This window comes from Triturus cristatus, chromosome 4_1 (genome assembly GCF_964204655.1).
Source record: "Triturus cristatus chromosome 4_1, aTriCri1.1, whole genome shotgun sequence".
Lineage (NCBI taxonomy): Eukaryota > Metazoa > Chordata > Amphibia > Caudata > Salamandridae > Triturus > Triturus cristatus.
The window spans coordinates 528,794,281-529,082,638 of NC_140585.1; the positions used below are offsets into that span (position 1 = coordinate 528,794,281).

Sequence of the window (288,358 nt, forward strand, 5' to 3'; positions counted from 1 at the left end):
ATTTGCCCTGGACAACTTATTTAACATTTTCCATATTTTGTGGGAACATTTGGGCTTGAAAAATGCCTGCCATTGGTACCTGTTTCTGAACTGACATTTGCATTTGCTTAGCTGGCACCTCTTGCACCTGCATTTCTCTGTTTTTGCACATTTCCTACTGCTGCATCATGTTTACATTTAAATTTCTTCTTCCATCCAATGCTCAAATCTGTCACAAAGATGGCAAAAGGACACTTTTTCCAGCAGTACAACATCCATACCTGAATTTGCACAAACCAAAACACCTTTATTTCCATCCTGTGGAACACCAAATCTTCCTTGAGCACTTTTTACCTCTGCTTGTGAAACATCACCCTGCACCACAAGTTTATTCTCTGCAAACAGCTTATTCTGAAAACGTTTCTGTGCAAACCTTCTCTGTACCATCATAGGTTTTTCTTCAAACTTTTGGCTTCATTCCCTGTCCAGCACAATAGTAACCTTCATCCTTCAGATGCCATTCTATCAGCTTTTGCTGTATGTGCACACTGATCTGATCAGAAAATATTAAACCAATAACCAACTGAGTCACAAAGAATCTTATGCTAATGGCATCAGGACATTCTCTACCACTGTGTTGCTGAAACATTAAACACACACTTTCACAAAACTCATGAACCAATTTTAACTCCTGTCTTGTTCTTTTAATCTGTACCCAATTCACATATTTTGCTGGCACTCTGCCCTTCAGGAAAGTAATCACTGCTATGTTTTTCTCCATAACAACAAGAGAAATTGATGGTGCATTTATGCAGACATTTTTCTCTGTCTCCTCACCTGGCCTTTGCACCGCAACTTTAGATTCAAACCATAATTCAGTTTGCATGGCAGTGTCAAAAATAATTTCCAAATTAATACACAACTCCTTTAAAATTTCGATAAATCCATCAACTTGTGGGTACCACAGCATAAGTTTGTCTCTCAATTTCGGGAATGTGTTCAGAAATTCTGCAAGTTCACTTTTGTTCCGTGGCACATGAACATGCACTTCTCCCACCATTTCTCTCAATGAGCAAGCAAAAGCTTCTCCCTCATTCTGCCTATAATTTTCCTCAACTAAATCTGGTGGTTTCCTTTTCTTATCCAGTTTCCTTGCTAGGTCTGGTGGTTTCTTTTTCTTCTCATGTTTTCTTATGCACTTGTCTCCTAATTTCTCAAACCCATTGTATTTAAAAATATATTTCGTTTCTGCAATGTGCAATTGCATTCCTGAAGAACTCATGGTCTTATTTGCTTCATCATCCATATGTACCCTGAAACGTTTCTGAAATGGAAAACTTCCTGAAACATTAATTTCATATTTTTGAGCCAAATTGGTCAGTCTACCATGTGTAGTTACTGCACATGTATTTGTTTCCTTACTCAGGGAAATTAATTCTTTTTCCTGACACTGGTTCATTTTTTCCTGATTTAAATAGCAAGGACTGTTAATTTCTTCATGTTCAAATGTTGAATTTAAAACACTAAGCTGTTTCTCTTTTTCAGGGTCTGGGTTAACTTGTTCCCCCATGCATTCTATCTTTTTAATTACTGCTGCTTCCTCAAAGCAGGTTTGAAAACTCCCATCTTCAAATATATTCATTTTATCCTGGGCTGCAGATGTTGTAAACACCATTTTCCCCTCATCTTTCAATGCTTTGACTGTCTGGGGTAGTTTCTGTTCAATAATCTGTGAATTCTGAGATTCTAAAATAAACCCTGACATATTTGCTCCTTCTACAATTCTTTGAACCTTTTGGGTAGGGCCCATATTAATTGGGACAGTCATAATTTGCCTAGGCACTGTCTGTGCATCTGCAGCTTGTAGTTTCTTCACTAAGGGCCATATGTAGGTAGCTAAATACCGGTCGCTAACGGCCGAAATTCGGTAAATATCCCGTTACCGACCGGTATTTAGTCAAGTGAGATGTAGGAGGCCAAAAACCAGTTTTCGGTAAATATGAATCGGTAAATACCGATTCATATTTACCGAATTCTAAAATACCGATTCATATTTACCGAATACATATTTTCCGATTCGGTAAATATGAAGTGGTAAATATGAAGTGGTAAAACGGGAAAAGATATGTAGGTAAATTCGGTAATTAAGAAATCCATGAAAGTCGGTAATTAACACAGATTGAAAGCAGGTGGTCAGCATCAACAGTGCATATAAGCAATCCCAAAATGCAACAGCGTGGACAACATGGCCGCTCTGTATGTCATTGCAAGGCGCCTATGTCTACAGGCAGCAGGTCTGAGGATTTGGAGACGGGAGGAACGCATTTACAGACAGCGCATCACACTCTTTCAACAGACTGACGCAGAGATACATGAAAGGTACAGGCTACACCCCCAAACCATCTTGGACCTGATAAGGGACCTGCACCCACTCCTGGACCAGCCAACAAGAAGGGAGCATGCCATACCACCACATGTGCAGGTGCTCTGCAGCCTACATCTACTCGCATCTGGCAGTTACCAGGGGGTGATAGCTGCGGTGGGTGGTGTATCTCAGAGTTGCCTGTCCCGTTTCTTCAGGAAGTTCCTGGATGCCATGATGCAGAGAATGCACCACTACATCAGCTTCCCAAACACACAGGCTGAACTGCAGAAAACCAAAACAGACTTTTATCACATGGCACAGTTCCCCCATGTCATAGGCTGTATTGATGGCACACACATTCCAATCTGCCCACCAGCTGCCACTGAGCACATCTACAGGAACAGAAAGTCCACTAACTCCATAAATGTGCAGGTGATCTGCGATGCAGGGAACATCATCACTGATATCGTAGCTAAGTTTCCTGGGAGCGCACACGACTCCTTCATCTTCCAGAACAGTGGGATCTACACACGACTGCTTGCCGGAGAATTTGGAGAAGGATGCCTGCTAGGTAAGTAACAGTGACGCTCCATTCTACTAAGTGCAAATCATCGTGTATTGAGGCATGTGACTGATGGTTCTCTCATACTCACCTAGGCGACAGTGCATATGCCGTGCGGTCATTCATCCTCACTCCCTACCTACACCCATCAACCCAGAGTGAGAGACGATATAACGTGGCACACAAATCTACACGCAACGTGGTGGAGCGCACGTTTGGACTATTAAAAAGCAGGTTCCGCTGCCTCCACAAAAGCGGAGGCGCACGCCAGTACACCCCCATCATCTGTTGCAAGATCATTGCCACTTGTGCAATGCTGCACAACCTTGCCACGAAGAGAGGTACAGAGGTGGAACTAACAGATTTTGAGGACAATGAGGATGAGTCAGGTCAGCCAGAGGCCAACGCAGCTGGAGTGCCAACAGCAACAGATGGGAGAGAGAGACGGGCAGAGATCACATGCAACTATTTCTGAGTAAGTAAGGGGACACAGCCAGTTGTTGGATGTCATGACGTAGTTTAATAATGCGGCACTACGCCACAACACCAAGAAAATGCCATTCTGGCAACATTGCGTAATGACTACTAGCAAGTCAAGGGTTACGTCACCCAATTGTCTTAGACTATGCCGTGCAGCATTACTGTTTGCGGCCACGCGCTACAGTGTGGGATGCCACGGATTGTGCCTCCTCCCTAGTGGCAGCCCCATGCCGCCTGCTGCTCCTGCGTGTATCTGGGACCGGGGGGGTTATGCTGCTCCTGCTGCTGGTTTCGATGCTTTCCGCAGCATCCCCAGCACCAGTTGTGGCCGCCTGGCTTGTCAATAGCACTTCCAGTGCACTGGTGACCTGCACCATCCCCCTAGAAACGTCGCTGCTGCAGTGTGTCAGGCCCTCCTGCATAGCCACAGAGCACCTGCAGAGCAGTGAAGTGGCAGTTGCCAGCCGGTTGAGTGCCCTGGTATGACTGTCTCTCCTCTGCCGTTCCCGGCGCCGTGCAGCTCTGTCTGCATCATACTTGCTGCACAACAGCTTGATGGACTGGGACATGTCCCGCATGCCCGCAGCCATCTCACTCATCCCCACCGCCATAGCGCTGATGCCCCTGTCCATGTTGTCAAAAGTAGCTTTCAGTCCCCGCATTTGCCGCTGAACTGACATCACTGCCTTTGTTTGTAGGCGCTGTATTTTCAACATGTTGCCCTCGAGCCCCGAGAACACCCCATGGCTGTCAACGTGTGCTGGTGCACTCTGCACCCGAGACCTGCGGCGCCGTCTGGCACCTGTGTGTGCTCCCTCTGATGTGGCATGGCTCCCATCCTGGGGCATAGTGTTTGGCTCCGGGCCCCTGCTGTCGTCAGATGAGGTCTCGAACACTCGCAACCTGGCAGCAGCACGCCTCCTCGACCTCACAAATGCAGGCGGTGATGTGGCCGGTGACTCAAGCATGAGTGGTGATGCTGGCTGTGGTGCTGATTCGGGCTGTGGTGGTGATGCTGGCTGTGGTAGTGGTGAGGCTGGCTGTGGCAATGATCTCTGGGCAGAACTTGTGCTGGCCAGCCCTGAACTGTCTTGCCGGTGTGCCCTCTCTCCTGTTGCATGTGCAGTCCTGCGCAATGTTACATCTGTGGACAGAAATGCAACATCAGCTCAGTGTACCTGAAGGCCTGCATTGCAAGCATCACAATACATTTCTGTAACACTCTCACATTGTCCTCTGCCTGCTTTTCGCTAATGTGTGTACCATGCCTTGTTGTTCTGTGCTATTCAGTTCATGGTTGGGGTTTCCCAGACTACATCTCCCATAATGCATTGCCAGTCTGCACTAACACATGGACTGGAGTGGGATACTCATTTCACAATGGGGGATGTGGGATAGGGGTAGGGGGGGCTACATTGCTGTGCATTCGTCTTACCTTGTTGGGTGGCGGCTCTGGCAGAGCTGTCGGCATCCCCAAGCCCCACGACACTCTCGTGCTCTATTGTGGACTCCACCAGCTCCTCCAGTTCGGTAAGGGCAGGTGCCCTGTTCCTTCCACCTCCTGTCCGGCTGGCCTCCTTCTGCAGTTCCCCCATCTTCCTCTTTGTGACGATCCTCAGGTCGTACCAGCGCTTTTTAAGTACCTCAATGTCCCTGGGGGTCACTCCAACAGCATTGACCTGCGCCTGGATTCCCAGCCACATATTCCGCTTCTCCGACTCTGCCACTTGCAGGGACTGCCTCCCAAACAGCTTCTGGTGCTGCTTCACCACCTCCTCCACTAGTACCTGGAGTTCCTTGGGGCTAAATTTCTGCTTTCTCCTCCTTTCCCCTCCATCTCTCTGTGTCTCCTGGCTGGACATTGTGAATTTGAGCTGCACAATCAGGCACTGGCTCCCTGCCTCTCCTCTGCACTCCCAGCCTCTCCAGAGTCTGTTGATTGTGTGCACCTGCCTGGGTGTGGCCACTTCCTGGTTGGGTGGGGTTTGGTTGCACAGGATTGGCTGTTTCATCCAGTCATGTGTTTTCGTTTTTCCGATTCGGTAAAATACCTACTGAATCGGTAAATACCACTTCGAATTTTACCGAATCGGTAAATACCACCTCGGTATTTACCGAATCGGTAAATTCCGATTCTTGAATACCGAATGTTACCGATTCGGTAATTATTACCGAATGATTACCTACATATAACTTACCGATTCATAAATACCGATTCGGTAAAATTCGGTATTTAAGAATCGGTAAAATATATTTACCTACATATGGCCCTGAATCAGTCACATTTAAAGCAGTAACACCTGGAGGTATCACTGTCAGTGCTGAATCAACAGGTAGTGGGTCAATCTGAAATGTCTGCACGTTTCTCTCATTCTGTGTTTCTCTCTGTTCAACAGAAGCAGTAGCCACTGTTGTACTTACTGGTACACTATTATCAGTATTTTTCATGGGAACCACATAAAGAGGCGGCACTCAGTTAACAATGCATCCATTATTTCGTCCCCTGAATCATTATTTATTTGAAGCTTTTTATCATCATTAATTCCCTTCTCCTGCATCTGGTGCTTTACCTTTTTATCCTCACTTACTTTGTCTCTTGCTGTCTTTTGCCACATGCTTAAGGCCTCAAATTGTGCAGCTCTAGATGGTGTCTTTATTTCACATAACACTTCCCTTAATTTGTCAATAACTTGCAATTCAAAAGAACCATCTTTTGGAAACCTCAAAGGACCCTCTTTTTCAGTAATCTTGCACCATTGGTGAACCCACATACATGAACTTTTTCCCAAATTTGTAGACATAAAATGCACAGGTGTTCCTTCAGGAGCATCACCAATTAAAAACACATTTTTCACTTTACCTCCCAACAGTTTCTTTAAACCTTTAAGCAATTCCATTTCTGTAATATTTTAATGCAATTTATTTTCTCCAATCCTGCCACAATTGACAGTTTCAGTCCGTTTAACTCCTGCTACTGAACCCTTCTTTACAAACAGGGTTCACTACACACCCACTGTCTCGTCCAGTGCCAGTCCCTTTGGGACGTCAGTTTTCCTCCTGCTACTAGCCCTCCCTTTACAAAATCTTACGGCAATATTTTTTTGAGTTTTCTTTAATCAAAATTCCGTTAGTAACAAAATAAAAACACCACCATTACCTGTTTCACTAAACCAAAGAAGTAGTTTTGACCTTTTACACAAGAATTCTGTATTTCCAGTAGGCAGCGCTTACCTCTTCCCTACCACAGAATTGTTCAGTTTCGCCGATAAAGTAGCACTTCCCTCTACTTTACCCTTCTAACAAGCAAAGGCTAACCGTTTCTTTGGGGATAAAACACATGTGGAGACTACAATGCTCCTGAGAATTAAGGCCAGAGTTTCACGAGAAAACGGAGTCCTATTTCACTTACACACATTCATACAGAAAATGTAGTCCATTTGCACAAGAATTCTGTATTTCCAGTAGGCAGCGCTTACCTCTACCCTACCACAGAATTATTCAGTTTTGCCGATAAAGTAGCACTTCCCTCTACTTTACCCTTCTTACATGCTTAGGGGAGACCTGTTACCTTCCCAGGGATAAGCGTAATCAGAGCTCACAATTGACTCCTGTTCTTAAGGCTGAAATTTCACAGGTGGCCTTCGCTATCCATACACCACTTTCACACAGAAAATGTCCCTACCGATAACACACGACGATGTTACCAACTTGAAACCAGACAATGGGCTGTGCGACTTCACTTGCCACACATTTCCCCGTGTATCCAACTTCCTAAATCCCGGAAGTCTTCAAAAACAACATAAAACACAATACAAATTCAACATAAAGTGTTAGACATAAATCAATCATTATAAATCTGTCCTATGAAATTACCAATTTAATCAATAAAACAAAATAAAAAACATCAAGTCAAAATGAGCAAAATTGAATCCACAGTCAAAACCCTTACTATTTTTCCACACCACAAAAACATACCTGCAAGCACATTAACCGCATTTCACAACCCTATTAATACTCACACCACTCCAGCAATCTCCTTTTTGCATCACCTTTCCAGTACTGCTTTGCCAATCCTCAGGTTCTGAGCACAGGAATCAGGAATCAGGACTTTATCTAACTTTGGCAATTATTTTCTAGCGCTAGGCATTAAACTAACTATGCTCCTTTTGGTGATGGCACTAACCTTAACTCTGCTACCAAAAACTGATCCAGCGGTAATTACCTGGTAATTTCCCTATTCAAAACCTCATTACCTATTGTTTACCGCTGTAAAGGGTGAAATGATGGACCTTTTGATGACCGTGTTTCACCAAACAGGAGACTTTACATATTTATGAAAATTTAATGCAAAAAATATTTAAGGCAATAATGAGAGTGGTGAGTTATTTTAAAGGGTTTTATTTTTAAGTCAAAAGTTAAGGTTCTCTGACTCTTTATTCATTAGTCAAATATCAATCAGGTTACAAAATTGAAAAATAGGAAAAATAGCATTAATACAGTGCATATTACAGTCTGCATATAAGCATCACATATAGGAAGGGAAATGCGGTGCAAATTGTCAGTCAAAACTCTTAAAGAGTTTCTAAGAAACAGAGTAAGTCTTGCAAGGTTAATCAATAATTAATAATGGCAAAAATCTCCCATAAAGAGAAATAAATGCATAGGACAAATACATATTTTCAAAAGCAGTTAGTTAAAGCATGAAATTTTAAAGTTTAGCACCTAAAATCTAAATCTGTTCTGATCCTTTCAGCTCTCTCTCTGCCTGGCTGTGCTAGCAAAAGTTCAAATAGCTGATCCAATCAGAACTTCAAGACACATCATCTTCCCATGGGCTGACTGGATACGTCATTAATCAGGCGTGTTCCTGTTCAAATTTTAGTCTTGTGATTATGAAAAAAATGTGTGCTCTTCACTCCACTTTTAAACAGGCTAAAAAGATATGTAACATAGTGAAGGTCGAAGAGACGGAAACAGGAGGGTGTGATTTATTAACAAAGCCCTTTCGTTGAAAGTTGGTAGGGAAGAGGAGCACATTCCATTCTAATGTTCAAGGGCAAAACCTGCAGTAAGCTGAGGCCACTGAAGCAAACTGAAATCACGTGGTTTTCTACACTGTGAAACACAATTCAGCACATTTCTACTCTTGCAAAAATACATGATGCCATTTTGAAAGTACAAATACATTTTCTAAATTAATGTGCATTCTATAGTGAGGTTACATATTGATTAATCACATATAAACATGGCTGTTCAACTAATTGAGCATGTTTTCACATGAAAGCACCTCCAAACTGAAGCATTCTGATCAGGCCTTATGTTTTCATCTTGCTTGCGCCACAATCTGCGTGTCATTTTAGAACTCATGTCTGCAGCTTTTTGTCATATAATAATGCATACATTTTATAGGTGAAATCTAAGCTCCATCAATTCACCCTTTTGATAAATATCAAATCTTTGTACCTCAAATAATTTCTACATTTATCATACTTATTTAATTTCACATGTTACATTTGTTTAAATAAAACACATCATTAGTTGAGTCAATTAAATGTTTTTCTCTACCTAAAATATTACTACTCATCCTTAGTGTTCATTAGCACACTTAATTCACACAGGTATCTAAAAGAAACCCCTACTAAATTAGTATGTTATTTATCACTGGTTATTACAAAAGCTGAGCATATAACAATGTTACCTCTGTTTCTAAGGCCACACAAATTTGGTCTGTAAGCAGATCATATATGGCCACGCTCAAAAGTTGTAGTGCAGATTTCTGTAAGTAGCTTCTTGGAACAGTTTGACAGTTCTCATTTATTGTTTCAGCAAATTTTGGCTCCTTGTCACCAGCTTGTCATCAAGGTGGCTCATACAGTGTGGCATCCTGTACTTTTTCCATGTATTTTGACCACTCAGGTGCTGAAAAACACTGACAGAGCACCTTTAATTCCTTGCACTTTTCCAATCCAAGCTTTTCACTTTTATTTTCACTTTGATCAGATTCAGATGTTTCAGCTATGGGTGCAAATGATTTTTCAAGGGACCACTCGAAACTTTTTGGATTCCCTTTCAGACAGCTTTTTCCTACCTCCACTTGTAGGCCCACAGCACTTATTTCTTCTTCAGAGGCTGCATCTGACTCTTTTACCCTTTGGACACCACTTTCATCTGAGTCAGTTTCCACTTTTTGCTTTTCCAGTGCCACCTCAGTTTTCTCTAGTGCTGCTTTAAACTCTATGTGTTCCCTTACAGCTTGACTGATGCTCTTCTGTGGACTTTTGACCACTGCTGGCATCTTTTCTTGAAGAGGAGCTGTTTTATCAGGGGGACACAGGACCATACATGTGTGAGAGGCATGCACCCAATTTGGAAGGCCACCACATTTCACAACAGTCTTTGCCAGGATCATTTGGAACAGGCCTTTCCATTTCACAGCATCTCTCAGATGTGCTGCGTACATAATTTTCTCCTGCGTGGCACACCAGTCCACCCCACTCCGGGCACTTTCACAAGGCAGCAATGTCTCTCTTAGCCACCGCTACGGCCGTATTAAAGAACAGTTTGTCATTTCGTGACCCATCAAGCCCATTCCGTGATGCCCAGGATCATGTGCTTAGGGTCATGGGGAACCCTCCACCCCAGAACCTCTGAGAGCTTGATCTCGATGCCCTCCAAATATCCCACTAGGAGGGGACAGGTCCACACCATGTGCAGGAAGTCTGCGGGGCCATGGCCACACCTGGTACAGGCTGAGGACGGGCTAAGCCCTGCGCAGTGAAGACGAACAGGGGGGAGATGCACGGCATGCAGATAGTAAAGTTGCACCAAGCGCAACCGAGCAGAGGCAGTGACCAGTCTAGGGGCCATAAGGGCATCTCGCCAGTCCTCTTCCTCCAAGGGGCCTACCCAGACCTTCCATTGCGCCCGCAGTCTGTCCAAGGAATTCGGCGTGTTATTAATCAATGTACGATAAATACGGGAAATGCCACCCTTCCCCAGGTCCCCGAACATAATCTGTGCTTCAGGTGGGCTATGGTCAGGCAGTCGTGTGCCCGTCGTTAGGTGTGAGTGGAGGGCGTGTCGCAGTTGGAGGTAGCAAAAGAATTGTGAGGGATGCAACAAGTATCGGGCCTGGAGATCTTCAAAGGATCGCATATGACCTCCCCCACAAACATCGCTGGGAAATGCCTACGCGGTCCCAGGCCTCGAAACCCCAAAGCCCGGACTCCTCCCTGAGCCAGGGCCCGCACCACAAGGGTGTACAGCGGGTCATCGTGTATGTCCAGCCGGTGTGCCGCAATGCTGCCAGCCAGGCCAGTAGCACAGAACGTGTCACCTCTGGAAGACAAGATGGAATCGGGGTCCCATAGAGAAAGGAGTGTAGTCTGTCCAGGCCTAGATCACCCAGCTCAAGCCTGTAGGCCGGGTCGGACCACCCCTCATTAAACCAGTCATGTATGGAAAGGAGTCGGGTGGCCAGATAGTAGAGGTAGAGGTGAGTCATCCCCAAACCCCCGTCGAATGAAGGAATCCTGCAGGTACTGAGCGCTAATCGGGACCTACTTTTCCCCCCATAGGAACTTGGTGATGAAGCCATCCAGCGTACGGAACCAGGCCCTAGGGAAACACACAGGGGTATTTTGAAGCATGTAAAGAAGCACCATCATTTTGAAGAGAGCCACCCTCCCCATGGGGTTGAGGGGCAAGGAATGCCACCGCTGAAGATCCGCCTTGGCTCGCTTCACCAGAGGAGTGACGTTGAGGGCCCAGCTGAGTTCGGGCTGTAGTGAAACCCAAATCCCCATGTATTTGAAAGATTGATGGCGCAGAGGTATGGTGGACTGCCAATCAAAGCATTCCCGGGAGAGGTGCAAGGGGACCAGGACCGACTTATCGGGGTTCAAACGGATGCCGGAGGCCTATTCGAAGGATCGCAAGATACGAAGACAATGGGGACCCGACTGGGCAGGATCTGCCAGATAGATAAGAACGTCGTCTGCATAGAGGGCAATTTTGTCTGGCTCGACGCTGGGCCAATCCCATCCCCCCATCCGGTCACAGGACCGCATCAAGGACGCCAGAGGCTCCATCACTAAAGCAAAAAGCAGGGAGGAAAGGGGGCAGCCCTGCCTCATTCCCCTGCAGACCGGGAAGGGCTCAGACAGGACCCCGTTGACTAGGACCCGAGCCCGCGGGAGGGTGTACAGGACCTTGATCATGGCCCGAAAGCAAAGGCCAAGTCCCATCGCCTCGAGAACATCTTGAAGGAAGTCCCAATCCACAGATTCAAAGGCCTTCTCAGAGTCTACCAGGAGTAGCACGAGGTAAGGAGTGAGGAGGTGGCAGCGAGCAAAGACGGAATGCAGCCTACGGAGACAATGTCGGGTGCCACGGGAAGGCATAAACCCACACTGATCGGGTGGACCAACATAGACAGATGGGGCCTGAGCCGCTGGGCAAGGATGGTGGCAAACAGTTTCACCTCAGTATTAATGAGGGAGATAGGGCGATAATCCGCGCACTGCGGCGAAGGGGGCTGGGACTTCGGAATGACCACAATAGTGGCGATATCCATTTCTTGGGGAAAGGAGCCCTTCTCCACGGCCTCCTGAAATAACGCGTCTAAATGAGGGAGGAGAACGTCCCGGTAGTGGGCGTAATACTCCTGGGGGAGGCCATCAGGGCCCGGAGTTTTGCCAGAGGAGACAAGAGTGATAGAATCTCCAGTTTCTTTGCGGGAAATAGGACGGTCCAGTTCAGCTTGGACGGTGGCGTCTAGCCGCGGAAGGTGGCCGCACTCACTGTCCATCAGAGCCACCAGGGAGAGGGTCGGGTCCTGGGCCTCGTAGAGCCTGCGGTAGTAGGTAGCAAAGGCCTGCGCCATCTCCAGTGGGGCATGGCACGGTAACCCCCCCTGGCGTCACTATCTCAGGGATGATGCTATTCGCTCTGGGATATGTTGCCAGACGGTGAAGGAGCGCGCCGTTCTTGTCGCCCCATCCATATACTCTGGCCACAGAGGAGCGCCAAAGGAGTTTAGCCGCCTCCAGCAACAGCTGTTTAATCTCCGTCCGAAGGCGGGCCAGAAGTCTCATGTTGGAACCATCCGGGGATCGGGTCGCAGTTCGTTCGAGGCACAGGGCCTGCGCCTCCTGTGAGGTAATCTGCTCCAGCTGGGCTTGGTGCTGGAGCTTGAGGCGGCCCTTGGCGACCCCCCTAATCGTGGCCTTGCCCGCCTCCCAGAGGGTACCCAGGGAGGACACAGAGCCTTCGTTGGAGAGAAAGTATTGCTTGAGCTCCACCCCCACTGCTGCCCAGAAGTCTTTGTCCTGAAGAAACCAGGCATTCAACCTCCATGTTTCTCGGGCAAAGGCGGGAGCGGGCCCGCACGAATCAGCACCGGCGCGTGGTCGGAGATACCTCATGGAAGAAGCGAGACATCCTGAATCAGAAGACAGTCCGTCCACGGGACAAAGATGGTGTCAATGCGTGCCTGTGTATGGTGCGCCGCCGAGGTGTGGGTGAATTGTCTAGCGTGTGGATGCCCCACAGCCGCCAGGCGTCGCACAGACCGAGAGAGGCAGACCATGACAGCAGCTGCTTGGCCTGGAAGGTTCTACTTGGGGATGGGGGGCCTGTCGTATCTAGATCCGGTGATTAGACCGCATTAAAGTCGCCCCCAAGGAATGTCGGGCCAGAGGGCAATGAAGTCAATAGCTCAACAGATTTAGCCAGAGTCTTTGTCAGCATCGAGGGGGGGAGTAAAGGGACACCAGGTTAAGCGGGTTGCCATTGATTGTGCCACTAACAGCCACGAGAGTGCCCTGGGCGTCAAGGGCTGTGTGAACGGTCACCAAAGGAAGGGAGCGACATACTAGAATTGCCACTCCCTGGGAACCCCGAGTGCCACACTCTGTCATAGCCGTACCGCGCCAGAAAGGGAGAGCGATTACCCAACAAGTGGGTTTCTTGTAAAAATAAAATGTCTGCCCCTATGCGCTGCGCATACTTAGGGACGGCTATGCGTTTAAGGCGATCCAGGAGCCCATTAACATTCCAAGACATGATACGCAGGGCGTCATTCACTAATGGCGTATCGGACATGGTACATGAATTGCCGAAGGAGCTACAGGCCGGACAGGGGAGATCCAGTCAATCTGTTGCGTCAGGTGGAAGAGAAGTTGCTGCATTGGTGCGAATGAGTAGCATGTGCTACTCTTAATGTGTCATTGTTACCTTTCAAATATGGGCCATCTACAAAATGGTTGGGCTGAATCAGACGTTCATCATTAAAGTTTAACTTTGGTTTCCGGCAGAAATTCATGACATTTAAACATTTAGGTTCAGTTTGATCACAAACCATTTCATTTGCTGGCAGTAAGCTAAATACATTTGAATTTAGACATTTCTTGGTCACAGTATTTTCCCAAAACAACTCCACAAAGGAAGCAACTATTTCAATAATTGGGAATTCCATTATTATAAACTCACTCTTTTTATGACTGACATCTACCACAGCTACTAAATTAAGGCAGCTGGGCATTTCTGTGATGTTGGGGTCAATGGTCATTGGGAAATACATCACAGACCATTGAAAGGATTCATGTTTTTGAACAGGCACTGAGAGAGCGCAGCCCTCCCTCTCACTGCACATCGGTGTATTTTCTTTTAAATAAACTTGCATTCCTAGTGCCGGGGCGCAACACTTTTTCACCTTCAACTATAGGAATATTTTTGTGCAATTGTTGTCCAATGGAAGCGGATCAGACACATCCTTGTGTGTCAGCCTCAGTAAAGGCTTAGTCACTAGGGAAAGGTTTAGTAACCACTCACTACAGCAGCAAACCATTCCCAAAAACTTCCTGACTTCTTTCTGAATTTGGTAAATTATTTCCACTCTCTGTGGTGACACCTTTCTACCTCCCTTTCCAATTATGTGTCCCAGACATTCATTTTCTTTCTGACAGTACTCCTCACTAGCTTCATGCAATGGAACTGTGACATGAACTTGGCAACTATCAATAACAGTAAGCCATTCTTCAGCACATGGAATGTGAAAAAATATATTGTCTGGATTCGGTACCATAGGACAACATGGAAAAATTATGCTATTAATCTCCTGCTCTAATCTGTTCTTTTCATTTAGTTTCTGCGAACCTGTGATCAGAAAGTTACATAAACTTCCAATCAATTCCATCAAAAACCCTTTTATTGGTAAAATTCCTGCAATTGATGCTGTTCTTGAATACATGTCATCTAATTCTAATTTGAATAAGACATGCTCTGCATATTTTATTAATCTGACATCTTTCTCTATGAACTCCCTTACTTCTGGGTTTATTATTTCTTTCAAATCAGAAGGTAATTTTTCAACAGTCTTTTCTCAAAACAATGCTACAGCTGTCTCTTGATGGGCCATTTTAAAATGTACATCCTCACCAGGAATCTGAAAATTAACATTATCTGGTGTACAGTAATCTGTGCTGTTTAATTGGCAAAACAATTGTTTTCCTGTCAGGCCTGAGTCACAAACAATAAATTGGTAAGTTTCCTCAAATGGGCTTATTTGTGGTGCAAATTCTTCTAAAATTGGGTGTGTAATTTCTTTGTTTAAAACTCCAACTAAGTCTCGACCTTCCACTGCTTTCACAATGGACTTGGTAATTTCAGAATTGTTAGGGTTAAAACTCTCATTTTCAAATACAGTAACCTGTTGAACTGGGTTCTGATTTTGTTTCTGGAAATAATTCACATTTGCCCTGGACAACGTATTTAACATTTTCCATATTTTGTGGGAACATTTGGGCTTGAAAAATGCCTGCCATTGGTACCTGTTTCTGAACTGACATTTGCATTTGCTTAGCTGGCACCTCTTGCACCTGCATTTCTCTGTTTTTGCACATTTCCTACTGCTGCATCATGTTTACATTTAAATTTCTTCTTCCATCCAATGCTCAAATCTGTCACAAAGATGGCAAAAGGACACTTTTTCCAGCAGTACAACATCCATACCTGAATTTGCACAAACCAAAACACCTTTATTTCCATCCTGTGGAACACTAAATCTTCCTTGAGCACTTTTTACCTCTGCTTGTGAAACATCACCCTGCACCACAAGTTTATTCTCTGCAAACAGCTTATTCTGAAAACGTTTCTGTGCAAACCTTCTCTGTACCATCATAGGTTTTTCTTCAAACTTTTGGCTTCATTCCCTGTCCAGCACAATAGTAACCTTCATCCTTCAGATGCCATTCTATCAGCTTTTGCTGTATGTGCACACTGATCTGATCAGAAAATATTAAACCAATAACCAACTGAGTCACAAAGAATCTAATGCTAATGGCATCAGGACATTCTTTACCACTGTGTTGCTGAAACATTAAACACACACTTTCACAAAACTCATGAACCAATTTTAACTCCTGTTTTGTTCTTTTAATCTGTACCCAATTCACATATTTTGCTGGCACTCTGCCCTTCAGGAAAGTAATCACTGCTATGTTTTTCTCCATAACAACAAGAGAAAATGATGGTGCATTTATGCAGACATTTTTCTCTGTCTCCTCACCTGGCCTTTGCACCGCAACTTTAGATTCAAACCATAATTCAGTTTGCATGGCAGTGTCAAAAATAATTTCCAAATTAATACACAACTCCTTTAAAATTTCGATAAATCCATCAACTTGTGGGTACCACAGCATAAGTTTGTCTCTCAATTTCGGGAATGTGTTCAGAAATTCTGCAAGTTCACTTTTGTTCCGTGGCACATGAACATGCACTTCTCTCAATGAGCAAGCAAAAGCTTCTCCCTCATTCTGCCTATTATTTTCCTCAACTAAATCTGGTGGTTTCCTTTTCTTATCCAGTTTCCTTGCTAGGTCTGGTGGTTTCTTTTTCTTCTCATGTTTTCTTATGCACTTGTCTCCTAATTTCTCAAACCCATTGTATTTAAAAATATATTTCGTTTCTGCAATGTGCAATTGCATTCCTGAAGAACTCATGGTCTTATTTGCTTCATCATCCATATGTACCCTGAAACGTGTCTGAAATGGAAAACTTCCTGAAACATTAATTTCATATTTTTGAGCCAAATTGGTCAGTCTACCATGTGTAGTTACTGCATATGTATTTGTTTCCTTACTCAGGGAAATTAATTCTTTTTCCTGACACTGGTTCATTTTTTCCTGATTTAAATAGCAAGTACTGTTAATCTCTTCATGTTCAAATGTTGAATTTAAAACACTAAGCTGTTTCTCTTTTTCAGGGTCTGGGTTAACTTGTTCCCCCATGCATTCTATCTTTTTAATTACTGCTGCTTCCTCACAGCAGGTTTGAAAACTCCCATCTTCAAATATATTCATTTTATCCTGGGCTGCAGATGTTGTAAACAGCATTTTCCCCTCATCTTTCAATGCTTGGACTGTCTGGGGTAGTTTCTGTTCAATAATCTGTGAATTCTGAGATTCTAAAATAAACCCTGACATATTTGCTCCTTCTACAATTCTTTGAACCTTTTGGGTAGGGCCCATATTAATTGGGACAGTCATAATTTGCCTAGGCACTGTCTGTGCATCTGCAGCTTGTAGTTTCTTCACTGAATCAGTCACATTTAAAGCAGTAACACCTGGAGGTATCACTGTCAGTGCTGAATCAACAGGTAGTGGGTCAATCTGAAATGTCTGCACGTTTCTCTCATTCTGTGTTTCTCTCTGTTCAACAGAAGCAGTAGCCACTGTTGTACTTACTGGTACACTATTATCAGTATTTTTCATGGGAACCACATAAAGAGGCGACACTCAGTTAACAATGCATCCATTATTTCATCCCCTGAATCATTATTTATTTGAAGCTTTTTATCATCATTAATTCCCTTCTCCTGCATCTGGTGCTTTACCTTTTTATCCTCACTTACTTTGTCTCTTGCTGTCTTTTGCCACATGCTTAAGGCCTCAAATTGTGCAGCTCTAGATGGTGTCTTTATTTCACATAACACTTCCCTTAATTTGTCAATAACTTGCAATTCAAAAGTACCATCTTTTGGAAACCTCAAAGGACCCTCTTTTTCAGTAATCTTGCACCATTGGTGAACCCACATACATGAACTTTTTCCCAAATTTGTAGACATAAAATGCACAGGTGTTCCTTCAGGAGCATCACCAATTAAAAACAAATTTTTCACTTTACCTCCCAACAGTTTCTTTAAACCTTTAAGCAATTCCATTTCTGTAAGATTTTAATGCAATTTATTTTCTCCAATCCTGCCACAATTGACAGTTTCAGTCCGTTTAACTCCTGCTACTGAACCCTTCTTTACAAACAGGGTTCACTACACACCCACTGTCTCGTCCAGTGCCAGCGCGGCCCTTTGGGACGTCAGTTTTCCTCCTGCTACTAGCCCTCCCTTTACAAAATCTTACGGCAATATTTGTTTGAGTTTTCTTTAATCAAAATTCCGTTAGTAACAAAATAAAAACACCACCATTACCTGTTACGCTAAACCAAAGAAATAGTTTTGACCTTTTACACAAGAATTCTGTATTTCCAGTAGGCAGCGCTTACCTCTACCCTACCACAGAATTGTTCAGTTTCGCCGATAAAGTAGCACTTCCCTCTACTTTACCCTTCTAACAAGCAAAGGCTAACCGTTTCTTTGGGGTTAAAACACATGTGGAGACTACAATGCTCCTGAGAATTAAGGCCAGAGTTTCACGAGAAAACTGAGTCCTATTTCACTTACACACATTCATACAGAAAATGTAGTCCATTTGCACAAGAATTCTGTATTTCCAGTAGGCAGCGCTTACCTCTACCCTACCACAGAATTATTCAGTTTTGCCGATAAAGTAGCACTTCCCTCTACTTTACCCTTCTTACATGCTTAGGGGAGACCTGTTACCTTCCCAGGTATAAGCGTAATCAGAGCTCACAATTGACTCCTGTTCTTAAGGCTGAAATTTCACAGGTGGCCTTCGCTATCCATACACCACTTTCACACAGAAAATGTCCCTACCGATAACACACGACGATGTTACTGTTGGAAAGGCGTTCGCCGGAGGGGGGTTTGGTTAAACGTCTTGCCCACCCCTTTGACCCACCTCTCCCAAGTAGGCCGAACCAGGCGCGCACACCCTGAGCTTACACTACGAACAGAGTGACACCACACGTATTCTTTGTAGGACGATAGGTTCTTTTATCGAAGGTTTCAAGGGATCTTTATGATCCAAGGTGTAAATAGCACATGAGGGCACAAGAGACTACAAATCGGTGGTAGGGGAATGGGGGTAGCGGGACAGTCTTTGAAGGTAGTGTCTCTGCAAAGTACCCTGCGGATAGCTCACAATCCTCGAGCTGGAGGGTGTTGTTTCTCTGGGCGATCTCTTGCCAATTCGTCCTCGAGGGGAGAGCCGCAAGGTACTCAGCAGGCACAGGTAGTCGGAGTTCGGGAGCCGCGATCTCGTCAGCAGGGCTCAGGTGGTTCGAGGGTCGGGCCGCGAGTCACTCAGCAGGCCCAGGTGGTTCGGAGTTCGGGAGCCGCGATCTCGTCAGCAGGGCTCAGATGGTTCAATGGCTGGGGGCAGCGAGTCACTCAGCAGGCCCAGGTGGTTCGGTATTCGGGAGCCGCGACAGCGTCAGCAGGCTTCGATGATTCCAGGTCTTCTCTGCCATTCGTTCCTCCGGCACCCCTTATTATACTCCCCCTGCCCTTTGAAGTCCGGAGTCCTCGCAGAGAGGGGCCTTGGGTGACTGAGGGGGTTCGTCGGGATTTCCTGCCGCTCGTTTCTTTGGTCTTTTCAGGTGGGTCTGGGAGGGACCCCAGACGCTCGTCAGGCGAGGCGCCTGCTCCCCAGGGGCCTGGTGGCCGATCGAGTCCTCCCGGGGGAAGGCGACCCGAGGTGTGACTGGGCTGGCGCCTCTTGGTCTGGCTCGGGGGTTCCCGCTCCCTCGGTCGGACATGCATGGTAGGGTGTCGAGTCTGTCGGGGGCTCTGGCCGGCCCTCGGGTCTGTGTGGCTGGGGCGGCCGGAGTCGGAGATGCTGTGTCTTGGGGGTGGTTGCAGGTTGGCTGGATGATCGGGAGGGCATACGCCGTGAGGCCGGTCTCACAGTTACCAACTTGAAACCAGACAATGGGCTGTGCGACTTCACTTGCAACACATTTCCCCGTGTACCTACAGGGCAAACAGACAATACACCGTGTGACTTCACTTGACACACGTTTTTCCCTGTGTACCTACAAGGCATCCAACTTCTTAAATCCCGGAAGTCTTCAAAAACAACAGAAAACGCAATACAAATTCAACATAAAGTGTTAGACATAAATCAATCATTATAAATCTGTCCTATGAAATTACCAATTTAATCAATAATACAAAATAAAAAACATCAAGTCAAAATGAGCAAAATTGAATCCACAGTCAAAACCCTTACTATTTTTCTACACCACAAAAACATACCTGCAAGCACATTAACCGCATTTCACAACCCTATTAATACTCACACCACTCCAGCAATCTCCTTTTTGCATCACCTTTACAGTACTGCTTTGCCAATCCTCAGGTTCTGAGCACAGGAATCAGGACTTTATCTAACTTCGGCAATTATTTTCTAGCGCTAGGCATTAAACTAACTATGCTCCTTTTGGTGATGGCACTAACCTTAACTCTGCTACCAAAAACTGATCCAGCGGTAATTACCTGGTAATTTCCCTATTCAAAACCTCATTACCTATTGTTTACCGCTGTAAAGGGTGAAATGATGGACCTTTTGATGACCGTGTTTCACCAAACAGGAGACTTTACATGTTTATGAAAATTTAATGCAAACAATATTTAAGGCAATAATGAGAGTGGTGAGTTATTTTAAAGGGTTTTATTTTTAAGTCAAAAGTTAAGGTTCTCTGACTCTTTATTCATTAATCAAATATCAATCAGGTTACAAAATTGAAAAATAGGAAAAATAGCATTAATACAGTGCATATTACAGTCTGCATATAAGCATCACATATAGGAAGGGAAATGCGGTGCAAATTGTCAGTCAAAACTCTTAAAGAGTTTCTAAGAAACAGAGTAAGTCTTGCAAGGTTAATCAATAATTAATAATGACAAAAATCTCCCATAAAGAGAAATAAATGCATAGGACAAATACATATTTTCAAAAGCAGTTAGTTAAAGCATGAAATTTAAAGTTTAGCACCTAAAATCTAAATCTGTTCTGATCCTTTCAGCTCTCTCTCTGCCTGGCTGTGCTAGCAAAAGTTCACATAGCTGATCCAATCAGAACTTCAAGACACATCATCTTCCCATGGGCTGACTGGATAAGTCATTAATCAGGCGTGTTCCTGTTCAAATTTTAGTCTTGTGATTATGAAAAAAATGTGTGCTCTTCACTCCACTTTTAAACAGGCTAAAAAGATATGTAACATAGTGAAGGTCGAAGAGACGGAAAGAGGAGGGTGTAATTTATTAACAAAGCCCTTTCGTTGAAAGTTGGTAGGGAAGAGGAGCACATTCCATTCTAATGTTCAAGGGCAAAACCTGCAGTAAGCTGAGGCCACTAAAGCAAACTGAAATCACGTGGTTTTCTACACTGTGAAACACAATTCAGCACATTTCTATTCTTGCAAAAATACATGATGCCATTTTGAAAGTACAAATACATTTTCTAAATTAATGTGCATTCTATTGTGAGATTACATATTAATTAATCACATATAAACATGGCTGTTCAACTGAAGCATTCTGATCAGGCCTTATGTTTTCATCTTGCTTGCGCCACAATCTGCGTGTCATTTTAGAACTCATGTCTGCAGCTTTTTGTCATATAATAATGCATACATTTTATAGGTGAAATCTAAGCTCCATCAATTCACCCTTTTGATAAATATCAAATCTTTGTACCTCAAATAATTTCTAAATTTATCATACTTATTTAATTTCACATGTTACATTTGTTTAAATAAAACACATCATTAGTTGAGTCAATTAAATGTTTTTCTCTACCTAAAATATTACTACTCATCCTTAGTGTTCATTAGCACACTTAATTCACACAGGTATCTAAAAGAAACCCCTACTAAATTAGTATGTTATTTATCACTGGTTATTACAAAAGCTGAGCATATAACAATGTTACCTCTGTTTCTATGGCCACACAAATTTGGTCTGTAAGCAGATCATATATGGCCACGCTCAAAAGTTGTAGTGCAGATTTCTGTAAGTAGCTTCTTGGAACAGTTTGACAGTTCTCATTTATTGTTTCAGCAAATTTTGGCTCCTTGTCACCAGCTTGTCATCAAGGTGGCTCATACAGTGTGGCATCCTGTACTTTTTCTAAGTATTTGGACCACTCAGGTGCTTAAAAACTCTGACAGAGCACCGTTAATTCCTTGCACTTTTCCAATCCAAGCTTTTCACTTTTATTTTCACTTTGATCAGATTCAGATGTTTTAGCTATGGGTGCAAATGATTTTTCAAGGGACCACTGGAAACTTTTTGGATTCCCTTTCAGACAGCTTTTTCCTACCTCCACTTGTAGGCCCACAGCACTTATTTCTTCTTCAGAGGCTGCATCTGACTCTTTCACCCTTTGGACACCACTTTCATCTGAGTCAGTTTCCACTTTTTGCTTTTCCAGTGCCACCTCAGTTTTCTCTAGTGCTGCTTTAAACTCTATGTGTTCCCTTACAGCTTGACTGATGCTCTTCTGTGGACTTTTGACCACTGCTGGCATCTTTTCTTGAAGAGGAGCTGTTTTATCAGGGGGACACAGGACCATACGTGTGAGAGGCATGCACCCAATTTGGAAGGCCACCACATTTCACAACAGTCTTTGCCAGGATCATTTGGAACAGGCCTTTCCATTTCACAGCATCTCTCAGATGTGCTGCGTACATAATTTTTCTCCTGCGTGGCACACCAGTCCACCCCACTCCGGGCACTTTCACAAGGCAGCAATGTCTCTCTTAGCCACCGCTACGGCCGTATTAAAGAACAGTTTGTTATTTCGTGACCCATCCAGCCCATTCCGTGATGCCCAGGATCATGTGCTTAGGGTCATGGGGAACCCTCCACCCCAGAACCTCTGAGAGCTTGATCTCGATGCCCTCCAAATATCCCGCTAGGAGGGGACAGGTCCACACCATGTGCATGAAGTCTGCGGGGCCATGGCCACACCTGGTACAGGCTGAGGACGGACTAAGCCCTGCGTAGTAAAGACGAAAAGGGGGGAGATACACGGCATGCAGATAGTAAAGTTGCACCAAGCGCAACCGAGCAGAGGCAGTGACCAGTCTAGGGGCCATAAGGGCATCTCGCCAGTCCTCTTCCTCCAAGGGGCCTACCCAGACCTTTCATTGCGCCCGCAGTCTGTCCAAGGAATTCGGGGTGTTATTAATAAATGTACGATAAATACGGGAAATGCCACCCTTCCCCAGGTCCCCGAACATAATCTGTGCTTCAGGTGGGCTATGGTCAGGCAGTCGTGTGCTCGTCGTTAGGTGTGAGTGGAGGGCGTGTCGCAGTTGGAGGTAGCAAAAGAATTGTGAGGGATGCAACAAGTATCGGGCCTCGAGATCTTCAAAGGATCGCATATGACCTCCCCCACAAATATCCCCCAGCTGGGAAATGCCTATGCGGTCCCAGGCCTCGAAACCCCAAAGCCCGGACTCCTCCCTGAGCCAGGGCCCGCGCCACAAGGGTGTACAGCGGGTCATCGTGTGTGTCCAGCCGGTGTGCCGCAATGCGGCCCGCCAGGCCAGTAGCACAGAACGTGTCACCTCTGGAAGACAAGATGGAATCGGGGTCCCATAGGGAAAGGAGTGTAGTCTGTCCAGGCCTAGATCACCCAGCTCAAGCCTGTAGGCCGGGTCGGACCACCCCCCATTAAACCAGTCATGTATGGAAAGGAGTCGGGTGGCCTAATAGTAGAGGTAGAGGTGAGTCATCCCCAAACCCCCGTCGAATGAAGGAATCCTGCAGGTACTGAGCGCTAATCGGGACCTACTTTTCCCCCCATAGGAACTTGGTGATGAAGCCATCCAGCGTACGGAACCAGGCCCTGGGGAAACACACAGGGGTATTTTGAAGCATGTAAAGGAGCACCATCATTTTGAAGAGAGCCACCCTCCCCATGGGGTTGAGGGGCAAGGAATGCCACCGCTGAAGATCCACCAGAGGAGTGACGTTGAGGGCCCAGCTGAGTTCGGGCTGTAGGGTAACCCAAATCCCCATGTATTTGAAAGATTGACGGCGCAGAGATATGGTGGACTGCCAATCAAAGCATTCCCGGGAGAGGGGCAAGGGGACCAGGACCGACTTATCGGGGTTCAAACGGATGCCGGAGGCCTATTCGAAGGATCGCAAGATACGAAGACAATGGGGACCCGACTGGGCAGGATCTGCCAGATAGATAAGAAAGTCGTCTGCATAGAGGGCAATTTTGTCTGGCTCGACGCTGGGCCAATCCCATCCCTGCATCCGGTCACAGGACCGCATCAAGGACGCCAGAGGCTCCATCACTAAAGCAAAAAGCAGGGAGGAAAGGGGGCAGCCCTGCCTCATTCCCCTGCAGATCGGGAAGGGCTCCGACAGGACCCCGTTGACTAGGACCCGAGCCCGCGGGAGGGTGTACAGGACCTTGACCATGGCCCGAAAGCAAAGGCAAAGTCCCATCGCCTCGAGAACATCTTGAAGGAAGTCCCAATCCACAGATTCAAAGGCCTTCTCAGAGTCTACCAGGAGTAGCGCGAGGTAAGGAGTGAGGCGGTGGCGGCGAGCCAAGACGGAATGCAGCCTATGGAGACAATGTCGGGTGCCACGGGAAGGCATAAACCCACACTGATCGGGTGGACCAACATAGACAGATGGGGCCTGAGCCGCTGGGCAAGGATGGTGGCAAACAGTTTCACCTCAGTATTAATGAGGGAGATAGGGCGATAATCCGCGCACTGCGGCGAAGGGGGCTGGGACTTCGGAATTACCACAAAAGTGGCGATATCCATTTCTTGGGGAAAGGAGCCCTTCTCCACGGCCTCCTGAAATAACGCGTCTAAATGAGGGAGGAGAACGTCCCGGTAGTGGGCGTAATACTCCTGGGGGAGGCCATCAGGGCCCAGAGTTTTGCCAGAGGAGACAAGAGTGATAGAATCTCCAATTTCTTTGCGGGAAATAGGACGGTCCAGGTCAGTTTGGACGGTGGCGTCTAGCCGCGGAAGGTGGCCGCCCTCACCGTCCATCAGAGCCACCAGGGAGAGGGTCGGGGCCTGGGCCTCGTAGAGCCTGCGGTAGTAGGTAGCAAAGGCATGCGCCATCTCCAGTGGGGCACGGCACGGTAACCCCCCCTGGCGTCACTATCTCAGGGATGATGCTATTCGCTCTGGGATACGTTGCCAGACGGTGAAGGAGCGCACCGTTCTTGTCGCCCCATCCATATACTTTGGCCACAGAGGAGCGCCAAAGGAGTTTAGCCGCCTCCAGCAACAGCTGTTTAATCTCCGTCCGAAGGCGGGCCAGAAGTCTCATGTTGGAACCATCCGGGGATCGGGTCGCAGTTCGTTCGAGGCACAGGGCCTGCACCTCCCGTGAGGTAATCTGCTCCAGCTGGGCTTGGTGCTGGAGCTTGAGGCGGCCCTTGGCAACCCCCCTAATCGTGGCCTTGCCCGCCTCCCAGAGGGTACCCGGAGAGGACACAGAGCCTTCGTTGGAGAGAAAGTATTGCTTGAGCTCCACCCCCACTGCTGCCCAGAAGTCTTTGTCCTGAAGAAACCAGGCATTCAACCTCCATGTTTGTCGGGCTAAGGCGGGAGGGGGTCCGCACGAATCAGCACCGGCGCGTGGTCGGAGATACCTCACGGAAGAAGCGAGACATCTTGAATCAGAAGACAGTCCGTCCACGGGACAAAGATGGTGTCAATGCGTGCCTGTGTATGGTGCGCCGCCGAGGTGTGGGTGAATTGTCTAGCGTGTGGATGCCCCACAGCCGCCAGGCGTCGCACAGACCGAGAGAGGCAGACCATGACCGCAGCTGCTTGGCCTGGACGGTTCTACTTGGGGATGGGGGGCCTGTCGTATCTAGATCCGGTGACCAGACCGCATTAAAGTCGCCCCCAAGGAATGTCGGGCCAGAGGGCAATTAAGTCAATAGCTCAACAGATTTAGCCAGAGTCTTTGTCAGCATCGAGGGGGGGAGTAAAGGGACACCAGGTTAAGCGGGTTGCCATTGATTGTGCCACTAACAGCCACGAGAGTGCCCTGGGCGTCAAGGGCTGTGTGAACGGTCACCAAAGGAAGGGAGCGACGTACTAGAATTGCCACTCCCCGGGAACCTCGAGCGAACCCCGAGTGCCACACTCTGTCATAGCCGTACCGCGCCAGAAAGGGAGAGCGATTACCCAACAAGTGGGTTTCTTGTAAAAATAAAATGTCTGCCCCTGTGCGCTGCGCATACTTAGGGACGGCCATGCGTTTAAGGCAATCCAGGAGCCCATTAACATTCCAAGACATGATACGCAGGGGGTCATTCACTAATGGCGTATCGGACATGGTACATGAATTGCCGAAGGAGCTACAGGCCGGACAGGGGAGATCCAGTCAATCTGTTGCGTCAGGTGGAAGAGAAGGTGCTGCATTGGTGCGAATGAGTAGCATGTGCTACTCTTAATGTGTCATTGTTACCTTTCAAATATGGGCCATCTACAAAATGGTTGGGCTGAATCAGACGTTCATCATTAAAGTTTAACTTTGGTTTCCGGCAGAAATTCATGACATTTAAACATTTAGGTTCAGTTTGATCACAAACAATTTCATTTGCTGGCAGTAAGCTAAATACATTTGAATTTAGACATTTCTTGGTCACAGTATTTTCCCAAAACAACTCCACAAAGGAAGCAACTATTTCAAAAATTGGGAATTCCATTATTATAAACTCACTCTTTTTATGACTGACATCTACCACAGCTACTAAATTAAGGCAGCTGGGCATTTCTGTGACGTTGGGGTCAATGGTCATTGGGAAATACATCACAGACCATTGAAAGAATTCATGTTTTTGAACAGGCACTGAGAGAGCGCAGCCCTCCCTCTCACTGCACATCGGTGTATTTTCTTTTAAATAAACTTGCATTCCTAGTGCCGGGGCGCAACACTTTTTCACCTTCAACTCTAGGAATGTTTTTGTGCAATTGTTGTCCAATGGAAGTGGATCAGACACATCCTTGTGTGTCAGCCTCAGTAAAGGCTTAGTCACTAGGGAAAGGTTTAGTAACCACTCACTACAGCAGCAAACCATTCCCAAAAACTTTCTGACTTCTTTCTGAATTTGGTAAATTATTTCCACTCTCTGTGGTGACACCTTTCTACCTCCCTTTCCAATTATGTGTCCCAGACATTCATTTTCTTTCTGACAGTACTCCTCACTAGCTTCATGCAATGGCACTGTGACATGAACTTGGCAACTATCAATAACAGTAAGCCATTCTTCAGCACATGGAATGTGAAAAAATATATTGTCTGGATTCGGTACCATAGGACAACATGGAAAAATGATGCTATTAATCTCCTGCTCTAATCTGTTCTTTTCATTTAGTTTCTGCGAACCTGTGATCAGAAAGTTACATAAACTTCCAATCAATTCCATCAAAAACCCTTTTATTGGTAAAATTCCTGCAATTGATGCTGTTCTTGAATACATGTCATCTAATTCTAATTTGAATAAGACATGCTCTGCATATTTTATTAATCTGACATCTTTCTCTATGAACTCCCTTACTTCTGGGTTTATTATTTCTTTCAAATCAGAAGGTAATTTTTCAACAGTCTTTTCTCAAAACAATGCTACAGCTGTCTCTTGATGGGCCATTTTAAAATGTACATCCTCACCAGGAATCTGAAAATTAACATTATCTGGTGTACAGTAATCTGTGCTGTTTAATTGGCAAAACAATTGTTTTCCTGTCAGGCCTGAGTCACAAACAATAAATTGGTAAGTTTCCTCAAATGGGCTTATTTGTGGTGCAAATTCTTCTAAAATTGGGTGTGTAATTTCTTTGTTTAAAACTCCAACTAAGTCTCGACCTTCCACTGCTTTCACAATGGACTTGGTAATTTCAGAATTGTTAGGGTTAAAACTCTCATTTTCAAATACAGTAACCTGTTGAACTGGGTTCTGATTTTGTTTCTGGAAATAATTCACATTTGCCCTGGACAACTTATTTAACATTTTCCATATTTTGTGGGAACATTTGGGCTTGAAAAATGCCTGCCATTGGTACCTGTTTCTGAACTGACATTTGCTTTTGCTTAGCTGGCACCTCTTGCACCTGCATTTCTCTGTTTTTGCACATTTCCTACTGCTGCATCATGTTTACATTTAAATTTCTTCTTCCATCCAATGCTCAAATCTGTCACAAAGATGGCAAAAGGACACTTTTTCCAGCAGTACAACATCCATACCTGAATTTGCACAAACCAAAACACCTTTATTTCCATCCTGTGGAACACTAAATCTTCCTTGAGCACTTTTTACCTCTGCTTGTGAAACATCACCCTGCACCACAAGTTTATTCTCTGCAAACAGCTTATTCTGAAAACGTTTCTGTGCAAACCTTCTCTGTACCATCATAGGTTTTTCTTCAAACTTTTGGCTTCATTCCCTGTCCAGCACAATAGTAACCTTCATCCTTCAGATGCCATTCTATCAGCTTTTGCTGTATGTGCACACTGATCTGATCAGAAAATATTAAACCAATAACCAACTGAGTCACAAAGAATCTAATGCTAATGGCATCAGGACATTCTTTACCACTGTGTTGCTGAAACATTAAACACACACTTTCACAAAACTCATGAACCAATTTTAACTCCTGTTTTGTTCTTTTAATCTGTACCCAATTCACATATTTTGCTGGCACTCTGCCCTTCAGGAAAGTAATCACTGCTATGTTTTTCTCCATAACAACAAGAGAAAATGATGGTGCATTTATGCAGACATTTTTCTCTGTCTCCTCACCTGGCCTTTGCACCGCAACTTTAGATTCAAACCATAATTCAGTTTGCATGGCAGTGTCAAAAATAATTTCCAAATTAATACACAACTCCTTTAAAATTTCGATAAATCCATCAACTTGTGGGTACCACAGCATAAGTTTGTCTCTCAATTTCGGGAATGTGTTCAGAAATTCTGCAAGTTCACTTTTGTTCCGTGGCACATGAACATGCACTTCTCTCAATGAGCAAGCAAAAGCTTCTCCCTCATTCTGCCTATTATTTTCCTCAACTAAATCTGGTGGTTTCCTTTTCTTATCCAGTTTCCTTGCTAGGTCTGGTGGTTTCTTTTTCTTCTCATGTTTTCTTATGCACTTGTCTCCTAATTTCTCAAACCCATTGTATTTAAAAATATATTTCGTTTCTGCAATGTGCAATTGCATTCCTGAAGAACTCATGGTCTTATTTGCTTCATCATCCATATGTACCCTGAAACGTGTCTGAAATGGAAAACTTCCTGAAACATTAATTTCATATTTTTGAGCCAAATTGGTCAGTCTACCATGTGTAGTTACTGCACATGTATTTGTTTCCTTACTCAGGGAAATTAATTCTTTTTCCTGACACTGGTTCATTTTTTCCTGATTTAAATAGCAAGTACTGTTAATTTCTTCATGTTCAAATGTTGAATTTAAAACACTAAGCTGTTTCTCTTTTTCAGGGTCTGGGTTAACTTGTTCCCCCATGCATTCTATCTTTTTAATTACTGCTGCTTCCTCAAAGCAGGTTTGAAAACTCCCATCTTCAAATATATTCATTTTATCCTGGGCTGCAGATGTTGTAAACAACATTTTCCCCTCATCTTTCAATGCTTGGACTGTCTGGGGTAGTTTCTGTTCAATAATCTGTGAATTCTGAGATTCTAAAATAAACCCTGACATATTTGCTCCTTCTACAATTCTTTGAACCTTTTGGGTAGGGCCCATATTAATTGGGACAGTCATAATTTGCCTAGGCACTGTCTGTGCATCTGCAGCTTGTAGTTTCTTCACTGAATCAGTCACATTTAAAGCAGTAACACCTGGAGGTATCACTGTCAGTGCTGAATCAACAGGTAGTGGGTCAATCTGAAATGTCTGCACGTTTCTCTCATTCTGTGTTTCTCTCTGTTCAACAGAAGCAGTAGCAACTGTTGTACTTACTGGTACACTATTATCAGTATTTTTCATGGGAACCACATAAAGAGGCGACACTCAGTTAACAATGCATCCATTATTTCATTCCCTGAATCATGATTTATTTGAAGCTTTTTATCATCATTAATTCCCTTCTCCTGCATCTGGTGCTTTACCTTTTTATCCTCACTTACTTTGTCTCTTGCTGTCTTTTGCCACATGCTTAAGGCCTCAAATTGTGCAGCTCTAGATGGTGTCTTTATTTCACATAACACTTCCCTTAATTTGTCAATAACTTGCAATTCAAAAGTACCATCTTTGGGAAACCTCAAAGGACCCTCTTTTTCAGTAATCTTGCACCATTGGTGACCCACATACATGAACTTTTTCCCAAATTTGTAGACATAAAATGCACAGGTGTTCCTTCAGGAGCATCACCAATTAAAAACAAATTTTTCACTTTACCTCCCAACAGTTTCTTTAAACCTTTAAGCAATTCCATTTCTGTAATATTTTAATGCAATTTATTTTCTCCAATCCTGCCACAATTGACAGTTTCAGTCCGTTTAACTCCTGCTACTGAACCCTTCTTTACAAACAGGGTTCACTACACACCCACTGTCTCGTCCAGTGCCAGCGCGGCCCTTTGGGACGTCAGTTTTCCTCCTGCTACTAGCCCTCCCTTTACAAAATCTTACGGCAATATTTGTTTGAGTTTTCTTTAATCAAAATTCCGTTAGTAACAAAATAAAAACACCACCATTACCTGTTACGCTAAACCAAAGAAATAGTTTTGACCTTTTACACAAGAATTCTGTATTTCCAGTAGGCAGCGCTTACCTCTACCCTACCACAGAATTGTTCAGTTTCGCCGATAAAGTAGCACTTCCCTCTACTTTACCCTTCTAACAAGCAAAGGCTAACCGTTTCTTTGGGGATAAAACACATGTGGAGACTACAATGCTCCTGAGAATTAAGGCCAGAGTTTCACGAGAAAACTGAGTCCTATTTCACTTACACACATTCATACAGAAAATGTAGTCCATTTGCACAAGAATTCTGTATTTCCAGTAGGCAGCGCTTACCTCTACCCTACCACAGAATTATTCAGTTTTGCCGATAAAGTAGCACTTCCCTCTACTTTACCCTTCTTACATGCTTAGGGGAGACCTGTTACCTTCCCAGGTATAAGCGTAATCAGAGCTCACAATTGACTCCTGTTCTTAAGGCTGAAATTTCACAGGTGGCCTTCGCTATCCATACACCACTTTCACACAGAAAATGTCCCTACCGATAACACACGACGATGTTACTGTTGGAAAGGCGTTCGCCGGAGGGGGGTTCGATAAACGTCTTGCCCACCCCTTTGACCCACCTCTCCCAAGTAGGCCGAACCAGGCGCGCACACCCTGAGCTTACACTACGAACAGAGTGACACCACACGTATTCTTTGTAGGACGATAGGTTCTTTTATCGAAGGTTTCAAGGGATCTTTATGATCCAAGGTGTAAATAGCACATCAGCGGCACAAGAGACTACAAATCGGTGGTAGGGGAATGGGGGTAGCGGGACAGTCTTTGAAGGTAGTGTCTCTGCAAAGTACCCTGCGGATAGCTCACAATCCTCGAGCTGGAGGGTGTTGTTTCTCTGGGCGATCTCTTGCCAATTCGTCCTCGAGGGGAGAGCCGCGAGGTACTCAGCAGGCACAGGTAGTCGGAGTTCGGGAGCCGCGATCTCGTCAGCAGGGCTCAGGTGGTTCGAGGGTCGGGGCCGCGAGTCACTCAGCAGGCCCAGGTGGTTCGGAGTTCGGGAGCCGCGATCTCGTCAGCAGGGCTCAGATGGTTCAATGGCTGGGGGCAGCGAGTCACTCAGCAGGCCCAGGTGGTTCGGTATTCGGGAGCCGCGACAGCGTCAGCAGGCTTCGATGGTTCCAGGTCTTCTCTGCCATTCGTTCCTCCGGCACCCCTTATTATACTCCCCCTGCCCTTTGAAGTCCGGAGTCCTCGCAGAGAGGGGCCTTGGGTGACTGAGGGGGTTCGTCGGGATTTCCTGCCGCTCGTTTCTTTGGTCTTTTCAGGTGGGTCTGGGAGGGACCCCAGACGCTCGTCAGGCGAGGCGCCTGCTCCCCAGGGGCCTGGTGGCCGATCGAGTCCTCCCGGGGGAAGGCGACCCGAGGTGTGACTGGGCTGGCGCCTCTTGGTCTGGCTCGGGGGTTCCCGCTCCCTCGGTCGGACATGCATGGTAGGGTGTCGAGTCTGTCGGGGGCTCTGGCCGGCCCTCGGGTCTGTGTGGCTGGGGCGGCCGGAGTCGGAGATGCCGTGTCTTGGGGGTGGTTGCAGGTTGGCTGGATGATCGGGAGGGCATACGCCGTGAGGCCGGTCTCACAGTTACCAACTTGAAACCAGACAATGGGCTGTGCGACTTCACTTGCAACACATTTCCCCGTGTACCTACAGGGCAAACAGACAATACACCGTGTGACTTCACTTGACACACGTTTTTCCCTGTGTACCTTCAAGGCATCCAACTTCTTAAATCCCGGAAGTCTTCAAAAACAACAGAAAAAGCAATACAAATTCAACATAAAGTGTTAGACATAAATCAATCATTATAAATCTGTCCTATGAAATTACCAATTTAATCAATAATACAAAATAAAAAACATCAAGTCAAAATTAGCAAAATTGAATCCACAGTCAAAACCCTTACTATTTTTCCACACCACAAAAACATACCTGCAAGCACATTAACCGCATTTCACAACCCTATTAATACTCACACCACTCCAGCAATCTCCTTTTTGCATCACCTTTCCAGTACTGCTTTGGCAATCCTCAGGTTCTGAGCACAGGAATCAGGACTTTATCTAACTTCGGCAATTATTTTCTAGCGCTAGGCATTAAACTAACTATGCTCCTTTTGGTGATGGCACTAACCTTAACTCTGCTACCAAAAACTGATCCAGCGGTAATTACCTGGTAATTTCCCTATTCAAAACCTCATTACCTATTGTTTACCGCTGTAAAGGGTGAAATGATGGACCTTTTGATGACCGTGTTTCACCAAACAGGAGACTTTACATGTTTATGAAAATTTAATGCAAACAATATTTAAGGCAATAATGAGAGTGGTGAGTTATTTTAAAGGGTTTTATTTTTAAGTCAAAAGTTAAGGTTCTCTGACTCTTTATTCATTAATCAAATATCAATCAGGTTACAAAATTGAAAAATAGGAAAAATAGCATTAATACAGTGCATATTACAGTCTGCATATAAGCATCACATATAGGAAGGGAAATGCGGTGCAAATTGTCAGTCAAAACTCTTAAAGAGTTTCTAAGAAACAGAGTAAGTCTTGCAGGGTTAATCAATAATTAATAATGACAAAAATCTCCCATAAAGAGAAATAAATGCATAGGACAAATACATATTTTCAAAAGCAGTTAGTTAAAGCATGAAATTTAAAGTTTAGCACCTAAAATCTAAATCTGTTCTGATCCTTTCAGCTCTCTCTCTGCCTGGCTGTGCTAGCAAAAGTTCAAATAGCTGATCCAATCAGAACTTCAAGACACATCATCTTCCCATGGGCTGACTGGATAAGTCATTAATCAGGCGTGTTCCTGTTCAAATTTTAGTCTTGTGATTATGAAAAAAATGTGTGCTCTTCACTCCACTTTTAAACAGGCTAAAAAGATATGTAACATAGTGAAGGTCGAAGAGACGGAAACAGGAGGGTGTGATTTATTAACAAAGCCCTTTCGTTGAAAGTTGGTAGGGAAGAGGAGCACATTCCATTCTAATGTTCAAGGGCAAAACCTGCAGTAAGCTGAGGCCACTAAAGCAAACTGAAATCACGTGGTTTTCTACACTGTGAAACACAATTCAGCACATTTCTATTCTTGCAAAAATACATGATGCCATTTTGAAAGTACAAATACATTTTCTAAATTAATGTGCATTCTATTGTGAGATTACATATTAATCAATCACATATACACATGGCTGTTCAACTGAAGCATTCTGATCAGGCCTTATGTTTTCATCTTGCTTGCGCCACAATCTGCGTGTCATTTTAGAACTCATGTCTGCAGCTTTTTGTCATATAATAATGCATACATTTTATAGGTGAAATCTAAGCTCCATCAATTCACCCTTTTGATAAATATCAAATCTTTGTACCTCAAATAATTTCTAAATTTATCATACTTATTTAATTTCACATGTTACATTTGTTTAAATAAAACACATCATTAGTTGAGACAATTAAATGTTTTTCTCTACCTAAAATATTACTACTCATCCTTAGTGTTCATTAGCACACTTAATTCACACAGGTATCTAAAAGAAACCCCTACTAAATTAGTATGTTATTTATCACTGGTTATTACAAAAGCTGAGCATATAACAATGTTACCTCTGTTTCTATGGCCACACAAATTTGGTCTGTAAGCAGATCATATATGGCCACGCTCAAAAGTTGTAGTGCAGATTTCTGTAAGTAGCTTCTTGGAACAGTTTGACAGTTCTCATTTATTGTTTCAGCAAATTTTGGCTCCTTGTCACCAGCTTGTCATCAAGGTGGCTCATACAGTGTGGCATCCTGTACTTTTTCCATGTATTTTGACCACTCAGGTGCTTAAAAACTCTGACAGAGCACCTTTAATTCCTTGCACTTTTCCAATCCAAGCTTTTCACTTTTATTTTCACTTTGATCAGATTCAGATGTTTCAGCTATGGGTGCAAATGATTTTTCAAGGGACCACTGGAAACTTTTTGGATTCCCTTTCAGACAGCTTTTTCCTACCTCCACTTGTAGGCCCACAGCACTTATTTCTTCTTCAGAGGCTGCATCTGACTCTTTCACCCCTTGGACACCACTTTCATCTGAGTCAGTTTCCACTTTTTGCTTTTCCAGTGCCACCTCAGTTTTCTCTAGTGCTGCTTTAAACTCTATGTGTTCCCTTACAGCTTGACTGATGCTCTTCTGTGGACTTTTGACCACTGCTGGCATCTTTTCTTGAAGAGGAGCTGTTTTATCAGGGGGACACAGGACCATACGTGTGAGAGGCATGCACCCAATTTGGAAGGCCACCACATTTCACAACAGTCTTTGCCAGGATCATTTGGAACAGGCCTTTCCATTTCACAGCATCTCTCAGATGTGCTGCGTACATAATTTTTCTCCTGCGTGGCACACCAGTCCACCCCACTCCGGGCACTTTCACAAGGCAGCAATGTCTCTTAGCCACCGCTACGGCCGTATTAAAGAACAGTTTGTCATTTCGTGACCCATCCAGCCCATTCCGTGATGCCCAGGATCATGTGCTTAGGGTCATGGGGAACCCTCCTCCCCAGAACCTCTGAGAGCTTGATCTCGATGCCCTCCAAATATCCCGCTAGGAGGGGACAGGTCCACACCATGTGCATGAAGTCTGCGGGGCCATGGCCACACCTGGTACAGGCTGAGGACGGGCTAAGCCCTGCGTAGTAAAGACGAAAAGGGGGGAGATACACGGCATGCAGATAGTAAAGTTGCACCAAGCGCAACCGAGCAGAGGCAGTGACCAGTCTAGGGGCCATAAGGGCATCTCGCCAGTCCTCTTCCTCCAAGGGGCCTACCCAGACCTTTCATTGCGCCCGCAGTCTGTCCAAGGAATTCGGGGTGTTATTAATCAATGTACGATAAATACGGGAAATGCCACCCTTCCCCAGGTCCCCGAACATAATCTGTGCTTCAGGTGGGCTATGGTCAGGCAGTCGTGTGCTCGTCGTTAGGTGTGAGTGGAGGGCGTGTCGCAGTTGGAGGTAGCAAAAGAATTGTGAGGGATGCAACAAGTATCGGGCCTCGAGATCTTCAAAGGATCGCATATGACCACCCCCACAAACATCCCCCAGCTGGGAAATGCCTATGCGGTCCCAGGCCTCGAAACCCCAAAGCCCGGACTCCTCCCTGAGCCAGGGCCCGCGCCACAAGGGTGTACAGCGGGTCATCGTGTGTGTCCAGCCGGTGTGCCGCAATGCGGCCCGCCAGGCCAGTAGCACAGAACGTGTCACCTCTGGAAGACAAGATGGAATCGGGGTCCCATAGAGAAAGGAGTGTAGTCTGTCCAGGCCTAGATCACCCAGCTCAAGCCTGTAGGCCGGGTCGGACCACCCCCCATTAAACCAGTCATGTATGGAAAGGAGTCGGGTGGCCTAATAGTAGAGGTAGAGGTGAGTCATCCCCAAACCCCCGTCGAATGAAGGAATCCTGCAGGTACTGAGCGCTAATCGGGACCTACTTTTCCCCCCATAGGAACTTGGTGATGAAGCCATCCAGCGTACGGAACCAGGCCCTGGGGAAACACACAGGGGTATTTTGAAGCATGTAAAGGAGCACCATCATTTTGAAGAGAGCCACCTTCCCCATGGGGTTGAGGGGCAAGGAATGCCACCGCTGAAGATCCACCAGAGGAGTGACGTTGAGGGCCCAGCTGAGTTCGGGCTGTAGGGTAACCCAAATCCCCATGTATTTGAAAGATTGACGGCGCAGAGGTATGGTGGACTGCCAATCAAAGCATTCCCGGGAGAGGGGCAAGGGGACCAGGACCGACTTATCGGGGTTCAAACGGATGCCGGAGGCCTATTCGAAGGATCGCAAGATACGAAGACAATGGGGACCCGACTGGGCAGGATCTGCCAGATAGATAAGAACGTCGTCTGCATAGAGGGCAATTTTGTCTGGCTCGACGCTGGGCCAATCCCATCCCTGCATCCGGTCACAGGACCGCATCAAGGACGCCAGAGGCTCCATCACTAAAGCAAAAAGCAGGGAGGAAAGGGGGCAGCCCTGCCTCATTCCCCTGCAGATCGGGAAGGGCTCCGACAGGACCCCGTTGACTAGGACCCGAGCCCGCGGGAGGGTGTACAGGACCTTGACCATGGCCCGAAAGCAAAGGCAAAGTCCCATCGCCTCGAGAACATCTTGAAGGAAGTCCCAATCCACAGATTCAAAGGCCTTCTCAGAGTCTACCAGGAGTAGCGCGAGGTAAGGAGTGAGGCGGTGGCGGCGAGCCAAGACGGAATGCAGCCTATGGAGACAATGTCTGGTGCCATGGGAAGGCATAAACCCACACTGATCGGGTGGACCAACATAGACAGATGGGGCCTGAGCCGCTGGGCAAGGATGGTGGCAAACAGTTTCACCTCAGTATTAATGAGGGAGATAGGGCGATAATCCGCGCACTGCGGCGAAGGGGGCTGGGACTTCGGAATGACCACAATAGTGGCGATATCCATTTCTTGGGGAAAGGAGCCCTTCTCCACGGCCTCCTGAAATAACGCGTCTAAATGAGGGAGGAGAACGTCCCGGTAGTGGGCGTAATACTCCTGGGGGAGGCCATCAGGGCCCGGAGTTTTGCCAGAGGAGACAAGAGTGATAGAATCTCCAATTTCTTTGCGGGAAATAGGACGGTCCAGGTCAGTTTGGACGGTGGCGTCTAGCCGCGGAAGGTGGCCGCCCTCACCGTCCATCAGAGCCACCAGGGAGAGGGTCGGGGCCTGGGCCTCGTAGAGCCTGCGGTAGTAGGTAGCAAAGGCATGCGCCATCTCCAGTGGGGCACGGCACGGTAACCCCCCCTGGCGTCACTATCTCAGGGATGATGCTATTCGCTCTGGGATACGTTGCCAGACGGTGAAGGAGCGCACCGTTCTTGTCGCCCCATCCATATACTTTGGCCACAGAGGAGCGCCAAAGGAGTTTAGCCGCCTCCAGCAACAGCTGTTTAATCTCCGTCCGAAGGCGGGCCAGAAGTCTCATGTTGGAACCATCCGGGGATCGGGTCGCAGTTCGTTCGAGGCACAGGGCCTGCACCTCCCGTGAGGTAATCTGCTCCAGCTGGGCTTGGTGCTGGAGCTTGAGGCGGCCCTTGGCAACCCCCCTAATCGTGGCCTTGCCCGCCTCCCAGAGGGTACCCGGAGAGGACACAGAGCCTTCGTTGGAGAGAAAGTATTGCTTGAGCTCCACCCCCACTGCTGCCCAGAAGTCTTTGTCCTGAAGAAACCAGGCATTCAACCTCCATGTTTGTCGGGCAAAGGCGGGAGGGGGTCCGCATGAATCAGCACCGGCGCGTGGTCGGAGATACCTCACGGAAGAAGCGAGACATCTTGAATCAGAAGACAGTCCGTCCACGGGACAAAGATGGTGTCAATGCGTGCCTGTGTATGGTGCGCCGCCGAGGTGTGGGTGAATTGTCTAGCGTGTGGATGCCCCACAGCCGCCAGGCGTCGCACAGACCGAGAGAGGCAGACCATGACCGCAGCTGCTTGGCCTGGACGGTTCTACTTGGGGATGGGGGGCCTGTCGTATCTAGATCCGGTGACCAGACCGCATTAAAGTCGCCCCCAAGGAATGTCGGGCCAGAGGGCAATTAAGTCAATAGCTCAACAGATTTAGCCAGAGTCTTTGTCAGCATCGAGGGGGGGAGTAAAGGGACACCAGGTTAAGCGGGTTGCCATTGATTGTGCCACTAACAGCCACGAGAGTGCCCTGGGCGTCAAGGGCTGTGTGAACGGTCACCAAAGGAAGGGAGCGACGTACTAGAATTGCCACTCCCCGGGAACCCCGAGCGAACCCCGAGTGCCACACTCTGTCATAGCCGTACCGCGCCAGAAAGGGAGAGCGATTACCCAACAAGTGGGTTTCTTGTAAAAATAAAATGTCTGCCCCTATGCGCTGCGCATACTTAGGGACGGCCATGCGTTTAAGGCAATCCAGGAGCCCATTAACATTCCAAGACATGATACGCAGGGGGTCATTTACTAATGGCGTATCGGACATGATACATGAATTGCCGAAGGAGCTACAGGCCGGACAGGGGAGATCCAGTCAATCTGTTGCGTCAGGTGGAAGAGAAGGTGCTGCATTGGTGCGAATGAGTAGCATGTGCTACTCTTAATGTGTCATTGTTACCTTTCAAATATGGGCCATCTACAAAATGGTTGGGCTGAATCAGACGTTCATCATTAAAGTTTAACTTTGGTTTCCGGCAGAAATTCATGACATTTAAACATTTAGGTTCAGTTTGATCACAAACAATTTCATTTGCTGGCAGTAAGCTAAATACATTTGAATTTAGACATTTCTTGGTCACAGTATTTTCCCAAAACAACTCCACAAAGGAAGCAACTATTTCAAAAATTGGGAATTCCATTATTATAAACTCACTCTTTTTATGACTGACATCTACCACAGCTACTAAATTAAGGCAGCTGGGCATTTCTGTGACGTTGGGGTCAATGGTCATTGGGAAATACATCACAGACCATTGAAAGAATTCATGTTTTTGAACAGGCACTGAGAGAGCGCAGCCCTCCCTCTCACTGCACATCGGTGTATTTTCTTTTAAATAAACTTGCATTCCTAGTGCCGGGGCGCAACACTTTTTCACCTTCAACTCTAGGAATGTTTTTGTGCAATTGTTGTCCAATGGAAGTGGATCAGACACATCCTTGTGTGTCAGCCTCAGTAAAGGCTTAGTCACTAGGGAAAGGTTTAGTAACCACTCACTACAGCAGCAAACCATTCCCAAAAACTTCCTGACTTCTTTCTGAATTTGGTAAATTATTTCCACTCTCTGTGGTGACACCTTTCTACCTCCCTTTCCAATTATGTGTCCCAGACATTCATTTTCTTTCTGACAGTACTCCTCACTAGCTTCATGCAATGGCACTGTGACATGAACTTGGCAACAATCAATAACAGTAAGCCATTCTTCAGCACATGGAATGTGAAAAAATATATTGTCTGGATTCGGTACCATAGGACAACATGGAAAAATTATGCTATTAATCTCCTGCTCTAATCTGTTCTTTTCATTTAGTTTCTGCGAACCTGTGATCAGAAAGTTACATAAACTTCCAATCAATTCCATCAAAAACCCTTTTATTGGTAAAATTCCTGCAATTGATGCTGTTCTTGAATACATGTCATCTAATTCTAATTTGAATAAGACATGCTCTGCATATTTTATTAATCTGACATCTTTCTCTGTGAACTCCCTTACTTCTGGGTTTATTATTTCTTTCAAATCAGAAGGTAATTTTTCAACAGTCTTTTCTCAAAACAATGCTACAGCTGTCTCTTGATGGGCCATTTTAAAATGTACATCCTCACCAGGAATCTGAAAATTAACATTATCTGGTGTACAGTAATCTGTGCTGTTTAATTGGCAAAACAATTGTTTTCCTGACAGGCCTGAGTCACAAACAATAAATTGGTAAGTTTCCTCAAATGGGCTTATTTGTGGTGCAAATTCTTCTAAAATTGGGTGTGTAATTTCTTTGTTTAAAACTCCAACTAAGTCTCGACCTTCCACTGCTTTCACAATGGACTTGGTAATTTCAGAATTGTTAGGGTTACAACTCTCATTTTCAAATACAGTAACCTGTTGAACTGGGTTCTGATTTTGTTTCTGGAAATAATTCACATTTGCCCTGGACAACTTATTTAACATTTTCCATATTTTGTGGGAACATTTGGGCTTGAAAAATGCCTGCCATTGGTACCTGTTTCTGAACTGACATTTACATTTGCTTAGCTGGCACCTCCTGCACCTGCATTTCTCTGTTTTTGCACATTTCCTACTGCTGCATCATGTTTACATTTAAATTTCTTCTTCCATCCAATGCTCAAATCTGTCACAAAGATGGCAAAAGGACACTTTTTCCAGCAGTACAACATCCATACCTGAATTTGCACAAACCAAAACACCTTTATTTCCATCCTGTAGAACACCAAATCTTCCTTGAGCACTTTTTACCTCTGCTTGTGAAACATCACCCTGTACCACAAGTTTATTCTCTGCAAACAGCTTATTCTGAAAACGTTTCTGTGCAAACCTTCTCTGTACCATCATAGGTTTTTCTTCAAACTTTTGGCTTCATTCCCTGTCCAGCACAATAGTAACTTTCATCCTTCAGATGCCATTCTATCAGCTTTTGCTGTATGTGCACACTAATCTGATCAGAAAATATTAAACCAATAACCAACTGAGTCACAAAGAATCTTATGCTAATGGCATCAGGACATTCTCTACCACTGTGTTGCTGAAACATTAAACACACACTTTCACAAAACTCATGAACCAATTTTAACTCCTGTCTTGTTCTTTTAATCTGTACCCAATTCACATATTTTGCTGGCACTCTGCCCTTCAGGAAAGTAATCACTGCTATGAGAAATTGATGGTGCATTTATGCAGACATTTTTTTCTGTCTCCTCACCTGGCCTTTGCACCGCAACTTTAGATTCAAACCATAATTCAGTTTGCATGGCAGTGTCAAAAATAATTTCCAAATTAATACACAACTCCTTTAAAATTTCGATAAATCCATCAACTTGTGGGTACCACAGCATAAGTTTGTCTCTCAATTTCGGGAATGTGTTCAGAAATTCTGCAAGTTCACTTTTGTTCCGTGGCATATGAACATGCACTTCTCCCACCATTTCTCTCAATGAGCAAGCAAAATCTTCTCCCTCATTCTGCCTATTATTTTCCTTAACTAAATCTGGTGGTTTCCTTTTCTAATCCAGTTTCCTTGCTAGGTCTGGTGGTTTCTTTTTCTTCTCATGTTTTCTTATGCACTTGTCTCCAAATTTCTCAAACCCATTGTATTTAAAAATATATTTCGTTTCTGCAATGTGCAATTGCATTCCTGAAGAACTCATGGTCTTATTTGCTTCATCATCCATATGTACCCTGAAACGTTTCTGAAATGGAAAACTTCCTGAAACATTAATTTCATATTTTTGAGCCAAATTGGTCAGTCTACCATGTGTAGTTACTGCACATGTATTTGTTTCCTTACTCAGGGAAATTCATTCTTTTTCCTGACACTGGTTCATTTTTTCCTGATTTAAATAGCAAGTACTGTTAATTTCTTCATGTTCAAATGTTGAATTTAAAACACTAAGCTGTTTCTCTTTTTCAGGGTCTGGGTTAACTTGTTCCCCCATGCATTCTATCTTTTTAATTACTGCTGCTTCCTCAAAGCAGGTTTGAAAACTCCCATCTTCAAATATATTCATTTTATCCTGGGCTGCAGATGTTGTAAACAGCATTTTCTCCTCATCTTTCAATGCTTGGACTGTCTGGGGTAGTTTCTGTTCAATAATCTGTGAATTCTGAGATTCTAAAATAAACCCTGACATATTTGCTCCTTCTACAATTCTTTGAACCTTTTGGGTAGGGCCCATATTAATTGGGACAGTCATAATTTGCCTAGGCACTGTCTGTGCATCTGCAGCTTGTAGTTTATTCACTGAATCAGTCACATTTAAAGCAGTAACACCTGGAGGTATCACTGTCAGTGCTGAATCAACAGGTAGTGGGTCAATCTGAAATGTCTGCACGTTTCTCTCATTCTGTGTTTCTCTCTGTTCAACAGAAGCAGTAGCCACTGTTGTACTTACTGGTACACTATTATCAGTATTTTTCATGGGAACCACATAAAGAGGCGACACTCAGTTAACAATGCATCCATTATTTCATTCCCTGAATCATGATTTATTTGAAGCTTTTTTATCATCATTAATTCCCTTCTCCTGCATCTGGTGCTTTACCTTTTTATCCTCACTTACTTTGTCTCTTGCTGTCTTTTTCCACATGCTTAAGGCCTCAAATTGTGCAGCTCTAGATGGTGTCTTTATTTCACATAACACTTCCCTTAATTTGTCAATAAATTGCAATTCAAAAGTACCATCTTTTGGAAACCTCAAAGGACCCTCTTTTTCAGTAATTTTGCACCATTGGTGAACCCACATACATGAACTTTTTCCCAAATTTGTAGACATAAAATGCACAGGTGTTCCTTCAGGAGCATCACCAATTAAAAACAAATTTTTCACTTTACCTCCCAACCGTTTCTTTAAACCTTTAAGCAATTCCATTTCTGTAATATTTTAATGCAATTTATTTTCTCCAATCCTGCCACAATTGACAGTTTCAGTCCGTTTAACTCCTGCTACTGAACCCTTCTTTACAAACAGGGTTCACTACACACCCAATGTCTCGTCCAGTGCCAGCGCGGCCCTTTGGGACGTCAGTTTTCCTCCTGCTACTAGCCCTCCCTTTACAAAATCTTACATCAATATTTGTTTGAGTTTTCTTTAATCAAAATTCCGTTAGTAACAAAATAAAAACACCACCATTACCTGTTTCACTAAACCAAAGAAATAGTTTTGACCTTTTACACAAGAATTCTGTATTTCCAGTAGGCAGCGCTTACCTCTACCCTACCACAGAATTGTTCAGTTTCACCGATAAAGTAGCACTTCCCTCTACTTTACCCTTCTAACAAGCAAAGGCTAACCGTTTCTTTGGGGATAAAACACATGTGGAGACTACAATGCTCCTGAGAATTAAGGCCAGAGTTTCACGAGAAAACTGAGTCCTATTTCACTTACACACATTCATACAGAAAATGTAGTCCATTTGCACAAGAATTCTGTATTTCCAGTAGGCAGCGCTTACCTCTACCCTACCACAGAATTATTCAGTTTTGCCGATAAAGTAGCACTTCCCTCTACTTTACCCTTCTTACATGCTTAGGGGAGACCTGTTACCTTCCCAGGGATAAGCGTAATCAGAGCTCACAATTGACTCCTGTTCTTAAGGCTGAAATTTCACAGGCGGCCTTCGCTATCCATACACCACTTTCACACAGAAAATGTCCCTACCGATAACACACGACGATGTTACCAACTTGAAACCAGACAATGGGCTGTGCGACTTCACTTGCCACACATTTCCCCGTGTACCTACAGGGCAAACAGACAATACCCCGTGTGACTTTACTTGCCACACGTTTTTCCCTGTGTACCTACAGGGCATCCAACTTCCTAAATCCCGGAAGTCTTCAAAAACAACATAAAACGCAATACAAATTCAACATAAAATGTTAGACATAAATCAATCATTATAAATCTGTCCTATGAAATAACCAATTTAATCAATAAAACAAAATAAAAAACATCAAGTCAAAATGAGCAAAATTGAATCCACAGTCAAAACCTTTACTATTTTTCCACACCACAAAAACATACCTGCAAGCACATTAACCGCATTTCACAACCCTATTAATACTCACACCACTCCAGCAATCTCCTTTTTGCATCACCTTTCCAGTACTGCTTTGCCAATCCTCAGGTTCTGAGCACAGGAATCAGGAATCAGGACTTTATCTAACTTCGGCAATTATTTTCTAGCGCTAGGCATTAATCTAACTATGCTCCTTTTGGTGATGGCACTAACCTTAACTCTGCTACCAAAAACTGATTCAGTGGTAATTTCCCTATTCAAAACCTCATTACCTATTGTTTACCGCTGTAAAGGGTGAAATGATGGACCTTTTGATGACCGTGTTTCACCAAACAGGAGACTTTACATATTTATGAAAATTTAATGCAAACAATATTTAAGGCAATAATGAGAGTGGTGAGTTATTTTAAAGGGTTTTATTTTTAAGTCATAAGTTATGGTTCTCTGACTCTTTATTCATTAGTCAAATATCAATCAGGTTACAAAATTGAAAAATAGGAAAAATAGCATTAATACAGTGCATATTACAGTCTGCATATAAGCATCACATATAGGAAGGGAAATGCGGTGCAAATTGTCAGTCAAAACTCTTAAAGAGTTTCTAAGAAACAGAGTAAGTCTTGCAAGGTTAATCAATAATTAATAATGGCAAAAATCTCCCATAAAGAGAAATAAATGCATAGGACAAATACATATTTTCAAAAGCAGTTAGTTAAAGCATGAAATTTAAAGTTTAGCACCTAAAATCTAAATCTGTTCTGATCCTTTCAGCTCTCTCTCTGCCTGGCTGTGCTAGCAAAAGTTCACATAGCTGATCCAATCAGAACTTCAAGACATATCATCTTCCCATGGGCTGACTGGATACGTCATTAATCAGGCGTGTTCCCGTTCAAATTTTAGTCTTGTGATAATGAAAAAAATGTGTGCTCTTCACTCCACTTTTAAACAGGCTAAAAAGATATGTAACATAGTGAAGGTCGAAGAGACGGAAACAGGAGGGCGTGATTTATTAACAAAGCCCTTTCGTTGAAAGTTGCTAGGGAAGAGGAGCACATTCCATTCTAATGTTCAAGGGCAAAACCTGCAGTAAGCTGAGGCCACTAAAGCAAACTGAAATCACGTGGTTTTCTACACTGTGAAACACAATTCAGCACATTTCTACTCTTGCAAAAATACATGATGCCATTTTGAAAGTACAAATACATTTTCTAAATTAATGTGCATTTTATAATGAGATTACATATTGATTAATCACATATCAACATGGCTGTTCAACTAATTGAGTATGTTTTCACATGAAAGCACCTCCAAAGTGAAGCATTCTGATCAGGCCTTATGTTTTCATCTTGCTTGCGCCACCATCTGCATGCCATTTTAGAATTCATGTCTGCAGCTTTTTGTCATATAGTAATGCATACATTTTATAGGTGAAAACTAAGCTCCATCAATAGCATTACCAGGCAGAGAAGGCTGACCCCAAGTAGTGGTAAAGGGACAGCGGCTCAGATACAGCATAACACAATATTGTCAAATCTATGACTCTTCTAAGGACTAGTGGCTTAATTTAGAGGGCAGTATGGAATTAAACCCTCAAAATAACTCCATGACCACACCATCTACATGCTTAACTTCCACTATGCCCAGCTTACCCCCTTCTCCGCAAAGACACTCTTCCACCCTGTTGGCATCAATGCGGCCCTTGGGCACACCACAGACCACACTTTCTGGCCCATGGGAAGATGTTTTTGAGTACCCATGTATAAGCTTCTTTGTTTTAGGAAGGCTTTTAAGACACATCTCCTTGGGAAACTTCCTTAGCTAGCTTCAGCTCCTAGACGCCCATGTCAGTGGTATAATGCAAAATGACGTCCCCCCTGCAGATTACAAGATGCCCAAGTCGTTCATGTAATGCAAAATGATGCCCACCCTGCAGAAATCAAATCAATCAATTAAATCAAAATATCTTTATTCAGTTTTACATAAAAACCATAAAAGTACACATTAAAATATACAATTAATATTATAATTAATAGTGTTATCTTGCATTAAAAATTAACACAATTTGGTACTTGAAAGACAAAATCATGTGTCTCAATGCCCTCCCCTGGTGGCTAATCATAGTTAGCCTATGTATTGTAACACAGGCAGTACGGTTCCATTAGTAGAGGCCTACTTTGTGGCCCACCCTATCAATGGATGGGTTACCTGTTGCTACTCTGGGTTATTCTGGGCATTTCATACCTAGTAATTTGATGGTACCACCATGGAGGTTAAAAAAACCCAGTAAGAACAATTCTTCCTTTAAAAGCATGATAAAATTGCCTTTTTTAATGTGAGACCAGTAGTCACGATCTCACATTTTTCAAATAAAATACATGGTTCTGCAAAGAAAGCACATTAAAGCAGCGCATATTTCATCATCTGAGAGACCTTGTAATGTGAGAATGGCATGGGCACTGCATCGTATATTTCTTGCTCTCATTAGTGGGGCCAAAAAACGTTTAGTATATAACGTGTAAAATTTACAGAAGAAAAGGAAGCGCATCATGGACTGGGTGGCACAGTCACTACACGGGCATGCCATTGAGTCTAGATTGAACTGATATCCTGTTGGAAAACAGAGTAGGTATTTTACTGTGTCTGCCCTAAACCTAAATAATAGGGAATGCTCCCAGACCCTCATGGGTTTCTGTATGTAACTAACTGGTATAACCTCTAAGTTCCAGGAGAGATATTTCTCATTCATTACTTTCCACGACTCCTCCGCGACACTCTTGTTATGTAATTCTGCTAATATCATTATTGACACTTCCTTTCTACTAATGGATGTGCATGAAGTGGAGTCGGAAAAAACGTGTGGTAAACCAGTCTCATAGAGGGAACCTTTCACATAGGCCAGCCATTAAATTGACATGCCTTTGTCACATTTCAGGCAATCACTAATTATGGCCCCAGTTAATGGAGTGTCCTCATTCCGCCAAATAGAAAGTCACAACAAAGGTGGTTTCATATGAGGTCGCTCAAGTAGGAAAGCCCAAGTTTACTGTGGCAGATGAGATTTGAAGAGGATCCTGGTATGACCAGCAGTCTGATACAAAAGTTGTTTTCCTCCCTCAGTATTGCGGAACAATCTGCATGACCCCAGACACCAGCCCCATAAGAAGCTGTGGGGGAGCATTGCACAGTGTAGATTTGCAGTACTGGGGCCTTAGACAACCCCTGGGTGGCCGTGGTAGGCTAAGGAGCGAACCCAAAGAGCTAGCTAATTTCACCCTACTTTGCTTGACGTGTATTGCCCAGAATCCCTTTTTACTAAAAGTTACACCCAGGTACGAGAACATTTTTGTGCTCACCACAATGTTTTGACCAAGTGCTATTTTAAAATCCATTCATCTTTTAGTCCCACAAACCATTGTGTAAGATTTATAAAAGTTTGTTAGGAGGTCCAAATTTGACATGACCTCCACAAAAGTGTTGACTAAATTTCTTAGTGCTATTGGGGTTCGGGCCATTAAACCTGCATCTTGTGCATACAGAAGTGCAGGGAGTGGTATACCATTTACCTTTTGTACGTCTAGGGTACTAGTTACCAACTTAGTGCTCAAATCGTTTATGTAAAGAACAAATAATTACGGTGTGAACACACAACCTTGCCACACTTCACGATGTGTCTTGATGATGTTTGACAATTCACCTTTTGTCATAATGTACCCTGGCTATGGTATCAGCATGAAGCGAGGCAAGCTTGTGGAAAAGGGTCCCTTCCATTCCGATGCCAAGGAGATGCAGCCAAAGAGTGTTTCGATTTACACAGTCAAAGGCCATGGATAAATCCATGAATCCCAAGTAAAGGTTGGACTGTTTGGTCACTATATTCTTGCCAATTATCAGATTTAGATTCAAGCATTGCTCCACTGTGCCAATACCAGTCCGAAAGCCGTATTGGAATGCATCCAAAATTTTGTTTTCACATACCCAATCTGAAATCCTATTATATATAACATGGCCCAATATTTTGGCTGGTATATCAATTAAAGAGATTGGGCGATAGCAATCAGGCTTAGCCCGGTCCCCTTTTTAAAAAATATGAACTATGGTGGAGTCCACCCAAGAGCTTGGTATGGTGGAAGATGTCATGCCACAATTGGGTTGGATTTTGGGAGATGAATATATAATCTATGATCGTTGCACAATTTCTGCCGTTGGGATCCTTATACTATCCCTACCGGCTATCTCTAATGCATTGTGCATATCTGAAAGATCTAATGATGCCTCTAGCTCTACCCGGTTTATCACCTCCCACATCAGTTAATGTGTTGGAACCGTTGCTTTTAATTGGTAGTTCAGCGTTGGAGTCCCCTGCCAAACTGATGGATAACTGGCACCCTGCATTTACCTTTTTCTCCACTAGAGTGGAGATACAATTGAATACAGCTTGGAAGTTTTTATTAGGGATACTATGAAAATCATTATTATAGAAGTCGCTTTGTGTAAATCCAAGCCCCCCCTGTGTACTACTGCTGGAAAGTTTCCATCCTTTACCTCAAGAGCTTCTGTTCTTCCTTTGAGTGATAGATATACCCAGATCGATAACCCCACAGATGGTCACCCTCAGCTAGATGATATTGCTGGGGAAGAAAAGCAAGCGAAAGCATCAAAAACAATAGGGGTTCTTTCCCATGTTTCCTGAAATAACAAGATATCATAGGTATTTATAAATGACTGCCACTCTGGTAGTAAGACCTTTTAATGAACACCAGCAATATTCCAACTTAAAATAACAATGGGCGTGGACTGCTAAGATCTCAGGCTCCTCAGGGCGTGGCGAATTTGAGAACAATGTTGAAAAGTCTGGGGCCAGCTCTGTCTCTATGGGCAAGGCAACAGGATGTTCTGAATTCACAGTCTTTGGACTAGCAGTCAGGATGCATGGGTGTATGTCCACTGGGACATTCTGCCAATCGACCTCATTAGTTACTGCTTGCTAAGCTCCAAGAAGACTCTTAATGGGAAACTCATGAGGAAATAAAAGGTGCCATTTGAGGAGATCTATAGAAGTACCCTAGTGGGAGTGTAGCAATAGCTGATTTCGGAAGAAACCATCGGACCTTGTAGCCCAGCACATGTTCTACTGTTGTTGGGCGACGAACGTTGACTACAATGCAGTTGCCAGGGATATTTTTGGGGGAAGTCCCAACCCAGTTTATTCGTCTGACCATTAAAATGCCTTTTTCATCCGTCTGCTTAAAATTCCTGTTAGCCCCAAGACAATGTAACTCCTTGTTCCATGTCTGCTCCCATGTCTCTGTTTGATCATCCTTCAGCAAGGGCACCCTGGCTATAACCCCAATATAGGGAGAAGGTGCAAGGTAGTGGCAGAGGACGTTCCTTCTTGTACTTTAGAGTTCTTTGTAGATGCACTGGGTCACTGAGAGATTTGCATCATGCTCTTATTCCCTGTGTAGTCAGCCCTCCCCTTACTTGTGGTGGCTATGGCAACATTGGTTTCCCTTGCACCATTATGTTTCTGCAGTGCCTGCTGTGTCTTTTGATTTAAGTCCTGCCGTGAAGGCTTTGCTGCATCGCTAGGGTCTGTGGATTCATCATTGGCCTTCCTTTCAGCCAGCATGCTACTAGTGACGGCCGCAGGCAGATAATTTGGAGCTAGACACCCTGAGCATCCTGATGGAGGTGGTATTGCTAGGGGTTGTACTTTGCCAGGCCTTTTTTGATGGTAAATAGGCGCTCATTTATAGGGATAAAATGCTTTTCCAAAAATTCTTTAAGTGAGCGTAACATTGAGTCTGTTGATAATGGGTCCACCCCCTTCTGGGTGCGCTCTCAGTCGAATTCGGTTTTGAGCATGTCCTGTTGTTAGGCATTCTCTTCCTCTTTTCTGCTGGCTCAGGTGTTCGGATGAACCTCTGACTATCTCATCCCTGCAGAATACAATGAGGGCCCCTGTATTTCCTGTATCCTACGTCTATTAATTGACCTTCGATTGATTGGGGGCTCCCTGCAGAGTTGGGGGGACCCTTGCGCAATAGGGGCTGCAGTGACCTGCGTTATACCCCTAGCCAATGTGGATTTCTCCCACTACACAAATTTGCTGTTAAGTGTTGCACTGTCAGTCTCTTATGCACAAAGCCAAAATGTGTTTTAAAGTTATACTTTAAAATTAAATTGCACTAAAGTATACAAAAAAGTGATGGATGGAATGCTTGAATTAATCTGACCCATTGGAAATTACTCGGGCCACATCCCAGATCATTTTTATTTTGTATACCATGTCATCTCAGTTTAGATTCAGCTATATGCAAATCAGTCTTGAACCTGCTCCAATGGGAACATCCCAGCACAAACTGCAAAGCCAGGCCTTCTCTGAGCCAGAACCCAAGCAACCTAGGACCGATTTCGCTCTTGTTTAGTCTCAATAGCCAGGCATAGCTTTGTTGTATTGACACAGTGTGCACAGGGCGCACGTAAATGGCATACCTGCTCCACTTAGGGCAACACACTAAAGTACACAAAAAGTGATAGATGGAATGCTTGAATTAATTGAAGGCTGGACTGTTCCCATGAGGAGCAGGGTCAAGACGGATTTGCATATGACTGAGCCAAACAGAGGGGGGCATGTTGGGAGAATAGCGATAAACTGGGATGCGGACCAAGACGTTGACAGTGGCTGAGATTTATTCAAACATTCCATCCACCACCTTGTTGTTTTAGCATTTGATGCTGTAGGTGCGCCGGGAATGCCCAACATGGGTCCCAGGCTCACTGTGCAACTGGAACCAAGGTATAGCGGGCTGAAAAGCCCTAATAAGGAAGAAACCAGTTCTGGGTTGCTTGTGCTTTGGTTCAGGGAGGACCTGTTCTGACATTTCAGGCTGGACTGTTTCCATTGGAACACAGTCTAAAGTGATTTGCATAGGGTTGGGTCCGAACTGATTTGGCATGGTGGGCGAAAGATGATGGTTTAGGATACGGCTATTTGATTATCAGTGGCTGAGATTGATTCAAACCTTCCATCCATCACCTTGCTGCATTTTACATTTGATGCTCAAAGTGCGCTGGGAATAACTAGATGTGGATCCTGGCTCACTGTGCCATTGGAACAAAGCTATAACTGGCTGAAGAGCTGAAGAGCCCTAATTAGGGAAAAACACTCCTGGATTGATTGCGTTCTGGTTTGGGGAGGACCTGTCCTGGCAGTTCAATCTGGACTGTTCCCAAGAGGAGCAGCGTCAAGACTGATTTTCATATGGCTGGGTCCAAAGTGAGGTGGCATGATGGGTGAAAAGCGATGGATTGGGATGCTGCCCTATGTGATTGCCCGTGGCTGAGATTAATTCAAGCATTTCATCCGTCACTTTGTCGTATTTTTATTTGACTCCCTGAGTGCACCAGGTATGCCCAGAAGTGGGGTCTGGCTCACTGTGTCACTGGAACCAAGCTTTGCCTTGCTGAAGAGCCCTAATAAGGGTATATAACTGGTCCGGGGTTGCTTGTGTTCTGGTTCGAGAGGACCTGTCCTGACAGTTCAGGCTGGACTGTTGCCATGAGGTGCAGGTTCAAGATTGACTTGCATATGGCTGGGTCCAAACTGAAGTGGCACTGTGGGCGAAAAACTATGAATTGGGATGCGGCTCGAGCGATTACCAGTGGCTGAGATTAATTCAAGCATTCCATCCATCACCTTTTCTTTTCATAAACCTTTTTATTGGTTTTCTTGCAAGGTATACAACAATCATGAAGAAAAATTTATTTTTTGTCTTTGCATGACTTTCATTATTCACATTAACATTACGAGTAAATTCCAGTCCACCAAGGCCTAGATTGCCTTGACACTTATGTTGTGTTGGGATGTGTGTCTAACCGGGGATAGTAGATGACATATTGAGATGTCTGGTACTCAAGTGTTGCTCGCTATCTCCATCCGGTGTTCGGGAGGACACCACATCCTTCTATACAACCAAACTGGGGAGACTAAACTCCGGGAACTGGGGCATGGGTAGGGGCATTGAATGCCACTGGGCTAGTAACTCCCAGGGGTGATCCCCCATCAGGACGAGATGGGTGTGTCGCTTGGGGCCGCAGGGGGATGGTCTCGTGCAGGCGATATGTGTGGGGTTCGGGGTTCATCCGGGCCTAGCAATGTCTGGGTGTCACCTGGGGTGTTCGCGGGGGTGTCTTGTGCGTGCGTGAAGTCATGTAGGAGCATCGACCACTGCATGGAAATGGGATTTCGCCACATGCCGCATGCTTCCTCCCGGCGAATGGTGTCCTCCTCGGCCGCACCCCATTTTTTGACCGACCCCCACCATGCCTCTATATGAGGACCGTTAGGTGATCGCCAGTGTAGTGTGATGCTACGCTTAGCAAGGAGTATGACTAGGATCGCAAATTGGGTCTCCACCTTTCTTTGTTTGTGTCGCTTAAAAATCCCTAAGGCGCAGGCCTCCCACATGTTAAGTCCTGTCAAGCCCGTGACCGTCAGCAGTGTGGCAGGTACTCTTGCCCAAAAGGCTTACGGCGTGGGGCAAGTCCATAGCATATGGATAAATAAGGCGTCGGGTGTATGGCAGCGAGGACAGTCAAACTGCGACGCGGGGAAAAAGCGCTTAAGTCGTTCCGGCGTGAGATAAGCCCGATGTAGTATGTTGAATTGGATATTTTTAAATCGCTGGTTGCGTGACACTTTTTTGTGATGTTCCAGGGCTGTGAGCCATTCTTTGTCGTGTAGTGCGCAGCCAAATTCTTCCTCCCATTTGAATCGGAGCCTCGTCAGTGGTTTGTTTATGAGTTCCATGACCGATTTGGATATCCATGTGATCAGGTGGCGCCCTATGCCCATGTTTAAAATCGTATGTAGCACTGGGTGCGTTTTGGGTTCCCCAGCCTTAAGGTCCCATGGCTTTCTACAGTCGGCAATGAGTTGCCTGTGTAATGAGAACTGTCCAACGAGGAGCCCGCACTCTCTTCCGTCAATCCCTCAAACGATGTCAGTTAGCCTTCCGTGAACCGAACCGCTGTCTCGCTGAGCCCGATCTGGCCAAACTCGCAATTCGCCAGCCACGTAGTACCCGCTTCCCTTAGGGAGACCCACCAGTGGCAGCAGTGGATAATACATAGGTGCCGCTTTAGCGAGACAATGGATAAGCAGCGCACAGGATCTGGCCACTTTCACCAGCAGGGGGTGTGTCGGGTTGGGTCTGGTCATCCGGGTTGTCTCCGGAGTTGTCAAAGTCCCGGCTTGTGTTGTCGTTTCCTCCAAGTGCCGTCCAGCCATCCAACGCAAGAGCAACTGTAATTGTGCCGCCTAAAAGTAGGCTTCAAAGGACGGGGCCCCCAGCCCTTCCCCATCCCGTGGAAGCTGTAGTGTCGTCAAGGCTACTCTGCGGCGGCCCATATCAACGAGATCAGCAGGGAGTCAAGCTCATAAAAGAAGCATTGCAGGGGGATCACCGAAACGTTTGCAAAGTAATAGTGGAGCCAGGGTAGCATTATCATTTTGGCCAGAGCTACCATTCCTATCAGGGCCAGGGGCAACATCCTCCAGATGTTGATATTGGGTTTTCAACCCTCAGAGGGCCCTGTAGTGATTCCCCTCCAATAGGTCTTCAGGTGTGTGATAGAGTCTAATGGCCAAGTATCGTGGGGCATCCCCCTTCCAAGACAGTGTGGCATCTCCTACATTGACCTTCCAGTGGGGTGCATCGGGGTGAAGGGGGTAGATGTGAATTTGGCCTCGTTGAGTGTGGACCAGAGAGAGGTGAGGTTTGGTGTGATGTCTCTGATGTAGATGAGCAGGTCATCTGCGTACATGGACACGCTATGCATACGTCCCTCAAGCGGAATACCCCATACCTCGCCCTCCCTCCTCAGTTTGATCGCCAGCAGCTCCATTGCTAGAGCGAATAATAACGGGGACAGAGGGAATCCTTGGCACGTTCCGCGCGGTATCGAAATGGGGGGCGAAATTTGCCTGCCTATTCGAATTCGAGTGGACAACCATAAGTACAGCAACTTGATGTATGCCCTAAGTTGAGGTCCCAGTCTCGCTTCCTCCAAAACAGCGAATAAATACTGCCACGCCAGGGTATCGAAGGCCTTTTCGAGGTCCAATACAAGGCATGCAGCGCGTGGGAATTTCCCCGTACACTGTCCTGGACCTGGAACAGCCGACGAATATTCTAGGAAGTGTTCCTCCTGGGCACAAAACCACATTGGTCGGGGTGTATAAGACGGGGAGCACTTCTGTGATTCTGTGTGCAAGGATTTTTCCAAGAATTTTGCAGTCTGCTGTTAGTAGGGTGATGGGCCAGTAGGAGGACCTAAGCAAGGGGTCTCGGTCTAGTTTTAAGAAACGTCACTAGCGTGGAGTCGCGCATGGACTTGGGGAGCATCTTTGTCTCTAGCGCCGCCTGGTATACTAAGTCTAGCTGCTGGACCAGTTGAGAGAATGTGGTATAGAATTCTATAGGGAAGCCATCATGGCCGTGGGCTTTATTGGTGGCTAGTTGGCGGATTGCATGTTTGATCTCTATGGCCGTTAGTTGTTCATCTAGGGCAACCCTGTCCTCCTCTGGCTCCTGCATTATAGCGTCACTGTCCAGCATCCTACGTATGTACTCCCCTCTGTCCTGGGCCGGCTCCCTATATAATGTGTCGTAATACTCGTGGAAGTCCCAAAGAATGTCTGCTTGCGCATGTACAATCACGCCTGCGGCGTTTCTGATACTGGTGATCGGTTACGCTTGCGTGTCTTGTCTGACCAGCCATGCGAGCAGAGCGCCAGCATGGTTACCTTCGTTGTGGGCTCTAGAGGCATATGCCCGAAAGTTATACCAGCGCAAGTCTGCACAAGCTTCTGCATATTTAGTTTTGGCCTCTGCCATTTGTGCCGGGGGATTTGTTGCTTGTCAGCCTCCTTAGACAGTTTCGCCACTCGCTGTTCTGTAAACTGTACCACCTGCTCTAGCGTTCTGCGGACTCCCACGATTTGCCTAATGCAGGCACCCCGCATCACTACCTTGAAAGCGTCCCACTCGTGTCCTAGAATTTGTGGTCCCTGCGTTTTCTGAGAAGTAGTGTTGGATGTTTTCTGTTTGCCCAAATATAGGGTCCTCTAGGCATTCTCGGGGGAGCTGCCACGTGGGTACAGGAGGTGTCGGTGGGTGCCACCGAAGGGTCACAACATGTGCATCGTGGTCCGATATCACCATGCCTAGGTAATCTGAATGCTGGATGAGGGGAAGGATCGTCCGCATCTGTCGAGCCGTACGCGCAGACTGTGGGGAATGGAGTGGAAGGAGTATAGTTTAGTTGTCGGGTGCGCATGAATTCCATCCATCACTTTCATTAAAATTAAATTGCAACTGTATATTATTTAGTACTAATAAATAATGCTTCGCTAATGTCAGATCTATACTTCATCGATGTTACCACTATGTCCTTTAGAAAAACAATTCCACACATCTAAGGTGTGTCTACTGAGGTTTGCCCACCCACATGGAACAAACCATCCACCTTTGCTTGATACAATAGAATCCGTTCAGGAAGCCACATAAGTGCTGTTAAATTTGAACGAAAATATAAACTTTTAAACATATTGCCTTATTTATTCAGGACTTATTAACAGTTTGAAAAACAAACATTATCTATTCAAAAACTTTATTTGGATACTTTATAACTTAAGGGCACGTAAATCGCTTGCTAAATGTAGGATGACTGAGAATGAAAAATGTACAACAAATATAAAGGTTTAAAAACGATAGTTACTTATAAAAGAAATGTAGTCATCGTGAAAGCTGTATAGGGCAGGGGTAGCATCACAGGATTTAGAGATGCTTTATTTCAATATTTTACTCTTCATTAGCATTTAAACTGTTATGTTCAGACATAATATGAAGCAAAACATATAAGGAAAAACATTGTGCTAAATATACACGACTCGAGCCGAATATATTCATTCTCAGACTTGAAGTCCAAAGAGACATTCATCGAATAAAATGTTTATTCATTCATTTTCCCTTTTTTAAGCGCTAGATTGCTTTTCATAAGAACACATAATTTAAAGGAACAGTGCTTTGATTTAAAATGTGTTGTTTAAGAATCATTCAAGCATTCGTTCATTTATTCATTATTCATTCACTCTGTCAATAGGTGAGTTAGTTGAACAATTAGTCAGCCAGGTGATTAGTCTGTCATTCAATCAGTGCAGCATTCGGTCAGTCAGTGAGACGGTAGATTAGTCCATAATTTTGTCAATGGGTGTATCATTCGATGGAGCGGCCAATCAGTACATTAGTGAACTGCTCTTGTGGGTTTATCATTACGTTTTAAAGTTACTCTGTGGTGGCATTGGTCCCAGGGTCCTGCGTGAACTGCTCTTCTGTAGCTTGGCAAAGTTTTCAGTTCTTTTGAGTTCCATGGTAGTTGGGTCACACTCCAGCATTTCACGGACCCAGTCGTCATCCATGGACCCTTCAATAAACTCCTGGACGGTGATCAGAGCTGAAACGAAATAAATGAATGGTTACGGACTCGGTCTCATGGAACCCCAGCAGGTATCCAGCCAGGAGAGAAGCCTTTGAAAATTCACGTGGAACTCTCTTGCCCCCTCGTTTCGGCCACGTGGCATAATACGGCCTTTTGAAAAATACCTACCAAACATTATTAAATGTCGTATGTATATTTTTCAATTAATGCTCATTAACCGGCATTTATAAATATCACCATTTTACTGCACCTTGGAGTGGTACACATAGGGCTGGACCCTGCGGTGTCCTGAAGAAGAGCTTGGGGGTAAGTTCGAAACATGTAAGCAGTCTACTAGGACCCCTGACTCATTGCAAACCAGGTTGACCTAGAGACCCACCCCATTTTTAATATATCAAAAAGGAGCAAGAGTAAAGTAATTCCGCCCACTAGCTAGATATGTTTAAATCACTCCACTCCACATACACCACTGCAGTACACATAGTCCCTCACTAAAGTGCTCCTACGTATTCTCGCAAGTCGCAGCACGCCTCAACCCGCAGCGGGTTGAGATGGCCCTATGATGAAGCATGTCACCGTGAGGAAACTCCGGTGAGTGAGGGGACTCAAGAAAGGACATCTTTCCTTTCAAGATTACATCCATCGTTTGATGATAATCTACCTCTACAGCTAGGTTCTTCATCCGTGATCTCGGATATTTTTGTGTCAACTACTGGAATAGAAGGGTGGACCTAGCATATCCCTCTACCTCTCCCTCTCTTTTTTTGAATTTGTGATTTAACCACTCCATCTGCTTTCTGTTCATCATTGTTCTGAAAGGCTTTCACTTGAAAATGCACAAGTAAACTTAAAAGCTGGCGGAAAGACTATCCATGTGCTCATATTCTAGCGTTGAATGTACTGTATTGTGGTGGACATGTGACACAGTTGACTTGAGAGGTGGCAGTAGTCAAGGAGGTAAAGTGTTAGAACTGTCACAGAAGCTGACAGCGGCAGGGGCGTAACACAGGCCCCCACATCCCCCGCGGTGCAGGTGGCCCCCCCAAGCTCCAGGGGGCCCCCTAAGCACAGCACTTCGGCTGGAGAGCTCTTGATAGAGTCCAGAGGGGGCCCCTCCACGTACCTTGCAGGGGGGCCCCCTCAATTTTGGTCATGCCACTGGACAGGGGCCTCCAAAGAACCTCGTTAATGATTGCTGGAGCACCTACTCAAAAGGAACAGTCGGTGATCCTCACCAACCCACTCTTCAAGAGAAAAAAATGAGTGACATGGTGACCTGGAAATGCACATTCTTCTCAGGTGGTATTCATTTCTTGCTTTCACTCTTTCTTGCGCAATAAAAGTGATGTTACTTGTGCCACAAATTCTCACTCCCAAAAATAATGCCACTATCTGGAGACTTTGACCTTACCTCTCTTCTCTTCTGAGGTTTTGGAAATTCTGTGGCACATAGGTCTGGATAGGATTGGTTGCAGATTAATGAATAAAGTAGATAATGTGCTGTGAAAGACCTATAAGATTTTGTGCCATGTAATCACATCTGATTCTACCCACGAAACGTCAACTGTGCTTTGGGTTCCCAACACTTGAACCAGATGTTGAATATTGACTGGTAAAATTCCAAAGAGGTCTTCTGCCTAGAAATGCTCATCGTATACTGGAACATGAAATCTGATACCACTACGCCTGAAATGCTCACTGAATACAACACGTGATGTGCTCATAAGATGCGGAACCCTAAAATAAAAGTTTGATACTGATTCATGAATTGCTCATCAAATCTGGACTCAAAGGTCTAAATATGTTCCTCTAAATTTCTATTGGCTCATAGCCCACAGAATTCAGAGAAAACGCTAACCGCTAACCTCTCATCATACACTGACGCACGCGAGTATTTAAGAAGATGTGTTCACCACACCTTTATACCACACAATGGTGAGCTACCTGAATATGGGCTGCTGGATAGTGATTAACTAGTAACAAGGTGTTCTAACTGTGCTTGAATTAGAACCAGACTCTATATATTCAATAACATATCACACGAAAGGACCTGCAGGCACATCCAATGGATCCTTCCAACCTATGAGATGTCCATCCTGTAAAAACTCATGAATTTACTCGCCGATGATATGCCCTCCAACTACTGACTCGCAATGTTCCCTTCAGATACCAGTGAGTGGAATAATAAGGCATAGCAAACACAACAGATACTAATACGCGGATCATCTACAGGCACCGGTATGCAATGCACATTTGCTACTCCTGTGGAGATCTGCCCATCAGGTACTGCTCACTGGAGTGCCATTCATATAAAGAGTCAAAGCATGCTCATTAGATACTTTGTAAACACAATTAGAATCCATAACAGGAAAAAATGAGAGAACAGCTCTAATCCCTAAAATCCCTTTTTTATTTTGTTTACAAACACAGCAATTTGTTCTCTTTTCTTTGACTTGGGTAATGCAATTTTCTAGCATGAATCTGTTGTAGGCTTTAAAAAAAATTTTTGTAAGACACTAATGAGACCAGAGGAGGCTAAAGAACACTGGCATTACAGGAATGCGGGGTAGAAATCTCAGCCAATGATGGAATTTAGGGGCATATTATCAAGCACGGCGTTAACATTATCGCCGCTTTAGGGGCAGAAAACTGTCGAAATCGAGAGCCACGGACAGCTGCACACGGCTTGCCGGACACCTGTAGACGGGAATTGAAATATACAACACATTACCGACTGGATATTTGGCTCAGCGCGATACTTACGCTTTACTGATTAAGGAACGAAAGAAATTTGAATATTCCAGTCGTGGATTTGACCCCTATGTGGTCTGGAATTTTAACCACATATTAAAGGTACCATTTGAATTGAAAATAGCCTTGAGGAAGTCGTGGGTTAAATGTCCCTACACGACGAAACACGTGTTGGCTGTGACTAGGATGTCGCCTTGAAAATAAAGAACAAGGAAAACTAAACCTCGCACAAGAACTTTATTGCCATTGTTGTTTCTGACGTACACGTCTTAATTGTTTTGAATTTTTTGATTTACACGAGTGCTGGGGATTTGTTGAACCATATATATATATACATATATATGGCATTTGTGTCTTTGGATGTACTGGAATGATTACCCGGTCACCGGTATTGCAAATTTAAGGAACACTTGAGATTTGAACTTTCACGCACGACAGGCATTAATGGACTTTGAACTTACAAAGCATTGCCATTAAGGGGGATTATGGGCCTCGTAGTTCCGGGTGGATGAGCAGCAATCACTTGGAGGCAGACAGTACTAGTGTAAAGTTACACAGTCAGTATAATTAGAGCCCCGTGGACATGGGACATTCCCAAACTCGCTATTATCTGTGTGCCTGTTCTTGCGCTCATTTGCTTGCCAAGTTTAGTTCCATTTTTGCCCGGACCGGAGGACACAATTGGGAGATCGTGTCTTATTCAGTTACAGGGCAATGCGGTCTGTGTAAACAACTATGAGGGACAAGTGCAGCTCGATTTTATTGATTGTAATACCACTTATTGTAATTTTATTTATTTTTGACACATCAGGGCAATATGCTGTGAGATCGTTGGCGCCATGTGTGAATATTACATCTATGCACCTCAGTCTGTCACTGAGACATGCTTCCACCTTTGGTAGACGATACATATGTTTCACGTGCTTTCATTTTTTAGGAGAATGTATCTTCTTTATTTCCCAGCAAGACATGTTGATTGCGCATTTTGCCGATATGTGTACTCATCTGTGCTTTGCACTTGTACTGAACATATGTCTGGGGATAATACGTATTTACCATAGATGGTCTGAATGCACAGTCCATTTTCTATGTCTACTGGTGTTTTAAGGGAGGGGAGGGCTATATATACCTTAAAATGCATGGCACCAATTAGATTGATAAAGCCTGCGTTGCAGGCGAAACGCGTCTATCTTTCTTTGCGGTGTTGTGGGAGCCCTGGTAAATATTAAATAAGCCCTATACCTACACGCCTCGAATACGTGCCTCTTCTTTGTGGAGTAGGAGTTTTTCTTGGATATATATATATATATATATATATATATATGGTTTTTTTTCAGGGCGCAATTGTGGAGAACATTTGGGTGTGAACAAATTGACATGAATTTGAATTTAGATAAAACTGTTAAGTCACCCAAAGTTCAATCACTATTATGTGAGTTTCTTTCTTTATATATATATATATATATATATATATATATATTGCACAAGCACTTGTTGCACGTTTGTTTGTTTGTTTGTATTATATTTATTTCGGTAGAAATAACAAACTACAAGATGGCCGCCATACTCAATGAGGCATAAGTCCGTTTTTTATGTTTACTTTAACATGTGATGTATTCTGACTTTAAATACTTGCGTGTTTGCACAAACAAATCGACACTGACGAAGCCGTGAGGCGAAACGCGTCTGTTGGGGAATAGGGGGGGTGGGTCTGCACAATAAAAGCATCAGCTTTAGGATTTTCTTGTGGGCTTCCATTTTTGGCATCGTATCTAGCTGCTGTGTTGAACATATATATATATATATATATATATATATATATATATATATATATCCAAACAAAAGTCTGACAATCAGAAGCGCCTCAACCTCACGAGTCGGGGCCTGTCTCAGGTGTGTCAGACACCTCCCATATTTCATAAGAAAACACACTGCCCTTGCAGCATGAAAACAGGCCACTCCAAACGTGCTCAGCAATTTCTTTATTTGATGCAAAGGTAGGCATGCAGGCATTACGCGTTTCGACTCGGCTGAGTCTTCATTATATGCCACTGTGTCCTGGTGGGTTCGTTTGCATTTTAAAAACGTAACTAATAACATTGAAAAAGGACAATGTCCATTTCTTTCCAATTTTTCAAGAGGCAGTGAGTTCTTTATCTACCGGTTCGTTTTTATGCAGCAAAGGTGAGTACAACATTTCGTTTTTCATCAGGTTGAATCTTTAGAACAACAGTGTTCATTAAATCTATGTTTCCCTTTCTTGCAGCATTAGTTTATCGTTTTCTATGTGGTAAAAAACCACAAATCCGATAATGCTATGTAACTGCCGCTTTACTTCCTTAATGGCATTCAATGTTGAATTTTGGCAAAACCACCCTTGTTTCACTGTGCATCGCTTGCAAACATTGCTTTACAAGATAAGTTCCATAAACGGGCACAGTCACTCAAAAGAAAGTTCAGCTACCACCAAGTTTTTTACAGTTCATCACTTGCCTTTCAGCTGGTAACCTCGAGCGCGCAGTGCATTGGGAAATCCCTTTTGCATACTCTGACTGTTCCAGAGTTCACTCTCCAAGTAGAGGCGGGCCTCTCATCGTGGCCCTTCCATCAAAACTTCGTTTATGTCCAGTGTCACAACCGGTGGGTGCTCCTTCCATAGAAATCCAAACAAAAGTCTGACAATCAGAAGCGCCTCAACCTCATGAGTCGGGGCCTGTCTCAGGTGTGTCAGACATCTCCCATATTCCATAAGAAAACACACTGCCCTTGCAGCATGAAAACAGGCCACTCCAATAAAGAAATTGCTGAGCACGTTTGGAGTGGCCTGTTTTCAAGCTGCAAGGGCAGTGTGTTTTCTTATGGAATATATATATATATATATATATATATATATATATATATACAGATTGCAAAAGGACGAGAGGAGATTCTAATTAGATTGAAAAAACATGAGGAAGTTATTAAGGAGAGAAATTTTCAAGTTTGCAAGAGACAAACGTGATTATGAAACAGGACGTGTATTCACTTTCTCCAAAAAGTATGATAACATCAAACGTCGTGCGCTCACTAATGAAGAAAACAAAAATGTTAATGCTACTGTGGGCGCTCAATTAAATGGCAACAGTTCTTCAGTGGAAACTAGTAGTGTTGATAGCAGTGTGGAATCGGACGATAGTATTGGTCGTCAAGCACCTCAAGTCCCGATCAATTTCGCTCCTGGAGAAGAGCTTTCTTTTTTAGTGAAGGACCGCCGGCAAACTCTGAGACCGCGCAATCAAGCGCAGAAACCAGAACAAGAAGGAACCAACGGAGGAAACGGAGGCGGAAAATCAAATTACAAAGGAAAAAACAAGAAAAAGTACAACAACAAGAAATAAGACAGGTACCCAAAGATGAAATTGATGATACTGTAATTAATTTGTCTGAAATCACGCTTACTTTGGCAGAGAAGCAATTATTGGCCCTAGGACTGTCATATTGCCCCACCAATTGTTTTAAATGTACACAAACAAGAGTGGATGTGTTTAAATTTATTCGAAAACTAAAATTAAGGAAGCACTTCCAACTTAAGAATGCAGTGGATATTGCATCCCAAAGTAGATCCATATCAGAGGCTGGTTTTAATCTGCAAGCAGCAGATGTTGGTACTTTGCTGGCGATGCAATCTTTGGCTGATTCAGGTGACACTTCAGATGAGCCAACACAGGTGAATTTACACGCAGCAGGTATCGCCTGTAACACACCAAGTATTAGTCCATTTAAACCCCCTTCTACTTTCATCCCAATGATGCCAAGGGATGCGATTGATGTTTTTAGTGATTGCGTAGTTAATGAATTGAAGCAACTAAATAGCACTGTCATGCAACAACAAAAGAGGCAGCGCAAATTTTCTGAAATGCAATATACTAAATTAATCCGTAAACTACAAGAACATACGGAGGTTATAATTAATAAAGCTGACAAGGGAGGGAATATTGTTTTATGGCCAAGAAATTTGTATATGGAGGAAGCTTGGTCACATCTCAATGATGTTGATTGTTACAGGAGAGCCAATTTCCAGGACTTAAGGAAAAATAAGGAATTTGTTTTTGGTGAACTGGCTCAGTGGAAGCGTGTTGGCTTATTATCCAAAGATGAATTTAATTTTCTAAAAAATGATCATCCAATGACTCCTTTTTTTTATACTTTATTCCAAAAGTACATAAGAAGGTGGTACCGGTCCCTGGCAGACCAATTATTTCCGCACGCAAAAGCCATTTAGAGGCAATGTCAAAATATGTGGACCATTATCTACATGAGTTCGTGGAGGATTTGCCATCTTTTATAAGGGATACTGGTAATTTTGTAACCAAACTAAGAAAAGTAAAATGGGAAGAGGATTGTCTTTTTTTTTTTTTTTTTTTATTTTTTTTTTTTGAAACCTTTATTACAGAAGTCAAAAGAGATACAAAAATGGGCCTACAACCTTCGGGCCGGCCGCTAGCAAACAAGAAGAGCATAGAATACAAGTGGGAAACACACGCTGCAGCGTGAGAGAGATCACAGGAGTCGGAAAGGAAAAAAAACCTTGGCGGCCACACCGTCCGGACCCCCCAGATGGCGGTTCCATTTTTATGTAAGAAATAACAAACAAATCCACAAGGCAGCAAGAAATCGAAGCAGCAGTATGCGCTCCCCTGGGAGGACCCTACCGATCCACAGGAAAAGCGGGGGGGGACAGGCCAGAGCGGAGACAAAGTGGACTCCGTACCCAGAACCAAGGAGACAAGGAGACTAGGGAGACGGGGCCAGTGCCAGATCAGGCGTCAGCGGCGGGGTACAAATTCCGCCACGGTAGGAGTTCCAGGGGCCCCACACTTTCACCCATTTCCCAGGCTTACCTCTCGCGACATACACCACTTTTTCCCGAAACATACACCAATCCATGTTGTCCTTCCATGCCAAGATCGTTGGCGACCTCTGGGAGCCCCACAATTGCGCTATGTCACGCTTGGCCACCATATAGCCTAGAGTCACCCACCACGTCTGCGGCACTGAGTAATCAGTCGGCTCCCACACATTTAGCAGACACCTCCTCGCCTCAGGAAGCAGCGGCACATGTGTGACCGCCCGCAACACCGCATGCACACCACGCCAGAATCGCGCCACCTCCGGACAGTCCCACAAAATATGGACGAAGGTCCCTAATGAACCACACCCACGCTTACACAACCCATCCACGGAATATCCCATACGCATCAGACCCGGCCCCGTAACATAGACCCTATGGAGTATTTTGAGCTGGACGAAGCGAAGGCGGGCCGGTATGGCCACCTCTTTCGGGGAGGCCACCGCAGACACCCAGTCCTCGTCGTCCAGCTCCAATCCATCGGCGACCCACACCTCACGAAGGCTCGCCAACAGTCCCGAGCGATCGTTGATGAGCTTTTTGTAAATCAAGGAAATCGTACCATCCGGCACATGCCCGTCTAGCACTCTATCTTCCAGAGGGGAGTACTCCGGGATGGAGGCAACATTCGGGAATACGGAGACCAGTGCGTGACAGACCTGTAGATATCGAAAGTACTCCCTGTCCTGCAACTGGAATTCCGTCTGCAGCACATCGAATGTTTTGAATCCCCCCCTCGTCCAGAGATCGCCCACCCTGCTGATGCCTATCATGTCCCACTTCTCAAAGCCCTTCGAGGTCCACAGGGAGCCCAGCCGCTCAGAGGCATACAGTGGCGTCGCCCGGGTCAATCGATCCTTCCACCCCATCGCCAAGTTTGCCGCGTGCCACACCCGTACCATGACCCGCGTATGGCCCGTCAGACGCGCGTCGAGCGATCGAGAATAAAGCGCCCGATTATAGTCACCACCCGGCAGTAATAGTTTATCCATCTCAAAGGCCGGGTTTAGAGCGGGCCCGTAAAGGCCGTGGTTTATCGCGGCCAGCTGGGAGGCCCAGTAGTACCGTTTGATGTCTGGGAGGGCGACCCCCCCCATCATACCACGGGAGTGTCAGCTTCGCAAGGGCGATACGCGGCCTCCCATCCCAGAATAGTTGGCGCTGCAAACTCTCCACCTCGCGAAAGTAGCGCGCCGGGACAACATCCATCGTGTTCTGTAAAGCATATAGGAAACGTGGCAGCGACATCATCTTAAACCATGCCGCACGGCCAAGCGTTGAGAGCGGCAAGCGCCTCCAACGCGCCACGTCCTCCTTCAGGCGCTGAAGGGGGGGGAGCAAATTTTGTTTATATCGGGCCTCAGCGTCCAGGGTAATAAAGATGCCCTGGATAGGGCAGCCACGCGGTAGGATAGGAGTCTCCCCAGAGAGGACATACACACAGGATTTAGCCCAGTTGATGACTAGGCCAGAATTGCGGCCAAAGGAATGCAAGACATCCACTAATACAATCAGCGATTTACGCGGGGAAGCAAGGTATAAAAGGATATCATCTGCGTAAAGAGATACGCGATCCTCCTACTCAGGGGTCCAGCGGAGACCACGAATGGAAGGCTCCCACCGCAGCCACTCCGCTTGGGGCTCCAAGGCAAGCGCGAAGAGCAGCGGCGACAGCGGGCAGCCCTGCCGCGTACCCCTGCCCAGCTCAAACGGAGCTGACACTCTACCGTTCACCACCACCTGCGCCAGAGGTCCAGAGTATAACAGTTTCACCCAACCAATGAATCCCGGACCAAAACCAAACTTCGCCAGCATCGCCCAAATATATGGCCACTCAAGCGTGTCGAACGCCATAGTGGCGTCCAAGGACGCCAAAATGGCTGGCTCTCGTATGAACGGGACCCGCGCGAGCACCCCGTGCAGACGCCGCAGATTAAGCGCGGTGTTGCGATGAGGGATAAAGCCGGACTGGTCCTGGTGAATCAGATCGCACACCACGCTAACCAGCCGATTAGCCAGCACCTTGGCGAGAATTTTGGGCTCCGCATTCAACAGAGAAATGGGCCTGTAAGACGTGACCCGATCCCGCGGCCTCCCCTCCTTGTGAATAACCACGATAGTGGCCAAACGCTGGTCCAGCGGGAGGGAACCCGCCGAACGTGCCGCGAGGAACAAAGCACGGAGATGTGGCGCCAGCGTATCCGGTCGCAGCTTGTACAATTCGATGGGAAGGCCATTAGGACCCATGGCCTTGCCGGAAGCGACCGAACGTATGGCGAGGGCAATCTCCTCAGATGTAGGGGCGGCGTCCAACGACACTTTATCCTCTTCCGAAAGGGAAGGCAGCGCAATGTCCCTGAGCAGGGCATGGGAATCCTCTTCCGAGCCGGAAGATACCGGGGAATACACCCCACGGAAATAGTCTGCGAAGCAATCAACAATTTCACCCGGATCAGTGACACACACACCATCCAATTTCTCAATCGACGGGACAACTCGACTCGCTCTCTCCTTTTTATCCAGCCACGCAATCAATTTACCAGCCTTATCGCCCACATCATACAGTCTCCCATGCTGCTCTCTACTGAGGCCCCTGGCTGCCTCCGTGACGAGGGCCTTATAGTCCGCCTGCTTGAGCCGGAGAGCATGTAATTTGTCATCCGTCACCCCACATTCCAGATCACCCTCCAATTCAGTTATCTCCGTTTCAATACGGGTCACCTCCTCCCGCCTGCGCCTCCGGGAATGGGAAATGAGGGACAGGGCCTCCCCCCGGATTACCGTCTTAAACGCCTCCCACAGAGAGACCGCAGACGATACAGACCCCACATTATCTTCAAAATACCGCTCAAGAGATTTAACCAAATCTGCGCGAATTGTGGGGTCACGCAGATACCAGGGATTGACCGGGACCACCCTCCCCTCCCCCCTCGGGACAATGTCGAAGTGCAGCAGGAGCGGGGAGTGGTCCGAAATACCCCGCGCCAAATGTCGTACCTCCCCAACCCTCCCCGCCTGTGCCGTTGGCATCAGAACATAATCAAGCCTTGAAAGACTGCCATGAGCCCCGGAATGAAAGGTGTACTGTATCTGCGTAGGGTGTTTCAGCCGCCAACAATCCACCAGCCCCAATGTATCCAAGAGGCCGGACAGCCACGCTTGGGCACGGGGGAGATCCCTAGGAGGGTGACGGTCCTCAGTACCGGAAACTACAGCGTTAAAATCTCCCCCAACCACTAGAATCCCCTCCGGAAGGCCAAGGAGGAGGCATCCCAGATCAGCGAAAGTAGTTGTTTGCAACCCTGGCGGGACATAAACAGAAACTAAAACAATCACTCTACCCTCCAATCTACCCACCAGAGCCGTGTATCGTCCCCTATCATCGTGGAACACCTCATCCATTTCCAACGGGAGCGAAGTTTTAACCATAATTCCCACGCCCCTCGAACCAGAGGTGAAGCCCGAGTGGGCTATAAGGCGATAGCCCCGTCTATTCATAGCATGAAAGGAGTTTCCAATGAGGTGTGTTTCCTGCAGAAATACTATATCGGGAGAAATACGTTTTAAAAACTGCAGGACCACACCCCGTGTTATCCTGTCCCCCAGTCCATTAACATTCCAGGACAAAAGACTCAGTCCCCTACCCCCCATCATAGCTGAAATCGAGCCATCTCCCCCCCGGGAGCACTGTAGAAGTAGCACAACAATACATCTGCCTTGTGGTACAAATAAACAATACCCAACCCCAACCCAACAGCCCCAACAAAACTCCCCCTCTCCCTGCACCCCTGCATGAGCCCAAACAGCCCCCCCAACTTGCAGTGTGCCTGTCGCCCCTATGTAAATGGAACTACTAAGACCCCCTAGAGGAGGAGGGAGAACCCCCTCGAGACCCAGCACAACCTCCCATGGAGGGGAAACAAGGCACAATAGGCAAAAGACCCTAAGCATGGCCAAAAGTGGCATCATCCGGGGTGAGCCACGGTGTCAGTACCTCAGACCCGGTCCGGTGAGCGCTCACCTCCCGTCGCCCCTTCTCCATCCCGACCATGTCCCCCAGTCAAAGTGTCCAACCAGTCCCCGGCCATGTCAGGACGGTCAAAAAAGTGAGTGCGACCATCCGCCTCCACCCGCAGCCTGGCCGGGAAGAGCATGGCATATTTTAGGTTCATGTCCCGAAGCCGCCGCTTGACACCCAGGAAACTCAGTCTCTGCTTCTGGACCGCCTGCGTGAAGTCAGAATAAAAGTTCACCTCCATGTTTTCCAGCTTAATCGGCCCCTGCAGTCTGGAAGCTTGCAGAATCGCATCCCTGTCCCGAAAGTTAAAAATACGGGCAATAAGTGGCCGCGGAGGGGCTCCGACCTTCGGCCTGCCTCCGGGAACTCTATGGGCCCTCTCCACCGCAAAGAATTTACTCAGCCCCTTAGGCTGGAGATGGGTAGAGATCAGGTCCTCCACAAAGAGATCCGCCGCCGACTCCTCCCGTCCCTCGGGCACTCCAATAATGCGGATATTATTCCTCCGGGCCCTGCTCTCGGAGTCCTCCAGGCGCCGATCCAGGAGCGCACTTGCCTGACGGAGCCGATGCACCTCCGTCTGAAGGGCCGCTACCTCAGTCGTGAGGCCCGACGCGGTGTGGGCCAAAGAGTCGACCCGGTCATTTGTCTTAGAGAGATCGGCTCTAACAAGGTTGACATCGATGAGGACCGCGTCGAGTTTATGTGCCAAGGTGTCGAATTGCTGGCCCACTGAGGTCTTCATCTCAGCAATGGCGCCCATAACATCCTGCAAAGTCAGATTCGCAGGCAAATCCGGGGCATCCGAGGGGCACTCGGAGGACTTGTGCGATCCGCCGGGAGATCCCTTCGGGAGGGTGTAGCGGTCCATAATGTTGGCCTGATGCACGGTGCCATGCCGGGTAGACTTGGCCTTCAACCGATCCCCATCCTGCTTCGTGGCCATCGTCGTGTGGCTCGCGACCTCACCAGCTACGCAGTGGAGAGCAAGCAATCCAGGCCGAGAGCCCCGGGGGTCACCCCAGGACGGCAGAGCGGGCCACCGCAGGCAGGCAGGCAGGGTCTCCCAGCGAGGCCACCCCAACACAAAGAAACGCCGTAATCCCACTTGCGATGAGGGCAAGGGGAGTCAAAAGCGAAATTGAAAGTGCGGGGTACGCGACTCGCCAGGCCCAGCCCGCCGTTGTTGTTCACTTCGCCACTGGGTTACCCCCAAACTCGAGTCCGGGGTCAGGAGGGAAGTAGGCCGCAAACTTCAGTCGGTGCTCACCCGGGGTCCGATTCAAAAACGGAAAACGGGTACCACCTCGGCTCAGGCTCACCGACACAGTCCCCTCAACCGATTCAGGATGAAGACAGGATAAACGTAGGAGGTTGCGGAGGTCCTCGGGAGCCTCGCACCTACGCGGCCATCTTGGTTGCGCGCTAGGCTCCTCCTCGAGGATTGTCTTTTAATAGCAATGGACATCAGTTCTTTGTACACGAGTATCCACCATAGTGACGGGATTAATGCCATTCGCTATTATTGGGATAAAAGAAATATTGCCATGTATGAACATAACAAAATGTTGGTCAAAATGATAGAGATTTGTTTGACTCACAATTTTTTTTATTTAATAAGGAAGTGTTTCAGCAATTACGCGGAGTGGCGATGGGGGCATGTTTCTCCCCTAGTTACGCGTGTTTACACGTGGGCTGGTGGGAGGAACATGTCCTCAGAACTGCTCATCATTATATTTATGACCAACATGTGCTTCACTGGTGGAGGTTCATAGATGATGTGTGTATTATCTGGAAAGGTTCTATTGAAACAGCCCAAAAGTTTGTGAATGATCTAAATTTGAATGCTCTTAATCTCACTTTTACATCGGAGATTAGTGACACTAGGATACAGTTTTTGAATGTTGAAATTTTTGTTGAGGACAACATGATTCATACCAAATTGCATAGGAAAATAACAGCTGGTAACTCAGTACTACATGCGACTAGTTCACACCCTCAACACCTTATACGAAGTATTCCCTATGGGGAATTCTTGCGAATAAGCGCATTTGTAGTCATGAAGGGGACCTTCAACAATGTCAAGCAGAAGCTTTTGAAAGATTCTTGAATAGAGGGTATAAAGCTTCATATTTGACAATAGCTCGTGACAAACCTAATAAAGTGAATGATGTGAATGTTTTACCTGATATGTCAAGTACATCCAGACAGTTATATGAGAGTTCGGACAGTCTGGGGGTCCAAGTGGTTGACAGTATTAGGTTAATTACAAGTTTTTGTCGACAGGAGAGAAGTCCGGAAGATTTTATATAAGAATTGGCCAATTATTCTTTCGGATTTAACTTTGTCTTGAATCATGCCTAAACTACCTAGCCTTACTTTTAGGAGGGCACCCTCAATGAGGGATGCTTTGGTACGAAACAGCCCTGAAATTTTAACATCTAACAGTTGGCTGTCAGTAAGATCAGGTTTCTCAAGGTGTAGTTCATGTCGAGCTTGTAAATTTGGAAAAAATGTTTCACAATATGTCAAAGCTTTTAGCCCAGAACCAGTTAAAATGCAAAGTCACTACACTTGTAGAACAGAGTTCGCTATGTATGTCCTAGAATGTACCTGTCACTTACTTTATGTGGGCAGTACAAAATTACAGGTGTTTAACAGAATATTACAACATCTGAGAGCGATTGTGAATTCGGATCCCAATTATCCTGTGGCGCGGCATTTTAAACTAGTGCATAATAACAATTTGAATGATCTTAGTTATTATGTTATCAGTGCAGTACCCAAAAATATGAGAGGAGGAAATCGAGAAAAGAGGTTAAGGCAGGTTGAATCTGAATTTATTATGTTGCTCGATACTAAAATGCCCAATGGATTGAATAACAGTGATGATTTGCACAACTTTTTATAATTATTTATGGTAGATAAAATGTACACGTCGGGAGGACTCCTGTAGTTGGTGTATATTCTCTTTTTATGTTCCAGTTTTTTAGTCTATGTAATTTTAGATTTTAACTGGTTTTAGGAGAGATACATTGCCGATTTTTAAAGTTCTGTGAATTTTATCTGAATTATTTAATTGGTTGTGGTCAAATATGTTTGTCGAAACATCTGACAGTTTAAACTTTTGTTCTTTTAGACCACAAGTTTATTGTGAACGTGTTTTTCTTTATTTATTCTTTTAAGAATTAATTCATTGAAATATTCATTTTGTGAATTACTCTTGTATGTTTTTTGTTGGACTTGGCCCTTCTGGCAGGTTCACCCCTTAACTTTTTTTGCTTTTTATTGGTGACTTGGTGTGGTGATTTGTTGGTTTCTGCGCACTTTCCCTGTGTCCCAGGGTAAAGTGCGTGCGCGCTCTGAGTGCATGTGGTGAGATAGGCCTGCCCTCCCATAGGAATGCATGGGGAATGTATGTGTCCCTAGTAGTTCCTGATGCGTGGGGTGTGCAGGCCCGAGGTTGGTATGTGCGGACTCGGGGGAGTGAATGCTGCGCGATGATGTGTGCGGCGTGCATGTACCTAGGGTGGAAGTGCCACTTCTAGAAGTGGGCACTTCTGTGTGCAGTGTGTCTGTCGCGTGATTGGCTGGTCATGTCATGTGACGGGCTAGGGATTCCCCAGAGTCAGGATGAGTCACCCAGTGGTGAATGGGGAGATCAGCAGCTAGATGGGTGGGAGGAGTACACCTGGGTCCTGAATAGGGCAGGGTTTTCCACACACAATGCTGGCCCCGCCCCCTGTGGTGCGACTGACGACCCTAGCCCTGCCAGTGAATAGAGTGAGGGGCTGAGCACATCAAGGGTGCTCCCCAACCAGCTGCGACTGGTTTTCCCCCTCACCCTGAACCAAGAACAAAGACTTTTACTGTATAAAAAGGGGCTGTGTCCCCTTACAAGTTGTTCTTTGCCAGGATCCTGCCTGAGGGGGGCTGCTGCTGCTGCTGCTGCTGGACCAGAGGACCGCCACCTGGACTACCTCCCTGCCTGGAGGCCCAGTGAGCTGGCTCTGGGTCCAGCCTTGCCCCCACCCCTGCTGCATGCAGGAGAGAACTTGCCTGGACTTTTGCTGATTGTGTGCCCTGAAGCGCTGGGAGCGCTTTATTTTTCACCTCTAGCGCCTGGAAGCGCTTTCCTTTTCCTTTAGCGCTCAGGAGCGCTTTTATTTCTAAAAAGCCGGTGCCCACCCGGCGTGTGCCCCGTTCTCTGCAAATCCTAAAGTCCCCTGGCAGGTGCCCACCCTGCCAGGGACATTGCCGCAATATCGAGTGCCCACCTCGATTTATTGGATTAGAATAGCGCCGGTGCACCCCCGGCATTTGCCCCGTGAATCGCCCTCCGGCGCCCGACCAGGAAGTCAGGCGGGCCGGGGGCGGGCCTCCGGGACAACCGGAAAAGGAAGTAGGAGGGCGGGAGCCTACCCCGCCTCCTACCGAAGCATCGCGGCTGGTTTTGGGGGCCCCGGAGCAGGCAGGAGCCTACCCTGCGCCCGGTGCCCTTGACCCGGAGGAGAAGCGTCCTACCCAGGCGGGAGCCCACCCCGCACTGGGACGAGCTGCCGTCGTGTCCGGGGCCCGTAGGCTCCGCATTTGCTGAAGATCTCCGGCCCCGGGAAGAGAAGGGACGACGCCGCGGAGAGCCGGTGAGTGGGGGCGTTCCCGCCGGTCTCTCCTCGGTCCCCCACGGGCGGTGATTGAGCCAGAGCCCGGTTGAGGCTCTGACATCGGGGGCAGTGTCCGTGAGCCCCCGAGAGGCTCCAACGTGGGCAGAGCGTTGTTGGGAGCGCGAGGTCGCTCCAAAGCGGGGCCCATTGTTGTTTAGAGCCTGCGAGGCTCAGGGGGCATTTCTCCAACGTTGGGGGCATTTCTTTTGGGATTGAGTGGCCCCAGGTGGCAGCGGGCCACTCCCACCTTGCCCCTCAAAGTTGTTTAGAGCCTGCGAGGCTCAGGGGGCCACAAGTGTGACATATTAGAGCCCAGGAGAGGCTCCAACCCCCCCGCCATATTGGTTTAACAAGGCACAGTGGTGCCACAGCATTTCTCCAGTTGCCCAGCACTTAGTGGGCAACTGCAACGTTTAGGTTGTGGCCTCGGTGTTCTGGCTTGCGCAGCCTGCGCCAGCGCGCCCTGACTTTTCTGGACGCAGGGCGTCCTTTCCCCTACAAGGCCAGTTGGCCTAGGGACTGCCACAGGTGGTGGCTTATGTGAGTTCTTGCGCAATTGTGTTTCCCTGCACCTCTGAATGTATAGTTATGCGTCATGTGCTTTGCTTTACACCTCTGAATGTTATGCATCATGTGTTTATGTGCTTAGACCCCTACAGGTATTGTGATACTTAGGTGGTTGTTTTTCTCCTAGTACAGGTGGTGCTAGTGAGGTCCTGATTCCCTGCGCAGTATTTTCCTAAGGTGGTTAGGGTTGCGTAGGTGGTACTACCTGATACCAGTAGTTACTGGTTGTGTGCTACATGTTCTATTTTTAGTGCTACAGTGATTGTGTGCTATGTTCTCAAATATTATTCCTTCGTTCTAAGTGCTATTTCTACAAAGTGCTAATTCCTGACAGTGGTCCATGTGGCCCTGTCCCCTGTATATATAATCCCTTGTAAATTCTGCCCGTGCCTGTTGGCACATTGTAAAGTGTGTGTTTTTTATCTAATGTGTTGTGTATAATACAAAGGTTATTTTTATATAATACCTTGTGTGGAGTTTTCTTTGTGGTGGGCCTTGGGTGTTGTTGCTGGGTGCGTGCGCAAACGCTTTACACATCGCCTCAGAGATAAGCCTGACTGCTCGTGCCAAGCTACCAAGGGGGTGAGCAGGGGTTATCTTTGGCGTGTAACTTCCTTGCCCTGACTAGAGTGGTGGTTTCTGCCTGACTTTGGCGCAAGCCTTAGCCAGCCAGAAATCCCATTTCTAACATTGGTGATCAGCGGTGGGATTTGGACTTGCGTTTGCGCTGTACCGCAGCAGCAACTGGCCGCACTACAAAACTCTGCATTTAGATAAATCACATGGTATAGGGATTATTGTTCTAAGTTTGTTTTTAATTGTCATTTCTTTGGAAATGTGGTTTTGTGCACTGTGAGTTAGGCGTCCCTAGCTCGGGAGGGTAGATCATCCCCCTTAGTGCATTGTGTTTTCTGGATTCACCAGAGGGTGGGATCCAGTGGTGGCAGCGTAATAGTGTCCTGTACATTTGTCCCCCGCCCTGCGCCCAGAGTTGGTACCTGTGTCACGTGGTGGTCAGGTTGAGGAATCAGGGGTGGTAGAAACTGCCTTACCAGTCCGAGGGGAGGGTTGTGTGTGGATGAGTGGTGTGTGGCACTAGGCAAGTGAGTGTGAGTTCTCTGGGATAGAGAGCTTGCTGAATCTTTTTGTGAATTGTGTGCTCCTGTGTGAAACTCAGACCCCTAGGTTCCCTGTATAATTTTTACCATAACGTCCGCCAGAATGGAGCCTGCTTGTGATCCCTATGAGCTAGCTTGGCGCCAGAGGCAGGAGTTAGAAAGGTACTGTACAGAGGGAGAGTCCGACACCCTGTACGAACTTCAGGACCACCTGGTCCTATGGCAAAAGGGTCCATGGGATCTTGAGCACAGTATGGAAAGGGCCCGGGCCTCACACCTGGAGGGTGGTGGGTCTGTGGGGAGCCCTGAAGATTCAGAAGAGGAGGTAGAGGATGACAATACCTGGACGCCAGTAGAGAGTGAGGACCCCATAGGTAGGGCGTCCCTTGCTGGGTCCAGCATAGGAGGCAGCGCCTCATCCCTTTCCCTGTCCCCAGAGGAGTGGGAAGATAGGAGGAAAGAAAGGGAGCACCAGCTGACGTTAGAAAAGCTCAGGTTGCAGCATGCCCAGGCTATGGCGCAGCTGGAGGTCAAAAGACAGAGGGCGGAGGCTGAGAGGGCCTTTGCCAGAGAGAAACTAGCTCTGGAGGGTAGGTTATCCCCTGAGCGCAGTTGTGGTTTTCTGGACTCCCCAGGGAGGGTTGAGTCCAGTGGTAGCAGCCAGATAGATTCCAGTGTAGGAAATCCCAGTCTGGTACCTGTTCCCCAGGAGGAGGAGTTAAGGTTGAAATTCAGGGGCAGTAGGAAGCTGTCTCACCAGACTTGGGACACGTTTGTGGGTAAATGTGAGGATGCACTGGATGATTGGTTAAGTGTAAACACGAAACGGGATTTTGATGGACTGTATGCTCTGGTTATCAAAGAACAGCTATGCAGTAGTTTTTATCCTGGGTTGCGCCAACACCTGTTTGGATGTGATGCCTTGGATCCTTGGACCCTGGCAAGAAAAGCAGACCGTTGGGAAGGGGTCCCAAGTTCTGATGAGGAATGGGAGAGTGATTCCAACAGTAGTGGTTCAGAGATCCTCCAGCCCAGCGTGGTGGAGGAGGCTCAGTGTAGCCCAGCTAGGTCCCAGGATAGCGAGGAGGGTGTAGGGGCTCACTGCCTGGCTCAGTGGAGCAGGAGTGAGGGGGTGACCGAGGGTCCCCAGACGCCCGAAACCCTGCCTCAGGACTTGGATGGTTTCATGAGGGAACACCAAGTTGGGGACCTAGGCTGTCCTGTTAGTCCACTTGAGGAAGATCTCTTAGTGAGTGGAGGACCTGGAGCGCCTGTAAACAGGGCTCCTGTGGTTCTAGTGTCTGGCGGTACCGCTCCGGTAGGGAGGGTACAGGAGTCCAGTGTGAGGAGTGATTGGGGGATGAGTTCCCCAGTGGAAGAGCCTGTGGGTCAGGGACTACCCAGTTGGGCTAGGATCCCGTGTAGTGGCCAGGGTGGCACCACTTCTGTTCTGGGGGATCTCCGCGCACTGTCAGGTGGACAGGGGACGGGAGATCAGCGCCAGACAGACAGTCGCTCGACATATGTGTCCTTTGATAGCCTCAGGGGGATGGAGTGGAAATCCCCAGAAGTCCTGGAGTGCCAGGCAATTATTCCACCAAAGGTTCTAGGCCGGAGGTTGGGAGGCCAGGTTCAGGATCAGCCTGACCTGAAGGGTGGGACGTCTGTAACCAGCGTCCCGACCAGTTCTTCTTCCAGAGGTACCGCCCCAGTTGGTAGGGAGCAGGGCTCTGGAAGGGGGTGCAGAGGGTGGGAGAGCCCACCTCTGCCCCCGGTACAACCTGAGGGGTTAAACCCTGGGTTGGAATGGCGTTCTAGGTGTACCCCTCGCCGGAGGAGGAGGAACCCTAGGAGAAGAGGTAGGGGGAGGAGAGCCTTCCCTGAGACTCCTGGTCCGCCTGAGAGTGTAGACCCTAGGCTGGAGAACCAGTGGCAGTCTAGTCCTGTCTTGCAGAGAGGAAGAGTGGAGAATGGCCGCTATGTGCCAGGGGTTACTACCCCCCACTCTGTGATTAGGCAAAGACCGGTGGCACCTGGGTGGCCTAGGGCCTGGTCTTGGCCGCGGACAGCTTGGAAGTACCAGTGGGGTAGCCCAGTTGGTCCAGACAGTGGTGTTAGAAAGAATTCCATGGGTTCACCGTGGCGTAGAACCGGAGGGTGTCCCTGCAGTTGCGGGCCCGCGTCCGTGTTCTATCGCCCCAAGCAGGGAAGTCCATCACGTTGGTGATTGGTCTGCCCTGCGTTTTGGCTGGAAGGGGGTTGTGTTGGACTTGGCCCTTCTGGCAGGTTCACCCCTGAACTTTTTTTGCTTTTTATTGGTGACTTGGTGTGGTGATTTGTTGGTTTCTGCGCACTTTCCCTGTGTCCCAGGGTAAAGTGCGTGCGCGCTCTGAGTGCATGTGGTGAGATAGGCCTGCCCTCCCATAGGAATGCATGGGGAATGTATGTGTCCCTAGTAGTTCCTGATGCGTGGGGTGTGCAGGCCCGAGGTTGGTATGTGCGGACTCTGGGGAGTGAATGCTGCGCGATGATGTGTGCGGCGTGCATGTACCTAGGGTGGAAGTGCCACTTCTAGAAGTGGGCACTTCTGTGTGCAGTGTGTCTGTCGCGTGATTGGCTGGTCATGTCATGTGACGGGCTAGGGATTCCCCAGAGTCAGGATGAGTCACCCAGTGGTGAATGGGGAGATCAGCAGCTAGATGGGTGGGAGGAGTACACCTGGGTCCTGAATAGGGCAGGGTTTCCCACACACAATTCTGGCCCCGCCCCCTGTGGTGCGACTGACGACCCTAGCCCTGCCAGTGAATAGAGTGAGGGGCTGAGCACATCAAGGGTGCTCCCCAACCAGCTGCGACTGGTTTTCCCCCTCACCCTGAACCAAGAACAAAGACTTTTACTGTATAAAAAGGGGCTGTGTCCCCTTACAAGTTGTTCTTTGCCAGGATCCTGCCTGAGGGGGGCTGCTGCTGCTGCTGCTGGACCAGAGGACCGCCACCTGGACTACCTCCCTGCCTGGAGGCCCAGTGAGCTGGCTCTGGGTCCAGCCTTGCCCCCACCCCTGCTGCATGCAGGAGAGAACTTGCCTGGACTTTTGCTGATTGTGTGCCCTGAAGCGCTGGGAGCGCTTTATTTTTCACCTCTAGCGCCTGGAAGCGCTTTCCTTTTCCTTTAGCGCTCAGGAGCGCTTTTATTTCTAAAAAGCCGGTGCCCACCCGGCGTGTGCCCCGTTCTCTGCAAATCCTAAAGTCCCCTGGCAGGTGCCCACCCTGCCAGGGACATTGCCGCAATATCGAGTGCCCACCTCGATTTATTGGATTAGAATAGCGCCGGTGCACCCCCGGCATTTGCCCCGTGAATCGCCCTCCGGCGCCCGACCAGGAAGTCGGGCGGGCCTCCGGGACAACCGGAAAAGGAAGTAGGAGGGCGGGAGCCTACCCCGCCTCCTACCGAAGCATCGCGGCTGGTTTTGGGGGCCCCGGAGCAGGCAGGAGCCTACCCTGCGCCCGGTGCCCTTGACCCGGAGGAGAAGCGTCCTACCCAGGCGGGAGCCCACCCCGCACTGGGACGAGCTGCCGTCGTGTCCGGGGCCCGTAGGCTCCGCATTTGCTGAAGATCTCCGGCCCCGGGAAGAGAAGGGACGACGCCGCGGAGAGCCGGTGAGTGGGGGCGTTCCCGCCGGTCTCTCTACGGTCCCCCACGGGCGGTGATTGAGCCAGAGCCCGGTTGAGGCTCTGACATCGGGGGCAGTGTCCGTGAGCCCCCGAGAGGCTCCAACGCGGGCAGAGCGTTGTTGGGAGCGCGAGGTCGCTCCAAAGCGGGGCCCATTGTTGTTTAGAGCCTGCGAGGCTCAGGGGGCATTTCTCCAACGTTGGGGGCATTTCTTTTGGGATTGAGTGGCCCCAGGTGGCAGCGGGCCACTCCCACCTTGCCCCTCAAAGTTGTTTAGAGCCTGCGAGGCTCAGGGGGCCACAAGTGTGACATATTAGAGCCCATTAGAGGCTCCAACCCCCCCCGCCATATTGGTTTAACAAGGCACAGTGGTGCCACAGCATCTCTCCAGTTGCCCAGCACTTAGTGGGCAACTGCAACGTTTAGGTTGTGGCCTCGGTGTTCTGGCTTGCGCAGCCTGCGCCGGCGCGCCCTGACTTTTCTGGACGCAGGGCGTCCTTTCCCCTACAAGGCCAGTTGGCCTAGGGACTGCCACAGGTGGTGGCTTATGTGAGTTCTTGCGCAATTGTGTTTCCCTGCACCTCTGAATGTATAGTTATGCGTCATGTGCTTTGCTTTACACCTCTGAATGTTATGCATCATGTGTTTATGTGCTTAGACCCCTACAGGTATTGTGATACTTAGGTGGTTGTTTTTCTCCTAGTACAGGTGGTGCTAGTGAGGTCCTGATTCCCTGCGCAGTATTTTCCTAAGGTGGTTAGGGTTGCGTAGGTGGTACTACCTGATACCAGTAGTTACTGGTTGTGTGCTACATGTTCTATTTTTAGTGCTACAGTGATTGTGTGCTATGTTCTCAAATATTATTCCTTCGTTCTAAGTGCTATTTCTACAAAGTGCTAATTCCTGACAGTGGTCCATGTGGCCCTGTCCCCTGTATATATAATCCCTTGTAAATTCTGCCCGTGCCTGTTGGCACATTGTAAAGTGTGTGTTTTTTATCTAATGTGTTGTGTATAATACAAAGGTTATTTTTATATAATACCTTGTGTGGAGTTTCCTTTGTGGTGGGCCTTGGGTGTTGTTGCTGGGTGCGTGCGCAAACGCTTTACACATCGCCTCAGAGATAAGCCTGACTGCTCGTGCCAAGCTACCAAGGGGGTGAGCAGGGGTTATCTTTGGCGTGTAACTTCCTTGCCCTGACTAGAGTGGTGGTTTCTGCCTGACTTTGGCGCAAGCCTTAGCCAGCCAGAAATCCCATTTCTAACATTTTTCATAGGTTGAAGAAAGCTGATTAATTTGGAAAATAAGATCTTAAAACTGTGTTGAAAATATCGCAGAAGAGAGTGATAAAAAGAAAAAGAAAGATAGAAAGGAACTTAAGAAAATGAAAATAAGAAGTAGATTCTAGTAACGTCTGCATATATGCTGCTTTAGCTTTGTATATATATGTTTTTTGCACTAGCACATTAGCACTTGTTAGCATATTTTTTGCACATTACTACATTCCATTTCAATGATTGAAAAGACTGATTTGTATGAGCATTTGTAAGTGAATACTATTGAAGGAAAAAAGGTACTAGTTGTTTTCCTGACATTGATGGTTCTAATTAGCACAAGCCTTTTTTAATTAGAAACTTTTCTTGTTTTAATTATTTTTTGCTATGTTGGAATCCTAAAGAATCAAAATAACATAATATGGCTAGGTTAATGTCATGAAATTTGGAGCACTATGCCATGATTTTTGACAACCTGCATATATATTTTTTCAAACATGATGTATTCTGGTTAAGCTAGTATACTTTACGATTGTATTGGTCTGTTTTCACGGTCTATGCTTGTGTCTACAACTGATTTCAATGTTTTTATCATGTGATTCTATAGTTGTAACTATATATACATTGCCATTGGTCCAGCGCGTCATGTGATCAAGACTGCCGTTGGGCAGTCGAAACGCTTCAGGCTGGGCACTTGCCATTGAATTATTTTGCACTGGCACTTTTTAAGCTGCACAATAAAAGAAAAAAGATTTTTTCACCACGTTGGAGGTCCGTACCTGTTTTGTTGACCTTAAAACTTCGATCGTTACAGGACTGTGGTTTCCATATATATATATATATTACCTATTGGTGGTTGCAGTAGGCAGTTATAGTTAGGACATTGTTTCTATTCTAAAAGTGTTTTTTTCTTTTCCCAATAACTTTGGCGCCGGTTGACGAATCTTCGCAACATTTTCAAAACGTTGGTCCCGCTCCGGTCAGCTCCTATCCAGAAAGTTTCGGGGTGATTTGCCAAGCGGGAGCCGAGAAAAAGGGGGGACCCAAAACGCATTTTCTCCATGTTATTTCCCATAGGAAACTTTAGACACGACTACAGTCCGAACTGCTGAACGGAATTCCACCAAATTTGGCAAAAGGTAGCACTTGGTTCAGAAAGAGACTTTTTTCTTAAATGGTGTAAATCGGTTCAGTAGTTCCCGAGAGATTCAAAAAATAGAGGTAAAAAAGTCAATTTCCCATAGGAAACTTGAGACACGGTTACAGCTGAAACTGCTGAACGGAATTACACCAAATTTGGCAAAAAGGTGGTGCTTGGTTCATAAAGCGAACCTTTTTTAAAAATGGTGTAAATCCGGTCAGTAGTTTGAGATATTAAAGGAAAAATATCTTTATATATCTGGGCGGGACCTAACTTCACAAGCACGAGCTTGACTCTAATTGGCTGCCAACACTTCAATCCAGGAAGTGTTGGCAGCCATCTTGGTGCAATGATTTTTAGGTCTCGCCTAGCAATGCAGCGCATGCGCTGCTCACTACACAAACTCAACTGCACTGCCCTATACCCTAAAACACTACCCCAGCACGAGCCCCTACACTGCACAAACACTACTGCACTGCCCTAAACCCTGAAACACTACCGCCAGCACGACCCCCCCACACTGCCCAAACACCACTGCACTGCCCTAAACCCTGAAACACCACCCCCAGCATGACCCCCTACACTGCCCGAACACTACTGCACTGCATTAAAACCTGAAGCAGGACCCCAGCACGACCCCCTACACTGCCCGAACACCACTGCACTGCCCTAAACCCTGAAACACCACACCCAGCATGACCCCCTACACTGCCCAACACCACTGCACTGCCTTAAACCCTGAAACACCACCCCCAGCATGACCCCCTACACTGCCCGAACACCACTGCACTGCCCTAAACCCTGAAATACTATACCCAGCAAGACCCCCTACACTGCCCGAACTGCACTGCCCTAACCCCTGAAACATCACCTCCACCAAGACCCCCTACACTGCCTGAAAACCACTGCCCTAAACCCTGAAACACCATCCCCAGCAAGACCCCCTACACTGCCTGAACACCACTGCACTGACCTAAACCCTGAAACACCAGCCCCAGCACGATTCCCTACACTGCCCGAATACCACTGCTCTGCCCAAAACCCTGAAACACCAGCCCCAGCACGACCCCCTACTCTGCCCGAACACCACTGCACTGCCCTAAACCCTGAAACACCAGCCCCAGCACGACCCCCCTACACTGCCCGAACACCACTGCCCTAAACCCTAAAAACACCAGCCAGCACGACCCCTACACTGCCCGAAAACCACTGCACTGCCCTAAACCCTGAAACACCAGCCAGCACGACCCCCTACACTGCTCCAACACCACTGCACTGCCCTAAACCCTGAACCACCACACCCAGCATGACCCCCCCCCTACACTGCCCGAACACCACTGCACTGCCCTAAACCCTGAAACACTACCCCCAGCAAGACCCCCTACACTGCCCGAACACTACTGCACTGCCCTAACCCCTGAAACATCACCTCCAGCAATACCGCCTACACTGCCCGAACACCACTGCCCTACACTCTGAAACACCACTCCCAGCAAGACACCCTATGCTGCCCGAACACCACTGCTCTGCCCAAAACCCTGAAATACCAGCCCCAGCACAACCCCCTACACTGCCCGAACACCACTGCACTGCCCTAAACCCTGAAACACCAGCCCCAGCATGACCCCCTACACTGCCCGAACTCCACTGCCCTAAACCCTGAAACACCAGCCCCAGCACGACCCCCTACACTGCCCAAACACCACTGCACTGCCCTAAACCCTGAGACACCAGCCCCAGCACAACCCCCTACACTGCCTGAACACCACTGCACTGTCCTAAACCCTGAAACACCAGCCCCAGCATGACCCCTACACTGTCCAAACACCACTGCACTGCCCTAAACCCTGAAACACTAGCCACAGCATGACCCCCTACGCTGCCCGAACACCACTGCCCTAAACCCTGAAACACCACCCACAGCACGATCCCCTACTCTGCCCAAACACCACTGCACTGCCCTAAACCCTGAAATACCACCCCCTGCATGACCCCCTACACTGCCCGAACACCACTGCACTGCCCTAAACCCTGAAACACCACCCCCATCAAGACCCCCTACACTGCCCGAACACCACTGCTCTGCCCTAAACTCTGAAACACCACCCCCAGCACGACCCCCTACTCTGCCTGAACACCACTACTCTGCCCTAAACCCTAAAACACCACCCCTGGCATGTCCCCCTACACTGCCCGAACACCATTGCACTGCCCAAAACCCAGAAACACTAGCCCCAGCACAACCCCCTATACTGCCCCAACACCACTGCCCTAAACCTTGAAACACCAGCCCCAGCACGACCAACTACACTGCCCGAACACCACTGCACTGCCCTAAACCCTGAAACACCAGCCCCCGCACAACCTCCTACACTGCCCGAACACCACTGCACTGTCCTAAACCCTGAAACACCAGCCCCAGCACGACCCCCTACACTGCCCGAACACCACTGCACTGCCCTAAACCCTGAAACACCAGCCCGACCCCCTACACTGCCCGAACACCACTGCACTGCCCTAAACCCTGAAACACCAGCCCCAGCAAAACCCCCTACACTGCCTGAACACCACTGCACTGTCCTAAACCCTGAAATACCAGCCCCAGCACGACCCCTAAACTGCCCAAACACCACTCACTGCCCTAAACCCTGAAACACTAGCCGCAGCATGACCCCCTACACTGCCCGAACACCACTGCCCTAAACCCTAACACCACCCCAGCAAGACCCCCCTACACTGCCTGAACACCACTGTCCTAAACCCTGAAACACCACCCACAGCATGACCCCCTATTCTGCCCAAACACCACTACACTGCCCTAAACCCTGAAATACCACCCCCTACACGACCCCCTACACTGCTCTGCCCAAGACCCAGAAACACTAGCCCCAGCACAACCCCCTATACTGCCCCAACACCACTGCACTGCCTTAAACCCTGAAACACTAGCCCCAGCACGACCCCTACACTGCCCGAACACCACTGCACTGCCCTAAACCCTGAAACACCATCCCCAGCACGACCCCCTACACTGCCCAAACACCACTGCACTGCCCTAAACCATGAAACACCAGCCCCAGCACGACCACATACACTGCCCGAACACCACTGCACTGCCCTAAACCCTGAAACACCAGTCCCCGCACAACCTCCTACACTGCCCGAACACCACTGCACTGCCCTAAAACCTGGAACACCAACCCCCGCATGACCCCCCCCTATGCTGCCCGAACACCACTGCACTGCCCTAAACCCTGAAATACCAGCCCCAGCATGACCCCCTACACTGCCCGAACACCACTGCACTGCCCTAAACCCTGAAACACCAGCCCCAGCACGACCCCCTACACTGCCCGAACACCACGGCACTGCCCTAAACCCTGAAACACCAACCCCCGTACGACCCCCTACACTGCCCGAACACCACTGCACTGCCCTAAACCCTGAAACACCAGCCCCTGCATGACTCCCTACACTGCCCAAACACTACTGCACTGCCCTAAACCCTGAAATACCAGCCCCAGCACGACCCCTACACTGCCCGAACACCACTGCACTGCCCTAAACCCTGAAACTCCAACCCCAGCATGTCCCCCTAGACTGCCCGAACACCACTGCCCTAAACCCTGAAACACCACCCCAGCAAGCCCCCTACACTGCCCGAATACCACTGCCCTAAACCCTGAAACTCCAACCCCAGCATGTCCCCCTACACTGCCCAAACACCACTGCCCTAAACCCTGAAACACCACCCCCAGCAAGACCCCCTACACTGCCTGAACACCACTGCCCTAAACCACCACCCCCTACACTGCCCAAACACCACTTCACTGCCATATGCCCTGAAACACCACCCCTAGCACGACCCCCTACTGTAACCGAACACCACTACTCTGCCCTAAACCCTAAAACATTTTTAGGGACTCAGAGATCACACACAAATTGTAACACCACGAATGTTGTTTATTTGATTACTTGCCCCTGTGCCCTAAGATATGTGGGTATGACTGCTCGCAAAGTTAAACAGCGTATTTGTGAGCATTGCAGCAATGTTCGCTGCAAAAAAAAACACAACTAAATTGACCGAGCATTTCCTGAAATTCAATCATACACCGAATGACATGCAATGGACAATTATTGAGCAGATCAATACCAATAAATCATGTAAACACTTATTGTTTGAAAAAGAGCAAAGTTCGATTTATCGGTTATCCACGAACATTCATGGTCTTAATGATAATGTCCCGTGGGGCTCAGTAATGAGACGCTGACTCTTTTAAGATTTATTACTTTTCCCACTAGTACTTAGACTAGCATCTAATTAACAGAATGCTTTTTTTCATGAGGTTGTGAGAACATGTAATTTTCGATTGCCTGTACAGAATTATAACACCTTTAACATCGTGATACCTACTGATGTTGAGACTATTCGCTTTTATTTGAAAGTGGTAGTTTGCTGAGATCGAATGTATTTCATAACTACATTAAAATAATTTTTTTACTAACATTGGCGCATCCTTTGCCTTCAGTCATTGTTCAGGTATTTTATAGTGCATGTGTTCTGTGCTACCGACGGACCTTTGTTGGGCATTCATCCAACTACTTTCCCGTCTCCGTGCATGCCACCATGGGTTAGCATTCTAGCCTTTTTCCTGGTGGTTCTCATGTTTTGTGATTCGCGCAAACCCGGAAGTATTCTTTGCGCAAATCCGGAAGTGCTCTTCCGACTTTGGCGCGAGCTGAGAGAACCGGGAGAGTATTTTAGTTGTAGTTTGGGAGAGTATTGCATCTCCAGGTCTGCTGGGACCTTTTAGGTGGAAAGGCTGGTGGTTGACCCTCTGTCAAGTAAGTGCGGACAATAACGGTAGCATAGTGTGATCGTTTCTGCGTACTCAGACACGAATAAGCTTCTCTTCTTTTTGCTACCTTCTTAGATTTTTATGAGGCTCCCGCCACCCGGCAGTACTTAAGGAGCTGAGTCTACACATTTGTAGTGTAAGTTCTTTTGCATATCAACGCCAATTATTTATCAAAAAATCAGTGTGGTTCAGAATAACTGTATACTCTACCATTGTAGTAACCTTTGGTATGGAGAGGGCTAGTATAGCCTTATTAGTTATATATTTAGTGTTATGTCTAACAAATCCTAAGTCAGTTTCGATTTGTTTAAAATCTAACTGCCTCATACTAAGTTGCATGTCAGCAATAGATGTCAGTATTTTGGGTTGCTTCATATGTAATAAGATGGTATTTGCAATGAATATATCCCCATTTATCCTTTTCAGACTTTGTGACCTTCCGAGAAATACTTGAAGGTTTCTACATAAACCGTGAGTTTTGGTACACTACAAACGCCACAGGTTAGGATAAGCCTTAGCGCGCTTCAACCGCCGGGGTGCTTTTCCTTTTAGGTCCTGATGAAAGCTTCGCTAAAACAATTAATAGAAGCTGAAACATGTTGACCATATGCACTTTGTTTGGATGAAACTGGACAAGCTAATTCCAGTTAGGGACATCCATTTTTTCACTTGTTTTTATACAGGATCCTTTATTTCCGCTAAATAAAACTGTTGAGTGGATAAAGGTCCCCTCTTTTAAAATTTTCACCACATTTTTTTCACACAACACCTTGGATTCACAACACGCTCCGCTATATTTGAAGCGTCGTAGCACACCAGAGATACATTCGGTATCTCTGGTGGAACCCTATGATGAAGCATGTCATCGACTAGGTCGGTGAGTGAGGGTTCTTTTACTATCCTGTAGTGACTCCTTCTTCTGGCATTTTTTCTTCTTAGGACACACTCTTTTGTTGTTATATGTATACTAAACCCTAAAACACCACCCCCAGCACGTCCCCCTACACTACCTGAACACCACTGCACTGCCCAAAACCCAGAAACACTAGCCCCAGCACGACCCCCTATAGTGCCCCAACACCACTGCACTGCCTTAAACCCTGAAACACTAGCCCCAGCACGACCACATACACTGCACAAACACCACTGCACTGCCCTAAACCCTGAAGCACCAGCCCCAGCACGACCCCCTACACTGCCCGAACACCACTGCACTGCCCTAAACCTTGAAACACCAGCCACAGCACGACCTACACTGCCCGAACACCACTGCACTGCCCTAAACCTTGAAACACCAGCCACAGCACGACCTCCTACACTGCCCGAATACCACTGCACTGCCCGAAAACCTGAAACACCAACCCCCGCACGACCCCCTACACTGCCCGAACAACACTGCACTGCCCTGAACTCTGAAACACCAGCCCCCGCACGACCTCCTACACTGCCCGAACACCACTCCACTAAACCATGAAACACCAGCCCCAGCATGATCCCCTACACTGCCTGAACACAACTGCACTGCCCTAAACCCTGAAATACCAGCCCCAGCATGACCCCTACACTGCCCGAACACCACTGCACTGCCCTAAACCCTGAAACTCCAACCCCAGCATGTCCCCTACACTGCCCAAACACCACTGCCTTAAACCCTGAAACACCACCCCAGCAAGACCCCCTACACTGCCCGAACACCACTGCCCTAAACCCTGAAACACCACCCCCTGCAAGACCCCCTACACTGCCCGAACACCACTTCACTGCCATATACCTGAAACACCACACCCTGCAGGACCCCCTACACTGCCCGAACACCACTGCACTGCCCTAAACCCTGAAACACCACCCCCAGCATGACCCCCTACACTGCCCGAACACCACTGCACTGCCCTAATCCCTAAAACACCACCCCAGCACGACCCCCTACACTGCCCGAACACCACTGCACTGCCCTAAACCCTAAAATACCAGCCCCAGCATGACCCCTCACACTGCCCAAACACCACTGCACTGCTCTAGACCCTAAAACACCACCCCCAGCACGACCCCCTACACTGCCCGAACACCACTACACTGCCCTAAACCCTAAAACATCACCCCTGCACAACCCCCTGCACTGCCTGAACATGACTGCACTGCCCTAAACCCTAAAACACCACCACCAGTATGACCCCCCTACACTACCCGAACACCACAGCACTGCCCTAAACCTTAAAACACCACCAGCACAACCCCCTACACTACCTGAACACCACTGCACTGCCCTAAACCCTAAAACACCACCCCCAGCACTGACCCCCTACACTACCCAAACACCACTGCACTGCCCTAAACCCAAAAACCCTAAAACACCACCCCCAGCATGACCCTGCACTACCCAAACACCACTGCACTACCCTAAACCCTAAAACACTACCCCAACACTATCCCCTACACCAACACCACTGCACTTCCCTAAACCCTAAAACACTACCCCAGCACTACCCCCTACACTACCCAAACACCACTGCACTGCCCCAAACCCTAAAACACTACCCCCAGCACGACCCCCTACACTACACAAACATCACTGCACTACCCTAAAACACTACCACCAGCATGACCCCCTACACTACCCAAGCACCACTGCACTACCCTAAAACACTACCCCCAGCACGACCCCCTACACTACACAAACACCACTGCACTACCCTAAACCATAAAACACTACCCTTAGCACGACCCCCTACACTACTCAAACACCACTGCACTACCCTAAACCCTAGAAAAGTAACCACCACCCCATGCCCAATCCCCCTTACCTCTCACTCCTCGTGGTTCCTCTCTCCTCATGTTTCCTGCTTCATGTCGTCTCTGAGGTGTGGTGCACGTCGTTGTGAGGAAACGGAACAGCCTCTGTTTCCTTACAACGACGTGGATCGTCCACATTTTTTTAGAACTCATGGTCATTTACCATACATACCTTTACAACAAAATTCGTTGTAAAGGCATGCGTGGTAAAAAAATGCGTAGTAATGACTTCGCGATGTACAATGCATGCGTTGTAATGCATGCATTGTAATGGTATCCTCATCAGAAAACACAGCTAATGGAAAGCGTTGTCCCCGAAGTGTGGAGCAGTGCCATGAGAAGTCAACGAGTGTGCGTCCCACTGCAGTATGACCGATACCACTTGACCCATGTGCCGCCTCCAGTGTACGGAAGGCAGAAGCGGCATCCATCGCAGGTCCTCTTGAAGATGTTGTAGCACTAATTCTACATTCTGGAAATAGGGCATTTTAACCTTGTTGTTCCTGCCAGATACAAAGAGAAGATCCTGTGTTATTCAGTGCCCTCGTTACCTTTTCTGTGGGTAGTGGTGCTTGTCACTTTGCTGCCCCGCCGGTGCACACGACTGGTCTCCCCACCTCGTGTGCCATCTGTAGGGCCTCTGCCTTCGGATCACTGGTTTCGGTTTCTGGAGTGGTAACAAACAGTTGCTCCCAAAGGCCTAGCCTGAACACTTAGGTGAATATCCCCTGCGCTAGCATTCTGTGGAAATTCTTTCCTAGCTCTCCCACGTCGACGACGATGTCATAATAGCACGGCTCTGCTCGCGACACCGTATGACGTCATAGGAGCCATAAGAGGAAGTCTTCGGCTTGCTGACATCAGTTCCACCCATTTTTTCCATGCAACCGAGGTAAACAGGTGGACCGACACATTTTCACATGTATACATAGTATACTAAAAAAAACTAATATATATATATATATATACACACACACACACACACATATGCATAACCAATAAAGGCATAAAGAAATAGCAACAGATCAAGCATTTCTCACTATTAAAACATAAGCACGATTAAGACATATTAAAAACATTCATGCCAAACAGTAAAAGCATCTTTTTGGTAGAAACAGGTGGACAACGGGGAGGCGGGTGGGAAAGTGAGGAATTCACAGGCAGATACTGTATCCACCAGAAAAAGCGTTACAGAAGGTAAGTAACTTGCTCTTCTGATGGATACTTCTGCCTGTTGATTCCTCACCTTTTGAATAGAATCCTGAAGCCGTACCTTACCCGGAGGAGGGTGTCCACCTGACGAGACCAAAAAATCTTGCAAAACAGATCGAGCAAAATGGCCATCCCTCCTAACCTCCGAATCCAATAATAATCAAATAATTTTTAGTCGAAATTATATTGAAAATAATACTTTTATTAATAAATTTAGACAAACACTTAAAGGAAAATTTTTATTTATAATTAATACTTTACGACCCCAGCGCGACTTTTCAAAATGGCTACCGGAATGCACGCAGCCATCGAGGAGGGTGCGCAAAGGGTGCAAGACTTCTGTATAATAATTTTAAAAAAAAGAATGAATATAGTTTTCCTTACTAAAAATTATTCTCAATATTTTTAAATATGATGTCATCAGTGATGTCACTAACCATGTCATGAATGATGTAATATGTGACGTCATCAGCAGTGCATTGCGGGGGCGCGAGTTATAGTTAGCTGAACTAACTATAACACCGGAATTTCTATGGTTTTGTACGAGTGAAATGTCCAACTAAGTATAACGTTCCCAAAACCTATGGTTTTTTCAGTTAATTTCTATGGTTTTTTTAAATGCTAATTTCTAACTATAACGTGCCTGAAACCTATGTTTTTTTCAGTGAATATATATATATACACACACACACATATATTTGTTATGAAGGCATGGAAAATGAACCATTCTTAACTAATTTATATCCTAAAATGTTTATTAATTTATGCATGAATTTATGAATGTAATGGAAGTCTGTTCTCACATGGGGACCATAAGTACGAACAAGCAAGCGTTCAAGTTAAAATGCCAGTCTGTTTACTATGTCCATGGGTTAAGGAATCACATGAAAAAAGTGGGTTTGTATTCAAGTAAATGCCGCAAAGTGTTTCGTTATGTGATCAAGGTCACTTGCTGACCGAAACGCGTTATGACATTGGATTTTTTTTTAAAAACGTAAGAAATAAGAGGAGTTCATGCCCTGTGTATTCATATCAAGGAGGTGAAAGGGTGCTTTTGGAGTTTCAATATATGTATATAAGGGGTAAAAATCTTCCTGGGCCAACCAGAGAGCTCTATTTTTATATTGGTATTTCCCCAAGCGATTTGCAAGGCTCTCGCAGACCCAACTATCGAGATATACAAATATTTTTGTACCTTCATTTTTCAAAAACTACTGGATGAATTTACAACAAATCACAAAAGCACAATCTGCCGACCAAGATCTAGTTTCCTGCTAAATTGGTGTAATTCTGTTCAGCAGGTATTTGCAGTAGTGCTTTTTAAAGGAGTCTAAGGAAAATGCAATGAGATTTTGCGTTTTGGGACCCCCCTTTTTCTCAGCCCCCACTTGATGGATCACCCCCAAACTAGGCAGCAAAGAGCACATTTCTGGAACGTTTTATGAAGATTCGTCAAATGGTACCAAAGTGATTAGCAACACAGACAACGCATTTCCTACGGAAACGCTGACCTAACTATAACAATCCAGTGGCGATATAATATAATATAAAAATGTGTATAGGAAAAGTAGGAAAATATATATTTAGGAAAGGTAAGAAAAGGTTATAAAAGTGAAACATATATGTATTTTTCCTTCAAAGAACTTACCTGATAAGTAGTGACTTTCGGTGTGAATGTGGCAAAACTTACCTGCTATGTAATGACTCCGGATGTTTGTTGCAATGTAATGACTCCTGAAGTGATGCCAGAGATGTAAACGATGCACACCATTAAAGTAAGCATCCTAAGATCATTGCATCCTTCTTCCTATTATTGCTATATGGAACATTCAGTTTTAACTGCAATTAAGTTTTTTCCATGAAAATGTTTCAGGTGTTCATACAAGGGGTGCCTTACAGATACCTTTCATACCACTTTACTTCTAGCAATGTGCATCTGATACGTACCATCTCTGTCTTTGTCCAATCTGATAAATATTCTGTTGGTGCATTCTTCTGCTGTTAGTGGGTTAACCCTTGTGAAAGAGGCTGCTAGGCTCATTTTATAGACCGCCTGCAAGAGAGGGATTGTATTATTGATCATCCTTTTGGCAAATATCAAGTATCAAAGTTCTGTGTAGGCCAACCTAAAATATATATCCTAACCCCGGGTTTATGAGTGGAGTGCCACTGCAAATTGGGGTGGTTAAAGGGTTGTTTATGCTTCTAGCGATCAATTTCTAGAAAATACATTTTTGCCTGGGTGGGAGAGTGAAATTACGTGAAGGAGTCCTGCCAAAAGAAGAAGGTTCTCTAGAATACACATGTTTATTAAGATCTTTCAGAATATGAATTCCCACTCAGATCTGGCTTTAATGCACCAACAAACGAGAACACAGGCATTCACAAATGGGGTTTGCATGAATTTTATGCACAAATGCTGTTTACCACATTACGACCTGTCTACTGGCTTTGCCACTGTTGGGAAAAAGGAGCAAAAACATTGCTTTTTCTGTAGAATGCATATAGGAGAAAAAGAACTGGATGTGACAAACAACTTACTTGAGTTTCTTTTCCATATGTTGAATAATCCATTGTGCATGCTAATGGGAGCACTTCCTTGAAGCTGATAGCATGAGGCGAGAGAGTTACACTCTCCTGGGTGTAGTCAAGCTAAAGCCCACTCTACATATTTTAAACAATTGCTAAAAATGTGTCATACTGACCCAAAACCTAAAGCTTACCGTACCTAGATAGGCCATTGTTACGATCAATTTAGAATAGTCATACAATAATATTTGGAAATTTGTTGTCATTCATGGACATAATACTTCGGGGGTCATTTGAATTCTGTGCCTATTAGTACTAGATTACAAGCCAAAAGGCTGGTGCTAGTTTTACATCAATAATTTCAGAAATAAAGAAACAATGCTTGGACATTTATCTTCGAATTTGCTATATTGTCATGATAACTGGCTGTGGGAATGATATTACCAAATGGTGTTATATAACAGCAAAACATCTGACATTCTATAAATGACTCAATTATTGGGGCAATGTTAATTTCTGCTAAATAGCAAAAACACAAAAATGTAGTCCTGAGAGTGTTTTGGCTGATGCCCTAAAAATGTACTTCTAAATCTTTAAGGAGGTAAGCTTTTCCGTGTTGCTCGATGCCACAAAAGGCTATATAGCCATATCTCAGATATCACCCATTAACTTCTCCCCTGAGTTCCTGATACAAGGGGAATTGATAGCTGAGGGGAGGAAGGTGGTGATAGAAATTACAGGGATCACAATTAGGACCCTGGGGGTCGTCATAGAAATAAGGAACAACTAGGGGAATCTTTAATTTGTTTATCAATTGTTGTATTTCACCCTTAGACTACCACTGCTTTCACCCAGCAGCGTCACAGAGTGACCATTAATGACTTTGAAGAGTTTGAAAGGTTCAGGAAAGGAAGTAGTTAGGGGCATTAAGGGCTCAGGACAGGGTAGCATTAAGGGGTAGTGACGAGTTTTTAGCGTTCAGAAATTGGTAGCATTAAAGTCCAGGAAAAGCTCTTAGGGTTCAGGGAAGGTAGCATCAAGGGGTAGCAAAGGTTCAGAAATGGGTAACGTTAAGAGGTAGAAATAGGTTTTTAGGTTTCAAAGAAGGTTAGTAATAGATAGTAGTTTTTCTTTTTAGAGTTCAGGGATGGATAGTAGTGGGTACTGAGGCCTTCTGGTCCAGGAAAGGGTAGCATTAAGGGGTAGACTGGGATTTTCTAATTTCATTTCAGGGAAGGGTAGCTATAAGGGGCAGTATGGGACTTGATTAGGGTTCAGGAAAGAGTAGGGTTAAGGGGTAGAATGGGATTTTCAGTGTTCAGGGAAGGGTAGCTGTAAGGCGTAGTAAGGGATTTGATTAGGGTTCAGGGATGGGTAGCGTTAAGGAGTAGAATGTGATTTTCAGGACTCAGGGAAGGGTAGCTGTAAAGGGTAGTGAGGAATTAGATTACGGTTGCGGGATGGTAGCGTTAAGAGGTGTTAATGGGTTTTTAGAGTTTAGGGAAGGGTCACAAATAAAGAGATAGTATGGGATTTCTAGGGTTCACGGAAGGGTAACATTAAGCTGTAGTAAGGAGATTTTAGGGTTCAGGGAAGGATAGAGTCAAGTCAACAGGGTTTTTAGAGTTCACACTAGGGTAGCATTATTAGGAAGTAAGGAGTCATAGGATTTAGGGAAGGGTAATATTAAAGGGTAGCAAGGAGTCTGTGGGGTTCAGGGAATAGTAGCGTTATGGGGCAGTAAGTGGTCTTTAGGAATGAGGAAATTGTAACTAAGCTGTAGCAAGCATTTTTTAGGGCTTTGAGAAGTGTTTAGAAGCATTAAGATGTAGGAAAGGTATTTTGGTTTCAGGGATTGTAGCGTTAAGCAGTAGTAAGGGTGTTTTAGATGTCAGGGCAGGGTAGCATTGATGGATAGTAAAGGTTTTTTAGGGTTCAGGGATGAGTAACATTAAGGGGTAGGAAGAGTCTTAATGGTTCATGTAAGGATAGCTTTTAAGAGGAGCAGGATTTTGTAAGAGTCAGGGAAGGCAAGTGTTAACGGATAGCATGAGGCATTTTAGATTCAGGGATAAGTAGTGTTGAGGAGTAGTAAGAGGCTTTTAGGGTCCAATGAAAGGTAGTGTTAAGTGGTAGTAAGGGTTTTTAGGGTTCTGGGAAGGGTTTTGTTCAGGGGTAGTCAAGAGGTTTTAGGGTTCAGGAATGGGAAACGCTAAGTGGTAGTAAAGGGTTTGTAGGGCTCAGAGAGGCCTAGCATTAAGTGGTTGTAAGGAGTTTTTAGGATTCAGGGAAAATAGCACTTAGAGGAAGTAAGAGATTGTTAGGGTGAAGGGAGGGTAAAGGTGTGTAGGCTTTTGAGATGGCTACTGCTATGGGGTAGTAAGGGTTTTAGGGTTCAAGGAAGGTTTGTGTGAAATGGTACTAAGGGTTTTTTTGGTTTAAGGAATGGGTAGCAATAAGGAGCTTGTAGGGTCCAGTAAAGGGTGGCGTTAATGGGTTAGGGTTCAGGCAAGAGTAGCATTAAGGGCCTGTAAGGAGTTTTTAGGGTTCAAGGAAGGTAGCGTCAAGGGGTAGCAAGGGATTCTTAGTGTGCAGGCAGGTGTAGCAAGAGTTTTTAGGGTTCAGGGAAGGGTAGTGCTAAGGGGGAGTAAGGGAGTCTAAAGGTTCAGTAATGGCTAGCAGTATGGGTTAGTAAAGGGATTTCAGGATTCAGGGAAGGGTTGAATTAAAGCATAGTAAGGTTTTTGTTTGGGTTCAAGGATCGTTGCCTTTAAGAGGTAGTAAGGTTCTTTAGGGTTGAGTGATAGGTAGTATTAAGGGTAAGGGTTGCAAAGTTCATGGAAATAAGGTAGTAAGAGGTTTGTGGGCTCATGAATGGATAGCTGTAAATGGTGGCAAGGGTTTGTTAGGGATTAGGGGTAGTAAAGGTTTTTTGGGTTTGCTGAAGGGTAATGTTAAGGGGTACTAAGGGTTCAGGGAATAGTAGTGTTAAGTGGTAAAAAGTGATTTCTAGGGTTCTGGATTGAAAGCATTATGGCTTAGTAAGGATAATTATGGTCCAGGGAATGGGTGGGATTAAGGGGGTAGTTAGAGTTTTCAGGGTTCAGGGAAGGTTACCAATAATGGATAACAAGGTCTTTTTTAGGGTTCAGGGATAGCTAGTATTAGGGGGTACTAAGATCTTCCAGTTGAGTGAAGGGTAGCTTTATGGGTAATATGGGAGTTTTGAGGTTCAGGAAAGAATAGCTGTAATGGGTAGTAGGAGATTTGTTCAGTATTTAGGGATGGATAGCATTGGGAGGTATTAATGGGTTTTTAGGGTTGAGGAAAAGATAACATCAAGTGATAGTATGAGATTTTAGGGTTTGGGGAAGGGTAGCATCGAGGAATAGTATGGGATATTTAGATTTCATGGAAGGGCAGCCTTAAGTTGTAGTATGATGTTTTTAGGGTTCAGGGATGGGTAGCAGTACTAAGTAGTAGGGGGTTTTAGGTTGCAAGGAAGCGTCGCAAAAGGTCTGTAGGGTTCAGAGAATGGTAGTGTTAAGGGCCACTAAGGGGTTATGAGGATTCAGGTAACAGTATTTTAGAATGACAGTATGTGAAATAAGTACATTCATTCAATGTATAAAAATGTAAAATATGAAGTAGATTAAATATAATATTAGTAATGTATTTTTTCAAAACAAGTATTACATTTAAATTAATTATTAACTTTACAGCCCATAACATTTTAAAACAAGGAATTTTAAAGAAAAAAAACAATTCTCATAAGGAGTGCCATGTTAAGGTGACTGTGAAGTTGATAATGGAAAGGGAAAGGGAAGGAGAAGGTGACTGGGACTCAATACAGCAACACATTTACTCCTGTGCTGTTGCCACTTAAGAACAAACACCATAATTTGGCAATTATCTAGGAGACATATGGACATGCAATAGTATGTGTTTGACCTCTTTGTCAAGTTCCGATGTAACGCAATAGCAACATTTGATAAAGAGCTCGGGGTCACCGACCTTGATACACAAAAGGTCACAACTCTGGAGGGTAAGTACTTTTCTGTGGAAGCACACAACTTCTGCCCAATGAAAACATATACTTGTGGCTATGAACATGTGAGCAGAGCCAACCGCTTCTCTACAGCAGTCCTGAAAGCTCCCTTTTTAGGTTGGTAACACAAGGTCAAGGGAAAGCTACGCTGCACACCAGACCTAAAACTTTTTACACTCGGGGATGAATCTCTCCTGTGCACACGGCATGGCTACATTTTTGCCAAGCAAGCCTTATAATGGGTAGTTTGTTTGTGAAACTGTGTACAAAGTAATTATGCATTTGATGTATTACAGAGCTAAAAGATGTTTTTGGAAACAATGTAAAGGAATACACATAGCACATTTTAAGTGGGTCCATTGTTATTTGTTACAGATATTTGTTGGAGGCTTTTGACTTCGTGTAAGCAAGCAAAGGCTGCTCGCCCTTGAAAGCAGCGATCAGCTCCAGAAGCTGCCTGTCAATGCTGTCATGATCGGGCTTCACTGTGAGCCTTTGCTGTACTTCACCAGCAGGAAATCACAGTGAACTCTTGGCAGACCTCCAATGCCCGCAGAGGCTTATCCAGCAGTCCAGCAATAATTCTAACTGTCGATAACACCCACTGACACTACTACTGTCTCCTACTAGTAGCAGGCGCATGCTCCTCAAATAGCACGGTTTCCAGGTGACTGAGATAAAGGACGTCCCTGGTTATTGGGGCTGAATGTTACACAAATACGGTTTTCATCACTGTCTGAATGTCCTACTTGTAGTTATCTGGGCTTTGAGATACACTTAAATTGTGTTGTATTAAAGTTGATTCTTACAGTTTTGTTTGATAGCATTATGCTAATGTATTTGTTCCTGATACTAATTGTTCTAGCTAGTGTGTTCCACGCGACCAAATGCTGAAAACCTATGTTACCTATTTACTAGCACATTTCACGTATAATGCTTACATTACACATGCTATGGATTTAATAATCTGAGGGTGAATCTCATCAAGTGAATCACTAGCCCAGCAACAGGTTATCAATGAAAGTGCAGGAGAAGGCGAGTCAATATTAACTTAGTAGCATAGCAGGTAGTGGCGGGTGGTGAGATTTGAAAGTGGTGTGCATAAAAGTTCATGGAACGCTTTACATAAGCACCAGTTACATTACACAAGGACACAAGCATCATTCGCCCAGTGAGTTGTTTGGAAAATACATGCCACAACACACAGACATCACACAGAACACAACTGTAGAATGTAGTTAAATGAAACACAGCCTTTTGCAAGATTCCGTGTGGGATTTGACTAGAAGCAAGGAAAGTCAACCCTATTATTAACATGACTCCTACTCAAAGATCTGCGTAGTTCATTAGTATTTTCCTGATTTCAAACCTTGGAAAGAGGAAAGAACAAATGTGGCTGCTTAATGAGAGAATGAAGATATGTGTTTTGCCTTCTGAATGAAATATCAGTGATGTTGACCTAGCCTCCAGCCTTCAGTCTGAATCTCTTCTTGAAGAGCAGGTGGAACATTCTCCTGAACAGGCTTCCATGGACATGGAGGTTTGGTTCTGTTGTTGATGCATGCAGCATTCTGTTAAGCCTCTGTTCTCCTGAATGATGAAAAGAGGAAGCCTAGTGTCGAGTAGGATGTACCACTCGTACCTGCTGGTGAACTGAGAGGAATCTGTACACCTTTTACCAGCCATGTGAATCCCGTTACTAGTCTGAAAGTAACTAGGTTGGAAACAATCCTGAAGAAACCAGAAAAAACCCAACGTGGTAAATGTACTACTTTACTACTGTTTTTCTCATTTTACATTAAGCTTTTGCCTAGATGTACTATTATTTTGCACTGGCACTCACATTGCTCAAAGTGATGCAACAAATTGTGTTGATTTGCTTACTATTTTAGAGACCCGCAGGCATAGCACAAAATTGCAAAGACTCCCACGAGCAACAGTTTCTTTGGAAATCCAGGGGATTAGTCTTTGCAGTATGAAAGCTGTCTAAGACTAAGGACAGGTACAAACTACTTGTGCAAAAGAAGAACCTTTTCCGAATTAGCAGAATATAATTTCTGTAATAAACAATGAAATATAATCAATGGGGGGGAAGAAGAAGCTGTGATCCATTCGGCTTCCAATTGTTAATGCAAAGAATCAATAAAGAATGGACCACTTGTCCTGTGTAGCCAGGGTCTTTTTGGTCTTGGTTCCGTCATAAAAGAACCCTCATAACTGTACACAGGTGGAAATGGCGGTATGTACTGAGTCACCGCTTGAGTGTACTAGTACAGCATCATCATAGGGTCTTTTATTTGTATGTGTGCTGACCTCCGCCAGGAGGAAGACCAACTGGACTTACAGTAGCGTCCAGGCATAAAAATTGAAGAGGGTGTGATAGTGCTCAGAAGTAGTGGGGTTAAAATTCTCAACATCGTTTTTTCTGATGAATCTTTATTTGAAGAATATTGATAAGAGAAATTAAAAGTTGGAGTGCGGATGAAGACCGAGTTACTGGTCTACCGTACTTTCAAATGTCGAGGGTCAACATGTTTCAGCCTCCTGTGGAAGTCTAAAGGCTTTCGTCAGGACCGATTTAATAAAGGAGACGCGTTGTGGCTCCTTATATAGTGGAAGTTATCCACTAGTTGAGTTTAGAAGTCAGATCCGTGGTATCTGTACCTAATGGAAAAGGGAAAACAATTGCGTTTGGATAATCCTAATGACATAAATCTACTGTATAAATCATATATTATGTCTCAAGTGGCTCACATGTGGGGCTACTGTTGTGGTCAACATGTGGTGAGGTTAATAGCTACGTGAACTATTGGGTTACTCATTCCGGGCAAATGGCGCGAGAAAGGAGAGTGGCTAAGTGAAGATAGAGGGACTGAATGTGAAGCAACAAACGTTTGTCTCATTTAAAATAGCGCCCTGATGTCGTTTATTCTCACAATATAGGGCGTTTCTGTAACCGCCTTAAGGTGCAGTTAGTAAAGAGTGTTATGAGATAGCCGCATCTGGATCATACGTGCATGCACTCCCAAGGTGTGCGCCCAGTACACTTAATAACAAATAACAACAAATGCCGGTTGTGGCCCTATGTTGATGTGGTCTCCAAAATGTTGGAATACAATAGGTGGTTCGATAGAAGGCGTATCAATGTGGTGTTTGCCATGTGGTCCTGCTGACAGAAACGAGTTCGCTGTCGATGTCGTGTTTAAAAGAATAACATGATAGGAAGAGAATACCTCGTTACCTTATAAATGCGTGTTGTGAACTTCCTGGAGGTACCCAACGGAACATACGGAACTTATTTCGAAAGTAACAAGATAAAACAGGATGTATAAAAGATTAGAGGCGCCTTACTTTGTGTGGAGAGTCGTACCTCTGACGGCGGCCATTGGAGCTTACCGGTTCCATCAAGTCATTTGCTTGTTCTGGCTCTGTTTGCGGTACCCCCGGTGACGCGGGATCGCTTAGAGCTCCGATTTACATAGAGAATCGGTGTGGAGATGGAAAAAAAACTTATTGAATACCTGCGGTTGGCAGCGGTGATTGGCATAAATTTCAGGCCACGGGAGGGGACGAAATGTATTAAAATTTAATGTTAAAAAGTGGTGTCTCCTCTAGTGTACCAGTTATTGAGGTGGGTAAGAGAGGGCATGTCTTGGTCAACAAACGGCAATTTGTGGTTGGTGCATTAGGTCAGGAAGCAATCAAGGGAGTCCTCTCCTGCAATTAGATGTATTGGCACAGTGTTTAGGGACTGCAGTGAAAGGCGATACTAGCCTTTTTCAGTCTGTGTGTCATGGAAATAGATCATGGTTTCAAAATTACCTTATGCCAGTGTGTGCCATGGGATATTATCATTCAAACCTCTTTTATCTGTCCCCAGACGATAAATCCAACGTTGTTCCTTTTCAAAGAGAACACGTTCGGAATTGTTGCTTTTGATCCGTAAACTTTCCAAGACTACCCAGTTTAGATCGCTGGCATTGTGGTCGTTTTCTATATAATGTCTGCTCATCTTGATAGTTAGTCTTTTGCAATTCACATTGCTTATGTGTTCACCGATATGTTGTTTTATCTTGCGACACGTCATCCCAATGTATCTTAGGTCACAGGGGCAGGTAATCATGTAAATTACATGCGTGGTGTTACAATTTGTGTGTTGGCGCAGTGTCCAAGTCAGGTTGGGGAGGAGTTGGAATAGTTTTAGTGATTTTAGTCAGATTGCACACTGAGCATGTACCGCAAGGATAATGTCCTATGATTGGTTCTAGGTTCCATGCTGCAGTGATCGTTTCTCTTGCTGTGTTTGGTGCCGGTCTCGTGTGCACTAGAAAGTCTTTGATGTTCTTTGTTCTTTTATTTGCATATCTAGGCTTTGGCCATTGTAATGTATCTGATGTTAGAATCCTCCAATTTCTGTTGACGATTTTTTTCACTGTGTTCGTTATTGTGTTGTATGTGGTAACACAGGTCAGTAGGTCCTCTGGTTCTTCTCGTGTGATCATTTGTAGGAGATTTTCTCTTGGCTGATTGCGGGCTCTTTTTTGGCACTTGCTGATGGTTTTTGTTGGGTAGTCTCTTCTTACAAGTTTGTCTCCCAGTTCTTTTGCTTGTGTCTTGTAATCCTTAAGGTTACTACAATTCCTCTTCAGTCGTAGAAATTGACTGTACAGTAAATTGTCTCTTAGGGGACGGGGATGAAAGCTTTTGTATGATAGTATGCTGTTCTTTGCTGTAGGTTTGTAGTATGTTTTGGTCTGTAGGATGTTGTTCTCCGAGTAGACTGTGACGTCCAGAAAGTCAAGTTGTCTCCTGTCCGATGTACACGTAAACTTCAGGCATTCGTCTCTGGAGTTTATCCAACCTAGGAATTCTTGTAGGGCTTCCTCAGTATCCTCCCAAATCATGATGACGTCATCAATATAGCGTCGCCAGAATCTTACTTGTGTAAGATAGGGATTACTGGGGTTCTGTATGTGTTGTTGTTCGAAATCACTCACATACAGTCCCGCCACACTAGGAGCGAATGTGCTTCCCATAGAAGTTCCGTGGCGTTGTTTAAAAAGGGTACCATCATACTCAAAATAATTTTCAGTGAGAGCTAGCCTGCAACATTCTAACACGAAATGTCTTGGTGTAGTGTAGTTCCAAGTTTCTGAGAATAGGATGTTTTCCAAAGTGTTCAGTGTCTTCTGTTGTGGGAGGCTGGTATAGAGGCTCTCTACATCCAGTCCTACCAGGTACATGGTGTTCTCATCAGAGTCTTGGCCTCCTAGTTGATTCAAGAGGTCTTGTGTGTCTTTCAAGTATGTGGGTGTGTTCTGTACTAAGGGTTTGAGGAACTGGTCTGCAAATTGCTACAAGGTTTCTAGTACAGAACCAATCCCTGAGACGATCGGTCGTGGTGGGACTCTGTTCTTGTGAGTCTTAGGTAAAGAGTAGAAGTAGGGTACCTTCTCCAAAACTAGTCTCACCCCTGAGGCGGAAGCCGGGGGCTCAGCAATGTTTTTAAATTGCGTGCATTTGTACTTTTTACTTTGTTTAAGTTGTACTTACATTTTTGCTTGATTTTAAAGTTCGCGAGCTGACTGCATCCTAAATTGCTTCACTACGCTGCTCCAGCGCAGCCGTTTACGTGCTGATGCTGGGAGTAAAGGTGAGCAGCCGCCATATTGGGGGAACAAAGGGTGCCACGCCAGTAGTTGGCGGATTCCCGCCCTCTCAGGTTATAATTGTTGGCCTGTAGTGCGAATGCGCTGACTCCAAAACTAGTCTCACCCCTGAGGCGGAAGCCGGGGGCTCAGCAACGTTTTTAAATTGCGTGCATTTCTACTTTTTACTTTGTTTAAGTTGTACTTACATTTTTGCTTGATTTTAAAGTACGCGAGCTGACTGCATCCTAAATTGCTTCACTACGCTGCTCCAGCGCAGCCGTTTACGTGCTGATGCTGGGAGTAAAGGTGAGCAGCCGCCATATTGGGGGAACAAAGGGTGCCACGCCAGTAGTTGGCGGATTCCCGCCCTCTCAGGTTATAATTGTTGGCCTGTAGTGCGAATGCGCTGACTCCAAAACTAGTCTCACCCCAGAGGCGGAAGCCGGGGGCTCAGCAACGTTTTTAAATTGCGTGCATTTCTACTTTTTACTTTGTTTAAGTTGTACTTACATTTTTGCTTGATTTTAAAGTACGCGAGCTGACTGCATCTTGAATTGCTTCACTACGCTGCTCCAGCGCAGCCGTTTACGTGCTGACGCTGGGAGTAAAGGTGAGCAGCCGCCATATTGGGGGAACAAAGGGTGCCGCTCCAGTAGTTGGTGGATTCCCGCCCTTTTCCACTCGTCCACACTGGATAAAAAGAGAGGATCATCCCGTCCGCGCAGCGGGCGCGCCGACGGCGCGCCAAAGGCGTGCCCGTCTGCGCCCATCCGCTTTCAAAGCCCCTTCTTTACGTGCCCATAACTTTAAAACTAAGAATATCATTTTTTCACTTATTAATGCGCGATCCTTAGGCAGACACAGGCAGGAGATTGTCGACTTTATTCAGGACAAAAACATTGACCTACTCTTTGTCACAGAGACATGGATGAATGAGGCATCCGACCCTGATCTAGTGGTAGCAGTGCCACAGGGCTTTACCGTGCATCGTCATGATAGACAAGGGAAGAAAGGGGGGGGCTTGGCAATCATTACCCGGAACATTTTCCAGGTCAGAATCTCCCCCATTCTCTCCAAAACATGCGAAGCTCTTTATTTTAATATTAAACTCACCCCCTCATATAACTTCAAAGGAGAGCTTATCTATAGACCACCAGGTCCTCGCTCCGAATTCTTGGCCACATTCATGTCACTTATGGAACCCCTTGCCATTGATGATTCTTTTGCGGTTCTGGGAGACCTAAACTTCCATCTGGAAAAAACGGAATATACTGAAACCCAGTCCCTTATGGCTGATCTCACTACTTTGGGACTATCTCAGTTGATAAATGTATTCACACACGAGGCTGGTCATACATTAGATGGCATCTTTTCCAACACTAAAGATATAACAGTCAGCGACATATTGCCTCTTACGTGGTCGGATCATTATGCCATTCTGAGCAATATCTCCACCATCTCGACCCACACACCAAAACAGCATCCCCCAACCCAAGCATACTTTAGAGTCTGGAAGGATGTCGGTGATGTGACCTTAAGAGCATCCCTAAATAAATCCCGTCCAACCATCTCTACAGATGCCAATACAGCTGTGCAACAATACTCAGATTGGCTAAGTAATGTTGTGGAGACACTGGTTCCTCTCAAATCGATTTCCAAAAACAGGAAAACGGCGTCCGCACCCTGGTTCTCGGAATCATTAAGAAAACAAAAACAAATTTGTAGGAACCATGAAAGAATTTGGCGAAGGTCTTATGACAGCGAAAGCAAAATTCTATACAAAAACACATTGCGTACCTATAAAAGAATGATTAATGAAGCCAAAAAAAACTTTTATGGGGAACAAATTGAAAATGCCAAAAACTCAAGCAGGCAATTGTATGAGGTGGTGAAAACTTTGGCTGGGAAAATACCTGATTTGGTTCCCCCCCCTTCTCAAGAGCTTTGTGACGCATTGGCACATTTCTTTTTTTCTAAAGTAAACAACATTTACTCTGAGTTTTCAGTGACTGAACCACTTTTGACCCAGGTTCCCAGTTCTCGATTTAAACACCTTGAATGTTCACTAGACCAATTTAAAGAGATGAAAGAAGACCAAATAGCTGATAAACAGGCTCGGCAATTGATCCCTGTCCCCCAAAGTTCCGTTTTCCGATAATTGATCTAATTAGTGACACCATCATGCAAATATGCAACACAATGTTCAAATCCGGGATTTTTCCAGATAGACTCAAGAACACATTACTAAAACCACTTCTCAAGAAACCTGGTCTAGAGAAAGAGCTGCTGAAAAACTATAGGCCTATTGCTAGCCTGCCATTTCTGGCCAAGGTAGCCGAGAAAGCAATGAACCATCAACTTTCGGAATATATTGAACTTAATGCACTACTGGATGATTCTCAGTTCGGATTCCGAAAATTGCATAGCACCGAGACCGCTTTAATTAAAGCTGCGGATGACATCAGAACTATTAGAGATCAGGGGGGCACGGCGGTACTGGTCTTGCTGGATCTATCCGCGGCCTTTGATACGGTCAATCATTCCATCTTGATTGACCGCGTCAGAGAGTTGGGCATTCACACAAAGGCAGGAGCATTGATTGCCTCCTTTTTGTCAGGTAGAACTCAGGCTGTAACACTAGGGCCTTTTAAATCGGCCGATCTGGCTCTCCCATGTGGGGTTCCTCAGGGCTCATCCCTAAGTCCGACACTTTTTAACATCTATGTGTCGGACTTAGCCAGGGTCAACAAGACCTACCGGATGAGCCTAACCACATACGCCGATGATACCCAGCTGGTGTTATCCATCAACAATGATGGAGAAAGGGTAGCGGCTCAGTTCCAGGAAGGCATGCTGGCAATAAAGGAGTGGATGGCCAGTAACTGCCTAAGGCTGAACTCCGAGAAGACCGAGGTGATCATTTTCGGTAAACTATCCCCCATGTGGTCATCTATTTGGTGGCCCCCATTACTCGGAGCCACACCAACTCCAGTACAGAAGGTCAGGAACTTAGGTATCATCTTTGATGAGAAACTAAATTTTGTTAATCACGCCAACCAAACAGCTTCCTCAGCATTTCACAAACTCAAACTTCTAAAAAAAATAATGCCATTCCTCCCAGAAAGTACTAGGAAAACTGTAGTGACTTCACTGATATTCTCATCTCTGGATTACTGCAACGGATTATTTGCAAATGCTCAATGTCGGGTAGTAGCCAAGTTGCAACTGGTCCAGAATGCGGCTGCAAGATTGCTATCTGGAACCCCCAAATTTAAACCGATCAAGCAAGTAATAAGAAATAATCACTGGCTGACGGTAAAAAATCGGATTAAATTTAAGACACTGTGTCACACGTTTAAAGCCCTCCATCAGCTAGGGCCAGAGTTCCTTAAACAGAATCTCTCTTTCTACCATCCCACTCGGCAATTAAGATCCAAAAACTCATACCAACTAGTGGTGCCACGGACCAAAACCGTCTCCTGGGGAGACAGACGTTTCATCGCCATCGCAGCTAGACTGTGGAATACTCTTCCACTGGTGATTAGATCCACACACACCCTGCTCCAATTTAGGAAATTGCTGAAGACCTGGCTTTTTGACCAATAGTTCCTTTCTCTTTGTGCCTCATTGATCTCATGCTGTTTCTGTCTTTTAAAGAGATTTTAGCCGAGTCATAGCGCCAAGACGCCCACGGGTATACGCTGCGCTTTACAAATTTAAAAAATAAATAAATAAATAAATAAATACCTTGGGAGATTTTGTCCTAAGAAAGTCTGCCTCATGTTTTGATATCCATTGATTTATTTGTGCCTCTTCTACCATCAGATCTATGGTTCTTTGCAGTCTCTTGACCAACCACAACAACATTTTCAACCATACATGCCTAACTTCCAAGGATGGATGAATCCATACTTTCAGGGATCACAGACGATGGGTCCTATGATGAACATTCAACCACCTCCTTTTTTAGGGAGAGGCCAACACACCCAACGAGGGAGAAGAAAAGGAGTAACCTGGAGCGAACAGGAGAGACAGGTGCATACCCGCAGTATGACCAAAGACCAACCAGGCCCCAGCAACGCGAATCATTGGTAATAAATCTGACAGACACAACACTCACGGAAGACCAAGAGAATATACTAAATAAGGGACTCTGATTTGTTCCTGCTCCTTCACTAGACATCTTTAAAGTAAAATGCGAACTATCAGAGTTTTGCAGGAAAATCAAACTTAAGGCTTTCTTTATGAATAAAGAGAGTGAGACCCCTAGAAGTGATACAAACCTGAGACCAAAATCAACTTTCTGTCCCCCTAACCACCTGGTCCCCATCGAAATACAGGCCTTTGAACAGGCCATCATGAAAGAAGTGGATAACATCAAACCCCTGTCCAAAAAACCTTATATCAACATCACAAGACGAGAAAAACAGGCGATGAAAGAACTGAGTAGAAACGATAATCTAGTCGTCAAACCGGCGGATAAAGGAGGAGGCATTGTCCTCCTTGACAAACAAGGATACGACAAACAGTGCTTGGATCTACTTTCAGACCAGAAATTCTACGAAAAAATTGGTAGTGATCCAACTAAGAGACTGCAAAGAACCATAGATCTGATGGTAGATGAGGCACAAATAAATAAATGGATATCAAAACATGAGGCAGACTTTCTTAGGACAAAATCTCCCAAGGTACCCTACTTCTACTCTTTACCTAAGACTCACAAGAACAGAGTCCCACCACCAGGACGACCGATCGCCTCAGGGATTGGTTCTGTACTAGAACCCTTGTCGCAATTTGCAGACCAGTTCCTCAAACCCTTAGTACAGAACACACCCACGTACTTGAAAGACACACGAGACCTCTTGAATCAACTAGGAGGCCAAGACTATGATAAGAACACCATGTACCTGGTAGGACTGGATGTAGAGAGCCTCTATACCAGCCTCCCACAACTGAAGACACTGAACACTTTGGAAAACATCCTATTCTCAGAAAGTTGGAACTACACTACACCAAGACATTTCGTGTTAGAATGTTGCAGGCTAGCTCTCACTGAAAATTATCTTGAGTATGATGGTACCCTTTTTTAAACAACGCCACGGAACTTCTATGGGAAGCACATTCGCTCCTAGTGTGGCGGGACTGTATGTGAGTGATTTCAAACAACAACACATACAGAACCCCAGTAATCCCTATCTTACACAAGTAAGATTCTGGCGACGCTATGTTGATGACGTCATCATGATTTGGGAGGATACTGAGGAAGCCCTACAAGAATTCCTAGGTTGGATAAACTCCAGAGACGAATGCCTGAAGTTTACGTGTACATCGGACAGGAGACAACTTGACTTTCTGGACGTCACAGTCTACTCGGAGAACAACATCCTACAGACCAAAACATACTACAAACCTACAGCAAAGAACAGCATACTATCATACAAAAGCTTTCATCCCCGTCCCCTAAGAGACAATTTACCGTACAGTCAATTTCTACGACTGAAGAGGAATTGTAGTAACCTTAAGGATTACAAGACACAAGCAAAAGAACTGGGAGACAAACTTGTAAGAAGAGACTACCCAACAAAAACCATCAGCAAGTGCCAAAAAAGAGCCCGCAATCAGCCAAGAGAAAATCTCCTACAAATGATCACACGAGAAGAACCAGAGGACCTACTGACCTGTGTTACCACATACAACACAATAACGAACACAGTGAAAAAAATCGTCAACAGAAATTGGAGGATTCTAACATCAGATACATTACAATGGCCAAAGCCTAGATTTGCAAATAAAAGAACAAAGAACATCAAAGACTTTCTAGTGCACACGAGACCGGCACCAAACACAGCAAGAGAAACGATCACTGCAGCATGGAACCTAGAACCAATCATAGGACATTATCCTTGCGGTACATGCTCAGTGTGCAATCTGACTAAAATCACTAAAACTATCCAACTCCTCCCCAACCTGACTTGGACACTGCGCCAACACACAAATTGTAACACCACGCATGTAATTTACATGATTACCTGCCCCTGTGACCTAAGATACATTGGGATGACGTGTCGCAAGATAAAACAACGTATCGGTAAACACATAAGCAATGTGAATTGCAAAAGACCAACCACCAAGATGAGCAGACATTATATAGAAAACGACCACAATGCCAGCGATCTAAACTGGGTAGTCTTGGAAAGTTTACGGATCAAAATCAACAATGCCGAACGTGTTCTCTTTGAAAAGGAACAACGTTGGATTTATCATCTGGGGACAGATAAAAGAGGTTTGAACGATAATATCCCATGGCACACACTGGCATAAGGTAATTTTGAAACCATGATCTATTTCCATGACACACAGACTGAATAAGGCTAGTATCGCCTTTCACTGCAGTCCCTAAACACTGTGCCAATACATCTAAGGGGCGTTACGACATTACATCTATTTGCAGGAGAGGACTCCCTTGATTGCTTCCTGACCAAATGCACCAACCACAAATTGCCGTTTGTTGACCAAGACATGCCCTCTCTTACCCACCTCAATAACTGGTACACTAGAGGAGACACCTCTAGTGTACCACACTTTTAACATTAACATTTTTTAACATTAAATTTTAATACATTTCGTCCCCTCCCGTGGCCCGAAATTGATGCCAACCACCGCTGCCAACTGCAGGTATTCAATAAGTCTTTTTTCCATCTCCACACCGATTCTCTATGTAAATCGGAGCTCTAAGCGGTCCCGCGTCACCGGGGATACCGCGAACAGAGCCAGAACAAGCAAATGACTTGACGGAACCGGTAAGCTCCAATGGCCACCGACAGAGGTACGACTCTCCACACAAAGTAAGGCGCCTCTAATCTTTTATACATCCTGTTTTATCTTGTTACTTTAGAAATAAGTTCCGTATGTGCCGTTGGGTACCTCCAGGAAGTTCACAACACGCATTTATAAGGTAACGAGGTATTCTCTTCCTATCATGTTATTCTTTTAAACACGACATCGACAGCGAACTAGTTTCTGTCAGCAGGACCACATGGCAAACACCACATTGATACGCCTTCTATCGAACCACCTATTGTATTCCAACATTTTGGAGACCACATCAACATAGGGCCACAACCGGCATTTGTTGTTATTTGTTATTAAGTGTACTGGGCGCACACCTTGGGAGTGCACGCACGTATGATCCAGATGCGGCTATCTCATAACACTCTTTACTAACTGCACCTTAAGGCGGTTACAGAAACGCCCTATATTGTGAGAATAAACGACATCAGGGCGCTATTTTAAATGAGACAAACGTTTGTTGCTTCACATTCAGTCCCTCTATCTTCACTTAGCCACTCTCCTTTCTCACGCCATTTGCCCGGAATGAGTAACCCAATAGTTCACGTAGCTATTAACCTCACTACATGTTGACCACAACAGTAGCCCCACAAGTGAGCCACTTGAGACATAATATATGATTTATACAGTAGATTTATGTAATTAGGATTATCCAAACGCAATTGTTTTCCCTTTTCCATTAGGTACAGATACCACGGATCTGACTTCTAAACTCAACTAGTGGATAACTTCCACTATATAAGGAGCCATAACGCGTCTCCTTTATTAAATCGGTCCTGACGAAAGCCTTTAGACTTCCACAGGAGGCTGAAACATGTTGACCCTCGACATTTGAAAGTACGGTAGACCAGTAACTCGGTCTTCATCCGCACTCCAACTTTTAATTTCTCTTATCAATATTCTTCAAATAAAGATTCATCAGAAAAAACGATTTTGAGAATTTTAACCCCACTACACCTGAGCACTATCACACCCTCTTCAATTTTTCTGCCTGGACGCTACTGTAAAACCAGTTGGTCTTCCTCCTGGCGGAGGTCAGCACACATACAAATAAAAGACCCTATGATGATGCTGTACTAGTACACTCAAGCGGTGACTCAGTACATACCGCCATTTCCACCTGTGTACAGTTATGAGGGTTCTTTTATGACGGAACCAAGACCAAAAAGACCCTGGCTACACAGGACAAGTGGTCCATTCTTCATTGATTCTTTGTAATAAACAATGACCAAGTGTTTGAAGGAAGTATCTCTCTTAGAAATTGCCTTTCCTGCTGGATCAATCTGCTTGGTCAAATCAAATTCCTTAATGGCTTTAAATACCAAAAGAAAATTTTCAACTGGTCCAAACCCCAACATCTATTCGATCATGTTTGCTAATGTGTCAGCCTAGTTTGATTCCTAAGTTCCAGTCACTCTTGCAACTGGGCACTTCATCATTTTTGCAACATATCTACTGTTCCCATTGACAGGAACGCCTGGTCCTCGCCCTACCACAGATAATGATTAGAATGTCTTTATTAAATGTTGAACTCTTAATTTAAATGTCTCACTTTAAGTGGCAATTTGCTAAATAAATTATAAAGTTTTTAATATACCTCAATTTGGATCGTTAGGTGTTTTATGCAAGTCTGTTGTTTGGCTAGTTTTGTTACAGAAAAATTTATCTTATGACGTTTTCTGCAGATTTTTCTTGGTGCTCATGCCAAACTACCAAAAGTGAGCCAAGGATACCTTCAAGGAAAATTAAGTTGCGCTAAGAATTTCACCTTTTGGGCAGGAGAAGGCTCAGCCACAACCCATATTAAGACTGTGATCTGGCTTTGAACATAGACAGGAGTGCTTTGTCAAATGACACTAATGACCATTGAAGAGACTGTGCTTTAGAATCACTAACATAAGTCACTCTGGGCCAGATTTAGATCTTGACGGATGGCTTACTCCGTCACAACAGTGATGGATATCCAGTCCGACAAAATATAAATCCCATTATATCCAATGGAATTTATATTTCAGCGGACGGGATATCTGTCACCTTTGTGACGGAGTAACCCATCCACCAAGATCTAAATAAGGCCCACTATTGCTACTCTGGGTCTCAACTCTTGCTTCGTTCAAAAGTTCAGCGTTACGCAATAAAAATTTGTATTCCGTATGTGACAGACTTAATTTCATCAAAGATTCCTAATAACAAAAGAGGAAATTACCATCTAAATCAAACAACTCTCCATACTCTTGACTGCTGATAAATTAATGTTAGTTATCAGGTCACAAATCAACTAAGCCCTACAAATGTGGCATTCTCTCATTACCAACTGAAGACCATTTTTTTCAATGCCATGTATATGGATTATGGACATTACTTGACTAGACGCCAATATTTTTGTATTATCGGTAACCAATTATGCTCAGGGTAGTCTTATGTCTGCTATGGTACATAAAACCAATAAACCAATTTTTAGGAAGCAAAATAAAATACATAATTGGCATCTTGAAGGCAAAGCTCTTGATGTAGTGCAGCTGTTCAGTTTGGGGGATTGGTAATTAAGACCATTTCCTTATAGAAGTATATCACAAACCATAAACTGTGGTCTATTACCGTATCATGGTAAATTTCATATATGAGGCAAAGCTCTTGACACATTTGGTGACAACCCAGTAACATAAGCCAGTTCCAAGGAAGACCATGTAAAGACTATTTTAGCTTGAGGGCTGTCATTTATAAATTGGAGCAGCTTTTAATGAACGATTGGCTGAAGCTCATAAAATAATCTCACAGATCCTTGTTCTTTAGAAATCATCCACATCTTGCTTTGTTCATGCAGAGGAATTTGAGGCCTATGTAAGCACTTACTTTAAACACCTCTAGTTGTTCTTCAAAGTGAAGTGCCATGTTAGAAGCAGAAATAAAGGTCGATTTTGCAGCAAACAGGCATTTGTAAAATTGACTCAGAGATGCCCTACTCTTTTGTTTACATTATTCTTAAAGTTACTATGCTCAAACGACTTCTGGATTTGTTATGTTCCATTTGATGTAACACGCTACTGGTAGTAGGTACCAACAAGTACAGGAAGCCAGTCTAATTCCTTCACAGTGCGAGACGTGGTCAAATCTCGTTTGGCCTGTGTTCAGATATTGAATGGCATGGTAAACAGTTTTGATAAAACGTGTGAAATCGTTTTATACTTGCTTAAAGTACTACGACATCCTATGCATTATGGCATATTAACAAGTCTTTTAATGATGCTGTCATCTTGTATTCAGATGTTGCACTTTGTACATTTACCCTGGTTGATCGAGTAAGTGTAGCCTTGTTTTGAGGCTGGCATAGACAAGCAAGAACCAAAGATTAAGTGAACATAAGATTTCCAAGGCGGTAGTATATGTTAACACTGAACGCTAGTAAGTCTGAGATCTTACTGTTTGGAAAGAATCGTGAGTTGTGGTCCGAGCAGTGCTGGCTGAAGCATCTGAAACCCGCCCCCTTACCCAAGGAGGTTGTGAAGAACCTGGGGGTATGGCTCGACCATGGCCTGACTTTCGACTTTCAATCAAAAGCTGTGGCTGGGGCGTGCTTTGGGCTTTAGCTTGGTCTGAAACCGTTGCTGGGTTTCTTTCCTCCCAAGGTGCGACAAACCATCGTCCAGGCGTCAATTTTGTCCAGATTGGACTATGGGAATCCCCTCTACTTGGGTGCTAATAAGGCCAGCATTAAGCGCCTGCAGAGGGTTCAGAACGCAGCAGCTTGTTTACTGGTAGCACTTCCAAAGTCCTGTTCAGTTGCTCAGATACTCCCCAAGCTGCATTGGCTGCCTGTTGAAAAGCGCATTCAGTTTAAGGCGCTTTGCGTGTCGCATAAGATTCTGACCCTTCAGGCCCCTTTAGGGCTGTCTAACCTGCTTGAGTTCTATGTGCCAGGGCGTCCTTTGAGATCGGCTGACCAAGCACTGGTCCGCATTCCTCGTGTTTTGAAAGCCAGAGCTGGCGGTCGCTCTTTTCGTAGTCTGGCGGCGAAACTCTGGAATTCGCTTCCTGCCCCCATCAGAGCAATCTAGAATCATCTGGCTTTACGTAAAGCCATAAAGACCTGGCTTTTCCCCGTCCTCCTTGGGTAATACTGCATTTCTCTCTCCTGGTTCTGGTCTTTGGTCTTTGGCTGCGCTGGGACGCCCCGTCGCTGGGGCCGCCATGCGCAATACAAATCCGACTACTAATAATAATAATAATACTTCCTACTGTGAAATAAATAACGGTGGGTTGTTAAAATTAGTTACAAGTGAACAGTGCTTTTTGATATCCAGACACCCTACTACCAATGGTGTCAAGAAGGGCAATGGATCCAACAGGCCACCACGCATAACATATATGCACAAGATATCCTAGCACTCTGAATATAGTCCATTAAACAAGTTTAGACTAAAGAGACAGAGCCCGTGTGCCTGATACGCCTATACCTGCATACAATTATATTGTGCTTTGATCTGGCATAGACAGGTTCTGCCTCTTTGCTCTCGCTGCACATAGAAGCACTTGAATTATATCCTCTCTCTTCAGTTTCTATGATCTTAATCTTTCTTAACACAATCACATATTAGGGTGTCATCCCTACTGGTATTCTATAAGGAAATGGTGACTTTTTCATTCTTTGCTCAAATCTTGACGTTCTCTAAGTATGCTGGTTCCTGCTAACTACATATATTTTCAATATAAGAATAAAAATGTTTTGACTATTTTTTGTTGTATTCTATAATCATGCAGCCTTGAGGAAGTCACTTGGGTGACGAAACATGTGCTGGCTGTGCCTCTTGATGCCACTTTGTCATTGAAGACCTCAAGTCACATACAATAAACAAGAATTGCATTGAACTCTTCGGGATCCTTATTTATTGTACTAAACTTGTTCACTGGACTATATTCAGAGTGCTGTGATATATTTTGCATATATGAGGTCAGATTTCGACCCCACCCCACTGTTTCAAGTCTTCGAAGTCTTCTCAAATTCTTCCTATGAGAAGAACTGGGTACCTCCTTGTTTGCTGCTCTCTGGAGTTTCATATAGCATCACCCTTTGAATAGCATTTCCTGAGCTCCATTTGCTGCATTATAGAAATTGTAGAACATAAATGTGAAATTGAGATAAATGAGTGTTGTGTGCTCCAACAATGAAGTGCTAGTCCGTTGTTTTGCGAATTTGCACTTAGAATATTTTTTCTGCTTTCTCAGTTTTTCACAGTAAACACGTATTAGATTTCTCGGGATGTTGTTTTTCTTCCACGACAATTGATTCCAGGTAGGCTCCAAATTATTACTGTCAGTGTGTAGCTTAATTTGTTGTGTCTTTCCTGTTAAAGTGTCTGCCTTTAGAACTGCTTAAAAACTGGACTTTAGAAAATGTTTGAAAATCTATTTCAGGCAGTTTTTGAACATTTGATTGTGGACAGGTTTAGATTGTCGCCGTGCTTGAAAGATATCCCATTCACTATTCAATAACATATTTAAATCAATGATTTATTTCCTCTGTCACGTCAAATGAAGAATAACATACAGATAGTTTTCCAATAGTTATTAAAGGTAAACCTATGTATAGGCCCGAGGCCTTTCACTGTTATTTCCTAACAACATATGCTGTCATACAGTGAACCGTTTCCAAAAGAAGCATTTTTAAAGCCTGATACACACCTGCATAATCTCCAGCATTTCTGACCGTGTGATTGTACCATCTCGGTCCTTGTCATATAGCTTAAAAGACCACCGCAGTTTGTCTTCTGGTGAGCCCTGCACGAGCATGCTGATGGCAGTAACATACTCCCGGAAATCCACAAATCCGTCCTAAAGGAAAAGAGCACAAGACTGAAATTGGAAGATACATTTTGTTGAACAGTTATGGAGGCGGGAGGGGGCGTTTATACAGACTCAGACAGATGCACAAACAGCAGTGCTACAATGAAATGGAAGGCATGCTCTATATTACAAACAATATTACGAATAAATAAATATTCGTAGACAGGATCGAGGAGGAATTTTTATTTGCTGAGAAGTTACATGCGTCCGACAGGACAGGCAGCAGCCAGCAACTGACACTTACTCCCACATTCCAAGCTCCACCCTTGACAACTGTGACTGAGGAGGCACCTTCTCTACATGAAATTCAAACAGTACCTTTCTAAACAAATAAGTCACGGGGACAAAAGAAACGAACATAAATAATCAAACAAGAGAGCACAAGCTGTAGCAATTAAAGAAATAAATACTTTGAGGCAGATTTACAAGCCCCCTGCAACACTTTTGAGGCCCCCGTTGCCTCACTTTTGTAACGCAGCGGTGGCGTAAAAAATGCGGCCAATTTACGTGAGGCATCTAGGGAGATGTGTCACGTTGTAAAGCCCTGCGTCACATTATACATGTGTCAGGTATAATATATACAGGGTCGGCGTTCCTACGCAGGAAAGCCGTGTAAAAGTGACGCAGTGAAATCTACAAGATTTCACAGCATCACTTCTAGGATGCCACTGCATCAAAACCTTACGCCTGCTTGAAGCAGGCGTAAGGAGTGATGCAGTGTAGTGGGAATAGGCCTCAAAATGCATTGCTGGAGTTGCACCGTGCTTGCGACACGACTCCAGCAATGCGTGACTTTTGCCCCAACAGATGTTTCAAAATTTCTGCCGCATCTGTCAATCCTTGCGCCATGATATGCCGTATTGTAAATACGGCACATCCACGGTGGCGCAGGGAAAGTGCCGCATCTGTACATATGCGTCACTTTCGTGTAAATCTGCCTCTTTGCATTCAGCAAATATGAGAACACACGGTTAACACTTTGGGCCTGATTCCGAGTTTGGTGGTCCGATAGACCGCCAAACCCACAGTGGTAGGGCGGCTAGCACCGGCAGTTCGACCTCAGAATTACGAGTTGGGCCATCAGGCCATAGGACTGCTGCTACAACCAGGGATCCGCCATCCCTGGCAGTCTTGCAGTGGTCTAAGGCCTGCAATATGATGACGGTGCCGCTGCAGCAACGCCAAGCATATTATGAGGTTCCTCACTGCCACAGTTTTCATGGGTGTGAGCCGGCCATGAAAAGTGTGGTGGTGAGGAAACTGAGACAGCCCTAAAGGGCCCCCTGGGGCCTCTCGGCTGGGTATGCATGCAGAGGGGCACATGGTGTGCTCCCTATCTGTATGCACCCCTGTTCCATGCTGTACTGGAACGAGCTGGGGTGGTCCCACGGCACTGCCTTTCTAAGGATCACATACGAGCCTTTGAAAGGCACTGCCGTGGGACTGACACCTCAGGACCACCCGATCTGTATTCCAATCGGAATATGGCGGGCGGCCAGACTATGGGTTTGGCGGTCTTGGAGCATGGTGCTGGCGTGGTGGCCTGCTCCAAGACCGCCAAACTCGTAATCATGCCCTATGTCAAGAAACTACTCTTAGAGATAATCTTTGTGCAACGCAGGTGGAATTCTTTCGCCTTCAGAACTCAACAACCTCTTCTCCTCCTCAGATGACGGAAATGAGTTCTAAGCCATGGGCATTCTCGCACCCCCTTCTCACGCTGCTTGGACAGTTTTTGTTTATTTCACCATTTGCCATTGTCAAGTTGAACCACTCTGTCTTAGACAGTTTTGATTTGTGCGGGCATCAAAAATTGGGATTTCCCCTTAGAGATTATACCTGACAGTTTCACCCTCACCCAGTCTTCCGCTTGGAAATTTGCTTGGCTCCTCCCCTTAGTTTTTTCCTCACTCACATACTTTTGTTGAGCTTTCCCACTACCGAGCTTGACCTGCTCAGGTTTCACTCAGACACTTTTAAATTACCCATCCTCTGTCTGACCACCTTGGTGGTAGCCACCCTGCCTTCCAATAATGCAAATGGTGAAGCATTGGTGGTGTCACTGGGAGTGGTCCATAAAGCCACATCAGATTCCTTAGCTCTGTTTTCTGATCCAACTAGTCACAGATAACTGTATGTTATCTTTAATAACTCTATTGCAGAGCTCAACAAGGCCATTGCTGCCAGATGGTACAATGAGGTCGTGATATGCCTCCTGCCCCAATGAGACAGAATTCCTGAAATTCCCTCGCTGGCCTGGTGTCTATACATGTGCAAAGCATAAATGCGTAAGTGTGTCATGGATTTCTTGGTTCGCATGCCAATGAGCCAGTGTTTGGTGCTGTCCTTCATGACACTTTAAGGGAACCCATACGTCCTGTCAAGGAGGGTGGACCACCAAACTGCATCCATTTTCGTAAGAAACCTCATTTTGGCCAACAGAATGTACCACACTCACTGCATGGGGTGGGAGGGGGTGGTCCTTAAGTCCTTCCATAATTGTTTGCAAAAGCTGCTCCATCAGACAGCATAAGTAACATCAACCACCTGATTTATGGGAATACGAAATTCAGCTCATACGTAAGATGTCCCTTTGGTTCTATGCACAATTCTGTAATGGCAGAAGAGCCTCTTACGATCCATTTTATAATACAAAGGTGTGACCACTGTAGGACAAAGGACACTGAATACTCTTAGGGCATGGAAGGCAAGCTTGGCAATGTAGTTTCCGTCGTCACAGGCAGGACGCTGCATGGCAAAAAATCAGTGATTAAAAATGTATGTGAGAAAGACCCTACTAACGAGCCGTGTGTTATATCCGCTTTTGCACTGTATGAAATTTTAGCACCAAAGTATGGTCTCCAGGGCTCCATCGGTAAAATGCACTGATACAAAAAGTTCACTGGTGTTCTTTAGACACAGTGAAGTTCACTGACCTTGTGGAGAGCCCCGGGTAAATAAGCTTCTCTCTGCCTCATGGTATTTTCATTTATAAAGTAATTGTGCCAGGGGACAGGCAGGGTTTGTGATTGTGCAAAAGGTTAATCTAATATTGCTGGAATGTTTCCCTTTCTACAGGATCAACTCAGATTTTTGCCTTCTGTAGCTGAACCCATTTACTATGGCATTAGGACTCTGTGAACTTTACTCTCTCTTGCTACCCAGTGGTAAAGTGCTTGTGCTCTCCAGTCCAATTCACCTAATTGGTGAATTTAGTTTACTTATAGGACCATAGAATATGGTACTACATGTACCCAGGCCCTGTAAATTGAATACTACTAGTGGGCTGCCAAACTCATTGTGCTACCTCCTAAAGTAGCAGAGAAAAACATGTCTGAGGAAGCCATTTATTTAAATAGTTTTTATAGTTTTAAAATGCCACATCAACCTGACAAAATACATCTTTTGACAGGTCTAACCCTTCCTTTTTAATACCTATAAGTCACCTCTATGGCCCTAAATGCCCAAGAGGTAGGGTGCATGGTACTTAACAAGTTGGACACGTAAATTTACTGTTTCACATGTCCTGGCAGTGAAAAATCTCCAAAGTCGTTTTTTACTGTGACAAGGCTGGCTCTTCCAAAGAATAGCACTTGTTTAAATTATAGCTCCTTATAAAACATAACTTCAGTTTTGGACTAGCTAGAAAAATGATTGAAGGACTCATTGGAATAGAATCGTAAAATCTAACTTAATTGCCAAGTCTGATTTAAAATTACTCTGTTGAACATTGCATTTTTAGAAAGCTGGCATTTTCCTGCCTCAGCCAAATGTGCCTTTCTGCCAGGGTCCAACTGACTGTTAATGACTTTCCTGTGGTGTAATGTGTATTCCTCCCAGACAGTGGACAAAGTGCCTGGGTGTTGAGAGGTGAGGGTCATCCTGAGGGGAGGACTGGGGAGGAGCCTTACGCTGCCCTGATTGCACTTCAAAAGGGTATTCTTGGGGCTCTACACAGCCCTTACTGACTTCAGAAGAAGCCTACCCTGTGACAGGCAGATGTTGCTCACACTTGAGCCTGCCTGCCCTCTGTTTCCCTAATCAGGCAAGAGTGAAACCCAGATCAAAGGGAAGAACGGACCAGAACCAGTTTTATCATTAGACAAAGGGGTGCCCCCCCACCAAGAGGCTGGCATTGGGCATAGAAGTGGTACCCTAGTAACTGAAATCAGAACACTCCTAGACTCTGAAGACTCAGAAGAAGGACTGCCATGCTGTCTTAAGCCTGAAGAAGACCGGACCTGCTTGCCATTGGCCCAGAAAACCAGAAGTGTGTGAACTTCAGTCATACAACAAGATCAAGGGGCCTTTCCTGCTTACAGCTGAGCAGACCCCTCTGCCCGCCTATGTGGGAGTAGGTCCTGACCCCCAAGAATTGTTCTCAAGGTCGTGGACAAATGGCTGGAGTGAGAGAGCACTTCTCTCTGCCTAACTGAAGGCTTCACCAGATCGGATGCCGGGCGACGCTAAGCTCAGCAGTGCTATGAAGCTCCTGACTGGAAGTCTCACCAGATCCAACACAGTGAGACGCAGAGCGAAGCACAGCCTCACAGAGCTGAACCATGCATCTCCTCACCAAAGGCTTCACCAGATCTGGCATTGAATGATACAATGCCCAATGGAGCTGCTCAGCTAAGGACTGAAATACTCACTGGATCCAATGCAGAGCTACGCAGAGCCCCACAGAGGCTACTGATATCAAAGTCAGATGGTAAAACTTTCAGGACTTGGTCCTGCATCTGGCCCATGCCCCATCACAGTCATTGTAAACTTATGACTCTGTCCTGGTCTGGCACAACTGCAGATAGCACTATTTTTACCTAACATTTTAAAAACTCATAATTCCAGTTTTACTGATTGGATTGTTGTCATTTCATTGTCATTGTATTTTATTAAAATTAAGTATGTTTCTAAATAGGCATGGAAGATATTGTATTTTCACTTTAATACTGTTTGCGTGCTGCACAAATGCTTTGCACTTTGCCTCTAAGTTAAGCTAGACTGCTTTTGTGCCAAGCTACCAAAGGGTTAAACACAGGTTTATTTAATGACTTTTGTGGTTCATCCTGACAAGGATTGCAAATATTATTTGAGGTGGGTTCCCACCTGCACTTCTAATGCTACCATTTCTTACCTATATTTAATGTGGAGGTCTCTTGCAGGGAGACACATAGGTTCAAGTGATCTTGCAGCTGTACCAAGGGGAGCCAAATGTAATTGAAGTGACAAAAATATCTTCTTGTCTGCTAACAATGCAGAGTCACCCCTTATTGTGTTCACCCAAAGTGGGGGATATTTGGGTTGGGGAGGTTAAATTCAGTGAATGAGAAAACTGACCTTCTTCTGGCAGCCAGTCTCTCTGACTGGAATATGGAAATATTGTCTGGAAGATGTGGTGGTCCGAAGTATCTGAATTGGATGCTAATTTTCTAAACACAGAGACCAATTCTGCTAGACTGAAGAGTGGTCAAATAGATTAGCCTCGGGTAATTTAATGGGTGACTGGTATGTGTGATTGCCAACCTAATGGTTATGTGCTTTGTACATGTGTTCACTGAGAGATAGAGGGACAGAACAGTGTTGGAGCCAGGTGTGGGCAATCTTACTGAACGTAGTGACTTTTGTTTTTCATTACGGCAGAAGAAGATTTTTGCTCTCATACCTAGCATAATGCATGTAGAACAAAGAAGAATACTGTTATCTGGGGAAAAGGCTGCCAGAGAGCTGTTCTGTGGTTGTTATTGATATTCATTCACAATTCGGGAACCAGCATATGCTCTATACATAGGAATAGATCTAGTGATTTTTTTTGGGTGAGGTACAAGGGGAGGATGCCTCGTCATACATGCAGGTAGTAAAATACTTTATTTGTGACTTTGTTCGATAGATGGATGAAGGCGAGATTCTTATCTAACTGGATACAAAAACTGAGTACCTTAGAAGCTGGCATTGATAGTGAGCTCATTGAATCTGGCAAGGTGGCAGGGCAGAATGATACGTCAACTTGGTCTGAAATGATTATGGCAACTTTTCAAGGGTTTTAACAAATTCGGTTTTGTAGCAATCAACACGGGGCTGACTTTAAGCAGCATCCAAGAAAGGACTTGCTTCAAGCAGCTTGCCACAGGGGTTGTATGTGATTTCACAGAAAAATGGTTTAATGGATTACCATTACTGAGAAACTATCTTATCTAAATGGTTTGATGGAAAATTCCAGGATGAATAGCATTTACAATTTTATAGAACCCAATTTATAGAATACCTTTTTTTTAAATTGGTTCCTGCATACTTATTATTTTTCAGTTGCAAATTAAATAGTTGCAGGCCTTACTTTCAGAAGCATTTTTGCCAAGATATCTAATTCGATCCTTTACGTCAGGGGGTACTATTTTGGATTTATATCGTTTACACTGTCAATTACTTTGAATGCTTTTAAATCACTGAACCCTCACCACCCCTAAATGCCATCCATCTCAGCACCCTAAAAATGGCTCCTGCGCACAAACTCCACCTATTTCTGACCCCTAAACTCCACCGAACCCTAAATCCTAAACGCCCTTTCTAACCCTTAACTCTACTTATCCCTGAACCCTAAAATCCACTCACCACACTCCAACAATCTCTGACTCCCAAACTTCACCCATCCCTTAATGCTTAAAACCTTTTCTACTCCTAACCTCTAACAATCTCTCAACCCAAAATCCTCTCACTACCTTTAAACTTTACCATTCCTGAACCCTAGAATCCCCTTTCTATGCTTAAATTACACCCATCCCTGATCCCTTAAAAACATTCATGACCCCTTAAAAATGTCAACCACTAAACTGCCCCAATCTCTGAAACATAAAAAACATTTCTACTTATAAACTCCACCTAGTCCTGAACTCTTAAACGTCCACACTACCCTAAACTTCACCCATTCCTGAACACTAAAAGTCCATCATCACACGAAATCTCTAACCATCATTGACCTTTAAAAACATCCACCTGTCCGAAACTCCACCCAGCTTTAAAACCTAAAAATCCTCAACACCATTGCATGCCATCCTTCCATAACGTTCACAATCCCTAAACTCCACCCATCCTTAAACCCTGAAAAACCCTCATCGCTCCTAAACAATGTCCCTGAAACCAAAAAAAACCTCACTACCCCTCATCTTCAACCAAATGTGTGATTTTGGGCATATCCTTTAAATTGTCTTTCCTATAGAATGTTTACTTTAATTTTTAATTTATTTGCATTTCCTTAAAATTGCCTTTCCTTAAAATTGGTTTTCCAAGATTTCATTTCCTTCAATGTGGTTTCTAAGTTTTTGTTTTGTATTAATTCACATACCTACAGAGTTATGCTCTATATTGATGCAGATTAGCCCATTACCCACATATATGAGCATGGTATGTACTGATGAGTTTAGTAATGGATAAAGGTAAGGCTGGGAGTTTTGGACTCTAATGGGTGTTGGAGATTGCTTTTTCATGAGGCCTGCCTACTCACTTGGGCCTGTGGTATGCAGCTCTTAAAACCTGCAGATATACAACCGAGTCTAGGAGTACACGGAGCTAGAAATGATGCTCCTGGTATTAGCTCCACCCAGTCTTGCACAGCTTCTTTCTTAGCCAGTCTCACAAGATAACACCCTCCAGTTTTTGAATCACCACTATGTGAACTTCCTCCCTCTAGTGCATACAACTTCTGCACCCAAGAAGAGTCTGTTACTACATCCTTTTGTCTAGTGGGCTGCATCCAGCTATCTTCCATGGTCACAGTATCAACCAAAACTCTGAACTTCTGCAATAGATCCTTCAAGCACCTTCAGATTGGCTCCATGGCTGAGCTGTAGCCTACTGGCCTGTCCCTGGGCTCTCTCTTGGGCCTTGTTTCTTAGTGCTGATGACAATACTATAGTTATATTGGGTTGAAATACCATTGACCTCGTGAACTGTGACCTGAGGCCAGTTTCAAGTTTTGTTTGGTCATGAGCTTATTTTATGCATAAGTCTTTCTTGAGTTTTTAACTACATGTGCAAGCCATGTGCTTAAAAGAAACATAACACTTTTCACTTAACCTCTTGTCATCTAATTTTTATTGTGCATATATTAAATTGTCTTCATCATTTTTCAGTACCTCTCCTTAATATTACGTATTTGCTCATATGTACAAATTTCAAAATGCTTTCTACTTGGATTGTTTATTAATACTTATATTTTCTACAAGTATTCCTTGGAAGAGTTCCCAAGAATCATTGTTTGCTTCTTATATGTACTCTTGTGGTCTTTATATGCTCTAATTATACAGCCAGTTTGCCTCAATTACCCTCTTACTAGAATGGCTAACTCCACTGTTATGAAAGTGGTTTATGATATGGTGTAGTTGTCATACCTCACTGTGTAAAAAACTCACTACCTATACTGGGTCCAGTCAGATCCATATGAAAAACCTTAGCTTAACCCAGGGTAACTGTGTCTCTGAGCAGACAGGCTTTTTAAAAGGAACCAGTGTAAAACATTTAGTTGTACCAAAACAGTCAAATAAGAAAGAAACCGGACACAATAAAAACCCAACACCAATTTAGAAAAATAGGTTGTATTTTTATCTTCAACTAGACAATTCAAGAACAAAATCCACCTGAGGGTTCTCGAGATATGAATTTGTAAGGGAACAATAAATCACTGTTTTTTAATTAAACACAGCAAATCCTGAATTGGTCGTGGTCAAACTTTACAAACTTTGGAAATCGTATATAAACTTGAAAACTACTACTCCAGCCCACTTCGGGTGACCAACTCTGGCAGGGAGCTAGTCACAGGGGCCAAAGAGCCCTAGATAAACAATTATCACAAAGTCAAAGCAGTCTCCAGTCCAGTTGCAGGCCCTATGGTTGAACTGCCATAGACTTTAATGGAGTGGTCTTGGTGCAAGTGATAAGGGAAATGAAGGATGCTGTTCTGGAGATAGGGGTCTTCCTGTGTCTACTCCTCAGTCCACAAACACTGTGGGGCAACTTTGGCCACAAGGGCCGCTGTCCCTCGAAGTCCAGATGAAGTCCAGCCAAAAAAGCAGTTGCCTATAGTCTATTGGTCCCTGGTTACAGCAAAACCAGGAGTTCCCTTTAATAACTTCTACCTTGGGCACCCAAACTGCACTCTAATGACTCTCCAGGGTCCAGCAGACATGGGTGCAAACTCTGAGGGGCAGGACTCAGTTTCTCATGTAGCAGTGGTCAGGCACTCTTGGCTACGAACTTGCCAAAAACAGGCTTCTTCAGCTTTTGTGGCCCTGAAGCTACAACAGGAAATCAGCCAACTGACACTTAGAGTCACTCGTTCTATCTGAGGCTCGTGGTGAATCTTTCTTGAGCAGGGCACCACAGACACAGTCCTTTCTTTGCTAGCCCAAGGAGCAGCAGATGCAGTCCAATCTTGGTGCAGCCTCTCTTTGCTGAGTCCAGGTAACAGCATGTGAGCCCTTCTTCAGCCCACTCTTCAGTACAGACATGATTTGAGGTCTGGATGCCACTTTTATGCCCAGTTTGAGGTGGCTACTGGCCAATTGGCTGCCAGGTACCCTCCGGCATAGTTATGACATCCTGTGAAGTGTGGCATCAAACTAGCCCAGAATTCACCAACCTGCATACTCCCAAGCTGGCTGAACCCTTCACCTGGAGTTCGGAGGTCCTTGGCCCACACCAGAGGTGTGGCTACCTAGGTGCTACACGCAGATGGAAAAAATGGTTTGACAACTGTTTCCCCCTACCCGCTCACGATGCCAATTTGTCTGTAAGTGCAAAAGAGCAGCCCCTGTAATGTATGTCCATCATTTGCCCTTCAAAGGAGACTTCTCCTTTAAAGCTCGCTATTTGGGCTCACAGCTTGTTGGGCCTTCCTGCCAGGCAGAGTTCACACCTCTACCAACAGCAGGCCCTTTGTGTTCCTTCCTGAGAGTAGTTCACACCTCCCACCAGGAAGGCAGAAAGCTGTCTCATGGCCAGCAACTGCAAGTGGCCACTGGCAAACTTCGGGCAACAAAGTGGCTACTTACTAAAGTTGCCACTTGCACAAAGGCTACATCAAATTTGACCAGTCCATCAAGTCAAGTTTAATGCAACAATTCTTTTGAAACCTTGAAGTATCATATGAAGTAGTCCCATTCAGAAGTTGTCAGAGTGTAAATCTATACTCACCTAACCAATGGGGCTACTAGACTCTCAACAGTAAAAACAAGCATTAAAAATGCAATAGGTCTTGCCTTTGATTAAGTTAAAGCCATTTGCTTTGCTAATGGTATTGTATAGCAAAGCAAATGGCTTTAATTAATAAAAGGCGAGACCTATTGCGTTTTTAATGCTTGTTTATAGTGTTTTGTGGTCCGCTGAAGTTGTCTGTGGCGTGTAGGAGTTTGGGGCCAGATCTTATTTATTAAAGCAGAGGCGGACGTGCCTGTCAGGAAATGGAAGCGGTCAGTCACGACCGTGTGTGTCCCTTTCCGGTGTCTGCCGGGCCCCGTTTTAATCATGAGGGATGCCCGACCCACTCTCATTGCCTTGCTCGCTGGTTCTGTGCACTTGCGTCCGAGATGTGTGAGGAACCTGAAGAGATTCCGTATTTCATTTGTCTGAACCCGATGAATGCGATGCGATTGGCTACTAATATCGTCACTTTCAGCGCTTAGAAGCTTGAATGGTAAAGCGTTATGCGACTATTTGATTATCAATGTGGGACCACGCTTGTTACTAATGCAGGTCGAACAAATTAAAAAAAACTAAATTTAAGCCAAGAGTCAATCGTGGACACATAGCAGATCTTTAAACTCTAGAGACAGTCACAATCTTCAAATATGGAGTGTGACAGTCCTTTATTGTATGATTATTTAAAATCTTTTACAAAAGAAACAACAAAAGTGCAAGTTAAAAGCATAAGATCTCATTAAAACGACATGTATAAAAAGCAGAAATACTATACAGTGACTAAAAACAGTCCATTTAGTTGCAGCATATGCAGAATTTGACATGTGGGGTGTGCAAAGTACAAATATCGGTGGTGCTGGGACATGGATTATTCAGCTGACTCTTCTCTGGCTGTTCGTATGAGCATTTCAGCAGCCGCGTAAAACTTCCCGATTAGTGCCAGTTCCATCGGGGCAATGGTGGTGTAAATATGCCTTAAGGCCTCCTTACATGATCTCACGCTGTGATGTATGAACATGGTTCTTAGATGCAAGCGCCTTGGAGAAAGCAAGACTGGGCAACAACAAATGACATGCTCTGCGGATTCTGAGTGATATTGACACAGGCAGCAGCCGGAGCCACTTGATGTCCAGTTTTTCCAGTGGGCTCTGTAGTCTTGTATTGGCAGGGTTAAGAGCCTCACTCTCATAACATTTTGTAGGGCTTTTCTTCCAAGGTAGGCTTTTAAATAAGGCTGGCATGTGGTGCTTTCATGTGAGTTGGTGAGGCCTTCTGCACCATGGACCAATCTGATCCGTTCAAGGTCCTGTTGCCTCGAGATATTCTTAACACACTTTTTTAACAGGATCTTTACTCTACCCTTTGTTAATGGTATATCTGTAGAAAGTTCGATTGATGGATCCAGTGTTTGTTTGGCACTCAAGAGATACCTCGCCCAACAACTGTTATTGTCTGTGAAGACCACCTGTAGCGCTGCCCTGATAGAGCCCGGACATGCATTGGTCACGTTGTGTTGGAGTTTGACTATATCTTTTTTACATTCAATGTCCATTGCGGTAATATTGAACTCTAGTCTGATCAGTGATCGCCTGGTCGTGTGGGGTAGCTTAAAAACTTTCCTATACGCCATTGTGTATAGACCCTCCAGTTTATTGGTCAAGAGACCAGGAAAGACAAGGTGGCCATAGCTGAGGGTTGGCAGTAGCTTGGCTTGCATGACATGTCGGATCCCCTCCGTTGAGTGACTTACAAGCTTTTGGTGTAGTTTGCACAAGCCATATGTTAGTTTAGCTGCTTTTGCCTCCAATACTTTAACCTGCAGAGCAGGTCTGCCGGTGTCTGCGAATTGTACTCCTAGATAAGTGTACTTGTTGTTCGTGCTTATCTTTAGAGGACCCAGCTGCCAAGCCAGTGTTTGTTTTTTTGGCTTGTGACCAAATATCAGCACTTTGGTCTTAGATGCATTGGCTACAAGCTTGTTTTCCATATTATAGTTGTGTAGCGTCTCTAGTGCCCTTTTCATGCCAATTATTGTATAGTCCAACAGGACAAGATGGTCTGCATAATGCATGATTGGCAAACTAAGGTGGCCCAATTTTGGGGGAAAGATGTTGGTTTTTAGCAATGCGTCTCCCAGATCAGCAGTGTATAAGTTAAACAGGGTGGGGGCGATCACGCAGCCCTGTTTTAACCCCCGGTTTGTGAAGATCCTGGCAGTTGCGCATGTGCTAGTGAGCTTTACTCGCACCCACGTGCCGGTATAGAGTGATATAATAGCCGCGAGCAATTTCCGTGGTATGCCCCACTTAGCCAGTTTTGCCCACAGAATGCTTTGATCGACTCCATCAAAGGCTGCGCTATAGTCCACAAAGCATGCATATAGTGGTGGGGAGACGGGTCCAGTTGCCTTCGTCGCCAAATATGAAAGAGCAATGGCATTATCCATGGTCGACGAGTTTGGCCGAAAGCCAGTCTGATAATGCGGAATTACTTGTTTTTTCGTGATCCATGTCTCTATAAACATCAATAAACCACCACATGTTATTACTAGGGTGAGTCACCCTGCCTACGAGCACTGTGGCGAAACACAATCGAAAATCAGTGCATGTGCTAAGAAGGTCCCCTTATCACTAGAGGAAGCAGTGCTTCGTTCTAGTGCCAGGGGAGTCGCTGAGGCAGGGTATTTATCTCAAATCAGTCTCTGTAGTGGGGGACTACTTACATTTACACCCCGATGGAGCTTACAAATCCGGGGGCGGGGCGTCCCCAACAAGTCCTTCCTTAAGTTATTCCAATGTCATTGTCATGGTCGACACTTGAGTCTAGCACTGACGTGAGAACTGGTTTCAAACACTGCGCTAGAACGAGGGGAAAAGGCACAAAGGTCACCTTTTTGTGTTCTGGGCATTTTGGGAGGTTTGACCACGCGTCTTGGATTTGCCAAGACAGTCTCGGGCTTTCACCAGCTGTCCTGGCAGATTTCGGGAAATTTAGGTAATGTCCCGGGTTTTTAGAGAGGGTTGACTGAAAACGTTGGAAGGTGCCTTTTTAGGTTTTACAAAGCAGGGATTATTGCTAGCTGTTAGAAGAAAACGGTTTAATTAACAGACATGATACTGGCTTTAAAAAATGCATTTTAATTATGTTCTTATTGCCTCTTCTGTAATTCTATAGTGATGAGCGATGTCATTCTGTGCGCTCAGTTAAAGTAACATTGTAGTCCTTCTTCTATTTTAGTGAAATGTTGCGGTTTTTGGCTTAAAAGTTCTGGTCACCCTAGTTTTGGGGTACACAAGAAGCGTCTCGTGCCAGAGGAATGACACTTCTTGAATACTCAGCTACAACGGGTTTCGAGCTGCTTGCTGCATAGTCAGGCCTGCCGTCGGCATTCACACAGCTTCAGGGCGCAGCACTTTTAATCACTAGCTCCTTGTGCAAAGTTTGAGGGACACATTGCACGCTTTGGTGAACAGGACCCCTTTAATCCAGATTGTTTCAAGCGTATATGCCTTTTGTTGTTAGTGGTTCATAGGATACAACAGAAGCAATAAAGCCGTATAAAAATGACACGGTCTGGCTCCACGTTTACCTCTGTGCGTCTCCTCGCGCAGTGCCTTGACACTCTTCGGAGCCTTTACTGCGCTTGAAAAATACGCAAAATGATATGAGAGGTCTTTAAAGTTAAAACCAACACAGGCCTGAGGCTGATGCACACATGCCTTATTAAAACTGTCCCCTTCGCCTGCCTACGTAATATCCCACCCACTCGAAAATAAGCTCTCACGCACTGCAGACGCTTGTTTACATTGCGCTTAAAAAACCGTGTGCTGTTCGTTGTAACTTAGCTGAAGACACACCTCTTCAGCAAAAATACCGAAGTGGATGCCTGCTTGTGCCCCGGGGGAACTGCAGGACAGCTGATCGCAACAAAAACACTGAAGTGGACGCCTGCTTGTGCCCCGGGGGCACTGACAGCAAAAAAAAAGAAATTTAAAAAAAGCACACGCGAAGCGGCATTTTAGTTGCTATAGCAACAAAATGGCGTGGGACTGTCCACAGTCCCTACGGACTATGGACACTCGCATGCTGTTGTTTGCTATGGACACATGGCAAGAGCAGCCATGTTTGTCCATGCAGATGCGCTCATACAAGCCCTCCCCTGAATTGATTCCAAAAGGTGCTCCCCATGGCGAGGGCAGCGCATGCGCTGCTTTCGCCAGGCGAGACCTAACAACAATGTGTGATTTTTACTGCTAAGGCATGTAAGGTTAAGAACTACTTGTCCAATTCAATACACCCAGCCTTTAGGGCTCAGGCAGTTTGCCTTAGGAGTGACTTATAAATATTACAAAAGAAGGTTTGGGCTTTGTCATTACACTAAATGGTAAAGCCAAGTTAACAGTTTAAACTCTGTAATGACGACTGGGAGTCACACTTTGTTTTGTCACACTAGTGGTGGCACAATTAAGTGCTGCAGTCCACATGAGAGACTTTATCTTACAGGCTCTGGGTACCCCTGATACCAAATATTAGGCACTTATAACTAAGTTAACTTATGCCAGTGGTGGGTGATCGAATCCGACAGATACCTAAGGGTCAGAGCAATGACAATGAGGTCTGTTTAGCAGGCCTGTGTGCACCTTCAGAGTCGAAAGACCAGCAGCATCAGTACAAAAACATGAGGTTAACCATGCAAAAAGGGGGATTTCCTTACATCCAGAATTTATAATGCTTCACTGCACGCTCTCATATGCATCTTCTCATGTTGTAACCACAAGGCTTTCTGTGATACTATGTGGTGTCAGGGTTAGTAGGAAAAAGCATCAATGGAGTGATACATTCGGATTATAATGTAGGTAAGGGAAGTGGAAAGTGATGCCTTTTTTGTCATGTTTCATTCATTTATTTTCTCTTCTCTGCAGCCTCACCCTCTCGTTCATTGATCCTCACCCTCATGCATTAATCCATCCAAGTCAAACACTTCCTTCCAGAAACCAAATCTAGAACTACAGTTCAAGTTCTGGCCTTCTGGCAGCTAGATGGAGATAAAGTCCTACATGACGCTACGCTGACACCACTCGAGGACATACTACATGCTGTGGAATATCTTGAACAAGGCTTGAAGACATTAAACCATGTCATCACAATACTGCACAAAGTAAATAGGCGGTCCTACCAGGTCTGCATCGTCCTGAAGTCAAGCTGTACCATCTACAAGGTCATTTTGGTTTGACACCCTACCTCACCTGTCCAATATTTGACCCCCTCAGGTGTCAGGCCTGAATGAGGCACCAAACCATTGCCAGAGTGGAGGTGAAAATGTACAAGAAAGAAACTGACATAATGATTGTCTTTTCTGTTTATGCTCCCAGGATTTAGAACATCATCCCTAGGGACATCAGAACTGCTTTGACATCTGCGGGTCTTATTTGCGCTATATAAAACTGCTAAATACATACATAAAAACAACAACCCTCACACAATAGAATCAGAGTTGTTACTCACTTCTCTGTAATGATCTTGAATCACACCCTCGTCTCTGTAGAGAGCCACCCGGACTCTCTTAAACAATGTTGCGCTAAACACGCATCCACACACCCCTCGGGGCGGGCTCGTCCCGAGGGGATAAATAAACGTGGGCAAGACCGCACGTGGTCTTTTAGCAGCCCAGATATAATAACTGAGAGTCTGTGTCCTTTAACTGGTTTCCCCCCAGTTAACTGCGACCGAGGCCTGCCGCGCTACACTGGCGACGAGGCCGGTCGTGCCTTGCGTGCTCATCTGACGGCTAGCGCGGGGAGCGTGTGGAGCCCACCCGCGTTGCTGAGGCTCCAGCTGCTCACCTGATACTGCCGATGATCGCGGAGCCCACCTGCGTGTTGCCGGAGGCGGACCGCCTCCCGATGCGGCCTGCCAATCGCGGAGCCCACTCGCTTGCTGCTCGCTGTGCCGGAGGCTGCCAGCGCTGTGCGCGTTGAAGAAGGGGTGAGTGGCTGGCCCGGCGCCTCATCGGAGCTCTGCCCGATTGCTGCCCCCGCTCTGGGGCCCACCTGGGTGATTTGCCTCGTGCTGGCCCTGGATCGCATCGGCTGATCTCAAGGAGGGGGCCTCGGCAGGGCTGTCTTTCTCCTGCCTGCCTGAACTTATGTATAATATTGCCTGGTGCAGCATCTGATGCCCTGAGGGAGGGGACAATCAGGCCCAGGGCAGGGAGAGGAGGTCTGGATCAACAAGCATTGGCAAACCCACTGGTCCAACTGAGGGTTTTCCCCAAACAAGCATTGGCATAGCCTCAGCACGAAGTGAGGGAGTAACCACACATAGCTAACAAGCATTGGCAAAACCACAGGTCCCACCAGTGAAATCACACAATGTCTACAGGGCCTGCGGCAGGCGCAGGTGCACCACAAGCTGGCGGATCCAATGCAGGTGCTGGCAGCAACCCACCACCGCCACCGGTGGTCACCCACAACGCGGTGGCGTCCCTACCACTGTTCAGCGAAACCTCAGACCCGGCGACCGCCGCCCCGAGATGGAAAGCGTGGGTAGGGCGACTAAACCACTATTTTAGAGGGACCTGAGAAACCGATGGGGCAGTGAAGCGGTCATTACTCATTTATTATGGAGGGGCTGAAATCTACGACTTGTTCGACACGCTTCCCAACACAGGGAACGAGGATAATTATGACACAGCGGTTGCTGCGCTGAATAGACACTTTGATCCCCAACTGAACCCTGATTTCGAAAAGTTTAAGTTCCGGAGGGCGTGGCAATCTGACACTGAATCCGTCGATATGTTTTACGCACGGCTGCGCCGGCTGGCCAGCACGTGCCCATTCACGGACCAAAGAGTGGAGATAAGGGATCAGATCATCTTACGCTGTTACTCCAAGCTCCTACGGAAGTTGATTCTCCGGCAGCCAGGGATCTCGCTGGATGAAATCCTAGTACTAGCACGGTCTCATGAGTTGGCCGATGCCCGGGCGGAAGAAATGGAAGCGGCCCTCCACGCGCCCGTGGCCACAGGACTGGGGTTCAAGAGCGCAACCATCAAGGAAGAAAAGGTGGAAGCGATCCAAAGGCGGCCTGCTACACCTCGCCCAGTGCCCAAACCTGCAACCGGGAGCTCATGTGGATACTGCGGGGACGACCACCCAGCAACGGCAGTCTGCGGGGCAAAAGGCAAGGCATGCTCCCGCTGCGGAAGAATGAATCACTATGCCAGAGTGTGTCGGGGTGGGCGTTTCAGACAACCGTCATCGAGACCCAGATTCGGGCCACAGCAAGTGCGCCAGGTCTCGCAGGAGGACCCGCTGCCAAGCATAGAACATCAGCCACATTCACGGGCCACGATATATGAGGACTGTTGGACTTGGCCCTTCTGGCAAGTTCACCCCTAGAACTTTTTGCAGTATCCTAGCCTTTTTCCTGTGTTGTACTAGTGGTTTTAGGCCTCTAGGCGCTTTCACTCTGTGTCCCAGTGGAAAGCGCGTACGCTCTGTGTGGTTGAATGAGACTGACCTGCCCTCCCGTAGGAATGCATGGGGGATCTGAGTGACTGTGCTAGTTCCTGATGCGTGGGGAGTGCAGGGTCGAGTTTGATATGTGCAAACTTGTGAGAGTGAATGCTGCGCAATGATGTGTGCGGCGTTACTGTAGCTAGTATAGAAGCGCCACTTCTAGACACCGGCATAAACCTAACCTTCCCCGCCGATTCGAGTCGTATAGCCCTGGCTGCCGAACCCTGTACGCCAGAACCAAGCTTCATTGTCCCGCAGGTACGGTCCGTACACTGCTAGACGTACTGTACTGTGCCGTGCTCAGAGCCGAGACGCCACATCGCACCGATCCTCCCCGTACGCTGTACGGCACCGATAAGTGTCGCCGCCTATCCGCACCGAAGGTACGGCTCGAACGCCGAACGCCACGTACTCTGCAAGCCGATCCGGGCCATCTGCACGTATCCCTGAAGGTCCCGTACCAACGCCGCGTCCTGACGCCGCGACCCGACCAGCATCTGAATACGCTGATGAGCTACGACCCGGACCCATCGACTTGTCCCGCACTGTCCGTCGCGGACCCTACAAAACCAAGGTACTTTGTTCTGTTCGCACCGCAGCGTGCATGCTACGGACCCCGGAGTCCGCAACGATTGTTTGACTCGTACTTTCCTTGTTCTTAATGCCAACGAGTCGCACATCCAGGTACGAACCGTACAAAGCCTGAAAAGAAGCGTAATTGACTAAGAGAAGCCTATTTTTGTATTTTAAGCCTTTCTACAAGAACATTGAACTTTAAAATTATACTGTGGTCATTTTATTCGTTATTCTGGTATTGTGCTAAGCCTTATATAAAGAAAACTATTTTCGATACAACCTTGACTGGTGTCCATTTGTGGTGTGTCATTGCATTACGGTATGTGTTCACAAATGCTTAACCTATGACGCCCTGAGAATAGTCTTGACTGCTTGTGCCACACTACCTAAAGGGTGAGCAGGGGTTATTTGAAAGGGTGATCCCCTTACTCTGACTTAGAAGTAAGAGTCCCTGCTTGTCACAAGTGCATACCTGTGCCAACCAGAGATGCCCAATTCTAACATTGGTGGTCAGCGGTGAGGATTTGAATTTGCATTTGTGATTCATGTACAGTGATTGAGTGAACACCACGTAGTGAGTTCAGACCAATAACGCAGCCACACAGTATTGATTTTTGTTTTTGCTGAAGAATCTCCACTTTAAGAAACCATGCCTAGCTCAGTCAATGGAGGCAGGGCGTCCTCTATATTCTCTGGGGTTGATGACATAGATTGGGAGGAGAGGGCACTGCTGAGGTGCACAAGTGAAGTCTTGAAAGGATACCTCTCCAAGTACAGAATTAACCAAACTGGATTGAAAAACAAGGAGCAGTATACCAAGGCGCTGAGGGCCTGGTACGAATCCAAGTTCCCAGAGAATGTGCTGGAGGTGATACACCCAGAAGGTGCTTCTGAGCCTGGCAGAGGCCTGTCGCCAGAGGAGATGGCCGACAGGATTGCTGCCAGAGCACATGAAGTGGAGATGGCAAAGCTTCAAATGGAAATGTGTTTCTGTATTCCCATTCTCAGTTCCCGGGGTAATGGTACCTGTGTCACGTGGTGGTCAGGTTGAGAAATCAGGGGTGGTAGAAACTGTCTTACCAGTCTTGGGAGGGGTGGGGATGAATGTGTAATGCGCTGGATGAATGTGAATGTCACATTCCCAGTTCCCGTAGTAATGGTACCTGTGTCACGTGGTGGTCAGGTTGAGAAATCAGAGGCGGTAGAAACTGTCTTACCAGTCTGGGGTGTGTGTGTGTGGATGAATGGTGTGAGTTCTCTGAAATAAGGAGCTTGCTGAATACTTTGGTGTGAGTTCTTTGAAATAAGGAGCTAGCTGGTTGATTGGGTGTGAGTTCTCTGGGATAGGGAGCTTGCATTGGGGAGTTATTCCAAAAGGAGTGGCTGAGGTGTCTTCCAGCCCAGCGTGGTCGAAGAGGTTCAGAGTAGCCCAGCTAGATCTCGGTGTAGGGGCTCACGTCCTGTCTCTGCGGAGAAGGAGTGGGTGGGACTGCATGTCTCCAGGTGCCCGAAACCCAGTCTCAGGGCCTGGATGGTTTCTTTAGGGAACATCAGGTCGGGGGCCTAGGCTGTACCAATAGGTCATTTGAGGAGGATCTCCCAGTGTCTAGAGGACGGGGAGTGTCTGTAATCAGAGCTCCAGTAGTCCTGGTGTCTGGCGGTACCGCTCCAGTTGGGAGGGTGCGGAAGTCCAGAGGGAGGGGTGAGAGGGGGAGGGATTCCCCAGTGGCAACCAGTAGGTCAGGGACCAGCCGGGAGGGCTGAGTCACCACTGAGTGACCGTGGTGTCGTCACTTCTGTCCTGGGGGGTCTGCACGCCCTGTCCGATGGACAGGAGGTAGTGAGATCAGCGCCAGGCAGACTGTCACACGACCCATTAGTTATGTGTCACCCTCGTTAAGTCCTGGTTCGCCAGGCATCTGACCAAAGGGTACGTCCCTCGGTTGGGGATCCAGTAGTCGGTGTTTCCGGATCTGGACGTAAGGGAAGCTGTAGTCCTGAGGGCAGGGGAGGCTCATCTTGGGTGAAGAGACCCTGCTCTACAGTGGAAGGGGGTGCAGAGGGAGGGAGTCCTCGCCTCTGACCCCCGTGGATCCCAGGTGGTAGACCAGTTGGTGGAGAGAGGTCCTAGCACGATCGTTAGGAGCACAATACTTAGCAGATTGGACTACTGTAACTCGCTGTATCTAGGAGCCCCCCAATACATCCTGCAGGGGCTACAGAGAGTACAGTCAGCCACTGCTAAGCTGGCACTGGGTCGCAGGTTTGACTCTTCCTCTACTCAGGCACTTGGAGACCTTCACTGGTTGCCTGTTAGAGAGAGGGTCCTCTTTAAGTCCCTCTGCCTGGTTCATAAGGCAATTCATGGAACAGGGCCGGTCCCACTCCAGGAGAGATTCTCAAGGTACTCCCCCGCAAGGCAGCTGCGGTCATCCAATGCCAGCTTGCTGGCCCAGCCCAGGTTCAAACGGGCAAGATTGGGGGGGAGGGCCTTCAGTGTGGTTGGAGCCCGAAGCTGGAACGAACTTCCACCTGAACTCAGACAGCTGCAATCACTGATGGAATTCAGGAGGAGCCTTAAGACCTGGCTCTTCCCAGTAGCATGATGCCCCCTACTCTGCCCCCCTCAGCATTAAAACATCTCGTTTGGTCGGAGCGCTTGGATACCCGAAGGGTCACAGTGCGCTATATAAATATTTATACAATACAATACAATACAACTGGTGGGAGAGTTGTGTTCTGGTGGGTGCTTCCCTGGGAGGGTGCGGAACCCCAGAAGTAGAGGTAGGGTGGGGCATTCTTGCCCGTGACCTCTGGTCAGCCTGAGGGTGCGGACCCTAGGTTGAAGGATCAGTGGTAGTTGGGAACTACACTGAGAGGGAGAGTGGAGAATGGCTTGTATGCCAGGGGTTACTACCCCCCACTCTGGGTTTGGCAAGGACCAGTGGTATCTGGGTGGCCTAGGGCCTGGTCCTGGCCGTGGACAACTAGTTAGTACCAGTGGGGTAGCCTAGTTGGGCCTGAGTTTTTATCGGTTGTTTTTTTTTTCAGATGGAACCACGTTGATTCAGAATGGCGTAGAACCGGAGAGTGTCCCTGCAGTGCGGGCCTGCGTCCGTGTTCTATCACCCCAAGCAGGGAAGACCATCACGGTGGTGATTGGTCTGCCCTGCGTTTTGGCTGGAAGGGGGTTGTGTTGGACTTGGCCCTTCTGGCAAGTTCACCCCTAGAACTTTTTGCAGTATCCTAGCCTTTTTCCTGTGTTGTACTAGTGGTTTTAGGCCTCTAGGCGCTTTCACACTGTGTCCCAGTGGAAAGCGCGTACGCTCTGTGTGGTTGAATGAGACTGACCTGCCCTCCCATAGGAATGCATGGGGGATCTGAGTGACTGTGCTAGTTCCTGATGCGTGGGGAGTGCAGGGTCGAGTTTGATATGTGCAAACTCGTGAGAGTGAATGCTGCGCAATTATGTGTGCGGCGTTACTGTAGCTAGTATAGAAGCGCCACTTCTAGACACTGGCATAAATGTGCAGTGACTCTCTGGCGTGTGATTGGCTGGTGTGCCTGGCTCCAGGAGTCAGGGTGGGTCTGCCCCAGTGCTGGGTGGAGAGAGCTGCATGTTGATGAGTGGGAGGAGTACACCTGGGACATGAATAGGGCTGGGCTTTCCCCACACAATGCTGGCTCCGCTCCCTGTGGTGCGACTGATGACCCTGGCCTGTTCTGTGAATAGGGAGAGGGGCTGAGCAAAACAAAGTGCTCAGGAACCAGTTGTATCTGGTTCGCTCCTTCCCTGCACCTTTGAGAACAAAGGATTTGGTGTATAAAAGAGGGGCTGTGACCCCATGAAAATGTTCTTGCGCTGACTCGAATCTACCAGGGGCGTGCTGCTGCTGGGGCCCAGGGGAAGGCTTGCCTCCCTGGGCCCTGCCCAGCCCCTGGATGCCTGATGGACTTTGTGGGGCATTTTTGCTGTTTTCTTGATCTATCAAGGACTTTGTTTCTAGCGCCTGGTGAGTGCTGAGATCCTGCTTGAACCACGAAGGAACTCTGCCTGACTAGAAGGACCTGGAAGAAGCTGAAGGAGGAGTAACTTTCCCTAACCTGGGGGATTGGCCTGCAGTTGGTGCCTTGCTGAGAAAGGAGAGGAAAAGACTAAGAGAGACTTTGCACTTTGGTTTCAACAATCTCCAAGGGCTTGGAAGAAGAGCTGGCCTCCTGAACTGAGTCCCAGGACCATTGGACTCATCTGCCTTCCAAAACTGAGTTGCCTGGACAATTCTTTCTTGTTTCCCGCTGAATTTGGCCCCAGTACGACTCGTACTCCATCCGCCGCGAAGCCGTGTCTTTGCCGCCCGGCACCGTGTGTCTACGCTGATTTAAAAGCGTTAGTACGCACCGTATCCCTTCCGGCCGCATCGCACCTAACCTTCCCCGCCGATTCGAGTCGTACAGCCCTGGCTGCCGAACCCTGTACGCCGGAACCAAGCTTCATTGTCCCGCAGGTACGGTCCATACGCTGCTAGCCGTACTGTACTGTGCCGTGCTCAGAGCCGAGACGCCGCATCACACCGATCCTCCCCGTACGCTGTACGGTGCCAAGAAGTGTCGCCGCCTATCCGCACCGAAGGTACGGCTCGAACGCCGAACGCCACGGACTCTGCAAGCCGATCCGGGCCATCTGCACGTATCCCTGAAGGTCCCGTACCAACGCCGCGTCCCGACGCCGCGACTTGACCAGCATCTGAATACGCTGCCGAGCTACGACCCGGACCCATCGACTTGTCCTGCACTGTCTGTCGCGGACCCTACAAAACCAAGGTACTTTGTTCTGTTCTCACCGCAGCGTGCACGCTACGGACCCCAGAGTCCGCAACGATTGTTTGACGCGTACTTTCCTTGTTCTTAATGCCAATGAGTCGCACATCCAGGTACGAACCGTACAAAGCCTGAAAAGAAGCGTAATTGACTAAGAGAAGCCTATTTTTGTATTTTAAGCCTTTCTACAAGAACATTGAACTTTAAAATAATACTGTGGTCATTTTATTCGTTATTCTGGTCTTGTGCTAAGCCTTATATAAAGAAAACTATTTTTGATACAACCTTGACTGGTGTCCATTTGTGGTGTGTCATTGTATTACTGTATGTGTTCACAAATGCTTAACCTATGACGCCCTGAGAATAGTCTTGACTGCTTGCGCCACACTACCTAAAGGGTGAGCAGGGGTTATTTGAAAGGGTGATCCCCTTACTCTGACTTAGAAGTAAGAGTCCCTGCTTGTCACAAGTCATACCTGTGCCAACCAGAGATTCCCAATTCTAACAAGGACGAAGACGACGAGGTGTTCGTAGTACCGTATGTCAGCAGGACAGGCTCCCGGCGGAGGCCGCCGCCCATGTGTTCAGTCTCAGTGGGAGGCACAGAGATACAAGCCCTCATCGACACGGGGGCGTCGGTCAATGTGATGGACTTCGATCAATATGACCGTCTGTCCCCGAGACACCTCTTGACACCATCCAAGGCACGAATATACACGTACGGAGGGACGGATCCTCTTCCCCTCCGTGGCGTCATCAGCGCTACCATCGCCAGTGGGGGATACTCGACTCAGATGCAATTCCATGTCACGGAAGGCAAGAAAGGGACTTTTCTCAGTTGTTACACAGCAGAGGACCTTGGTCTAGTGTTCTTTGCGGACCAAGTTCATCACTCCCACGCCGAGGACATACTCAAGGAGTTCCCAACACTCTTCACCGGCCTGCGAAAACTCAAGGGCAAGAGATTCAAGCTGCACGTAGACACGTCCATACGGCCGGTAGCCCTCAGACATCGGAGGGTGCCGTTCAACCTGCACCCGCAAGTGGAAGAGGAGCTGCAGAAGCTCGAAGAGCTGGATGTCATTGAAAAAGTTTCCGGCCCCACTCCCTGGGTGTCCCCGCTGGTCGTGGCGCCCAAGCCACCAGGGGCCATCAGACTCTGCGTTGACATGCGGCTGCCCAACACAGCGGTGAAGAGGGAGCGGCACATCACCCCCACGATGGACGACATCGTGGCGGACCTCAACGGGGCCAAATGGTTCTCGAAGCTGGACCTAAATGCCGGCTACCACCAGCTGGAGCTAGACCCCAGTAGTCGGTACATCACCACTTTTTCGACCCGCGTCGGCCTCCGGAGGTACAAAAGGCTGAGCTTTGGTGTCTCCTCCGCGGCAGAGGTATTCCAGAATGCGATCCGTGAGACCCTGTCCGGACTGCAAGGAGTGATCAACCTCAGCAATGACATTTTAGTCTACTCCAACACTCTGGATGAGCATCACACCTGAGGGCCACACTCAGGAGACTGACAGAGTGCGGGCTGACGCTACACAAAGCTAAGTGCTCTTTCTACCAGGACAGTGTAGACTTCTTTGGATACACGTTCACTGGCGAAGGGCTACTGGTAGACCCGAAAAAGTCTGAAGCCATCCGAGCTGCACCCACCCCGTGCAGTCCCACCGAAGTAAGAAGTTTTCTTGGAATGGCTACCTACTGTGGGCGGTTCATCCCCAAGCTAGCCACTATGTCTGAACCACTACGCGCCCTCACGCGCCACGATCACCCGTGGGAGTGGACACCGGCAGCCAACAAGGCATTCCAAGATATCAAAGAGGGGCTCCTCGACAAGACAATCATGGCATACTTCCACCCCCGGAGGAAGACAGAGCTGGTTGTGGATGCCAGCCCGGTGGGCCTCGGTGCTGTCCTCTTACAGGAACATGGTCACGAAGTATGGAAGCCCGTTGCGTATGCCAGCAAGGCGCTCACCGAGACGAGGTATGCCCAAATAGAAAGAGAAGCGCTGGCCATCAAATGGGCCTGCCAGCCCTTCCATTTGTACCTGTGCGGACAGGACTTCACCGTCGTGACAGACCACAAGCCTTTACTCCCCCTGTTCACTGGATTGTCAAGGTTGGCACCGCCACGGATCGAACGCTGGGCCGTGCAGCTTCAGGCGTACCAATTCAAGGTGATCTATCGGCCTGGGGCTCACAATCCCGCGGATTACTTGTCCCGGCATCCGGAATCAACCCCACTAGCCGCCATACCGGAAGATACGTGCAACACTGAGGCTTTTGTCAGCATGGTATCGCAGGGGTCATGTCCGAAAGCTGTGACACTAGAGGAAATCGGTCAGGCCACTCGTGAGGACTCCACCCTCACCCGCGTCCACATGGCACTAGACAGCAACAGATGGGCCCGCTTCTTAGACGGGGTTCATGCCCTGCGACCAGAGGTCAGTCATGCTCGCCAACAACTGTGGCAGGTCCGGAGTGAACTCAGCGTGGGGGAAGAAGGAGTCATTCTGAGGGGGCGTCTCATTGTGGTCCCGGAAAGCCTCCAGAAGAGAATCCTTGCGCTTGCGCATGTAGGCCACCAGGGGATGGCCAAGACTAAGGCCCGGCTCCGTGACAAGGTGTGATTCCCGGCGATGGACTCAAGAGTAGACGAAATGGTGCGACAATGCCACGCCTGCACTATCACCGGAGGGAATCCGGCTCCAGCTCCAGTGATTACCGAAGAAGCGAGTAAGACGCCGTGGACCCATCTCAGCATTGACTTCGGGAGCTTCCCGGACGGCAGACACATGCTGGTCATGGTCGATTCCTTCTCGAAGTTCCCGATAGTTGAGGTAATAGCATTCACTGCGTTCCCTCATGTCAAGAAAGTTCTGGACAAGGTATTCGCAACGATGGGGCTGCCCGAAGAAGTCAAGTCGGACAATGGGCCCCCATTCCAGGGGCGGGAGTTCCAAGAGTACCTTGCAAGTCTGGCGATCCGACACCGGAAAATCACACCCCTCTGGCCCCAAGCCAACGGAGAAGTGGAACGGCTGATGAGAACGCTCAATCGAGCACTGCGGATTGCCGTGGATAACGAGGAAGATCTGGAAGCAGCTCTAGCTCAGTTTCTGGTAGTGTATCGCCAGACCCCACACAGCACCACCAAGTGCGCTCCAGCCCACATCCTGTTCAAGCGAGCCCCGCGGGACAGCGTTCCGTCCGATCCAGGGTGGGCCCCTGCTGAGAGAGACAGGGCGGCCATTCAGGCGAGGAGAGAAGCAACGAACAGGAAAGCTAGCGAGTGCCGCAGAGCCCAAGACACCGTGGTTCGAGTTGGAGACTGAGTGGTCGTCAAGGATCGGCACCCCGGATGGAAGTTACGAACTCCCTATGAGCCTGAAGTGTGGACGGTGACCGAGGTGCGAGGGACCATGATCACCGCATGAAGAGAGCACCATGCCGTCACAAGGAATGTGTCGAGTTTCAAGTTGGTTCCAGAAGCGGGCATGGATGGCGAAGGGCTCGAGCCGCCGTGCCTTTTGACGGAGAGTGGTGCCCCAGCGTCCCCCAGCGGAGGGATGTCGCCTCCGGCGAGCGGGTAGCCGGCAGCTCCAGGTGGAAAGGACTACCAGAGACCAACTGATCTAGGTCCAGTTGCCGGTACTTACGGGGCCAGCCCGTCGGGCAGGTCTCCAGACTCCTCCACCAGAGGTCAGCGATATGGCCTCCGCCCTAATCCTGCACCCAGTCAGAGACTGAACGACTATGTATATACTTCCCCATGACGGGGTGAACTCGAGGACTGTTAACTAAAATAAAGGAGGGATGTAGAGAGCCACCTGGACTCTCTTAAACAATGTTGCGCTAAACACGCATCCACACACCCCTCGGGGCGGGCTCGTCCCGAGGGGATAAATAAACGTGGGCAAGAGCGCACGTGGTCTTTTAGCAGCCCAGATATCATAACTGAGAGTCTGTGTCCTTTAATTGGTTTTCCCCAGTTAACTGCGACTGAGGCCTGCCGCGCTACAGTCTCTAGCCATGTTCAACACTCCACTGCTACCAAGCTAGGTTTGCAAAATAAAAACACCTTTAAATACAAACATACATCGATCCTAATGTGCTCGTTCACTCCTTCTCCCAACTATCCTTAGACGATAATTAATTCATCCGTCCACCCTTTCTCACACTTTAATACACTCATCCCATGTTTGTTCATAGTGCTATAAATAACTGCTGTAATTTTCACTTAATTGTACTCAGTTGACAAACCTCAGAAGAGTGAAAAGTGAGTCCTTGTTGAAATATGTGTGAAACTTGCTTGCAGCACTCTAAAGCAAATGCTTAACTGACAAGGTGAACTTGCATTCATCCATCTTCACACTGTCATTCCTTCATCCACCTTTATTCACATTCATCAATCAGTTCATCTCGACACTTCTTCCACTCTCACTCCATCTTTCCTATCAAGTCAAATTAGCATTCATTCAACCATTCGTTAATTGTAATTCTCAAATATTCATCCATCTTTCTTCACTCCTTCATTTTCAAACTCTCATTTAGCAATCTATAATGCATACTAATCACTCATTTGTTTAACTTCATGTTCCCATGTATGCATCCCGCCATCTAATGACCTACATAATCTCATTCATTCTTTCATTTTCACACATTCATTCACTCTTGCATCATTTAATGTCCTAATTCATTCGTCCTCCATGTACATTCACAACGTTATTTCAATACTCAGCCTTCTGCCACCAATCCTCGCACATTTTCCCTCATGTATTCATGTGTTAAACATAACTCATTCAGCTTTATACTCCTATGAATTTACCAACCCATGCATTTATCTACATAATCTTATTCACTCTTCCTTCCCTACTCTCAACTATCCATGCATAAATTCATTCATTCATCCACCTTCACACTTTCATTCGTTAATCCTCGCATCAGTGTCTTTTATATTTTTCATTTGAGTAGATGAAGACACAATTACAGTAAATATCCTCGCAACAGTCTCATTCATTCATCCCATTCTACCTTTACAATCTCATTCATCCACCCCTCGACTCATATTCACTCCTTCACTCATCCATCTGTATCCTCCAATTTTAAACATCTATAAATTTTGACTCTCGTATATCAATTGACGCATCTTTTCATCCTCACATTGTCCTTTATTCACCCAGTCTTCTCCATCTTACAATTTTATCGATCCAAATATCTTTTTATCTTTAGCCCCCACCCTTCCTCACACTCTCATGTAATCACCAGTTATCTGGCCATCCTCAAAAATGCCATTCATTCATTGTAGTCATACTCACGTTTCCTCACAATCTCATTCATAAACCCATCGACCTTCACTCTCATTAGTTCACCTATGCACCCCCACACCCTTTTTACAAATCCAACTATTATTTCACAGTACCATTTACATATTCATTCATCTAAACATCTGGATACTCACTTATTCACCCCCCACCATTAGTGTTTTCGCTGTCTTTACAACCTCATCCAGCCATCGTCATGTATTCTACCACTAGTAATCAGTGATTGATTTATTACATACTTTCGTATGAGTGGTAACATAGTTCATTTCTGGCAGCCATTTTTATCCACAAGACAATGAGAGGGTTCAAGAGATAGAGCGAGCACCCTGCTCTCCCTATCATACCAGGAGCTCACATTTCAATTGGGAATGTGTGACGCCCTGGAGAATCTATTGGAAAATGTCTGAAATTGATATTTGGCTTACCTAAGGCAAGTATGGTCAGCCAACTAAGATCAGAGCTGGCTCTCTTAAATATGAAAACGATGCTAGAGTCATTATTATAATTATTATTGCCCCCAGCATAATAGGCTATGGACCGAAACAACCGGTTCTACTAGCTCCTCTCAACAATGGTCGTAGTGTGGAAAAACTATTATAGAACAACTACAAGAAATGAAGAGGGGACCTCTAAGAATTCTTATGCTTCCATTAAAGTGACTTTCAAACGTTCTGTGCTTCGAGACTACCCTTCTAGCCTATCCAAGAGCGCCATTAAAAATCTCAAACATAAAATTCTCAACAGCAATAAAGAAAGTGTTATCACAGACCCCTACTTCTGCCACTAGCACATTTAGGGGCAGATTTACAATAACTGGCGCATCCCTGCATATCAGCAGGGATGCGCCAGTTATTGTGCGTCACGGCTCCGCCACCATGGATGCGCCACATTTAGAATGCGGTGCACCATGGGGCAAAAACGGACAGATGCGTGATGCCTCTGTGCCACAAAGACGGCGCATTGCTGGAGTTGCGTCGCAAGCGCGATGCAGCTCCAGCAAGGATCCGGGGTGCCCTATCTTTGAAATGCTGCGTCAATCCTTATGCCTGCTTCAAGCAGGCGCAGGGTTTTGACGCGGCATGGGCTTAAAAGTCTTGTAGATTTCACTCAGCCACTTTTAGGAGGCGTTCCTGCGCCAGAACGCCCCCCCCCTACGCCGGAACGCCTACTTCTGGCGCAGGGCTTTAAAAAGTGACACATCTCCATGATGAGTCACGTTGTAAATACCCCGCAGCATGGCGCTGGTTTTGCGCCGCCGCTGCGTCACAAAAGTGACGCAACGACGGCGTAAAAGAGGCGCAAGTGGCTTGTAAATCTGCTCCTTTGTATTTATATAAGATCATAAATCCACGATTTAGTTAATAACCTCAGCTAAACATATAGTCGAATACACAGAAGAATATTAGACCTATATCAAGATGTTGTGGGCTCTACCAAAGAAAAACAAAATCAATCCCACTTCTATTGTGAATCTGCCCAGGGGTCAGATTTGAACGTATTAGACTATGGTAGCCATTTTCTCGTAAATACCGTATTTGAGCGATCAAAGAACCAAAGATATGTGTACCTCTGATGCCCCCTGGTAAAATAATAATTGAAAGATTGGTGAAATTTCTCGATATTTTATTGATTAGATTAGAAGACTGGGGTTACACCATTACACATGTATTTTACAACTTAGGGTCTGATTATGAATTTGGCGGACAGGGTTACTCCATCACAAACGTGAAGGATATCCCATCTGCTAAATTACAGTTCCATTATATCCATTATATGCAATTAATTTATTTGAAAAGTTTTATAAAGCGCGAACATGACCTGTACGGGTATCAGATCGCTGTACAAAGGAGAGAATGTGAAAGGAGGTAGAGGCATGAATACAACACCATAAAGGACCTTAACAAGAACAGATACACAAAAAAAAAACAAAAGCAACAACCCATCTTGTGGGACATGTAAAGTGTCAGGAGAACAACATATCTTATGGAGCACATGGAGAGACAAAATAATAGAAATTGTAATACAGCGGAGGTGATATTTGTCACGTTTGTGACAAGTAACCCTGTCCGCCAAACTCGTAATCAGGCCCTTAGTTCATACGTCAGGATTTGTTATTAATTTGGGGAGAATGTTATGCCTTATTATGGTTCGTTTTTAGGTGCCCTGATTAATGTGCTTTAATCTGAGGAACGTGTTTTCATTGTTTGTAATATATGGTAGCTTCATGAAATATACTGAAAATTCGAAAAGAATAAATGTAATATTTCAGATACTCTCTGGTTTTGAAACGGTACTAGATGCATTGTTTATGCTTATTTGTATTGTAATGATTCCAATGATTTCACATTATTTTTAGTACAACAACAAATTAGCTCCACATCACATAGCATCTTTTTAGCTATGTTTGTGCTATACAAATATCACATACATGCATGCATACATACATTCACTGGGGAATGTCCGACCTGAAGAGTCTTGCAGAAATACTAGAGCAAATCTAATTCATGTTGTAGTAGTCCATGTCAAAGTCAGGCCAGCTGGTCGATGCTAGCTTCATGTTACTTTCTGGCAACCATTTTTGATCCACGAAACGATGAGGGGGTTTAAGAGATACTGCTACCAACCATATGCTGAGCCGTGGGCATGTAGTGGACACCAAATATCTGAACAAACTGGCTCTGAACTAAGTCCTTTAGCTGATTGCCAGGTCTCTCCTCTGCTGTCCCTCCGTCGTCTCTCCAGCGGAACAGGGAAGCAGGAAGCACCCGGCTCCCACGCTCCCCATAGCCAATCACAGTGCTGCAATGCTCGATGCTCAGACGTGGACTGGGAGCCTGGGCATGTTCCCCATGCTGCATGGAGAACATACAAAGTCGATATCATTTTATGATTCCTTTATTTCAGTGCTGCAAAGCAGTGGGAGGACGCTCCTCTGTCCTAGCGGAAGAGCTGCCACTGAATGATGGAACTATAATTATTATCCCTGGGGAGGTCAGTTTTGCAGCTCCAGAAGGGCTCAGCCAGTCCTTGCAGGCACCTATCTGAAGTGCAGCACCGTCACGTTACAGGGTGTCAGCCCATTCAACAAGGTCAACTGTAGCTACAACATTTTCTACCTACCTACTTTCTTATCCTCTCCTTCTGTCTCACGGAGGGGCACGTTAAAAAAGCTGCATCCATTTTTAGAGCACAATATTTTTGGGAAATTCCCACACTTTACATGAGTTCAGAATTATCGCATGAATACTCAACAGCCTTCGGGAATCTTTTCATGCAGTAATGTCTGCCTTTACTTTGAGAAGTGAACAACTGTGGGAAAATAGAAATAATGACTTTGCATTTTATTAGAGTATATATTTAAACAACTTAACTCAGTTTCATATACTTTTGTGATTGTCACCTACTCAAGATTTCATCATTGGTGATGAATCAGAAACTTTGGCATATATACTTGCACCACGTGTTCCGAGGAAACACCTATAAGGCACCATTACGTGAAACTTTACGTGGTGGTGGCACCTTGGGTAACTCAAAACTGCATTTCATCTAATTAGCAAAGATGACATCATATAGACAATCAATGCTCTATGGACATATCTTGGCAAATAGCATAGGTGACGTCTAGCAATACTTCCAACTTTTCATGTTAAATTGACTGGGACTCACTATTTTGTTGTAAACCAAAATCACCCTCATCACAGCTGACCTGCCTAATTGTCTTAAATAGCACTGTGACATTAACCAAAAGGACAGTCCAATCTGATGTTAGCTGGCATTTTAGGAAAGGCATGTTAAACGCCTGCAGAGAACAGCCTTTGTTTGCCTGACATTTTACCATCCAACTTCATTTTACCATAGCGATATTCTACACTGGCAAAGCAAATTATACAATCCTCTAGGATGTGTAGATACGTTTGCTTTGAAAAGGTAATTTTGAGTTCACATTCAATGTGTCATTGTGTCTGATCACTGCAGAGTGCCTTTGAGCGATAGTGTGACTACACAGACATGTGCATCTGTGGAGCCAATAATTTGATTGGAAACCTGGATAGAATTCTATAGATGTATTAGTTTAGTATTCATATAACAGTATTGGGAGAAAATGCTAGCTTCCTAAGCATCCACAAACACAGAAAGAGAAATATAGGTGCTCATGCACAGAGACCAGCAAACATATAGGAATCCATGCCAGCTGACAAACAGCCAGTCCTACAGCATCCTGTGCAGCATCAGGGAGTATTTGATGGGGCTCAGTGGAGAAGGACGCATCAGATGTGAGGAATGGTGCAGAGAGAGTGATGTGTATAAGGAAAACTCTCTAAAGGAGGATAAGGATGATATTTGCCTTTAGATATCATAGACAAAATTTCCTTCTTTACACAAGCACCCATGTACACATGGGCACACTTTGCAGACACGCACAACTCAAATATAGGCACCCACACACAACCGCATAGCTGCAAGAGGCCCTGTGTCATGTGTAATGATGTCTTTATTTCTTATTTTAATGACAGATCAGACACAATGGCCAATCAACAAAGACATTTCACAAACAATTAATAGTATTCAAGTTAAAATGAAAAACCACAATGTAAAAGCACATATACAAATGATTATGATAGTTGACCACCTCCATTTTTATATACTGTGAGATGTTGAGCTATAAAACCCTTATTTAATTCCTCAACTACATTTCATCATCATGTTCCTTAAACGCCAAGCAGAATACAGACATTTTGAAACTGCAAATACAACTACAGGAGTCTGCACCTCCATCAACTCTCTGCTGAAGAAATGTCCACCGACCCGACAGACCTCAAGAATTTCAGACCCATTTCCCTGCTCCCTTTCTCAGCCAAGGTCATCAATAAGCCCATCAATGCCCAACTCTCCAAGTTCATCGAAGCCAACCAGGCCCTGGAATCCTCTCAATCCGGCTTCCGAAGCAACCACAGCAACGAGACCGCCCTCCTCGCCACCACTGATGACATCTGCTACCTCCTCAACTGGAAGAAACAGCAGCCCTCATCCTCCTGGACCTTTCTGCCACCTTTGACACCATCTCTCAGCTCACCCTAAGCACCAGACTCCACGACGCCGGCATCCGCGACAAAGCACTGGACTGGATCCATTCCTTCCTCACCAGTAGAACATTGAGTCAAACTACCACTGTTCCTCTCAGAACCCACATAGATTGGCTGCATAGTCACCCAGGGTTCCTCCTGGTGCCCCACCATCTTCAGCGTCTACATGTCCCTGCTCACAGTCATAGTCTGCAACCATGGACTCAACATTGTCTCTTATGCTGATGACACCCAGCTGATCCTCTCCCTCACTAACAAACCCACAATCGCCAGAAAGAACTTCCACAACGGGATATAGGCCGTTGCTTCCTGGGTGAGAGACAGCTGCCTCAAGCTCAACTCGGCAAGACCGAAGTCCTGGGGCCCTACACCTCTACTTGGGTAGGCTCCTGGTGGCCTGCCATGTTAGGACCACACCCACGCACAAAACCCCTGCATCATACAGGACTCTTCGCTTATGATGAACCACAAGATCAACGCTGTTTCCTCATTATGCTTCCACACTCTTCGTCTGCTTCAAAAGACCTTAAGATGGATACCCACTGAGGCCAGAAAGACAGTCATCCATGCACTATTCTGCAGCAGACTTGACTAAGCCAATGCACTCTACACAGGCGTCACCCAGAATCTCCTCAGGAACCTACAGAATGTTCAGAATGTCATAGACAGACTGGTCCTCAACATCCCCTGTGCAGCCACATCTTCGAACACCTGTGGAAAATGCACTGGCTCCCAGTCAACAAAAGAGTCCCATTCAAGCTCCACACACAAACGCCTACAAAGCCCTCCACGGCCCCAGACCAGCATACCTGAACCACGGGCTCCCATTCCATGTACCCAAAAGGCACCTCTGCTCCGCTGAACTGGCCCTTGCCACCATCCCTCGGATCTGCAAGATCAGGAGCGGAGGAATATCCTACTCCTACTTAGCCACCAAAACCTGGAACACCTAAGGCTATTACCGTCATGACCCTATTCAGGAAGAATCTCAAGACCTGGCTCTTCGACTGAACCTCAGTACCCATCAGGACCTGCAGACCCCCCCCAGCACCATGAGACCCTCACAGGTGAGTAGTCGTGCTTAACAAACACTAAATTGATTAATTGAATTGTCTTGCATACTTGCAGAGCAATCTGATACTGTTGCATTCCAAATAACTGGCTCATTGGTTTTATCTATTTTGACCACATCTTGGCATAGGATTTACAAAAAAATAAAGTGTGTCCCTCAGTCTCCTCGTATTGCATACAAGGTGGACACAGGTTATTCTCTTGACCCAGAGCTGCCCATTACATGTAAACGAGGCAGTCGGTGAAGTCCCCAGCCTGAACTTTACATAAAGTGATTTAGCTGTCATTGTTCGTATCTGATCCAAGCATTCTACGAAGTAGTAGTCCCATTTGCTCAACAGAAATGTGAGTGTCAATCATTCCAGAGCTGATAGTTGCTTGCCATGAAAGGAGAGTCAAAATCTTTCCTTAATGACACAGCCTACTCCAGCCGAGAGAGAATCCACATCTGACCAATATTGTAGCAGCGCAAGGTCCACTGATGTAATAATGTCAGCCAGTCTGTGGGTTTTTGCAACACATCTAAGAAGGCATTGTTCTTTTGACCAGAAGTGCCTGAAGGTGTACCACAAGAATTGGAACACTTGGGAGCTATGAATGGATGGTGGGAAAACATACATTTCCTCTTTTAGATGAAGATCATCTGGCTTGTTTTGGGTTTAGTGCTTTAAATTCTACACTGCATTTTCAGTGTCCAGCAATCGGCATGCCAAAAGAAATACTCTCCCTCGCAGGCATTCCTTGATCCCAAGTCCGCCCCAGCAGGAAAAATTGCTCCCTATTACGGGGATCAGCATGTCAGGCTGACAACTTAGTCCTGCAGACATTCCCTCATTGGGAGTTCACATATTGTAGCCTCCAACTACCCTACAAGTCCAGCTCAGCAAGTTGATATTCATGCACCTGTCAAATGTCAGCATTGGCTGTCCAGTGGACAATTGAAAGCACTAAACCATCCAATCAAACTAGCACTTCCCAGGTTCTTCTCTGTCTTAATGAGACCCTTATACCTGATAAAGAGTCGAAACACCGTTGACATCAATAAAGACAGTATCTGTTATTCATGAAATAATAAACTTCGATTTGGCTGAATTTAATTAATTCTAAATACTGGCTGGTTTCTTCTTTTGGATTAAACTATAACAGAATGTATTTTCGGCGGGAAACATAATTGTTTTGCTATAAAATTAAGTTTATCCTAGATTTCCTGTGTTATCATATTTTTTGTTTAGACAATGAGTTCCATGTGAACACTTGTCCCAAGTTATGCACCATGTTCACATGGACATTTGGGTTGTGCTCTTGTTATTGGCAATTTATTATAGTCACGTCTGTGCCAGGGTATATTTCATTTAATTGAAATGCCTCCTAAAGAAGATTTTGGGTATTTGTTCTGCGTGTTTGACTGTAGTGAGGATGGGGTTCTATGTGCACACATTGCTAGGTTAGCATAAGCGCTTTCGATGTAAAATGCCATCTTGCCACTTTGCTGCTTTTGCACACCACACTGCAGGTAGCTGTTATTACAAGGAAAACTGCTTGCTTGCTTTTTCTTCACATGAGAACGGTCTGTTGTTCACAGCCCTAGACGTGCACCGCGACCTTAGTCTGAACACTCTGTGCAGAAGCCGTCAAGGTCAAATAACAATGTATGCTTTTGAATTCAGGTTGATCGGCTCACGCTCTAGACACAACACGCACACAGCTGCAAATATCTGAAACTCGGGTGCCTTTAATATTGCATTTGCATGCATGATTCAGACACTTGGAGAAAACCTTTCCAGACACAGAGAGCAGAGCTGATCCTGTGATGTGATTCACCTAAGCTGATATTTACGGTATGGGGTTCCCCATTCAAGCCTAGAGACCGTCTATTAGTTTCATAAAACTAACTTACTAGCGAAGGGAGGGTGGTTGTTTTCCACTATCATTTGTAATATGATTTCTCCCTTCATTTTCTATGGTATTGTAACAATGCTGATGGTTTTGTTTTTAATCATTTGTCTGCTTATATTATCCAAAGTACTGCACCTTAGAGCACGTAGTTAAAAACAAACATTTTAAGCTTTACCGTGTCTCTGATTACTCTTGTTGTGGACTGATATGAGAATAATAAAGAAAAGGTGTTTCTGATTCCCACCATTCCTGAGAGTACTCTAAGTTGCTTGTTCTGGGTTGTCTAATCATTGGTAGCTTCGAGATGATACAGAGACAAATGAGACACTGATGCTAGTCGGATAGGGGTTCTGGGTACTGAGGTGAGTTTTTTGGTACACCACAATTCACTGAGGTCCTGGTTTCCTGCGCATAGTTCTGTGCATGAGCAGAATCCCTGCAACATGACTTATACTTATTCTATTAGATCTCAGGGTTCCTTGAGACTTTACCATAATATAGTTAGCATGGAGTGTAGATCAATGGGTTTTATTTGTGTTGTTGCCAGTATTGTATCTTTTGGTGTTAGTATCTCTCGTCGAAGCGGATAATTAACTTTTTCTCCTGTTAAGATTGCACTGTATCTAATTTGAAAATGGATACGGCCAATTTTTAGACTTAGCTGGAGTCTGTTGTGTAAATTATTATACATTTGATTTCAAAACTACTGCCGTTGTATACACAAATATATTTTTTAGGAAGTCTTAAATGAGTCAACCAGCTATATTAATTCTCAATGTCCAATTATTATTTGTTTGATCCCGTACAATGCAGAGGATATTTGGTTAACATTCTCTCATTTTGTGTTTCTCCAGTCTGTCTTCTCAATAAAAAATCTCTATTATTATTATTTTAATGTGAGCTTATCCTTTTGTACAAAAACATGTGGCTATTGGATACCTTTTATCATCAATATTTTAAAAATGTAACTATAAATTTCTATCAGTTGGCTTTGTGTAAATGTGTCATTTATTGATCCAGAACTTCTATATATGTCCAGGAAAAACATTTCAGGTTCCCATGCTAAATTGCATGCTGTTGTTAAAGTGTTTCAACCGTTTATGAAGTTCCCATACCTTTCCCTTTCTGCCCTTCCATATCCTGATCACATCAGGTATGTTTCTTTTCCAGTTCACTATTTTGCTATTCTGTCTTTCATTACCAATGCTATAGTTCGTCTCACAATTTTATGTAAATATGTTTGCATAAGAAGGAGCCACATTGGAACTCATAGCCGTTGCAGATATCTGTTTCTAAATTTGTCATGAAATTTACAAAAAAATATAATTCAATATTGTGTGCAGTAGTTGCATTTGTAAAGTAATGTTTGCCTTCGTATTTTCCTAATGTCTTAGTAATTACTCAGAAATTTCAAGTCTTTCATTTCAGAGAGTTGCCGTCTATAGTGATTGAAACACAGTGTACATAAAATAATCCCTTTCATAGGGTGCCTGAAATATTGTAACTGTCTAAGACAGTCATTGATGTCCAAAATATAGGTACCAAAGAACATAATCAAAAATGTTATCCAGTCGGTTACGTAAATAGATAGCCTTGTCAGCAAATTATTCATTCATGAGTTTATTGGGCTTTCTAGTGGAATATCTTGGGATTTACACTTTTTGGCACTGTATTTAAAACAGACACTAACTGGTGTTCATTAAACGAAATGGGTATAGTAGTTTTCAGTAATCCAGTCTCTCGCTTCAGTCTCTATTAATGCTCTCTTGCCAATAGTTATTTATAGTATTGTGTTTAAATTCTTATTTTACAATGCATTTTCTTGGCATGAAACCCAGTGCTTCTCCATTGCCTGCTGCCTGAAAATCCAAATTAGAATTACTGTCCAACGTTTTTAGTATTTTAATCTTTTTGGTTCGTGAATTGTGGGAAACCTTAATTTTAGTATAAGGAATAACTTTTTCAAACCTGTAATCGAACTCCATAAAAAGCTTAAAATTGTATGTAATTGTTATCCCTACTGTCTCCAAATTCAATGTCAGAAACCAAACTGCTATTGCCACATCATTTTGCTTTTAAATAACTTTTACAGGCTCTGATAGTGAATTTACCAAATAGTAACTGCTTATAAATCATAATTTTCTCTACTATGTAAGTTTAATACCACGCTACATGATGCTTTTAACTCTCTCAAAATAACCGTAGTGCAGTGGAGGAAAGTATTCTTGCAAATTAGTCATGTGTTGTGCACAAACCTACCAAAATCAGATATAGTCCATAATTATTTCAGCAACTAGTGCCCCACTAACAGATTTGGCTCTGCTAGGTTTTAATTTCCTTAAGGTTCTTTCCAAATCTCAATGCAAATCATTTTGCAGCAAAATAACTCAGAACCAACATGGAAAGAAGTATCACATCAAAAGGGTTCTGAAAGAGTAGAAAATAGAATATAAAGGTGCCAGTGCACAGATGACCTATAGAAGCAGATCTTTTACACAATGCATTAAAAATGTGACGACAATTTCAGCTTTTTAGATGACATTTTGGTAATGTAATAACTGTAGGTGGCGGTTTTAGAAAATAAAGTAATTGCCCTATGAACAGTTTTGGTTGAAAAGATCACCACCAACTATGGGAAATCTCTGTTCCTACACAGTGAATGAAACACAATTTTGGTCCATGGTAGGTGTAGTGAAGTGCAGGTGGGATATCGCAGACCCAGGAAAAATCAGCCTTGTCAGGCTAATGTGCTGAGAAATTTATCAAATGGGAGGGAGTGAGAAAATCCATGTACTAAATCTGCAAATTATTCCTCCTAGAAACATGTGCACATGCCAAATATATTGGAAACTCAAATTTTATCTTCAAGATTTGGCTTTCTTGAGCCTTTTGTATCTCTCCCGGAGTACAAGTCCCACTTTGGAATCAGCAAAAAGGACGACAATCCCTAACCCAAGGATCATGACATGCTTTAACATATGGTTGGCTCCTCACTATGAAAGAATTCTTTTTCTATGGTGCATTGGATCGTTAGTATGGTACTCAGTGATGGCCCTTGTATCTTCTTGGTTTCCTTGCTAAATTTTCAGTCTTTTCTTTTGTTGGTGCACATGAGTACAACACTAAAATTGTGTGACTATAGGGAATGCTAAATCTTTACTCATATCTCCCTGTGCCAATACTAAATCCAAAAAGGTTTTATTAGCTATTCATGTCTGTTTGCATTATATTTATACCTACACAAATTGCTGCTTAAGATTAGAAAGAATTGTATTAGAAGAGCTGACAGTGAAGATGGATTCACCTGCAGTGATAGGTATCTCAAATGAGACATTGAATGATGATTGTCTGTTTTGAAGGTGGGTCTTCAAAGCAATCAGTCTCATATTCATCTTGGCGTAAAGCCTCATCATATTAAAAGCAGAGGACCCACCTTACAAAAAAGTACCGCACCAGACCCTGAGTAACAAAAAAAACTGATTTCAAGAGTAGGTATCAAATACATTTTATATCATCACTGCTGCCCTCACTGAAACCATCATAGGTTCATTTACTGCTATTCTCATGATTCTTGCACATTCATCTGTGGCCATATGCTTATGCTGGCCAAAACTGACCTACATATTAGTGTGGCATTCATAATCTAATAATAATTATAATGTTCATTTTTCTGTGCTGGGCATTTTCCAGGATATCTGAGCTTGTGCATATCCTACCAAATTCCAGTGTATGGACTATGCTGACATTCTTTGGGATGAGGCCCCTGTCAGCATGAAGCACAGTGCAGTCACTCAGGCAACACACACCAAGTACTCCAGGACCTCTAGAGATATAAGCAGAGTCAGAATGTCTTTAGAGTTTTGAGTTACCTCACCTGCACTAAACACTGAGTCTTTTTTTAAATTGTCACTAATTGCCTTTGTATTCAATGTTCTGGTACAGAATAAATAGTGTTGCTATGCTTATGTCCCCTGTGCCATGTACACTCATTATCCCTTTACCTAAGTGCCAAAAAGCATGTATCTGGCATCCTGGCATTTGATTTTGGCCCTAGTGCTATACTAATCTACTTCTACTGTGTGCGCAAAAGACATGTCCTTTCCATTGACACAAGTAAGGTCCCGGACTTTGCTTGTACCCTGAAGGGTCACACCAACCATGCCCACATTGACAGACAGTGGACCACTGCTCTTGTCATGGGTTGAAGTGTAAACAACAAGGGTACCCCCGTAGTAAGACCAGGGGTGGTATGAATATTTAACAGGGGCCTCAAGGGTCCTCTTGTAGCCTGGGCTACTATTATTGGGTGCCGTATTAATCTACAGAAACACTTTTGAAGGGAGTCCAGACGGGACTCAATAAGCAATGTATGATGGGACACAAGGTATGAAGTGACATCACGTTTATTGGCAGCAGAAATGGATTATCATTCAAAATGCAACATTAATAGTTGTTGTGCTCACACGAAAAAGTGCAAGTGCGTGAAGTGAAAGTGCTTGGTGACATTAAAAGCTTTACATCGCATTGAAAACAAATTACAGAACTCCAAGTTATTTAATTATAATGAGGGAGTTCTGTTTGTGAGGTCGACGGCGTTTCGATCTTGTTAAATGAAGATCATCATCAGACTGTAATGTGAGCAAGTAGAATGCGGCAAGAACCAAGTGTGCACCTAATTGGGGCATCTTAATTGGAGGGCTTGGTGATAAACCTGACCATGGGGGTCAAGGAGCCGATTCTCAGAGCCCGGGGGCGAAGCGAATCGATGGCGTCCGGCTAAGTTGAGTTCCAGAGAGCCCGGAAGGAGATCTTCGCCAGCGAATGGGTAATTTATTTGTAATCCGTGGTAAGTCCGGAGCCGTCCTGAGTGAAACTAGAAGGTGCGTTGTCATGGGTTTGGCACATAGAATGCTGGTGGTAGAGTACCTCATTTTGTGATCAGACCTTCTTATCAGTGTCACTAGACTCATTAGTTTCACTAGACTAGCCTTCTGGCTCAGTCTTGAAAAGTTTTGCTTTATTTGCATGATTCATAGGTCTAACATCCCAAGTGTATATTGTATGTGTAGCCTGCCTGATACATGCATGTTGTGTGAGAGTCAGTCAGAGTAATGGAGGCCTGTGGGTCAATTTTGGATGGTGCAGGCATGGCCTTTTGCAGAAGATAAAGGTGAGGTTGCTTTCCCAGACCATGGATGTATATTGCTAACATTTCTAATGCTGTATTGAATAGACCTGGACACTAAAATGAGGAGGTATTCTTTTACCTGGCAAGGAGGTGATGATTAGTCATCCTGTAGACTACCATTGGGTGCTGTAGGGGTGAAGGGTGGGACTGCAAAGTGAAGGGGACTCTTTTGTTGAAGTTCAGCCTATCGCCTTTCCCTGATCACACTTTGAGTTTGTATGATGACAGCCAGGTGCAGAAACCTTACACCTCTTTTTGGACTCTCCATACTGTAGATTACCCACCGGCATCTGCTCCATTAGTGCGAAGGACACAAAGGTTTTGTCTACAGAACAGCCTCTAAAGAACACTTGAAAGGAGAACCACCCCAAAACAGTTCTAAAGATGCAGACAAATGACAAATCTCCCCTGTCTGAGTTTACAGTATAAAAGTGGGACAGAACTACCTCACGGTTGAATTTTTGTTTATCATTGCTGGGCACCCAAACCTGATGTCTGCCTGACAGACAGACAGTGCCCCGGGGATGAGGGCACATGACCTAAGTCTGATATCCTGCAGGAAGAGCTGTATACTTTACCTAAAGGGCCTAAAAGCCTGCCTGTCTTCTGAGAGTGGAAAGTAGCTTGCCAACCCTGCATGAGGCATGTATGTCAAAGAGGAGTGAGGTGCAGCATGTTTCAAGTGTCTGTAGGACATCAGAAGGAAGAGGAATGAAGAGCGTGACCTGTGTACTCTGGTGTCTGTGGGCCTGTAATTGTTTCACAGCTGTTACAGTAGGAACTCTGAAGATTATGGATGTGATTGCAAGGCACAGTGGGGGAGGAATGTTCTAGACTAGAAGGAGTGGCTGGGGGAGATTAAGGATAGAGGCACAGTCCTGCCTAACAGCGCCAGGGCACGAAATTGTACTGTGAATATATATGTGTGGGTGGAATTCATTTCTAGTTGGCATTAAATTACTTTTCTTTCTTGAATGTCTAGTACTGGACTGAATATTCATTTATTGTGCAGCTGTGTGGTTGTTGATCTCTGAGCTTGATCTTCTCGCGCTACCTTTCTGTGCAGTCTGTGACTGCTCGTCATCATGTCAAGTGCCGAAGTGGTTGTACTTGTCCCAGTTTGCAGAGCCCGGCTAGGATGGACCCCATGACATAAGAGGCAAAGAATCCCAACCTCCATAGTGGAGGGTCAGTAGCCCCTGCTTGGTCATCGTGTCCTGAAAGAGGTCTGACAAACACACAATGGGGAACCCCTAACATTTATTTCTCCCATAAGTAAACCGAGCAAAGCAAGTTTCTTGTGACTAGTCTTCCGTTACCTCATAGGATGAAACTAGTATGGTCATCATTCGCTCAGTAATCAAAAATGTTTACTTTTACCCAGAGCTTGGCCTGAAGCGAGTCACAGAATACTTCCACTTACAATTATGTAACATATTTCTTAGTTCCACACCAAAAAACTTCAAGAGGCATAGACACTTAACACTTATTATTCTATACAGGGAAAATTACTGCAACTTCCATTAAAAGAATTATGCCTCTCCATCATCTCTGCTATATACAATTGCAAATCAGCAAATGTACACCACACTCTAGTAAAATCACAAAGCGCCATCTAGATTTCCCATTCCTCAATGAAACATGGGTAAACAGTCATTCTCAAGGCATCACTGCCATCAGCCTGAGTAGCTACGTCATATTGCAACTCTCTCTCCTATAAAAAATGCAAAACACTTGCATACAATAGATTTTAATCTTTCAAACTGTCATTAACCTCTTCTCAAATGAGATTGCTTGTCTTCTATTGCAATTTGTTCAAAGAACACATCACTGAACAGAAAATATTAAACTGAAGTCAATGGCCAGCATGGGGATCATTCATAAAAGAGAGTATACTTAGTATAAAAGTTACCTTGACAGTATACTTAGTATACAAGTTAACTTGATCGCGGCCAGTGATCCTCTATTTCCAGCCCATAAAGTCGCAGCCAGGGGCCCCAAACCTTAGTGAATTGCTTTGGGCACCCTCTTGCCTGGTATGTAACCCTCTGTGCACCCATGTAGAGGTCCATACCTGTACTCCATTCAGACACTGTGGTGAGATTCAGGGCTCCCCAATATCTAGCAATATCTCTCTTGGCTACTATGAGCCCTAGGTTACTTAACAGGAGTTTGTAGTGGGGGAGATCCACCTCAGAGGGAATACCTAACAGGACGTACTTGGGATCTATGGGCAACTGTATCTCCACTACCTTGCCCATTTCCTTTATTACTTGGGTCCAGTATAATTTTATGCCGTGGCATTCCCACAGTGTGTGTATGTTGGTCCCACTCTCTGTCTTGCAGTGGAAACATTCTGGTGACTCAGCCCTCCCAATTTTATGCAAACGTGCCCTATCAAAGTAGGCTCTGTGTAGGATCTTAAATTGTATCAGTAGCAGCTGTAATTTAATGGTCACTTCTCTTGGGTGCATTAATGCCGTTTCCAAATCTATGTCATCTAGCTCACCCGTGCTGACCTCCCATTCTGATTTGAGCATTTTAAGGTTGTCTGGCAGGTTATTTATGAGGATTCTGTATGCCCATGAGATTGCTTTGTCTGGTATTTCTCCATGCAGCAATCTTCCCTCTAGAGGAGCGAATTCTGGAATATCTGATGCCTATAGTTTCTCAGCCCTTCAGGCATGCTGTAATTTTGGGTAGTTATATCTTTGGTTGTAATTCAGCTTGTACTCATGGTGGAGTGAGCTGAAGAAGATCAGGGAGCCCTTTTCTAATAGGTCCCCAAGTCTTGATATCCCTATCATGTCCAGGGTCAAAAGCCCTGCAGTTTGCCCAGTTCTGGTTGATGTGTCCCTCTTCTACAATGAAGCCTCTCGCATGTATTTCTTGTCCCACCTCATTTAACTTTCTGCCATTTTCCAAGCCTCTATTGTCCTCTGGGTTGCTGGGAGCAACTGCCACGCTCCTCTCCCCCGTATATGTAGTGAAGATATGTATGGAAATGAAATTGGAGCCTCTCAAGGGTATATGTTGGATGATTCTCTGGCAGGTTCCCCATGCATTTATGACCACCAGATGGGCTGCTTGGTAAAACGCTCTTATATGTGGGAGCACTATTCCCATAATATATTGACTGCGTTGAAGTGCCTTGAGGGCTACCCGTGGATGTCCCCCATTCCACAAGAGATTGCACTTATCTCCATCTATTGTCTTTAAGATCTCCTCAGGGATTTTGTAATATGTATTTTGGAAGATGTCAAACAACTTGGGGAGTGTAATCATTTTATAAATTGCAGCTCTGCCTAGCAGCTTCAGTGGGAGTTTCCTCCACTGTTCCATGTCTTTGTGGAATTCCGTCAGTACCCTCTTGATGCTGTGGCAGGGGCTCATCGCTATATTGGTAGTTATGTAGAGGACTAGGTATTGAAACCCCTCTCTGTCCACGTAAAGTTGACTGGGAAGTCTCTGCGTATCTAGGCACCCCCTCAGCGGATATAGGCTAGATTTGACCCAATTTATCTGATAGCCTGATTGGCGTCCATAGTCCTCAAATACCTGCAGTATGATGTGGTGCATCTTACCCGAATTAGTGACATATAAGAGAATGTCATCAGAGTATAATGAGATCCGCTCATCCCTGAGCAGCCCCAGATTGTCTCTAAGGCCTCTTATGTCCGAGTGATTTCAGATCAGGCACCCCAGTGGTTCTAATGTAAAAGCAAATAACAAGGGGAAGAAATGCTTCTTTGCCTAGTGCCCTGAGACACTGGAAACTCCTCCGACGTTACTCCATTTACCCACACGCATACCCTCTTGTATGTGTATAGTAAATCTATCCAGGCTAGGAAAGCAGGGCCAATGCAGGGAGGATGTAGCCTTGCGGCTAGAGCGGTCGACCTCGAAGCTGGCGAACCGGATTCGAGTCTCGGTTCCGACGCTGAACATCCTGTGATTCTGGGCAAATCACTTAATCTCCCCGTGCCTAACAAAAATTAATGTTTCCTGTAACAAAACTGGTGCTCATGTAAAGTGCTCTGATACCCGATTTGGGTCTAGTTCGCAATATATAAAACTCTCTAAAAAAAACAACAAATTTAAGTAATACTTAGTGCATGAATGGCCAATGGACAGTGTTAAATGCCTTCTCTGCATCCAAGGATAAAAATACATGCGGGTCAGATCGGTTTTGCACCATGTCTAGCCAGTTTGGCCAACCTGCGGAGGTTGAATCTTGATGCCCCTTTGGGCATGAATCCTCACTGATCGCAGTGAATGAGGGAGGTAATGACTGGTAACAGTCTTATGGCTAAAATCATGGGCAATTTTGTTTTCAACATTCAGGTACGGGATAGGCCGATAGGACAGTTAAACTAGGGCCTACCTGGTTTGTAGCTCACCACTACTGTGGCATTACGAAGATCTGGTGGGAAACTCTCCTATGCCCAAGCCACAGGGTACATCTTTAGGAGATGGGAGCTCAGCAGACTGGCATTTACCTTAAAGAATTCTGCTGGTAGTCTGGTGGGACCCGGGGTCTTTCCTGATGTTTGTTTGACGATAGCTGTCACGACTTCTTCCAGGGTTAGTTCTTTTTTTTTTTTTTTTTTTGGGGAAACCTTTATTACAAAGTTCAAGAGATATACAAGTATGGGCCTACAACCTTCAGGCCGGCCGCTAGTAGACAGTGAGACCATGAAACACATTCAGAAACACAAGCAGCAAGCAGTAAAAAGTCCCACAAATCAAAAATATCATTTGCGGCCACATTACCCAAACATCCCAAGTGGCGGTTTCATTTTAAATGAAAAACAAAAAACAAACCCACAAGGCGGCAAAAGTCTAGGCAACAGTATGTGCTCCCCTCGGGAGGGCCCTACCAACCTACCAGAATAGGAGGGGGGGAAGAGCAGGGGCAGAGACAAAGTGGTCACGATAACACAGAATCAAGAGAATGTGCAGACTAGGGAGACAGGGCCGCCGCCAAGTCGGGCATCGGTGGCGGGGTACAGATCCCGCCGCGATAGGAGTTCCAGGGGCCCCACACCTTTACCCATTTCCCAGGCTTACCTCTCGCCACATACACAACCTTTTCTCGAAACATACACCAATCCATATTTTCCTTCCATACCGAAATCGTGGGTGACCTCTGGGAGCCCCACAATATTGCTATGTCACGCTTGGCCACCATATATCCCAATGTCACCCACCACGTTTGCGTCACCGTGTAATCAGTCGGCTCCCACACATTCAACAGATACCTCCTAGCCTCGGGGAACAGCGCAACATGCGTGACCGCTTGCAACACCGCATGCACACCACGCCAGAATCGAGTCACCTCCGGACATTCCCACAAAATGTGGAAGAAGGTCCCTAACATCCCATCCACCGCATATTGCATACGCATCAGGCCCGGTCCCATAACGTAAACCCTGTGGAGTATTTTGAGCTGGACGAAACGAAGGCGGGCCGGTATGGCCACCTCTTTCGGGGAGGCCACCGCAGATACCCAATCCTCGTCATCCAGCTCCAATCCATCAGCGACCCATGCCTCACGGAGGGCGGCCAGCAGTCCCTAGCGATCGTTGATGAGCTTTTTATAGATCAATGAGATAGTTCCATCCGGTACATGTCCGTCAAGCACTCTATCTTCCAAAGGGGAGCACTCCGGGATGGACGCGACCTCCGGGAACACGGAAGACAATGCGTGGCGAACCTGTACATACCGGAAGTACTCCCTGTCATGCAACTGGTATTCTGCTTTCAGCACATCAAATGTTTTAAATCCCCCCTTCGTCCAAAGATCGCCCACCCTGCTGATGCCAATCGTGTCCCACTTCTCGAAGCCCTTCGTCGTCCACAAAGAACCCAGTCACTCAGAAGCATACAATGGTGTCGCCCGGGTCAACCGATCCTTCCACCCCATTGCCGAATTTGCCGCATGCCACACCCGTACCGTGACCCGTGTCGGACCCGTCAAACGTGCGTCGAGTGATCTAGAGTAGAGCGCACGATTGTAGTCGCCACCCGGCAACAACAATTTGTCCATTTCAAAAGCCGGATTAAGGGCGGGCCCATAAAGCCCGTGGTTTATCGCAGCCAGCTGGGAGGCCCAGTAATAACGTTTGATGTCGGGGAGGGCGACCCCCCCCATCGTACCACGGAAGCGTCAGCTTCGCGAGGGCGATCCGCGGCCTCCCATCCCAAAACAGTTGGCGTTGCAGACCCTCCACCTCCCGAAAGTAACTAGCCGGAACGACATCCATCGTGTTTTGTAAGGCATATAAAAACCGTGGCAACGACATCATCTTAAACAGCGCCGCCCAGCCGAGTGGCGAGAGCGGCAAGCGCCGCCAACGTGCCAACGTGCCACATCCGCCTTCAAACGTTGGAGGGGGGGGAGTAGGTTCTGTGTGTATTGGGCCGCGGAGTCCAGGGTGATAAAAATACCCAGATACTTAAATCCCTGTTGAGCAACCTGGATAGGACAACCCCGTGGGAGGATAGGAGCCTCTCCTGAGAGGACATATACACAGGACTTAGCCCAGTTGATGACTAGGCCTGAATTCCGGCCAAAGCAATACAGCACATCCACTAACACAATCAACGATTCACGCGGGGAAGCAAGATACAAAAGAATATCGTCCGCGTAGAGAGAGACTCGATCCTCACACTCAGGGGTCCATCGGAGACCACGAATCGAAGGGTGCCACCGCAGCCACTCCGCCAGGGGCTCCAAGGCGAGCGCAAAGAGGAGAGGCGACAGCGGGCAACCCTGTCGCGTGCCTCTACCCAATTCGAAAGGAGCCGATACTCTACCATTCACCACCACCTGGGCCAGTGGTCCGGAATACAACAATTTCACCCAGCCAATGAATCCCGGGCCAAACCCAAACTTCTCCAGCGTCGCCCAGATATATGGCCACTCAAGCGTGTCGAATGCCATAGTGGCGTCCAGGGACGCCAAAATGGCTGGCTCACGTATGAACGGAACCCTCGAGAGCACCCCATGCAAACGCCGCAGGTTAAGCGCGGTGTTGCGATGAGGGATAAAACCGGACGGGTCCTGATGGATCAGATCGCACACCACGCTGACCAGCCGATTAGCCAGCACCTTGGCCAGAATTTTCGGTTCCGCATTCAAAAGCGAAATGGGCCTGTAAGAAGTGACCCGATCACGCGGCCTCCCCTCCTTGTGAATGACCACAATAGTGGCTAGACGCTGGTCCAGCGGGAGGGAACCCGCCGCCCGGGCCGCGAGGAACATATCACGAAGGTGCGGCGCCAATGTATCCTGCCGCAATTTGTACAATTCAATGGGAAGGCCATTAGGACGCATGGCCTTGCCAGAGGCGACTGAACGTATGGCCAGGGCGATCTCCTCAGATGTCGGAGTCGCGTCCATCAACGATTTATCCTCCTCCGAAAGGGAAGGCAACGCAATATCTTTAAGCAGGTCGCGGGAATCCTCTTCCGAGCGAGAAGATACCGGGGAATACACCCCGCGGAAATACTCAGCGAAGCAATCAACAATTTCACCCGGATCAGTAACATACACACCCTCCACTCTCTCAACCAACGGAACAACTCGACTCGCTCTCTCCTATTTATCCAGCCACGCAATCAGTTTTCCAGCCTTATTACCCATATCATACAGTCGCCCCTGCTGCTCCCTACTCAGGCCCCTGGCCGCTTCGGTGACTAGGGCCTTGTAGTCCGCTTGTTTGATCCTAAGAGCATGCAGTTTGTCGTCCGTGACACCACAATCCAAGTCACCCTCCAACTCAGTTATCTCAGACTCGATACGGGTCACCTCCTCCCGCTCACACCTCTTGGAGTGGGAAATGAGGGACAGTGCTTCCCCCCGGAGTACCGTTTTGAACGCCTCCCACAGAGAAACAGCAGACGACACTGATCCCACATTATCTCCAAAATATTGCTCAAGGGATTTAATCAAATCTGCACGAATTGCGGGATTACGCAGGTACCAGGGGTTGATCGGGACCACCCTCCCCTCCATCCCCGGGACAATATCAAAGTGTAACAAGAGCGGGGAGTGGTCTGAAATACCCCAAGCAAGATGCCGCACCTCCCCGACCCTCCCCGCCTTTGCCGCTGGCATCAGAACATAGTCAAGTCTCGAGAGACTACCATGAGCCCCGGAATGAAAGGTGTATTGTACCTGTGCAGGATGTTTTAGCCGCCAACAATCCAGCAGACCCAGGGTATCTAAGAGGCCAGACAACCAAGTTTGGGCCCGGGGGAGATCCCTGGGTGGGTGACGATCCTCAGTTCCGGAGACCACGGCATTAAAATCCCCTCCAACCACTAGGGTCCCCTCCGGCAGCCCAAGAAGAAGGCGCCCCAAATCAGCAAAAGTAGTCGTCCCCGGCGGGACATAAACAGAAACCAAAACAACCACTTTACCCTCCCATCTACCCACCAGAGCCGTATATCGCCCCCTGTCATCATGGAGCACCTCGTCAACCTCCAACGGGAGCGAGGTTTTAACCATAATGCCCACACCCCTCGAACCAGAGGTGAAGCCCGAATGAGCCACAAGGCGGTAGCCCCGCCTATTCATAGCACAGAAGGTGTGTTTCTTGCAAGAACACAATATCAGGTGAAATCAGTTTTAAAAACTGCAGGACCACCCCCCGTTTTATCCTGTCCCCCAGTCCGTTAACATTCCAGGAAAGAAGTCTCAGTCCCCTACCCCCCATCACAGCCAAAACCAATCAGTCCCCTCCCGTAGAGCACCTTGAATAGAACACAACAATATGTCTGCCTTGTGGTACAAACAAACAATACCCAACCCCAACCCAACATTCCAAACAAAACTCCCCCCTCCCTGCACCCCTGCATGAGCCCAAACAGCCCCCCCAACTTGCAGTGTGCCTGTCGCCCATGCATGAACTAAACTACAAAGACCCCCTAGAGGAGGAAAGAGAACCCCCTCGAGACACACCACCACCTCCAAGGGAGGGGGAGCAAAGCACGACAGTCAAGAATCCCTGAGCACAGCCGAAAAGTGGCATCATCAGGAATTAGCCCCAGTGTCAATACCGCTGGCCCGGTCCAGTGGGCACTCTCCTCCCGCGGCACCCACACCCTCTCGATCATGTCCCCTAGGCAAAGTGTCCAATCAGTCCCCGGCCGTCTCCGGACGGTCAAAGAAATGGGAGCGACCCTCGGACTCCACACGCAGCCTGGCCGGGAAAAGCATGGTGTATTTCAAGTTCATATCTCGGAGCCGCCGCTTGACGCCCATGAAATCCAGCCTCTGCTTCTGGACCGCTTGCGTAAAGTCAGGATAGAAGTTCACCTCCACGTTCTCCAGCTTAAGTGGCTCCTGCACTCTAGAAGCTTGTAAAATCGCATCCCTGTCCCGAAAGTTGAAGATACGGGCAATAAGAGGCCGCGGGGGAGCTCCGACCTTCGGCTTGCCACCAGGAACTCTATGGGCCCTCTCCACCGCAAAGAATTTACTCAAACCTCGAGGCTGCAGACGATTAGAAATCAGATCCTCCACAAAGAGATCCGCCGCCGAATCCTCCAGTCCCTCTGGCACCCCGATAATGCGAACATTGTTCCTCCGGGCCCGACTCTCGGAATCCTCCAGTCGCCGATCCGTGAGCGCACTGGCCTGCCGGAGCCGACGTACCTCCGTCTGGAGGGCTGCCACCTCAGTCGTGAGGCCCGACGCGGTGTGGGCCAAATAATCCACCCTGTCATTTGTCTTGGAGAGATCTGCCCTAACAAGGTTAACATCGATGAGAACCGCGTCGAGTTTGTGCGCCAGGGTATCAAATTGTTGACCCACCGAGGCCTTCATCTCCGCTATGGCGCCCATGACGTCCTGCAAAGTCAGATCCATCTGCAAATCCGGGGCATCCGCGGGGCACTCAGGAGACTTATGCGACCCGCCGGGAGAACCCTTTGGTAGGGTGTAGCGATCCATATTGTTGGCTTGAGTTGCAGCGCCACGCCGGGTCGATTTGGCCTTCGGCCTCTCTCCATCCTGCTTCGTCGCCATCGTCCTGTATCCCGTACACCCACGAGTCCTGCCGCGGAGAGCGAACAAGCGAGGCCAAGGACCCCAGAGGTCGTCTCAGAAAGGCGGAGCTGGTCCCCGCAGGGCAGGCAGGGTCCCCCAGCGAGGCAACCACCACACACAGAAGCGCCGTGATCCCACTCGCGACAATGGCAAGAGGGCTCAAAAGCGAAAGTGAAAGTGTGGGGTACGCGTCCCGCTAGGCTCGTCCCGCCGTTGTTATTCACTTCTCCACCGGATCACCCCCCAACTCAGGTCCGGGGTCTGGAGAGGAGCAGGCCGCAAACTTCAGTCGATGCCCATCACGGCACACGGGGTCCGATTGAAATACGGAAAACGGGTACCACCTCGGCTCAGGTTCACCAACACAGTCCCCTCAACCGAATCAGGATGAAGACAGGATAAATGTAGGAGGTCGCGGAGGTCCTCGGGAGCCTCGCACCTACGCGGCCATCTTGGTTACGCGCTAGGCTCCTCCCTCCCCTAATGGATGGTTAGTTCTTTTTTGAGCACTGCTCGATCGTCTATGGAGAGGGTGGCAGGTATTGATTGTGCTTAGGTAATTGCTAAATTGAGGGCATCTGCTAATGTCCTGGCTTTATAAAAGTCTGCAAAGTATCTTGCAAAGACGTCTGCTATATTCTTGGCTTCCGTGCATGTGGCGCCATCTTCCTGGATTGCAGTTACCCACCTTGAGTCTCTTTCTTTTCTATCTAACCATGCTAGTAATCTCCCAGTTCAAATTCCAGTCTCGTACAAGCAATGTTGCATTGTCATGAGCTGGGTTTTCACTTCCTGTTGGGCTAATGCCTGGTATTCCCTACGAGTGACTGCAATCTGGTGAGTTGTGTGCGGGTCATTGTCTGGGTCTAACTGCCCCTCCAATTTTAAGAGCTTGTGTTCCAATGCTTTTATCTCATGGATCAATTTCTTCTTCTTAAGCGCTAGAGTGTTTTGTGCCCTATCACGAAGAACCGTTTTGTATGACTCCCACAGGACTACCTCTGAGGAGACTGAGCGTTCGTTTTCAAGAAAAAACAGCTTTGAATCTACTCTGATCTCATGGGCTACCGCCCTGTCCCGTAGATCCCATGTGTTTAGTCTCCACCCCTACCGCTGTCTATAAGTTTTCTCTTACTGTAAGCCATAGAGGTGAAGAATATGATAGTCCCCTCACCAGGTACCCTGTCTTGTCAACCACCTCTATCTGTCCCACTGGGGTGAGGAGGTAATCCAGCCTAGAGAACACTGTGTGTGCACCCGAGAAACAGGAGTATACATGATCTGTAGGGTGGTGTTTGCATCAAAGATTGACCAAGCCCAGTGTGTTTAAGAACCCAACTAGATGTGTTGTCCCACACTGCCCTGGTGGTATATGTGTACAATCTATGTATGGATCCACCACATCATTAAAATCCCCTCCTACAATATGTGTTGAGGGCTTAGATTCCAATAGTATCTCTGCCACTTTGTCCAGTGGGCATTTTTGCAGCCTAGGGGAGCATATACGATGGCCAGGGATAGTTCTCTCTGTCCCCATGTCCCTTGGACTGCCACAAATGTGCCGTTGGGGTCTGCCCATGTTTTGCTAGTGTGGAAGTGGGGTTTCTTTTAGATAATAGGGCCACTCCTCTGGATTCTGACAAGAATCTGGCATGCACCAGGGTAGTGTATGCCACTCTTCCCAGAAATGCACAGTGTGTGCCCCGGAGGTGTGTCTCCTGAAGTAGGATTATGCCAGGTTTTATTATCCTGAAGTAATTGGCCACAAACCCGCTCTTAAGTTTATTTCCTAGTCCGTTGACATTCCATGTCAATACTGAGTATTCCCCTCGCCCTGTACCTTTGATGGATCTCCCAGTAATGTCGCCATGCCTTATGCTTCCCAAGTTGTTTGCACTCCTCACTCCCCTTGATTCCATGTTCTCCTCATCTACTCCTTAATGATGAACAACCCCCTCTTCATTGAACTATGTAATTCAAGACTCAAACTCTAGTCCCCCCACTCTCTCCCCTGTATACGCACATGTCCCCAATAGTCAAAATGACAACTTTGGCGTATGTTAAGCCTGAGAGCTCTGTGTTCCTCCCCCTTGTAATTTCACCTCTTAGAAATTCCCACCTCCCTCCAAAAGGAATAAGAGAAAAAAGGTGTTCTCAACCCTAAACTAGACACCCACTAGGTGTAATATGTAAATGTTTGGGGATGCTTAGTGCCGTCTTACTGTCCTCCGGACCCGACATACCTGCGTTTCTCAGCCTTCTTCACCTCTTTCCTGCACCTGTTGTTGTAAGAGTTCTTGGGCGGCAGTATCAGTGTTTAGTTTCTCCAAGTGAGCGATATTTTGGAGCAGTGGGTGATCACTGTCCATGTCTACCAAGTGTTCCTGTTCTGATGGGTCTGAAGTGGTGTATGCTCGGGCCCTGAGTTGTTTCCTTCTAACCGTCTTTTGCGCTTGTCCTCATCTGTCTCTGTGGAATAAATCTCCTCACCTGTGCATCGCCTCTGTTAAAAGGGGGTCCTCGCCTGTGACTTGCTCATCTGGTTAGATCTGTGGCTCCTCTTCTCTCTCCTTTGCCTGGGCCCTGTGTCCCTTGGCGTGACATGGTGGGGGAGGGTGCTCCTCTACCCAAGTCCAGGCCTCTTCCGGTAGACACCAAGAGATTTACTTTGATAGATGACTTTAAGTTTCGCTCGGAACAGTAGCTTATATTGAAGATAGAGCAGTCTCAGTTTTGCTTTGATGGAATCAAAGGTCTGCTGTTGGTTCTGGACTTCCCTTGAGTAGTACGGGAAGACCATGGTCTTGATATTGGCGTGTCAGATCTCCCCACTTTGTCCCATCTACTGAAGTATCCGGTCGCAGTCTTTGGAAGTTTAAGAAGCACGCAATTAGATTCCGTGGGGTGCTCCCACTGGTGGCCTGAAACTGGGCATTCTGTGAGCCCGTTCGAGAACTGAGCTGCTGGGAGGGAGTCTTTCAGCCAATGGACGAGGAAAAGTCTTACATCCGCTCACTCCATTCCCTCTGGGAATCCTACAAAGCCTAGATTATTCCTGCGTGCCCTATTTTCAGCATCGTTCACCTTCCAGGCAACCTCTTTCAGGCAGGTAGTGAGAAATGTAACTTCTTTGCAGTGTATATGAGATATGTCTTCTACCTCTGAAATGCGATATTCTGTCTGTGGTACCCTCTCGGACACTTTTCGCAGGGCTTGTTGCAGCAGGGTTACTTCGGAAAGCACTTCTGCTATCCTACCCTCCAATGCTTCTCTGGATGACTGTATCGCTTGCAGGAGAATTGCACAGTCTGGCAGAGGTGGTGTTTCCCCTTCTGTTCCTGGAGGCTGGCCTATGAACTTTACATAGCAATCCATTTTCCAGATAATTGTCTGGAGGGTTGCACAAGGGAGGGGATCTTCGGTCTTCATCCAGTCCTCCCCGGCTCTTTGCTACTTTCTTGCAGTCCCTTCTGTGGTCTTTGGAAAGCCGGACTGTTCCCCCCCACTGGGTGTTTCTACCTTCCTCACCTCAATGTTCAGGGCTCTCCCCTCATGGGTTCCACAAGGGGGGAGCGGGGGAAGGAAGGTGTGGAAGGAGACCAATCCTTTTGTTTTATTTTACCCTCACACACCCTAGTGGTGTCATGCTTCATCATCAGGTCACCCTCATGCCTAAAAGACAGGGTGGGCTCAACCATATCCCAGGGAGCTCTTAGTAAAATTATTGGCATGGGGGAGTTAAAGATTAAAAAACTGTGGGCAGATCCCAGTTTCCCTTTATTCTTGGATCTGTCAGGGATGTTAAAATCAGAGATGAAAGGGTCAATCAGGGTATTATGGTCCTAAGACCCTAGTGCAAACATGTTTCAGTCCGCTTATGCCCCTAAAGGGTGCTGGACTTTCTTCAGGGCGATGGAAAGGTCCTCCCTGGAACAGAAAACAATATTAGGGGATTTCCCTATTCTGTTATTTATAAAACGACATATAGCTGCTCCTTTTCTGGACACGAGTATTTTATCTTTTCTAGTACTCCATCTGTTAAAAAAGGGAAGAATGAAACCAAACATAGTGTTTCATTGATGGAGAAACTGCTACTTCCCATGTGAGATGTGCTTATCAATGAACCTCTTTACTTCTAACTGGCAGGTGAAAATAACACATTGTCCAACATACCTATCTGGTGTGTGTAGGATATTATTGTTTAGCTTTACCATAGTCAGCTAGGTGACCAAAGAAAGTGTGGCGGCGGCATCCGTCGCGTACTGTCAATATCCACATCAATGTGCATGTGAAATCACTGTGGAACAACCGCGTCTCTCACTCCAAACAGCAAACGCTGCTATCACTCGCCGTGTATTGCAAACATTCAATTTATTCAAACTGCAATTCTTACCCCAGTGTGGGAGAAGATGTGTCTCTCGAGCGACCTCACGTAAAACGGGGTAGCCCTGTAGTCACACACTGTTGTGTGGTCATTAAATATAACCCAGCGCATTTACGAAAACATATGTAAAAGGAAACAAAAGAAGAACCAACAGGCAGATTACTAGGGGACCCACCCCCTTTAAACCAATGAACTGTCAATTGATACATATTAAATCAAACGGGTTTCCTAATGTTTATGATTCAAAATATGATATTCATGTGGACCAGTTAAACAGGTGTGTGAGGACTACGGGAAGATGGAGATTGTGTAGCTTTGTTAGTACCCACAGCCCATCATGCTAGAGAACTTTCTGTATGCCGTCTTTATGTGAACCCCAACGTGTGTTGTGGACATCACAGTAAGCCATTGACAGTTCATTGGTTTAAAGATCACACCTTTCTTCACTCCCCGTTTCTACTAATTATATCTGACAACACCAGTCAGGTAACGCTAAATGACGGGAACTACACATCCCAGTGTACCCAGCCCGTAGATGACGCGCTCCATAAGGTACCACATCACAATCATGGATTTTGAGTCATGAATACAATTGAATGCTTGTAATTCAATTTTTAAACTCTTGTTTGGGATGTGTGATAAAGGATAACATCCTCATCACAGTCTCCACTTTTGTAAACTTGACTCGGCACCTCCAGCTGGGGAACGCAGATTACCGTGAACTACAGTTCCCAGCATGCCGAGTTCAAGTATGACGTGCTACACGGGGACCGCGCATTGCGATTGCGACGGGACCCCGAGGGGGTGGGTCCCTCATTAATTCTCCTGCATTCTCACGGGTATTTATAAGCATTGATACCCGGTCCCTCTTTGCGAAAAGCCGAGGGACCCACGCCGAGTAGGTTACTGAGCGGAGCAGGACCCTTGACGGTGTAAGTAGTTCTGGCATTTCCGCCCTACTACAGGTATGTACCAACTTTGCGCCAACGTGGGGCTAAATCTTATTGATAGTAATCTGGCTGTTGGTTCTTCTTTTGTTTCCTTTTACACATGTTTTCTTAAACGCGCTGGGCTATGTTTAATGACCACACAACAGTGTGTGACTACAGGGCTACCCCGTTTTACGTGAGGTCTCTCGAGAGACACATCTTCTCCCACACTGGGGTAAGAATTGCAGGTAGAATGAATTGAATGTTTGCAATACACGACGAGTGATAGCAGCGTTTGCTTTTTGGAGTGAGAAATACAGTTGTTTCACAATGATTTCACACGCACATTGATGTGGATATTGACAGAATGCGACGGATGCCGCCACCACACTTTCTTTGGTCACCCAGCTGAGTGTGGTAAAGCTAAACAGTAATATCCTACACACACCAAATAGGTATGTTGGACAATGTGTTATTTCCACCTGCCAGTTAGAAGTACACAGGTGCATTGATAAGCACATCTCACATGGGAAGTAGCAGTTTCTCCGTCAATGATACACTATGTTTGGTTTCATTCTTCCCTTTTTTAACAGATGGGAGTACTAGAAAAGATAAAATACTTGTCTCCAGAAAAGGAGCAGCTATCTGCCCTTTTATAAATAGTATAGGGAAATCCCCATATATTGTTTTCTGTTCCAGGGAGGACCTTTCCATCGCCCTGAAGAAAGTCCAGCAACCTTTAGGGGCATAAGCGGACTGAAACATGTTTGCACTAGGGTCTTAGGACCATAATACCCTGATTGACTCTTTTATCTCTGTTTTTAACATCCCTGACAGATACAAGAATAAAGGGAAACTGGGATCTGCCCGCGGATTTTTAATCTCTAACTCCCCCTGGCCAATAATTTTACTAAGAGCTCCCTGGGATATGGTTGAGCCCACCCTGACTTTTAGGCATCAGGGTGACCCAATGATGAAGCATGACACCACTAGGGTGTATGAGGGTAAATAAAACAAAAGAATTGTTCTCCTTCCACTCATTCTAGTGGGTTACCACCTTTAGCTTCACATAGGGACTTCCCATCCCTGTCGTATCAGGGTCCACCTGAAATGAATCGTGGATACGATTTACATACCAGAGGAGTACTGTTTGTGGTTTAGTGTTAATACACGGGAGGGCGTACTCCCTCTTGAGAGTTCCTTGCAGCCCTCGCGGTATAGAGGAAGGTTCCTTTCTCTAGTTACCATTTTGTGCATCACACTCTGGGATCTCCCCCAATTCCTGTAAAAAGAGCCAGGAACTTGGGTGTCATTTTTGACGATAGACTATCTTTCGTGCATCATGCTAACGCAGTGGTCTCTTCATCCTTCTATGTTTTAAGGATGATAAAGAAATTGCTACCTTTTGTCCCGGCCAGTACCGGAAAAAAGTTAATTGGTGCTGTGGTCATGTCTAAGGTTGACTACTGCAATGGCCTTCTAATTAATGCCCGGGAAAGGGTTCTGGGAAAGTTGCAGTTGGTTCAGAACTCAGCTGCTAGGATACTGTCAGATACCCCTAAGTTTAAGTCCATCACAGAGGTGATTCGACAACTCCATTGGCTGCCCATAAGAAGAAGAATGAAATTTAAAGCTCTCTGTATTGCATACAAAGCAATTCATAATGCAGGACTGGAATATTTTAAGAAAGTCTTTCTAGTTTACACACCTATGAGATCCCTCCGCTCAGCAGAGTCTTAACTTATGGTTGTCCCTAGAACCAAGAAAGTCAATTGGGGTGACAGAAGCTTCGTAGTTTCCACAGTCAAACTGTGGAACTCTCTTACCTCGCAGATGAAGGCTAGTCCCACGCTGCTATCCTTTGGAAAACAAATAAAAACTTGGCTCTTCAAGCAAAAGGCTTTTCTCCAGCTGTTGCATACCCTTTCAGCACATAGCGCCGAGACACCTATGGGTATTTGTGCGCTTTACAAGTTGCCAAAATGCCTGTCTCATATGCGTTCCCCTTATCTTTTCGAGCTGAATTCCAGTTCAGATGGCAAAAAAAGGTCAGGATCTCAGATAAGATTATGTGTGGGCTGTCAGAGCCTCAGGCTGTTGCGGCTATACGGCCATGCTGCTGGCTATGCCCGTGATTGTCGGGTCTTTATAATGTTAAGTACGTGAGACCATCTTTAAAACTAATTGCATTTGTGAAATCTGAGGTCCCTTAACCCGTTGCATGCTCATGATGAGCTCAGCTCGTCATGAGTCACAGTGAAGCTGTGCTCATGACGGGCTGAGCTCGTCATAACGGCTGCGGCCCGCCCACGTGCAATTAATTCCCTGCCTGTGCAGGAGAATTAATCAGTGGGCAGTGTCGTGACGAGCTCGGCTCGTCATGAGCACAGCTCCACTGTGAGTCATGACGAGCTGAGCTCGTCACGAGCACAGCACCGCCACCCCCCACGCCGCGGGGGAATTACCCCCTCAGGGAAGGGGTTAAGTAGTCTCATTCTCCGTGGGGCAAAAGAAATGGATCAGAACTGATTAATTAACTCTTTTTGAACATATTCAAGAATGGGAGAGTTCTAAGTTTTATTTTAGCTAGGCATCACCTCTAGTATGGTGTGGCGGGACTTGCACCCGTAGCCAACCGTGAGTCAAATATGCCAGTTCTCCTTCCTCTTTGGGGGCCTAAATAAATGGACTAAGTATACTGTGTTTTATGAATAACCCCCTTGTTGAAAGACTGAAAAGGCACCCCCCTATAAATATCTACTTTGAAGGTCTGAGAGAAGGGGGAAAAAAGACCAAAATTACAAAGCAACCTCCCTCATGACCCATATTATTTTACTACTGGCTCTCACAAGCTCTGAGATGGGGCATCAATAATGCTAATCTTCACACAAAAACTTTGATTAATATTTTTTACTGTTTTATTTTCTTTTTTTTTTCCATATATATCAAAATTGACATTTGAACATTTCATTTCTTTTCGACTCTCTATCGGTGTAGTTCAATTTTTATCTAAACATGAATACAATCGATGTATTGCATCTGCCTTTGAAATGTAACTTATGTTGCAATGCTTAAAGCTGAACAATGAGATAAAGAAACAATCCCCCACACTTACATCTCATTCATATAACCCACAACCATATCACTAACGTACTGTACACTTCCATACCACGCCCTAGAACAACACTGCATGCACAGATGGATCAAAAACGGGGTGATAACATCAACCCTCATTTGCTGTGCTGATATCTGGGGTGTCACACTCTCTGGCCGACGTATGCTTCAATGGAGAATATCAATAGTCTCCATCTTCATCAGGACCTGTTATTTGTATTATTTATAACGGGTGAAGAATTGGGGAATCTAAAAACAGGAAATATGTGGGAGAAACTAAAGACTGTAATCGCTTTCATAACCCCCACGAGTTATCTTAAATTGTTCCTTCTATATACATTAAGAAAGTAAATGCTCCTCCTTCATCCGTGTCACAGGAACCATCACCTTAGTTAGAAAAATGCGAAACACAATCACACTAATCATTAAGACAGGGAAAAGTTCCACATAAGGATTGTGAAACTACCCAGGTGTTGTCTGCTACTCACCATTCAGAGAATCTATGCTAGACTGCACACATGGTAGAATACACATGTACTACTCTTTAGCTATCGTAAATTAACACCTGCTCATTGTGCCACAGTAGGCCCCAAAGAACGTGCATTAAGCTAACTACAAAAACTAACAAAGAGGTAAGCCAAAATTATGTTAAGAACAGTAATATTGAAAAGGATTGCAACCACGCAGAGGCTGCACCACCTCCAAGCACTGGCTTCACCCAATATCACGATCCAACTAAGCACCTTGGTATAGCGTATCAGATTACCTGTAGGGGCTATGCCTGTAGTTCTGCCAAGAAACACTCCAGCTGGAGAGTTTAAAAACGGGTAAGGCCTCCAAGTGTTCTCTCTCTTTTGTAGAGTACCGAGCTCCTCAAATCTGGAGCCTTCACTCGTCTGTGAAGTATATAATGTAATAAATATTAATGTACCCCCTCACTAGCATCACTTGCCGCATTATTTTAGTAATCAAGGATTGTATGAAATAACAATTACCCTTGATAAGGATCTTAATACATTTCCATGGTAGTCTTCAAATGATACTTCTGTTTCAGATAACAGGGAATAGAGTGAGATGAACAATAAAGAAACAAGGCTCAGTAAAGGCAGGACTGGATTACAAGAAATGGGGAATTGGGAACACAAGAAAAAATACAGAAATAGTAAATAGACCAAACTATTAAATAGGAATGTAGAAGAGGTGCAGAAAGTAGGAAAGGCATATTTAAGGGAATGGATTGGTAATATGAGACTACAGGGCAAGCAATCGTAAATATACACACAAATATGGCTGGAAGTATGCAGAAAAGGAACTCTGCAATACAGGACAAGGAACCTGCAATACACACATGATCGGGATTGCATATATGTAGACAGATCAAGGAATGTTGGAATAAAGAACAAAGACAACAAGTATCTGATAATAAGTGCAGGGACAGAGGAGCTATAGTGGCAAGACGGGAACTGGAAGATCAAGGTATCAAAAAGGTAAAAAAGCATCCATGAGTTATGTATAGGCTTTGAAGAGGAGCAGCAAGGTTCATGCAGAGTCTCAGTAAAAAGATAGTTGCAAGAATTCTGAGCACTGAGTTGACAGGGAAAGTATAGCTTGCAGATCAGAGAAGAAGCACATGTGCAGAGAGAGATCCAGGTAAAAGCACTCAGCTCAGTGTTCCACCATTGGAGTGAAGGCTGTACTGGGACTTAGAGAAGGCAAGACTAGAAAAGCCACTAGGCACAAGAAGCGAAACCAGGAATGAAGTGAGGATCAAAAATGCAACAGAGGAAAGTCCAAAAAGCATAGATGTAAGCCCCACTTGGAAGATCGGAACAGGGTCCATGATAGTAACAGGGTTGCACATCCAGAACATGAGGTTTGAGGAAAGAATGGATTACATGAATCGGAATGCAGCAATATGGTACCATGAACACCAGGAATGTAATGAAACCTGGAGTGAGGTTTGGAGTACATCTGGCATGTTGGTAGTAGACTCTAAATGTGAAGTTACAATAATTATTTCTCTGCAAAACCCATTCAATGCAAATTCAAACTTAACTCTCCTTCTTCTTTATCGCCCCCCCAACCGATGCCTTCCTTCGTGGCCACCCTGACCGATCAGTTGATCAACCTTCTCACTTCTCACCCCAGATTCGCCCTTTTCGGCGACCTTAATTATTGGTTTAATGACATCAACGCCGGGCCCCACGCCTTGGAGGTCTTCGAGGCTCTCACTAGCCTCAACCTGTCTCAACAAATCACCTCGCCTACACATATTAAGGGCCACATTATAGACCAAATATGGACCCAAAACCTAACTCTTTCTCTCCCCTCCGTCTCACCCTGTACTTGGTCAGACCACCACTTAATAGATACCACCCTTACGATCAGTGGCAATCCCCCCACCCCACTAATGGCCGGTGGTCTATCTCGCAAATGGAACGCCTATGACTCCGAAGGATTTCTTGCGACTCTCTCAGACACCCACCCTGCCCTCGTTTCGCGAACCAACATTGACAAATTAGAAAGTGACATATGTTTCTGGCTGCAGTCAGCCAGTGACCAATTTACCCCCTTAATCAAATTTCCCCCGACCAGACACCACAACTCCCACCGTTGGTTCTCGGACGACCGAAAAAAACTCAAACTGAAGGTACGTCAGCTAGAAAGGGCATGGAGACACAACTACTCCGAACCAGCCAGATCACAATACACCTCAGCCCGCAGAGACTACAAAATCGCAATACTTTCAGCCAAATCAACCCACTTTTCTGACCGAATCTCTTCTTCGGACAACAAATCTAAAGACATTTTTAAAATCATGAACAAACTGTCATCTGACGACAGAACCCTCCCAGGCCAAACCCCCACCCAAGAAACTTGTGATGCTCTCAACCTCTTCTTCGTCGAAAAAATTAATAAAATCAAGGCATCGATCTCCACCGTCCCTCAGATCACCACTCCGGAAACTCCCCGTAATAATCCTTCCCCCTTCACCGAATTCCCCCCCATCAACCCTATTTCCCTAGTACAGCTTGCGTCCCGGATAAAATCAGGTTCCCCGAACGATGGCTGCCCACCCTCAGTCCTACGAAGTGTATGTCATTCCTTACCTGAATGCATCCCACCTCTCTTGAATGGCTCGCTCAGCACAGGTACTGTTCCCAGATCCTTCAAAGAGGCCATCCTAGTCCCGCTACTTACAAAACCTGGCGTGGACTCAGCGGAACTTTCCAACTATCGCCCCATATCGCTTCTGCCCTATTTCTCAAAACTTCTCGTAGCACATGTCACTAGATGCCTCTCTAACTTTATTGAGACCTCTTGCTACCTGGAGCCTAATCAGGCCGGCTTCAGGCCTTCATTTTCTACTGAAGCCGTCATCTTAGCTGTTCTCGACACGCTGAGGAGAAATGCCGACTCAGGGACCCCCCAGGCCCTCGTTCTCCTGGACCTTTCGGCCGCGTTCGACACGGTTGACCATAACATCTTGTTCAACCGTGTCGAACAGGCTGGCATCCGGGACCCTGCCCTCAGCTGGATCCGGTCTTTCTTGTCTGGTAGAACCCAAGCCATTCGGCTGGGCCCCTACACAGCACCCAAGACTCCCACACCCTGCGGAGTTCCCCAGGGCTCCTCCCTGTCACCTTTACTGTTCAATCTATACCTTCAGCCCTTACTCCACTCACTCCGTAACTGGGACATCATAGTTAATAACTATGCCGACGATCTGCAGATCATCTTTCCACTCAACTCCTCCAATGCGATAGACAACTTTCACTCCGTTATGCTCCACATCCAAGATTGGATGAATTCCAACCAATTGAAGCTGAACCCCGGGAAAACCGAGCTTCTTCTCCCGGGCTCCAGCCCCTCTTTCTGGAAACCCAGTTCTGGCCCACTGAACTGGGCCTCCCACCGACCCCTTCGATCTCTGTAAAAAGTCTCGGCGTGACTATCGACGCCGAACTCTCTCTCCAACCTCATGTCGGCTCCGTGATTTCATCCTGTTCCTTCCAACTCAGAAAGATCCGGAAGGTCAGTCACCTGCTCCCCCCCACTTGCTCTGATTCAAGTAATCATATCTCTTGTGCTCTCCCGCTTGGACTTTTCTAACTGCATCTATCACGGACTTCCCAAAACCCTTCTCCACCGCCTTCAGGTGGTCCAAAACCAGGCAGCTCGTATCACCTTCAAATCTCCAAAATGGCAATCTGCCAAACCTCTGATGCATAAACTACATTGGCTGCCCATAGAACAGAGGGTGGCCTTCAAGTTGGGCTGCCTCACGTTCAAAGCCCTCCACTGCCCCAGCCCTGCTTTCCTGACTTCCCTCATCACTCCCTACTGTCCAAATCGCAATCTTCGCTCTGCTTATCTTAAATCACTTGTCATACCCAAAACCAGAACCAACAAATTTGGTGGACGAAGGTTCGCCCTTTTGGCACCGAAGTTCTGGAACTCCCTTCCCCTGATCATCAAATCGAGCAGCTCCCTCCTTCATTTTAGGAAGCTGCTCAAAACCTTTCTCTTTCCCCCACCCTGCTAACCCTGCACTAACCCCAGATTGTGTATCACCTTTGTCCTATAGCGCCAGAAAACCCATGGTGTCAGTGCACTCTACAAATTTCATTTAATAATGATAATAATAGGCAGATTCAACAGAAACATGGCAAACATCTACCTTTGCAAATACACTGAATGGCCTGAATTGAATCTAATCTCTGTAGATAACACATTGAAAATCATCAAAACCTAAAACCAACCACATATCATAAAGACACTATCCCAACTAAAATCATTAAAAGAATTTCAACTTCTTAAGCAGGATGTGGTGGTGTCACAACCCATCAAGTCTGCAGGAATGTCAGGAGGCAGAAGCTTCTTCCTCTCCCTCCACCTTGCGCTCTAAGGTTTCAATACAATAAACACCTGAGAACTTTGGGTGATGAGGGAGGAAGGGGAATTGGGAAGAGAAACCAGTTAAGATGACAGTCTTCCCCGTGGACCTATGAGGATTTCAACTGTTGCTTAGTGATAACTACCTCTGATTCTAAAAGATAAAGGGCAATTTATAGAATCATTAGTAAGTGCCTTAATACTACTGTTATATGGTTCCTACGACTCTAGTAAGACTGTGTATAAAGTATAACAAAAGGTCATAATACAGAAACTGCATCTTCTTATGTTATCAGTGAATGTTGGTCTGTTTGGCTAGCTCATAGTACCACATCTAAACTCCTAAACGTCCAGAGTTATAAATGTTGTCAGTCACCTATAACATGACTTTCAGATTCCCCAGGAAATTGTGGTAATAGATCTAACACTCTCGTTTTTGTCATTTGTGCATGCCCAAAGTGTTCACAAAGAAAATCTATAATATTGCATTTTTAAATGTCTATTGAAAAGCTATAATCTTTGTATATAGAACATAAACTGCTATTGTAAGAAATATTAGACACATTATTGTAATAAGCGTTATTGGAAGAGTGGAAAACACAAAAAATCCAATCATTGTAATTTTTCATAATGTTGCTAAAGTTACTCCCATCTATTACTAGCCTCTAGGCTAAAGAGAACAGATCGGGGGCACCCATTTGCCTGGCCTGTTGGAATTACCTAACCCCATACCTTAGTACTGTATGTCAGAAAGTCATGCTTAGTGAATTTACGAATTTAAAGTGCAGGTCTGAAAATGGCACTTTTTAGAAAGTTGGCATTTTCGTACTTTAACCATTTAACTTTAACCTCTGTCTGTCCCTAGAATACATGTCTGGGTTGAGTGACAGCCGGGCTTTGTGTATTCCCTCTAGACAGTCACACACAAAAGGAGCTGAGGTGTGACCTGCATATCCTTATGTCCCATCACCAGGCTGATGAGTATTCCTGAGCTAGAGTGAGAGGGAAGAGCTGACACTGACACCTGAATACAGCTGCATACCCCTGTAGTGTGTCTGGAACCAGGGCCAGGAAGGAGAAGTTCTTGTGCACTACAAAGATCTTTCTTTGAAGTCTCCCTACTTCAAAGGCTAAAATGGGAATTAATACTGAACCTCAGAATACTTCCGGACTGAGGACATTCTGCCAGGAAGAAGAGCTGTTGTGCTGCCAAGATGGACTGCCACTTGGCTGCTTGCTTTGCTGTGTTGGCCTGCTGCTTCTTGCCTGGGAATGATAGGACTGGACTTTAACCTCTACATCCTGCATTTCTAAAGGCTCCCCAAGGGCCTGTTTGAGATTGCCTCCTGTTACTGAAGTCTCAGGGATATCAAAGACTTCACCTGCATCTTGCTACCAGCACTTGGGCTCCTCTGCAGTGAGTCCTGCTCTGGCCAAGTGGTGCCAAATCCAGTGTTGGGCTCTTGGAAGTGAACTTTTGGTGCTGCAACCCAAGAAACCAATGCATCAACACTGAAGAGTCATTCGGATCTGACAGATTCCAAGAGAAATTAACACATTGCCGTTACCTGCACCTAAGCCATTGACACCGCTCATAAAGTGCGCAACGCAATGACCTTGACATACAAGGCAGCCCTGACATTGTATATGCAGCATCTCAGAATCACAACTGCTGCCTGAGTCTCCGACAATGCATCACAAACGTCTGGGACACTCCGTCCCCAACTCTAACGCATTCCAGGTCTGGCGTGGCTTCTAATGGATGCATCGCCTTCTGCCATTGACGGCTCAGAGCAGATGCACAGCGCTCTTGACATAGACGCACCAATGGCTTTGTTCAAGTTCGGAACAGACGGATCGCCTATGATGGAACACTTAGTTCAATGTATCGTCCCCGAGCATCAACACATCCAACGTACTATCAGTGGGTCTACATGACTCCTGTACCCGGCCCGTGCTCCATCACGGTCGAACTGAACTTTTGGATTTGCCCCGATCAAGCACGACCAGACAGCCATAGTTGGAGCTATTGACTTTTGAGCAGTGTGTTTTGATTTAATCTTGCAAAATTCATATCTTGACAAGTGTATGTTGAATGTTTGTTGCTTTGCTCTGATAAATATTGGCTATTTGCCTAAATTGGTGCAGAGTGCGATTGTGGTGCTTTCCCTGTGTTACTGTGTGTGTGTGTGGACAGATACTTTACACATTGCTTCTTTAGTTTAGCCTGACTGCTCTGTGCCAAGCTTCCACAGGGTGAGCACAGGTAAAATGTTAGTGTGTACCACACTTACCCTGACTAGGATTGTAAATCTTGCTTGGACAGGGTGCATCACTCTGCCAACTAGAAACCCAATTTCTAACATGTATATACCAGCAAGCAACCTCTCTGTTTTGAACAATGTACAAGCACATAAATGAGGTACTCATACATAAGCAAATATATTATCCTGAAACTTTCGACATTCAGAGTGTAGGGACTCCAATCAAGAAACGTTTCATAGGAAACTGTTGCATAGCTTTCTCTTGTGCTTGAATCCAGGTACTTAGTAGAGCATTTGTTCTCACCAGTTAAATCTCAGTTGATAAGCAGACAAACGAAGTATGCTTAGTCTCGAAATCCTTGCATTCAAACCATCAAAAAACACCAACATAACAATACCACTACAGCAATCCATTCAAGCTTCTTGAGCGAGAACAGCAATGAGTTTCAAAAGCATTTAATTGAAGTATCGAGAACTTCTGAGATGCAAAGCAAGAAGATAAATAAATAGGAACCTTTCGTACTTAATGCTAGCATCTGTATATGCACCTGAATTGGCCTCCATTGTTCAATATCTAAGACATTATGGAGGCAATGAAAGGCAATAAAAGTGAATAAAGACCTAAAGCAATTACTGTGATCAATGGTTCATCCTATTCCATCCTTAATGATTAGCGCACACAACCGTTTCCCTCCCGTTTGAGACCATAATGATGCATGTTGAGCTGACCTTTGAGTTGCTGGCAGGGATCAATTAATCAAGACATCCCTGAAAAAAGGAATCTTTCCAGATGTTCTCAAAAGGGGAAATATTACCCTTACCTTAAAAAATAGGATGGTAACTCAAATGTTCACTCAAACTAAAGGCCTATCTCCAATTCCACATACCTGAGAAACCCATATTAAATTATAAGGTAATACAGCTAACAACCTGTTAGACCTGGCATCCTTTGCACACTTTTCCCCCTATATTTTTGCCTTCAGACCTCTGCAACTTTACCACTGCTAACCAGTGCTAAAGGGCTCATGATCTCTCCTTAAAACATGTTAGATTGGCTTAAACCCCAATTTCATTTTTTATTTACTTGTAAGACCCTAGTAAAGTGGCACTACCTGTGCCCAGGACCAGTAAATTAAATGCTACTAGTGGGTTTGCACCAGTCAGTGTGCCACCCACTCAGTTAGCACCTTAAACATGTCTCAGGCCTGCCACTGCAGCCTGTGTGTGTGCAGTTTAAACTGTCAACTTCGACCTGTAAAAGTAAACCTATTGCCAGGCCCAAACATTCCTTTTTAATACATACACGTTACCACTAAGATAGCCCCTGGCCATCCCAGAAATCAGGGTGCAATGTATTTACAAAGCAGGACATGTAGTTCTAAGTTTTATATGTACTGGTAGTGAAAAACACTTAAATCTGTTTTTCACCTCAAGGCCTACCTCTCTCATAGGATAACATGGGGGTTACCCTATAAAATTTTTATGAATGTAATTTTCAAATGAGACAGGGGCCCAGTTCATGTTTGGTGTCTCTGGAATCGTAATAAAAAATCCTAACTTATGGTGAAGTCAGATTTTAAATTAAATTTCTGAATATGCCACTTTTAGAAAGTTGGCATTTTCTTGCTTTAGTCATTTTGTGAATGCAGCTTGTGTCTGGGTCACATGACTGGGTGTAGTCGAAAGTTTGGCTTTGTATATTCCTCCTAGACAGCCACACATAATGGAAAACTTAGGTGTGACTGGATGGGTCATCTCTGGCAATATGGGAGGGAGCAGATGAACCCAGCCCCACATACACTTGAATAGGCTGTGTCTTGTCTCCTCACAAAGGGCTGCATACCCCTGTAGTTAGTCAGGAAAACAGGGCACCTGTGCACTTCAAAGGCATGCCTCTGAAAGTGCTACCTCACTTCAAAGGTCCAACTGGGCATAAATACTGGACCTCAGACACGACTTCAGTACACTTCTTGACCTGTGTATACTCTGCCAGTAAGAAGGTTCTGCTGCTGCAAGACTGCCATTCTACTGGACTGCTGCTCTGATGGACTGCGGCTCTGCTGTGCTGACCTGCTGCTTATTCCCTGAGTGAGAACGACTGGACCTGCATATCTTGAACTCAGAACTCAGAGTGAATTCAAGTCCTAGTTGGCTGGGCTTCTGAAATGAAGACTCAGGGACACAACAGGTTTCCAGTAACCTTGCATCTACACCGGGACTCTGTCATCTGTTAGTCCTGGACCTTTGGAAATGGGCTTAAGGTGCTCCGCCAGCCTCTGTGGATCCAGCAGAATCGATGCATCTGCTCTGCTGCGTGGCACAAACCCGCGCAGAACTGATGCTTTGCCACTGAAGCATGAATTGGATTCATCATAAAGACCCGCATTGTCCCTGCAGCCCCATTGGAACCCCACTACATGGCACATCTTCGACACAGGCCCTCACATCCCTCGTTGCCGGCAGCTTCAACGACAATGCTGGACTACACACTGCAGCTTTGCAGCTCTTTGGAACCAACGCATCAACCTGACTGCGCCTCACATCCTCAACACTGAGTTTGGATTGCAAGCCCCGTCAATGGGATCCTCGATTACAATGTAGGTCCTCACATCCAGCCTCATCGCATCTTGGAACACTTTGGCAGTGCATCACATTTACAACGTGGACCCTAGCATTGGTTCGCAAACCAGGATTTAGGGTACTTTGTGCAGCAGGCCTACCTGGGTCCCAAAAGCTGGCCAACATTTCATTGTGGTCAGCCTGCACTTGTGACTTTGTCCCGGTTTAGTGCAACCAGATATGCACAGGTGGCGCTTTGTGGTTTTTGGTGCTATTTTGACTAAAATCATTAAATTGGAATATCTCCGGTTCTACTGGTTGAATTTTTGTCATTTTATTCTTGTTTTATTTATAAAAATAAGTTCTATGTGTTCTAACTTGGTGTGGGATTCTTTTTGTGTGGTGTTTTCACTTTATTACTGTTGGAAGTGTTGCACAAGTACTATACGAATTCCCTCTAAGTTAAGCCTGGCTGCTCTGTGCCAAGCTGCCAGAGGTATGAGCACAGGTTTATTTAGGGTTGGCTTATGCCTCACCCTGACTAGGATTGTGGTTGCTGCCTGACCAGGGCTCACACCCCAGTCAACCGGCAACTCAGTTTCTTACACAATCATGATCTCCTACTCACCTATCAATCCAGTTTCCTCAAGGGATGCAGCACTTAAACTGCTACCTTACAAATGCTTAGCTATGGTATTCTGGACAAAAGCATACCGGTCTCCTCATCATGCTCGATTTATCAGCAACCTTTGACACCCTTGACCTCCAAAGACTACTTTTGATGATCTTCAAGTCACACATGTGCCTCTGTGGAAAAGTCTTCAATGAGTTAATCACCTTTCTTACTAATTACAAGAAGCTGATTAGAATGGGATCGGCTGACTCGGACTAAAAGAATATCACCTGTAGAATCTGTTTTGGTTTTATTCTTGCACCCATGATATTTAACTTCAATATGGTCCTTGTGTGGGACCTAATACAGGTGATTGGAGTCAAGATCCACAGTTATGCAGACAACCCCCCACCTCTACCAGACTACCTGTAAACAAACTTCAAACAAAATTACTTCATCCTGAAATTCTACTCAAACATTTGCAAGGCTCAACCCTGACAAAACATAATTCATCATCCTACATAAACAACACGGCCAAGCAATCTAAAAAGAAATGCTGAAGGAGCTCCAATCTGCTGGTTTCAACCCATTCCTGTCATTTGAAGCAGTCTTTGCACATCTGGTCCCCAATTTCCCTTCCCCTTCCCTTCCCCTTCCCTTCCCCTTCCCTTTTTTCCCTTGCTGTCCCACTACTTATCCATGTTCTACTTCCTTTCTTATCACCAACTCTGTTTACTCTAAACGTCCTCAATTTATATGCTAAATGTTATACCGTAGTTCTTTTAGTTCTGTTCTTTACTGCATTTTTAATGTCATTTGAGACTATTGTCTTCCTTGCTGTTTTACACTTTTAAGCATACTTACACCCATGTGTGTTATGAAATACAAAATTAAATGAATGTTGTTGACTGCTTACATCATTTTGACCTAAAATTAGCCTATTGTCACTGCTATTCACAATACTTTCAAGCTACAAGGATGTGGTGATCAGTAATTTCTACATACTATCTGTCTGTTTGTGTTCATCAGTCTCAAATGTCTTTCTTAGATATCATAAAGTTAGAATCTGGCCATGCCTATTCTAGCATTGCTATCTTTACTTAATATGAGATTTAACATTCATTGTATGTGCTTGTCTAAGGAGCCAAGGATGTGAAGCTACCATGTGGGAAGTTATTACTGAAGGCTTTGGCCTCATTCTAGGCTCACACTGAGACATTCTAATGTTAAGAAGGTTGCATCAAATCTTGTTCTGGACAGGAGAACATGGGTACCATGCCTCCTCTTGATTCCCTTATACATAAGTAGATATTTATTTGTTTGTTGTTATGCACTTTTTGTGATATCTGAGATCAATATTTTTCAGGGTTTTTTTAAGAGCATGGCTGTACAGTGTAGGAGTCATTAATGTAAAAAAAACAGTGACGGCTAGGGCACTTTCATTTCAAGATTTCTTTGTATGCTGGACCTAAATTTTGCCTTCAGGAATATGACAGTTACCTCTGTGAATATCAAAGGCCTTGGTTAGCCAAATGAGGCTTCATAGTGCTTTACTAGCACTTGGCGGTTCCTTTTCTGCCTATCTTTGGATAACCTAGTTTCCTTTTCAAGTTTCTGTTGACGTAACTGCGAAAGTCATAGGGTCTTCAGTTTTAGAGTCTAGAAGGCCTAGATTGCATCATATTACTAAGCTGAATGGATGATGGTAGTTTGATGTTTCAAGAATAAACCTACTGTGAACACAGGTCACAGCCTTGCAGTGCAATGTAAATGCAAAGAGATTGAAATTAAAGGGTCAATCGCTTTTCCCAAACTCCCAAAGGGCCCTGCTACTCTTCATTTCCACTACTGAGTACCTGCCCATGGACAGGCTGTTTCTATTACAAAAGTTGCAACTACTTGACCAACTTATGCTGCCAAGCTATGATGTGAATTTTCATGTACTGCAGATGGAAGTGTTTGACACTTTTTGTTTTTTATGGTTATTCAAAATAATATTAAGGGTTAACAAGTGCATAGTCACTGCAAGGAACACAGGTGTCGTTCTCTGTAGACCCTGCATGTGTTCTGTTTTCTGGGGCTATTTTAGTAATGCATGTGGAACGAGAGAAAATAGCATTGTAGTAGCATAACCATTAAAGTCAAGGACATGGTCTAATTTACAAAGCTTCCGGACTAGAATATGCACAATCTTAATGACTAAGCCTTTTCTGAAGTGCACTCTAGCAGCCGATTGGCTCATGAACAATGATGCTCTTATATGATTGTTGAATAGGTGTGGTTTCTGTACTGCATTCCATGATCAATTCCTTTTTAGTAGTGCAGAGAAATGTTGTTACATGGTTTCAATGGGCAAGTTTGATTTCAGTATGAGACTTAGGGGCATATTCACAAGGAACTATCGTTGAGTCAACGGCACTTTATCGCAGCCAAAGTTGCAATAAAGTTATCGCCCCATTCACAAGCTGGTATTAACAGCCCACAACACCAGTTTACCCGTGATAGCAGCTGCAAAAAACATCGCCACAGACGCCCCTCGCAACTATCGCTCATGAGATGCAGAGTGGGCGTTCCCTTGCCAAAAGCCGCAACAACATCACACCTCAACATTCTCAACGACCAGACAGAACTGCGATAAAAACACAAAACAGGCTATAAGGCGCGTTAGCACCAGGAAATCTACACCTGCTCTGACCTGGTGTACAGTCGGATGGCAGCCTGCACAACAAAAGGGAGCACAGCCCAGGGCAACATCGAAAGGGCAGCAGATGCCATGGAGCCACCCATCATGCTGCCCGGATACCCAAGAGGGCCACAACACCCACAGACACCACCCCAGGACCACAACCCACACCCGGAACACCCCCCCCGCCCCGGACCACCACAGACGCAGCACAGACAAAGACAGCAGACCCCCAGGAAGCGTACCAGCCACACAGACCCAACCTCTGACAATGTCACTGTCCACCACAGGCTGAAAGGGACACCCATCCTACGCATCCTGACCAACAACGCCCAACAGGCCGACTGCACCAACACAGCGGACAACCAACATCCCACCCCACACAAAGCTGCTGGCTGTGCTACACCTGTTGGCCCCTGGTACTCCCCAACCAACACCCACCACAGTTGGAGAAGTCATACAGCCAGCCACATCCAAGTGCCTCACACCTGACCTTGACAACACCATCAGCCTGCCACCCCAGACCCATACGCCCAACACAATGCACAGGATCCGCTGGACACCAAGCAAGGACCATACGCCATAGCTGGATGCACGCACATGTCGTGGGCAACCCACAGCATACATGTCATGCCCATGCCCCCTGCCAACACAGCACACAATCACCGCAAAAGAAAGCACATGTCTCACAGCAATGTGCAGACAACAACCGAACACCGTGGAACCACCACCAATCTCACCTCCAAATACCCAGCCAGTGTACACGATTCCTCCATCCTCCGAAAGTCCATCAGCAACCAACGTCCCCAGGATGGCACCTAGGGAAATGACCAGCCCCCTGGCAAGTTCAAAAGTAACACCCCACTCACATGAACTCCACAACCATGCAACTCACAACTCTGGCAATGCACATGTCACAAAATCAAAACCAATATGCCAAACAACATGCCCACCCACCAGACACGACAGAACAACTCACAATGGTAACCTGGGCAAGCCCTGCACATGAGCCATCAACGGCATGGCACCTCAGCCACACACTAGCCCGATGTGGGGAGAGGTTGCAACCAGGCATGTGTGAAGAAGGCAGGAGAACAATGATTGGGAAAGCACACAATGCCATGAGTGGCGGAGATATGCTGGACAGACTGCAGTATGCAGAACACACCCATATCCATGGTGACACACACCTCTGGTGTATGGAGTGTGGTGGACAGTGGATGCAACCATGTCCCCTCGGCCAGTAGTGGAGTTAGTGCAAATGTTGCCTGTCATGTCCCCCCCGTAAGCGTGAGAGGAGTGGGATTGCCCGGCGTACGCCAGGCCAGAGTAGGGGTGTGATTAAAAAGCACGTAGCCCTGGGCGTGGTTCACTTCCGGAAAGCCCAACGTCTCTGCCAGGCCGGCGCCTCTCACCACGCCACAAGGCCGACGCCGTCCTGGCAGGGAGGGTGGGCTCACAGGTACAGGGACATGTAGGAGCGCTATTACGCTCGGAGTCTTGGCACATGCATGCCAGGTGTGATGTGTATCAGTCTTGCGGATGCATGAGTCTGTTGCCTGTCCTCTTTTGCAGCGTGGCCCAGGCCAGCCATGGGCTGGACACTTGTGTCTGCCCTGTCTGGACCATTGGCCTAAACGCAAGTGGGCGCACAACTTCGAAGGCCAGCATCGCGGTGTTGTTGGCATGGCGCTTGAATTGCGCGGACAGGCATTGGAATGGTGTCCTGTAGGAGTGCAAGTGATGCAACCGTGCAGCGCACACAAGTGTGGGTGCCCGTGGCAGGGCGGAGTAGCTGTGTGGCAACATGACACACAGTGATTCCGCTCATGTGCATCGTGCTGGGCAAATAATTCAGGATTCCCAGGGTCGCAGACATCCCACCACACCCACGACTGGTCTCTGTACATCTCCTGTATGCATGCAGCTGGCAAAGTTAATGTAGGGATGAAAGGTGCTTTGTCTGTACTATCAGGCGGTAGGACATCTGCAGCTCTGAACAGGAACTTGCATGTGCCCAGCAACCCCTGACAGGTACGAGGGCATTTGCCTGCAAATCCCACACTACGCACTGCCCGGCGTGAGACCGATGTGTACACATCCCACATGCAGTGCTCCTTGTTTGTAGTTGGCGTGAGTGATATGGCCTCTGCACGTACTCCCACCCCACCAAAGGCCTGCACCCGTTGCACACAAACACTGCTCATTGCACCGAGCTGTGCCATTTCACCCTCCGGACTGTCTCAGGGCAAGCCAGTGCCGCTTCAAGTAGAGCCACTGATGCAATGGCAGACCATCCCGGACACATGGTCTACTCCAGTCACGTGGAGCTGTACCGTGCAAGTCTGCTGCATGTCATGGGGCACTTCCGTTGGCAGTGCTGCGGAACAGTTACCGGCTGAGCTTCCGCCTGTGTTGCATTGTCGCCCATGCATATTCGTGTGGTCCATGGATGTCTGCCTCTCCAACGTAACGGTAGCTGACCTGGATATCCACGTGGGTGTGCGCCTCCTGTTGGACCACGACCAGCGGTGTTACCAGGATGACCGCTTATGGCATGCATGGATGTTCGGCATGCACCTGGGAGATTGCATGAATCATCGTGTGCAGTGAGCACATGGAGCACATGGAGCCACTACCCGATTGGGCTTTGGTGCACATTGGGTCCACTGGTTGGAGTCAGCACATCTGTCCTGGTCAGCTGATGGATTACGTCGACGACATGTCAGATGTGGTGGCTAACGATCGCTCATTGGAGAGGTTGGCCTACGCAGCTGCACTCACGTTCATGGATGAGTGACAAGGTACACATGGTTGCATGTTGTGGATGTGGTCACCAGTCCAGAGACGTCAGTGGACATGGCTACATTGGCCAGGACTCATGTTCCAGGCGCGGACTACCAATGTGGGTTGGCACTGACGTGTATTGGTGAGGGACTCTCCCGAGATGGACATGGGCGCTTTCCTACGTTCCTCATTCGGACATGCTGCTGCATTGGTCTGCATGTCGTGGCACTTCTCTTGTCCGTACTGACTCGCACTTGTTGATAAAGTTTCCGCACTTTCACTTGTCTCCAACTGTGTTGTGTCTTGATTTGCATGCCAATGTGTGTCACGGACTGTCTGGCTCCCTGCCATCTGTGCATTGCTACCCCATTAGGACTGTGTGTTTGTACATGTGCATTATCATGTCCCTGTTTCGTGCTTTATCAGATGCGTATGGCCTTTTACCGGCCACAGACGGGTGCACTTGTGTCCTGTGTTTGGTTGTGCGCAAGTTGGTGTTTGTACCACATTGTGTTGGGTGTTGGGGTGCTCTGCTTCCTGTGTGTGTGTGCTGCATTGTGTGTGAGATGTCCCTTCAGCTCTGATTTGGCTCACCCTTCTCCCTTTCAGGCGGTGTTGTGTTCACTTCTGTGCCTGTTCAGTGGTGTGACATTGCCGGGTTGTGTGACTTGTGCTCCTGGTTGGTGTTGTTGCTCGTGGGCATGGTTTGTCTGCTGTTGTGCTGTGCTTAGTTGTGCATATGTGCCATTGTGCCCATCTCCCCCCGTCCCCCAGTCCCTGCTGGCTCCTCTCCCTGTTGCTATTGTGTCTGTTTGGTGCAGTGTCCGGTCCCCGAGTCCTGCCACCTTCTCCAGACTCATGTGGTGGACCCCTTTTCCTCCATGTCATCCTGCTCCTGGTGTGGCGCTGGAGTCCGACCTCCGGTGTGCATTGCTGCCTTCTTGTTGTTGTCGTATTTCTGGTTTCTTGTGCCTTTCACATCATTGCTGGAGTTCTGGTTTTGTGCCATTGACCTCCTCCGCTCTCAGGATGCATTCATCTTGTCCACGTTGGGCTGCCATGTACAATGTTTTGTTGCCAATGGGTTTGGTGGGGTTGTCTGCTGGCTTGGGTTGCCTCCATTGTGGTTGGCTGTTGTTTTCTGTTTTGTCCGTCTTACTTTTTCAGGCTTTGGTTGTGCTTATTCCCGCCTGCCGTGTGTTTTGCGGTCCGGGCGGTGCTTATCCCTGCTTTCCTTCTCGCGGATGGGCTCATCGTGAGTTTTCTGGTGTTGTGGTTTGTGATTTTATTTCCGTTGGGTGGTTGTATCGCGTACGTTGGCCGCATTTTCGGCGGACTATCTCATTCTACCTCCGTGTTGTGAATTCCACGTTGACACAGGGTTATTTTCGCGCGATGGGCTGCGATGTTGAAAGATGCGTTACGCTACTCTTGCGGTAGTTATCACACATTATTGTGAATATACCCCTTAGTTTTATAAAGTGAATGGCACTGCTGCAGCCTATGCTACATGTGTCAAGTCAAACATGTCCCCTACCACTGTCAAGTAATAAGCTTCATTTATGAGTATCATACACCTAATACAAAACGTTTCCTCCAGATTGAGATCTGCCTGTGAATCGTTCTTCACCAAACCCATTACACGACTGTGGTTTTAGAACCCTTTTGGCCCATTCTTTAGCTTTTCGGTATTGGTGTTTCATCCTTGATGTGTCAAGAGCCTTAAACACTCCCCAAATCCTTGTTCATGTCATCATGAACATGAGTGCTTATTTATGTATCATGGTGCTTTCTGAGATGGCCTAGCAAAGACAGGAATCAGCAAGATAGGAGATGGGAAACATGCACACCTAGAGAGAGAGTAAGAGGTAGGCACAATAACAATAGTTACAGTCTTCTGTGCCAGTCAGATTGGAATGTGTTCCAACCTTCTAGAAGGTAATTCATAATAGAACGATGAGTTGCCCGGCGATGAGTTGCCTCAGAGGAGACATGCATGCTGATCCCAAGCCTCTCCTGTTTTTATTGTTTATGTTTATATACATTGTGATATGTGTACATGACCTGCATGAACCTGTGGGTTTGTATTGTGATTAATTTGACATTTTTCATTTGGAAGGTGTTGCAATGAAAAAACACCCTTCCAGATTGTTAAAATTGATAATCTTTATTCAGAACACCAGCCTGGCGTACGCCCACACCAAGATGCAAGGAGCAACTGACATACTTAGAAAGCTGTACATCTTACAATCTAACATGCAATGAGCTAAAATCATAACTCATCCCCTTCCCTTCCTTAAAAAACATCTAATGATCAGTTAATGACATAAGAGAACAAAAAGAAAATAAATAAAATTCAAGCACCAAAGAAAAACACAAGCAAGCTCACTGACCACACCTCATATTCTTCCAGATATGTGCATGGTCCTTGAGACCTGGTACTCTGCCTAACATCCACAGTACCCTCTCTCACACGAACAACACCAACACCTCCTATACTTCTCACAACAGGATCAACCTCGACATCACCATCACCACCAGTCACCTCATTGTCACCCAGAAACATAGCACCTGAGCATCCCTTTTGCTCTTTCCTCACACATTGTCCTCCTTTTTGATACAGGGCAACATTCCTACAATTCTATTTTTCCTATGTTTTCCAAAGTCACAGAGAACCTGCCCATTTTACCAGTCTGAAATGGACCTTTAAAATTAGAAAGACCCCTCACTGCCCTTAATGACTGAACCTTGACCCAATCACCTACACCAAATCTGCAGCAAACCACCCCATCAGGTTATATCTGACCATCATTCTGAACCCACTAACTCTACCAGGAGGGAACTACTTTGGTGCTTGGTAAATGGTCATGCATATCCTGAAAAGGAATCCTCTGTGTTACAACATGTGTGGTGGTCTGATACACCTGCACCGTATCAATCACCATCGTTCCCACATCCTCCTGATTAGCAATGGCAAATTGTATGGAACCCTTCACCAACCGGTTGACCCACTCCACTAAACCATTCCCCTGGGGGTTATATAGTGAGGTGAGAGAACGCCTGATACCACGCAGTTTAAGAAACTTTGTCGTCTCATGCAAAATGAACTGAGTGCCACTATCAGTCACCAACACAAGTGGGACACCTTCTTCCTGAAAAATCTCCTTCAGCACTGAAATGGTTCCCCTTGTAGTAATGTCTTTCACAAATTTAACAAAACACCACTTAGAATAAACGTCCAACACAATGGCAGCAAATCTCTTCGGGCCCGATTCACAGAACTAACTTAAGACAAAATCCTAAACTTACTACCATTTTGGTATTCACAGAAGGCACTTACTCATTTTGGTATTCACAGAAGACACTTACTCACTTCGGTATTCACAGAAGTTAGGAGTCCTAACTTTAGGACTCCTAAATGCCTTCTGTGAATACCAAAAGTCTTAAAATTAGGATTTTTCTCAGTTTAGGAGTCCTAAAGTTAGGACTCCTAACTTTACTACTACTAAACTGAGAAAAATCCTGATTTTAAGGCTTTCGGTATTCACAGAAGGCATTTAGGAGTCCTAAAGTTAGGAGTCCTAACTTTACTACTACTAAACTGAGAAAAATCCTAATTTTAAGACTTTTGGTATTCACAGAAGGCATTTAGGAGTCCTAAAGTTAGGACTCCTAACTTCTGTGAATACCGAAATGAGTAAGTGCCTTCTGTGAATACCAAAATGAGTAAGTGCCTTCTGTGAATACCAAAATGGTAGTAAGTTTAGGATTTTGTCTTAAGTTAGTTCTGTGAATCGGGCCCTTCATCCCTGACAACTTGCCCATTAGGCCAATAAAGTCCAAGCACACTGTATGCCACGGTTTACTAGGGTCATCAATATGCTCCTGCACACTTTTACACCCCACATTCAACCTCTTCTCACTCTCCTTGCAACTGCCACAGCACTCCACCCACCTTTTAACCAGATCATCAACACCTGGCCACCAAAATTCCTTCTTGAGCCTCCTGCTAGTCAAGCCTTGTCCTAAATGCACCTCATGTGTTAGGCCAAATAACTTACACCTCAACCCAACAGGAGGACTAAAGCAATCCTCCCCATGATGTCACAGGAACCAAACATTGAAAACTCCTCCAGTACCTTAAAATAAGGCCAAACAGACATATATTGTACTCTCCCTTGTAACTCCATGACAGAGAAAACAAACACCTTTTGAAAAACATTGTCCTCTTTTATCTCGTCCTCCGATTGGTCCATGGTGAACCCAACAAAAGCACTCACCACTGCATCTTGCACAGAGATCACCTCCCCTTCTGCCTGAAAATTCATGACAGACTTATGATCCAAAGTCTCCCATGGTAAAGCTAGCCTTCTCAAAAAGTCCACTTGGAAATTGCTCCACTCGTGCACAGATTCCACAGTGTAAGAATATTCCTGCAGGCACACTGCCAACCTAGCTGACCTGGCAGACTCCTTGCCTGCACTACCCAATGGCAGAATATTGATCAGAGGTTAGTGATCAGTTGGCATAGTAAAAGCCAACCCCCACAAATACACCCTAACATATTTAGCCCCCCACGCAGCAGCTAACGCCTCATGCTATAACTGTATAATTCCTCTTTGCTTGAGTCTAAGTGCATGAGGCAAAAGCAACCGTCCTTTGCTTCCTTCCATGAAGCTGAGAGAGTACTACACCCAAACCAGTGGCACTGGCATCAACATTGAGTATACACTTCAACTCGTTATCAAAAAGAGACAAAATCCCGCATCACATATAGCAGTCTTAATGCTGTCAAAACACTTCTGTTGTTGTTCACACCCTCACACAAATTTCTCACCTCTCCACAAAAATATCCTCAAAACTTCTGTCCTGTCCGCAAAAATTATCTACAAATTTAGAATAGTAGTCAATCAGCCATAAAAAGACTCATCTTTCTCAATGTGTAGATGTGCTCACTTTATGGCTTGCAATAAAAATCTCTTAGGCCTCACCCCACCCTTGGATATAGTATATCCTAAATATTCTATTAGCTCACACAAGAACACATATATCTTTATTCACAGTAAGACCAAACACCTTCAGTTTCTTCAACACCAATTTCAACGTAGCATCATGTCTCTCCACAGTCCCCCCATCACCAAGATGTTGTCCTGAAAATAAACGACATCCTTAAGTCCCTCAAAAATCTTAGGCATCATAGACTAAAAGACACTAACCGTCGTGGCCAAACAAAATGGCATGCAAGTGAACTGAAATGTGCCTTCAATAGTAATAAATGCAGTCAAAGTCTTAGAATCATCATGCAGCTTGATCTGATGATAGGCACTTCTCAAATCCAATTTCAAGAAATACATACCATCTTTCACCATGTACAACAACTCATTAATATTAGGAAGGGGAAAGACATCAGTCACAATCTCTTGGTTGAGGGACCTAAGGTCCACACAGAAACTCAGCCGGCCGTCAGACTTCTGAGTGAGAAAAAACGGAGAAATCCATGGTGAAACCTCTACCGGTTCAATGATCCCTTCTTTAAGCATGCCATCTAACAAAGACTTAATACCTGCCCTCTCAACAAGTGGCACTCTCCTAAGTTTATGATGCACAGTTTCAGCACCCTCCTGCATCAAAATCTTCAGTACATACCCCTTCAACCTCCAAGTGACCCTCCAAATACACCCTCAGCATTTGCCAGCACATCCTCCAACTCAGTATCCTCAACTACCACAATTTGGTGACGTGCTCTGGGATTGATCATAATATTTAAATCAATTGGTGCATCCATTCAAGAATCAATGGGCCATCCACCAACACATACACTTTACCACTTGTGCACCATTCGCCATATTGAATATTACCCTCCATATACCCCACTATATCAATGGGTTCATCTTGGTACACTCCCACGTTAATATCTCTAGGCAACAACTCTACACCACACAAATGAAACATAAAATATTTTCTGGGGAATTATGGTATTCATTGAACCAGGATTAACCATCAACTCAAACTCTTTCCCGCACACAGAAAACACAGCCAGGGGTCTGCACATTCTTCTGATATTACTTGCATGACCATTCACATTGGAACCATCAATTACAAGAACCCTGTCTCTTCATAGACCTCCTCCACATTGCTCACACTTGGCTTGTTTTCCGTGCTTCCGACATTGGATACTTTACACATACGAGCATAATGACTTTACGTCCACACCTCCTGCATTCTTTGCTCACTGCAAAATACTTTTTCGAATCTGAAGAATGATGCTCACTACCACACCATGTGGACTCCTACTCCTTATTTTTAACACCAAATACAGTTACAACCTTGCCGTCTTTTATTTTTTAACAATGCACACCTCACCTTCAGCACCTGAGTTGCTATCTTTTATGCTAGCAACATCACTCCTTTTTTTTGTGAGTTCCTTCATGCACCTTTGCAACTCTTCAATAACTTTAGCTACCTCTATAGCGTTGGAGCCTTCGCTGCCCACAACCTGTCCCGGATTTTTTTTATCCTTATTAATAAAAAGATTAATAACCAAGGGTATTATTGAGGAAATAGAATCCTCTGAGTGGCTTGCTCCTGAAGTGTTAGCACCTGAAGACGGAGGTAAGCGGTTCCAGATGTGTGTAGATTTCAGGGACTTAGACACATCCGAGTTGATCGTCAACCACTTCCTAACATTTCAGCAGCCTTGACGATGCTTGGTGGTGCCAGTGTATTTAGTGTATTGGAACTATCGTCATAGTCCCGCAAAGGTAAAGTGCATGATAACTCCAGGCACCTCAATTATTTTGTTACCCTTCTTGACCCCTATCAATTAATCAAAATTCCATTTGTTTTGCCATCGGCTGGCACTTGTTTCAAGAGGGTAACGAAAAAAGTATTGGAAGGTGTGTCTGACATATTTTTCTTCCAGGATGATATTCTAACTTATGGTAAGGATTTGACTGAACATGATGTTACATTGAAGGTGGTACAAGGGAAATTGGCAGATGCAGAGCTTTTACAAAAAAGGAAAAAATGCACATATTGGGTGACTTCAGTATCATATTTAGGACACACCATATCAGCTGGGAGGGGTCAAACCTTAATTTGAATTGGCGAATTCTATCTTGACAGCACCTGCTCCGCAGGATAAAGATCAAGTCAGATCATTCCTGGGAATGGCAGTGTTCTACTCCAGGTTTGTTCACATTATTTTTTAGCTTGGCACAAACCTATTTAAGAAAGGTAACAATTTTACTGGGACAGAAGATTGTGATTTGGCCTTTAAAACCATCAGAGAGAGTATTAGCAAGAGGTCAACCATGGGAAATTTTGATGTGAAAAAAAACCTTTTTGATTACTAATGCCAGCCTTAAAACTCTGGGAGCAGTGTTGTCACAGGTTGATGACATTTGCTTCACGTTTGTTCAAAGGGGCTGAAGAACAGTGCTCAGTAATAGAAAGAGAGGGCCTAGTGTGTGTGATGGTGATAAAACATTTCAAGTTTTGTATGAGGGCCTCACCCTTTGTAGTCCATTCTGATCACAGACCACTGACACAATTGTTTGCCATGGGAAAAAACAACAAAGTCACCCTTAGGATCAAGAGATGGGTTGAATGTGTGAGAGATTTTAATTTTTATGTTGAACACATCTCTGACAACAAAAACAATGTCGCAGGCTGCTTATCCAGACTTCCCATTGATGGCAAAGTAAGTATCCAGGATTACCAATATTTGTGTGAAGTCAATTGTGTCTGTCAAAAGTGCCATTCAGAAGGAGGAGTGGAGGTTAGCCAAAGAGGAGGAAGCACAATGTCTCAAAACGTTCATTTTAAAGGGTTGCCCAGAGTACAAATCCCTTCCGGAACATTTGTGATGTTTTTGGAATGTTAGGGAAGAATTGAATTTGACAGGAGATGAGTTGTTCAAGGGTGAGGAAGTCATCCCTCCTCCCAAAGCTCTGAGATAAATGACCAGGTTTGACTTTTTTCAGGATTTTTGGATGATTTATCCTGGATATTTATTCTCCTGGCAGGCAAGGTATTCCAAGGTTTTGCAGCTTGCATTGAGAATTAAATTCCATCAATAGAACTTTTCCTTTAGGGAGGCTACAGTGCTTAATTTGAGTCAGTGGTTTCTGGTGCTGGGCACCGGCACTTAATTGTCAACCGAGACACCAATGACAGTATGCCATAAGGTGGGGCTGTCTGTCGAATTAAGAGCTGGGTATATCAACAGTTGTTTATTAATTAAATGTACAGTGAACTGAATAATACTGACTGCTCAAGGAATTCTTATAGCTTTGGGGGCCTGGAATAGTCTGAATTCTCACACTTGTGGGAGTATCATGCATGGTCAGTAGTTCTGCAGGTATGACATTGGCAGTGCTGGCAGGGGCAATATGTAGTGAATGCTGCAGTGGCCTCCTGACGAGGGCTTTGGCACTTATTTTTATTTTTACAAATTAAGCACTTAGAAGGCAAGATAAGTCAGGGTGGCAGTCTTGAACAGTCCCCTATTCTTTGACTATTATTGAAGTTTAATTTATAGGTACAGCAGGCCTTTCCCTTGGATGGGTCTCTCAGTCTAACACTTGAATCTGCTTACTGCATCCTCATAATCTAAGGAGTGTGACAACTAAAAGTGACAAAGCTATAATGCTCTGATTATTTGCTGGTGATCCTCAATATCAAATGCTGCATTACATTCATGTGTGGTGGTAACTAAAGACATGATGTCACCAAAGCTTTTGAAGAGAGGCAATATCCTTCACATATTTTACTGATATATTAATTTTAATTCAAATCTCGTGTCATACCTACGTTTTGCAACAAAAGGTGGCATATTGTGATTTCTCAATTAGGAGACAATTGACCTGAAAGATGCAAATACCAGTGATTATATAGTGGGTGTCTCACCTGGTCAGTTAGTAATGTGATACCTACCCTCTGTAACAACTGCATTTTAAAATGTAGGCGACTCTCACATCTGACATGTTTGTGAAACTAGGTAATGAAGCGACATCTTTGGCAATAATACATGGTTATTTTGGTGTACATGTATCTTAAATGGATCAAGCATTACTCTAACTGCATGTGTGTTCCTCAGTAAAGAAATCAGTGAATTCCTTACCCCGTTGTTGTCCAGTGCTCGGAATATCAGCTCAGCATACTCTGAAGACTCGTTGCCCACTGTGCAGTCACAAAACTGTTTCCGAAATTCGTGTAAAGTTATCAGTCCGCTGGGGCACTCCTGCACAAACTTTCTGGAAACCAAGCACAAAGAGGTACTTTTCCATTAATGTGGCTGATTGTACAGCAATGTTTGCAAATACTTTGAAATGTTTTTTTAAGGTATCAAAAGCATTTCTAGTCAAAGTTGCATTCAAAATGTTATATGTTCAAAGCACTGCTCACCTGGAAAAATAATCTTGGGCTACATGTTTTCATCCACGCCTAGATTGATCAGAAACAGTTTCCGCCTAACTTAATTTAACTGCCAAGCCCTGGAAGCTGTATGGGTTTGCTTTTTCACAAAGAGAGACCAGTTTTTTAGGCATTCTGGGCCTCATGTAGGTAAATAAATTTTACCGGTTCTTAAATACCGAGCCGTACCGAATCGGTAAATTAGAATCGGTAAGTTATATGTAGGTAAAAATTCGGTAACAGTTACCGATTCGGTAACATTCGGTAAATACGAATCGGAATTCACCGATTCGGTAAATACCGAGGTGATAATTACCGATTCGGAAAATACCGAGGTGGTATCTACCGAATCCGAAAATACCGAGGTGGTATCCACCGAATCGGTAAATACCGAGGTGGTATTTAGCGAATCGGAAAATACCGAGGACACTACCACCTTCCCTTAACTAAGTAGCCAATATCATAATCATGTCATTATAGAAGGTCTCTCAGGCTTGAATAGGGGACCCCATACCTCAAAGATCAGCTTAGTGAAATCACATCACAGGAGCATCAGGAGTCTCCTCGCAGGAAGGCTCGTCTTCGGTCTGAATAATAAACATGACGTCTGAGATATGAAAAGCACCAACTGTCAGGTATGTGCAGCTGCGCGTGTGCCATGGCTAAATCGTGGGTCGAACAACCTAGAGTGGAAAACATGCATTGTGTAAAATTCCAGACTGTGTGTCACAGCATGTACAGACCAAGGTCGCTGCGCAGAGCTTGGGATGGGAACAACAGAATGCACTCGTCTGAAGGAAGTCTCGAGTCAGCAGTTTATTCAAGAAAGAACATGGAAACGCAGTGTCGTGTGCAAAGACACGAATATGGCTACATAACATTCAACGTGGTAATGCCAACTGAACAATGCATGTACGTATTCAGGGAGAACTCACTACACGCCCCCTTGAGCGAAGCAATATGTAATAGGCAAGAAAAGAGAGAACGCAGAGTTCAGTTTCGTCAGAGCAGAACAGGGCGTAACCAATGCAGCGCCAACGTCCTACAGTCCAATTAATTGCAGCATACAATTCCAAAAAACACAATGCAAGTATAGTAAAAAACTCAAGCAGACCATCAGGAAGAGAAAAACGAGAATTAAAAGAAATAAATGTTGCGCCAGGGTGCTGTCCAGTAGCACAGGCGCAATGGACGACAATCCAGTTAATCCATGAATGTATAGGCAGCATATGTGGCCACGGCTTCCAACAAGCAATCGTTTTCAGGGCCACTAAAAGTCTCAGCCATCCAATTGAGTAAAGAAAAGGAACATACGTGTTCTCCAACCAACGGAGCCTCTAGCACAATCAGAGGGCACCCGGAATGTTCCTCCAAATAGCTCATGGACAAGAAGTCGTAGGCTGCCGCTGAGATGTCCCAATTACCCAGGATACCATGCGCCGCTCCACACGCCATGATCCGGACACCAGAACAGGACAACTCGTGAGACACTAAGGGCCGCATCAGTCGATCGAAATCCGGCACCGGAGACACCATGTTGGTCAAGCACAAATCCAGAGGCCATTCAAAGGGACAATCCAGGCAGTGTAATACAGGTTGTACGCAGGTGAAGTAGGAATACCTGAAGGATAATCCATAAGCCAGGCTCAAAGTCGCCAATGGCAAAGTACCATAGAAGTCAAGCATCCTATCACGAAGAAGATGCAGACGGGACAGGTGCTCGTGTGGCACAGAAGGAGCAGCCATTCCGTAGTATGAAAAGTAAAAGCAGCACACCTGCCACCAGCGCCAGAAGCAGCGGAACACCTCCAAAGATGCTCGAGAACAGTGAATGAACAAATGCCGGAATTACACCAAAAATTGTTTGGAAAGAGGTCACGAGACCCGAGCCCCACATGTTAGAAAAAATTGAGCCAGGCCGGTCGTGGACGAGGCATTGATAATACTTTGGATCAAAGAGCCGAAATGCAGGGGGAGGTCAGTATTCAGAGGCGCCTGTTCCTCAGTGCGCGTAGTAGCAACGTGAAGGACAAATATTTCACGAGAGGAAGTCAAAGGCACCTCTTTGTGGGACAATGGCGCTCTATTCTGCTCAACTTGTTGGACTCTGCTTTCAAGGTTGGAATCGAAGGCCAGATGGAAACATCCCGCCGCCCATGCGGGGGTGGAAAAAGAACAGTATTGCAGCAGACAACTTCATGCGAGACAGTTATGTACGGGATTACCACTCACATCCCGCAGCAAACTTCATTTATCATTATTAAATGAATACCGTTTGCAAGCACAGTGAAAGAAGGTGTAATCACAGGCACTGGGATACCTCGTAGGACGCACGCCAAAATCGGGGCTTGTACATTGCATGCGCCGTGTACTTGCATGTGCCTATTGTCTCATGTATGAATCCTAGAAGGGAGAGTGCTAGAGCTAATATCTATAACGGCTTAGGCCTTCTCCATGTTTGCTTGGTCAATAGCTCTCAGTCTGGAAGCCGCCTCACTGTGCGACAACTTGCAGACCTCGTTGTAAATAGCATACGCGCACCTTTTGGTTCTGCCACCCACGGGACCATTCACAATATCATTCCATTCGGTATGCACATTGATGGAGTGGGTGGACTTCCTGATCCTGTAGATGTGCTCTGTGTCAGCTGGTGGACAGAGTGGGATGTGTGTCCCATCAATGCAGCCAATATAATGGGGGAAGAAATTCCTGAAGGAACGGGACAGGCAACTCTGGGATACACCACCCACCGCAGCTGTCACCACCTGAGAAATGCCGGATGCCAGCAGATGTGGGCTGCAGAGCACCTGCACATGTGGGGGTATGGCGTGCGCCCTTCTTATTGGCTGGTCCAGGAGTGGGTGCGGGTCCCTGATTGAGTCCATGATGGTTTCGGGGTGTAGCCTGTACCTCTCATGTATCTCTGCATCAGTCAGCTGGAATAGTGTGATGCGCTGTCTGTGGATGCGTTCCTTCCGTCGCCAAACCCTCAGTCCTGCTGCCTGTAGACGTAGGCGCATTGCAATGACGTACATAGCTGCCAGGGTGTCCACGCTGTTGCATTTTGGGATTGCTTAGCTGCACTGTTGTTGGTTACCACCTGCTTTCAATCCGTGTTAATTACCGACTCTTATTTACCGATTTTCTTGGATTTCTTAATTACCGAGTGCTCCTACATGTCATTTTAAATTTTTACCACTTCATATTTACCACTTCATATTTACCGATTCGTTAATTATGTATTCGGTAAATATGAATCGGTATGTTAGAATTCGGTAACTATGAATCGGTATTTACCGCCTCATATTTACCGAAAAGTGGTTTTTGGACTCCTACATCTCACTTGTCTGGATAACAGTCGGTAACGGCATATTTACCGAAAATCGGCCGTTACCGACCGGTATTTCGCTACCTACATGAGGCCCTCTATGTCTAAACAAATTGAGCTCCTCGATGGAGGATAGAAGCAACTTCACTGTCATGGAGGGGGGCTGGGTGGAATAGGACACGTTACAACGCAAACTTTTACAACACATGCCTTTGCAACGCAGTTTTTACATCGCAACATCCATTAGAACGCATGATTTTACAACGCATACCAAAACAAACGCATTTTTAGAAACTACACTTACAACGCATTCCATTCCAATGCATACCATTACAAAGCATACAATTACAATGCATAATACTTTTAGGGCAACAGTAGGGTAAGTGTTGGATAGTGTAGGGGTAAAAATTACTATTCCCACTCCAGTGAGTGCAACAGCAAGGTAAGTGTTGGAAAGTGTAGGGGTAAAAATTACTATTCCCACTCCAGTGAGTGCAACAGTAGGGTATGTGTTGGATAGTGTAGGGGTAAAAATTACTATTTCCCATTACTTACCTTATAATGAGTTGTAATGGCATGCGTTGTAATGACGTGTTGTAATGGCATGCGTTGTAATGACATGCGTTATAGCGACATGCGTTGTAGCGACATGCGTTGTAGCGACATGCCTTGTAGCGACATGCGTTGTAATGGCATGTGATGTAACGGATGTTGCGTTGTAATGACTGCATTGTAAAGGTAGTGGGTTGTAATGACTGCGTTGTAATGGTTGTTTCCCGGCTGGGTGATACAAGCCCCAACTGGTATTTGTCCCTCTGCTTGTAACAACTCAGTTGTTTTTGATGAGGATGTCAACGATTCTTATTGTGAATCGATTGACATTGTATTTAGGAACATAACTGGTTCAAACAGACAACTGTTATTGGAGAGACAAGGCTTAATATCATTTGTCAATACTTTTGATTCAGTGGTTCATAAGAAACCTGGATTACAACCCACATAACCTTGAATATTTGGATCTTTTTTGATATTTTGGCATTTAAAGGAAATAAGGGTCTGCCAAGAGAGACTTAACTATGTTGGCCTCCATTTGTTTGAAGATCAATGTTCAATAACTAATCTGGTAAACTTCGACCTAAAAGCTATATAAGATGCAAACTGAAGCTCTACGTCTGTTGCAAATGCTTGGTTTGAATGCATATTTTCTGCCATCAGGTTTAGACGTATCTATTTATTTTGGAATCATCCTAGTCACAGTTATACAGATACTACATAAACAATAAAATGTGGCGACTTCAACTGGAACTTTTTTTTATGACAAAAAATTCACCATACATGTCATAGAGTATTACAGAACAAGTTGTAATTAAGTCAAAAAGTAGAACTGCAAATTGCACTCAGACACACACACCATATAATGGGCATATCAAATGGGTCAGTTTAAATTAATCATACAAATGATGTAATTCCAATCCTTTGTTCATTATTTATTCATTATTTCAGCCATAGAAAATATTCTGGCGGCCAATGCATTTTGTATCACATATCCCTTATTGGAAAACTGGTTATTGGCATATACGGAAATACTACACTGAGTCTCATCATAAAGTTGAAGATTTGACTCAATGAATGTGTAAAAGATTGTACCTAAGCGGGAACATAATTAGTTAAAATCACTAAACTCCTAGGTGATGATATCATAATTAATTGTGATATTCTACTAAATGTAAAGCTCATATCTAAAATCCTAGATCAAAATTAAGGGAAGAGAAATTGTATCAAAATGGTATTCTTTTTGTAAGGATATAATAGTTAATTACGGGTACACATCAAAGATAAATGTAGCTATCAAAGCAAGAATGTAAAGGCATAATTGCTATCAGTGCCCCAGTCCTGTTAAATCAAGAAGATGAATCAATCTGACTAGAATTGTTAAACATATAGAACAAATTAATATCCAACTATCACAAATCAATCACCATATTAGATTTAGTAATCATAGATATATGTAAGCACGGATATGGGCACTATAGTTCAACATGAATATGGATAAATGGCCATTTAAAAACATTATCCTATATTTGTCTTGAGTACATATGGTAATGAAGAACAAAAAGGTAACCTTTCTGGCCTTTACTTTTTTGGGACGTTATAAACAAAAGGAACAATACGAGTGCTTTACTCATTAAAGGGACATATTTTAAAGACACAAGCATTGAACATAATATACATTTTTATATGTCTGTGGAGTATCCAGACACCCTATATATAAAGTATGTTGTGCTAAAGGGGTAGCGGTGTGCAAAAAAGTATAACTACCTGATTCTTGCATATAACAAATTTACTTAAATGTGATAACCCATATGAGGATGGAAATGAAGAGGGCTAGATGTACTTTCTTTGCTCGTCAATTAGAGATACAATAAAAATGTAAATATTGAATAGAGTATACATTTTAACTGACTGTGTGAAAATTAAGAGTCGATCTTGAAGTTATTATATTTTTCCAAAGTAGTACCATGTAAAAAAAAAAGTACCCAACCAATTCTAGCATGTGACCATTTTATATACAAGTGATGGCCCATACAAAGAGAGAAACTGAGAGAGCATGATACATTTATTAACTGGGAGAGGTGACTAAAATCCAGACAGTACACAACCGTGAATGAATTAAGTGAGAATGAATGCACCATTACAGTAGAACTAAAGTGAGTGAGACGGGTCAGTAATTCATGGCAGAGACTGTACTTCCCAGGAATAAAATGCAACAAACTCCATGTTGGGAACCCTTGCCATGGCAAATGAGCACAATTTTGTCAACACGCCTATATAAAAGTTATATTTTCAGTCCTGAAGAAGTTTCTAGATGGAATGAAATATGTCATTTGTTTGAATGTTTTCTGATGCTCTGATAATGAATGAAGAAGGAACATAGGATTGTATCTTCAGAATTTGTGTAAATAATTTGGACTGACTCATTTTGTACACACATTAGGCACTACATCTATCTGAGTGCACTTGTTGTTCTATGATATGTATCTACCATATAGTATCTGTTTGGCTGTGCAAGTTGTGGGTTCTGTTAGTAGCTGTTCCCATAGGTGTCTGCACCAGATTTCCTATGAGATGGAACAGATACAAAGTGCAGTATTTCTTTCTTAGCCTAGCTACAATGGTTAGTCGTTTGAACAACAAACAAACACACAAGAGTGGAAAAACAATAGCAATTGAATTGTTTATGTCTGACTATTTTGTTTGAAATGGTATGTTTCAATTAGATTTACCAACTGTCCTTAAAAATAAAATTCTTCAAATCTAGTATATATCTTTGTATAGAGGCCAATATATTATTTTCAACCAAATGTGAGGTCATCATTAGATAGGAAAGTAACCACAATATATTTACCTTCAAATTAGTTAAAAAATCTTTAGCACCCACAAAAAACAAAAGGTCATCTTTTTGGGTGACACATACAAAACTACTGGAAATATATTGACAGATTTATGATACAAAGGCATGATTTTGTGGCATTAAAAATGATGTCTAACAATTGTGATCATATATCAATGATATTGCTGGGAGCAAAGAACATTTTGAATATTGCAATATCAACTAGCTACCTAAAGATCACATGTAAGAAACTAAGGATCACATTTTATGAAGGAGATCTGAGAGATACACTAGAGACACACTAACATGTAAAATAAATTTAAAAAACAGCTTTAGACAATTCATTATAAGTGCAGCAATTGCACCTAAAGGTTCGGGAATATAACCAAGCAGATCCCTTTGAATCTATTTAGTTCAAAACTCCAGTTCCTATTGGTAGTTGGTTAAACAAGTAATGGGTGTTATGAATCATTCACATGATTACCTATTTTTACAATTGGTATGAGGATCATATAGTCTTACTTTATACTCAGCTATTAATACTAACTGTACAACTATAAATCCAAATTTCTTAAGGGAAATAATCACGGAACAAAGGGAAATGCAATTGATTCAGGATCCAATGATTCACGTATCTCCATCACCAAGAGCTCTGGGCTCAATTTTGATACCTATGGATGTTTTTTAAATGAAAAATGATTAAATGTTCTCAGCCTCTAAGTGTTCAGTATTCAAATATTCCAACAGTGGTAGGGATTCCCCCAGTGTCGAAGGGTTCTATTTTATATCTCATGCATAAAAGAGGGTTTTAAACAGACCCTGTGAACTACCAAAATCATACACTGCCTGATGCAAAAGAAGACAGCTTTATGAAAATATTACTAGTAAAGCTAGGGGGCTGGCTAACCGAGAAGCAAATACTAAAGTGTATTCAAACTTGCTTTTGTAGAAATTGTTCCATGGAAAGTAACAGTCTCTTGCTTACCCTATTCATCTGTAAAGCAAGAACAAATCCCACCAACAACCTATATGTGTGCTAGATCTATTATTTATTAGCTATGAGAGAGTAGAAAGTAGAATAGGTTGTAAGAAATTATTTAACTTGGGGTTAAACCCTGTTTTATTGCACCTAATTATTAGCAGGACTCCCACACATGAATGCAGATAAAATTTACAAAAACTAATGGCCTGACTCACAAAGGAAAACACACACTTTTGTGTAAGTTTACACATTTCCAGAATTCACAAAAATGCATTTTAATAGTAAGCCTACGAGTGTGGAGACACCAAATTCGGGGGGTTGGGACAGCGGTACAAATCCGCTCATAAGAAGATAGTCCAGTCCCATCTTTTTTATGATCTGTTTGTTGCTTTTATTAATATATGCCTTTATAAACAAAACATAGCCTTACATCTGTGAGTGTGATGCCTATTACAGAATAGCAATTGTCTCATCAAATATCCCACTTGCTAAAATATTGTAAGCATGGCATATTGCAGCACAACACAGGATTGACAGTTCATAATTAGCTTTGTAACAATTCACCAAACCCAAACATGTCACCTACCAACACGATCAGATCAAAAATTGGGACACAAATCTTAACTCTCATGTTCTGATAAAGGAGGTAGCACACCATCAATGTCGCCCTTCAGGGGTTGTGTCAGGTCTTTGAATCAGGTCAGGTTGTTCAAATGTTTCCAGGAGCTCACCTACATCGCCGCAAAGGGGTAATATCTGCACCCCCTGCTGTCTGCTAGTTTCAGACCCATCTGCTCACTCCTCGCCCATCGGGCCACATCACTCTTCCATTGCATGATAAATGGGGCCCCATCAGCTTTCCAGTGCAGCTTTGGCTGGCATAAAAGCAAGCGTTTGAAACCTGTTATTTTATAGTCAATTGAGTCAGTCCCAATAAGTATATCCTGTCCTATCTTTTTATGTGCGGAGTCTCTCCACTCATAAACTTACTATTAAAATGCAGTTTAGTGAATACTAAAAAAGCATAAACTTACACAAACATGCAAGTTCAACTTTGTGAATCATGCCCTGGCTGTCTTTCCCATGAGCTACCAACTGCGAATGGTTTGAAAAAGGGGTGTATTTGGTCTCACCTATAATTTTCACTTCAGATGGCAGATTTGTCCAAAGCAGTGGATCTTCCTGATGCTTACTTTCCATAACTTGCCTCTGCAAGTGTTCCATTTTAAGCTTACAAGGATAAGTTGGTAATTATGTCAAAACATGCAACCGGATTACAAACCTCATTATCACTCTTGGAAAGATACAGCTGAGGCAGTTGTTTCATAGTGAATCCTAAAATAGGGCAGACAGACGTATAACTTTGACTCCTTGCTTCTTCTCTGCCCTCCTAGTTTTGCTCAACTTCACTGGCTACCCATTCACAAAAGATGAAACTTAAAACCTTATGTCTTGCCCACAAATGGCTCTAAGGCTCCTTCCCTGATTTTGTGAAATCCAAAATATATGCCCTTGTGGTCTCTTTGTTCAGCCTCTTCACTCCGGCTACCAGTTCCACATGTCAAGAAAACTTCTTTTTGTGGAAAGTCTTTCTTTGCTTCATTTCACCATCGAATAAGCAATTTGCTCACAGCCATTCTGTTTTTCAACTAACCCTTCCATTTCACTACTCATGCACTATGCCTGTCAGTTAGCTCCAACAGACTCATGGGCGTACATCTGGACTTTAAAATTACCTATCCTATCATATAATTTCACAGGTGTCCACCTTGGAATGGTTTCTGTCAAAAAGAAAAAAAAAGATTTCAGAGATGGCTGCCCATGCTTGTGTACAGATGCACCACTGGCCATTTAATTCACAATTCCAAGTTTGTTGATGGTAGTTTCGGAACAGTAAATTAAAACAAAAGCTTGCATGGGATGCCGTCCGAGCTAAAAGAAGTGAGTGCCTCAACAGCACTGTGAAGCTGTTTAGCCTTTACAAAAATAATAATATTTAAAATATATATATAAAGCAGGGGTGGGGAGAGTTGGGAAAGGAATTGACGGAATTGAGCAGCCTAGCAGCAATGTACAGATGATGGGCTCTAGTAAAACAATTGTAAAAATAATAATAAACCCTAAACAATGATGCTGGAAGGTGAGAGTTGGGTGACCACTGGACAAGTAGGGTGGGGAGTCTTTAGCTAACGGGAAGGAGAAGAAGGAACGGGAATGAGCAAAGTCATGTGCTCCCATGAAGGGCTAAAAGAAACATTTTAAGATATTACCTGTTGGTAGTGGAAAAATACAACTCATTCAGCCTAAGGAAGAGGTGTGGCACCGCGGCCAGGGCGACTGACTCTGGAATCTGTGGATCACGGTTTGATCCCCGGTGCTGGCAGCAGATTAGCCCAGCACCATGTGACTCTAGGCAATAGCTTGCTTAATCTTCCTGACGGCGCCTAGAGACCCTTACTGGTGATTGTTCGCGCTTTACAAATGTGGATTATTATTAAAGAGAGAGTAAGGCAAAAATCCTTCAGGGGTGGAACAAACACATATATTGTCAAGAGAGCCCTCAGATCAAAAGCAGGGAGCTGAGAGAGATAAGAAAGCCAACCCTTCATGTGCAAGGTGCTAATCCAAAGCCCACTCTATATATTGTATTGTTCACAACCAGTCTTCAACAACAGACAGCTAAAGCTTTAATCAAGACTTCAAACCTCTAAAGAAAAGATCATAATGAACAAATAAAAAAAATTGGTAGGCAATTTGTTACAAAACAGTTAAACTCTATTTACATGACAATTTATAATGCTCAATAATGAAGCTGTTAAAAAATGTACAAAATGTGAAAAAGATGCCATTGGATCTAGCATTTGTTAAATGTTCAAGTACTAGTTTGAAGGAGATGTCCTATACTTTAAAATGATTCTGCTCAGCTAAAAATGATGAATGTCCCAAAAATAATTTCTTAAAGAATCTTAATCAATGTTTCTGATGTCTACAGTTAAAAAGAGAATACCGTTGGCCCTCAGTCGCCCTCAACAGAGAACAAAGGCATACAAATCATAGAAAAACCCATAAACTTAAATGACATTTTTGATGCATCAAAGGGATAGACATCTTTGGGTCAGACCTGCGGTATGCCACCTAAATATATATGGCCTATCATTTTAACTTTAAATTATATAGGTCAAGTTCTTTTACTTTTTAAACACGAGTCAATTAGAAAATGTTATTCCGGTTACACAGGCAACCATAAAAGTACATCACAAAATCTTCAAAAAAAGAAAAATAATCTTCAGTTAAATTAAATTAAACAATTACATCTGTAAAGCAAAAATATTGAATGCTGCAAAAAAGTGACAGTGACAGTAGTTTAAGAGAGTAATTGGTAAAAAAAACTCATAAATCCAGCAGACTAAAGTTCTGGGATAGCATGAGATTTCATGGAGACAGTCACACCTTTAAAACAATTCCAATATACAAAATACATCATCAAAAGCAATTATATTAAAAAACAGCTAAAATAACAGTTTTGGTTTTGGTAATAGCACATTTTAAAATAGAACAAATATTTACACATAAAGGTGCCGATTCCGATCCTGTATTTTTTTTCCCGTCCGACTCGTATCGGTAAATTTTTCCATACAAATCGTACAAGTCCCGTCCGACCCGTGAAGTACGATTTGTACGGGAAAAATACAACTTTTACCGATCCGATTTGTAACAAATCCTTACAAATCGGATCGGGAAAAGTTGTACCGGACGGACCCGGACACTTTTCCGTACAAATTGTAAAAATGCAGTCCAACCGTACCAGTACGATCCGGACCGGCTTTCCGATTTACGATTTGTACGGAAAACGTCCCGTACACGGGGAATGCCATTACCCGCCATGAAGCGAACTTTGTACGACTCCTATCACGGGAAAAGTTGTTCCCGGGGTGCGAGTCGTACAGAGTTACGAGTCATACAGGCATGCACCCCCGTGCATTGTGTATGTACGGTGCGTACCCCAACATCGTGTATGTACTGTGCGCACCCCCAACATCGCATACCCCAACATTGCATACCCCAACATCGCGTACCTCAACATCGCGTACCCCAACATCGCGTATGATATGCATTTCAGAAGTTGCCATCTTGATTTTTGTCAGTTAAACCTCTAACATATCTGAAAACATGATTTATGAATGGAAATAGCAGGTCGGGAGCGGCTTGTTGTGGGTAACATGGAAGCTTTGGTAACCCTCATCTTCGTTGCATCTCCACATAGCTCAATACAGGAAGACAGCTACCCTGAACTTGAAACACTTGAGCAGGGAGTCCAGGATAAGAGCTACAGGCTTCCCACGCCCACAGGTTGCAGAAAAGCACTGCTGTTCACCATGTTGCACCCACAGAGCAAGGAAGCGTGGAGGAGGGGTGCAGGAGATGCTTGCGATGCACTTGATAATTGCGATGGTAAATCTCATGAGGTGACACACGAGACTTCAAAAGAACTTTTCTTGTCTTCTTGAGACACATGAAGTGTAAAAACACACGAGCACACTGGTATTTTAGATAATATCATTGAAGTTCATCTAAGGCATGGACAGCCCTGTAAATGTGCCACGACCACCCGTAATACGACGACCTCTCACCCGTCACCACTTCAGATGTGGTTATTCGGTGAAGAATAACAGCTCAAGCAGATTTACAGGCAGATCATTTGGCAGAGTGGAGTCAAGAAAAAAAAGCACTGGCAAAGCCATAGGTTCTGGTGTGGCAAGCTGGTGTGATGGTTATTCTTTTTTAATTACTTTTTATTGCAAATATATTTATTATTTAAATGAAGCAAAAAAATATGCAGTCACCCAATTACAGCGTAGTTCTGCTTGGAGTAAACTTTTTTTTAACTGAAACCTTTAAGTTTAAAAGCCGCTCACAGTCTGATTTACTACTGATGTTATTTAAACTAACCATTCATTTGCATTTTATTCTTATTATTTACGAAGGAGACAAAAACATAAGTAGTTACCCAAGCAAGCACTCAAACAGCGGGCAGCTTCCATCTCAAAATCTCACGTAAAAAATGTATAACATTAGCTGTGACCAGTATCGGCAAAGCCAATAGGTCTTGCTTATGGGAAGTAGTAGCTTCAGCAATGTTCAGTAGCCAAACAGTACAGCAGAAAAGCTGCTGTGCAGCATGGCTAAAATTAATATAAAAAAAGCTGTATGAAGCAGTACAGAAGGTGGTCAGGGGATAATGGGGGGCAGCAGACATGCAACAGAGGATTGGAAGGGGGCGTGGGCAAGAAGACAGACAACTGAGCTTGAGTGGGCGGGGCTGGGGAAAGCAGGCAGACCAACCCAAAACCAACCTGGACGGACTACCCAGAGGGCATTCGAGAGGGTCTGGGGCAGGGCACAGACAACTGAGGGTGGTCAGGAGGCTCGTGGGACAGGAACACCGCCAACGGAGGTTTGGGTGAGGGGGGCTGTGGTAGGCATGCAGATAATAGAGGGATGGGCGGGGGCTGGAGCATGCACACAGAGCGCAGATGGGACTGGGGTGGAACAGAGAGGAGAGAGAGAAGGACACAAGGGAGACAGATGAGAAACACACCAAGAAGAAGAAATAAGCCGCCCCAAATAAATCCTCACAGATGGCACAAGGGAAAGGGATTCAGTGCAAAGGTAGAAGAGTGCTGAGAATCCCACCCTCTCCTCAGCAGCTCGCCCGCGCGCCTCTGGAACGCCTGTTGATCAATACTGCATTGGCCACAACGGCTGCGAGCAGCAATCAAGCCATTATCCCCTCAGCAGATTAAGAGCCGGAGAACTGGGAAAAGGTTATTACACTGTGGAGGTTCCCTTTAATCACCAGCTCATCCATACAGCAGGTGTCAGAACACTAAACTACGCTAAGCTGTAGATAAATATTTAAACCTTATATAATTGCCATAACCAAAATAGTTTGGTAATCCTACACTTAAAGACTTGAGTACATACTTTACGTGTCCTCAAGTGCTAATCGTCTTTCCAATGCAACAGGCCTGGATGTGTTGATTATAATTGTGTGTTGTGTTTTTGGACCCTGATTGCAGGTGCTTGTTATGGGCCATGTTTCTTCAATGGCCGCCATAATTGGCTGAGCCTTGCTTGTTCTTTTACAAACAAAGCACTCAGTGCTCGCCTAGAAGTGCTTAGTGTGTGTCTGAGGCTTCCACTGCTGTTATGCTGCTCTCATCCTGAAGGTGCTGCAGTACTTAATCAAGCACTGGCCTCGTGCCAGTGACTTCAAGCATCCTTTCATCCGGGTTTATCTTCCGTACAGGTAACATGCTCTGTTACAGATCCTGTGCCCACAGTTGGGCCTGATGTGCACTTGCATACTCTGCAGCAGGAACCCCAAGGCACTCAAGACTTCCAAACTGATGCAGGGCATCTCATGGACAAACGCTGTTTGTTTCTTCTTAGATGTGTTTTAAATCAAAAGAACCTATTTGGTTGATGCATCGTCATTTATACTCCCGATCACAACTTCAGAAAATGTATGGAACCATTTAAACCCGTGCATACAATCTGGTGCAAATATTTCACAGTACACTTTACAGACATGAAGTGGCCTCCGATTTTGCATGTCCTATTAAGAGATCTGCACAAAAAGCGACAGCAAAATGTACCCGTTGTGTAGACACAGAAAAATGGGCCGAAGCTTCCTCAAAAACATTTCGTACAGCTGGCAAAAGAGCTCTTACAACATAGTTTCCTATCCTACCCATAGTTAATGACTGGCTTGGCCCAGAACAATAACTACTAAAGTACTACTACAACAATGAGTGTATAAGACACAGATTATTAGTATATGAGACGACTCTGTGTCAAAATAATTTCCTAATACATTATCAGCTCAATCTCTTTGCAAATGGAGATTAAGGTAATTTAATTTAATATAGTGCATGTCACTGAGGCCTAGGCTCAGACCACGGTAGCAAAAAACAAAGTGATGGAACAAATGCTTGCCTAAATGGGCGAGTGCTCTGGTCACATTTAAATTCATCATGGAATGTGGCCCTCATGACCCAAAGCCTTTGCCAGTGCCTGACACTTTGTTCAACCATCACCTCTGTGTTTTCCTCTGTGGGCTCAAAGCACAGCAGAGATCTAAAAGGCAAAAAAACAACTAGACACACAATCTATATAGACAGACTTTTTCACATAAGTCTATAAAATACATACATTCTCATTAGAGATTAATTATAGCACCTCTCATTGTTTTTTCAGAATACTTGATTTGAGGGTGGAAGATATATCTGCCTACATATATATATATATACACGCTCAAGGACCGAGAGGCGGCAGCCTCGGAAATTTTTAGCAACATACCACCAAGTAACATGGGCAGTCATCAAGGGACAGAAATCTCACCTAACGTCCACATCAAAGATAAGTTCAGGCTGTTAGAAAAACTGTCTAAATCGGAGCAAGGAAAATGGTGGGAGAATAAATCACTACAACGCTATTTGGATGTAAATAGAATTCCGAGAGGTCTGAGAATTCTAATAGCTCCCAGTTACGATCAACCCAATCCAAACATGATGAGGGACTGGGCTCAAAGCAACTTGGACTCATCGAGAAAACTGGTTGAAATTCTGGTTAAGTACGCAGAAATTGATCGAATTGCGTTACAAGAAAAAATAGAGACTCTGAACGATGAAATTAAACAAATGAACAAAGGCGATGAGGAGAAAAAATTAAGAGAGGAAATGAAAGCACGTTTAAAACGGGAAGAAGATCTAATCAAGGAACGAAAAGCTTTCAAATTTCATCGCGACAGAGTTGACTATGAGTCAGGCCGCATCTTTACTTTTTCAAAAAAATACGATATAATGAAAACAAAGAAAATGACCCAACAAAATGGTATGGGAAATGAATTGTCTATGCATAGAGCTACCCATATATCCGTATCCACTTCGGATCTCAGTTCCAATCTGGAAAGTGAGGCGGAATTAGATGGTCAACCCCTAGTCCCAAAAATAGTGGCACCCAACTTATCACCAGGGGAGGAAATGAATTTTTTAGTGGAAGAACGGAGAGCCACCCTGCGCCCCAGGACTCAAGAGAATGCCAGAGGAAGAGGCGGAACCACAAACGTAGACAGAGGAGAAAGGCCAACAGAGCGGCCAACAAACAGCAAGCAAACGAGAGGGAGAGGGAGAGGGAGAGGTTGGTGGAAACGCAACTAGATGATAACTCAGTCAAAACTATCATAAACCTCACAGATATCTCCCTTTCCAAAGCAGAAGAACAAATCCTATCATTGGGTCTCTCCTTCTGTCCCGAATCCAATTTCAATTACGCCAATACCAGAATGGATGTATACAAATTTATAAGAAAATTAAAATTAAAAAAATACCATGAATTAAAAGCAAAAGCATCAAATGAAGACGATGAACGTCAGAACAAACAAAAAAATCAAATAAACAAAGTAAATACACAAAAGAAAACGAAAGCGGCAGAAGCATCCATAGTGGAAATTTCTCAAACATCGGAGGATCTTCTTCTTGAAACTTTACTCGATTTGCAGAATGACAATCACACGATGAGGACAGCAACAAATACTAGCCAAGTTTCAAATTCGGATGAATCAAATGAAATTATGGGTTCCCCGGAACTTGTGGCATTATCAGTGGACAGAAAAGCAACAACTTTCAAACAAAAATCTACGTTTAATCCCATAATGCCAAGGGATAGTATTGACATTTTTAATGACCAAGTTGTGAATGAAATTAAAAAACTTAATTACAAGGTGATGCAAAGCAAATCTAAATGGCACCCTAAAGACAGACAGCTCAAAACATTATTGTCAAAAATACAAAGTAACAAAAATGTGATCGTCAGAAGTGCAGATAAAGGAGGCAACATTGTTTTATGGGACAGAACACAATATATGAAAGAGGCATCATCCCATTTAAATGACAGAACCTGCTACAAAATTAGCAATTGGGTCACAGTCGAGGCAATCCAAAATGATTTCTATGGTAAACTATTGGCTTGGAAGTGTGCAGGAACTTTAACTATGGACGAATACAAATTCATTCACAAAGATAATCCTATGCTGCCCAATATCTACTTTATCCCTAAAGTACACAAAGATGTCAAGAATCCACCGGGTCGACCTATCATCTCGGCCCAAAATAGCTTACTAGAAAATGCCAGCCAATATATTGACCTTTTTCTACAGGAACTAGTACAAGCATTACCCACGTACATAAGGGACACCAGTGATTTCCTGCAGAAAATAAATAACTTCGAATGGCAGAACAGCTATCTACTAATGACTTTGGACATAGTGTCCTTATACACGAGTATAAGACACAGAGATGGCATTAGAGCTTTGGAACATTTTCTTGGGAAAGGGAAACCAAGACTTTCTGCACATAACATGATGATAAGTGATCTGACCCAATTCTGTCTGCATAATAATATCTTTTTATTTGACAAATCTGTTTACCAGCAGACGCGGGGCGTGGCGATGGGGGCCAGCTTCTCCCCCAGCTATGCATGTCTCCACATGGGCTGGTGGGAGGAGCTGGTCCTTGGCGCTGAGCACCGTGCTGTAGTGGAAAACCATGTCAAACTATTATACAGATATATAGATGATATTTTTCTGGTTTGGGATGGACCGATTCAAGAGGCCCACAATTTTGTTACTAGCCTAAACACGAATGAAATTAATTTAAGTTTTACAGCTACAATTGACAATCACAACATTAATTTTCTGGATGTGGAGGTTTATGTGAATAATGGCAAACTGGAAACTAAGCTCTTCAGAAAACTAACGGCAGGAAATTCATTATTACATTCGTCTAGTTTCCATCCACGACACCTGATTAATAGTATCCCCTATGGGGAAATGTTAAGAATTAAACGCATCTGTAGTTGTATGTCCGATCTACAAAAAGCACAAGAGGAATGTAAAAAAAGATTTTTAGACAGAGGCTATAACAAAAAAACCTTAAATTTGGCCATTGCTAAAACGAGAAAATTAGAAAGGGAGGAACTGTTGGTCACTAAACCTAAAAAGGATTCCAATAATGAATTACGACTGATTACTACCTACAACTTACAACATAAAACTATTAGAAACATTATGCAGCGTAACTGGCCAATAGTGCTAGATGATCCAATAATAGGACCACTGGTACCAAAAAGCTTAGGTTTAACATTCAGAAAAGCACCTTCAGTGAGTAATAGTTTAGTTACAAACTGCCCTGAGGTGACAGAACCTACTAATTGGCTCACTCAGAGAAAGGGTTTTATGCCATGTAAAAATTGTAAAGCTTGTATTTATGGCACCAGCAGAAAAACTTTCAAAACTCCCTTCAGTGACAGAGAAATAGAAATAAAACAACCTCTGCATTGCAAATCGGACTACGCCGTTTATGTTTTAGAGTGCACCTGCAATTTGAAATATGTAGGCAGCACAAAACTTCCGGCTAATAAAAGAATACTACAGCATATAAGAGCGATTAACAACAAAGATCCCTCTTACCCTGTCGCTAGACATTTTCAAGAAAAACACAATAGTGATCCCAAATACCTGTCATATTATCTGATTGACGCAGTACCTAAGAATAGAAGAGGAGGAGACAGGGAGAATACATTACGGAAACTAGAAACCCGTTACATTTTAAATCTCGATAGCAAGATACCGGGAGGACTCAATGCCACTGAGGACCTTTACACCTGCATTTAGTTGGGTCAAAGACACAATATCTAAGGTGCTGACTTTGAGCAGCTTATTTTGCTGTTATAGTATATAACTCGGGCTATAATCAGTCTTAATTACTTTTCCCTCCTCAATATAATATGTATGCAAATGTTTTTAATTATTTAATTATTTATATATTTATGCATATTTATATATTTATATAGTTTTATATTTGGTACATATTTATATACATATTTATCTAGTTTCTAGTTTTTAGGTGAACTGTGTCTGCAATATAACCAAGATAATTACTGCCATTCGCTGTCTCTTGATGGCCTGCCTATGTTCTGATCAATTTTTAAATTACTGAATTCTTTTTACTATTTTTACACACTTATTTTACACGATAAGTCACATCATGTTTTATTAACAGCAACGGAGGGTTAAGCGACATTTCAGTAATTTTTCGATTTTAAGTGTCATTTTTACCTACTAAGATGTTACGTTGCATTTATGCTGTTACGTTTTAAAAATGACAGATTTCAACATCTTATGGAAATTCGTAGATGAATATGGTTATATGTTTGTTTTTATGAAATTTTAGAGCTATACTGAGAATTTTAGGAATTAGCTTTGTTTACACTAAGATGCGATTAGTCATCATTATGTGTTTTACAGTTTTTTCAAATTGCTAAAATTACGAGCATTTAAGCATCCAATAGCAATTTCCAAACTGGTACCAGATTGATTGGATTTCTCTCTATGTCCAGGGTACAACATTACTAAATAACTATATTCTCACGTAACCCTTATTCCAAAGTGTAATGAATCGGAAGTATTTTGTCGCTTTCCATGCTGTACTTTGCACTTTGCACTTTGCACTTTTTGTAACTACAAAATGGCGGTTGAAGCCTAGTAGCGTTGTCATGTGATCAAGGTCCAGGAGGGACCGAAACGCGTCATGGCCGACTGAGCAAGCAATAAAGAAATTTGCACTGAATCGTGGTCCGTGCCTGCTTTGGTATCCCGAGGACTTGGGAGGAGAGTAAGCAGCAGAATCGCATATATATATATATATATACATATATTTATGTTCTTATCCAAATGCCCGAAAGCTTGTAAAGGACGCACTCCCAGCAGTGTAAACCAAAGGGCTTTAATCATTTCAGGGAAACCAGCAGCTTCTTTCAGAGTGAATTTTCGCCGACGCGTTTCGAGGCAGAGCCTCGTCATCATGGGCAGCTTGAGAAACGCACAAATGCCTCCAATGCTTTATAATTAATTACATGCAAATCCCCTCGTGGAACATGCGCAGTGCGTTTATCTAGAACTTTGCATGTTGGGACATCGAGTACTCCTTGGAGATAGTTATTCCTCATAGCGAGCTCTGTGCGGTTCTTATATTTAAAAGCATTTTACACCCTCAGTGGGCCTACAAAAGTCCTGCTAGTTTTAGTTTTCCATCACCGCTGCACTGGTCGCGGCTTTCGCACAGTTCCATTGCCGCGCAGTCTCTCCATTTCAGGGTGCAAAATGCTTTTAAATATAAGAACCGCACAGAGCTCACTATGAGGAATAACTATCTCCACGGAGGACTCGATGTCCCAACATGCAAAGTACTAGACTAAAGCACTGCGCATGTACCATGAGGGAATTTGCATGTAATTAATTATAAAGCATTGGAGGCATCTGTGCGTGTCTCAAGCTGCCCATGATGAAGAGGCTCTGTCCTCGAAACGCGTCGGCGAAAATTCACTCTGAAAGAAGCTGCTGGTTTCCCTGAAATGATTGTAGCCCTTTGGTTTACAGTGCTATGAGTGCATCCTTTACAAGCTTTCGGGCATTTGGATAATATACATATATTTATATATATTCTGAAAATCTCCTGGCAAAAGAGAAGAAGTGGGCATTCCAGACAAGGTAATAGTTTTCAATGCTTTATTGTAGCGTGTCCGTTTGAACACGTTTTGGCTGGTCCCAGCCTTTCTCAAAGTTACACTGGCCTGTGGCCCAAGCAAGTTTTAAAGGAACAGCAAATCATGGATAGGGAAGACATACCTCCATGTTCATTCTCTCTGTCACCATCTATTAACCATGATATTTGCAGAAAACATTTAATAGTTTCAATTCCAATTTACAATTTTACTATTTTTGTATTTTTTAAAATCTAATTTACAAAGAGAGAGTCTTATTCTCCTGTCCATGTAAAACTCATTGCGCACAGTACTTAGACATGGGAAAGCAGAGGTTAATCAAGCAAAACAGAGTGTCGGGCCCATATTTGGTATTATCCAAGATATGATATAAGATCTTCTAGATACCCCTTGGAGTCAGCTTAATTGCATATAATCCCTCCATCCTCCTCCAGCCATTAGACCTTTATATTATACAAATGTATAAATAAGAATAAATAGGAATCATTACAAATAAATATATAAACACGTATCTAATCAATTGTCTTATGGCACATCTAATACACCAAGGTATAAAAACACGTATAAGTAAATATCTTCAATACTAAATATATTCTACTATATAAAAAAAACCTTTTTTGAAATATAAAGGCATGAATACTCATTGTATACATTGAATTGTGCCTAAAATCCTACTTTCATCATAAATATCCATAACAAGTATCAATAAATAAGTCTTTATCAGGTGGGGGAGGGTATGTACAGGAAGGGATTTGATAACAATCCAGAAGGAGGTATTGAGGTGCAGTATACTCTTGATAAGAAGGCACCTTTATTTCAAGCCCACAGAAAGAAAACACCATACTGACAGCAATCAACCCAAATGGACTGCCAGCTCCTCATCCTTATTTAACCCATAGGGGAATTTAGTATGAAGGTCTAGGATATATCTGGACTCTAGGCGTTTAAGATTCATCACCCTATTACCTCCTCTTGTATTCGGGGGAATCTGTCTACCACAAAATAATTTGATCATCCTTGATCACTTTTGTGTTGGTAATAAAAATGTCTTGCCTCTGAGTAGGTAAGATCATGATTTCTAATTGTTCGTTGGTGTTCCAATATGCACTTCTTCGATGGGAAGATAGTGCTGCCTACATACATTAGGGGACAAGGGCAGAACAACACATATACACAGTCATCTGTATTACAGTTTTAGAACCCATTCACCCTTCTTTTTTGTCCATCTGAGGACTGAAACACTGAAACATTTTTAACCATTCTACATGCTTTGCAGTGATTGTATTTAAAGAATCCCTTGGTGGTGGACAGCCAAGTGTTTGGCTTATGACTTTTAGTGAAGTAACTATGTGTCAATTTATCTCCCAGGGTTCGGCCTTTCCTATATGTAATATGAGGTACTGTTGATAGATCTTTCCCTATTACTGTGTCACCCTTCACTATCTGCCAGTGTTTTCAAATGATCTGATATACTTTAGGGGAAATAGAGTTGAAACAGGTAATGAATCTAGTGACTGGATTATCCTTATTCTGTCTGGTATTTGGATAGAGTAGCTGATTCCTAGTGATATTTCTTGATTTCAGCTTTGCCAGATTTAATGGTTTAGAGCAATATCCTCTCCTTAAAAACCTGCCAGATCATTTTCACCAATTGTTTATCAAACATTTGTTCCTGGCTGCAAATCCTTTTTAACCTCAGTATTTCACCATAGGTGATGCTTTCTTTCAGATTTTTTGGATGCTGACATTTAAAAAATGCAAGCTGCTATTGCCCGCTGTCATTTTTCGATGAACTGTGGTATTGATTTTACGGTCCCTCACTTGTAACAAAATATCTAGGAAGGTGATCTCGATGGAACCCATGTGTGACGTAAAGTGCAGATTAAATGTATTGTCATTGAGAATCCTTATATACTCTTCTGCCTTTGATTTAGACCCATTCAATAATAAGAATAGGTCGCCAATGTAACGGTCCAAATCAAAGTATTCTGTACATATTCAGAGTTTTCATCAGCCCAAGCTACCTGCTTCTCCCACCAGCCCATCAACAATTTGGCGAAGCTGGGGGCAAAGCAGGTGCCCATCGCATTCCCCATCTTTTACCTATACATGATCCCATTGTGCATGAAGACGTTAGACTTCAAACATATGTGAATCATATCAATAAACATGCAGTTGTATTCAAGAAAGCATGCTGGCCTGTTTTTCAAGAAGAGTTTACATGCATGTACCCCAAATTTGTGATCAAAGGAATTATACAAGGCGGCAACATCCAATGTAATCATGATGTGTAAATCAGCCCAAACAAGATTGTGAATCTTGGTGAGAAAGTGACCACTGTCCTTGCAATACAAGGGAAGTGTTTTTACAAAGTGAAATAGGAATGAGTTGCTATATATGGCCATATTTTCTAGGCAACTCTCATTCGATGATACAATCGGTCTCCCTGGGGGGTTGTTCAATCTTTTATGTACCTTTGGCAGTAAATAAAATGAGGGAATTCTAGCATGTTCAGATCTCAAAAAATTATATTCATCTTTTTCTAAAATAGTTTCATCATACCAGCTCCTTAGCTGCGAGTGGAAGGTATTCACGCAGGTCTTATATTTATCCATAGAAATCACCTTATAACAATTAGCATCCCCCCATTTGTCTCACGGCTTCCTGGCTGTACATATCCGAGTCCATGACAACAATATTTCCTCCCTTATCGTTATTTTTTATACCAATAGCGGTATTATCTTTCAGGGATTGTAATGCCTTTCTAAGTCCAACCATGAGGATATCAATTTGCATCCCACCACTCTTTCTCATCCTCATCAAATCATGAAAGACATCCAAATTATCATGGGCAGTTAAGCAAATAGTACGTGATTTAGTTTTAAAACCACTACCACTAGCTGATCTAATATCAATCCCCAGATTTTCCAACATATGTTCCATCTCATTATGGGGATCCCCTCCCTCACTTTCTCAATACAGGCTTTCCAAGGCAAGGAGTCCCTCTGCTTCCCCAATCTGTAAGTCACAGGATGGTACATCTTTAGCAATAATACATAATTGGCTTTTGGATTTGTAAATTTGGTTCAATTTAAATTTTCTGTTGAACAAAAAAAGGTCAATCTTGACCTGGGCATAATCAAATCCTGAGGTGGGACAAAATGGAAGTCCTAATTCCAGCAGCGATATTTCTTCTTTAGTGAGATTTCTTTGGGACAGATTCGGAACAGTTAGTCTTTCTTCTAAATTTTCTTCTTCTGGTGCAGATTGCGCTTGCCCTGTGTTGATTCCTCTATTGCCTTGTAGGATCCTGCGTCTTTGTTGTTTGGCTTTTCCTCTTCCCCTCCCCTTTCCTCTTCCTCGGGGGTCTGTCCTTCTGTCATTCAGCCTGTCTCAGTAGGCGATATTCGCTGGGAAAACCTGAGGCACCAATTTTCCCCATTGAGTTATCACCTTCATCATTCTCTGTACTGACATCCGAACTCGAACCCGGAGAAAATCAGATCCTGTCTTCTCTGTGAATCCTCTTGGAGCAATTCCTTCCTATAGATGTCATACTTTCTGGCAAATGTTAGGATACACTCTTCCATGTAATCTCTTTTGTTTCTTTAAAATTTCTGTTGTTTCTTGAGTTTCAACACATTTTCATGTTTCCGCAGGCATTCCATCATTTTATCCCGAAATTCTTTCAATACATTTTGATTGTCCATATTCGCAATTTTATCTTGTAGGTTCCTTAATTCCTCTTCGTATTTTTGCCAGATCCAATTCAGCATATTTGACCAGAATCTCAATCATAATCACGCAATAGGAGCTATAGGGGGAAAGAAGGGCCAGGCCACCCCCCACTCAATACATTATAAACAACAACTAGCCTGACCCACAATACACCGAATACTAGAACTGGGACACTAAAGGGGTTTTCAATCTTTTATAATCACCTAGGGTGTGTTCGCTACCACTACTCTAAGTGCCCTGGTGTATCAAATTTAAGAATATCATCAAACCATCATAACTAATCCCACCCAAGAACGTCCGGAAAAAGTGTGGAAAAGGAGAAATGAGCACAATGCTTGTGGTTTAGAGATGTAGGTTGTATAATCTAAGTTGTGGGTTTTGTGAACCGAAAGTTTGTTTTTTCGGCCGAAAGATCCCCGTACTTGCACTTTGTGTGTAAATAAATGGCATGCAACTCGTTACTAAAGGTAATTCTCGAGCTGGTTCTTCTCCATGCTAAGATGGCCGTCGTTTAAAAAGGAAATGCCCATTGACGTTATGGGGCGCCTGTGTGTAATGAGGGCAGGGCCAGTGATGCATTTATGCTGCGCGGGGCTGTGCGCTCAGTAGCTGAGCTTCAAACACGCCGGTGGGACTCGGCAGGGGTAAGATGTATGCTTGCTGGCAAACTATGAGCTTGTATCCGCACAGAGATGTTGGTTTTGAGATGCAGAGGTGTGTGGAATAGATTTAGGCTAAACGCCCGCACTTGGACTATCTCCTTTTCTAAGAAATGCGGAACGCGTTAAGTTCCTCGGCGCAAGTTTGTATCGCGCCCCGCCTGTTGTGAACTTTGTTGGGCGGTGCAGTGTTCGATGCTATGATTGTGTTGAAGAGTATGCGCTGAATTAGATTGCGCTTTGAGAATTGGGCTCTCAGGAAGTTTGGGGGCCGCGAGTGCAATAGGCTGATCAGTATGAAAATGGGAGGAGGTTTCCAGAGACATACTACGATAGGAAGACGCCATAATGTTATTAAGGATAAAAGGGAACCAATATTTGGTATAATGTTGTGCTTCATATCCCTGTAGGGAACTAGATATTGGGCAGTTACCCCATGGACACGTGATCGGAAGACGCGTGTACCGATTTGAGATGGTTGCAAGTACGAGGAGACTTCGCAACTAATTGGTAAAGATGGGTTTTATATATTCTGTTCAGAGCAAGCTTTTCATTAGAGTATGTCTTTATAGAAGACAGTTGGCTTTTACATATGGCTTTCTTTGTGTTCTTTGTCATACCATCATAGGTTTTAGGTGAATCTCACATGAAATTGATATTTGGAACCCCAACAGCCATGAAGAAGTTGCATAATGGTTTAGCAACGATACATGTTGGCTTTAAAGAATTGACTATGGTTTGAATGAAACCATTTTTAATTGGGGAAGCTTAGAGCACCTAATAAAGCTAAGTTGAAGCCAGTTAGCTTCACCGGGGCTTTAAAGAATTGACTATGGTTTGAATGAAACCATTTTTAATTGGGAAAGCTTACAGCACCTAATAAAGCTAAGTTGAAGCCTGTAAGCTTCACCGGTTTTTAATGGTGAGCATTACTTCTTTATATTCTCACAGGGGTCCAATGGGCACTTATAAGAATATTGGGCACTGATAGTTTACTTATACTTGAACTTTACTATCTCTTTTTTACTTCACTGTGTTTGAGATTCCTTTGAAAAGAGTATACACACATTTCTGTTTTCTATATGGAGAGAGAGTAGCCGATGATGATAAGTGGGTTATGCTGGCGAGCACTAGCCAGAAACCCCCCTTGGTGTTACTACTGTGAGGAGCTTTCTCTCCTTTTCCACACTTTTTCCAGAATCTCAATCATGCCTGCACTCGATTTGGCTGTGAATTCTGCCCACTGTTCCAACAATCCTGGGTGTGGGACTTCATAGGTAGAAAAATTCTTAGACCTCTCGGTACCCTATTAACCTCCACATATCTTCGCATTGAGGTCAACTCCCACCATTTACTGATTTCCTTCTTGGACAGCTTATCAAAATTAAATAATCTTTGCTTTATTGTTGACATACCTGCAATACCAGCCATAGCGCCTCCGGTGCTGCTCCCAGGGGTCTCCTCCGTATCGTCAAAAACTTGTTTCGCTGCCTCTAATCGCTCCTGGTGAATGTCCCTCATGGACAACGCTACCTGCTGTGTGTTGTTGTCATTCTTTCCTTGTCTCGCAGTCTCTGGGACGTCTCTTCATCGCTGACACTGCTGCGTAGTGTTCTCGTCTTGTTCTCTCTCTCTCCTGGAAGTTGCCAGTTGGGTGTAGTTCCCATTGGTCAGCCTGTATTCCCCACGCCATGGTGTGGTTATATTAGTAGCTATACTGTTAGATCCAACATGGAGGTCACGGCGACTGGGATTGCTTTAACCGCAAATCATCTCTCTTCTTACATATTCCGTGCTGCAATCACGTCCACCTATGTGTGGGTCGACCACTGCTGGAATGGCTCCAGCCTCCACATCTTCTGAAAATCTCTTGGCAGAAGAGAAGAAGTGGGCACTCTAGACAAGGTAATGATTTGCAATGCTTTATTGTAGCGTGTCCATTCTGGAGCATTTCGGCTGGTCCCAACCTTTCTCAAAGTTACACTGGGCTGTGGCCCAAGCAACTTTAAAGCAACAGTGAATCATGGATATGGAAGACATATCTCCATGTTCATTCTATCTGTCTTCGTCTATTAACCATGATATTTGCAGAACACATTAATTGTTTCAATTCCCATATGTTTTTTTTTTAATTTACAATTTTACTATTTTTGTGTTTTTTTAAAACTCATTTACAAGGAGAGAGTCATATTCTATTGTCCATGTAAAGTTCATTGTGCATGGTACCTAACCATGGGAAGTCAGAGGTAAATCAAGCAAAACAGAGTCTTACATAGATATCCACTGAAAAACCAAAGGTTACTGCAACGTTATAGTGACAAAAGGATCTTTTTTTAAAACAAAAAACTGAGAAATTCTTTGAAAAAATAAATGGTTACAGTAACGTTAAGGTTAGGTGAATGTGTCAGTGAAAACATTAATGTTTTGAACTTAAAAAAACATAGAAATTCACTAGTTGTAGTTAGCAACGCTGACTAAAACTTGTACCCCCATCATGCACTGCTTCTGAGCTCACATACGGCATCACTCTTGACATCTTCCATGACATAATTTATGACATCACTGATGACATCTCAAATGACATCACTGATGACATCATCCAATGAGTATGCTAGTTTATTTTACAGTTTACATACAGGAGGGTAACTACTATATTACTTTTCTAAGTAATTTTGTGCATCTTGGGTCCAGCTACTGGGTGTAATGTTTACAAAACACATGTGCTCTTAATGCATCATAGCTGTGTAGAGGTATTAAACATGTCATAAATGTTTGTAGTCAAGAGCAACTTTGTGTGCAGGTGACAGTTGACTGCAGAAACTGGAGAAAGATTCTATGTGTAGATACTAACTTATTATTATTAGAGATTATTGTGTCAGCATAATAATTTATACTTAACATAGAAGGGCGTGTACACCAGGTACTAACCTATGTATGCATGTTTGTTTTGATTCAGAAGATGGGCTAAATGTAAACATTTCACAACAGTATGAAGGGTGCAGGTAGTACGATCTTTAGAACCTTCAGATCTCGGGTCTTTTTAGAAAATAGTGTTTTTTGGCAACTGTTGCATAGAATGCACACTGTTTGCACACTGTTTTGCACTTCTTTTGAATACTCTGTGGTGTATTTCTCGTGAGAGTTTCACTGTTTGCAAACAGTGTGGTATAGAATAAGCTCACTCCATAGAGTAAACACTGTTAACAATACTCATTTCTCTACTGATATCAACTTCATTTTATAAGGTAGGTTTCGTGTGTGTCAGGGGTTTGATGCAGATAAAAGCTGTCTATTGTAGGGCATTTGTTTTGGACTTGGCATTCACTATTTTGGCTTTCTCCGAACAGTTGTATGCAGATTGAACACCGTACTCAATGAAGGTTTCCCATTTATCTGTGGTTGATTGTTAATGTGAGCTGTGCTACCTGTAAAATGAATGCTATAGGGGCAATATTGTACATAGTGCTTGTATTCAACACATAAGATAGTAGTTTCTGTGTTGGTGGTAATGATGCTTGATCTTCTCATAAGATATTTTGAACTTACTGTCAGACATCTAATGCCACAGTAATTTATACAACAGTATGTAGGAAAGCGAAGCTTAGATGATGTAATTAATTATGCCTTTAAGATGTCATGTTATAAATGATGCCATATATGAGGTTGAAAGCAGTGCATGGTGGGGTGCACGTTATAGTAAGCACGGGCAATTATAACTGGTGAATTTCTGTGGCTTTTTTTATTTCAAAATATTAATGTTATCGCTGACAAATTCAGCTTACTAGAAGTATACCTAACCATTTATTTCAGTGAATTTCAATTTTTTTTAAACAATAGAGACAGATCATTTTTGTCATGCCTAACTATAACATTACTTTAACCTTTGTTTCTTTCAGTGAATTTCTAATTTTTTTTACGTAAAGTAATACTTAAATATAATTCGCCTGTGTGCAGTGCGGGGTTGGCCATAGAGCCTGACCATGAGGACCCCATCCACCTGGGCCATTTAAAAAAAAATGTTAATTAAAGGAGTGGGGAACTATGTGACCCCCTTCCCTGAGTCGTTATTGGCCCCTAGGACCCCATACCACAGGCCACTTATCTGAATTAAGGGGAGGGGGGCTGTGTGGCATCCCTACCCAAACCTTGTTAGGACCTGGAGACTCCATCCCCAGATTTAAAATGCACCTGCCAACCGAGAGCAAACACAGGTTTCTCTGCCAGCACCACCGCAGGCAGGGAAACCATTATGTCCCATTGGTGGGCTCCCCAGGACATACTCTGTAAGCCAGGCACCGGGGATGGGGTCCCCAAGGCCATTAGTGGCACAGGGCGTCTTCCTTAAAGAAATTGGCCTCTGATGGTTTGTAGAGGGGGGCTATGCATCCCTCCTCCCCATAAAAATTGTTTTTGGCACCAGGAGTGGACTCCCCAGGGCATATGGAGGCTCGGGGAGGGGGGCCATGCAGCCCCACTCCCCTCCACAAATACACCTTCCCGGCGTGGGCTCCCTAGGGCTTAACTTAAACAAATGCAGCCTGGAAGTCACTTTCTTTTTCAATCCTGGGAGACTTTTGAGGGGTTGCAGCATTTTTTACAATTGTATTCTTCTTTTTGGGCCCCATAGTGGGTCCCTCTGGGTCCCCTCCATGAGCTTTAGGGGGTCAGGGTTACCCTAATTGGTAGTGGGCCTTAGGTGTCTAGTTTGTAAGAAGGAAGAGGCACAGTAAAATAGGCTGCATATGTTGCAAGGAGGGAGTAGGAGAGGGTTGGGAGTATAAATCATCAGAGGCTTCACAGTGTAAAGAAACAGGGATTGACTACAAGCTATGCTCCTATATTCACAAACCCACACAGTAGAGCTGATACACACAAACAGCAAACAGAGAGTCACATCTCCAGTTCCATAGAACAGGGATATAGTCAGTCAGCAAGCAAGCAGGGGCATGTAGAAGTGCTGGGAGATAAGTGGAGATAAAGAGGGACGCACTGATGAATGAATGCAGATTTCATTTCCACTTGGTCTTAAGACACTGCGCTGACAGTATCAAATCGGAGGTTTAGAATTTGAGATTTGTGTCAAAGTGTCTTCACTCCCTTTCCTCTCCTTCCACACATCATTTCTACTGTGTGATAGGGTAATTCATTGTCCAGGTCCATTCAAATATTGCACTTTTGGAATAAACACTTGTCTAACAATGTAGCACGCCCTTTTACCTTGTTGGTCTCTTTACTGTATTCATCCATAGGAAGAACAAATAAGAGAGCTAGGACCGTGAGCTGGCCGTCCTTGTCCCTTGGTAAGTGTAGAAAAGCAACTTGGACAGACCACATTAAATGGCTATCCAACACTTTAGTGCTTGGCACCACAAGAGTTTGTTAAAAGAACCCTCACACACCAACTTAGTTGGTGTGTGAGGGTTCTTTTAACAGAGAGTTTGTTAAAAGAACCCTCACACACCAACCTAGTTGGTGTGTGAGGGTTCTTTTAACAAACTCTTGTGGTGCCAGGCACTACAGTGTTGGATAGCCATTTAATGTGGTCTTTCCAAGTTACTGTATTCATTCATATCCAGCACTCCAATTTAGTGAGTTCATTTCTTTAATACTAGCATATGATTCACTTAGGTTTTCTCGATCACTCCTTGTTGAACTTATCCATCTCTGAAGAGCCAACACCAAACATTTTTCCTTCACCCCTCCTGTTTTCTGAAAATCGTTTTTGGTGGCATTTGGATTTTGTGCACTTTACCACAACAGAAGTGCTTGGGCATGGTAAAATTTGCCTAAACCTGATTGGCACATTTAATTTACTTATAAGTTCCTAGTATGTGGTACTACATGTAGGGGACCTGTACATTAAATGCTACTAATGGGCATGCAACACTTAAAATATGTCTTAGGTCTGCCACCGCAGCCTGTGTGCTGCTTTAACCTGCCAAGTCATGGTTGGTCTCAAACGAATTGTAATTTTAAATCCTCTTTAAAGGTAAAGTGAGATTTTAGGTCACAATTCTGAAAATTGCACTTTTAGAAAGTTGGAATTTTCTTGTCCTACCCATTTGGTGCCCGCAGCCTGTGTGTCCTGTGTAAAATGATTGTGAAAAACTTGGCAGCTGGCCTATGTGTGTTCCTCCCAGACAGTGAGACAAAAGGGGGCTAGATGTTGGCAGGATGGTCTATCCTGCCAGGAGAAGTTAGGTGGAGCTATTCCCTGTCTCACTCACAGTTGAAAGGGCTGCCTTGAACACACTCACAAAGGAACCTGAAACCAGTTTTTGTCACCCTGGACTACTTGGAACCTGGCCAGGGAAAGGAAGGAACCTTCCAGAACCAGATGTTGGGTAAGCTTAGACGTTTCCCCCACTTCAAAGACTGTCACGAGGTATGAATATTGGACCCCCAGGCCAACTCTGGGCTAATTGGCTGGACTCCTGTGTGTGCTACATAACAAGCTCCAGAGACCTTGATGCTGCACCTGTCCTCTGCTGGAGTGAGTCCTGACACCACAAGTGGTGTTCCTCCAGTACTGGACAGTAGGGGCTATGCTGAAGGTGCTGCTCCGGACTAACTCTAAAAGTTTGGACCTGGAATATTCTCCACTAAAATGTTGCCTGAGAACCGACAGAAGATCGGGACCTACCTTCTCACTGATTCGCCTAAAGGTGCACTGCTGGTCGGCCTGACACCGCAGTAGCTCCTGCTATGTTCTTCACTACAGCAGAAAATATTATGCAGCGGGACCTCTCACCTAAGGTATCTGCCCTTGTGGAGCCTTCGCTGGCTACAGCCTGCAGCTTTGTCCCGCTGTATATTTTCCCAAAAAGTGACAAAGTCTGAACAAAGAAATCTTCACTATGACTCCATCCAGCGGCTTACTGATGACATTGCCTCCTCCTCGAACACCACAGACTGCCTTGCATGCTCAACCTTACCTCTCAGATACTTTTCTTTGACAATTCTTCCAAGTCCAAAGGAAAGCCAAGACCTGGGCCATTACAACTTGTGTAGCCAAACTGCGCTCCATTGCAGCCTGCCTTAACTTTTAACTTTTCATTTTGCCCTAATCTCATGCAACCAGATACCTGCTGTTGGCGCTTTGATCTTTTAGGCATTATTTTAAGCTTAAAATTCTACAAATTAATAACTGTGGTTCTACTGATAAGATTTAATTCAAATTGGTGTTGTTTTATTTATTAAACACATTTTCTAAATTGGATTGGGATTTTTTTGTGTTAAGTTTTCATTTTTATTACTATTTGTGGGCTGCATGAATACTCAACACAGTGCCTGTAAGTTAAGACTGACTGCTTTTGTGCCAAGCTATCAGAGTGTTAAGCACAGTTTAATTCAGTGACATCTGTGGTACGCCCCGACAGTGATTGTGGTTGTTGCTTAATAAGGGTCTTCACACCCCTCAATCAAAAACCCAATTTCCTACACTCCTTCTACACTAAACACTGTGTCCTGAACTTTCTCTTTAGAAAATTATTTTAACAAATGAAGACCACAACTACAAGATTGCACTAATTTGTTAAATGAAATGCCAGGAATAAAGCACTCTGCGTGGTGCATGGACCAAGCTGGAAAAATGTTCATTTATATTCATATTCCTGCAACTAAAATGTGTCTAGAAATTTCACAAAAAAGTCAAAATAAAAACTGCCATATAATTAAAAACAAAAAAAACTTTTACTGAATTAAACATGCATTTGGCATTTATAATTGTAGGAAACTGAGCTGCTAGTTGTGTGGCCTTCACGAGTCAAAAAGGTCAACCAAGCACCCATTGTGGCTCTTGCCTCTCTGAGGGTAGCAAAACAGAAATGTCCAAGTCCTACTCAGGGGAGGTTGTGTGGGCTAATAATCACCATTCTGTGGGATGCAGCAATAACACTCAAAGATTATTGTCCAGTCAGTTCTTTAGAAAAAGGAAAGACTCATTTATCACACACCCACAATACTAAATGCTATGCATTAATTTACAAATAAATACATTAGGCAGATGGAAAGTACCATGGTTGACATTGTGTAATCACCTTTAAGTTCAAGATCAAAAAACTACATGTTAAAAAACCATCATTTTGTGCGTCAATGCAATAATCCATTATAGCCATATGTAAATGCACTCATTGATGTTAATGAAGCATATCAACCTTGATCAATGATTACTATTTACAATCTTATGTCAACAGCATTTTAAAATGAACAAACATGTTTTTTATATACCCTCAAGTCATATAAAATGCAATCATAAAAAAGTCCCTAAAGGGCTTCACTTTCTGATCACATAAAATGCAACCATATATTCACCCCCTAGAGGGTGCTGCACACCACGTACCTTCATTAAACCCCTTCAGGCCACATAATAGGCAGTCATACGAATAAATATAAATCCCAAAGGGTCATGGTCTTGCGGACCTCGCAAACTTCTGCACATCATGCTGGGACTGTTCAAGATGACATCGTCCAAGAGTCACTGGTTACATCTGCTCCTGGAGTTTCAGTTCTGCTCCTCAGTGACATCACTGCCAGGGCCATTCCCATCAAAATTTCAAAGAGGTGCCCCCTCCTTTTGTGGTCTCCTTTGTTTAGTGGGTCTGGGTTTCCCCAGCCCTGGTGCACTGTGACAGGTAACTAACACCTGCAGATTTCTTATCCCCAGACTTCCCTCCTCAGGACCTGGGGAAAGAACTGTTAATTTCTCCTTTTTTGTGGGGTGACTTTTGTTCCTACTCGTGGAGAGAAATATAATTACCTTGGCACAGTAGGGTGACAAAAGGCTTGGGCTCTGATTCTGAGTTGAGTCAGAGAATTATGACAATTCTGGATGAACCATAAGTTGTACAGATATTCTTTTGGAACTCGCAGATTTGTGTTTCTCACACAAGGTCTACCCCATTTTGATGTCACTGGACTTTGTAGGCCAAAGGAAAGTAAAACCTCCCTCTAAGGCAGTTGACCCCCATGTGTATAATACAATCTCGCTACAGACAAAACAATAAATCACATCGACTTTCCCTATGAGTGTACACTAACATTATAAGGCCTACCCCAGGTCAATATCTAATCCTGCCGAGTCCCCTCTGCACCAGGCTAACTGTGCCCAGTTATGGGGTTGCGCATCCCTTAGATGTGTGCACATGCATGTGCACACATGGTCACATGTAGCCATTCAAGTGCCCCATACCCTAGCTGCATTGCAGTAGCCTTACTTTAAAAGGAAGACACTGGCAGTAAACATGTGCAGTTAATTTGCCACTTTGATTACAGTGGGTGAGACACATGCAGTGAGACTCACCCACAGCAAAAATCCAAAACCGGGTGATCCAAAAAGCAAAAAATACAGACGTACTGAATGGGCGGAACCCAAAGTTCCTCCCCTGATAGTGAAAGTTAAATGTCACCTGTGGACTGTAGTATCTATTGTGCCACCCACAGAAATAGCAGTGAAAACATGGGCTGAGGCCTACCCTGTGTATCCTGAAAGCAGCAGCTTAATCCATGCTGCACAGACCTAGCAAATCACCCTTTTCACAGGTAGGAAAACACGATTTTAAATGCCAAATACTAAATATGTCACCCTGAAGCACAATTTGATGTCCACAAAGTAGGGTGCATAATATTTAAGAGTGGGAAATGTGTGACACTGGAAATGGCACGATCAGCCTGTGACTAGGCCCAACATGCCATTGTCACTAGACAGGCTGTAACTGGCACAAAGCAAAAGTCAAAATATAGATTATACATTATAATCTATAACCTTTGATGTATACCAGCTGCAGACTTTATTCGAAAATGTATTTTTATATTTAATAAAGATCCAATCTATGGTGAAGTTGGATTCATATTCAATATTTTTGGAAATGAAAGTCTTAGAATGTTACCTGTTATTTGCTTGAAGCTGGGGGAAGCTAATTTGCATTAGTTCTCTGGCCACTTTCCAACCTGTACTTGCCTTAAAAGAGGTGAAAAACAGCTCTCAGAACAAAGCCAATGGCCTGGAGGTGGGGCGGTGTTTTGACCCCTGCAGGAAGACCAGTTAGTGTGGACACTGTAACTTCATTTACTTTAAATAGGATCTGCCCTTTCACAAGTAATTGTTACTTGATGCCTGGAAAAGCTATGAAGGAAGAAAGCTACCCCAACAATTGGTTTTGATTTACCACAGAGGAGAGTACCTCTTATTACCCTAGCTACACCTCCAGATGGGCATTCCAGGCTCTGCACAAGAGAAAAAGGGTTTCACCATCTTGAAGTTTGGGATTGAAGAGCGCTGTAGGATTGTTTGTAGTAGGGTAAACAGGAACTGCTGAAAAAGTAGTTAGGGTCAACCCATGTAACTTTTACCTGATTGGTTAGAGAGGACCCATGAGTTATCACTCACCAGCTAGTGCCAACCATAATGTGGCACCACAAGGACTCTCCTCAGAACACTTACTGGGCATGTGTAAGATCAGAAAAGGATTGAACTTGCTTTCAGTGACCTCTGACGAGTCCTGAAGGACTGGACCTGCTACTGCTTGTATCCTGGACAAAGAAGTGGACTCCAAGGGTCAGTTGGCTGACCTTCTACAGGACTAGCAGGACACAACAAGCTGCAAGGGCCACTTTCCGTGAAGGGCACAGCCACTAGTGGCAACTGTATCTGGACTGGACTTTGCTGTTGGCCTCTCCCTAACACCCCGAGAGTCACTAAGTGATTTCCATTGAGGTCCTGGGGCCTTCAAAGTGTACTCCTGTAGCTGTTGGGTACCCAAAGAAAGTTTCAAAACTTCTGATGGATTGAACTTTAACTTCATCCCATTCAGAGAGACCCACAACTCCAGAAATATTGCTGTCTCCAAAGTTTCAGAGTACCAGCATGACCAACCTGCTTCAGGTATCCAGCCACAGTGGCGGCTACAGTTTCAGTGGCATCCAGCGCTGGGAGTATGTTTCTTTTCAAAAAATGAAAAAGTTCCAGAAGAAATGTCAATGCTTTTTTTAAGTAAAAGTGACAGATTCGCTTTCTTACGTAGGACATAAACTTTTTTGAACTTTTTGATTTCCAAACTTTCACTGGAACCAATCCATTTGGTGTATCCAACCTAATCCATTCCGATCAGCAGCGAATCGCCCCTAGGTCCCAGTTTTTTTTCCATTGAGTATTACTAGTGTTTAGTGCTTTTTTGGCGCTATTTCTACTTAAAAATGTTAAGATTCAAATCTCCCTTATTGGATTTTTGTTATTTTAGTATAATTTTGTTTCTTACATTTTGCTCTATTTTTCAAATTAAGGTTAGAATTTGTATTTCTTGTTCATTTAACTTTATAACTTTTTTGGGACTCTATAAATACTTTACACATTTCACTAAGTTAAGCCTGTGTCCTCTGTGAACAGCTATCATGGGGCTGAGCTTAAGTTAGTTTAATGACTTTAAGGTTCACCCTGACAGGTTAGCGTTATTATTCCTTTGGGTGGGTGACTGCCCAACCCGAATAATAATCCATTTTCTTACAGTCAAGGTTTCAGTATACACTGCCAAACTACCGTGGTTTTAGTGAATGCCACGCTGTACAAGCTGCATTTAACATAACATGACATAATATAACTCAACATAACATAGCATAACATAACATGGCATAGCGTGATGCATGAGCATAAACAACACAACAATATGTCATTATGTCAATCTCTATCTCTGTGCACGAAAAAAGTCACCACTCAAGATTCTATTATGGATTCGATTCTGAATTGGTGTCAACGTATAGTTTTAGGATAGCATTAGAGTTTACCATTATTTAAAGGCACCAAAAGAAATATAAATACCATTGGCTGAGACACCCATCGATTCTACCTCTGTATATGCAGTTTCTACAGCCCATCACTATCACAACACGCACATCTCTCAGCAAAGTCCCATCGAATCATGTTAACTAACAAAACAATCGTGCAGCAAGAAATAGATATATTCAAAAATTACCTATACCATTCATGCAGCTCAAAGACGTAGGTGGTGGTCTTGCGCGGTAAGGTGCCAGCCTGCCCCATGCCTGCGCGAACACTGTTGATGCCTGTGTTGTGCTCAGGCGATGCCTGGACTTTATATCGGATCATGGATTAACAGCAGTTTATCCTGGCTGCTCTGTACAAGTCAGCTGCATCCTCAGCTTCACCTTTGATGAAGATTAGACACTCCAAGATTAGACACTCTGGGTGCAAATGTGATTAGCTCTGATTTAGGCCGCAGTCATAACAGTGCCGACGTGTTGCACAATCTCAGACATAGCGTGCAGCCTTTGCGGCAGTGGCATGGATGTGAGACAGTGCTTAATGTGTGCCAGTAGATGAAAGCAGTGGGTACCGGCACTCATTTTTGCGGACCCACATCAAGACAGAGAATTACAGAAAAGGGAAACAGAAGGAGGACGAGAAAGGCAGGAAAACAGTGACAAAGGTCGAAAAAGAAGAATTGAAAACTAACCTGGGAGAGTGAGCAATAGAGGCAGAAAATGTGGGTAGTGAAAGAATGAGTTATGAGGTAGAATAGAAATTTGGCAACTTCGGTAATCAGCAACACCGGATCAGGTGTACCTGGGTATTTGTGAAAAAACATTCACCTATTTATTTATTTATGTTTTACAAATTAAGCACATCCATGTTAACGAGAACCAACGTACATATTCAGAGTCAGGCACAGGTGCCTTAAATAACAGACGAAAAACCAGCAAAACTACAGCCTAATGCATGTAAAAATATTTCAGGCCATTACATCAGGTGGCCACGTGATTGAAATAATAATACCCTGCTTTGAAGTCAATCCACGTTCAGGGGGGTTTATAAGGCAGAGCACAAGAGTCAAACAGATGAACAACACTGACTGGAGGAAGCTTGCCTCGAGCAGCCTCAGGGCGTCCTTTACTTGAGCTGAAAGGTACAAACCTGCTCTTTTCCCCAGTGTGTATCCCAATTTTGTGGATGCTTAGGGATTTAAATGTTTTGCCCCATACTTTTTCTCATGCACGTTATTGGCAGTCACATGAAGGAGTTCCTCGAGCTACTAAAATATTTAGCTAAATATTGAGGCCTACCGTCCTCCCATGAAAGGCTTCCACTGCAGGACACGTTTCAGACTGCATTTCAGTCAGAGGTATATTCTGTCCAAAATAGTGAACGCTGCAGTTGGCAACAGCGGTGCAAACAGGGATTCTCAAACTGAGCTGTGTTAGGCTGACAAGCAGATTTTCCTGGAGCGCTAATGTGGTCTCCCTAAAACTAATTCACATTACCGCATAATGGGCTAGCCCTTTGAGCAGGGCCACTGTAATTAAGTAGCAGGGAAGGACCAAATTATGCCGCAGAATTGACTAATTTATAGGGCAAGAAAGGCAAGTTATATAGCGTAATGTGACACATTTGGGGATAGAATTGCTTCACGACTTTTTATTTTTTTTGCACATTTTAGCACTGTCTGGGCAAACACCTGAGCACAGAAACCAGCTGCAACATGTATGGCAGCATGTTTAGTAACTTTTGAAACATTTGAGCTTGACTTGTTTTGTGAAAATCTGCAAATTATGCAGCAGACGATGGATTATGTGGCAATTCTGAAAAATCCATAATTATCATGAGATGCCACAGTCACGCAATCACATTACCTCCTTGTCCCTCTGGCCATGATAAGTCACTGTGTGAGGCGCCTGTGCTTCCCTTCACAATCCTCCTCAATCAATACAAGCCCCCTCCCCCTCCTTAATGCCTGTCCCTGTTTTGCGCATTTTTCTCCTGATAGCAGGCATTTTGCGCCTGCTCCAGCTCGTTCACAACCCCTTCACTGCCGTTGGGAGTGGGGACTGTATGGCCTTATCAAGTGACCTCAACAGGGTTTTTGCAGTGGGAAGTCATCAGACGAATGGATAAGTCGTTTGTGCCGGCGGCGGCCCTGCTGAATTGCTCAAGAAGGCGGACTTGTGTGGCTTGTCTGGCTGCGCTGTTGCAGGCTGGAGCGTGCACGTCTCCCCATCTCGCCTCACTGCTTCCAGGTTCTGGGAGTGAGGTGCCCCCTCTGGTCTGCGGGGGCATGTCTCGGTGGCCGGGGACAGAAAGGACTCCTCGGCTGCAGCAGGAATTATGGAGCTTCTGTTGTTCTCAGGGTTTATGTTTGCAAAAAGTTTTTAATTGGTGGTATTTGTGTGACTGTGTCTTGAGGATCTTATAGATCATGGTGATTGGGTCTTCTTTTTTGTCCAATAGGATAGATATCTGCACTATTTAGGTTGGCTTGTTGGTAGACCAATTGATAGATGTGATACTATGGAGTCAAGGAGAGTTTCTAAGAGTCTGCACTCCTAGTGTCAGCACTTGAGGTCCAAGGTATGATTGATGCTGTGGCTAAAATATTGGCTGAGAAATCCTTTGCAGCTTCTAATCTGGTCCCGGGAGCTGCTACTTCTGGGGCCTTGATGGTGCAGTCTATAGTTAAAGACTTTGAGGTTCTGACTGAGGCCAAGCAGGACGGTGCAGAGGTTGCCAGCGTTCTGCTACACATGAAACAGCAGTCAACATTCCTTGTGGATGTGTTTGCAGACATTATCATATCGGCCTCTGTAGTTTCTTCTACTTCAAATATGACCAGGAGGAACCTCTGATTACAAGACTAAAGAGCTGATTTAGCGGATAATTCCTCTTTTCTGAAAATTCCATTTCAAGGCGGCAGGAATTTTGGTGAGCATTTGGATGGCCTTATCAAAAAGTCCTTTAAGGACAAGCAACTCACCTGTTCTTATAGTGCATCTGCTGGGAAGTCTGCAAGGCTTTAGAAATCGGATGGTTACTAGGGATGCCAGAGACTCTTTAGGAAAGGATATACACTTGTATTCATTCCGTCGATGGAAATTTCAGCCCCGGGGGAGCAAGGAACAGGATGTTTCTGCTAAGGTGGGACCATCGAATCAGTGGTCCTGACTATGGTGGTTCATCGGATCCAGGTCTTGTGGGAGGAAGGTTAGGAGGTTTTCTTCCAGCATGGGCTCTCTCCTTTACAAAGCCCTGGGTACTGAGTATCATTCGTAGTGGTTATCTTATCGACTTCGTCCCACTTCCTCCATATATGAGATGCATCCCTACGCCTTTTCCAAGGAATCCAGAAAAGAAGGCAGCCCTGTTGGCCGGTGTTGCATCCCTACTGCAGAAAAATGCAATTATTCCAGTGGCTTAGGATCAGGCCGGTCAGGGGGTGCATTCAATTCTCTTTCTAGTCCAGAAGGTGTTGGGGAAGTTTTGGCCAGTATTGGACCTGAAGCATCCCAATCGCTGGATGGCTAGCATCCATTTCAAGATGTTGTTGTTGCAGCAACTCATTCCTCTGATGTCTCCAAGAGAGTTTATGGAGACCTTGAGGATGCAAACCTCTGTGTCCCGATCCACCCAAGTCATCTGCGGTTTCTGAGGTTTGCTGTGGGCACATCACATTTCCAGCTCTGGGTGGGGTTCTTCAGATTGGAATCAGAACCTCTTGCCTTTACAAAGGTGTTAGCTCCTTTGAATTTTGCTATTCACCTGCAGGGAATTTCCATTTTTCCCTATCTTTGACAACTGCCTGGTCAAAGGGGCATCTCCACCTCTGACACCAGATCCTGTGGCCACTGTTACGACTCTTCTGTCTTCTCGTGGGTCTTTGGGGAATGCAACGAAATCCCAGCTGACTTCAATGCAGGATAGTATCTTCAGAGAGGCCCAGTTCCAGATGGATCTGGGCATGGTCATGTTGCCGGATTCGAGGGTGGTCAGATTCACTCTCATTTACGGAATCTGTTGTCTATTCCTTCTCAGCTGGTCTCGTTCTGGATGAAGGTGCAGTGTTCCCCCTGATCGGTGCCCCGTTTTTTTTTTGTGTGCCACCTGATCTGTACTCCGTTTTTCTTGTGTTCCCCCTGATCTGTGCCCCGTTTTTCCTTCGTGTGCCCCCTGATCAGTGCCCCGTTTTTCTTGTGTTCCCCCTGATCTGTGCCCTTGCCCCGTGCCGTCCTCCGCTCCTGTTCCCGCCGCTGCATCCCCTGCGGCCCCGCCCTCCCTGACTGCCCATTCGCTGCCCCTTCCTCCCGACTGCCGCCTCCCATTTGCTCCTTCCTCCCTCCTCCCTCCTCCCTCCTCCCCATATATGGCCTCCTTAGGCGCGCCAAAGGCAAGCCCGTCTGCGCCTGTCCGTGCCTGGACCGCGCCCAGCACCAGAACCCCTGGCCCCCGCGAAAGCCACGACGCCCGTCTCCGCTACGACCCCAGCACCCTCCACGCACTCAACGCTGGACGATCGCGCACCTGCTGCCTGGCCGCCCGAAGCGCATCCAAGGACCCTTCTCCTGCAGCTTCACCAGCATCCGGCCCGCCATCCCACCTACCAAAGAACCCAACCCCCTCAGATGCATCCTTCTCAACACCCGCTCCTCACGCAAACATGCCGTGGAACTCTGGGACCTACTGGACTCCAACACCCCAGACGTCACCTTCCTGACGGAGACCTGGCTGAACCCCTCCTCAGCACCCGACATCGCCATAGCCATCCCGGAAGGCTATAAGATCACCCGCAGAGACCACACCAATGGAGTAGGAGGAGGAATTGCCATCGTCCACAGGAACTCTCTCAAAGTCTCAACTAACACTGACGACACCCTCAGCACCGCCGAACACCTGCACTTCCAGATCCACTCCGATCCCAACACCACCCTCAGAGGAACCCTCATCTACAGACCCCCGGACCACAAGCACAGTTCAGCGACTCCATTATCGACCTCATCAGCACACATGCCCTCACCTCCACAGACTACATACTACTCGGGGACCTGAACTTCCACCTCGGGTACAACAACGACACCAACTCCTCCACCCTGATCGACAACCTTGCCAACCTCGGACTCAGACAACTCGTCACTACACCCACTCACTCCGCCGGCCACACGCTTGACCCCATCTTCTCCGCAAGCTCCCACGTCTCCTTCAACCACACCACGAGCTCCACTGGACCGATCACCGCTGCATCCACTTCACCTTCCGGAAACCCACCACGCACCACCGCACCCAACAGATGCCGCACCGCTGCTAGAGCAAAGTCACCGAAAAGAAGCTTTCCTCCTTCCTCGCCCGGAACCCACCCGCAGATCCGACCGACCCCGACACCACCGCCCGCAACCTCAAACAGAGGATCAACGACTGCGCCAACACCCTCGCCCCCTCAAGAACCCCTCCAACACCCACACTAGCAAGAAAGCAAGCTGGTTCACCGAAGACCTCCAGGCCTCCAAGCGAACCTGCCGAAAACTCGAAAAAACCTGGACCCGTGAATGAAAACCGGAAACCTAAACCACCCACAAGAATGCCACCCGCAGACACCACCACCTCATCAGATCTGCCAAAAGGACCTCCTTCAAAGACCGCCTAGACAACAACGCACACAACACCAAAGAGCTCTTCAACATCATGAAGGAACTCTCCAACCCCAGCTCCAACACCAACGACATCCCACCTTCACAAGACCTGTGCGACTCGCTGGCCACCTTCTTCCATCGCAAGATCGCAGACATCCACGACAGCTTCAACACCGCCACCACCCTGGCAACCACTGAGACCCCCGCTCCCACGACCACCACCCGCACCAACCGCCTGATCTCCTGGACCAACATCAATGACGACGACACCATCAAGATCATAAACACCGTCCACTCCGGATACCCGGAAGACCCCTGCCCACACCACATCTTGAACAAAGCCAGCCGCACTATCGCACCCCTTCTCTGGAAAACCATCAACATCTCCTTCGAGACAGTGACCTTCCCGAAGAGCTGGAAGCATGCAGAGATCAACGCCTTACTCAAAAAACCCAAGGCGGACCCCAAGGTCCTCAGGAACTTCCGACCCATCTCCCTGCTCCCATTCCCGGCGAAAATCATCAAAAAGGCCGTCAACAAACAACTGACCAGCTTCCTCGAGGAGAACAGCATCCTGGACCCTTCCCAGTCTGGGTTCCGCAGCAACCACAGCACCGAAACTGCCCTCATCGCCGCCACCAATGACATCAGGTCTCTGCTAGACAACAGAGAAACCACGGCCCTCATCCTCCTGGACCTGTCAGCCGCCTTCGACACGGTCTGCCACCGCACACTACGAACACGCCTCTATGACGCCGGAATCCAAGAGAAAGCCCTGGACTGGACCTCCTCCTTTTTCGCCGGCAGAACACAGAGCGTCCGCCTCCCTCCCTTCCGCTCCGAAGCCACCGAGATCATCTGTGGCATACCCCTAGGCTCATCCCTCAGCCCAACGTTGTTCAACGTCTACATGGCACCACTCGCCCACATCGCACGACGGCACAACTTCAACATAATCTCCTACGCCGATGACACCCAGCTGATCCTATCTCTCACAAAGGACCCCGGCACTGCCAAAACCAACCTCCACGAAGGAATGAAGGCCGTCGCCGACTGGATGAGATTCAGCCGACTGAAGCTGAACTCGGACAAGACGGAGGTCCTCATCCTCGGATCCACCCCCTCGGCCTGGGACGACTCCTGGTGGCCGACTGCAATAGGAACACCCCCAAACCCCCACGGACCACGCACGCACGCAACCTAGGGATCATCCTCAACTCTACCCGCTCCATGATGAAGCAGGTCAACGCCGTCTCCTCCTCCTGCTTCAACACCCTCCACATGCTTTGCAGGATCTTCAAGCGGCTCCCCACCGAAACAAGAAGGACAGTCACCCAGGCCCTCGTCAGCAGTAGACTGGACTACGGAAACGCACTCTATGCAGGAGCCCCGGTCAAACTCCTGAAACGGCTTCAACGCATCCAGAACGCCTCCGCATGCCTGATCCTCAACATCCCTCGCTGCAGCCCCATTACACCCCACCTGAAAGACCTACACTGGCTCCCTGTCAACAAGAGGATAACCTTCAAACTCCTAACCCATGCACACAAGGCACTCCACAACACCGGACCAACGTACCTCAACAGCCGACTCAGCCTCTACACCCCCACCCGCCAGCTCCGCTCCGCAGACCACGCCCTCGCCACTGTCCCCCGCATCCGAAGAATGACCGCCGGCGGCACATCATTCTTTCACCTCGCCGCATGGAACACCCTCCCCATCTGCCTACGGCAGACCGAATGCCTTCTGACCTTCAGAAGACTTCTCAAGACCTGGTTCTTCGAACAGTAGCAGCTTCCTCCCCCCCCCCCCCAGTGCCTAGAGACCCTTGCGGGTATGTTGTGCGCTTTACAAATGCCATGATTGATTGATTGATTGATTGTGATCTCGTTGCCACTGTATTTTTGGTTTCCTGGGCTGGGCCACATTGCATGTGAATGTCCTCATAAGATTCAAACTGAGTCACTGGGTTCTCAATGTACAGGATATGTCATGTCTACTTGCAGTGAAAATGGAGGTTCTAAGGAACTAGAGTGGTGGGATATTCCTTCCAGCATCTTGAAGGGTGTTCCCTTGTCTGCTCCTGCTCTGGTGGTCGTCACAATGGATGCCAGCTAGAGTGCTTGGGGGGCATGGTCATGAGCCCTGCAGGACAAGGGCTTATGGGATGTCAGCCCGAGTTGTCAGTCATCCAATTGGTGGGAACTGGAGGCAATATGTCTGATGCTCCTTCACTTTCCTCACTTACTTTTGGGCAAGGATGTTGTCAGTCAGACAGGCAATACCACTGCCAAATCCTATGTTAATCGGCGGGGGAAAGAGCCTGGTCATTGTCATAGATTGTGGATCAGCTGTTCTGTGGGCTTAGTCTCATGTGGGGTTTCTCTGGGCCACTTACACTCAGGGAGTTCTGAATTCTCAGGCCGATTGCCTGAGGAGGGAGATTCCATCCTGTCATGAATTTTGTCTCTCTTCACTGGTGTTTGCCAAGGTGTGTCAGTTGTGGGGATGCACCCCGGTGGATCTGTTTGCGAGTCTTTGCAATGCCGCCTTTCTTCCCAGTTTGTTTTCCTCCAGGGGATGGGAAGAGTCAACATCAGAAGTGAATGCCCTAACGTCCTTGGCTGTCTGGCCTGATGTTTGCTTTCCCTCCATTTCCATTAATCCAGAGGTTTCTGATTCTTGGGTTCGGAGGGCGAAGGCTCAGGCCATTCTGGTGGCAACTGCATGGCTCTGCTCAATCTGGTTTCCTTTACTTATGGCGGTGAGGGCGGGCCAGGAATGTCATCTTCCCTTGGTTTCTTCTCTCTTGAGTTTTCCAGTGCTCTGGGCCAAGTCTCTGGAGAAAATCAAGCTGATGGCTTGGAAGTTCAATGGGAGGGGTGATTTTTCAGGGTCTTTCATACTCTGTCCTTCCTCTGTGCAGGCTTTCAGGAGTTTGCCACCAGGTCTTCATATGCCCGGCACTGGAAGACATTTCAAAGATGGTGTTCTCAGAAGCACCTGCATCCCCTTTCTGTGTCCCTCTCCCAGGACCTTGAATTTCTTCAGGATGGCTTTCAGTTGGGACTCAGTCCTGCTACTCTTATAGTTCAGTGGACGTCTGTTGAGGCTTTTCGGTCCCATGGTGTAGTCTGGTGGACGATCAGAGACTGGTGTCCATGATTTTTAAGGGGTTTTCAAATCTCCGTCCTGTCCCGCAGGTGGTGTGTTCCTCCTGGGATTTGGAGTTGGTGTTGCAGAGTCTCAAATATCTCCATTTTTAACCTTTGTCTTCTGGAGCACTCTGGCTTCTGACTCTGAAAGTATCCTTCTTGGTGGCTGTTCTGCTCGCTGCCTGGAAGAATTAGGTTCTATGTCTTGTTCCCCTCCTTTTTTTCAGGTCTTTGATGACAGGATTATCCTTTGGTCGGGTCCTGGATTTGCCCCAAAGGTAAATTCAATGTCCATCTCCAGCAGAAAGGGATTTTTCCCATGTTTTTTCTGGATCCTCAGTTTTGATCTATCTGGAACTGGTGAAGAAGTTTCAGGTTTCTTCCGCTTTGTTTGTAAATTTTGGTCCAGCTCAGAACGGGGGTAAGCCTTCTACTCAGACCTTGGGCATGTGGATCAGATCTATGATTTTGTTGGGAGACGAGCAGTTTGGTTTGTCTTCTTCTCTGGAGATCCAGGGGAGGTCTACAAGGGGCATGTCCACTTCCGTTGCTGAGGTTCAGGGTGCCTCTTTGCAGTAGATTTGTCAGGCTGACACGTGAGTGGTTCCTTCCACTTTTGTTAGCCTTTATCGGGTGGTACAGGGCCCAGAGGTGCCAGATGTTTTGGGTTCCAAGGTGCTGGCATCTGTGTTGTAACAGTTTCTTCTCTCTGTTGATTACATTTGGTTTCCACATATGCTTTACAGTAGTCCTGGTCCTGTTTGTGGCTTGGGCACATCTCACATAGTGATTCATCATGGCGAGAGGGAAGATGAAGTAATGCTATGATTACTTGCCAGTAATGGCATTACTCTGAGTCCTTCTCTTGACATGTTGAATCAGCCCTTCCCTCCCGCCCTGTTGGCCAGTCCAACTGTGTGATGTCTTTGGCTTGGTATGTAGCACGAAGTAAGGAGGGGGGAGAGGGATTTTATAGCTTGAGGAGGATTGTGAAGGGAGGAAAGGGGCCTCACACTGTGGTTCATCATGGCGAGAGGAAGACTCAGAGTAATGTCATTACCAGTAAGTAATCGCAGCACTATTCCTGTAGCCTTGACTGTGGTTTAAATGGGATACGATCTAGAGACAATTGTGCATAGAGGTTTCAACCCACGTTCGCTTTCTGGCGCGGATGGGTATTCTCTCTGAAGAAATGGACAATAAATAAAATACTGGCCATCACTGGATAGGATTATTTTATAGAACTCTGCAAAGGAGATTTGTTCTCTCCACAACCCCCACACAATTGAAAGATTAGAAAAGCTGAGGCAAATGTTGCATTTTAGAACACTTCGCATCAAAACTAGATAAGAAGTAAATGTAATTTTACATAGATGATTTGGGGTTTTCCTAAGGACATTGAAAGAACAGTTATAACAAAGGGTGTTTCGGGCAGATACGTAGGTCAAATCTGAATAGGCATTATTTGAGCATTTTAAAGATTTTGGGTCAGTTGCACTGATTAAATATGATAGAAAGAAATCATAAAAGGATTTGTGTTTTTTCTTCCAAGGTATTTATAAGAAGAGGTGAAGCAAATCATACATTTATAGGACATTGGATTCATTGTTCTCGTTTTGTCCAAGTTCAATGCCTAAGACTGTGTGAAAAAGACAACAGGGTCCGCATTATACATGCAGCATATTTTCCTTCATTGGGCTGGGTGCATCTTTAAAAAGGTACGCCCAGTGCAACGAAGGGAAGTGCACTGTATTATGATGAATGCACTGGGGGCAGCACACTCACGTGAAAAAGCTTTGAAGCCGCTCTGTGTTTTTTTTTAACCGTGCGGGCGACAACCCACCTGCACTTTGTAAGGGGACTAGAGATCCCCTTGCAGGCGGTGCAGTGACTGCACCCACCTGCCAGGGGATGTCTGGGGAGTCCATAGGACCCCTTTTCCCCATCCAGAGGGCTACTCTCAAGGGGCGCACTTACACTGACAGGAACCTGAGGGCTTCTTTGCCTCTGTGACCATGCTTGTAATACAGCGGGGGCTCAGAGGCAAAGGCATTCCCTCATTTGCATGTGGAAAATGGGGGATTAGAGATCTGGATGCAGAGGCAAAGAGATTCCCTCATTTGCATGGGGCAGACCCCTTGCAAATGGGGGAACACTCCCTGAAGATAGCGCTGTCGCTATCGGTTTTACAGAAGGGGCATCTGTGGTGCCTTCTGTAATACCAAAGTGTGTTTTTGCAACTTATAAAAACATTTGTCTACGTTTTAATAAAGAAAAATATTGCTTCAAATCCATTACCCATTTTGGCCATAAACAAAGTGTACATGCCAAACTGAATTATTTACGTCTTTGCTCAATCGAGACATTGCAAGAGTGTCTTAGGTTTTTGGGAGAGGATTGTTGTATTTTTCTAAATTCCTGTTCAGAAATTATTCATTTTAATACAGGTCACTCAGTACAATTACAAATGCTAAGGTACCAAATTGAAGCAAAGACAAATACTAAATAAAGCTATATGTTTTATAATATTAAACAATGTAATCATATGTTTTATGTGTAATGTGATTTAGATTATGCATTTTTGATTCTTTGGCTTTGGGTTTGGCTCATAAAGCCATAGTAAATCCTTGACTCAGTCCTCCTTCTGGATTTTCAGGTTTGATCGTCTCTACCGCCCACGTGTGAGAGGTCACTCAGCACAACACTGCAGTCCTTAGAGAACACCCTCTGACTTCTAACTTCAATGAAAATATCAAAGCCATTGCACTAAAAAAGCACCCTAGGGGCATAACATATTTCACTAGTACAGAGTCAAGGAAAGGGACTCACAGAGGAGCAACGTGCTCGATTTTTGCACTGGAATGTAATCCTAAAATAACCCAAATAGAACTTTGCACTGCATTGCTTTACAGTGAGCCAAGAGGGTATCAATGGGCAGTGCTTAATTTGTTAACTAATAAGAGCTGGTGCCCAAAGTTCTCCTCGGAGCTCAACCACCACTGGTGCTGATGAATGTCAAGATTGCCGAATACCAAAGCTACATAGTCTTGATTCAACCTCAAGCCTCTTTTCTCCACCACCATACACTCTCTGCCCTTTTATTTCGTTCTTGCAGAATGTGGTTCATCCCTGCTTTCACCATTTTTCACTGATTTTCTGTCTTTTTTTTTCTAGTTTTTGCCCCCATTTGTGTTTTTCTCTCTCTTGCTCTGGTCAGAGTATGTTGATGAAAATTAAGTGCCGGACCCAAAAACAAGGTCTGGTGGGCCATAACTGCAACCACTGCCTCAAATTTGCCATTGGTGGTATATGGTGGTTGTATAACACACGAAACACAGGGGGTCTAACAGCCAAATTTGAGAGGCTACACTGTCGATACTGAGTCAACAAGATCTCAAAATATCTTTATCGCACACACATAACGTATTAATAAAGATAAAGAAGGAAAAAAGGCTAACACTACATGCATAGAGGAGACCGGTACATCATCGATTATTCGTAAAATGGCTGATTAATCCACAACAGATTGTAAAGGGTTTCCATCAAATTAGACTCAATTATCAGTCCTATCATTTGGCCAAACCCATGTGCAAATGAGGCTGGTCCCCTGATCAGTGGGACACTCAGCTCCGCACCTTATTGTTGTATCAGGATTTGGTCCACCAAATACACAAACCGTCCATGATGACTGATCTTTTGATGGTAAAGTAAGAAGAAATAGTGCAACGAACAAAAAAGTGATTTAAAATAGGATGGAATGTCCTCCTTCTAAATACTTTATTCTACGGACTGGACACGCCTCCTAATTAAAAAATAAAACAGTGCAAAAGAAGACAGTGACAATTATCTGTCTACATAAGGGCCAACATGTTTCTGCCTAACGGGTATTTAATCCCTTGGCATTCGTCAGGGCCTCTGCTCGTATAATAGTTGCACTCCTAATAGTGAAATATAGAATTCACCACCATCACTTTCCGTCGGTACCTCAAGCTCCCATCTGAGACTTGGGGGAGGCCTCCCCCAAGTCTCAGATGGGAGCTTGAGGTACCGACGGAAAGTGCGGGGCCTCTTAGTACCTCAGCAGTGTCCAGGTGAGGTGAGGTCTATTGCCCTACCACAAAGGAATTCACAGTAATCATTGTGAATCGGAGGGTTAATGTCCATGGTTGTTACAGGTTGTACCGTTTCAAACCAGTTTTATTATAATTTGTTTTTGGTGATGGTGGTGAATTCTATATTTCACTATTAGGAGTGCAACTATTATACGAGCAGAGGCCCTGATGAATGCCAAGGTATTAAATACCCGTTAGGCAGAAACATGTTGGCCCTTATGTAGACAGATAATTGTCACTGTCTTCTTTTGCACTGTTCTATTTTTTAATTAGGAGGCGTGTCCAGTCCGTAGAATAAAGTATTTAGAAGGAGGACAATCCATCCTATTTTAAATCACTTTTTTGTTCGTTGCACTATTTCTTCTTACTTTACCATCAAAAGATCAGTCATCATGGACGGTTTGTGTATTTGGTGGACCAAATCCTGATACAACAATAAGGTGCGGAACTGAGTGTCCCACTGATCAGGGGACCAGCCTCATTTGCACATGGGTTTGGCCAAATGATAGGACTGATCATTGAGTCTAATTTGATGGAAACCCTTTACAATCTGTTGTGGATTAATCAGCCATTTTACGAATAATCGATGATGTACCGGTCTCCTCTATGCATGTAGTGTTAGCCTTTTTTCCTTCTTTATCTTTATTAATACGTTATGTGTGTGCGATAAAGATATTTTGAGATCTTTTTGACTCAGTATCGACAGTGTAGCCTCTCAAATTTGGCTGTTAGACCCCCTGTGTTTCGTGTGTTATACATTCAGTTGGTGCTGGGGATAAAATCAGGTGTGGGTCTTTAAAATATATATCCCTTGGACCCTATTTTAAGTGGTTTTGTTTAATCGGTATATGGTGGTTCACATTCTACCTCCCTTCATGTTTGCCAAAAAGCTCTGTCTACTAACAATGGTAGACAGGGTTTCGTGCTAAAAAAAATCTCCTCAAAACAGATGCTAACAAGAGACATACTTTTATTTCACCTTACTGCTCCCACACTGCATGTATGCTGCACCCTATAGAAGACATACAATGACAGAAAGGATTGAAAGTATGTTTAAGCGATGTATTTTGTACCTGAAGGAGACCCTCCCAATACAAAATCTATGCTAGACCTCATGCACCACTATGGTGAGTGTGGTGATAGGCTGGGTGCTTGTGCATCATCAGTGCTGGGGAAGAGAGCATCAGTGCCATATCTGAGCAGCTGCAGCCCGGCGATGCTCTCTCCCCCTAGCGCAGTGCAGCGCTCACTTTGTTTCTCTATGTTTTGTTAATATGACCTCATACCCCTAAGTTCAGTTTCTAAAATATCCAGGAGTATAACTAAATGATGAAAGTATGCATGCCTTCAGCTGCAAATTATTGTGCACTAAAATTGGCAGAAGTTTACAGTAACAGAACTCCCTTCTATTAAAAAGCTCGTTCACAACTTTGCATAATTTCCACTGATGAATCACTGTCATGCTAGTAATACTTGCCAGCAAGATGGATCTGAGAGTTAATGCTCGCCAATGACACCTGCAATAGTCTGAAACTCATAAGTATGAATCTCTGCTAGACAGCCATAGGCCTTCATCTTCCCAAAGTGGGTTAACAGAGTACATTATTTTAAGAAATGGCAGGCTCTGTTATTTATAGCAAGTAGAAATGACAGATGTGCAATATGAAGCACTACTTAAAAAATGAATAATAATTATTGTTATCATTAATAATAATCATAATTTGAAGACTTACCTTTGTTCTGCACTCATAATGTAACATCTGCCCCTCAATAGGACCGATGTAGGCCCTGTACATGTGTGTGCTGATTCAGTCTCATGAGGACTGAAGTCACTCTTTCTGTTTTCTGTGTTCCTATGTTTTGTTGAGTTTGGGTTTTTCAGCAGCTGGAGCTACAATACAAAGCAATATACATTGTTATTTCAAGGGAACAAAGCGTAACAGCTACATTTTGACGGACTTATGTCATGGACTTCAATTCATTAAAATTTCAGGGGTAGCGGAAGTGATATCATACACTCTTTGATCTGAATGCCAACACAGGAAATGACATCATATGACCTTTGACTCTGAATCTTGCCAGGAAGAGATGTCACATGACCTTAGACCTGATGATAGCACAATTAACATCTCTGAAGTTTCATAAACTACTTGATTAATATAACAACAAAACTAAGACAAATGTCAATTTTAGATTTCATCTATATGAAGGTGCTGACATGAAATGTCAAGAGATTATTTAACTCAAATGTAGTAAGTGAGAGAGTCTGACTTATTTTTGAGGGGGTGTTTGTGGGGTGAAATAAATGGGCTGTAATCATGCATTTTGAAGCACAATCTTCACAGAAATTTGCTAAAGAGCCACAGGCTCTGAAATGCCACTCATTAAATATTCAAGTCCTTTCATGGTGTACCAAGCTAATGAAACCTGACAGTCCCAGTGAATTTACCCCATTTTGTTTTTTAAATGTCCCATGGGCGATTCTTTATGTCAAAACTTACCTCCATTGCCAGGGTCAGCTTTTTGGAATGGGTGCCCATTTTTACCCAGCCATTACATGCAATGTGCCGATTTTTTGCCAATACTGCCACCCATTTACTTTGACTGACCCTTATGTCAAACATTAGCATGCATGGAAGCCACCTGATATATGCCACAGTTGTCCTTCCTTATGCCAAGAATTTTCTCCAATGTACTAGCCCCAGCATTTGCCACAGGTGCCACTTATGGCAAAACTTTCCTTCAGCATGCCAGCGCCAGCATATTTCTACGGGTGCCCCATGCCAAGATTTACCTCTAGTGTGCCAGTGCCAGCATTTAGCCATGTGTATCCCATATGCAAGTATTGCCACCAGTATGCCAATCACAGAATTTTGCATGGATGCCACTATAAGCCAAGACAAAGATTCAATGGGTCCTATTAGAATCAAATCGGCTGAATATGAGTTTGGCGGACACACCGCCAGTCCGCCACAGCAGTGGTCAAGAAAATGTTGGCATTCCGACCGCTGCATAACAATCTTTTCATGGGGCTGGCAGTGTTTGGGTGGTGAAGTCATGGTGGTGACGTGCTTGGGCTCTTAGAAAGAGTCAGAAGCCATTGCCAGCCATATTGCAGTGCATGGAAGACAGTGTGACCATCAACATTGTTGCTATTGGAGGTCACAACATGGGCACCAGCCAAATTACACATGGGCTTTTGTGCCCTAGAGCCATTTCGTTGGCTCATTGCTTGCCTTTCCGCAGAGTTTTCATGGCAGTTTCACCGCCATGAAAAGGTCCGTGGAAAGGGAGGTCGTAATGTGTCCTGTGGTGAAGGAGCAGTGACCGCCTCCATTGTCCACCTCTGCCTCTCCCACCGTGATAGCAGTAATGTTGACAGCAGCAGTGGTGCTGAGGTGGTCCCCCTGCCCTGCCCGTAATCCGGGGGTCGGGCCACCAGGGTAGCAGTTGGGTGGACACCAGGGTAGCGGGCGATTGGACCGCCAAAAAGTGATTACGGTTCCTGAACCACCAGATTTGAAATCGGGCCCATAATTCCCTCTGTGAGGTAACTCCACATACAATGTGACTAGCTGCGCTGCCCTATGCCAAACCCCCAGAAATATGCCCCATAGATAGCTCTAAATTCCACTCAATAAAGCCCATATTAATCTACCCGTTGTTTGCATTATTCTGGAACAATAGTGTTCTAGAAACCTCGGTAAATACCACATTCATTCGCCCTCAAAGATGATGAGTAGTTTTTGTTTTGTTGTGCGTACCTAAAGTTTTGAGTTTTAGAAATGAAAAGCTGTTTAGACATTCACCGAACTAAACTTCAGGGTCATCAGTCATAGCATACTCACTTGGATATGGGGGCCCAGATTCTCAAACCTTTTCGTCATGCACAGCTCTATTTCCGTGCATATATAGCTTTTTCCAGATTATAAACCGCTAAAAACCTGGCCAGCCATTGTTGAAACTCAGGCGGGCTAGAGTCCAGCAAGGCTGAGGCAATACAAAGCCTTAAAATTACCATAGCGATAAAAACTAGTTATCCTAGCTGGTTCCACTCGGATACTCCTAATAAAATTAACTCTGGTGTTAGAGTGACCTTGGCTTTTAACACCTCTGACAAGAATCCAGATACATCTTTTTCCACGTTTTCAAGCTCAGCACAAGTAGCGAAAATGTGTACAATATTGGCCTCGTATACGGCACATCGAGGACAGAATGTGCCATTACCCACCCCCCATTGTAGCAATCTTATCCAGTGTATAACATAAAGGAAAATTGGTCTTATAAAATGGTGCCTGCAGTCGTGATGACATTAAAATGGATTGTGAAAGAGCAACCGCCTGAAAGAATGCATTATCAGATATCCTCACCTTCTCTTGCCATTTTAGAGAGTATTTATCCATATCATCAGACATGGCAGAGTGAAGGCGGCCATAGGTTTTCCCAATTGATATTGCTCTTGGTTTTCAAATGTTTTCAATAACTTAAATTCTATTAAATCCAGCCATGGCCCCCCCGTTTTTGCAGAAGAAAAACCCTCACTTGAAGAAACTCAAAAAAGTCTCTCCATCTAAAATGAAATACATTTTTCATCTCATCAAAAGATCGAAGCCCAGAGGATGAAAAAAAGCAACCGACCCAATCAACCCCTAGCCGAAGGCCCACTTCTGCATAAGAGAGTCTCTAATAGTCTCTGGTAGGTTAAGATTATTAGATAAAGGTGTATAGAATGATAATCTGCCAATCCCTAAAATTCTATGTGTTGCACTCTAGACCGTAAATAATCTATAGATCGTCTTAAAGCACACTTTTTTGCAAGTGCTGTCATTAAATTGCTGCAAGAGACATTCCCAAAACTCTTTCCCCTTCAAGCGCTCAAATGGCGAGGGCACTGACCCAGTTCCCACACAATCATCCTTATCACACAACAATACTCAACTGTATATCAGAGTTGTAGCCCAGTAATATAGCTTTAAATTATGTAGAGCCCACCCACCTCTCTCCCTTGGTAGGGAACAGAATCTGTAGCCTTGCCTAGGTCTAGAATACACCCAAATAAAACAGGAGAATAGGTTTTACATTGTTTTAAACCATTGTGGTGAGAACTCTGAGGGGATAGCCCGGAAAAGATATAGAATTTGGGGGTAAAAGCATCTTAATCACCTTACATCTGTTGCTTATAGATCGTTGTGAATGATTTAATCTCGTGAGATCTTGCTTGGTTTTACCCATAGAGAGGTTCCAACTTTTCCCTGACCACATTATCTAATTGAGCAGACAAGCTGACACCCAAATACCTTGCTTTCTCCACTACCCAACTATCCATCATCTCAATTCTTTCATTAACAATAATCTGGGTCTTAACTTTATTCAAAGCATAACCAGAAATGCACCCAAAGTGTCTGGCTTCCTCCTCTATTGCCCTAATAGCGGCGATTGGGTCAGGTGTTGCAAGAGCAATGTCATCGGCATAGGCAAGAGTCTTAGTTGCCCAGTTTTGAGTCCACATTGCCGTAATTTGATCATTGCCTTTTAGTCTACGAATTAAGGGGTCAATAAAATTGCAAATAGAAGAAGGGAGCAGGGATAACCTTGCCTGGCCCCTTGTGATATTAAAAATGTCTCAGATAATACACCGTTTCACCACAACCCCAACTGTTGGGTCGACATAAAGCATTTTAACCGCCTGAATAAAGCCTGGGCCAAGCCCAATTCTTAACATTGACTTCCAGAGTTACTGCCAGGAGACCCGGTCAAAGGCTTTTTCTGCATCAAGTAGAATAAGAGCCATTGGGTCCCTTGCTACATTGGCATCATCAAGCAACGATATGACTCTCCGGATATGATCAATCGTCGATCTACCGGGAAAAAACCCATGTTGTCGATCCAAGATAGTTTTATGAATAATGGGTGCAAGCCTCAAAGCCAAGACTTTAGAATAAATCTTAGAGTCACCACTTATCAAGGTTTGTTGGGCAGTAGGAGCCAAGATCAAGAGGGGATTTTCTTTTTTAACGCTATTTTAGCAGAAGACCATGAGCACGGGGCCTCCCCCCATTAAAAACATTAACAAATGGACTGCTCATAATTTCCATAAATTGGCTGGCAAATACCTAATAAAATTCAACGGGATACAATCTCTCCCGGCAGCTTTCCCCTTTGCCAAACCATTTTTGGACAGCAGAATCTCGGTCCAGTGAGGGGAATTGTCAAATTCCTCATGTTCCTTACTGGCAAACTACATACGGGGCTGAGTCATGATATTCCTCAAGAGATCTCAGTTCCCTTATATTGTGCTCCGAGTATAGATTTTGATAGTATTGCTTAAATGCTTCTCTAATCATATCTCGGTCTGAAACTCGGCCTAGTACTGGGTCATTAATTTCCCGTATTAGTTTTGACATTATTTGTTGCCTAGTCCGAAGTGCTAGATGATGGCCAATCTGTTCATTAAGTTCTTAGGCAACTTTCCTCTGGGCCAACAATTTATCCATAGCTTTATTTACTAGGACTTCTGAGATAGCGGCTTTGGCAACAGCAACCCATAACTGACCTGCTTCCAGATCCTCCCCTCCCTGAGCACCCCCTATCAGACCTATTTCTGCTGCAGCCAGAGCATCCTGTAGGTTTGTAATAGTTTGCCTAGCATGTTTATTATAACTCAAGGAGAACCCCAACGTTTCCAGACTTCATAGCGTCCCACACCATCTCAATAAAGGTGCTGCCTACATTTTCTCCCAGGAACACAGGACTCTATTGTCTCATGTGTTCACAATAATCCTCATTTGACAATAACATTCTTTCAAAAGTCCATGTGACTTAAATTCGGCCCCCTCTAGTTCTAAAACAACTGGGTTGTGATCTAAGATACGTGGTAGTATCTCTATGCAACACCCTCGGTCTAGTGTATTGGAGACAAACATATAGTCTAATCTAGCTTGTGACCTGTGGAGGGCTGGGAAAAGGTGAACCCAGGGTCTAGAGGATTTAAAGAGTGCCAGCAGTTGCCTGAGCTGTGAGCTTGGCACATGCCCCTCAATGCCTGGAACACTTTTGTCTTCCTTCCAGAGTAAAACCACTCCTCTTCCATAGACCAATCACTTGGCAGATTAATGCCACATACAATAATAGAGAACAATCAAAGTGTTATTTCTTTAGAAACAACGTCAAACACAGGGATCATTCACATTGCTCCCATACAGTATACATAAAGTCAGTTTCCCCTCTGAACTTAGCTGACATTCTTCAATGACCTAGTGGCCAAACTTATTGGACCGTATCTGTGTGAACTGATGCCCTGCCCTTCGGGCTAGAATAGCCACTCGCCATATCCTCACGCTTAATGTTGTTGTGCCAATTAGATTCTACCCCAGCGTTTTCAGTAAATGTTGTTGTGACCCCATGATGTGGCTTTCTTGCAAACAGATAATATCTGCTGCAAGCATTTGTAGCCCAACGGTGACTTTCTGTCTTTTCTTAATGTCGTTGAGCCCACAAACATTAATAGTAGCCACCCGTAATTTCCCCATAATTAGTGTGTGCCTTACCCCACATAATAAAAAAACATAGCCACCTGGAGAAGAAAATCTCCCAAAACTCATGAAAAAGATAATTAATCAACTTTCCTTTCGTACTAGCTTGTGAGCCCTCTCCTCCCGCCCTTGCCACCCCCCCACCCACCACCAAAACCATGGCATTTAGGCTCAGCCATGAGCCAAAATGAAGGTATCTGTAGACGCTATACCCCAGCCGTATCTCTCTCCTTTTCCTCCTCCCTCCACAGCCAATAAGTGCATGCGATAGGTACATCTATAACAGCCTTACTCTAGCATGCGTTCGTTCCTATTTACTGTTGGTTCCCCCGACTCAGATATCCTCAAGAAATGTCTAGGCCTGTATTTCTGAGGTAAAGCTATGGTTCTGACCCCGAAAAACAACTTTCAACCTAGCCAGATTCTGTACATACACCATTTCAACCACTTTCTGAAGCTGGTTGATGAGCTGCATTTGTCGCCATCTTCTCTCCACTGTAGCATGAGCAAAATCAGGCTTGGAGAAGAAAAATATAACCTCGAAGCTTCTTTAGCATCAGAGCATGCTAGATCATGTACTGCTTGCCATAAAAGATAGGTCCCAAAGTACACCAATATTGCTCGGGGTCAGGCCGAGTCACTAGGTGAATGTCTTGACAGAATCAGGGGAAACCGTGCACTCGCTGAACCTCCCAATCCCTGTCCAATGCGGATAGTTCAGTGAGGGAGTCTTCTAACAGGTTTATAAAATATTTACTGATGTCACTGCCTTCAATGTTGTCAGTAATCCCTAATAGCCTTATGTTATTACGTCGTTGTCGATTTTCATAATCTTCTAATTTCCACATAACGTCTATCAGAACTTCCTCCTGTGCTGTACCCTGGGTCTTCAATTTTGTAACATAATTTTCCAAAGCTTCCGTATGAGTCTCGACCATGCATAGCCGTTCGGAAATGTTGGAACAAATTCTGCCAATTTTAATCATGGACCCTTGAAGTTTTTTTGCGTGTATGCATGCCTGTTGGTTATCTTGCTTCACGTCTTATTGAAATAGTCTGAGTGATTACAGAATTAGAGAAAGCATGGGTTCATCTGGTTTCCCATTGCTTAACAACCCTTGTTCACCTTGCATATCCCTTGCACCAGATTTGGGTGCACTTTCCCCCTCTTGCTTTATGTCCTAGGGGGTAACAAATGCGTAGCAGAATAGTCCCAGCCAAGTTCCTTTGAGATTGTTTTCTCATATGCTTCCAGTAGGGATCTCTCTTCCCCTGGGTTCTTCTTCCTCCCCATTTTTCCTGCCAACCGCTTCTGTTTCACAGAGCGAGGTGCCTCTTCCTGTGGGCTGCTCGTGCTGTACTGTGAAATCCCTCCTTTGTTTGTCGCTGATATACTAGCATCAGACATATCTGATTCCTCAGTCATGGAAAAATATTCTCTATAGAGTCAAGGGTCAGGTACGTCCCCTCGGTAAGTTTACTCTTGCGCTCTTCCTTCATCGCCGTGCGAGGATTCCTCCAGGTCCATTTTCTCTCTTGGTAGTCATAATTAAAGAGTGGTCCTTATCTACCACCTCAGCTGTTGGGTTAGTATTAGTTGTGGTCAGGGGCGCTTCCAGAATAGTTAGCCGATTTTGTGGTGACCAAGGGCTACCTGTAATCACTACTAAGTAATCAGACTCTCCACCTTGGTTTGACAGGTTTATGTTGTAAACCCCAGACTCATTGCCCACATGACTCGTGTTTTCAAAAATGTTCGTGGACCAACCTGGCCTTGGCTATCATTCTTAGACAAGCCCCCAGGTCCCAGAGGGGAAAAAAAAATTAAATTGAAGGTTGCGACCCTTGAGTTCTCAAGTGGTTCGTGTAGGCAATTTTTTCTCTGCTCCATTTTTCCCCCCTTACCAGATTGTGGCTCTCCCTTCTTGCTGCCAGGTTTGCCATCTACCTCTCGTCGCCATTGGGAGATCGCCACATCAGGTAGACTTAATTTGCAAAGAGCAAATGCCAAAATCATGTTTACAAGAAGCCCTCTCCTCATACTCACCCCATACCATGGTCTGAGTGAAACTAGAGACCAAGGTCCACAAAATAAATCTGGTTAGGACAATTCGACAAAATCTACTTAGAGTAAATTTAGCAACTAAACAATTAATTTCCATCCAGGAGAAAACCCAAAGCAGGGAGTCAGATTTTTTTTAAGCAACCCATGCCTGTTAATGGGCCACTTGTCCTGTTCACCTCTCAGGCGTTTCATTTATATTTGCATTTACGCTGAATTGCAGCACTTTGAAAATGAAAGTGCCACGCCAAGTGGTACTTCCCCACCAGTGCATTTTTCGGAATATCTTCAATTTCGTCCACATCGTATCCAGCGATTTCTTCATATGTTGTCCCACATTTGTTTTGTTGCGAAATGGCTAGTTTTCTACAATATTGAGTGATATGTTATTTTTTAATGCAAACATTTTGTGTTCTAACATTTGAACTTGCCTTCTGACCGCTTCTAGCCGTCTGTTATCGAAGATCTATTGTAAGCAATACTGATACGTGCAGTGGACTTTGGGCCAACCCGCTGCTTATCATTGGTTGGCTCTCTTTCCAATCTTATTTGCTTGCTTCTTATTCAAAGACATTCCTTTCGCTGCTTGTGTTTGTCCATTCCCTGGGGCATAGTGTCTCGGGCAGCCTCTTACATGGATATGATGTGTCCTTTCACTGCCAACTTTCAGGAAACTACTTTTTTTATTTTCTTTCATCACGCCGTTGGAGTGCATGTGTTTTTTTGCTTTACCTCTCATGCGTTACTTTCCCTTCAAACACTCACACCAACACACGCTCACAGACCGCAGCCCACACCCTACACCCACACAAGTGTTGCCCCTTCCTTCGGCACTACTCTTGCTTCCCCACCCCTCCCTGCCCAGCTTTGTGTGTGTGTTTTGTTTTATTTACCCCACCTCAAGCTTCCCTTTTGCTCCCCTGCCACCCTACTACCCTTGCTACCACCCCTCTATTGACCTCTATCCTGACCCGTTTTTCTGTTGATGTTCTGCCCCAACTTTGGCTTCATTGTATATAACATTGAAAATGCTTTAGTTCTGAAATTATGAGACTGTGAAAGAACTATAAGGAGTCTCTTCGAAGTTACATCAAAGACAGTGAAGGGTGGTACTGCTGCAGATTTAGGATTTTTATTCCAGCCTGCAGATGAGGGTAAAACACGGAGAGCCCAATAGGGACCCGTGTCAGCATCTGCTTTTTAGAACTGCCTGTGCTGAGCACCGGCAGGACGCAGCCCATTTAAAGCCATGGCCCCTGCCCTCTTGGAACAGTAAATAGAACATAAACAAAATGGCGGCTGCATCATTCCGTAAGCGCAAGCTGCATGATGAAGCATGCACATGCAAAGGTTTTCATTGTAGGCAGCTTTAGTGTCATGACGCATATCTCCAAACACGCCATTGTGATTTTTTACTGTTTTCTCTGCCAATGCTGCATAGCATCAGGCAAAAGCATTTCTTTCTGCAGATGTTGCATAGCATCAGCAAAAAAGCTGTGGCAAAGACAATAAATATGAAAAGGCAAAAACTATTGTCCTTGGGAATGCTTGTTTTATTATCTATTTGAATTGTTCGTTTAATATCAGCTATCGCCCCTCTCTTTCGCGCCTGGACCAACGTCCTGAGTCGGGGTCACTGCCATGGAGCCTTTGTTCTGCGGTTACATTTGCCTGTTCAAAAAGGAGTTTGATGAGAGTATACATTGCACACTGTGGAAGTGTCAACATTTTTTACCCCAAAAACCTTCTTTTAAAGTTTACCCCTCGCATTTCCACATTGTTTTAATTATAAATTGCATCTCCAAGTTTTATTTCGCGTAAAGCAAATATTGAAATCACAAAAAAACAGACTGTGATCTTACTTACGCCGATTGTGTCTTGTAGTTCTATTTGATTATACTGTTCTAGGGTATTGCACATTATATTATTCAGAAACATTTTGATGTAGTTTGAAATACATTGACAGTTTAATATTCAGAAACCGCTTCCGCCAGTGTGCTTCTATCTGTTCTCGCCGACCTGAATACGGATATATTTAACCATCGTACGAAATAAAAGACAACTTTTGCTGTTTTTCACAATCTGTATGCTAGCTCATAGCTTTAGGTTTTGATTGCTTGTTTATCACGTTCAGATTCATAAATGGCTGCAGTTTCTTGTGACATTTTTTTAAAGGTATCATTTTCATTTGCTCCCAGCAACATCCATTGGTAGAAGCCTTGCTTTCCTGCATGTATTCTGCTGGTGCACCCTCGAAGAGTCAACATAACCTCTCACAGAGGACAGCACGTTGTGTCCCAGTTTTCTATTTGTGGCGTTTTCACATCCTCTCTAGTGACCGTGTTCAACTCAGTAAGAGGCTTGCAAGCAACGTGACGTCTGAATTCAATCGACATTTCCGGTTACTTGAGGTCAGGGGCTGAATCTCGAAAACAAGCTCTACCTATCAACTCTGAAGTAAAAAAATTTGGCTAGAGAAGTGGTACATTAGCTTTGACGTTTGGAACAATGTGAAAACCGCTAGAGCGGCCGACTTTGAAGTTGGGGAACCAGGTTAGAGTCTGGTAGAGGCTCAAACATTCTGTGATTTTGGACAAATCACTTAGGGCCATATGTAGGTAGCCTAATACCGGTCGGTAACGGCTGATTTTCGGTAAATATCCCGTTACCGACCGGTATTTAGGCTTGTGCTATGTAGGGGGAACATTTCAGGATTCGGTAATTCACCGAATCGGTAAAATTACCGAATCGGTAATTTTACCAATTCGGTAAATACCGAATCCTGAAATGAGATGTAGGTGACACTCAAATGAGTGATGTGTAGGGAAAATAATTCGGTATTTAGCACCAAATATATGTTGGTGCTAAATACCGAATTCATTGCAAAAAGCAATATTTTGCTGGACTAACAGTGCCATGTGGCAGACATACATGCCCTTAGGGCATGTATGTGCGCCACATGTGCACACATGCAGGAATCAGGGGTGCAACAGGGTGTCAATGTGACACCCTGCCACCCTTGAATGTGCTCCCCCCATTACCGAATCAGTATTTACCGATTCGGTAATGAGGCATACCTTCCCATTGATTCCTATGGGCCTCCACGCCCATAGGAATCAATGGGAAGGTATGCCTCATTACCGAATCGGTAAATACCGATTCGGTAATTACCGCATTTCTCCGATTCTGTAATATTTACCGAATGAATACCTACATACGAGTTACCACTTCCTAAATACCGAATCGGTAAAGTTCGGTATTTAAGAAGTGGTAACTTGTATGCTACCTACATATGGCCCTTAATCTCTCCCTGCCTAGAAATGAATGTGTCGGTTTGTAAAGCGACCGATACTCATGTTAAGTGCTCTGATACCTTTGGGTTGAGTTTGCGCTATATAAAACTGCACAAAAAAAACATAAATCCTTTTTTAGGTTTAGCTTTTTCTGTGCTTGTGAAATATATTGTTTTAAATATATTTTAAAATGGAATTACATCCCTCCTTCACCTTTTATTGGGCCATATGCTTTTTTTCTTCGTTTCCATAGGTTGTAGCCTGTTCTCCTTTCTTTGTCTCTCTTATCAGCTTACTGTGGCTGAACTACTTATTCCCACCCGCGTTGGTGGTTTGAACTTTTTTCTTTCGGTTAACACTGCATTCCGTTTAATGTTTACATTTTGTTATCTTTCCCTCTTAGCACCTAATATTGCTATATTTTACTACTCAACAGGTAGTCACAGTTGCAGTTACCTTGCAGTTAAAAGGGTCTTGATTTAAATGTAAGGGTGGGTGGATCTTGCGGAGTTGCACTACGCGTAATCCCGCTGAGTTGCATAACAACTCAGTAGAATTCCGCTGACTTCTGCTCCGCCCTCCCCTACATTTAATTATGGACCATTAGAGGCAGGGACGGCCATGTCCCTCACCGTCCTGTCACTCACAACGCCCTCCAGCCTTTAGGCTGCACACAGGATTGGGAGATGCAAGAGGGGGGTTTCCACCTCTACTCTATGCACAGCAGGTTGTGCTGAAGATGTACCTGCTACAAAAGACACATCACACATGTTGGCCGGTCTGGAGCTCCGTCACTGCTATATCAAAACCCTACATATAAACTTCTTGTCTAAACAATGTGGTCCCTACATTTTTTGTCCTAGATTTGTCTAGCTTCATCCTTTCCTTCTGTTTGTGCATTGTGCACCTGCCTATTCGAAGCTACCCGTCCCCCCACACACACGCTTTTCAATGTTTGGACCGCTCTCTTCCTGGAGTAGGACCCCCTCCCCCTCTCCACCCCTAAACACATCTGAATACTCTGATTGTGCATTGGTAATTCAATATGCAACCTACTTAGTGCATTTTCCAAGTTTTTTGCTGACACTACCTTTAAGATGCAGCTGGAATTTATCCCTTGAACTTTCACTTTCTTGGCCCGGTCCCTCTATAATACATTTTATTTAAGAAATAATTTCTCTGCTTATTATTTCTGGTGCTGAGGCAGGTTAGAAAGAAATTAAGTCAGTTAAGTTACTTGTATTCACCTTTTTGCCTAGCCAGTGCCCACACTGCATGCAGTGTGTGCCGAGACTGCAGTGATTAGCTCAGGAGGGCTGGAGCAGGAAGTGGTCATTCACAGCCGTGCCGTTGCCAGGGGGGCTTTTCCCGGGGAGAGGGGGGAGGTTCTCGAGGTGCAGCCGCAGGGAAAAGGCAAACAGAGAAAACTTTACCTCGGCGCTCATGGCTTCAGTGCCGGTGGTCGCATTTTCCCTTTTTTGAAGTGGGAGACCACACTGGAGAAGATTCTGTTTTATCTCTAGTCTGCAGAGAAGGAAGTAGAGAGTGGAGACTGAGTCCGACTGACCATTTTCCAAGCACAAGTTAGTGGGGGCTTGTAAAAATCAGGCAGAATCTGAACTCTTTTGAGTTCAGACACTGTGTACCTACAATGATAGGGGTTGGACCAGCACCAGCAAACTCTGTTAGGCTTCACGGGAGGCGGAGTACTTATGACAAACTTCGCTCTCTGAGCAGAGCGCGGAGTTTGCAAAACTTCGTAAACTATGCCAGCGAAGTGGAGTTCACCGCCCACTGGTATTTAAATGGTGCAGCAGGTGCAGTGGCACTGGGGCCAAAAGCTCTAGAGACCCCACTAAACACATATTATTGCTACATTTTACTTTTAAACAGACAGATCACAAGTGCAGTTGTCTAGTAGGCACTAGAGTCATACTTACAATAGTACAGCAGGTGCAGTGACAGCGGGGCCAAAAGCTCAAGGCACAACACTAAACACATAATATTGCTATATTTTGCTACTAAAGAGGCAGAAACAAGTGCAGTTACCTTGCAGGCAATAGGTTCATGATGGAAATGGTGCAGCAGGTGCAGTGACACAGGGGCCAAAGTTGTCATAATTACTCTAACCACCAAATATTGCTATATTTTACTACTAAACAGGGAGTCACAAATGCAGTTATACTGCAGACACTAGGGTCATGAATTGAATGGTGCTGCAGGGGTAGTGGCACCAGGGCCCAACGCTCTAGCAACCCCTCTGAACACCAAATAGTGCTATATTTTACCACTAAACAGGCCGTCACAAATGCAGTTATTTTGCTTGCACTTGGGTACATATTGAAATAGTGCAGCAGGTGCACTGGCACTGGGCCCAAAAGTTGTCTGAACTCCTTTAAACACCTAATATTGCTACATTTTACTACTAAACAGGCAGTCACAATTGCAGTTACCTTGTAGTTGAGAGGCGCATGATTTGAATGGGCAGCAGGTTCAGTGGCACAGTGATCAAAAGATCTAGGGGCCCCATTAAACACAGATTATTACTAGATTTGATTACTAAACAGTCAGTCATAAATGCAGTTATCTTGCAGGCACTAGGGTCTTGATTTGAAGGGTGCAGCAGGTGCAGTCACACCGGGCCCAAAGCTCTAGGAACCCCTCTAAACACCAAGTATTGCTATATATAACTGCTAAACAGGCAGTCACAAGTGCAGTTACAGGGCAGGCAATAGGGCCATGCTATGAAGGGTGTAGCAGGTGTGGTTGCACCAGGCCCAAAAGTTGTTAGAACTCCTCAAAACACCTAATATTGCTATATTTTACTACTAAACAGGCATTTACAATTGAAGTTACTTTGCAGTTAAAAGGGGCTTGATTTAAATGGTGCAGAAGGTGCTGTGGCACAGAGACCAAAAGCTCCAGGCACCCCACTAAACTAAGATTATTTCTAAATTTTACTACTAAACAGACAGTCACAAGTGCAGTTATCTACCAGGCACTAGGGCATGATTAAAATGGTGCAGCAGGTGCAGTGAGACCAGGCCCAGAAGTTGTGGAATCTTTTTTCTTTTGTTAAGGTTGCAAGGTTTTTACTGTCTACTGATACTTATCTTACCCTGGCTGCACGCATTTAAAACTTCCTTGTTTAACTCTGTTTAAGTGGGTAGAACTTTCAACTAATTTTCACATCTTTATGATATTGTTTTGCTAATAAAATTGCATTTGTTTCTGTCATATGTTTGTCACTAACAGCACTGCTTTTTTTCTGTGTGATGTATTTGTTGTTGTCACATTATGTAGTGTAAATCTGAACAAAGTGATTGCATTGCTTCAGACGAGCATGCTCCATGGTGCTCTGAAGGAATATTTTAACCTCCTTTATCAGTTAGGAAAATTTCTGTATAACATTACAGTGCTAGACAATTGCCACAGAGTCTTGAATTGAATTGTAAACAGTCATGTGCCTGTTCTAAACGTATTCCCTGAGTTTTGTGATTGCAGCCTGTTCCATCTACTGGTTGATAAGGGAGGCTGTATAGTTTCAAGAGCAGTGAATTTGAAAACATCAGCTGCTGGGCATTATTGCCGCATTGCATCAAAGCTTGTTTTTGTGAGCAAGCGTGTTTGGTGACTATATGGGATTTCTGCTGCTGTTCTTTTTTTGGAAGGTGTCTATTATTTCATAAATTAAAAAAACGTTTTTTTTTCCTCTTTGGTGTGAGTTCTCCACTTTTTTTTAACACAGTAAGTAATCAGGTAGGTGGTAAGACTGGCTTTTTTCAGACTAGCCTACACTGTGAAGATTCTATTGTTCTAGCACACAAACATTTTATATCATTTGCTGTATTTTCTGTAGGCCATTTGAATAAGCAGTGTGGTAATTGAGCGATTATCTGTAAACGGAAGCAGGCGCTATTTCCTAATAGTGAGAATTTTGACATTCTTCTTTCCGTGGATGTAAAATGCATTCATAGTTATTTGCATACTTTTAAGAGGTGGTATTTTTGAGTTCTCCAAAGAGATTTAAACAGCCTCTTGTATTTTTGTTGGTATAATATATTATAAAGAACATAACTGCACATTCTCAAAACAGGCCCTCGCGTTGTCTAATTTAACTTGCTTTACACCTGGTATTTTAGCTTATAATTCCTAAAAGAGGTAGAGCTGTCCAACTAATTTAAACAGCCTCTTGTATTTTCATTTTATATAAGATAAAGAACACCAACTGCACAAACTGCAGATTCTTAAGACAGGCAAAGTGCAGTTATCTAGCAGGCACTAGGGTCATGATATCAATGGTGCAGCAGGTGCATTCGCACAGGGACTTATTATAACAACTGCCCTGAAAAAAAATACAGTATTTCTTACAACATACAAACTTCAAAGTATATAGCACAATAATTGAAAATGTCACAGAGTACTGTTTAAATAAAGAAAAATTGTAAACTATAAGTAACACAATGACAATGCAAGTGCAAGTATTTACTATATGTTCATTAATGTTTCAGAGTTTATGTTCATGTTTAAGTATTGTGGCAATAATAAAAATAAAATGTTCAGTGCAAAATAAAAATAAAAACTTTGTAAGAGACATCTGTAATAAAAAACGACTTGCCCATCTCTTTAGAACAATATTCTCACTTTCAGTGTGTTTCCTTCACTTAGATTGCACAACTGCTCAAACTTGTCATTTGTTTAAATTAACAATGGGCAATAACCAATCAACACCTTTTCATTTAGTTTTCGTAATCCTGTTTTCTTGCATTTGCAAAAACAGCGCTTTCGCTGTACTTGTATGGTTTTTCATCCACCCTTTACCTATTCTAACCATAGCTGCACCACTTTCAAGCCTACTGATCAGGTACATGTTATTTTTAATCTTTGTCTCCACAATTGATCTAATCTCCCCACTTCATAATACCACTAGTAACACCACAATATATTGCCTTTTTGTACACAAACAAGTCATAACAGCTCAGAAAGCTACAACTTACAACAACAAAAAGCTTAATATTAATCACATAGGCGAAACCTAATGTATTTACTAATGCTTGTTGAGCCAAGTCAAGACTGACAGTGCATGGGAGAGTGAACTGGAGGGCAATGCATGACAGCACATGTAGCACTCAAAACTCATTGACCAATGAATAGCCCAGGAAAATGACGCACAATAGCCAGAAACAATAAAGGGTTATTTCAGCTACATCTAACATGAAGAGAGTACCGCAAGACTTTTTAACATCTAGACCACTCGGTAACGCCCCCACTTCTCCCGTTATTTATATCTTGAATTTAATACTTGCTGTCATAAACATGAATTTTGACATCTGTATTGATAACTAGAGCTTAACAACGATATAACTTGACTGCCCCTTCACTTCCAGAAAGGAGTTAATAAAATACTATGACGTTTGGAAATGCCATATTCTAAGTGTTTTAACCAAGTGCCACAACTGTCCTCTGGTCATATGCCTTTTGTCTTTGGTCTCATGAGGAAAAGCAGCAACGTGCAGGCTCCCCAAATCTCCAATGAAAGCATAGCAAATTAATTTTGCAAGATCTCTACATATATGAAGCCCTATGCCTCTCGCTCACTCTTGTGTAGCATTGGAAGTTATTACCCCCACAGGTGAATACAACTATAGTCATTGATTCTCATACTGAAACACTTAGTCCTCCATCTACAGTGATGTAGCTACCATGTCAGCCATACCCGTTGTTACACCAAACTGTGCTGTAGGCCAATAGAATGGAAGGCAATAGTGGTAACACCCACAGCATAGGTTACTACAGACAATCTCCAATAAAATCCATCATGCGCAACTGAACGCTCTAACTACTCACCTCACTGGTTTGGTGCATCCCATTGGCAGTGCAGTGCAGACAGGGATGTCACAAGCATTTCTGGGCGTCCGGAGTTTAAATGTAGTGGTGCCTTGCAACTGATTATGACTATAGGCAGGAGATTTGAATTGTTTTAGAGTATTATTCACTTGGTAGGCTTTTACCTTAATCCCCTTCCCTTTACCCCCCGCACCTTCACCTCTCACCTCTGTTTATTTTTCTTCCCTGCTCTTGAACATTTTCCATTCTCGTCATTCTACACTACTGTCAAATTGATTAATGTAACTTTTTAAATCTTCAGCCAATTCTGGCGTCTTAGCCAAAACATTTGCAATCTGGGACCTGTAGTTTTGTCTTTCCATTCTAAGGGCCTACAAGACCTATCTTGCAAAGTGCTTTTGGCTGAAACGCCAGGACTGAAGAAAATGCCAAATAGGACATGGAGTGAGATGTTTCCCTACTACACCTACCAGCTGGCTTTCTCCCGTTTATCTACCTCTTCATATAACATGAATATACTTTGAATGCGGTCAGCCCCTGTCCTTTTTCCTCCAGCTCTGACTTTCCCCACTTGCTCCGGCAGAGGCGCAACTAGAGCCAAATTTCGGGGGGGGGGGGGGGGGGTGTAAGAAAAAATGTCGGGGGGCGGCTGAATCGTTAAGCAATAGGCAGAGTGGAGCTGATTTCGGGGGGGAGGGGAATCTTATCTTTAAGCAATAGACAGAGTGGAGCTGCAGGGGCTATTAGAAGGGGTGAAACAACAGTGAGGCCTCATTAACATGCAAATGGTCTTTTAAAGACCTGTGAAGTGCTCGGGTGCGACTGTGTTTATGCCCGGGAAGCTGTCTCATCCCGGGCTGCCACACACGACGGGGAGGGGAGGGGCTGAAGCCCTTTGAGTCCAATGGGTGTTGCGCGCCTGTGCTCTGGTGCTAATTGGAAAAAGTGAACATACCAAGGGAACATGTCATCTTGTCCCTCTGACATATTCCCTTCTGAACTATCATCCTCTTAACCAGAAAGCCATAATCCTGCATGACTTCTATAATTATATTGGCAGAGCAATCCTTTGTTTTCCCCAAGTTAATTACCCTGGGGGACCTCAGTTTACTAATTGATAATCCTTATGAGATGCTTGTGCAGGAAGGTTTAGAACAAGCATTGGCATAGCCAATAGGTCTCGCCTTTGGGACATTATAAGTATTTAGCCATTCAACAGTTGCATAACTAAACACTTATAATGTCCCAAAAGCGAGCCCTATTGGCTGTGCCAATGCTTGTTTTAACTGCTGCAATCTATGGAAGCCTCACGGAGAACATCAAAGCGGCCTGTGTGGCCACGAAAGTGATCGCGATCAAACATCAAAGCGGCCGCGAATGTGAAAGTGATAGCGGTAAAGCGCGACCCCCGCACATGCACTGTAGGTCTAGGCTGGCCTGGTAGCACTTTTTGGAGCCCTCACAAAATGTCTCGCCAGACCAGCGCATGCGCTGGGTCAGGCGAGACCTAAAAAACCAGGGCTGGAATGGGAAACGAAAGCAGCCCTGGCAAAATTTCTCTGACCAGACACCATACATTACATACAATTATGGAAAACATGGCAAAACTAGTGCATTCAACAAACATATTTCATTACATATTCAACTGTCTTAGCTACTACTAAAGCATAGTAAATGATGACCTTACAGTGCACCAGGTTAAAACAATCTTTCTTATGGCCCATCTATGATTCCCTTCACCCCCCAACAGTGCCTCTCATCTCTCCATTGCCCCTCTCTCACATGTATTTCATTTGTTTTGTGTATTTCATTTGTTTCATAGGGCTTCGCATACCATTGTTGGGTGCAGAGCTCTTCATATCACACACACATAGAGACAAAAAATAATACGAGTGTAAATCAGCGTATAGAAATGATTCATAAGACAGGGGACTACAAGGTGGAGGATTCACGTCATCCATACTGGTAGGCATTTTTTATGAGTGCTTGGTCTGGAGAAGCACAAACTCAGGATTCAAAATGCAACACAGTGGTTAGATTGGGTTTACTAATAAGAATTCATTTCTATCCAAACAAACCCTTTTTAGCAACATTAGGAAAAGGAAAGACTGGGAAAAACTTAATATTCTAACCAATACCAGGCAGTTTGCATGCAGCTCTTTGATGGAAGTTCATAGCTCACTGTGCTAGAGTATGATTGTAACTTATGTAACAAAAGGTCTTTGTGCCAAAAGCAGTAATCCACTGAGTTATGCACATACAATACAGATCTCTGATCTGCATGGTAACCATTCTTTTCAACAAAAATATTAACACTGTGCACTACCTTAGATGGGTCAAAACTGCCAGTAGACAAAACTCCGATCTCTCTCCAGCAGGAAAATTAATAACCAAAGCTATGATGACACTTTTATTGTTGCCTGAAAACTGCTGGATATACAAGGACTTCTACAGCGGGTGCTTCTCTTCTATAAGGAATCTAACTGGAAAGAGTGTTTACAGGTCAACTTTTAGCCGCTTACTTCTTGTGCCTGGAAGAAAATCAACCTAGAATTTTGTTCTGTGTTATTGATCAAGAAATGCCTGTCACACACTTTAACACTCAATCACACAAGTCATCTAACAAACGTGATATACAGATACTTTAAGAGAATGTTCTTACTCACAGGAAGCTGGAACATAAGTGACATGGATTTTATGCAAATCAATCAATCAATCAAACATTTGTAGAGCGCGCTACTCACCCGTGAGTGTCTCAAGGCACTGAGGGTGGGTGGGGGGGGGAGGGAGCTGCTACCGTTCCAACAACCAGGTCTTGAGAAGTCTCCTGAAGGTCAGCAGGTCCTGGGTCTGTTGTAGGTGGACAGGGAGGGTGTTCCATGTCTTGGTGGTGAGGTGAGAGAAGGATCTGCCACTGGTGGTTGTTCGGTGGATGCGTGGAATGGTGGCGAGGGCGAGGTCAGCGGAGCGAAGCTGGTGGTTGGGAGTGTAGAAGGTGAGTCGTTTGTTGAGGTATGCTGGTCCAGCGTCGTGGAGTGCTTTGTGGGAGTGGATGAGGAGCTAGAAGATGATCCTCTTGTTGACGGAGAGCCAGTGCAGGTTCCTCAGGTGGGCAGTGTTGTGGTTGTGGCGGGGGATGTCAAGGATGAGGCGTGAGGAGGCGTTCTGGATGCGTTGGAGTCTCTTCTGGAGTTTAGCCATGGTTCTCGCGTAGAGGGCGTTACCGTAGTCCAGCCTGCTGGTGACGAGGATCTGGGTGACCGTCCTTCTGGTTCCGGTGGGGATCCATCTGTAGATCTTGCAAAGCATACGGAGGGTGTTGAAGCAGGAGGAGGAGACGGCGTTGACTTGCTGGGTCATTGACAGAGATGAGTCCAGGATGAACCCCAGGTTGCGTGCGTGGTTGATGGGTGTCGGCGCAGCTACCAGTGTGGCAGGCCACCAGGAGTTGTCCCAGGCGGAGGGGGTGGAGCCGAGGATGAGGACCTACGTCTTGCCGAGTTCATTTTCAGGTGACTGTTCTTCATCCATTCGGCGACGGCCTTCATTCCATCGTGGAAGTTGGTTTTGGCGGTGGCGGGGTCTTTGGTGAGGGAGAGGATCAGCTGGGTGTTGTCGGCGTATGAGATGATGTTGAGGTTGTGTGATCGGACGATGTTGGTGAGCAGTGTCATGTAGATGTTGAAGAGGGTCGGGCTGAGGGATGATCTTTGGGGTACGCCGCAGGTGATCTTGGTGGCTTCGGATCGGAATGGCGGGAGGCGGACTCTCTGGGTTCTGTCGGTGAGGAAGGAATTGATCTAGTCCAGGGTTTTGTCGAGGATCCCTGCGTTGTAGAGGTGTGTGCATAGGGTGTGGTGGCAGACGGTGTCGAAGGTGGCCGTGAGGTCTAGGAGCATGAGGGCCGCAGTTTTGCCGTTGTCCAGCAGGGTCCTGATGTCGTCGGTGGCGGCGATGAGGGAGGTTTCAGTGCTGTGGTTGCTGTGGAATCTGGATTGGGACGAGTCCAAGGTGTTGTTCTCTTCTAGGAAGTGGGTCAGTTGTCTGTTGACGATCTTCTCGATGACTTTCGCTGGGAACGGGAGCAGGGAGATGGTCCGGAAGTTCTTGAGGTCCTTTGGGTCTGCCTTGGGTCCTTGCAAATTAAATCTCATTTGAAACGTTATATATGGGACCTTTCCTAGTTAAATGAAATTGTCTTTGAAACAAACATGTCTAAATAGAAACATCATTTGGGCATTAAAAACAACCATTCTACTCTGCTCTGACCAATACTTCTTGCTCTTATGACCCTAAGCCTCTCTGGTAAATTGGTCTACCTTCACTCCTACCACACAAGAGAGAACTGGAACCATATTAAGACCGATGAAATCTGGCCCTCCAAATTCCCTTTGCTCATTGTGTTTTTTACAGTCTTGAAAGATATCAATTTGTCTCTTTCCATCAGTAGTATACTGCTGGACTGGAAATGGGGTTAGTTAAGCCTCTGCTTAAAATAAAGACTATCTTGCTAGATATGGCATAGAAAACTACAGAACAGTCAATCTCTTTCCAGCTCTGGGTAATATAATGAAGCAGATTGTAGTAAAACAACTGGCCTATCTTCTGGGAGAGTCAGACTTCCTTGACCCATTGCAGGTGGGCATTGTCCCAGTAGGCACTTTATGAGCTTATATGTATCAGCGATCAAGAAGACTCTGCCACTCTGACTTGGCTTGACCTGTGGGCAGTATTTGATACCATCGACAACAACATTCTCTTACTACGCCTTTCCAATATAGGTATTACTGGTGCAGTTCTAACATGGTTTTCCTCCTTTTTGAAAGATCAGACCCAGACTGTAGTGCTTCCACCTTTCCTCTCATCTCAAAATTCAACTGAGGAGTTCCTCAGGGTTCCTTACTTCCCCAATGGTGTTTAATAATTATGTTCGTCCTTTGGCACAGCATATTAGATTTGTCGGTTGTATTGCTATGTCTTATAAATATGACGCCCAGTTGATTCTACGCCTGACTGCCAAGCTTCTCAATCTACCATCAAAATGAAAACTTGTCTCTCTTAAGTAAGCTAACTTCCATGCCATTATATCAGAAAACTTGCTTATTGGCAATAATACTGAAATATAGCAAAAGACTCTTTGGCTTATAACTGTCGGACTGCTCCCACTCAGATAGTGAAGGTCAAATTCCTGGTAGTCCTCTTGGACTCTTATTCAACCTTCCAAATGCAGATCAAGGCTGTTGCATCTACATTTTTTAATCTCTTAAACCGCTAAGAAAAATACTTTCCTTCTTGTTGCCTGTTCTCCTTTTAGGGTTTAAGCCATTTCACACAGGTTTCTAGTGCCAAGATTCCTACGTTGGGGAATGGTTCAATAATAAAAACATTCCATTGTGCCATTGGAGTTTGTGATGATGTGGGAGATGATAGATGGTGTAAAGAAAGGACTTACCTGACCAGGACACTGCTTCCTTCTAGGTGGGACGTAACCTAAACTAGGAAAAGGACATGTAAACAAACAAAAGGAAAAACCACAACAGGAAGGAGACAGGGGCATACATGGCTCAAGAAAATCAAAAAGTATTTGTTTTGGTAGACAGGGAGCGGGTCATCTAAGAAAGAGGCAATAGACAGAGGGGAATAGAGAAGGAAGAAAATGCATTGAGGCAAAAGCAGAGAGCAGAATGAACGCTAGGGAGGAAGACCCTCAAGACCACCTGACCCAAGGGGAGTGGGGCGGGATGGTGTATCAAAGAATCACTGACTACTTGATAGTGTGTAAAAGGCCACTTTAATGAAACAGGTGCACAAAGCTTTTAACAAACCTTGTCTCTAATGCTTTACGCACTAAAATAAATCTAGCCTCACTGTACATCGTGAAACTATCCAAAACCTACCTCTCCCCTCCCTTAAGCAACCCTTCACAAACCAAACCAAACCAACCAAAATTCAATCACAACTCTTGTCACTCAAACTCCCGCATCCAAACCTCATGCATACACCACTGTTCCCATTTTATTCCAATCCTCAAACTCTCAATCCCCCCAAAAATCTCAAATAGGTCTCAACCTGACCAACATTTTGTTGCAATAACTTTAAAACTTGTCAACACCTACCACCAGGCAAACCACCAAATATTTCTGTCACCCCCCCCCCCCCCCAGAGAAATAGCATCTTACATCCCCTCTGGCAAATGTAACGTCTCAGCCAAAAAGTTCCACACCTGCATAAGATACAGTTCCACCCCATAAATGGACAGGTATATGCCATTGTCCCGGAAGAATTCCACCATCTGTATTCCATAAAAATACAAACCCTCTGCCTTGCAAAACTTCCCGAGCTCTCTAGTACCCTTCCTTTGTGCTCTGTCAAAAGCCCCTGGGTTTGAAGCCCCCCACCCAAATCTTCTAGGCATAAATTAATTCAAAACAATAGTAGTAATAACCTAGGAAGCTTTGAACTCAAAAAGGTCATTTTTTACTTTTTTCAACAAAGTCATAACCTTTAATTGCACTAAATCATTTTCTCCCAGTTGCAGAATCAAAATGTTCAGGCAAGGGATGCCCCGCACAAGTGAATTTAACTATGGCAGCAATTCTTGCCAGTATCAGGCAGTTTCAGATAGTCCCAATTGTTATCCTCCTCTCCTTGTTTCGGCGTGCCTCACCACCCACTACACCAATGAGTGCCCACAAATGCAAACCTCAGTATGCCCCTCTCTAGTTCCACAATGCAACCTAGGAGAAAAAACACTTGTGTTAATGAGTTTCATGGAAATCCCACCCCAACCTGACTAGCTGACGTGGTGACAAATATTAAACACTATCGCATTTCTCTTCAGTGCGTTCAAATTGCTTAATCCTCTCCTTCTTTTTAAACCTAAACTGGAGTTTGCTTACCTGCAATAAAGCAGGATGCGTCCAACTGGGTTAAAAAGAATGGCCTTTTTACTATATGTGAGGAATAGTAGATATTATGAACTTTTTAAAATTTGTCCTTAGTGCACTAATGCAGTCAGTGTCCCACTTCCTCACCAACACATTTCAAGATCTCAAAATCCATGTCAGGTATGATGTCTGAGTAAGTGGCTTCTTTGTGCCCTGGTAATCCATCCTAGAAGAATCTGCTTACTGCTTACATGTTCTAGTTATCCTAATTTAGTTATAGGAACATCCCTGATTGGGGAAGAGCAGCTTTTCAGACTAATAATCCCTTCTTTGTAAAAACCCACCTTTTTATCTAATTCTATTGAAAATCCATACACGGATACTCTGTGAAATTCAGCTGTAAATCTATGGAGGAAGAGGGAGACAGAGGAAGAAAGAGAGATGCTACAAGTTTTGATTCGTGTAGGGAATGAGCCCCCCACAATATCCAAACAGTAGAATCAAGAGACAAAAATGATCTCACTATAGGCAACCTCGGTTCTGAATCGGTAGCTGGTCTGGAGTAATAAGGGAGTTTTTGGATTAAAATGCATTTTGTGTTGTGTACAGTAAATGAAGCAATAATAAATTGACAGAATGTAAGAACATAAATATATATATTAAGACGAGTAAAAAGAGAAACATATAATGAGAAATAAACTGAAAAATGGAGAAAAAAAATCAGTCAATAAGGCAAAATTTTACAAATGTAAAACAAAATCCCCAGATGAAAAAGAGAGGGGCATAACCACAGTGTTAGTCAACTTATCTAAAAAATGGCAACATATCGGTACCCTAATATAGGTCCAGGGAACATCGTACACTTTCCTTACATCAGCTCTCGTTATTTCATATGAATGAGACTTATAAGGACATAACTCCAAATAAGGACAGAATGCCTTATAGGGACATCACGCCTTATAAGGACTGTAGCCTTTTATTGACTAAACCTTTCACAGAGTTCCGTGCAGAGGGTGGGTTTTTCCCAATCAATATTGCTAAGACGTGATCCTTAGCACATTTGAATAATTGATGAGTACACTCTCCAGGAGGCATACTTCACCTCTCCCATCGACGTACAAGGTTTAATCCCCAACGTCATCCTCATACTGAACAATGGGTAACACACGTACATAGACTGTATAAATACAGCACCACTTGCTATCAGACGGCAGGAGGGAACCGAGACTTCAAGGCCGACACACTGACCAGAGACGCTGCAGGTTTGGCATGCCATCGCTCCTGCTGACAGTGGTCTGACGATCCCTTGCGGGGTCTCCAGCTCAAGTCCAGGATGAAGTCCCACACTCTCACTATTCAGGTATGGGGGTTCGACTCAATCCTAGCGGGATTCTTGACTCATAGGCTCTTTGGCTTAGGCTCTGTAGCACCTACTCACATGCTAGGTACACTTAGGGACATCTAGTTAGGCATCTTAGGAGTACGCACTTTATTTTTATTGCATTTCATATTCATGTATATGTTTGTGACGATTACAAAATTGTAGAAGAATACTATTCCTTTTTATTCACTGTACTACTGGTTTTATATGTCTGCTACTGAGTTACAGTTGTAACAGCGCACTTATTCTACATGAGAAGAACTACGGTATAATAAATTCTTATTGTAAAAACGCTCAACTGTTTCTTCTCTGTATCTCTCTGAGAGCAAAACAAGCAAGCACGAGTGACTGGGTGAAAAGTAGTATATTGTTTCCACGAGTCTGAGGTTATTGTGTTCTGATGTTGCCAAAAACTAATCTCTCTCTTAGCAGGAGATTCTAGTGGCGCGGTGAGTTAGCTAATGCAAACCATAGGCTAACATATGCGGCGGAGGTGCACTGAGTCAGTGTGCCACCAGACCCACAGTATATGTTATCCGTAAAGAGTGTGGGTCCTGCATGACAGGGTACTATTAGGACTTCACTACATTGATTAACAGCTCTTATGCTAAACCCTAACCATAACCGCTCCTTTAAGTCAAACCCGCACCCTAAAGTTTAATCCCAGCCCAGATCATAATTCCTGCTTACTCTAAACCTTGTTCCTAACACATAGCCTAATTCTAACTTAATCCCAACCCTTACACCTGCCCTAATCTTCACTCTAATCATTAACCTAACAATAACCTAAACCTTCTCTTAAACCTAAATTAAGCCATAGACTTCATGCTAACTCTAACTCAGACCCTAATCTTGACTTTAATATTTAGCCAGATCTTTATCTAAAATACCCCAAACTCCGATAATAATCTTTACCCTGAGTCTTCAACTGACCCTAACCTTTTCATTCGCCCTATCCTGTCAGAAAGAATGCAATCTAGAGACCATCTGCTTCTGCAAAGATCTATCTAAACACATAAACAACTTCCATATCTGGTACTTTTTGTTTCCCTGAACTGCAGAATCTCTTGCAATAGTTGCCACAAAAAAGTGTTGGACTGTGCATAGGAGGAGACCATTACTATCTGACATCCTCTTAAATGTCATGATACACAGAGGATTGGTTGTACTAAGCCAATATTTAGGACACCGGATCAGGGAATCAAAACATTGATGGGAAGGAAAAAAGACACGGGAGCTGCTGAACCTTTTAGGAGTACTGGAAAAAGAAAGGGTACATATCCAAAGACATGTATTTGGCAAAGATGCATAAACTGTACTTGCCCTCACAGTGTTGGCGCGTGGAACCCTTAGAAGATTTCAAACAAAAGTCATTCAAATTCAGCACAGCAGTTTCAAGACTCGAAGCAGTGTAGTCCATGTAGCTCACACTTTGGTGCTTCCCGATTAGAAATGTCACTTCAAAAATCAAATCTCGCCCATATAATACTTCTGAAACAATCTCTTAAGAACGACAGACAAAATATAATTCTTAATGCTTTATGTAAGTATTTAAGCATTTGTAAGTCAAAATATAAAATATGCCATCAGTAAATTAGCAGCATAGCATATAAGTCATAGGTAAAAGAACTCAGTACAGTTCAGTATGAAATCCTGCATTTATTCGCCTTCTAAGAAGGGGAGTAGGGGTCTCTCACTCTGAGAGAAATAATACCCTTATATAGGACTTTAGACAATGGGGTACATACATTTGTGGGAACACATGATTCAATATGTTTAAACAAATAGGAAACAGTCTAAAGGAAACATTTCTACATAGAATACATTCTGAGATTTTCCCACCATTAATACATTATAGTTTGATCATTCTCACAGTCTTGGTTATACAGTGTCTTAGATACAATGTTAACAAAACTAGGATGAGCAAGAATTGTCATTGGCATATTATATTCAAGAAGTGTTCTCTGAGAACGTATTCTGCTGATTTGTCTGAAACTATTCAATGTTATTTCAGTAATGGAATTAATAATATCAACTGGCATGAGAGGACATCTAAACAAGGTAGAGGACAATGTAAACATAGTTCAGTATTAGCAATAGCGTGTTATTAAAAAAAAAGCTTTTTATTAAACATTCAGCAGTATCAATATACAGCATTACAAAAAGCAATAGTTGATAATACTCACATGCCATCTTACTTTGCATTTCATTGACATTTGGACGTTTGTAAAATAACCAACAGTTGTGTTATTTTCATTAACAGAAAATTAGTGCTCACACTTCTCTACTCTGATGATTCCATCATAACTTCAATTCCTTATTAATGTATATCATTCATCAACTTTGTGTTCTTCCGCTTTGTCTCTTCAAAATCCTTCATATAATCATAAAGTTCACTTTGCATCTCCTCGACTTTGACATGCAGTCTCTTTCTTTTTCTTCCACTAGTTCCTGACATCTTCTTATACTCACAAGTCATTCCCTTTGATGATGAAATTCCTTTGTAACATTTCAAAAAAATAAGCACACATACAATGCCGATTCATATAACAATAATTGGTGTTAATAGTAACCTCAAAACTCCTCCGTTTACACAATTATAACGGAGGTCTGAAAACCAGTGGTCCAAAAGCAGAAATATTTTTTTACAGGTCAGAATCCATTTCCTTGCCTGAATTTATTGCATTATTTGGGTGTTTGCCTTTTGCTGGTAGTGTTATTCCCTATCTGAATTGATTTCTAAGTGATACCCTTGCAATTCCTGTGAGTGGCCATGTATGGTTTGAAACTTATTTTAAGGCAAAGTTGCAGCAGATTTGAGCCTGTGGGGGCTGCAGAACTACTTGGGGTGGGGGTAATGTGTGTGAATTGCAAGGTACCTACTCTTTTGCAGGCCTCATTTTTGTATTTGCACGCTGCTACCTATGCCCTTCTTGGTTTCGCTTTTGCTTTCCTTATCCTACTTTGTAGTATATATTACCTAGTTAACAACCTCTTCTCCTTGTCACTACCACATTTCACAGACAGACAATTTTGAATAATGAGTTCATACTTTTATGCATTCTCAGTGGAGAACTACACACATGAGATGGGGTAGGGATAGCTCTATAACTGCATTTTTGTGAGTTGTCATTATAACTAAATGATGAACTAGAGGAGACATAAATGCCTTTTTGAATGCCCCCCCCCATGTGTCTCCACCCTAGTGAATGAGAAATAAGCCTACTACACATTTATTTTCTCTGTTAGTCCATTTCCATCTGGTATTCCAAATAACAGCAGTTGGAAATTGATGCGCTGGACAGAATGTGTGTAATGGCAGTGCTTAAATAGTGCAAGTGATGGGCACCAGCACTCATTTTGGGTAATAAGGACTTATTTTTATCAATCAGATGTTGACTCAGGGTAACACAGAGAAAGTCAGAGAAGGGGGCAAGAAGGAGAAGGAATCACTGCCTAACTGCCTGCACCACTTACCTGTCCCTTGTCCTCCGACCAGGCCTGAGCCATGTGGACCCAGCTCCATTGCTACTGTCAGGCTGCTAGCCTTGCACTCCTGCCATTTTTCTCTTCCTGGAATATCCCTACTGCTCATTTGCTTAGCACCCTCTCTGCCTGTTTGGCCTTTGACCTCTCACTGTTGCTGCTTTACTCACTCTCTGTGTTCCTGCTCCTTTTGACCTCTTCTTTACTCTTCTAGTTGTTCCCCTACTTGCCTTCATGCCAATTGCTCTACCACTTTCTTTTGTGCCTTTTTTGCTCCTAGTGCCTTTTTTAGGTCTTGCCTACGCAGCACTCATGCGCTGCGTAGGAAAGAGACCTCTTGAAATCGATTCAGCTTTGCAGGCAAAAACGTGCACGCGTTGCATTGCTTTCAATGCAACGCGTGCACGCTTGGCGATTTCGTTGCGGGAGCGAGCGGCGCCATATGTTAGCAATTATTGCGCTCGCTCCCACAAGGGAAACTGCCTGCTCTCGGCCGCACTCCCCCCCACCCCCACCTTGCGCGAGGCGCGCGCGCTTGTTTGGTTTATTGATGTCAAATACAAATGAAAGGATTTCTTCTTGACACACTGTTTTCTATAGGAGTGCATCACTAATGTACTGCTATCTGCAGCGGTCAAAGCTGTACGGAAAGCTGTACCATTTTAAAGACCACGGGATCAAAGCGGTTTGAAATCAGGTTTACATAACAGTGAGAAATAACTTAGCCCCGAAAGGGCGCTCTGCCTCTCAGTATTGAGTGCTGATGTGGAGAGCTGCCTCGCTCTCTCTCTTTCCTGTTCCTTTGTGTGACTTTGTTCTCTTCGGCATGTTGGATGTTTACCAGGGGCTCGCAGAATTTCGAAAGATGCTTTTCCTAACATTTTATATTTTTATTTTGTTTGGTTTCCAAATTCTGGAGCCGCTGTAATGAGTGAAGCGAGCACTATAGCAGAGGTGCCAGGATGAAAATCTCAGGCTCGTGCAGATTGTCGACCCATCATATACGGTGCGCTCCCTAAGCCTTTACTGCAGCTTTTTAGAGCGTCCTTGCTTCAAAATGGGGCGTTTGGTGAAGGGTCGAAAAAGCACTGCTATCTTCCTTGTCTAAACTGAAAAGCAACCATGTCGTCGTTGCATCTTTTTATTAAACGGGCTGCATTTGCTTCCCCTATAGTGTCCGCTTCTTAGTAAACAAACATCTCCAGTCCACGGACTCCAATCCTCTCCAAAATATATTTCGCCAGTTCTTGCCAGCTTGTAGGTATCAGAGACTATGGAGCTGGGGGATCGGGGGGCAGGCGAAGGGGGGAGGTTACATTTTGTCAACATGTTGTTTTATATTTACAAAGCACCAATGCTCACTCAACACACTCACCGGCAGGGTCAACCCTCCCAACACCAGTCAGTTCGGCCTGGTAAGGTTTCCATATATCCCTGGGGCGACTCTAGGCATGAGCAGCTCACTATATGTATCTGATTTGCGTGTTACAGAAAGACATGTCAGTATGCCAGCCTTTCGATGTCGGGAGAGATCGGCGGGCCCAGCACATAGCCATATGTCGCCTCATGCGCAAGAGACCTAGAGCCACCAATCACCTCACACCCCTCTGCAAATCTCTGTCATAACTTAGCATCGCCAGTAAGGAAGCAGGCACCAGAGTCTCGTCAGTAATGGCTTCCAGCTTCCGGAACACCCCCCATCCCCCAGGGCAGAACCAGGCCAAATGGGATCCCAAGGCCACCCTCCCCCCCAGCACTGGCAGTATGCATTATCACTTAAACCAAATCTGTGAAGATGGGCAGGTGTGTAATATATTGTTGATATGCTTAAAGTGCTGAAGCCTAAGCCTACCGTTTAGTCTTAACTACCGAACAACACTATTGCCACTGCATGTCACTGATGACTATTCCCAGGTCCCTCTACCATTCGAGTCCAGCTGTAATGACTCCCGGCCCTCGCGCTTTCTGCACAAAAGTATAAATTCTCGCCACCAACCGGTGCGGATCAGCCGTCTGCAAGAGTGAGGACAATACGGGCAGCTATGAGGGTTCTAGGATATTATCACCCAGTAGTCCCCCCAATGTGTGTCACGCTCTGTAGTAATGGTATTGGGTGAGAGTGGTGGGATTATCACTCTGCTCCCGAGCCACCTCTCAAGTACACATCTCGCCATCCTGAAAAAAGTACCCATTAGTAGGCACTCCCAAATCTTCCAATCCAACTGCCGCCCCCCACTCCTGACCTATCAGAACACCAAGCCAGAGGTATGTTTGGGGTGTACAGCAATGAGCCAGCCTGTCGCTCTAGCAGGCACCACCAGAAGTGAACCGTAGCTTTCAAGGATTCAAATACGCCACATCGCTGTATTGGGTCTCTAAACAATGCCTGGAACAGTGTGTGGGTATCTGCAGCATCACGTTCAAGCCATAGATGCGGTAAGTCATCTAGGCCATGAACCCAATAGTGAGCAAATGCACTCTGTGCCACTCTAATGTTTCTAGACAGGGCACAAGTCCTAAACAAGCATTTGTATAGCCAATAGGTTTCGCTTTTGGGACCTTATAAGTATTTAGTTATGCAGCACAATATCCTTGGTGCAACAACATCAACTGTTGAATGGCTAAACACTTATAAGGTCGCAAAGGCGAGACCTATTGGCTATGCCAATGCTTGTCTCTCTTGCTTGCATTATTCTGTTATTTATGTGCCCTGCTGCTTCCCTGATTTTCTCAGTTTTTGGCTCTCTTTTTTGCCACTTTTAGGGCCACTTTTTGCCTCCTTTGCCTGTGTCTTTCTGCTGATTACACATGCCTTTTTCCCGGTTTCTTTCCCCCGTTTGCACACTTTCCCCATGCAGCCTTCCCACCTCTTCCCCTGCACTCTAATATCCTTCTCACTGGTCACCTAAGCCCTGCCCATCAGCCCGGAACCTCTCTCTGTCATGCTTCTACTTAATGGAGGCAGAAGATGTTATACGGCTTACATTCAGTTTTCATTTTAGTTTCTCATTTTACCTTAGCCTTATTTTCTAATGGTGGTTTGCAGATGTTTTCCTATTGTGAGAATGGCCCTTGCTCACATTTATTCCTGATAGACATTGCCACACTGTATTCTGCACATTTATTTACGCGGTCCTACAAATTCAGACCATGTGGCATTGTTTTATTTTTTGTGCTCGGAAGGAGAGGACGCTTTAGTCTAAATAAAATGATGTCCTGCAACTTTGACACGGTCTGTGAAGCTTGCCTTATTGTTTTTATTTAAACTTGCTGAAGTTGGTGAGAGGTGCACTTTCGCCGAAGTCATCATGGAAAGCTGATGTGAAAAGCAGTCCCGCTGTCCCCGACCTTACTGCTGAGAAGAAAGCTAGCTGTACACTCAGAGGTGAATCTGTGGATACACTAAGCCTGGCTTCGTGACATACAGCACCAAGGAATGGGGCTAGGTCATTCCAACAGGCCTGGCAGATGGGTACTCTCATATGCTCTCTTTAGCATAAAGATTAGTAATAGATAGGAGTAACTTTAGCAACTTTATGAATAATTACCATGATTGAATTGTTTGTGTTTTTCACTATTCTAATAATGCTTATTACAATAATTTGTCTCATCTTTCTTACAATTACAGTTCATGTATGTTTGCAGGGATAGGAGCTTTTCAATAAACGCTTGAAAATGCAATATTGTATCTTTTCTTTGTGAGCACATTGGGTATGCAAAAGTAACAAACGTAAGGGTTAGATCTGTTTCCATGCTTTCCTTGGGACTCTGAGAGTCATGTTCTAGGTTTCTGACAGAATCTATAGCTCTATAAGTTTAGGAGTTTAGATGCGGTACTGTTAGCTAACCGAATAGACCATCATTTACTGATTATATAAGAAGATTCAGTCTCTTATGAAGGAACTGTATAACAAGTGCGCACCAAAGGCAAACCCATCTGCTCCTCCATTCCCCAACAGCGCCAAAAGTCTAACATTACTACTACTAAACTTAGACTTTTGGTCTAAGTTTAGACCAAAAGTCTAACTTTAGTAGTAGTAAAGTTAGACTTTTGGTCTAAGTTAGACTTTTGGTCTAAAGTTAGACCAAAAGTCTAACTTTAGTAGTCGTAAAGTTAGACTTCAGGTCTAAACTTGGACTTTTGGTCTAAGTTTACCTTTGTGAATCAGGCCCTATGCCGGTATCATTGCCCAACTAACAAGGAGCCTACCACCCATCCAAAATGGAACTGCCAGACTCAGACTCACTCTGAGGCTTCCCCACCACACACACATCACCCTGCACCTCAAAGATCTTCACTGACTCTCCATTCACAAACGCACACTCTTCAAGCTCCTCACACATGCAAAGTCTTACACAACCTAGGCTCTGTCAACCTCAACACTCACATCTACATCCACACATCTGCCAGACACCTCCCATCTGCTGAACTCCTGCTTGCATGCATCCACTGTATACACAGAGCCAGAGCCAGAAGTAAAGCTTTCTCTTACCTCGCTGCAACACCAGTCTATGCTTAACAGTGCCAGGATACCCTCCCAGGGGAGTTGTGTGTTTTCGACAAATACTCATAACATAACATAACAAGGTGACAATAGGCAACAGGGACAGAGAATGCAGGGATGAAAAAGAGCCTGCAAGAGTGAGAAAGGGGTAGTAAATGCAGTGTGGTGGAAGAAAGAGGCATGTGGTGGAATCAAATCTGTGCTCTCTTGGTATTCACAGCACTGGTGGGAGGGTCCGTAGAAAGTCTTTGGGCCCCTGAACTTATTTTTAGGTATTGCTTGTAGACAGCTTCAGGTGCTGCTGGCAACAGACCCATTGTATCAAATATTGATTTAGAATAGACTTTGGGTCCATCCCTTTCTCATCATTGATGGCTTTCTTTTTTATCTCAGTTCCCTGCTCCTGATTTTAAGTCTTTACTCTTTATTGTTGTTTGTCCTACAGAGGAGGATTTGTTCTCACTGTGTTTATATTGGTTGAGTTGTATTTTCTCACTGCTGTGCTGACATCATGCATTGTAATCCACGAGCGACTGTTAAATTTCCCATTATCCCTCCTTGTTCTGCCTGTACCTCTCGCGTTTCCTGCCTCCACTCTATTTCTTCATAAATTAGCCCCACTAGTGTTGACATACACTGTATTTGGTCAATCTGCATCTCACTGCTGCATCGGCAAGAAGCCATTTTAAATGGTTTTCATACCATTCCATTTCAAGTGTGCTGCCTGTGAGTGTCATGTAAGCAAGTGTAAATAGCAGCCATCTTGCAATGTTTTTTGTTTTGCTTTAAGATGGCAGCTATTCATGGCTGTCCACAAAGGACAGTCCTTTTGGAATGATGGCACTCACGACTGTCATCTTGGAATGTTTTTTCTTGAAGTTACCTTAAATGTTTTTTCCATTTCGAGATGACCTCCATGCATGCATGCCCGGCAGACATCTGGGGCAAAAACACATTGGCAAAGACAATTGGTCTGCATCTGGGTGCACAGGTGAGACCTATGGGTTTTGCCAGTACTTCTTTCATCAAGTAAACTATACCTAGGAGATATATGTGACTCAGTAAGAGGAGTCAATGTGCCCTCCCTCAATATGACAGTAAGCAGTCTCCTTGAAACCATGCAAACCTACCAACAGATTACGTCAATCAGTAGTGGGACTTTTGCAATAGGCAGCAGATATAGACAAGTAGCACACCGGCATACTAATGAGTAGAAGACACATCCCAGTTATTTCACACTATGGAAAGGCTTTAGCATATTTCTCCAAAAGTCAAACCTAAATGTGTGTGATACTTTAATAAATCACTTACGGTCAGTTTACTGCTTTCATCAGAGCAATGGTAACCTGGGAGTGACGGTAAAGGCGCAGACTCTTTTAGCTGGTAGGAGTGTTCGAAGTAGGAACGAATATACTTTTCGTTGTGCTCGTCTCTTCACCACAGCAGAATTAACCATCACTGGTGAATTTATTGTTGCAGCATAAAATGTTTGCTGTGTTTGGCTCCTCGGGTTGGTGATTGATTGGTTCAATAGGTGAGAAACAGCCACTTTTGCTGTGCTTAATAATTTCTCCACGCGGTTCATCTGGGAAAGGAGGGTCTGTAATGAGACTTGAGTGACAGGCGACGCTCGCACCATCGACGTCAACTCATACTATCCAATGAAGCCTAACACAATTGTAATACGTGTAATTACAAAATGGCGACCTCAAGGCTGACGCGTGCAAATGTATTGGTGGCCCTATGATTAAGCAAGAAACGTACTGAAAGAGAACAGCATGTACTTGTAGCAGTGATAGAAGGCCAGTGATTGTTTAGAGTTGTGAAGATACAGCGTATTTTATTAAAATTGCCACTGTCATGCTGTCATTTTTGTAATTTTAGAGGAAAAGAACTGTAGGAATTAGATAATGGGGGAAATGTTCCTTTTCATAATGTTGGCAGCAATAAGGAGCTTTGTCATTATGGGAAATAAAAAAGATGCATTATGGAGAGAAGGCAAATATGTTTCGCTGTCAAACGTGCAATGAAGAAGACAAATACATGCACCTAACAGAGTTGTGGTATTCTCCATATTTTGCATATATTTTGGACTGTGTAACATTAAGATAAATGATTTATACTGTTTTTGCTAGTTGCGAAAAAAATAAAAGGTATAGAGCAAACAGCTCACTGTATTTTATATTGGTAAAACGTGGCTGAAAATGATAAAATCTCTTTATTGAAAGCAATATTTGCAAATTGGTAGTCACAAATAAACCTGTGTTGTTTTAATTTGGCCGGTGAGCAATGGCTTCAAACATGCTTGCCTGTCTCTGATGTAGGAGTTGTGAGTGTCAGAGTATTTCAATCAGTGAGTTCATGAGCTTGAGCGAGTGTGTGAGTGAGTGTCTGAGTGAATGGTTGAAGGAGTGAGTGCTATGAATGTGTGCATATGTGTGAGTACCTCGATGTGTGAGTGACTGCATATGTCTAAGCAAGTGCAAGAATGGGTGAACAGGTGAGTGACATTGGTTTGTGATATTATGCACAGTATAGCTAACTGGCATCTCAGAGTGACAGTGGCTGACACTGACTGACCAGAAACAGCTTCAGATTATTAAGCAAAGAATGTCAGCTGTGGTCTTAACTGGCTTCTACGAGAGCGTTTTCTTGATATGTGATACCAAGGTCGCAAATCTCTGCTTTTTGACACCAGTTCATCTCAAATGGGTGGTCTGAAGGATGTCGTGCCTTTGTGGGTTGAAGTGCATCTTGGTCACAACGTTTGAGATGATCTATAGGTTGGAGTGGGCTATGTGTCAAAAAAGTCACCGTTGGTCTACTAGGTTCCAGTACAGATTTATTCTGCTGTTGGGCACATGGTCTTTTTTTCAGCACTCTTGTAAGTTTAATTTCACATTGTAAAACTGCTTCAACCCTCCTATCAACCTCTGACTTTTGTGGTAATTCAAACCTGAATTTTCAGCTACTAAAATTAATATGTAACTGTCCTTTCTTATCGAAAGCCTTATGAGCTTTCTGTTTTGTGGCTAAAAAAACATTCAGACTCAGCATTTGCAACAGTTTTTTCTCTGTCTTTAGGATCCTAGAAAGTATGGAATCAGGCTCCTTTTTCCAGGCCTAACAATGGTTTGCTTGTGCACATTAGAACAACTTTGGCCTTAGATTCAATGAGCGTTAAAAAGCTGAGCTGCATCTTTTTGTGTTGCAATTTTCACACTAAGTGGGATGGGTATGCCCAGATGTGGGTCCCATGCTTGCTACGCCATCGGATTCAAGCTAGCAAGGCTGATGAGGGGAGATACCCCGACAATCAGTTCCAGGATGCTTGTTTTCAGGTCCAGGGAGGATCTGACCCAACTATCAATCAATCAATCTGGTACTTGTTAAGCGCGACTACTCACCCGTAAGGGTCTCAAGGCGCTGGGCAGGAGGGCGGGGTGCAGGTTCCAGTCCATCAATGAGGAGGTCTGTTGAAGAGCCAAGTTTTGAGGTATCTCGTGAAGATCGGGAATGATGTAGTCTGTCTGAGGTGGAGCGGTAGGGTGTTCCTGGCTCTGGCCGCGAGGAAGAAGAAGGAGTGGCCTTTCTGGCACGGCGGACCACAGCGTAGGAGAGCTGGGCCGATCGTAGGGTCCTTCGCCAGTCAGAGCGCCAGTGGAGGCGCAACTATTGTCCCGCCCTGAGGGACCAATATCGGTCCCGCCTAGCCAACTACAAAAGAGCGATTCTATCGGCTAAATCTGACTATTTCTCCGGCAAAATTCTACTAGCAGCCAACAAACCCAAGGAGATCTTCTCTATTGTCCACAGCCTGGCCGCATCGGACAGAGTCAACCCCAACCCTATTCCTTCCCACACTCTCTGCCTATCTCTCAATGATTATTTCTTCGATAAGATCACCACTATTAAATCTAACATCTTGCCACCCTCTTCCCAATTTCTCCCTCTTCCCCCCCCCTCTAACCTCTTCTCTCTCCCATTTCTCCCCTCTTTCTAAAGAATCTTTTCTGACTCTGCTCACGAAGGTTAAATCTGGATGTCCAGCTGACTGCGGACCAGCTCGTATCCTGAGAGAACTCCTCGCTGGCTGCCCTGACCCCCCTTTGGTCCTATTAAATTCATCTATCTCTCAGGGACTTGTGCCATCTCAATTCAAATCTGCCACGGCCATTCCCATCTTAAAAAAGCCTGGTTCCGACCCCACTCTCCCCGCTAATTTCAGGCCGATCTCCCTGCTTCCTTATTTAAGCAAGGTTCTCGAGAGTTATATCACCTTTTGCCTGTCCACTTACATCGAAGATAACCATCTCTTGGCTTCCCACCAAGCCGGTTTCCGTCCGGCTCACTCGACGGAGACTGTGGTCATCTCAGTCCTGGACGAGCTTAAGAATAAGGCAGATTCCAACAGCCCTCAAGCCCTGGTGCTTCTCGACCTCTCCGCCGCCTTTGACACGGTCGACCATCCCATCCTTCTCGATCGTGTCAGGGCGGCGGGCATCCAGGGCACCGCTCTTTCTTGGCTTGTGTCATTCCTCCAGGGCCGGTCGCAGGCTGTCCAGCTTTCTGGCTTCTCTGCCCCTCCACGCACGGTGTCATGCGGGGTC

General features: G+C 44.8%; 1 protein-coding gene across 1 annotated transcript; it reads right to left on the bottom strand.

The window, feature by feature from the left end:
- Positions 1-44,095: 44,095 nt before the first annotated feature.
- On the bottom strand, positions 44,096-236,132 carry LOC146855186 (guanylyl cyclase inhibitory protein-like). The gene is made up of 5 exons (XM_085652805.1): positions 236,052-236,132; positions 199,071-199,203; positions 113,826-113,975; positions 91,017-91,122; positions 44,096-56,133 (listed from the first exon to the last, which is right to left on the bottom strand). Exons 1-5 carry the CDS (start codon positions 236,117-236,119, stop codon positions 55,952-55,954), a joined length of 639 nt encoding a protein of 212 aa, XP_085508931.1. The 5' UTR covers positions 236,120-236,132; the 3' UTR covers positions 44,096-55,951.
- Positions 236,133-288,358: the final 52,226 nt, after the last annotated feature.

Coding starts and splice junctions, on each gene's coding strand:
- LOC146855186 (XM_085652805.1), bottom strand. CDS start 236,119: ATGGGGCAGGCTGGCACCTTACCGCGCAAGACCACCACCTACGTCTTT. Junction 113,976..199,070: donor GAGCACTGGACAACAACGGG/GTAAGGAATTCA, acceptor CTTTTCCTTTAG/GACGGATTTGTGGATTTCCG. Junction 91,123..113,825: donor AAATGCTGGAGATTATGCAG/GTGTGTATCAGG, acceptor CCTCTCTTGCAG/GCGGTCTATAAAATGAGCCT.